This window comes from Oncorhynchus keta, chromosome 2, assembly GCF_023373465.1.
Source record: "Oncorhynchus keta strain PuntledgeMale-10-30-2019 chromosome 2, Oket_V2, whole genome shotgun sequence".
Taxonomy (NCBI): Eukaryota; Metazoa; Chordata; class Actinopteri; order Salmoniformes; family Salmonidae; genus Oncorhynchus; species Oncorhynchus keta.
In genome coordinates, this window is record NC_068422.1 from 13,922,370 (window position 1) to 14,187,046 (window position 264,677).

Below are 264,677 nucleotides of genomic sequence, written 5' to 3' on the forward strand. Positions count from 1 at the left end.
CTAGAGAAAGAGCAGTCCGTTAAGCTCTGGGTTGAAACGTGCTGTGCAGACTGGCAGAAGTTGACCAGGCTACGGTTAGTTGATGACTGCTAGCCGTGGCTAGCCATGACTATTAGCTAGTTAACTGGCTAGCTTCTGTTGGGGGTTCCAGTTCTAAAGTATAGAAAATAGCATATCCATACCACATTGGATGAGGCGGGTTCCAGAAGAGTATTTTAAAATTGAGGTTAAAATGTAAAAAAATATACGAAATATATACAAAAGGAAAAATATATATATATACACGGACAGGACAAGACGAAGACAAAGACGTCTGAACTGCTACTCCATCTTGGATGTAACAGAAAGCTAATATTAATAATATGCATGTCAATCTCTTCTGGCTCAAAGTGGAGGAGAGATTGACTTCATCACAACTTGTATTTATGAGAGGTATTGTCATGTTGAATGCACCGAGCTGTCTGTTTGAACTACTGGAGCACAGCTCGGACACCCATGCATACCCCACAAGACATGCCACAGGAGGGCTCTTCACAGTCCCCAAGTCCAGAACAGACTATGGGCGGCGCACAGTAATACATAGAGCGATGACTACATGAAACTCTATTCCGCAAGATGTAAAATTAGATTTAAAAAACAAATAAAAATACACCATATGGAACAGCGGGGGCTGTGAAGCAACACAAACATAGACACAAACACGATAACATACTCACTACACACACGTACACATGGATTTTGTACTGTAGATATGTGGTAGTGGTGGAGTAGGGGTCTGCTGGCATACAATGTGTTGTGAAATCTGTGAATGTTTTGTAATGTTAAAATTGTACAGTAAATCAATCAAATCAAATGTATTTATATAGCCCTTCATACATCAGCTGATATCTCAAAGTGCTGTACAGAAACTCAGCATAAAACCCCAAACAGCATGCACACCTACTCATTCAAGGTTCTTTCTTTAATTTGACCATTTTCTACATTGTAGAATAATAGTGAAGACATCAAAACAATGAAATAACACATATGGAATCATGTAGTAACCAAAAACATGTTAAACGAATCAAAATATATTTAATATATGAGATTCTTCAAAGTAGCCACACTATGCCTTGATGACAGCTTTGCACACTCTTGGCCTGCTTTTCCAACAGTCTTGAAGGAGTTCCCACATATACTGAGCACTTGTTGGTTGCTTTTCCTTCGCTACAGTCCAACTCATCCCAAACTATCTCAATTGGATTGAGGTCAGGTGATTGTGGAGGCCAGGTCATCTGATGCAGCGCCATCACTCTCCAGGTTGGTCGAATAGCCCTTACACAGCCCGGAGGTGGGTTTGGGTCATTGTCCTGTTGAAAAACAAATGATACTCTCACCAAACGCAAACCAGATGGGATGGCGTATTGCTGCAGAATGGTGTGGTAGCCATGCTGGTTGTGTGCCTTGAATTCTAAGTAAACCACTGACAGTGTCACCAGCAATGCACACCATCCTCCATAATTCACTGTGGGAACCACACATGCGGAGATCATTTGTTCACCTACTCTGCGTTCTCACAAAGACACGGCGGTTGGAACCAAAACCAAAAGTCTCAAATTTGGTCTTATCAGACCAAAGGACAGATTTCCACCGGTCTAATGTCCATTGCTCGTGTTTCTTGGCCCAAGCAAATCTCTTCTTATTGGTGTCCTTTAGTAGTGGTTTCATTACAGCAAATCGACCATGAAGGCCTGATTCACACAGTCTCTGAACAGTTGATGTTGAGATGTGTCTGTTACTTGAACTCTCTGAAGCATTTATTGGGCTGCAATCTGAGGTGCAGTTAACTCTAATGAACGTATCCTCTGCAGCAGAGGTAACTATGGGCCTTCCTTTCCTGTGGCTGCCCTCATGAGAGACAGTTTTAGCATATCGCTTGATGGTTTTTTGATGGTCTTAAAGTAATGATGGCCTGTCATTTATCTTTGCTTATTTGAGCTGTTTTTGCCATAATATGGACTTGGTCTTTTACCAAATAGGGCTATCTTCTGTATTCCACCCCTACCTTGTCACCACACAACTAATTGGCTCAAACACATTAAGAAGCAAAGAAATTCCACACATTAACTTTTAACAAAGCACACCTGTTATTTGAAATGCATTCCAGGTGAGTACCTCATGAAGCTGGTTGAGAGAATACCAAGAGTGTACAAAGCAGTCATAAAGGCAAGGGGTGGCTACTTTGAAGAATCTCAAATATATTTTGATTTGTTTAAAACTTTTTGTGGGTTACTACATGATTCCATATGTATTATTTCATCGTTTTGATGTCTTCATTATTATTCTACAGTGTAGAAAATAGTACAAATACAATTTCAAAAACTTGGAGGAGTAGGTGTGTTCTAACTTTTGACTGGTTCTGTATAAGCTGCCTTAATTTTGCTGGACCCCAGGAAGAGTAGCTGCTGCCTTAGCAGGAACAAATGGAGATCCATAATATATACATACATTCTGTAACAGAAGTGTTCCTGAAAATCTGGTCTCACTGTATCACTTCAGTCACAGAATGCTACTAAAACTAAAGATGTATTAGACATTATGCCTATTTGACAGTTAAATGAACTTTGAAATGTATTCCAGTGTAAAAACATCAGTCCATGGAAGGATAGCCGGGTCACAGGAGCACTGGTAAATTAATCAACCTCCGTCATCATCCTTTATCTCTCCTATATGTCGGTCCTCTGAAAGACCCAACGTCTCAACACATAACAAATGGAGCAGACCTTCAAGCTTAAAGGGCAATTCCACTACTTTTGAACCTCATTTTCATTATCTCCAGCACAATACCGGTGCATTTCTACAAAACGTTTTTTTGACTTTTTCCACATTTTGTTACGTCACAGCCTTATTCTAAAATTGATTAAATTGTTTTTTCCCTTCATCAATCTGCACACAATACCTAATAATGACAAAAGCAAAAAGAGTTTTGAAATTCTCGCAACTGAAATATCACATTTACATAAGCATTCAGACCATTTACTCAGTACTTTGTTGAAGCACCTTTGGGTATGACGCTATAATCTTGGCACACCTGTATTTGGGGAGTTTCTCCAATTCTCTGCAGATCCTCTCAAGCTCTGTCAGGTTGGATTGGGAGAGTCGCTGCACAGCTATTTTCAGGTCTCTCCAGAGATGTTCGATCGGGTTCAAGTCTGGCCTCCGGCTGGGCCACTCAAGGACATTCAGAGACTTGTCCTGAAGTCACTCCTGCGTTGTCTCGACTGTGTGCTAGGGCCTCTGTCCTGTTGGAATGTGAACCTTCGCCCCTGTCTGAGATCCTAAGCGCTCTGGAGCATGTTTTCATCAAGGATCTCTCTGTACTTTGTTCCGTTCATCTTCCCCTTGATCCCGACTAGTCTTCCAGTCCCTGCCACTGGAAAACATCCCCACAGCATGATGTTGCCACCACCATGGTTTACCGTAGGGATGGTACCAGGTTTCTTCCAGACGTGACACTTGGCGTTCAGGCCAAAGAGTTCAATCTTGGTTTCATCAGATCAGAGAATCTTGTTTCTCATGGTCTGAAAGTCCTTCAGGAAAACTCCGAGCGGGCTGTCATATGCCTTTTACTGAGGAGTGGCTTCCGTCTGGCCACTCTATAATAAAGGCTTGGTTGGTGGAGTGCTGCAGAGATGGTGGTCCTTCTGGAAGGTTATCCCATCTCCACAGATGAACTCTGGAGCTCTGTCAGAGTGACCATTGAGTTTTTGGTCACCTCCCTGACCCTTCTCCCCAGATTGCTCAGTTTGGCCGGGCAGCCAGCTCTTAGAAGAGTCTTGGTAGTTCCAAACTTCTTCCATTTAAGAATGGAGGCCACTGTATTCTTGGGGACCTTCAATGCTCAAGCATTTATTGGTACCCTTCCACAGATCTGTGCCTCGACACAATTCTGTCTCTGAGCCCTACGGACAATTCGTTCAACCTCATGGCATGGTTTTCGCTCTGACATGCAACTGTTGAACTTTATATAAACATGTGTATGCCTTGGTGTATGCCTTGGTCCTTCTGTGGCTCAGTTGGTAGAGCATGGCGCTTGTAACGCCAGGGTAGTGGGTTCGATTCCCGGGACCACCCATACGTAGAATGTATGCACACATGACTGTAAGTCGCTTTGGATAAAAGCGTCAGCTAAATGGCATATATTATTATTATTATATTATTATTATTGTATGCCTTTCCAAATCATATACAATCATTTTAACTAACCACAATTGGACTCCAAGTTGTAGAAACATTTCAAGGATGATGAATGGAAACAGGATGCACCTGAGCTCAATTTCGAGTCTCATAGCAAAGGGTCTGAATACTTATTTAAATAATGGATTTTATTTTTTAATACATTTGCAAAAATGTCTTAACCTGTTTTCGCTTTGTAATTATGGGGTATTGTGTGTACACTTAATACATTTTAGAATCAATTGTAATGTAACAAATGTGGAAAAAGTCAATGGGTCTGAATATTTTCTGAATGCACTGTATGTGGTTGTCTTACCTAGCTATCTGAATGCACTAACTGTGATATGTGGTTGTCTCAGCTAGTGCATTCATCGGGATATACTGTCTGAGTCCCGTACAGCCAGTTGGGTTCTCAGTTTATTGCGCAGACAGGAACAAATATCTCTCTGGGAAAAAGCGGGGGGGTGTATGTTTCATGATTAACTACTCATGGTGTGATTGTGATAACATATAGGAACTCAAGTCCTTTTGTTCACCAACTTAGAATACCGCACAATCGAATGCCGACCGTATTACCTCCCAAGAGAGTTCACTTTCGGTTATAGTCACAGCTGTGTTTATTCCCCCTGTCATGTCGTTGGCCTTTTTGGGTATAGCAAGCCCATCCCCCTCTCCCTGCCTCCACCTTGCCTCCTTCAACTAGGCTGCTGTGGTCAGAGGGCGTAAATTCCTGAGAAGACCTCATGGACACACAGTTATAGAGAATAGGTTTTCATGGAGCCAAAGGAAATCCTTCGACCTCAGAACTTGAGGTACGAACAAATTTCATGTTTCGGAGAAAGTGTAAAAGATCGGTGAAGAATCCAGCTACGAACTGGTCCGTTCATCACAACTTGGGAAGCTCATGGGAGACGGTTTGGCCACATTACCATAACGCTGTTTATATAATAGCCCCAGATATAAGGTTTACATCTAATTGTTGTATAAGATGAATGAGTGAGTATGATACAATTTACGCAATTTCACTATGTGATTTTGGACTGTTTAATGAAGGAAAACTCAAAAAGGGAATTGGAGTTAACTAAATCAGAGGACCGCCCCTGAGCCCAGTTAGGGTCAGACATCATGGGACAGCCCTTTCCTGCCATTCCGAATAAAACCCAACTTTGAGAAATTTTCACCAGTCCATGTTTTTCTCCATTAGGAGGGAGACAAAGGTTGTAGACCGAGCTTACCCCAATTACGAGATGGCTAAAGGTTGCAGAATCTTTTAACCACACCACGTGGTTAGACTCTTAGACTATCGATACCGACAGAATGAGAACAAGTATTTGATATTAATTACTAGTCTGCAGCTAGGAATTCGGTATCATTGAACGCGAAGAACGACAACCGCCGAAACATCCATCCTATAACGAATGTCACTTTGAACTGTCCCCTCTAACCAAGACCGAGAGAAAGAGGGAGAGAGACGGACAATTCTACAAAAGAAAGACTTTTCACCAGCGATCAAGACGACACACTGAGCGTAAATATATATCTTGATTGCAATTGTTCCCGAATGAGTGAGCGTTCATGTGTAAAGGATTAGCATTTCAATTGTTATAGTTATTAACTCTGTAGTGACTTCTTAGTCGACCCCCACTTCTCTCTTGTCTAACAAGCCGCCATGCCGGGTTCAGCCCACTAGGGCACATTTTCCTATCATTTCATGTACCATGACAGCCCTCAAAGAACTTCACTGGACTGTAGGCAAACTGTAAACCACATATCCTAAGGCCGTATTTATTGTAGCTGGGGAATTTAACAAAGCAAATTTGAGGAAAATGTTACCGAAGTTCTATCAACACATTGACTGTAGTACTCACGCTGGTAAAACACTCTACCACTGCTACTTCAACTTCTGGGATGCCTACAAGGCCCTCCCCTGCTCTGCCTTCGGGAAATCTGGTCATGACTCTATTTTGCTCCTCCCTTCCTATAGGCAGAAACTCAAACAGGAAGTAACAGTGCTAAGGACTATTCAATGCTGGTCTGACCAATCGGAATCCAAGCTTCAAGACTGTTTTGATCATTCGGAATGGGATATGTTACATGTTGCCTCCTAGACCAACATAAACTCAGTCACCGTATCAGTGTATTTGTCTATCAGGAAGTGTATAGAAGATGTGTTAGCCACTGTGACTATTAAAACCTACCCTAACCAGAAACGTGGATAGATGGCAGCAATTGTGCAAAACTGAAAGTGCAAACCATCGCATTTAACCATGACAAGGTGACTGGGAATATGGCAGAATACAAAGAGTGTAGTTATTCCCTCCGTAAGGCAATCAAACAGGCAAAACGTCAGTGTGGAGTTGCAATTCAACGGCTCAAATGTGAGACGTATGTGGCAGGGTCTACAGAAAATGACGGACTACGAAGGGAAAACCAGCCACGTCGCGAACACTCAAGTCTTGCTTCCGGACAATATAAACACCTTCTTTGCCCATTTTGAGGATAACACACTGCCACCGATTCGGCCCGCTACCATGGACTGTGTGCTCTCCTTCTCCGTGGCTTACCGCCCCAATAGATCCACAGACGATGCAATCGCCATCGCACTGCACAATCCCATCTGGACAAGAGGAATACCTATGTAAGAATGCTGTTCATTGACTATAGCTCAGCATTCAACATAATAGTACCCTCTAAGCTCATCATTAAGCTCGAGGCCCTGAGTCTGAACCCTGCCCTGTGCAACTGGGTTCTAGACTTCCTGATGGGCCGACCTCAGGTGGTGAAGGTAGGAAACAACACCTCCACTTTGTTGATCCTCAACACTGGGGCCCCACAAGAATGGGTGCTCAGCCCCCTCCTGTTCTACCTGTTCACCCATGACTGTGTGGTCACGCACGCCTCCAACTCAATCGTGAAGTTTGCAGACGACACAACAGTAGTAGGCCTGATTACCAACAATGATGAGACAGCCTACAGGGAGGAGGTGAGGGCCCTGGGAACGTGGTGCCAGGAAAATAACCTCTCAACCAACATCAACAAAACAAAGGAGCTGATCCTGGACTTCAGGAAGCAGCAGAGGGAGCACCCCCCTATCCACATCGACAGGACCGCTGTGGAGAAGGTGGAAAGCTTCAAGTTCCTCAGCGTACACATCCCTGACAAACTGAAATGATCCACCTACACAGACAGTGTGGAGAAGAAGTGCCTCTTCAACCTCAGGAGGCTGAAGAAATGTGGCTTTGCTCCTAAAACCCTCAAACATTTACAGATGCACAATTGAGAGCATCCTTTCGGGCTGTATCACCGCCTGGTACGGCAACTGCACCGCCCAAAACCACAGGGCTCGCTAGAGGGTGCCCAACACATTACCGGGGCAAACTACCTGCCCTCCAGGACACCTACAGCACCCGATGTCACAGGAATGCCAAAAAGATCATCAAGAACAACAACCACCCGAGCCACTGCCTGTTCACTCCGCTATCATCCAGAAGGCGAGGTCAGTACAGGTGCATCAAAACTGGGACCGAGAGACTGAAATACAGCTTCTATCTCAAGGCCATCAGACTGTTAAATAGTCATCACTAGCACATTAGAGGCTGCTGCCCTATATACATAGATTTGAAATCACTGGCCACTTTAATAATAGAACACTAGTCAGTTTACATATTTTGCATTACTCATCTCATATGTATATACTGTATTCTATCCTATTCTACTCTATCTTACTTATCCTACTGCTCTCTCCTCGTCCGCCCACGTGTTCTCGCACACCCCGAGAGCTTCTGGTCAGCGGGGTGGTGGCACCGGGATCCTCATCTCTCCCAAGTGGTCATTCTCTCTTTCTCCCCTTACCCATCTGTCTATCGCCTCCTTTGAATTCCATGCTGTCACAGTTACCAGCCCTTTCAAGCTTAACATCCTTATCATTTATCGCCCTCCAGGTTCCCTCGGAGAGTTCATCAATGAGCTTGATGCCTTGATAAGTTCCTTTCCTGAGGACGGCTCACCTCTCACAGTTCTGGGCGACTTTAACCTCCCCACGTCTACCTTTGACTCATTCCTCTCTGCCTCCTTCTTTCCACTCCTCTCCTCTTTTGACCTCACCCTCTCATCTTCCCCCCCTACTCACAAGGCAGGCAATACGCTCGACCTCATATTTACTAGATGCTGTTCTTCCACTAACCCCATTGCAACTCCCCTCCAAGTCTCCGACCACTACCTTGTATCCTTTTCCCTCTCGCTCTCATCCAACACTTCCCACACTGCCCCTACTCGGATGGTATCGCGCCGTCCCAACCTTCGCTCTCTCTTCCCCGCTACTCTCTCCTCTTCCATCCTATCATCTCTTCCCTCTGCTCAAACCTTCTCCAACCTATCTCCTGATTCTGCCTCCTCAACCCTCCTCTCCTCCCTTTCTGCATCCTTTGAATCTCTATGTCCCCTATCCTCCAGGCCGGCTCGGTCCTCCCCTCCCGCTCCGTAGCTCGACGACTCATGGCGAGCTCACAGAACAGGGCTCCGGGCAGCCGAGCAGAAATGGAGGAAAACTCGCCTCCCTGCGGACCTGGCATCCTTTCACTCCCTCCTCTCTACATTTTCATCCTCTGTCTCTGCTGCTAAAGCCACTTTCTACCACTCTAAATTCCAAGCATCTGCCTCTAACCCTAGGAAGCTCTTTGCCACCTTCTCCTCCCTCCTGAATCCTCCTCCCCCTTCCCCCCCTCTCTGCAGATGACTTCGTCAACTATTTTGAAAAGAAGGTCGACGACATCCGATCCTCGTTTGCTAAGTCAAACGACACCGCTGGTTCTGCTCACACTGCCCTACCCTGTGCTCTGACCTCTTTCTCCCCTCTCTCTCCAGATGAAATCTCGCGTCTTGTGACGGCCGGCCGCCCAACAACCTGCCCGCTTGACCCTATCCCCTCCTCTCTTCTCCAGACCATTTCCGGAGACCTTCTCCCTTACCTCACCTCGCTCATCAACTCATCCCTGACCGCTGGCTACGTACCTTCCGTCCTCAAGAGAGCGAGAGTTGCACCCCTTCTGAAAAAACCTACACTCGATCCCTCCGATGTCAACAACTACAGACCAGTATCCCTTCTTTCTTTTCTCTCCAAAACTCTTGAACGTGCCGTCCTTGGCCAGCTCTACCGCTATCTCTCTCAGAATGACCTTCTTGATCCAAATCAGTCAGGTTTCAAGACTAGTCATTCAACTGAGACTGCTCTTCTCTGCATCACGGAGGCGCTCCGCACTGCTAAAGCTAACTCTCTCTCCTCTGCTCTCATCCTTCTAGACCTATCGGCTACCTTCGATACTGTGAACCATCAGATCCTCCTCTCCACCCTCTCCGAGTTGGGCATCTCCGGCGCGGCCCACGCTTGGATTGCGTCCTACCTGACAGGTCGCTCCTACCAGGTGGCGTGGCGAGAATCTGTCTCCTCACCACGCGCTCTCACCACTGGTGTCCCCCAGGGCTCTGTTCTAGGCCCTCTCCTATTCTCGCTATACACCAAGTCACTTGGCTCTGTCATAACCTCACATGGTCTCTCCTATCATTGCTATGCAGACGACACACAATTAATCTTCTCCTTTCCCCCTTCTGATGACCAGGTGGCGAATCGCATCTCTGCATGTCTGGCAGACATATCAGTGTGGATGACGGATCACCACCTCAAGCTGAACCTCGGCAAGACGGAGCTGCTCTTCCTCCCGGGGAAGGACTGCCCGTTCCATGATCTCGCCATCACGGTTGACAACTCCATTGTGTCCTCCTCCCAGAGCGCTAAGAACCTTGGCGTGATCCTGGACAACACCCTGTCGTTCTCAACTAACATCAAGGCGGTGGCCCGTTCCTGTAGGTTCATGCTCTACAACATCCGCAGAGTACGACCCTGCCTCACACAGGAAGCGGCGCAGGTCCTAATCCAGGCACTTGTCATCTCCCGTCTGGATTACTGCAACTCGCTGTTGACTGGGCTCCCTGCCTGTGCCATTAAACCCCTACAACTCATCCAGAACGCCGCAGCCCGTCTGGTGTTCAACCTTCCCAAGTTCTCTCACGTCACCCCGCTCCTCCGCTCTCTCCACTGGCTTCCAGTTGAAGCTCGCTTCCGCTACAAGACCATGGTGCTTGCCTACGGAGCTGTGAGGGGAACGGCACCTCAGTACCTCCAGGCTCTGATCAGGCCCTACACCCAAACAAGGGCACTGCGTTCATCCACCTCTGGCCTGCTCGCCTCCCTACCACTGAGGAAGTACAGTTCCCGCTCAGCCCAGTCAAAACTGTCCGCTGCTCTGGCCCCCCAATGGTGGAACAAACTCCCTCACGACGCCAGGACAGCGGAGTCAATCACCACCTTCCGGAGACACCTGAAACCCCACCTCTTTAAGGAATACCTAGGATAGGATAAGTAATCCTTCTCACCCCCCTTAAAAGATTTAGATGCACTATTGTAAAGTGGCTGTTCCACTGGATGTCATAAGGTGAATGCACCAATTTGTAAGTCGCTCTGGATAAGAGCGTCTGCTAAATCACTTAAATGTAAATGTAAATGTAATCTTAGTCTATGCCGCTCTGACATTGCGTGTCCAATTATTGATATTCTTTATTCCATTCCTTACTTTAGATTGTGTATATTGTTCGATATTACTTGTTAGATATTACTGCATTGTTGGAGCTAGACAACACAAGCATTTCGCTACACCCGCAATAACATCTGCTAAACATGTATGTGACAAATATAACTGGATTTGATTTAAGATAGCTAGGTGAGACAACCACATATCACAGTTAGCTATCTGACGATGAATGCACTAATAACTGTGATATGTGTTTGTCTCACCTAACTGTGATATGTGGTTGTCTCACCTAGCTATCTGAAGATGAATGCATTAACTTCCTATTTCGCAACAAAGCATCCTTCACTCATGCTGCCACACATACCCTCGTAAAACTGGCCATCCTACCGATCCTCGACTTCGGAGATGTCATTTACAAAATAGCCTCCAATACCCTACTCAATAAATTGGATGCAGTCTATCACAGTGCCATCCGTTTTGTCACCAAAGCCCCATATACTACCCACCACTGCGACCTGTACACTCTCGTTGGCTGGCCCTGGCTTCAAACTTGTTGCCAAACCCACTGGCTCCAGGTCATCTACAAGACCTTGCTAGGTAAAGTCCCCCCCTTATCTCAGCTCGCTGGTCACCATAGCAGCACCCATCTGTAGCATGCACTCCAGCAGGTATATCTCTCTGGTCACCCCCAAAACTCTGCTGCCAATGACTGGAACGAACTACAAAAATCTCTGAAACTGGAAACACTTACAGTGGGGCAAAAAAGTATTTCATCAGCCACCAATTGTGCAAGTTCTCCCACTTAAAAAGATGAGAGAGGCCTGTAATTTTTATCATAGGTACACTTCAACTATGACAGACAAAATGAGGGGAAAAAATCCAGAAAATCACATTGGAGGATTTTTTATGAATTTATTTGCAAATTATGGTGGAAAATAAGTATTTGGTCACCTACAAACAAGCAAGCTTTCTGGCTCTCACAGACCTGTAACTTCTCCTTTAAGAGGCTCCTCTGTCCTCCACTCATTACCTGTATTAATGGCACCTGTTTGAACTTGTTATCAGTATAAAAGACACCTGTCCACAACCTCAAACAGTCACACTGCAAACTCCACTATGGCCAAGACCAAAGAGCTGTCAAAGGACACCAGAAACAAAATTGTAGACCTGCACCAGGCTGGGAAGACTGAATCTGCAATAGGTAAGCAGCTTGGTTTGAATAAATATTTCTGTGGGAGCAATTATTAGGAAATGGAAGACATACAAGACCACTGATAATCTCCCTCGATCTGGGGCTCCACGCAAGATCTCATCCCGTGGGGTCAACATGATCACAAGAACGGTGAGCAAAAATCCCAGAAGCACACGGGGGGACCTAGTGAATGACCTGCAGAGAGCTGGGACCAAAGTAACAAAGCCTACCATCAGCAAGGGCATTAAAGATGAAACGTGGCAGGGTCTTTCAGCATGGCTTCGTAAGAAGCATTTCAAGGTCCTGGAGTGGCCTAGCCAGTCTCCAGATCTCAATCCCATAGAAAATCTTTGGAGGGAGGTGAAAGTCCGTGCTGCCCAGCAACAGCCCCAAAACATCACTGCTCTAGAGGAGATCTGCATGGAGGAATGGGCCAAAATACCAGCAACAGTGTGTGAAAACCTTGTGAAGACTTACAGAAAACGTTTGACCTCTGTCATTGCCAACAAAGGGTATATAACAAAGTATTGATAAACTTTTGTTATTGACCAAATACTTATTGTCCACAGACCTCTCATCTTTTTAAGTGGGAGATCTTGCACAATTGGTGGCTGACTAAATACTTTTTTGCCCCACTGTACAGGTTCACTGTCTTGCTCAAGGGTACAACGGCAGGCAATGGCATCTAGGATTTGAAAGACAACCCTCCAGTTACCAGCTCACTTCCCACCATATTTGTTCCCAACAGACCAAGGATTTGAACTGGCAATCCTCCAACTGCTGAAGGAACAGAACAGATGTGACTGCGTTAAAGTGTGTTAATTGCGTTTCAATATCTGGGCCAATGTCTTGTTGCGGTCCGACTCCTTCCCCATTTCTCTCCCCTCCCTCAGGGCATCAGTCCTCAAATCCCACCCAACTTGATGAGATTAACTCGCCAATTAGGTTCTGAGACCGGCTTCCTCCTCGACACAATAGAGGAGATTTCAATCACTTTGGACTGAGACCAGAGCACATCTCTGTGGTTAAGATTAACTGGAGAGGCCCACACAGCTTGATACAGTTCTATGGAGCCCTACAGTTCTACACGCAGCTCAGCTAACAATACAAGTTCACTTAGCTTCCGCTCTCGTAGACGGTAGCAGCTCCATGGATTTTCAAAGTCATTAGATCACAGGTTAAAGCTTTGAGCGCTTTGTGATGTGTGTGAGATGTACTAGGCCAGCTGAGAACTATGGATGGATGAGCTACTGGCAATTATCTATAGCCAGGGAGTCTGAGGCTATATTCTCTATATAGTGCACTACTCTTGGCCTCTGGTTGAAAGTAGTGTACTCTATAGTGTGCCATTTGGGATGTAGCCCTTTTCATATTTAAAAAAAACTTTACCTTTATTTAACGAGGCAAGTCAGTTAAGAACAAATTCTTATTTTCAATGCCGGCCTAGGAACAGTGGGTTAACTGCCTTGTTCAGTGGCAGAAGGACAGATTTTTACCTTGCCGTCTCGGGGAATCGATCTTGCAACCTTTTGGTTACTAGTCCAACGCACTAGGCAGCCCCGCCGCCCGCCTTTGAGTCAAGTAAGAAGAACAGTAAAGTATGATCTGGCTAGGGGGCCTTGGTTTTCCAGCAAAATGAATAGGTGGCCACTGGCCAAGATGGCCACTCCATCACACCAACAGCTACACAGGCTACCTACACAGACCTGCCAAGCTGTAATCAGATGGGGAAGAAGCAATGGTAAATAATGGCATAATATACTGCTAGAATCCCCACTAAGGTTCATGCAAAATCCCTAGCTTTAAATTCCAAGCCTCACAGATTTCCCATTCATTAAGTTCACAAACTATACAGTCTTACCTTTTCTTGCCTTTCATGTCAATGTAAAAAAGAAAACTACACTTTTTGGTATTCAAATGGTGTGAAGATATGTTCATGCTGAGACCTCGTCTTAACGGAGGTCACTGTTGCCTTCATGCCCTTCCCACTGAGCCATCATGTCAATGAGAGAACTGTCATCAATATGCATAATCATTGTATGCCCGTGTCCGCTTAGGTGTAACATCGCCGTGAGCACTCCACATCCTAACTAGGCATGTACACAATTTTATGGTCAATAGACATAGGCACACACTCGTTCTCCACGGTACCAAACAAACACACCCCTGGAAAGGCAGTGTGTCTTAGTAAACAAAAGATTGGAAGAAAAAGACCGCAAAAACACAAAACAGCAACACTGGACAATTGAGGAGTGGAAAAACATCGCCTGGAACATGACAGCGAGTTCAATTTACTTGAGTGGCCTGGTTATTCCCCAGACCTCAACCCAATGGAGCGTCTTTGAAATTAGATGAAACGGGCTGTTCGCAGCGTGAATGTACCACCGTCCAATCTGCAGCAATTGCATAATATCATCGCGTCTGCATGTCAGATCAGATGGGTGTACCTAATAAACTGGCCCGTGAGTGTGTGTCTATGTACAGGACCAGTCAAACGTTTGGACACACCTACTCATTCAAGGGTTTTTCTTTATTTTTGACTATTTTCTACATTTCAGAATAATAGTGAAGACATCCAAAACTATGAAATAACACATGGAATCAGTCAGTAACCAAAAATGTGTTAAACAAATCAAAATATATTTTAGATTTGAGATTCTTCAAAGTAGTCAGGCGATGTCAAGAGTGTGCAAAGCTGTCATCAAGGCAATGGGTGGCTACCTTAAAGAATCTCAAATATAAAATATTTTCTGGTTACTACATGATTCCATGTGTTATTTCATAAATGTGATGTCTTCACTATTATTCTATAATGTAGAAAATAGTACAAATAAAGAAAAACCCTTGAATGAGTAGGTGTGTCCAAACTTGTGACTGGTACTGTATATATATATTTTAATTTTCATCCATACACACATCTATCCACCATACACATACCGGGCACAGTATGTACATTAATTTATAACCTGGGTGGTTCGAGCCCTGAATGCTGATTGGCTGACAGACGTATACCACGGATATGACAAAGCATTTCTATTTAATGCTCTAATTAGGTTGGTAACCAGTTTATAATAGCAATAAGGCACCGAGGTGCCTTATTGCGTCGTGCCAAGAACAGCCCTCAAGAACAGCCCTTACACCCTGACCATAGTTTGCTTTGTATGTTTCTATGTTTTGTTTGGTCAGGGTGTGATCTGAGTGGGCATTCTATGTTGTCTGTTTAGTTTGTCTGTTTCTGTGTTTGGCCTGATATGGTTCTCAATCAGAGACAGGTGTTAGTCATTGTCTCTGATTGGGAACCATATTTAGGTCGCCTGTTTGGTGTTGGGGTTTGTGGGTGATTGTTCCTGTCTTTGTGTTTGTTACACCAGATAGGGCTGTTTTTGGTTTTTCACATTTCTTTTTTTTGTATATTGTTCTATTTTCATCCTTGTTAAAGATGTATCACAATAACCACGCTGCGTTTTGGTCCGCATCTCCTTCAACAGAAGAATCCCGTTACACCTTAGCCGTGGTATATTGGCCATATAACACAGTCCTTCGTGCCTTATTGCTGAGGTATACATAATGTACAGCCATCTGATTTTATTTACATTTCTAATGTTCATGCCCTTAATTAATCATCAAGAACCAACATTGTCCCATGACCATTTGTCATAGTTAATGACTTTTTTTTCTTGTTTATCATTAATACTTGATTATTGTGCTTCAAAAGAAGAGTGGTAATAATTTTATAATTTGCTCATATTATTGATGTGTACAAACTGATTTACATTCTAGGTTATCATCTGCTACTTCCTGTTTACGTCTTATTTTAACAGTTCTGATTGGACAGCTGCCTGGGGGCAGTCATAAGAACAACTTCCATCAATATTTGCCAAGTAATCTCTTATTTTCTTTCCAAGTCCAGTACTCTCTATTCTTGAGTAATATGTACTGTATGTATTTAAGTTAAAGCAGTGCACACGTTTCATGCACTTGATCAAGCTTCTCTTCAAGCGTTCATCTACGATCTATTCACTTTTAAGTCTCCTAAGTTACATTCAGTTCACAATCATTGGAACGGCTGGATAGTCAATCCAGCAGATTTATTTGCATTGATAAAATCCTTAAATTGTGTGATGGAATATGATATTGTGCAGATTATCGTATTGTAACAGTTTGGTAACATAAATATAAAAGATGAACGCCCATCGCTTTGGCTAATGTCAGGTAAAGGGATGATGTCAAAATCAAAAAATGGCACCAAAATGCTGACATTCGCCAAGAAAAAAACATTGTATAAAGAACACATTTCTATATGTCCCCTCACTGCAAAGAAGCTAGAAAACACTGACCATGATACAGTTTCACTACAAAACTGAGTAAAATTAGGAAACAGTCCCCCCCATCTTGGTTCAATGTCTGTTGTTGACCCAGCTATTCCACGTGTGGTCTTTGAGTAAAATCTTTAGGCAGGGTCAGAGAGAAGGAAGAGTCTGCCTCTGTAGATCCCAGAGAGGGAGGATATAATGTCCTGCTGTTGGAAACCTGTAGAAAGCCTAAAGGAGGAGCAGTGTCATGCCTCTCGCCTGCATAGCCATTAGCCGTTCTGTCCCTCTCTATGGCTCATAATCCATCCAGGAGGAGCACCAACAAACTCTTCTGTTTAATCCAATCAAAGAAGAAGTCACAGGTCAGAGGCTAAAGGTTAGAGGTCGCCACTCTGGGGCTCTAGGTTGCGGCCCTCCTGGTTGTGGCTGCGCCCAAGTATGGGGAAGCTTGACGAGGATTTGGACCGAGCCGTCTTACTGCTCCCCTCGCTGGCCACTGGAATGTCCCTGGGGGGAGACAAAAGGTCAAGAGGTCAGTAAAGGAAACCAGAGGTTAGTAACGTAGCCATGATCCCTTATTGATGTCACTTGAAGGAGTGATGTTAAGGAAGGATTTTTAAACCTCGAGACAACTGAGGCATGGATTGTGTATATGTGTCATTGAGGGTGAATGTGCATGACAAAATATTGAAGTGGCTTTGTACAGGGTATAGTAGTAGGAACCAGGCTCACTGGTTTGTGTTAAGAACTGCAACGCTGCTGGGTTATTCACACTTAACCGTTTCCTGTGTGTATCAAGAATGATCCACCGCCCAAAGGACATCCAGCCAACTTGACACAACTATGGGAAGCATTGGAGTCAACATGGGCCAGCATTCCTGTGGAACACACTGGACACCTTGTAGAGTCCATGCCCTGACGAATTGAGGCTGTTCTGAGGAAAAAGGGGGGTGAGCACCTCAATATTAGGGAAGTATTCCTAATGTTTTGTACACTCAGTGTATATACCTACAGGCTTTAAAGGGATGATTTTGACAATTTGGTTAATTAGGGGTGTTTTGAAATGCAAATGGCCATGGTCACGCACAAGTACTGAGGCTGAGAACAGTTGGTATTTGTCAATGGTTATCTCCTACTGGTGTACATTTGACACTCGTAGGATTGTTTGATAAATCACACTATTTGTACAACATTCTAAATTCCGTTCGTAAGTAGTATTTTAGAATAGTTTCTACACAATATTTATAAATGAGGCTAGAACTCTGTTTTCTGTGTGCCATTTTGGGCAGAACGTGATGACTGCTGAAACTAAGGGAACACTGCTGAAACTAAGGGAACACTATTGGGGTGAGGTGAGACTGAGTCCATTCCCAAGAGAGGAGTGAGGAAGTACAGCTTTTGACGAATCGGGTTTTCATCTCTCTCTTTCTTCCTCTCTCCATCCCAGCCCCCTCCTAACCAGGGGCCTGTTAACAACATGGCGGACACCATTTTGGATGGGTCATCCAGCCTATCGTGAATGTAGATATCAGAGGATAGATCAACTCTGCTCTTTATTTGATCTCAGTTTTAGAACCTCGGTGTTATGACCTATCAGCTGCCAGAACAGGAAACTAGATTCTTGTCGGGATCTGTGATTGGTCGTGCCCACTGAGAGGTCACAGCCTCAACTGGTGTGGGAATTGGTGTGAACAACGCAGTAAATGACTGGATGCTATAACTGGTCTGGCTCAACAAGCCACCTTGAAGGTGTTTACTGAACAACTAGCATTATCTAGAGGACTCAGATGTGTCAGGCAATATATTATTAAGAAGCACTTTGTAAATTGTGTGTTTACCATGTGACAATTCAAACTCAGATGCACACTTTGAAGCACGTACACACACAAACAGACAGTGGGGTCACTCACAGGCAGAAGGGCAGCAGCTGCAGCAGGGTCTCCTTGGTGGGTTTAGCAGAGAACTCTGGCAGGGTCTGGATCAGCTTGTTCAACACCATCCTCAGATACGACTGCAGCTGTTTCCTACGCTCCTCTACAAACCTGGCATCCTGAGGACAGGAGAGGACAGAGGAGAGGTAGACATTAATACTGTACATAGGGAGGGGGGAGAGATCATTTTTTAAATTGGTTGTTGATCATTGCTAGACAACCATTTCAGTCAGAAAGTCAGAACTGTAACTTGGCCACCAATGTATATAAACCATTAAAGGAGACAGATGGAACCATATCTAATCTGACAGCCGGCATTCTTCCCCACCCTCCTACCCTACACACTTGTCAACTCTTCCCTTTCCTACCCTACACACTTATCAGCTCTTCCCTTTCCTACCCTACACACTTATCAGCTCTTCCCTTTCCTACTTTACACACATATCCACTTGTAGGATTCTTCATAGCCATGGCATGTCTCTCCTCATCAAAATGCTAGGTGTATAGTGAGCAGTGAAATTCTATCACAGATTCAACTACAAAGACCAGGGAGATTCAGTCTGCTTTCCAACAGACACTGGGAGATGAATTCACCTTTCAGCAGGACAGTAACCTAAAACACAAGGCCAAATCTACACTGGAGTTGCTTACCAAGACGACATTGAATGTTCCTTAGTGGCCAAGTTACAGTTTTGACTTAAATCTACTTGAAAATCTATGGCAAGTCCTGAAAGTTGTTGTCTAGCAATGATCAACAACCAATTTGACAGAGCTTGAAGAATTCTGAATATAATAATGGGCAAATATTGTACCATCCAGATGTAAGATGGAGAGAGAGAGCGAGGGATAAAAATATAGAGAGGGAAAACGTCCAAAGCAATAACAATTCTCTGTGAATCAGAGGAGAGACACCCTGACAGTTAAACTCTGGGCAGAGGGAGCAGAGCAGACAGACAGTCCCAGCCTTTGATGTCATCATTCTTCCTCCCGCAGTTGTGGTGATGGCGTGGCCATCAGGACAGATTTGACGGGCGCACTCGGGAACATTTAGCGTGTTTGCCCACCGAGCCCTTGACAAATCAGCTGTTTAGGAGCTGTCAGTGGCAGGGGGGTGTGTGTGTGTGTGTGTGTGTGTGTGTGTGTGTGTGTTGCTATGTCAATGCAGTTAGGAGATTTTCAGATACAGCAGGATGCCGAGTGATGCTCAGATACTGTTGCCGTGGTAATACATTGAGCTGGGATTCTTACGTACACTTGCAGTTATGGTGCTTGACATAACACAAAACTGAGATTTATTACAGTTTCATCACACAACACTACTTGTATTCCATTCCATGTGTCATACACCTGATCCTGCAAGCTAATGCAGATACAGTGGGGAGAACAAGTATTTGATACACTGCCGATTTTGCAGGTCTTCCTACTTACCAAGCATGTAGAGGTCTGTAATTTTTATCATAGGTACACTTCAACTGTGAGAGACGGAATCTAAAACAAAAATCCAGAAAATCACATTGTATGATTTTTAAGTAATTATTTTGCATTTTATTGCATGACATAAGTATTTCATCACCTACCAACCAGTAAGAATTCCGTCTCTCACAGTCCTGTTAGTTTTTATTTAAGAAGCCCTCCTGTTCTCCACTCATTACCTGTATTAACTGCACCTGTTTGAACTCATTACCTGTATAAAAGACACCTGTCCACACACTCAATCAAACAGACTCCAACCTCTCCACAATGGACAAGACCAGAGAGCTGTGTAAGGACATCAGGGATCAAATTGTAGACCTGCACAAGGCTGGGATGGGCTACAGGACAATAGGCAAGCAGCTTGGTGAGAAGGCAACAACTGTTGGCTCAATTATTAGAAAATGGAAGAAGTTCAAGATGACGGTCAATCACCCTTGGTCTGGGGCTCCATGCAAGATCTCACCTCGTGGGGCATCAATGATCATGAGGAAGGTGAGGGATCAGCCCAGAACTACACAGCAGGACCTGGTCAATGACCTGAAGAGAGCTGGGACCACAGTCTCAAAGAAAACCATTAGTAACACACTACGCCGTCATGGATTAAAATCCTGCAGCGCACGCAAGGTCCCCCTGCTCAAGCCAGCGCATATCCAGGCCCGTCTGAAGTTTTCCAATGACCATCTGGATGATACAGAGGAGGAATGGGAGAAGGTCATGTGGTCTGATGAGACAAAAATAGAGCTTTTTCGTCAACTCCACTCGCCGTGTTTTGAGGAAGAAGAAAGATAAGTACAACCCCAAGAACACCATCCCACCATGAAGCATGGAGGTGGAAACATCATTCTTTGGGGATACTTTTCTGCAAAGGGGACAGGACGACTGCACCGTATTGAGGGGAGGATGGATGGGGCCATGTATCGCGAGATCTTGGCCAACAACCTCCTTCCCTCAGTAAGAGCATTGAAGATGGGTCGTGGGGGGATGGTAGGGGACGCCATGTGCGACTGACGTGTTTTCCGTTTGCTCCCGCGGTATTCTTAAAGTTTATGTGAATTCTGCAGCAGAACTGTATTTATTTTCAAATATTAATTTGGTGATCCCTTTCCGTAAAAAACAAGACTACTTTGCTTCCGAATGTCAGCATGTCGACCAAACATAAGGCCAAAAGCATGACTTTGAGAAAACCCGGCCTACAAGACCCGCTCTCATCACCGCCCTTTCCTGAGTCTGAGGGCCCGGGGACGCACACTTTAACCGGGGGCGCGGCTTGGCCTGGCGGCGCTGAAATTAACATTCTCGAGGCCATCAAACTACTACGCTCTGAGATAGTTGAAATGAAAACACAGGTGGTTGCTACGATTGAGGCCAGAATACAGGAGGTTTCTGATACTTTAAAAGCAGATTTAACCATCCTGCGGAACGAGACTGTGCCAGCAATCACAATACTCAAAACAACAACTGCGTCACACACTACAATGATTGCGGCACTGGAGGCCTCCGCTACTAATGTCTCCGATTTAACTACATTCCTGGAGGCTGAAGTTAAACGCCTAGCTGCGGATTTGAAAAAGGTGAAGGAGAGCTGCGTGAGTCTAGAGGGATTCTCTCGCCGCAATAATCTGAGACTTGTATCGGTCCCAGAGTCCGCTGAAATGCATTGCGCCACGGATTTCGTTTCGGGGCTGCTGAAGGATGTTCTTGCCTTAGATGAAAAGCCCCTGATTTATCGAGCCCACCGGTCGCTGCGCCCAAAGCCCCGGGATGGGGAGAGGCCCCGTGACATAATTCTTCGAGTGCACTTTTTTCATGAGAAGATGGAAATCCTCCGACGAGCCCGCAATACCACTCTGAGCTTTCAAGGACAGAGCTTTTCCATCTACCAGGACTACTCCCCCACTTTCCAGGCAGCGCGCAGCTTTCGGACAGGCCAAACGAGTACTTTGGGACCATCCAAGTGTGAAGTATGGACTGCGATTCCCGGCCCGTTTATGGATATCTCAGGAGGGTAAAGACTACACATTTGAATCTCCGGATGAGGCTATGGCTCACATTCAACGTCACATCAAGAAGTCTTGAATATGCTCACAGTTCAGCAACTGTTGCTTGCGTACTGTGGATAGTAAGTAACCCACTTGTGGTACAATTATGCTTAGACATAACAGGCTAGTCTTGTATAGTTGGTGAAACTATTCAGGCTTATTTGAGGTGATCTAATATTTTGATCGTCTAGTGTGCGTGCCTTATCTCGCTCACCTATTTAGTTTGTTTACACATTGTCTCGGTGACTCAAAATATTTTTGGTTATTTGTTTACTGCATCCGCTTGCATTGACCAGTTAACAGTAAATGTCTCCCGAGGCTACACGGTTTTTGGGGCCTCACTTTAATTTGAAAAGTTTTGAGCGTCATTTATACCCACCAACGTTCAACGTTGCGCACACGTAGTTTTTTGGTATTGGTTGTAAGCTGTCTCAGCTTCAACTAGACTACTATTATAATTACTATTATTTTTGATTTTCTTACTACGATTTCCTTACTTCAAACTAGATTTTTGGCTGAGAGCCTTTATACATTTTATTTATTTTCCCTCTCAATGCCTGTTATAAGACTGGGAATACAATTATATACATCTACAAGTGGTGCTTTTGTCATTCCGTTTGCATAAGGGATTCGAAAAAATACATACAAATCTTTCTTTTCGCTGCTTGATCCACTAACAAAACGCGACTTTAAACAGCGGGACTGTGGGTTTAGGTTTAAGACCGCACTCTCACAGACATACTGTGCGAAGAGAACATGTTCTATTTAGGCTTGTACCTTGTTTGGGGAGGTATTGTCTGGGATGGAGGGAGGGGGTGGGGGGGGCAGGTTGAATTGTTCAGTTCTAATGTTGTCATTCTGTCTTTTAATTTTTTTTTATCTGTTTTTTTTCTGTGCTTTTTCCAAACATTTACCACCGTACATTATTACTCTGAGACAAGTTATTCTGGGGGTTTTGGGCGCTCATTGCTTTTCCATTCTATGCTCTAATGACAGGGTTGAATAACGGGAATGCCCAGAGGGGCCGAAATAATACGATCAAGTACATTTCTTGGTATACCAAAGGGGTTAACAACCCGGTGAAGCGTAAGAGGGTGTTGACACACTTAAAGGGTTTGAATGTAAATATTGCATTTCTACAAGAGACTCACTTGAGGACTGGTGAGCATTTTAGGATGCGTAAGGACTGGGTTGGTCAAGTGTTCAACTCGAACTTTCATAGTAAATCAAGAGGTGCTGCTATTCTGGTTGATAAAGCTACTCCCTTTGTAGCTTCTGAGGTTATTGCTTATCCTAAGGGACGATACGTCATAGTAACCGGTGAACTGTTTTCTACCCCTCTTGTTTTGGCTAGTGTTTATGCTCCCAATTGGGATGACACAAGTTTCATTTCTTCCTTTCTGTCTACTATTCCCAATTTAGATTCTCATTTGTTGATTTTAGGGGGGGATTTCAACTGTAAAATGTCCCCAGTTCTTGACAAGTTCTCACAAACAAATACAGGCCCATCTAAATGTGCCCTACTTATTCAATCCTTTCTTCAGAAATATGCTATGTTTGAGGCCTGGTGTTTCCTACATCCTCCAGATAGACAATATTCCTTTTATTCTCATGTTCATCAAACATACTCCCGGGTTGATTACTTCTTTTTGGACAAAAAACTTCTGCCTAACCTTCGGCAGTGTACTTACGAGAGTATTGTTATCTCTGACCATTCACCATTAGTGCTTGAACTAGAGTTTCCCCAGCGACCTCCTATGTGTTATTTTTTTATTTTTTTTTATTTCACCTTTATTTAACCAGGTAGGCTAGTTGAGAACAAGTTCTCATTTGCAACTGCGACCTGGCCAAGATAAAGCATAGCAGTGTGAACAGACAACACAGAGTTACACATGGAGTAAACAATTAGCAAGTCAATAACACAGTAGAAAAAAATGGGCAGTCTATATACAATGTGTGCAAAAGGCATGAGGAGGTAGGCGAATAATACAATTTTGCAGATTAACACTGGAGTGATAAATGATCAGATGGGCATGTACAGGTAGAGATATTGGTGTGCAAAAGAGCAGAAAAGTAAATAAATAAAAACAGTATAAAAACAGTATGGGAATGAGGTAGGTGAAAAAGGGTGAGCTATTTACCTATAGACTATGTACAGCTGCAGCGATCGGTTAGCTGCTCGGATAGCTGATGTTTGAAGTTGGTGAGGGAGATAAAAGTCTCCAACTTCAGCGATTTTTGCAATTCGTTCCAGTCACAGGCAGCAGAGTACTGGAACGAAAGGCGGCCAAATGAGGTGTTGGCTTTAGGGATGATCAGTGAGATACACCTGCTGGAGCGCGTGCCACGGATGGGTGTTGCCATCGTGACCAGTGAACTGAGATAAGGCGGAGCTTTACCTAGCATGGACTTGTAGATGACCTGGAGCCAGTGGGTCTGGCGACGAATATGTAGTGAGGGCCAGCCGACTAGAGCATACAAGTCGCAGTGGTGGGTGGTATAAGGTGCTTTAGTGACAAAACGGATGGCACTGTGATAGACTGCATCCAGTTTGCTGAGTAGAGTGTTGGAAGCCATTTTGTAGATGACATCGCCGAAGTCGAGGATCGGTAGGATAGTCAGTTTTACTAGGGTAAGCTTGGCAGCGTGAGTGAAGGAGGCTTTGTTGCGGAATAGAAAGCCGACTCTGGATTTGATTTTTGATTGGAGATGTTTGATGTGAGTCTGGAAGGAGAGTTTGCAGTCTAGCCAGACACCTAGGTACTTATAGATGTCCACATATTCAAGGTTGGAACCATCCAGGGTGGTGATGCTAGTCGGGCATGCGGGTGCAGGCAGCGATCGGTTGAAAAGCATGCATTTGGTTTTACTCGCGTTTAAGAGCAGTTGGAGGCCACGGAAGGAGTGCTGTATGGCATTGAAGCTCGTTTGGAGGTTTGATAGCACAGTGTCCAATGACGGGCCGAAAGTATATAGAATGGTGTCGTCTGCGTAGAGGTGGATCAGGGAATCGCCCGCAGCAAGAGCAACATCATTGATATATACAGAGAAAAGAGTCGGCCCGAGAATTGAACCCTGTGGCACCCCATAGAGACTGCCAGAGGACCGGACAGCATGCCCTCTGATTTGACACACTGAACTCTGTCTGCAAAGTAATTGGTGAACCAGGCAAGGCAGTCATCCGAAAAACCGAGGCTGTTGAGTCTGCCGATAAGAATTTGGTGATTGACAGAGTCGAAAGCCTTGGCGAGGTCGATGAAGACGGCTGCACAGTACTGTCTTTTATCGATGGCGGTTATGATATCATTTAGTACCTTGAGTGTGGCTGAGGTGCACCCGTGACCGGCTCGGAAACCAGATTGCACAGCGGAGAAGGTACGGTGGGCGTCTCAACCCCATTTTACTCTCAGATAAGGAGTTTGTCAATTTCATCTCTTCTGAAATCACCTTATTCCTAGAAACTAATTCAACACCAGGTATGTCCTGCTCTACCATATGGGAGTTTCTCAAAGCATACCTACGTGGCCAAATTATTTCTTATACAGCCAACCAAAACAGAGTTCGCTCCCAGCGACTTCGGGACCTGAGCGAGTCCATAGCCACACTGGATGAGAAGTATGCTCCGGATCCTTCCTCTGATCTGCATAAAGAGCGCCAACTACTCCAATCTGAATTTGATGAGCTTTCTACCAGGCAAGCTGAACAGTTACTCTTGCGAGCTCGATACAAAGTCTATGAACAAGGCGACAAGGCCAGTAAACTCCTTGCGCATCAGATCCTGTCGTGGAAGATTCAGAATTCGTTGGTAACATATGTAAGATGTTTAATATTCATCAAATGTGTGTAAGTTAATTCTCATCAGAATGGTATTTTTGTATAATACTGTGGCGAGGTTGCAGTTATCTGTTCTATGTCAAAACTAAGTTGCATGGGCCACAGAGAGGGGAGAGGTCAAAGTGTCATCATGTGTAAACATATATTTTACTCCCTACCTTTCCCAGTGGGGAAAGGAGGGTTGCAGTGTCTGGAATCATTCTATGCTCCCTCTAATGTTGCTTTTATCTTAACCTATAGCCTCACTCTCCTCTCCATGAGTTTGTCCAGGAGGTTGTATTTTGAGTTGGTTGTATCTAAATGACAATTTGATATATGCCTGTTGATATGGAGGATTTGGTTTATGGGTCTGGGGTTTGGGAAAGGAGACTAAGCTGAACGATGAATTATGTCTCTGCTGTCTGACTATGTGTGTCTTTGCTATTAAAGGAACTCAGTTGCATTGTAAGGGGGCTCTCAGAGAATTCACTGGGAGACACTGAATTTATCTGAGAGTCACAGGATTGTGATAGAGCTCATATAATTAAAGATGGACTTTTATAACTAACTCTGACGTGTGTGTGTGGTTTGCTCCCATGATTTGGTAAATAGAGGAAATTTCCACGACAATCCGTAAATCTGAGGCCTCACGTTTAATCCCACAAATAAGGACCCCGTCTGGTGCCACCACAGTTATACATAAAGAGATCAATGATCAATTTAAACAATTTTACTCTGCGCTATACACCTCTGAATCCCCTCAAGACCCCTTGCTGATTGACTCCTTATTTAATGGCTTGATTATGCCTTCAATTGATACAGACTCCCATGACTATCGAGAAGAAGAATTTACGCTTGAGGAGATTGCAACAGCAGTGTCCGCAATGAAAAGTGGTAAATCACCGGGTCCGGACGGTTTTCCAACTGAATTTTACAGGATGTTTTCTGGTCTGCTTTGCCCATTCTTGTCTCGACTATTTGCAGAGTGCCTCAATACTTCAAAGCTACCGCCTAGTCTTTATCAGGCTTCAATTTCATTACTACTAAAGAAAAACAAAGACCCCCTGGAATGTGGATCCTATCGCCCAATCTCGCTTTTAAACTGTGATTACAAAATCCTAGCTAAGCTTTTAGCCATCCGTATGGAAGGCTTGCTGCACCAAGTAATACACTCTGACCAGACTGGCTTTGTGAGAAATAGGCATTTATTTTTCAATATTAGGTGCCTTATGAATATACTGTACTCCCCAGCGTCGGAGGACCCGGGGGTGGTGGTCTCACTTGATGCCGAAAAAGCGTTTGACCTCGTTGAGTGGTCTAACACACCTGGATTTCCCAATAGGCCTGCGAATACAGCTGCGAATATAGCTATAGAGAGCATCTTGGAGTTGAACGAGCTTCCTAGGGGCGCAATTTCAGATGTATATGCAATCATTCATGACTTACAGAACCCTTCTTTGGTGCCTTTAAAGACTCGATGGGAAAAGGATTTGGGGGAGGAACTTGGGGAAGACGCCTGGGAATCTGTGCTGCACAGGGTGCACTCGTCCTCTTTTAGCACTAGACACAGCCTCATTCAATTCAAGGTGGTTCACCGTATCCACTGGTCGGTGGCCAAACTTGGAAGAATATTCTCTGATTTTGATCCTACCTGTGTCAGATGTAAAGTGGAACCAGCCACACTGTTGCATATGTTTTGGGGCTGTCATAAACTGTCAGGTTTCTGGGAATTAATATTTAAATGTTTCTCTGATATATATGACACTGTTATAGATCCGTCTCCCCTTACAGCCCTTTTTGGAGTACTGCCCTTCGGTACCCCCCTATCAAGAATCCAGTCGGACACTGTTGCTTATACAACTCTTTTAGCTAGACGGCTACTACTACAGAACTGGAAGATGGCAGCTCCCACATCTTATAAATATTGGGTGAGGGATGTGTTGTGCTCTCTGAAACTAGAAAAAATCAAATTCAATTCACGTGGGAACCCCAAACTGTTTAATGAGGCTTGGGCTCCATTCTGGTCTTACTTTAAACAGTCCATCCTCTGATGGCATTCCTATTAATACTAAAATAAGTCTGTGACTTAAGGGTTGGAGGAGCCTCTCTCTGTGTTTTTGCTGGGGGGGGGGCATTAAGGTCCATGTGCTTATTGATTGTGATCCGCAGATGCCTTGTTCATCTTGCTCGGGCAGAGACTGAAGTGTGAGCTTGTTTTCCCCAGTTATTTTTTACACTGATTTTTTAGGCTGATGTCACAAGCAGCCTGGACTCAACCACGCTGTGTGTGTGTGTGTGTGTGTGTGTGTGTGTGTGTGTGTGTGTGTGTGTGTGTGTGTGTGTGTGTGTGTGTGTGTGTGTGTGTGTGTGTAAAACTTAATAAACAGAGTTAAAAAAAGAAAAGAAAGAAGATGGGTCGTGGCTGCGTCTTCCAGCATGACAACGACCCGAAACACACAGCCAGGGAAACTAAGGAGTAGCTCCGTAAGAAGCATCTCAAGGTCCTGGAGTGGCCTAGCCAGTCTCCAGACCTGAACCCAATGGAAAATCTTTGGAGGGAGCTGAAAGTCCATATTGTCCAGCGACAGCCCCGAAACTTGAAGGATCTGGAGAAGGTCTGTATGGAGGAGTGGGCCAAAATCCCTGCTGCAGTGTGTGCAAACCTGGTCAAGAACTACAGGAAATGTATGATCTCTGTAATTGCAAACAAAGGTTTCTGTACCAAATATTAAGTTCTGCTTTTCTGATGTATCAAATACTTATGTCATGCAATAAAATGCAAATTAATTACTTAAAAATCATACAATATGATTTTCAGGATTTTTGTTTTAGATTCCGTCTCTCACAGTTGAAGTGTACCTATGATAAAAATTACAGACCTCTACATGCTTTGTAAGTAGGAAAACCTGCAAAATCGGCAGTGTATCAAATACTTGTTCTCCCCACTGTACATCCTGTAGGTACTGTGGTACTACGATTAGCTTTCTATACAGTCCCATACAGTAGCTTTAGCCAACTGACAAGATGAGCTCAGCGTCTCTCTCTCTGGACCAGGTGCTCTGTGTGTGTGTGTGTGTGTGTGTGTGTGTGTGTGTGTGTGTGTGTGTGTGTGTTTAGCAGGCATGATGAGCCAGGGTCCTCGGTGTGTAAGGTTGTTAGCTCTGGCTTGCAAATGAGGATAACCATGATGGATCTGAGGCACAGTATGTGTGTGTTTGCGTATGTACGTGTGTGTGTCTATGTTCCTTCCTGTTTCCCCATCACCTGTGAAAGCTCTCCCCTGTCATCCATGCCGTAGCAGACGTGTATGCTACACTAAAAAGAGTTTGGAGAGGCTCATGATCACTGTTCCCAGTAGCATTACCATTCCTCCATCATTAACTAACATATTCAACACGTAAGCCCCAGCATCACCTCAGTCTACTTTAGAATAGAACTTTCCCTAGCTGCAAGGATGCTGTCTTCTGTGAAAAGAGAGAACTGAACGTACATCCCCTGTCAGTGATATAAAGGGAAAAGTTGATCTGTATGACTACAGTGCAGGACAGGTAACTGCATAACTCTCTCCATCAGAGGAGATCAGATGGGGGGGGGGGGGGGATTTATGCCAGTGCACCCCGCTACACCTGTTGGGACAAGAACTAAGCCTTGTCTCTCTACAAAGTGTTCCTTCTGAGAGGATAGAGGGAGGGAATCAGAAGAAACAATGAGGAGATTAAAAATACATGACAGATACTTCAGCTCTGCAGACATAATGATTACACACACACACACACACACACACACACACACACACACACACACACACACACACACACACACACACACACACACACACACACACACACACACACACACACACACACACACGCACACAACCCTCTCAAATGTATACACGCATTCACCTACCCAAACACACACTCAATTACCAACACTATCCTGTCTCTATAGCCCCCCTGCATCTTTACTGTAAGCTCCCAAACACCCTCTTACCCTCTCTAGTTTTAAACGCTACCCCCAGGCCTAGCACACTACTTTGTGTTTCCATGTCAAAGTTACTCTACAACTTCTGTAACAGAAGCACCCACAGCACCCTCTACTCTACTGAGAGACTTAAACAGACTCCCTCCCTCTGGAACTGAGAGTGAGAGGGAGGGAGAAAATGAGCAAGAGAGGAAGGAGAGAGAGCTTGAGAGATGAACGCAGGATCTAGAGAGAGATAGAGAGATGAAGGCAGGAGATAAAGAGAGCTAGAAAGATGAAGACAGGAGATAAAGAGAGCTAGAGAGATGAAGACAGGAGATAGAGAGAGCTAGAGAGATGAAGACAGGAGATAGAGAGAGCTAGAGAGATGAAGAAGGGAGATAAAGAGAGCGAGAGAGATGAAGACAGGAGATAAAGAGAGCTAGAGAGATGAAGACCTGAGATAAAGAGAGCTAGAGAGATGAAGACAGGAGATAAAGAGAGCTAGAGAGATGAAGACAGGAGATAAAGAGAGGTAATGTTGGCTAGGGGCTACTGTAGCTAACATCTAAGCCTGTCGATCCAAGTGATGGACAAGTGACCACAATATGACTTAAAAATACATTCAGATTCAACACATTTGACTACAGGTCATTCAAAACAACATTGACAGAGGGTGACCATGCGATTTTCCTGACCGTGCATACCTTGTTCCCTATGGCTTTCTTGGGTGGGAAGCTGAAGTTGTCGACCTGTGGGAATTGTGAGCGTAAGTAGTTGTGGAGTGCCCGGAATTCTGTGTAGCGTCTGTAGACATTCCACTCATTGTCCAGGATACGGATGTACACCTACGGAACAGGTACGACACCAACAACAACACCAACAAAAGCACAATCAGAATATGCCATTTCTTGGGGTACAAATCCTACTCTTACAAAATTCCTGCAAAACCACTCAGTCTACAGAAAGGAGGAAATTAGCCAACCATAACGTCTCAAGGTTCTTCTGTATTCTCAATAATATTGTAATATACAGTATGACATACTCTTCCACTCTCTGCCTGTGACTTGTTGCTATTTTCATGCATTATTAAAGTAGCGCATTGGATTCCTTTGTTCAGCTGCTGATGGTCTGCGGAAGGCAGACACTGGGGATTGTGACGGGGAGGATAAGAGAGGCAATTACAACTGGAGGAGGGAGAGAGAGGGAAGAGAGAGGGAGCACGAGAGAAAGACATGGCTGTAGCTAGATATGTTTGAGTCGCGTCGGGGACAATTTGAGCATTTTAGCTAACCCTAACCCGTTTCCTAACCTTAACCCAATTCTCCTAACCTGCTGCGTAAGTTCTCCTAACATGCTACGAAAAGTCACTTCTGCTAGTCAAAACCAGCAGACCTGCCCTGAGAACAGTCTTGGTTTCCACTAATGGAATACTGCTAATTTATCACCTCTCTACTTCCTAATACAGTACATCCTCCTACTTTATTATCTCTCTACTTGCTAATACAGTACATCCTCCTACTTTATCATCTCTCTACTTGCTAATACAGTACATTCTCCTACTTTATCATCTCTCTACTTCCTAATACAGTATTCCCTGCTACTTTATCACCTCTACTTACTAATACAGTACTTCCTAATACTATATCAACTATCTACTTCCTAATACAGTACATATACTTGCTGAATTGTAGACCCCAGCAACACACAGCACAGGAAACACGAAAGCTTTGGCCTAGGACACCTCTTTCTCAGGGGACACTTTTCAACTTTCCAGGTGTTTAAAATGTATTATCTGGCAAGTGTGCAATTACAGAGGACGTTAGGGACATGCTGTGGAGTAAAGAGAAAACAACATGGGCAGCATTTTAAACTGTCTGAAGATTAACCTGTTGTCTGTTCATTACTGTAGTTTTCAAGGGGGAATGTGTGTGTGTATGTACTTGTGTGTGCATGTTATGTGTGTACGATCAAAGTGTTCGGTACAGAGAATATAATAATTAATAATAAACAACATAACAAATTCAAAGTTTTACCCTGTAACACAAACAAGATATTTAACTGCAAGTTGGCCCTGTTTTACTTGTTATGTGTTCTCACCACCTCTTTCAATTCAGCCTGAACAGGCGGTTAATGTGTTATTGTAGACTAACAAGGCTATTGAAAGGAGCAGAGAGTGACTCATCAATAGTCTTAATGTCAGATAGAAGGAGCAGCGAGTGATTCATCAACAGCCAGATAGACTGGGAGAGGAAATTCTGTCATTTACAACACCAGTGGCATTACAACTGCTCATTACTGTACTGCCTTACCTCTGTAAGGCAGTACAGTAATGAGCAGTTGTAATGCCACTGGCAGATGTAATGAGACTGACCAGTTCATTTAAAAGAAGGAGGGGGGGAAAGATACAGAGACAGACAGAGGAATGTTTTAGAGAGGGGAACTGAGATGTTTAGCTCACTTAAGCAGACCCATGCTGAGATGATTCTGGGTAATCTGAAAGTTAGCACCTTTCCTACAATGGTGCAAATGATTTGCAAAGAATTGAGAGACATACCCAAAATACATCTCAGAACAATATGTGGATTTTGATCAGAGGAAAGCTACAGCACAGTATGACTCAGGGTAGGCCGACGCCACAGCATGACTCAGGGTAGGCCTGCGCCACAGCATGACTCAGGGTAGGCCTGCGCCACAGCATGACTCAGGGTAGGCCTGCGCCACAGCATGACTCAGGGTAGGCCTGCGCCACAGCATGACTCAGGGTAAGCCTGTGCCACAGCATGACTCAGGGTAGGGCTGAGCCACAGCATGACTCAGGGTAGGCCTGCGCCACAGCATGACTCAGGGTAGGCCTGCGCCACAGCATGACTCAGGGTAAGCCTGTGTCACATCATGACTCAGGGTAGGGCTGAGCCACAGCATGACTCAGGGTAGGGATGAGCCACATCATGACTCAGGGTAGGCCTGCGCCACAGCATGACTCAGGGTAGGGCTGAGCCACAGCATGACTCAGGGTAGGGATGAGCCACATCATGACTCAGGGTAGGCCTGCGCCACAGCATGACTCAGGGTAGGGCTGAGCCACAGCATGACTCAGGGTAGGGCTGCGCCACAGTATGAGTCAGGGTAGGGCTGCACCACAAAAGTCACAGTTTTGATGTCTTCACTATTATTGAACAATGTAGAACATAGTACAAATAAAGAAAAAATCTTGAATGAGTAGGTGTGTCCAGACTTTTGACTGGTACTGTATATTAAGAAGCAAAGTGGAAAGCAGCATCATTCTTGTTTGGAACAATCTGTTGACTGCAAAAGACCTAACAAAAGAGCATGCTAACTTAAGTGGATATAACAACGAGGAGGAGGAACTGTGCTGCTTGACTGGCAGGGGGCGGGGCTTGGTGTGTGTGGGAAGCAGCCACCAGAGGAGCTAGGTAGAGAGACGACGGACTAAACTGTAAAAATGGACGTGACACGTGGCTGACATTTCAAAATATTGCATGCAATATGGATCTCTTGCGATATGGATATTGCACATGTCAATATTGCAATTTCAGTGTGATTTAGATTAATTGTGCAGCCCTAACTCAGCGTTTTATACTTCAATCAGGCACAGTGCTAGAAGGACACCCATTATTGTATTTAAATATGCAATGCTATTACTTTGAGGCTCTGGCTTTCTTCATTGTAGATCGTCAGGTAAGGGTGCTCTCGAACGGCTAGATGTTCTTTACCAATCAGATTTGCGACTAATACTCCTTATAGGACACATCACTGCACTCTATACTCTGTAAACTGGTAATCTCTGTATACCCGTCGCAAGACCCACTGGTTGATGATTATTTATAAAACCCTCTTAGGCCTCACTCCCCCCTATCTGAGATATCTACTGCAGACCACATCCTCCACATATAACACCTGTTCTGCCAGTCATATTCTGTGAAAGATCCCCAAAACACACACATCCCTGGGTCGCTCCTCTTTTAAGTGTGTTGCAGCTAGCGACTGGAACAAGCTGCAACACACACTCAAACTGGACAGTTTTATCTCCATCTCTTCATTCAAAGACTCAATCACAGACACTCTTACTGACAGTTGTGGCTGCTTTGCATGATGTATTGTTGTCTCTCCCTTCTTGACCTTTGTGGTGTTGTCTGTGCCCAAAAATTTGTGTACCATGTTTTGTGCTGCTACCATGCTGTGTTGTTAAATGTGTTGCTGCCTTGCTATGTTGTTGTCTTAGGTCTCTCTTTTTGTAGTGTTGTCTCTTGTCATGATGTGTGTTTTGTCCTATATATTCTTTTAAACCATTTTTTATCACCTGTCCTCGCAGGAGGCCTTTTGGTAGGCTGTCACAAATAAGAATTTGTTCTTAACTGACTTGCCTAATTAAATAAATGTTTTAAATACATACAACTGTACTGTAATCTATCTAGTAAATAATGCAATTTACTATGTACTCCCTCTCTTTCTCTGAAGTACGTAAGTATGAGCTACAGTCTGGTCGGCTAGTATAGCCAGCTTTCTCCTGACAGGCAGGGTAATTGTAGGTTACCAGCTGTGGTAAAAGCAATAGGCTCACCTCTTCCTTTCAGGAATCCCTTATGGAGACTGAGGCCTCCTGCTCACCTCGCAGTGGGACAAGACTGCAACTACAGTACAGGCAGCACCAAATAGCTGACAACAGACCAGGGGGCCCAGGTAGTGGGGATGTGACTTTTACCATAATGAGTGGAAGAAGTAGAAGCACTATAGGTGGGCAGACGTTTTAATAAGATGTTGTGTGTGTGTGTGTATGGGATCTAACAATAGCATTGGAACATTCTGTTCTCCAGCTAAGACACTTTCAAAGCAGGCTGTATGCTAAGCTACATCACTGATATTATCTTGTTCTTGATTTAAAAAAAACGTCCAGCTATATTCACCACCTGCCTGAAACTTCTAGGGCCCAAAGTTTTTCGTGGTCAGATAACCTACAGTAGTTGGAAAAAACTCCTTGCCTGTTATCCTTGACTTTCAGCCATGAAATTAAACACAGAATGTGCTTCGTTCTATAGCTAGATGACTCCTGATATCTCCAGGAGTGATAAGTAGAATTGTCTTTATCTGTTGTCTAGTACTGTCTTTTTGCTAGATAAGGCCGTCTACTTTAAGTGCTGAATGTCTTCCCAGTAGCCTACTTGGTGTGTGAACTGCTGACTGCTCATAACTTGCAGATTATTGTTGACACATCAACCAGGATCAAGGGGCAGGGCAATTAGGGACTTGTTAAGGTAGTCATTAGCTGCATTGGAGGGGGAGTGGTTTCTCCTCTCCTAGGAAATTAGTGTTAGGAATTCAGCCTCCCCTGGTTTCTCAGTGGCAGTCGTGTCAGTGTTGGTCTCGACAACAAAACTAAGACCGTCACCAAACCAAAGACAGTTCTGATGAGTTCTTCGAGGAAGGCACCACACCACTCAATTCAATTCAAGGGCTTTATTGGCATGGGAAACATGTGTTAACATTGCCAAAGCAAGAGAGGTAGATAGTATATAAAGTGAAAAAAACAACCACTCTCTAACTTGAGTATCTTACCTAGTTATTTGCTAATTTTGCTCTGTTGTGGCAACTATGCGTATGTTTTCTATACCTGTTCGCTCCTCCCCCTGTACTCTTTACAGACACTCCCCACCCCTTGGTTGCAAGGGTTGCAACCCTTCTAATTTAGTGCACCCTGCACGCACAACTCATGTGGAATTCTGGATCTCTCGCAGCGTTTGGAAATGCTGATCTGCGGTCAAGAACGCAGGGTTCATCTTAGCCTATGCTCCCTTTCAGTCCCTTGACTTTTGGCCCTGACGGAGATATGGATCACCCCAGAGAACACTGCTATTCCAGCTGCTCTTTCTTCATCTGACTATGTTTTCTCTCATAGTCCAAGAGCATCCGGTCGTCACAGTGGTAGCACATGGCTACTAATTTCTCCTAACTGAAGATACTATTTTCTCCCTCTCTCACCTTCCAATCTCCTCATTTGAATTCCATTCTGTCGCTGTCAGTTGTCCATTCAAGATTAACATTGTCATCAATCGCCCACCAGGTGCCTTTGGAAAGTTCCTCAATGAGCTTCACACCTTGATAAGCTAATTTCCTGACGATGGGACACTGCTCTTCGTACTTGGCAACTTCAACTTTGTAACGTCTGCCTTCAATTAATTTCTTTCCAACTCTCTGATTGAAAGCAAGAGGCGGTAGATATGTTTTATGTGCGCAATTTCTATGCTTCCCGTTCTTAAGTTTAGTTTTGTGTCTTTTTACTTCGGCAGTTGAAAATACAATATTTTTGGTTATGGAAAATATATTTTACAGCGGTTTAGATGGTACAATGATCCTCTACACCAGTGGTTCCCAAACTTTTTATAGTACCGTACCCCTTCAAAGATTCAACTGCCAGCTGCGTACCCCCTCTAGCACCAGGGTCAGACAAGATAGGCCAGTCGTGTGAGAAACTCGTCATCATTCAAGCGGTCAGACAAGTGAAAATTATGGTCAGTAAAGAAAACATTAAGCTCTTCTCTCAATTAAAAAAAAATGTGTCAATACTTTGCCCCTTGTTAACCATTGCACTTCTGTATGTTGTAAAAGCACTACATGGTCGCTGCCCATATCATTGCATAGTGCAGAAAATACACAAGAGTTCAGGGGCCTTACAAAGTTAACCATTTTCGCTGTAGTGTCCAAAACGTCTTTCAAGCTATCAGGCATTCCCTTGGCAGCAAGAGCCTCTTCGTGGATGCTGCAGTGTACCCAAGTGGCATCGGGAGAAAATGCTTGCACGCACGTTACCACTCCACTATGTCTCCCTGTCATAGCTTTTGCGCCATCGGTACAGATACCAACACATCTTGACCACCAAAGTCCATTTAATGTCACAAAGCTGTCCAGTACTTTCAAAAGCATCCTCTCCTGTTGTCCTGGTTTCCAGTGGTTTGCAGAAGAGGATGTCTTACTTAATTGACCCCCCATAAACATAATGGACATATACCAGGAGTTGTGCCAAGCCCACCATGTCTGTTGACTCATCCAGCTGTTAAGCATATAATTCACTGGCTTGTATGCAAAGCAGTAATTGTTTCAAAACATCTCAACACAACAGTGTTGTTTGATGAAGACATTGTCTGTATAGTTTATTTGGCCTTTACCCCCAGCATTGTCCCAGCAGAAAGAATTAAGACCCTCACAATAGTATGGGGCTTGCTTGTCCTAGCCACTCGGTAGCTCATCATACAAGACGCTTCTAGCCCATTCTTATTAATGATATCTGTTGCTTTTACACATGACTTACTACTTGAAAATCATCTTAATTCTCGCACAAAAAAATCCAGTGGATTATTATTAAAATTGGCATGTTTTGTTTTGAAATGTCTGTGCAAGAATGAAGGTTTCATTGAGTTGTGAGATAGTACATTTGCACATACAACACACTGTGGCTGAGGAAAGTCACTACTCCCAATATAAGTGAACCCCAAATCAATGTAGTTCAAAGTTTATTTGTCACGTGCGCCGAATACAACAGGTACACCTTACAGTGAAATGCTTACTTACAGGCTCTAACCAATAGTGCAAAAAAAGGTATTAGGTGAACAATTGGTAAGTATAGAAATAAAATCAACAGTAAAAAGACAGTGAAAAACAGTAGCGAGGCTACATACAGACACCGGTTAGTCAGGCTGATTGAGGTAGTATGTACATGTAGATATGGTCGAAGTGACTATGCATATATGACGAACAGAGAGTAGCAGTAGCGTAAAGAGGGGATGGCGGGTGGCGGGACACAATGCAGATAGCCCGGTTAGCCAATGTGCGGGAGCACTGGTTGGTCGGGCCAATTGAGGTAGTGTGTACATATGTACATGAATGTATAGTTAAAGTGACTATGCATATATGATAAACAGAGAGTGCTGGGGTCTTTGACAATTTTTAGGGCCTTCCTCTGACACCGACTGGTGTAGAGGTCCTGGATGGCAGGCAAATTAGCCCTAGTGATGTACTGGGCAGACTGCACTACCCTCTGTCGTGCCTTGAGGTCGGAGGCCGAGCAATTACCATACCAGGCAGTGATGCAACCAGTCAGGATGCTCTCGATGTTGCAGCTGTAGAACCTTGAGGATCTCAGGACCCATGCCAAATCTTTTCAGTCTCCTGAGGGGGAATAGGCTTTGTCGTGCCCTCTTCACGACTGTCTTGGTGTGTTTGGACCATTCTAGTTTGTTGGTGATGTAGACACCAAGGAACTTGAAGCTCTCAATGTGCTCCACTGCAGCCCCATCGCTGAGAATAGGGGCGTGCTCGGTCCTCCTTGTCCGGTAGTCCACAATAATCTCCTTAGTCTTGGTTACATTGAGAGAGCGGTTGTTTTTCTGGCACCACCCGGCCAGGCCCCCGACCTCCTCCCTATAGGCTGTCTCATCGTTGTCGGTGATCAGGCCTACCACTGTTGTGTCGTCTGCAAACTTAATGATGGTGTCGGAGTCGTGCCTGGCCATGCTGTCGTGGGTGAACAGGGAGTACAGGAGGGACCTGAGCACGCACCCCTGGGGGGCTCCAGTGTTGAGGATCAGCGTGGCAGATGTGTTGCTACCTACCCTCACCACCTGGGGGCAGCCCATCAGGAAGTCCAGGATCCAGTTGCAGAGGGAGGTGTTTAGTCCCAGGATCCTTAGCTTCGTGATGAGCTTTGAGGGTACTATGGTGTTGTCATGACATTGGCCTGGGGGGTAGGATTATGACAATCATAAATACCTCTTCCCCCCTTTTTCCTCTCTCTACCCTACTGATGTTACATTTGCAAAACCCTTGGTTAACATAGAGATTCTGGGAACATCAGAAGGTGGGGGAAATGAAATACAATGCTCAAAAAAATAAAGGGAACACTTAAACAACACAATGTAACTCCAAGTCAATCACACTTCTGTGAAATCAAACTGTCCACTTAGGAAGCAACACTGATTGACAATACATTTCACATGCTGTTGTGCAAATGGAATAGACAACAGGTGGAAATTATAGGCAATTAGCAAGACACCCCCAACAAAGGAGTGGTTCTGCAGGTGGTGACCACAGACCACTTCTCAGTTCCTATGCTTCCTGGCTGATGTTTTGGTCACTTTTGAATGCTGGCAGTGCTTTCACTCTAGTGGTAGCATGAGACGGAGTCTACAACCCACACAAGTGGCTCAGGTAGTGCAGCTCATCCAGGATGGCACATCAATGCGAGCTGTGGCAAGAAGGTTTGCTGTGTCTGTCAGCGTAGTGTCCAGAGCATGGAGGCGCTACCAGGAGACAGGCCAGTACATCAGGAGACGTGGAGGAGACCATAGGAGGGCAACAACCCAGCAGCAGGACCGCTACCTCCGCCTTTGTGCAAGGAGGAGCACTGCCAGAGCCCTACAAAATGACCTCCAGCAGGCCACAAATGTGCATGTGTCTGCTCAAACGGTCAGAAACAGACTCCATGAGGGTGGTATGAGGGCCTGACGTCCACAGGTGGGGGTTGTGCTTACAGCCCAACACCGTGCAGGACGTTTGGCGTTTGCCAGAGAACACCAAGATTGGCAAATTCGCCACTGGCGCCCTGTGCTCTTCACAGATGAAAACAGGTTCACACTGAGCACATGTGACAGACGTGACAGAGTCTGGAGACGCCGTGGAGAACGTTCTACTGCCTGCAACATCCTCCAGCATGACCGGTTTAGCGGTGGGTCAGTCATGGTGTGGGGTGGCATTTCTTTGGGGGGCCGCACAGCCCTCCATGTGCTCGCCAGAGTTAGCCTGACTGACATTAGGTACAGAGATCAGATCCTCAGACCCCTTGTTAGACCATATGCTGGTGTGGTTGCCCCTGGGTTCCTCCTAATGCAAGACAATGCTAGACCTCATGTGGCTGGAGTGTGTCAGCAGTTCCTGCAAGAGGAAGGCATTGATGCTATGGACTGGCCCGCCCGTTCCCCAGACCTGAATCCAATTGAGCACATCTGGGACATCATGACTCACTCCATCCACCAATGCCACGTTGCACCACAGACTGTCCAGGAGTTGGCGGATGCTTTAGTCCAGGTCTGGGAGGAGAACCCTCAGGAGACCATCCGCCACCTCATCAGGAGCATGCACAGGCGTTGTAGGGAGGTCATACAGGTACGTGGAGGCCACACACACTACTGAGCCTCATTTTGACTTGTTTTAAGGACATTACATCAAAGTAGGATCAGCCTGTAGTATGGTATGGACTGGAGTATAGTATGGACTCCAAATCTAGACATCCATGGGTTGATACATTTGATTTCCATTGATCATTTTTGTGTGATTTTGTTGTCAGCACATTCAACTATGTAAAGAAAAAAGTATTTAATAAGAATATTTCATTCATTCAGATCTACGATGTGTTATTTTAGTGTTACCTTTATTTTTTTGAGCAGTGTATATTTTGGTAATCCGACCAACTGAACATATGCGGTGGTACTTAATTAATGAATATGATGTCAGTTCGGTTGTCATCTGAGACATTGTCATCAATGATAAGATGACAAACTCTACAGTGGAAAGTCTACACATCAGAATTATTGGATTCACATGGAATTGTTGTTCAATTTAAATGTTTGAATATGAAATTATTTGTGATGGGATGAAATGTGATTTTAGCTTCTAAAATGTGAGATTTGGGTTTTCGTAAGATAGGGCTCTGCTCAATCAGTGGCCCGCCCCTGTGAAGTGACATGGGCTATAAAACTTTTCAAACACTCCCTCCTCTCCCTTCCTATAAAAGCCCTTGACGACAATATAACCTCCTGTTCTGAGGACGTGAGGATGACGGTCCGATGTCAGAATGGTTCAGATAATAACTACAGAACGAAGCCAACAGCAGCGTAAGCTTTGGTTGCGAATGGTATGAACTTTAAACTCTTATTCATTACAGAAGTGATACCTCCTAGCAATTGAGATAGCAACATGCGCTGCAAATGAGGGTTAGGAAGGAACAGACAGAGTATCCCGTCTGCCACACAACGACGTTACTACAAAGTATTCAATTTACCAGCAGAGAAATTCTTCATAGGACGAAGGACAAGGTTGGGCAACAACGGCCTTCCATCTACCACCAACCTACCGAAGCACAGCTCAGAGTAAATATTTATTGCATTTTCCTTTTACAAATGGGCGGTAATTTAGAATGCATGAGATACTGTATTTACGATAGCACAGCTTCGCCCTTTGTCCCTCAGTCTTCCCGCTCTTTCACTTTCACCCAGCCTCCTTTTTTTCTTCTTTTGTGTAACAAGCAGTCATATCTGTTCTGCCAGCTAGGGACGTTTTCCTTTATGACGTCATTTGTAATCAAGTTATGATTTAATTATGGGTATGTGTAATTCTGTGTGATTAGTTAGGTATTTAGTAAATAAATAATTAAACCCAATTTTCTATTGTTGATTCAACTTGTTAGCCAGGATTCCTGCAGATAACTAAGAATTTACAACTTTCAGATGAGACTGAATTAAGATGACGATTAATATTGACTGCTGTTGATGTAAAATATTACTAGGTCTTTAAGAGTTTATTCGGAAGATAACAGCTCTATAAATATTATTTTGTGGTGCCCGACTCTCTAGTTAATTACATTTACATGATTAGCTCAATCAGGTAATATTAATTACGGATAAATTATTTTATAGAATAGCATGTCACTTAATCCGGCATAGCCAAAGACACGACAGCATTGAACGCTGAGCTGTAGTCAATGAATAGCATTCTCACATAAGTGTTCCTTTTGTCCAGGTGGGAAAGGGCAGTTTGGAGTGCAAAAGAGATTGCATCATCTGTGGATCTGTTTGGGTGGTATGCAAATTGGAGTGGGTCTAGGGTTTCTGGGATAATGGTGTTGATGTGAGCCATTACCAGCCTTTCAAAGCACTTCATGGCTACGGACGTGAGTGCTACAGGTCTGTAGTCATTTAGGCAGGTTGCCTTTGTGTTCTTGAGTAGTTCTCATCATACGTGCGCCTCTTCGATGGTTCAACGTCCCTGTCTGTTGTTCAGTGCTTTCCCAGGTATGGGGGCAGCAGCTCTTCGGCTGCATCAGATTCACAACTGTCAGTGTCCATGCTAGCTGGGCTAACAACAAATGTAGAATTACTGATGCCAGCATTGAATGTGCTCATGGAATCAGAACAACTTGTGTCGTCGACAGGAGCAGGTGTCGTACTACTGGTAGTAGCAGTACTACCAGTAGAGCTGGTATGTGTCTCTATGGACGCGGGCCTTACTATATGGACTGTTTGAAAATGTGAAGAATTTTTTTATATTTAAAAAAATGAATCACATTTTTATTTGGCGTACCCCAGACGGCATTGCGCGTACCCTACCCCAGTTGTGATTACCTGCTCTACACTATACTTGCTTGTTTTTTCACAATCTGAAATTAGCAAACTATTCGAATTTTAGCGACCAGGAAATGGCGGAGAGATTCCTGCATTGTGCATATTTAATGTGTGAGGGATAAAGTAAAGCAAAGGACATGCAGGGAGTTGGAGTGCTTATGTCATCCCTCCATCTTTCTTTCTGTCTCCGTCCTCTCTGGGACACATTTGCCAAATTAGGCAGAAAATAGAATCCATTTGGAGAATTGCAGAAAGGAAGGAGGATGAGGAGTGATAAGAGCGTATAAGGAGATAATCATCAGCAGAAGATTTGTCAGCAGTACTCTCGGTATGTGTGCATGTTGGAGGGAGGAAGTGATACCCTTCCCAGTGTCATTAAACCTATTTTACTGCTTTGTTTTGAAGGGATAGTTCAGGGTTTTGGACTTAGAGGCAGTTTCGTGAGCCTACTCTGTGGAAGTAGATAAAGGGCTTCATTGCCAAAATCCCAAACTATCCCTTTAAGTAAAATAGTCGCTTTCCATAGACTAGTATCCTTACATTTAGTGTCAATCATCATAATAACAGAGGCTGCTAAGGCTGGCTGGCTGGCAATGGGAAAATGTAAATATGATAGTGTCCTCTTACATCATTCTAAAACCATAATCTGTCAAGTCATCCTGCTGAATGAGTCTGCAAAATGACCCACTGGTTTATGATTCATTATCCGTGATTCGTATTACTGTTCAAAAATAAATCACCATGAGTGATAGAGCAGTTAGCTAACCAAGGCCCGGTTTCCCTAAAGCCTTTTCATTAGATGCGTTTCTTTCCCAACAGCGTCACTTTATACACAGATCTCTGCAAAACATGATGAAGTTGACAACAAATACAAAGTCGTCAATGTCTTTGCAATTGTTAGGCTACAAACAAGCGGAGGATAAAAAGATGCTTCAAATGAGAACCGAGATGACTGCATTAAAAGATAAATAGCCTATAGCATAGGCTACAGGTCTACAGTCGAAGTTTACATACAGTATACCTTAGCCAAATACATTTCAACTCTAGTTTTTCACAATTCCTGACATTTAATCCCAGGAAAAAGTCCCTGTCTTAGGTCAGTTAGGATCACCACTTTATTTTAAGAATGTGAAATGTCAGAATAATAGTAAAGAGAATGATTTATTTTAGAATTTCTTTCTTTCATCACATTCCCAGTGGGTCAGAAGTTTACATGCACTCAATTAGTATTTGGTAGCATTGCCTTTAAATTGGTTAATTAACTTGGGTCAAACTTCTTTTTTAACTTCCTGACTGATGTCTTGAGATGTCCACATCATTTTCCTCCATCATTTTCCGCCTCATGATGCCATCTATTTTATAATAATAATAATAATATATGCCATTTAGCAGACGCTTTTATCCAAAGCGACTTACAGTCATGTGTGCATACATTCTACATATGGGTGGTCCCGGGAATCGAACCCACTACCCTGGCATTACAAGCGCCATGCTCTACCAACTGAGCTACAGAAGGACATTTTGTGAAGTGCATCAGTCCCTCCTGCAGCAAAGCACCCCCACAACATGATGCTGCCACCCCCGAGCTTCACGGTTGGAATGGTGTTCTTCGGCTTCCAAACCTCCCACTTTTTCCTCAAAATAGGTAGAAAAATATATATATTTTCAACAACTTGATTGGAGTCCACCGGTGGTAAATTCAATTGATTGGACATGATTTGGAAAGGCACAAACCTGTAAGGTCCCACAGTATCAGAGCAAAAACCAAACCATGGGGTTGAAGAAATTGTCCGTAGGGCTCAGAGACAGGATTGTGTCAAGGCACAGATCTGGGGAAGGGATATGCAGCATTGGAGGTCCCCAAGAACACAGTGGCCTCAATCATTCTTAAATGGAAGAAGTTTAGAACTACCAAGACTCCTAGAGCTGGCAGGCCGGCCAAACTGAGCAATCGGGGGAGAAGGGCCATGGTCAGGGAGGTGACCAAGAATCCGATGGTCACTCTGACAGAGATTCAGAGCTCCTCTGTGGAAAACTTTCCAGAAGGACAACTATCTCTGCAGCACTCCACCAATCAGCCTTTTATGGTGGAGTGGTCAGACGGATGCCATTCCTCAGTAAAATGCACATGACAGCCCGTTTGGAGTTTGCCAAAAGACATCTGGTCTGATGAAACCAAGATTGAACTTGTTGGTCTGAATGCCAAGCATCATGTCTGGACTGAAACCTGGCACCATCCTACGGTGAAGCATGGTGGTGTCAAAATCATGCTGTGGGGATGTTTTTCAGCAGCAGGGACTGGAAGACAAGTTAGGATTGAGGGAAAGATGAATGGAGCAAAGTAAATAGAGATCCTTGATGAAAACCTGCTGCAGAAATCTCTGGACCTCAAACTGGGGCAAAGGTTCACCTTCCAACAGGACAACGACCCTAAGCACACAGCCAAGACAACGCAGAAGTAGCTTCGGGACAAGTCTCTGTATGTCATTGAGTGGCCCAGCCAGAGTCCGGATTTTAATCCGATTTAACATCTCTGGAGAGACCTGAAAATAGCTGTGTAGCAACTCTCCACATTCAACCTGACAGAGCTTGACAGGATCTGCAGAGAAGAATGGGAGAAACTCCCCAAATACAAATGTGCCAAGCTTATAGCGTCATACCCAATGAACCTGTTTTTCCTTTGTGATTATGGAGTATTGTGTGTAGATTGATGAGGGGAAAAAAACAACTTAATACATTTTAGGATAAGTCTGTAACCTAACAAAATGTGGAAAAAGTCAAGGGGTCTGAAAGCCCAGTCGATGTGGAAGGGGGCGTGCTCTCTTGGCTGTCCCCTGAAGTCCACGATCAGCTCCTTCGTTTTGTTGATGTTGAAGGAGAGGTTATTTTCCTCGTACCACTCCGCCATGGCCCTCACCTCCTCCCTGTAGGCTTTCTCATCTTTTTGGTAATCGGGCCTACCACAGTTGTGTCTTCTACAAACTTGATTGAGTTGGAGACGTGCGTGGCCACGCAGTCATGGGTGAACAGGGAGTACAAGAAAGGGCTGAGCACCTACCCCTGTGGGGCACCAGTGTTGAGGATCAGCGTGGCGGAGGTGTTGTTGCCTACCATCACCACCTGGGGTCGACCCGTCAGGAAGTCCAGGACCCAGTTGCACAGGGCAGGGTTCAGACCCAGTGCTGTGAGCTTAGTGATGGTCTTAGAGGGCCCTTTGCACTTTGGGAGGGGGACACCGTGGAGTTGTCAACAGTGATGGAGAGATCTTGGAGCGGGCAGCCCTTCACCGGGAGGAAGAGCAGCTCCGTCTGGTTGAGGTTGAGCTTGAGGTGGTGGGCCAACATCTAGCTGAGACATCTGCAAGGCACGCAGAGATGCATGCCGCCGCCTGGGTGTCAGAAGGGGGCCTAGAACCGAGTCCTGGGGACACCAGTATTAAGAGCATGTGTTGCAGACACAGATCCTCTCCATGTCACCTGGTAGGAGCGCCATGCCAGGTAGGATACAATCCAAGAGTGTGCAAAGCCTGAGTCGCCCAACCCTGAAAGGGTGGAGAAGAGGATCTGATGGTTCAGGGTGTCGAAAGCAGGGGATAGATCTAAGAGGATGAGAACAGAGGAGAGAGAGTCAGCTTTGGAAGAGCAGAGAGCCTCCGTGACACAGAGAAGAGCAGCTTCAGTTGAGGGACCCGTCTTGAAGCCTGACTGGTTAGGGTCAAGAAGATTGTTCTGAGAGATATAGCGAGAGAGTTGGTCAGAGACAGCATGCTCAAGTATTTTGGAAAGAAAATAAAGGGATACAGGTCTATAGTTTTTGACATAAGAGGGGTCGAAGTATTGGTTTCTTGAATAGGGGAGCGACTGGGCATTTTGATGTCAGAGGGCACGCAGTCAGTGGTCAAGGATGAGTTAATGAGGGAAGTGAGGAATGGTAGAAGGTCTCCAGAGATGGTCTGGAGGAGGGGATGGGGTTGAGTGTGCAGGTTGTTGGGTGGCCAGAGATTCACTTGTCGCAGGATTTCATCTAGAGAAAGATGTCAAGGCTTAGGGTAGTTTTGTGCAAGTGGCACCAGTGGACTCACTAAGCTGAGTGAATGAGGACAGGATGTCGTCAACCTTATTTTCAAAGTGGTCGACAAAGTCGTCCAGGGGGTTGAGGATTGAAAAGGTGGAAAATAATTTCAATAGGCAGAAGCTTGAAATTTAGAGTGATAGAAAGTGGCTTTAGAAGCAGTGAAAGGCTGATACATCTTCCAGAAGTTTAGTTGTACAGTGGGGCAAAAAAGTATTTAGTCAGCCACCAATTGTGCAAGTTCTCCCACTTAAAAAGATTAGAGAGGCCTGTAATTTCCATCATAGGTACACTTCAACTATGACAGACAAAATGAGAAAAGAAATTCCAGAAAATCACATTGTAGGATTTTTTAATGAATTTATTTGCAAATTATGGTGGAAAATAAGCATTTGGTCACCTACAAACAAGCACGATTTCTGGCTCTCACAGACCTGTAACTTCTTCTTTAAGAGGCTCCTCTGTCCTCCACTCGTAACCTGTATTAATGGCACCTGTTTGAACTTGTTATCAGTATAAAAGACACCTGTCCACAACCTCAAACAGTCACACTCCAAACTCCACTATGGCCAAGACCAAAGAGCTGTCAAAGGACACCAGAAACAAAATTGTAGACCTGCACCAGGCTGGGAAGACTGAATCTGCAATAGGTAAGCAGCTTGGTTTGAAGAAATCAACTGTAGGAGGAATTATTAGGAAATGGAAGACATACAAGACCACTGATAATCTCCCTCGATCTGGGGCTCCACGCAAGATCTCACCCCGTGGTGAGAATACCAGCAACAGTGTGTGAAAACCTTGTGAAGACTTACAAAAAATGTTTGACCTCTGTCATTGCCAACAAAGGGTATAAAACAAAGTATTGAGATAAACTTTTGTTATTGACCAAATACTTATTTTCCACCATAATTTGCAAATATATTAATTAAAAATCCTACTGTGATTTTCTGGATTTTTTTCCTTCTCATTTTGTCTGTCATAGTTTAAGTGTACCTATGATGAAAATTACAGGCCCCTCTCATATTTTTAAGTGGGAGAACTTGCACAATTGGTGGCTGACTAAATACTTTTTTGCCCCACTGTATATAGTTGTTTTTTAGATCGTACAAAATGTTCTTAGTTCTCCAACTAGCCTAGTACGTTCTTCTGATGCTGGAAATTTAACACACTATTATAGTGGAGATTGAATTCATGATTAATCGATGCAACAACCAAAAATTATCATTGTAACCAACATCCATCACAGAAAACTACCACCATAATTATCATCTCAATAATAACAGGCCTTGCGTCTGGCCCCAAGCCATAAGAAAGCTGAACAATTAATCAAATGGCCACGCAGACTATTTACATTGACCCCACCCCCTTTGTTTTTACATTGCTGCTACTCGCTGCTTATTATCTATGCAGTCACTTTACCCCTACCCTACATGTACAAATTAGCTTGACTAACCTTTACCCCCCGCAATTGACTCCAAACCGGTACCCCTGTATATAGTCTTGTTATTGTTACGTAATTTTTTACTTCAGTTTATTTCGTAAATATTTTCTTATGCACTGCATCAGATGACCTGGCCTCCACAATCATCCGACCTCAACCCTATTGACGTGGTTAGGGATGAGTTAGACCGCAGAGTGAAGGAAAAGCAGCCAACAAGTGCTCAGCATATGTGGGAACTCCTTCAAGACTGTTGGAAAAGCATTCCAGGTGAAGCTGGTTGAGAGAATGGCAAGAGTGTGCAAAGCTATCATCAAGTCAAAGGGTGGTTACTTTGAAGAATCTCAAATATAAAATATATTTTTATTTGTTTAACCCTTTTTTGGTTACTACATGATTCTATATGTGTTATTTCATAGTTCTGATGTCTTCACTATTATTCTACAATGTAGAAGATGGTAAAAAAGGCACTGTGTGTGCATATATATGATATCCCTCATCTGCATAGCCAAAGAAGCCCATGAGATAGGCTTCTCAGGCTTTGGTAAAATAAACACACACACACTAGAGCTGGGACGCCTACTGTGTAAGCGACGGTTCAGGATGAGACAGTCATGAAAATAAAATAACTGTCAAAACATTTTTATTTCAAGTTTTTTTTTTAAATATTTTTTTTGCTATTAGAATGGTGACCCTTGTGATCATTTGGCCGACCAATAACCGTCATAGGCCTGACACACACACACACACACACACACACACACACACACACACACACACACACACACACACAAAGAGTCTGCAGACTGAACTATCCTTTTTCCGAAGATGCAGATTGGGTTAAATGTGGAAGACACATTACAGTTGAAGGCATTCAGTTGTAAAACTGACTAGGGATCCTCCTTTCCCTTTCAGTTCGCTGCAGCTAGTAACTTTACCGAGTTGCAACAAACACTCAAACTGGACAGTTTTATCTCCATCTCTTCATTCAAAGACACAATCACAGACACTCTTACTGACAGTTATGGCAGCTTTGCGTGATGTATTGTTGTCTCTACCTTATTGCCTTTTGTGCTGTTGTCTGTGCCCAAAAACGTTTGTACCATGTTCTGTGCTGCTACCACATTGTGCTGCTGCCATGTTGTATTTCTGCCATGCTATGTTGTTGTCTTAGGTAGGGCTGGGCGGTATACCATATTTTACTATATACCGGTATTTATGCATGGACCGGTTTGGGTTTTTACTTTACTTTCTATAACAGTATTTTAATGTTTGGTTTGTTAAATGTGATACTCTGTGTGTAACGTCCATTTTTATAGTTCACTCCGCTACTTGAGTCAGCCCTCTCCACGCTGCTTTACACACAGACCTAGTCCCACCCAGTCACTCAAGGAGCGCATTTGGTTGCTTGACCAGAGACACTCTCGTTCAGTCGGCATGGTATTTTTTTATTTATTTAATTTTTTACCCATTTTTCTCCCCAATTTCGTGGTATCCAATTGTTAGTAGCTACTATCTTGTCTCATCGCTACAACTCCCGTACGGGCTCAGGAGAGACGAAGGTTGAAAGTCATGCGTCCTCCGATACACAACCCAACCAAGCCGCACTGCTTCTTAACACAGCGCGCTTCCAACCCGGAAGCCAGCCGCACCAATGTGTCAGAGGAAACACTGTGCACCTGGCTACCTTGATTATGCAAATCGCGAATTAGCTGGCTAGCTAACTAGCTAATACAAGTACTGAGTCAGAGCAAACGTAGCTAGCTAATACAGCCTGATACCAGTGCTGGTGGAGGCCTAAATCAGCATGTTGTTTGCGCAACAGTATCTTCTAAATCAAAGAGGAATAAGCAAAGCATGAATATGTTGGCTATATGAATAAAGATTTAATGTAGGCAAAGATTATAGGGTCCCCTAGGAAACACTGAACATCACTTGGTTCCTACCCTGTCACAATAACTCAATGGCATTTTCATTCATTGTCATGTCAAACAATACTGTATTCAAAGTGCCCACTATTATTTATAGAACTATAGAATTATAATAAACATTCTATTTCCGTGATTCCCAAAATCGCAACATTTGGTTAAGAATAAGGGTCTGGTTTTCCCCCCCTATATCGTGGCAGTGTGGAAATTATCTCAAATGAATGCAGAAAATGCAGTAATTTCTGGAAATGCAGGAAATTATTTTAGGTTGAAGTTGAATTGAACAGTATAAAACAATCGGAATGGAGAAAGACTCATTGAAAAAATGTAGAATACATGTGTTGCCACCCTGAGGTCACACACTACTCATAAAGCAAATGTAGAACTTTTATTAATCAAAAACATAAAATACCATCAAATTAGAAAAATACTATGATATTTTTGCCATATCGCCCAGCCCTAGTCTTAGGTCTCTCTTTATGTAGTGTTGTGGGGTCTCTCGTCGTGATGTGTGTTCTGTCCTATATTATTATTGTATTTTTTATTTTTAATCCCCCGTCCCTGCAGGAGGCCTTTTGGTAGGCTGTCATTGTAAATAAGAATTTGTTCTTAACTGACTTGCCTAGTTAAATAAAAAGGTAAAAATATTTATATATATTTGTTAAATTATGTAAACCCTCCAGCACACCAATCCCTCAGCGCGTTGGAAGTCAATTGCAATATATAGATTATCATCATTAACACTTTTCCCACAGTGCACCTCTCTGGGGAAGGGGACCTATGGGATCTATGTGTTGGGAGCGAGCGCACATTGGATGCTTTGTAATGGCCACTTTATTCTCCCAGTATGTGCATGTCCAAGGGTTTGGCTCCAACAGGAAGCCAAATGTAATGAGTCGCACCCCCTTTTGCCCTCCGAACAGCCTCAATTCATCGGGCATGTGGTGCTGACCCAGAGATGCTGACCCATGTTGACTCCAATGCTTCACACAGTTTTGTCAAGTTGGCAGGATGTCTTTTGTTGGTGGACCATTCTTGATACACATGGGAAACTGTTGAGTGTGAAAAACCCAGCACTTTTGCAGTTCTTGACACACTCAAACCGGTGCGCCTGGCACCTACTACCATACCTCATTCAAAGGCACTTACATCTTTTGTTTTGCCCATTCATCCTTTGAATGGCACACATATACAATCCATGTCTCAAGGCTTACAAATCCTTCTTTAACCTGTCTCCTCCCCTTCATCTACACTGATTGAAGTGGATTTAACTAGTGACATCAATAAAGGATCATAGCTTTCACCTGGATTCACCTGGATAAGTGTGTCTGACTAGATTTCAATCACAGACACACTCTCTCAGCTTGCCTCTGAGGAACTACAGTCGTATCAGGTATCACGGAACATTTGGAATTGAAATAAAAGGGAGACAGGAAGGAAGAGAGGGGAAAAAACAGTTATCAAATCTCATTAGTGTTGTAAAAACATGGGAAAGTTTGCAGCGCGCCTGACTTTGTGTGGAAGCGATTGGCTCAGCAGCTTTTTGCTGATCAAAGGGAATCACTCATTTAGAAATAAAAACCCAGTGAATTCTGGGTGCCGGGGCTCATCTAGAGTACAGGGCTTTACCATGTCATCTCCTCTCTGCTTTGCATCAGCCAACCAAAGGTAAAATAAATGTGTGTATGTGTACAGTGTGTGTTCAACTAAGCAGAGTTTGCCCATGAACCATAACATTGCTTTTACTTTCCTTTGAGCAATGTGTCTAGGAGTTGTTTTTTGTTGTTGTTGGTACGCTGGGAATGTGGATTTGATATGTTGGTTCTGTCAGATTCATCTAGATACAGTAGGATACGTTTGGAGTACCTCTCTGATAGTAGACTTCCTCGGGGAAAGTTAAACAACTGGTTTAGAGATGGAGGGTGGAGGAAGCGAGGGCGTTATCACTACCAAAGTGCATCCATCATCTCCGCCTGGCAAATAAAAGGCTTCAGCTTTTGTTATTACACTGAACAAAAATAGAAACGCAACATGTAAAGTGTTGGTCCCATGTTTATGAGCTGAAATAAAAGAATCCGGAAATGTTCAATATTCACAAAAAGCTTATTTCTCTAAAATGTTGTGCACAAATTTTATTACATCCCAGTTAGTGAGCATTTCTCCTTTGCCAAGATAATCCATCCACCTGATAGGTGTGGCATATCAAGAAGCTGGTTAAACGGCATGATTATTATACAGGCCACTCTAAAATGTGCAGTTTTGTCACACAACACAATGCTACAGATGTCTCAAGTTTTGAGGGAGCGTGCAATTGGAATGCTGACTGTAGGAATGTCCACCAGAGCTGTTGCCAGAGAATTAAATGTTAATTTCTCTACCATAAGCCGCCTCCAACTTTGTTTTAGAGAATTTGGCAGTACGGCCAACCGGCCTCACAACCGCACAACCACTGGGGTAATGGTATGGGCAGGCATAACCTACGGACGATGAAAACAATTGCTTTCTATCAATGGAAATTTGAATGCATAGAGATACCGTGACGAGACCCTGAGGTCCATTGTTGTGCCATTCATCCGCCGCCATCACCTCATGTTTCATTATGATAATCAAATCAAACATTATTTGTCACATGCGCCGAATACAACAGGCGTAGTAGACCTTACTTATTATCGCTTAACCAACAATGCAGTTCAAGAAAGAGTTCAGAAAATATTTCCAAATAACCAAGTTAAAAGTAACACAATTAAATAACAATAAGGCTATATACAGGGGGTACCGGTACCGAGTCAATGTGCGGGGGTACAAGTTAGTCGAGGTAATTTGTACATTTAAGAAAGGGGTAAAGTGACTATGCATAGATAATAAACCATGATTAGCAGCAATGTAAAAATAAATGTCAATATAAATAGTCCGGGTGGCCATTTGATTAATTGCAAAAGCAGTCTTTTGGTTTGGGGCTAGAAGCTGTTAAGGAGCCTTTTGGTCCTAGACTTGGCGCTCCGGTACCACTTACTGTGACACCGCCTAGTATATAGGTCCTGGATGGCAGGAAGCTTGGCCCCAGTGATGTACTGGGCCGTACACACTTCCCTCTATAACGCCTTACGGTCAGATGCCGAGCAGATGCCATACCAGGTGATGATGCCACCAGTCAGGGTGCTCTCGGTGGGGCAGCTGTAGAACCTTTTGAGGATCTGGGGACCCATGCCAAATCTTTTCAGTCTCCTGAATGGGAAAAGGTGTTGTCGTGCCCTCTTCACGACTGTCTCGGTGTGTTTGGACCATGATAGTTTGTTGGTGATGTGGACACCAAGGAACTTGAAACTCTCGACCAGCTCCACTACAGCCCCGTTAATGTTAATGAGGGCCTGTTTGGCCCGCCTTTTCCTGTAGTCCACGATCAGCTCCGTTGTCTTGCTCACATTGAGGGAGATGTTGTTGTTCTGGCACCACTCTGCCAGGTTTCTGACCTCCTCCCTATAGGCCGTCTCATCGTTGTTGGTGATCAGGCCTACCACTGTTGTGTCGTCAGCAAATGTAATGATTGTGTTGGAGTCGTGATTGGCCACGCAGTCCTGGATGAACAGGGAGTACAGGAGGGGACGAAGCACACACCCCTGAGGGGCCCCAGTGTTGAGGATCAGCGTGCAAACGTGTTGTTGCCTACCCTTACCGCCTGGGGGTGGCCATCCAGGAAGTTCAGGATCCAGTTGCAGAGGGAGGTGTTAAGACCCAGGATCCTTAGCTTAGTGATGAGCTTTGTGGGCACTATGGTGTTGAACGCTGAATAAACAGCATTCTCACATACAGTAGGTGTTCCTTTTGTCCAGGTGAGAAAGGACATTGTGGAGTGCGATTGAGATTGCGTCGTCTGTGGATCTGTTGGGGCGGTATGCAAATTGAAGTGGGTCTAGTGTATCTGGGATGATGCTGTTGATGTGAGCCATGACCAGCCTTTCAAAGCACTTCATGGCCACCAACGTGAGTACTATGTGGCTGTAATCGTTTAGGCAGGTTACCTTCACTTCCTTGGGCATAGGGACTATTGTGGTCTGCTTGAAACATGTAGGTATTACAGACTTTTTATCATTTCTAAAAACCTGTTTTCACTTTGCCATTATCGGTTATTGTGTGAGATTGCTGAGGATTTAAAAAAATGTAATCCATTTTAGAATAAGGCTGTGACAAAATGTAACAAAATGTGGAAAAGGTCAAGGGGTCTGAAATCTTTCCGAAGGCACTGTACACACTGTATCTGTATTCCCAGCCATGTGAAATCCATAGATTAGGGCCTAATGAATTGATTAATTTCCTTATATGAACTGTAACTCTTTGAAATTGTTGCATGTTGCGTTTATATTTTTGTTCAGTATATTTTGTTTTCTTTCCTACTTTTCTCTGAGGTAGAAGAGAATAACCTCAGAAGGGCTCCCCAGCTTGGAGGCTACTACTCTAACTCACACAGATTAAAAAGTAAAATCTCTAACTACTCTGTGTGTTCTCTGGCAGTTTGGAAATTACATTTTTCTTATTATTTTTTCCACGACACACATTTCTATAATAACTTCTTGTTGGTATTGTATGAGAACGCAACAATAATTTGCAGCTGCCATTAGTCTCTCATTTTGAAAGGAGTGAGACAGGGAGAGAGGGGAGGGATGGGGAGCTCATCTGTGGGGGAGAACAAAACAGGAGTAATAATAGAGAGACTCAATCACAGCCTCTCTCTCTGACTCTATGGGCATCCCAGACCTTGTTCTGTCTGCATAGAGTCATTTCCAACGGAGAAGAAAAGTGGCTTTTGAGAAAGACAAAGACAGGGAATGGAGAACAAGCAATTTGCCTCCTCCATAAATGTCCTATAATCTAGTGCCGGAGAAGAATGCTGCGCTGCTCTGTCTCTCATCTCTCTCTCTCTATCCCTCTCTCTATATATTTTTCTTCTCCCTCCTCTCCATCATTTTCAGCACAGAGTGAAACAGAGCTGCGTGATTCTGGTGTTGTTGTTTCCTGCCAGGTAGTGATGCTACTGCTGCCATCGGAACAGTACAGTATCAGGAAGTCTGGAATGACTGGCCAGAGTTGCTGTGACCTGGTTGGCTGGTTGTAAATTGGAACATTTTGTTTATTAAAAACATTCTAGAACTCCATTTATGTAATATCAGTAGTCTCTCTTTGAAATGCTATTCGAGAACAGGTGCATGGACCTTTTGTATCAGAAATACTTATTTTTTTTACATATCTTGCACACAGTGATACATCAAATCGGTGTTTTTAAGACATGGAGAGGAAGACACAAAGCCCCTTTCACACACAGCCAACAATGGCAAACAGTACTCATCAATCTAGTCCATTAAGAATAATAGTCATGTTTCCATAGTGATCTATTAGACAAATAGAACCCTGAGAACACACCACATAGACAACAAAGAATATATAGGATACAGCCATGGTCTGAGGCTATGCTAAGCACTAGTAACAACAGGTGTCATTAAATCACCTCAAATGTATTTACGTAACCATTTAGCTAGAATATAGAAGTTCAATGCTAAATCCATCAACTGAACTTCCCAGCAAAATATTGAATGACCTCTGATTCCTTTCTCTACCAATCGGATCATTGATGTCATATCAGCCATTACTTTACTCTCCAATACCAACATCCTGTCACTACTTATCAGGGGGTACACATCTGGAGGTAGCTGCCCAGGCCTGTACTACTCTGACCAGGGTGCATGTTATGTCTTCACACCACACTGCAGTGGCAGAGATACAAGAGCAGACTTGTATCTAAGTTAAGTTCGGGAGCCAGCCAAACAGGCTCGACTATCTCTCTGCTGAGGTCGTGTCACCTGTCGTGTCCCATCATTTCTGGTTTCACCTTGATACACTGTGGCTCCACTTCCTGACAGAGTGGAGTGGAACCGAGCAGGGCAGTGACATGTTTCCCCTCAGGGGAGAACAGGAAGGAAGGTTTCTCACCTAGTCAATGTGCTAGGTACAACAAAAAACAGTTATCTAGGCCAGGGCATATGTTGGGTGTTAGTTTACTAGTTACTCCATTCAACAACTTAACACAGAAATGGGATACAAGAAACACTAGGATGTCTTGATCTGCAAATTGAATTTGTGTTTGTTTAGTACACTAGGATCCGGTGTTAGTGTGTCCCTTACCTGGTATACATGGTAAGCGTTGGCAGCGCGGCCTTGCAGAAACACAGAGGGAATCCAGACATTGATTAGAGCACGGTGAGCCCTGGGTTTGAGAAGTACACAGTAGAGGGTAAAGAGTATTCATGGCAGGAAACATATCATTCATTCCAAATACTACTAAAGTAAGGGTCTTCAAGACATGTCAAGAATTCACTACTATTACTATGCTTATACGAAGATTATTCAGTCAGGAATTATAACCATGAAGTGCAACAATATTTGCCTGGCTACCCATCCACATCTCTCCGATCAAACGCCATCCCCACTAACATTTCTTCTACATGATGAATGTATGGAGAGATTGATAGAGCAGCAGAATTCAATTCAGGATGAGTTGTCTGGCAAGTAGAGTATAAAACCATGGTAACTTTTACCTTGGTGTCCCAGAGGCAGCAGGTCATTTCAAAAAGGGCTACTACCTACATTAAAACTCCTTGCGGAGACCTTTCATTAAGGAAATGGAAAGAACCCTAAGGAAGATCAATTGTTACCCAGAGGACACACTGTTTCAGACACCTAGGGTGTGTTCAAAATCGGAAACTATCCCTTATATAGTACACTACTTTTGACTAGAGCTCTATGGGCCCTGGTCAAAAGTAGTCCACTATATAGGGAATAGGCTGCCATTTCAGGCACCCAGTAATAGCCAGGTGTTACAGCCCTCTTAACCTCTACTCCTGTTAGATATGTTTAATGAGGGGCAGAACTGATTTAAACAGCACAGTGACATAGCAACAGCCTCCCTCCCTCTCTCATCACAAAGGTTGAACTGTGTTCTTTATTCACCGGAACAAATTAGGATAGTCATCATGAGGGTGCCCACCTCAACTCTGTTTTACCACTCCTCTCTTAATGAGACAAGGGTCATCCCTGGATCAGGAGAGCTACTGTAGTGTCAACAGGCTTTCTTTACAACTAGACATTGACACATGTGAAAATTGTAGTCATTTAGCAGACGCTCTTATCCAGAGAGACTTACAGCTAGTGCGTTCATCTTAAAGCGCAATTACGCCACTTTTCAACCTCATATTCATTATCTCCAGCATCATAGCAGTGTCTACATATGTGAAAACTACGTGTTTCTATGATCCGTGGTTAAAAACATATAGTCCTAAAAAATGTTTCTCTCTGACATCACAGAACGAGTTTCTAGCCAGAGGTAGGGTATATCTAGCCAGAGGCAGGGTATATCTAGCCAGAGAAAGGGTATTTCTAGCCAGAGGCAGGGTATATCTAGCCAGAGGCAGGGCATTTCTAGCCAGAGGCAGGGCATTTCTAGCCAGAGGCAGGGTATATCTAGCCAGAGGCAGGGCATTTCTAGCCAGAGGCAGGGCATTTCTAGCCAGAGGCAGGGCATTTCTAGCCAGAGGCAGGGTATATCTAGCCAGAGGCAGGGCATTTCTAGCCAGAGGCAGGGCATTTCTAGCCAGAGGCAGGGCATTTCTAGCCAGAGGCAGGGTATTTCTAGCCAGAGGTAGGGTATATCTAGCCAGAGGCAGGGTATTTCTAGCTAGAGGCAGGGCATTTCTAGCCAGAGGCAGGGCATTTCTAGCCAGAGGCAGGGTATTTCCTTGCTCCCCTCATCACTGCGAATCTCATAGAGTTTGAAAATCACTGTTTCTAAAATGTTTTAACTTTTGATGATGTAATCTACAAAATGGTAGAAATGTGCCATTTTCACACATGTAGACACTGGTGCTGTACTGGAGATATTGAAAATAAGGTTGAAAAGTGGTGGAATTGCCCTTTAAGATCGCTGGGTGAGACAGACAAATACCACAGTCATAGTAAGTACAATTTTACCTCAAAGTAGTTATCATAAAGTACTAGCCAGGTTCTATTAGCAGTTAGTACAACACCTGCATATACACAGTAATGTACACTACATGGCCAAAAGTAGTCCAACATCTCATTCCAAAATCCTGGGCATGAATATGGAGTTGGTCCCCCCCTTTGCTGCTATAACAGCCTCCACTCTTCTGGGAAGGCTTTCCACTAGATGTGGGAACATTGCTGCGGGGACTTGCTTCCATTCAGCCACAGGAGCATTAGTGAGGTCGGGCACTGATGTTAGGCAATTAGAAACAGGAAAGGGCCTTCCCCAAACTGTCGCCACAAAAAGCACGGAATCATTTAGAATAGCATTGTATGCTTTAGCGTTAAGATTTCCCTTCACTGGAACTAAGGGGTCTAGCCTGAACCATGAAAAACAGCCCCAGACCATTATTCCTCCTCTACCAAATGTTACAGTTAGCAATATGCATTCAGGCAGGTAGCGTTCTCCTGGCATCCGCCAAACCCAGATTCATACGTCGGACTGCCAGATGGTGAAGCGCTATTCATCACTCCAGAGAATGCATTTCCACTGCTCCAGGGTTCAATGATGGCGAGCTTTACACCACTCCAGCCGACGCTTGGCGTTGCACATGGTGATCTTATGCCTGTATGTGGCTGCTCGGCCATGGAAACCAATTTCATGAAGCTCCCGACTAACAGTCAATGTGCTGACGTTGCTTCCAGAGACAGTTTGGAACTCTGTATTAACTGTTGCAATCGAGAACAGACGATTTATACATGCTCCGCGCTTCAGCACTCGGCGGTCCCATTCTGTGAGCTTGTGCGGCCTACCACTTCGTGGCTGAGCCGTTGTTGCTCTTAGACGTTTCCACATCACAATAACTAGCATTTAGAGGGCAGCTCTAGCAGGGCAGAAATGTAACAAACTGACTTGTTGGAAAGGTGGTATCCTATGACGCTGTCAAGTTGAAAGTCACTGAGCTCTTCAGTACGGGGCATTCTACTCACAATGTTTGTCTATGATTGCATGGCTGTGTGCTCAATTGTATACACATGTCAGCAACGGCTGAAATAGCCAAATCCACTCAAATGAGGTGGATTTGGTACTTTTTGTCATGTGTATGTTTACAGTATACCGAGTTGATAGCGTACTAGGAATAATCAAGTGGTTTAGTATCTTCTGACTGGGGAGCTACAGGGCTGGGGTTGGCCACTGTCAGAGGTTTTCAAAGAGAAAGGTAGAAGGAGAAACCAGGAGTAAGAGAGGAAGAAAGACATTTTCAGAGATGTCTGTAAACTGTCCCCTACCTTCCCTCACCTGAGGGGATAGAGATACAGATGACAATGATCAAGCTGAGACATGGGGCCAGACATACACATATATAAAGTAGGGACAACACTCATGTGATAAGAGAAGCTGCTTACGTCTCAAAATCTGATAGGCTGGGGTCGTCAGAAGTCTGGCTCAGGTCACCAGGAACCTTTATTCAAAAGCAAGGCGAGAGATGGAGAGCGAGAGAAGGAGAAAGAGCGAGAGAAAAATCTAAATGTCACTGTTTATACAAAATGTCACGTCAGCAACCCTCTACACACCCCTGTGTGTCTGTGCTACAGGGTTGGGTAGACCCTGAGGGAGGTGTCTGTCTGTGTGACTAGTGAAGCAGAGCACCATGACGTTACTGTACTCTGCCCCCCACCCCCATCCCATCACCACCACTATCACATCAATGTACTGTATACACTAGCAAAGCTCAGTGTGTGACCCCATAGGGCCTCTTGTTGTTGTTAATCCCTGGATTGGAGGGAGTTCCAGCAGCAGAGGAGGATACTGTTACCCAGCATGGCTGTAAGGGATTCCTATAATCTGTCTGCTTCTTCTCCTTAAATCCCCCATGGCCCTGGGACACATGCAGGGGTAATCCTTTGTGTGTGTGTGTGTGTGTGTGTGTGTGTGTGTGTGTGTGTGTGTGTGTGTGTGTGTGTGTGTGTGTGTGTGTGTGTGTGTGTGTGTGTGTGTGTGTGTGTGTGTGTGTGTGTGTGTGTGTGTGTGTGTGTGTGTGTGTGTGTGTGTGTGTGTGTGTGTGTGTGTGTGTGTGTGTGTGTGTGTGTGTGTGTGTGTGTGTGTGTGTGTGTGTGTAAACACCCTTCTGTCTCTCATTTTCAATGTGTCTATACGAGAAGAGAATGGTCTGGTGTAGAGAGGATGAAGTTGGGTGTTGCACCCCAGAGACAGGGCCACAGGGCTGAGGATAGAGTGGGCCACATCAACCTCTACTCTCTTCCAGCCGCAGCCCCCTGTGTCAGGTCTGGAATGTTAAGTCACAAGCTCTGCTGGTTGGCTACTGCGTAGCAACCTAGCGGTGCCAAAATCTCTGGTCTGCCCTAGAAAGCCTATGTACAGTTGAAGTCAGAAGTTTACATACACCTTAGCCAAATACATTTAAACTCCGTTTTTCACAATTCCTCACATTTAATCCTAGTAAAAGTTCCCTGTCTTAGGTCAGTTAGGATCACCACTTTATTTTAAGAATGTGAAATATCAAAATAATAGTAGAGAGAATGATTTATTTCAGCTTTTATTTCTTTCATCACATTCCCAGTGGGTCAGATGATTGCATACACTCAATTAGTATTTGGTAGCAGGGATTTGTGATGGCCACTCCGAAACCTTGACTTTGTTGTCCTTAAGCCATTTTCCCACAACTTTGGAAGTATGCTTGCGGTCATTGTACATTTGGAAAACCCATTTGTGACCAAGTTTTAACTTCCTGACTGATGTCTTGAGATGTTGCTTCAATATAGTCACATAATTTTCCTTCCTCAAGATTAAATCTATTTTATGAAGTGCACCAGTCCCTCCTGCAGCAAAGCACCCCCACAACATGATGCTGTCACCCCCGTGCTTCACGGATGGGATGGTGTTCTTCGGCTTGCAAGCCTCCCCCTTTTTCCTCCAAACATAAATGGTCATTAAGGCCAAACAGTTCTATTTTTGTTTAATCAGACCAGAGGACAATCGTTATCCCCATGTGTAGTTGCAAACCGTAGTCTAGCTTTTTTATAGCGGTTTTGGAGCAGTGGCTTCTTCCTTGCTGAGCGGCCTTTCAGGTTATGTCGATATAGGACTTTTACTGTGGATATAGATACCTTTGTACCTGTTTTCCCCAGCATTTTCACAAGGTCCTGTGCTGTTGTTCTGGGATTGATTTGCACTTTTCGCACCAAAGTACGTTAATCTCTAGGAGACTCAACGCATCTCCTTCCTGAGCGGTATGACGGCTGCGTGGTCCCATGGTGTTTGTACAGATGAACGTGGTACCTTCAGGCATTTGGAAATTGCTCCCAAGGATGAACCAGACTTGTGGAGGTCAACCATTTTTTTTTGAGGTCTTGGCTGATTTCTTTAGATTTTCCCATGATGTCAAGCAAATAGGCACTGAGTTTGAAGGTAGACCTTGAAATACATCCACAGGTTGTCATGGCAGAATCAGAATTATTTAGGTAACATTTATAAATAAAATGTTTTATTTATTTTATTTCATGCTTATGTGAGATATGTCATTAGAATGTCTATTTTTGGATAAAACTGTTGGCCGGTTGCAGTGATCTGTTCTCTGTCAGGGTTCAGTTACTTGGGCCGCAGAGAGGGGAGAGGTCAAGCTTGTCTTCATATGTAAACAAACCTTTTAAACCATGTTAAGGGATGATTGAGGGGGAACCAATTATCTCTTGGCTCCACAATGTCTGTGTGCCAGTCACTGTGTCTCCGTGAGCTTGTCCAGAATGGGAGTGTCTAAAATAACAATTGGTATATATCCTAATGTCTTGTGTTGTACCAAGAACGAGAAGTAGAACCTCGTTTTAGGAGAGCAAACTGAACGATAATTTATAGCTAATGCTGTCTGGCTATGGGATACTCCTCTCTCAAGTAAAGTCTTCCTTTGTTCCTAAGATCTGTTATTCGTAATCTGAGTTGAGATGGGTGTGTCTTGGCTATAAATGATACTAGGAAGTGTTTTGTAAGCACTCTCAGATAATTAATTTATAGACACTGAATTGATCTGAGAGTCACAGGGTTGTGATGGAGCTCATATAATTAAAGATGGACTTTATGATAACTCTGACTTGTGTGTGGTTTGCACTCATGATTTGGTAAATACAGGAAATTTCCACTACAAGGTACACTTCCAATTGACTCAAATGATGTCAATTAGCCTATCAGAAGCTTCTAAAGCAATCACACAATTTTCTGGAATTTTCCAAACTGTTTAAAGGCACAGTCAACTTAGTGTATGTAAACTTCTGACCCACTGGAATTGTGATACAGGGAATTATAAGTGTAAACAATTGTTGAAAATATTACATGTGTCGTGCACAAAGTAGATGTCCTAACCGACTTGCCAAAACTATAGTTTGTTTACAAGACATTTATGGAGTGGTTGAAAAACGAGTTTTAATGACTCCAACCTAAGTGTATGTAAACTTCCGACTCCAACTGTATATTACGATCGCAAAGACGTCCAAACATTATTTTTAGATGCATGTTTTGGGATCTAAAATGTGTTTATTATGATCAATTACGATCCCCACACTGAATTATTTCAAAGTTCGCTACAAATTGAGATATTTAATGAAATAGTGATCCATTCTGACTACTAAATTGTCGTCACACAACATGTGTTGGCACAGATCAATCATGGGCCGGTAGGCTACGAGGAGGCTCTTTGCCGGTTGACTCTCTCAGATGAAAACGATTACGTAAACTATGATCCTTTGCTAGTTATGTACACTTTCACCATGATCCTTAGTGATTTTTTGTATGCCATTGAAATCCTTCCGGCTTCATGCGCCATCAGGAGTTTTTCAGAGCGATTCTTGGATGACGTCAGCGCTACCATCTACTTTGTCAAAGAAAGTCCTCTACTACTTGACAATCAAGACGAAGATTATATACAATGGAAGTGATTTGAGGATCGAACTTCTATTGGTTTTAATGACCAGGGGATCAGAGGGCCAGGGGACCAGAGGAACACTCACACAACTTGCCTGGTCAGCCAGCCAGTGTGCAGCCAGAGCTGGGCCAGCAGATGAGGACTTGAGCTCTAGAATAAGAGGTGGTATCTGTGGCCTAGGGCAGTTTATTTATAACCGAGTGGCCAAAAAGCTCCCCCTGGGCATGTGTGTGAGTGCATGTAGAGGGTAACTCACTGGTCCTCTGAGGTCGATGAGTTCCTGTTTCATCTGGATGATGAGGTGGTCCTTGGCCATCATAGAACGGTACAGACGCTCATTGAACTCTATCAACTCGCCATGCATCTCAGCCACCTAGGAAAAACAACACACACACACACACACACACACACACACACACACACACACACACGCGGTTAGTTACGGTCTGGAACACACACACACCTGATCCGTGCAGCTGTATATGAACTAAAACAACAGACTCCAAATAACAGTCAAAAATGATTCACGGCGGGACAGTAAAATGGACAGTTTGGCAAGGAAGTACAATTAGCTAAAAGGATGCTCATGCACACACACACACACACACACACACACACACACACACACACACACACACACACACACACACACACACACACACACACACACACACACACACACACACACACACACACAGCGTGGTTGAGTCCAGGCTGCTTGTGACATCAGCCTTCAGTGTCCCTAACAGACCTGGACAGGATGATAGGTTGCTGCCACCAGCGTGTCACGAACAGAGACAGCTAGACAGCTGTGACATGCATTCATTTGTCAGAGGACATCAGGTGTCAGGGTAGATTGAGGAAAGGGACGACTGTGTATGACAGGTGAATGATGTCATTTCTGATGTCTGTACCCATTACTGACCCCAATACATGGAGGATACCACCTCAAACACACTGGGTTATGATCCTAAACATTGTAGAGACTCAATGTTCTAGCCTGGTTGTCTGTTTTGGAATGTTTGGCATGAAAACGACCAAGGAATTAACTTCAGTATCAGGGAGTAAGAGTACAGACAATCCTTATCTTATAGTGCAAAGCTGAAAAGGAAAAGTGAGGAAACAAACGTTCCGTTTGTTAGTTTTCCAGCTTGGCTAGAATTATCTCATAGTTAGCTAACATTTCAACATTCACCTTGCTTTATAGTTCACTATTCATACATAGACTCATTTAACTTTCCAGACTTTAGAATGAATTCAAACACAGTGACCTCAGGACCCGGTAGAGAGAGTTGGACATTAAAATGCAGAACTTGACATCTTTGAAGGCAGCACCATCAAGTCCTGCTTCCACTGTTTGTACTTTGAAATGCACTCAACATTCAACTTTCCCATCTCAGGAGTGAACCTGCAGCTTCCTTGAAGTCGTCTAACTCCACAGAGACCGGGAGATACAAAGGGCATAGTGAATGGTGTGAATACACACAAGCACGCATGTGCTGTGGTGGAAAAAGTAACCAATTTTCATACCTGAGTAAAAGTAAAGATACATTAAAATAAAAATGACTTAAGTAAAAGTCACCCAGTAAAATACTACTTGAGTAAAAGTATTTGGTTTTAAATCTTCTTAACCCTTGTGTTGTCTTAAGGGTAAAAAATGACGGGCCACTATGTTTAACAGCAGAGAAAACCCCCTAAATTATATTTTGTCAACTTGAAATTTGATGACTTTCCTAGAGTGACCCCAACATTTGAAAAAGCGAAACATCGCCTTTGTTCATATTTCCGTGGAAAGCTGTACACTACCAGGGTACAAAGATAGTCTTAGGGTCATTTTTACCCGGCAGTTATAAAATAATTTACACACCACAAAAACCACAAAGACACACACATACACACAATGAGAAATTGAGATTGTATGCCACTGATTGAACTTTCTTGTGCATGTGCAGCATCTCCCCTCCATGACCCCCCCCCCACACACACACACACACACACACAAGTTCACAGACAAAATAAAAACTATTTCAGACAAAATAAAGATTTCTTGAAAGCATTGTTTACTAATGGGGAATGCAGTCAGAGGCTATAAAGGTGCTGCATATGACAGTCCCCCAGTGCCCAACAGGTTGTAGATCTGAATTTTACAGATGTCCAGGGGGAACAAGAGAACAATGATTTAGAAGAGGAGGAGGTATCTGAAGAAAAAGATGAAGAAGAATACAACCCAGAGCACGGTACATCATCTTCAGATGAAGAAGATTACAACCCAGAGCACGGTACATCATCTTCAGATGAAGAAGATTACAATCATCTTCAGATGAAGAAGAATACAACAGAGTACATCATCTTCAGATGAAGAAGATTACAACCCAGAGCACGGTACATCATCTTCAGATGAAGAAGATTACAACCCAGAGCACGGTACATCATCTTCAGATGAAGAAGATTACAACCCAGAGCACGGTACATCATCTTCAGATGAAGAAGATTACAACCCAGAGCACGGTACATCATCTTTAGATGAAGAAGATTACAACCCAGAGCACGGTACATCATCTTCAGATGAAGAAGATTACAACCCAGAGCACGGTACATCATCTTCAGATGAAGAAGATTACAACCCAGAGCACGGTACATCATCTTCAGATGAAGAAGAAATCCCCCAAGCTGAAAGAGAGACAATTTGATCAAAGAACAGCTAAATAACATGGTCCTTGTCACCATATGACAACCAGGGCAGGATGGCAGCACAAAATGTCATAAGGATGACCACAGGGCCCACAAGACATGCAGTTAACATGTCATAAGGATGACCCCAGGGCCCACAAGACATGCAGTTAACATGTCATAAGGATGACCCCAGGACCCTCGAGACATGCAGTTAACATGTCATAAGGATGACCCCAGGACCCACAAGACATGCTGTTAACATGTCATAAGGATGACCCCAGGGCCCTCGAGACATGCAGTTGCCCATGGCCAGGCCATCACCTCAACGTTCTACATGTTCATCACACCAGCCATCGAAAAAAAATCATCCCAGAGATGACACGTTTGGAGGGTTTCCGTAAATATAGAGACAACTGGAAAAGGATGGATGAGATTGACCTGCGTGCCTACATAGGGCTGCTATTCTTAGCGGGTGTGTATAGGTCCCGAGGCGAGGCTACATGTAGTCTCTGGCATGCAGAGTGGAAGGGCGATTTTCCGTGCCATGATACCACTGAAAGTCCTTCACACTTTCTCAAGACCTGCAAGATGTGTGAGAGACAAACTGGCGGCCATAAGAGAGGTCTGGGAGAAGTGGGTGGAGTGTCTGCCATACCTCTACAACCTTGGGCCTGAAGTAACAGTGGATGAGCAACTGGTTCCATTCAGAGGTACATTTTTATTTTCATATCTGTAATGTAAGTGATTTTCACTGTTCATTTTTTATTATGTATTGTTGTACTTCATTGATTTATGTGATTGTTTTCTGTGACACTGATGCTAATTACTGATAGTAAATCTCTTTTGTCAAAAGGTCGTTGTCCTTTCCGGCAGTATATGCACAGCAAGCCAGCAAAGTATGACATCCAGATATGGGTGGCCTGTGACGCACAATCCAGCTACGCTTGGAAGATGCAAGTCTACACAGGGAAGCCGACCAGTGGAGGCCCGGAGAAGAACCAGGGGATGCGGGTTGTGCTTGATGTGACAGATGGACTGAGGGGGCATAATGTCAGTGTGTTCATTTCTTCACCTCTTATGAACTCAGCCAGCAGCTCCTGAAGAGGAAGATCACTATGGTTGGCACAGTTAGAAAGAACAAGCCTGAGCTCCCCCTGCAACAAGGGGGAGAGAGTCCCCTTCTCATCAAAGTTTGCCTTCACTCCCACCACATCTAGTTTCTTACCTCCCATAGAGGAACAAGAATGTGGTCCTCCTGAGCACAATGCACAAAACGGCTGAGATCAGTGATCGAGAGGATAGGAATCCAGCCATCATCCTGGACTACAATCACAACAAAGGAGGCGTGGACAACCTGGACAATGGGATTGGAACTTACAGCTGCAGGATGACTGCCCGCTGGCCCCAGGTCATCTTCCATAACATCAATGACGTGTCCTCATACAATGCCTTCGTGACATGGAACAAGATCAACTCTACCTAGATGCCTGATAAGCGGAACAAGAGGAGGGTGTTCCTGGAGCAGCTGGGAAAGGCACTTGTAACCCCACACATTCAAAGAAGGGAGCACCTCCCCCACACAGTAGCATCTGCTGTGTTTGTGAAAGCTGTTCAGAGGGCTGAATCTTGTCCTGATTCACCTGCAGCTGGGGCAGGCAAGAGGAGAGGACAATTTTGCCCCCCTCAAGAAGGACTGTAAAACAAATACTATGTGCTGCACATGTGAGACATACATCTGCAAAGTCTATGCACACACACCTGCATACTGTCCTACATGTGCTGATAAGAGTTGATTGATTAATGTTCACGTTTTTGTTTTGTATCTACAGTGCCTTGCGAAAGTATTCGGCCCCCTTGAACTTTGCGACCCTTTGCCACATTGCAGGCTTCAAACGTAAAGATATAAAACCATATTTTTGTGTGAAGAATCAACAAGTGGGACACAATCATGAAGTGGAACGACATTTATTGGCTATTTCAAACTTTTTTAACAAATCAAAAACTGAAAAATTGGGCGTGCAAAATTATTTAGCCCCCTTAAGTTAATACTTTGTAGTGCCACCTTTTGCTGCGATTACAGCTGTAAGTCGCTTGGGGTATGTCTCTATCAGTTTTGCACATCGAGAGAATTTTTTTCCCATTCCTCCTTGCAAAACAGCTCGAGCTCAGTGAGGTTGGATGGAGAGCATTTGTGAACAGCAGTTTTCAGTTCTTTCCACAGATTCTCGATTGGATTCAGGTCTGGACTTTGACTTGGCCATTCTAACACCTGGATATGTTTATTTTTGAACCATTCCATTGTAGATTTTGCTTTATGTTTTGGATCATTGTCTTGTTGGAAGATAAAATCTCCGTCCCAGTCTCAGTTCTTTTGCAGACTCCATCAGGTTTCTTAGCAAGTTGGGCCAAAATCGTGTTAGCCACAAATGCTAATCGCTAGTTAGCTGGCTAGCTATGGGTCCACGGTCAAACGACCACCCCTCATCACTGTCAAAAGCTCACTAAAACACTTCTACGAGCAGGCCTTTCTAATCGACCTGGCCCGGGTATCCTGGAAGGATATTGACCTCATCCTGTCAGTCGAGGATGCCTGGTCATTCTTTAAAAGTAATTTCCTCACCAGCTTAGATAAGCATGCTCCATTCAAAAAATGCAGAACTAAGAACAGATATAGCCCTTGGTTCACTCCAGACTTGACTGCCCTTGACCAGCACAAAAACATCCTGTGGCGGACTGCCATAGCATCGAATAGTCCCCACGATATGCAACTGTTCAGGGAAGTCAGAAACCAATACACAGGAAAGCAAAGGCTAGCTTTTTCAAGCAGAATTCCGCATGCTGTAGTTCTAACTACAAAAAGTTTTGGGACACTGTAAAGTCCATGGAGAACAAGAGCACCTGATCCCAGCTGCCCACTGCACTGAGGCAAGGTAACACGGTCATCACCGATAAATCCATGATCATCGAAAATTTCAATAAGCATTTCTCAACGGCTGGCCATGCCTTCCTCCTGGCTACTCCAACCCCGGCCAACAGCTCCCCCCCGCAGCTACTCGCCCAAGCCTCCCCAGCTTCTCCTTCACCCATATCCAGACAGCAGATGTTCTGAAAGAGCTGCAAAACCTGGACCCATACAAATCAGCTGGGCTAGACAATCTGGACCCTCTCTTTCTAAAACTATCCGCCGCCACTGTTGCAACCCTTATTTACCAGCCTGTTCAACCTCTCGTATCGTCCGAGATCCCTAAAGAATGGAAAGCTGCCGCGGTCATCCCCCTCTTTAAAGGGGGTGACACCCTAGACCCAAACTGTTACAGACCTATATCCATCCTGCCCTGCCAATCTAAAGTCTTCGAAAGCCAAGTTAATAAACAGATCACTGACCATTTCGAATCCCACAGTACCTTCTCGCTGTGCAACCCGGCTTCCGAGCCGGTCAAGGGTGCACCTCAGCCACGCTCAAGGTACTAAACAATATCATAACCACCATTGATAAAAGACAGTACTGTGCAGCAGTCTTCATCGACCTAGCTAAGGCTTTCGACTCTGTCAATCACAGTATTCTTATCGGCAGACTCAATAGCCTTAGTTTTTCTGATGACTGCCTCGCCTGGTTCATCAACTACTTTGCAGACAGAGTTCAGTGTGTCAAATCGGAGCGCATGTTGTTCGGACCTCTGGCAGTCTCTATGGGGGTACCACAGGGTTCAATTCTCGGGCCGACTCTTTTGTCTGTATAAATCAATGATGTCGCTCTTGCTGCGGGTGATTCCCTGATCCACCTCTACGCAGACGACACCATTCTGTATACTTCTGGCCCTTCCTTGGACACTGTGCTAACTAACCTCCAAACGAGCTTAAATGCCATACAACACTCCTTCCGTGGCCTCCAACTGCTCTCAAACGCTGGTAAAACCAAATGCATGCTTTTCAACTGTTCGCTACCCGCACCTGCCCGCTCGCCTAGCATCACCACCCTGGACGTTCCGACCTAGAATATGTGGACAACTATAAATACCTAGGTGTCTGGCTAGACTGTAAACTCTCCTTCCAGACTCATATTAAACATCTCCAATCCAAAATCAAATCTAGAATCGGCGTTCTATTTCACAACAAAGCCTCCTTCACTCACGCCACCAAACTGACTATCCTACCGATCCTCGACTTCTGCGATGTCATCTACAAAATAGCTTCCAACACTCTACTCTGCAAATTGGATGCAGTCTATCACAGTGCTATCCATTTTGTTACCAAATCACCTTATACCACCCACCACTGCGACCTGTATGCTCTAGTCGGCTGGCCCTCGCTACATATTCGTCACCAGACCCACTGGCTCCAGGTCATCTATAGGTCTATGCTAGGTAAAGCTCCACCTTATCTCAGTTCACTGGTCACGATAACAACACCCAACAGTAGCACACGTTCCAGCAGGTATATCTCACTGATCATCCCCAAAGCCAACACCTCATTTGGCCGCCTTTCCTGCTGCCAGTGACCAGAACGAATTGCAAAAATCGCTGAAGTTGGAGACTTTTATTTCCCTCACCAACTTTAAACATCAACTACCTGAGCATCAACTATAATGTTAAACAAACAACACTGTATTCAAAGTGCCCACTATTATATTCTAACTATATAATTAGAAAAATCTATTTCCATGATTCCAACAGTCATGGAATTGCAACATTTGGTAAGAAATTAGGCCTAAATTGTTTGCCCATATCGTGCAGCCCTACATGGCAGTGTGGAACTTATCTAAAATGAGTGCAGGAAAAACAGAAATTGAGGAAAATGCTGAAAAGTATTTTGGGTTGAAGTTGAATTGAACAGTATAAAACAATCAGAATGGAGAAGGACCCATTGAAATCATTTAGAATACACGTGTTGCCACCCTGAGGTCACGCACTACTCAAAGGAAATGTAGAACTTTTATTAATCAAAAACATAATACTGTCAAATACCGTAATAATAATAAAAAAATACTGTGATATTATATTTTCTCAAGCCATAGGTGAATGTGCAAATCAAAAGATTTAAGTGCCTTTGAACAGGGTATAGTAGTAGGTGCCAGGCGCACTGGTTTGAGTATGTCAAGAACTGCAATGCTGCTGGGTTTTTCAGGATCAACAGTTTCCCATGTGTATCAATAATGATCCACCACTCAAACGACATCCAGCCAACCTGACACAACTGTGGGAAGCACTGGAGTCAAAATGGGTCAGTACCCCTATGGAATGCTTCAACATTCCACAGGGGTGCTACAGTCCATGCCCTAACAAATGTAGGCCTTTTCTTTTTTGGGGGGGGTGCAACTCAATATTAGGAAGGTGTTCCTAATGTTTTGTACACTCAGTGTAATTGGCTTTTCTAAGCACTAAGGTTACAATTGTATATATGAACATTGTTTCCACAGAAAAGTAACATTCTTTGGTATCTGGAAGTGTAACCTGTCAGATTCAATGAAACTCTCATGTTCTACGACTGAGTGGAATTTCTTTGAATTGTACAGAATGAAATTCTGTCAATCAAAGTGAAATGTTGTATTCTGTGGGGTGCGGTCAATTCCCAAATTCTGAAATAAGCATAACAGTGACATGCACACACATACACGACTCAGCTGGCATTTCGAAAAGGCCAGGCTGGGTACCATCAATACTGACAGAGAGGTCCAACACAGCCGTGTCACCTTTGACAGCCTCCCTGTGGGGAACACTGAATAACACATCAGAAAGGTTCCTAGCTACCACCTCTGAACAACAAAACTCACTGATAGACTCAGTCGGTATTAGACAGAACATTGTGGCCCTGCCCGCCTGTGTTACCTAGGTTACCCCATTGGAATACAGCAAAAAAAATGATTTTCTGTTTTTGTCAATTACAAAATTGTACTGAACAAAAATATTAACACAACATGCAACAACTTCAAAGATTTGACTGAGTGACAGTTCAAAGAAGGAAATTCATAAATTGAAATAAAATTCATTAGGCCATAATTGAAGGATTTGACATGAATGAGCAGGAAAGCAGGCATGGGTGGGCCTGGGAGGGCACAGGCCCACGCACTCACAGCCTCCATTTCCCTACATGGGAGCATTGCAGACCGTAGGTCGGGATTTGTGACCTAGCTACATTGAACAACACAGCAGCTTTTCGGCATGTTTTGTTATATCGGAATAACTACAAATCAGAGTGTAGAATATCAGACCATTCCAGAACATCAGATAATTCCGGAACACTCCATCCATTCATCACCTCTTTATTTGTGCTGTAACTTTCAAATAGGACATTAAAAAGAGATAATTAATTTGAAGCGTGAAGAAAACCAATTAATTCTTGTTGAGAAGGGAGATAAGTTTTTACTCAGAGGCCGTGCCGGCTGATTTGCACATAGGCTAGCACTCCCAATTTGGTTAAAAGGCAAGGAGTTCACATATGGCTGACAACACTTCCAACCTCAAAACCCACAATGCATTACTGGTCAGGAAGACAGGACCAAGTCAATGCATTCATTCATTCAATGTTTTGTTCAACTGGGTTTTAATTTAGAAACATTGTCAATTGCGCTTGTGTATTTCAGCTCTTTCCTTCAAAACTCTCAGAAATAGCAATGAATCCTATTGAAAGCAGAGTTAGTTTAGGTTTATGGTAAGTTCTATTAGACCTACAAACTAACTTAACAGTAAACATCTGTTTCCTGACAAGCACTCTCTGCTTGTGACAGTTCTATATGGCATCGTTGTGATGCAGGTGATCCTGACAGTTCTCTCCTCCTTTCTCATACACCCTCATTCCCTTTCTGCCACCCTCCCTCTATTCCTCCCCTCACCCACCCCCTCCTCCCCCTCTCTCACTCTTCCCCCCCTCGCTCTCTTCCTCCCATCCCTCCCTCTCCCTCCCATACCTCTCTCGTGCAATCTCGCTTTCTTCCAACCCTCCCTCTCTTCCTCCCCTCCCTCTCTCTCTCTCACTCCCCCTCTTCTCTCACTCTTCCTTCCTCCCTCCCCCTCCTCTCTCTCTTCCTCCCTCCCCCTCCTCTCTTTCTTCCTCCCTTCCACCTCTCTCCCTCATCCTCCCTTCCACCTCTCTCCCATCCTCCCTTCCACCTCTCTCCCTCCCCTCTCACCCCCCGCTCTCCCTCTTCCTCCTCTCTTTCTCTCCTCCCCCCGGTCTCCCTCCCTCCCTCTCGCGCTCCGTTCCTCCCCTCTCTCTTCCTCCCTCCCCATCTCTTCCTCCCCTCGCTCTCCCCTCTCTCTTCCTACCCTCCCTCCCTCTTCATCCCCTCCCTCCTCCTCTCCTCCCTTTCTCTCTTCCTCCCCTCCCTCCTCCGCTCCCTTTCTCTCTTCCTCCCCTCTCTATATTCATCCCCTCCCTCTCCTCCCTCTCTCCTTCTCTTCCTCCCCTCCCTCTCTTCATACCCTCCTTTAACCTCTTCCTCCCTTCTCCCTCCCCTCCCTTCATCCCCTCCCTTTCCCTCTTCCTCCCTCCCCCATCTCTCTTCCCCTCCTTCCCTCCCTCCCCCACCCCTCCCCTCTCTCTCCCCCTGTCCTTCATCCCCTCCCCCTCTTCCTCCCCCCCTCTCTCTTCCTCCCCTCCCTCGCGCAATTTCTCATCCCCTCTTCCCCCCTCATCCCACATGCAATTTCTTCCTTCCTCCCCTCCCTCCCTCTCTCCCTTCCTCCCCCTCTCTCCCTCCCTCCCCATCCTTCCCCTCCCTCCCTCCCTCCCCATGCTTCCCCTCCCCTCCCTCCCACTCTCTTCCTTCCTCCCTCCAGCTCTCTTCCTCCCCTCCCTATATCTTCCTCCCATCTCTTCCCCTCCCTCTTCCCCTCCCCACCTCTCTCCCCTCTTCCCCACCTCCCTCTCCCGCTTCTCCACCTCCCTCTCCCTCTCTAGGATGTTCTGATGCTGAGCTGGGAGTACCATCCCAAGCAGAAACAGCCACCATAGCTGACCTGCTATCTAAGACAAGTAATTGGATGTGAAACGAGTCTAAAGAGACAGCGGAGAGAAGCGGAAAGAGGAGACGACAGGCTTAGCTTTCCCTCAGAGGAGGGAGGAAGATAGGGAAGAGATTGGTGTCAGTGCCTGGGTGCACACAGTCCCTCTCTCACTGACTCACTTTACCCAGAAATCACTACAAACAGGAAGTGACCCGGGCGGGGGGGTGGGGGTACACCACATGCTGAGCTGTCCACTGCAATCAGATGGGCACACAAACACACACTGGCAATTTGTTGGGCCTTATTTAAGCCATCCTTATTCATAAGAAATATTTAAGATCAATATATGAGTGGCATCAGTGAAGCATGTTTCCAGGCATAGGCTGCTATTATTGTGAGTCTTTTCCAAACTGAACAGAAAGAAAGACTGCTAATTGTTGTGGTGTTTCTGCTGTTGGATAATTAATATGAGCGAGAGAGAGCGAGAGAGAGTAGGAGAGAGAGAGTAGGAGAGCGAGAGAGTAGGAGAGAGAGAGCGAGAGAGAGAGTAGGAGAGAGAGAGAGAGTAGGAGAGAGAGAGAGAGAGAGTAGGAGAGAGAGAGAGAGAGAGAGAGAGAGAGAGAGAGAGAGAGAGAGAGAGAGAGAGAGAGAGAGAGAGGAGAGAGAGAGAGGGAGAGAGAGAGAGAGAGAGAGAGAGAGAGAGAGAGAGAGAGAGAGAGAGAGAGAGAGAGAGAGAGAGAGAGAGAGAGAGAGAGAGAGAGAGAGAGAGAGAGAGAGAGAGAGAGAGAGAACACATCAAAAGATCCACCGATCCCAGAGGAGTCTCCGACCCATATCACACTGTTATCTCACACACATCTCTCCTACACAAAATCACGAATACATCCCATAATAGTACCTTACAATAAGTCTGGTTAGAAAGACTTTAGATTAGGTGATTTTTCCATATCCAATACCCTTTCACTATGGCCCCAGTGGAACTTAAAACCCATTGTCAATAGCAACAGACAACAGCATTAGCTAACCATCTGCATGTTTCTACAACTTCAGAGAGAGCATAAACAGGCAAACCAGTTGGTAACATCAATAAATGTACCGTCTACTTGCTCAGTCCACATCCCAGTATGCTTAGGGAAGCCCTATTGAGACCGACAAGCAAGTAAATGATCGCATCAATAAGACAGTTCAGAAATAAGTGAAAAAATAGCAGAATTATTTATTATAAAATAAATCTAAAACACTTAGGAATAATTGATGGAAAACCTCATTAGAATAGGAGGGCTGTGTTTTTTTTATGTCATTGTCACTCAGCTCAGAGTGTCACACTGTCGGTTGGTCATTAGTTACTGTACCAAGCATGCCAAGAACTCCCAGAACCACCCACTCCCTGTCTCTGTCTCTGAGTGACTGAGGCTGCATCACCATGTGTAACAACAGAGTTGGAACTGTGCATCAGCTACCTACAAAACTCCATGGCTCTGTTGAAATACTTTAGAAATCCTCTCGAAGTAATTACTGAGTAATCTGACCAGGCTGGATTGGTGAAATCAATCTTCTTGCTTCACTGATCAGTGATGACTGTGTAGATAGTTTAAAGTTTTATCAGTCGTATGTACAGGATACAAATGGTATAACACCATCCAACGACATGCTTACAGTACTTCCAGTTTCCTTCTCGAAAATGCAACAACAATAATAAATAATAAAAGACCAAATTATGAACATAAAGTAAATGCAGTCATCTCAGCTGCCTAAGTAGCGGTAGAGGTAAGACTGAGTCAGACAGTAACAGTAGTACCCACCTCTATGAGTTTGCGTTCGTAGCTGGCAGCCAGCTCCTCCACATCCCCCATAGTCCTGCTCTGAGGGGCCAGAGTAGAACCATCACAGTTCCTCACCATGGGGAGAACTGGAAGAGGAGAGAAGAAAACAGTTACGTGGGGAACAATAATAATAATTTTGTGGGTGCTTATATTTGTCCTGTTCCACACATGTACAATTGTGTTTTATATGCCTTAGGGTTAAGTGCCTTGCTTAAGGGCACATAAAGATCTTTCACCTTGTCGCCAGTTTGAATCCCAGAGCCGACCTTTCAGTAACTGGCCCAACACTCTAACCAATAGCCTAACTGCCAGCCAACATAATGATCAATATTAATGTGTTTGATATGCCTGGGGCAACAAACACACACACACCATTATCATTTGAATATTATGCAGAGGAGTATTGTCTTGTCAGTAGTTAAAGTAAGAGCCAGTTTTTCACACAGTTTTAATTGTCTGTTTGAGACTGAATAGTAGAGGGGTTACTTCCTGGAAGGTTTTAAAACAGCAACTTCTCTAAGGTATCAACCCCGCTGTATCTGCCAGGAGACGTAAACGAATAAACATTGGCATTATGACAACCATCTTCTCTAATTACTGTCTTTTGCACCAATATTCATGTAAAAAATATTTGTATTTTGTTTCTCAAAACGACACCATTCCATCAAACTGCCACACACTGCTTGGCTCTCCCACACACTTCTAAAACGGTGGTTCATCATTACTAGTTCTGGCTGGCTAAGTCATCAATAGTGAGCTTACAGCGATTCCACATCAGCTATTAACATGGCGTAATCTAGTTATAGAAGGTAGAACAACAGAAGTTAGACTTGGAGGAGCAGTGGCTCAGTAAATCACCTACTGGGTGTCAACAAACAATAACGATTCAACATGTAGAATCACCTGGAAATGAAAATTACAGCCAATGTTCTGTGGTCAGAAGTAATTGCACAATCACCTGCTGCCTTTTACTGTTCAACAGCATGGTCTGTTTTGCCCTTTATTTCTTGTTTATTCTGGTCTCTTGGGTGTTCATCTCTTTTTTACATTTATTGGAGCTCTCATAATGAACTGCTTTCCTTCTTGCTAACACACTGGGCACATTGGCCGGACATGTTGGGATTGTTGTTTGAGCCTCACAACCTCAAGAACATCTGGACATCCACAATGGACACACACATCTGGGAATGACACTGTGATTGCTGAGTAATTCCACAGGTTAGACCCTTGAAAGCAACTATCTGCTCGTGATATGGATTGTCTTCTTGGAAAAGCTCTGAAACACATGTAAAAGCTCTGAAACACAACCCTCTCCCTCAGGAAACGCAAGGGTGTCCTGGCACGGGATTAAATCCATGGCTAGCGCCCCCCCATATAGGCAGAGGGGAAACCCAGTGATGACCTTGGGGGACATGAGGGCCAGAACATGGCTAACGAACTGAATGTTTTCTTCTCAGGATTTGAATCAGACAACTTGGTGTCGGAGGTAAAACAAATGGAAGCATCATTACAAATGTTTGAGAGAGTTGTTGTTCAACAGTCTGATGTTCTGAAGTTGTTCAGGGGATGTAACACACAAACGCCCAGACAAAGTAAGTGGACATGTGTTAAAGCACTGTGCTGAACAACTGGCGGGTGTTTTTACAGACATTTTCCAATCCTCACTCAACCAGCAACACGTTCCAGTATTGTGGAAAAAAATCAATAATTATTCCAATTCCTAAAGCATCTAATCCCTCTGTGCTGAATGACTATCGCCCCGTTGCCTTGACATCCTTAGTAATGAAATGCCTTGAGAACCTTGTGAAAATGCATTCTCAGTGTCACCCAGAAGCTCCTTGACCCGTTTCAGTTTGCCTATCAGCCTAGCAGAGGAGTTGATGATGCCATTCTTACCCTCCTTAACATGGTCTATAGACATCTAGAGCCAAATCCCATGTCAGGGTTCTGTTTGTTGACATTTCTTCTGCCTTTCACACAATCCAGCCTTGCATTCTGGCACAGAGACTCATTCGGGACTTCTTCTTAGATGGGGGGCTGGTTTTGTGGCTGTTGGACTTCCTGAACCAACGCTCATAGTGAGTCAAAACATGTCCCCACATGTCAGACATACGCAATACCAACACAGGCTCTCCTCAGGGATGTGTTTTGTCCCCACTTCTGTACATCTTGTACACTAATAGTTGTACTAGTTCCCATCCTGACAGACACCTCGTTAAGTTTGTTGATGACACTCCCTTGATCAGCCTGTTACATGATGAAGAGGAACATCATGGCCCGGTCCTAGATGACTTTGTAGAGTGGTGTGAGGAACATCATGGCCCGGTCCTAGATGACTTTGTAGAGTGGTGTGAGGAACATCATGGTCCGGTCCTAGATGACTTTGTAGAGTGGTGTGAGGAACATCATGGCCCGGTCCTAGATGACTTTGTAGAGTGGTGTGAGGAACATCATGGCCCGGTCCTAGATGACTTTGTAGAGTGGTGTGAGGAACATCATGGCCCGGGTTGGCCCAGCTGTCACCTGGTGCAGTTCTACAGGCGATAAGCATGTCAAGATCCAGTTGAACAAACAGGAGTGTGTGGCATGCTTGAACAGAGGCATATGTGGTTCTGTGGTCTGGCCCACCACCATGAATGATCAAGATTTACTTGTTGAGAAGGACATCTTCACTGTAGTTCTCTCCTCTGAGAATGCTGAGATGTTCAACTGTGTGTCGAAGGGACATAGATGGCTGGACAATCTTGTCCTTGACAGTGACATGAACTTTCCCATCATAGAATGAACTAGATGGAGATGCTGGGATATCTGGGATCAACATGACAGATGGTACTGATGTGGTAATCATGGTCAGCAGCTGCTAGAACTGGACCACTTACAGGAGCAATGCTTGGATGTCTGCCTCTGTTACAGGTCCCTATAGGCTGGCCAGGTTCTCCGACAGGGGTGATTGCCTTATCATCCACACATAACATTGCACATGCAAGAAAACTTTTGAATGTAGTTCCACTGTACTGCAACAAACTTTGAATCTTGATGTCCCTTTCTTATCACCCGAGACTGGACCATGAACTTGAGGTTAAACCTTCCTGTGTACTGGAGAGCAGACATGGACCATGGATTCTTGGGTGTAAACTGCAGTCTTAAATACTGTATTGATGGGATTTTAGTTTCTGGTGGAAGACACTTTTCCACTATGTCACGCAAGTCCTCGACTGAAGTAGCAAAAGGTAAATACAATTACTCCCCATGTCTGCAATCGTTGACCTGAACTGTGTATTCGTTAAAATACTTGTGGTTTTCCATTCAGTTTCCTTATATCCATATACCAGCAAAGTACATTGCCAGTGGCACGCACACACTTTGTGAAGATCAGCAGCTCCACAATATTGTGATCGACTGTCTCCAAGGTGGGGGCTTTTCGTGGCAGCCAGACTAGAAAATCAAAGGGTGTGGGGCATCCGTTAGACAGTAATTCAACTTTGTCCGGCCTAAGTTGTTTTAGTTTTTGGTTGAATTTGATGAGAAATCGGCCTAATCTATCCTAATAGTGATAAAGGGCAGTGTGTGTCTGGTCGGAGGGGCAGACATTCTCCCCCCCACACACAATGCCTCCGTCAGTAAAACTGCTGCTACAAACCAATTTACCTCAGCTGAGAGTTTCTCCTTCACTTGGATTTCTGTTCCCTGTCATGGCAATAGGGACGTAATAAAACAGCAGAGGCATAGTGAATAGCTAAGTGTGTGTGTGTGTGTGTGTGTGTGTGTGTGTGTGTGTGTGTGTGTGTGTGTGTGTGTGTGTGTGTGTGTGTGTGTGTGTGTGTGTGTGTGTGTGTGTGTGTGTGTGTGTGTGTGTGTGTGTGTGTGTGTGTGTGTGTGTGCACGGACACAGATGTTAAAACTCAAAGAAATTCGGATGGCAGCTGGACTGTAATAACTGAATTAACGAGGGCGTGTGTGATATTTATATTATTTTAAATTTAACTAGGCAAGTCAGTTAAGAACAAATTCTTATTTGCAATGACGGCCTGCCCCGGCCAAACCCAGACGACGCTGGGCCAATTGTGCGCCGTCCCATGGGACTCCCAATCACGGCCGGATGAGATGCAGCCTGGATTTGAACCAGGGACTGCAGTGATGCCTCTTGCACTGAGACGCAGTGCATTATACCGTCCCTTGGGAGCCCCAATAACATAACTGATATAAGAGTTATGTTCTGAGACAGGCGGGTTCTTAAATAATGAGAGAAGACAGAAGGAGCAGTACATCCATCAAACATTATAGAAAACTAACAGATCCCCTGGGATCCCTATAGGGAGGTTCTAAACTAGTTAGGAAGTCCCAGCTGTGTGTGGTGTTTGTGTGTAAGGTTTCCATGGAAAGGCTCTCCAGCGGTGATTCCTCCAGCTGTAAGCGTTAACCAGTGGAAGCTGGAATACTTAGGATAGGATAAGTAATCCTTCTCACCCCCCTAAAAGATTTAGATGCACTATTGTAAAGTGGCTGTTCCACTGGATGTCATAAGGTGAATGCACCAATTTGTAAGTCGCTCTGGATAAGAGCGTCTGCTAAATGACTTAAATGTAAATGTAAATGTCAAGCCGGAGAGTGTAAATAATATATATCCAGTATATATATTTTTTTTTCACGAAAAGTTTGTCCTTGTCTTTCGGCGCTAAACATTCAGGAACATGTTTGTGTTCTTTATGCGTAATGAAGTGGAGTCTATTATGAAGGTAATGGCCATCAGAAATCCCTTTTCTTTTGACAATGTTTTCACTTTCACTCTGTTCTGCAGAGTGGTCAATGGAAAAATGTATTACTACCATCGTCAGTGGCAATTTCTGCATGTTCTCTAAGAATCACTCAATAAGAGCATTGGGGGCCAACACACAAACCTACACACACAGACACACACACATCCATCCACAGGGGAGGCAGGAGAGGCTAGGTTAATTAACATGGTAATCAAAGCAATCTCCTTTCATAGTCCCATCACACACTCTGCTTCCTGCATCGGTCCTCCAGATAACTCTGTGTGTGTGTGTGTGTTTAGTTTTTTGAATCGATCCATCAGAGAAAGACTGTGTCTGCACTGATGGCCTCAAATTACAAGAGCAGGCATGCATGATCTGATCCGCATGAATGAAATTACACACACACCAACTTTGTCCTATTCCGTTAAAACAACAACCCATGAGTGAAAGTGTTGAAATCACCACTTAACATGCTCTGATGACATCAATCAAACTGTTTGGCTGACCAGTGACAAGCTACGTCATGTGAGACTGGACTTCTAACGGAGTTGAAACTGAGTCCAAATCATAGATATGCTAACACAAAAACCACTGTCAAAGCTACAAAGGGTTTTTATTGGTACAGCTTTTTCAAGGGGTTGTACACTACATGACCAAAAGTATGTGGACACCTGTTCGTTGAACATCTCATTCCAAAATCATAGGCATTAATATGTAAACTCAGCAACAAAAAAAAGTCTCCTTTTCAGGACCCTGTCTTTCAAAGATCATTTGTAAAAATCAAAATAACTTCACAGATCTTCATTGTAAAGGGTTTAAACAACATTTCCCATGCTTGTTCAATGAACCATAAACAATTCATGAACATGCACCTGTGGAACGGTCGTTAAGACACTTACAGACAGTAGGGCAATTAAGGTCACAGTTATGAAAACCTAGGACACTGAAGAGGCCTTTCTACTAACTCAGAAAAACAACAAAAGAAAGATGCCCAGGGTCCCTGCTTTCTGCGTAAACGTGCCTTGGGCATGCTGCAAGGAGGCATGAGGACTGCAGATGTGGCCAGGGAAATAAATTGCAATGTTCATACTGTGAGACGCCTAGACAGCGCTACAGGGTGACAGGACAGACAGCTGATCATCCTCGCAGTCGGCAGACCACGTGTAACACCTGCACAGTATCGATACATCCGAACATCACACCTGCAGGACAGGAACAGGAAGGCAACAACAACTGCCCGAGTTACACCAGGAACGCACAATCCCTCCATCAGTGCTCAGACTGCCTGCAATAGGCTGAGAGAGGCTGGACTTAGGGCTTGTAGGCCGGGTTGTCTGGTGAAGACCTGCCTTACATCACCGGCAACAATGTTGTCTATGGGCACAAACCCACCGTCGCTGGACCAGACAGGACTGGCAAAAAGTGCTCTTCACTGACGAGTCGCAGTTTTGTCTCACCGGGGGTGATGGTCGGATTCGTGTTTATCGTTGAAGGAATGAGCGTTACACCGAGGCTTGTACTTTGGAGCGGGATGGATTTGGAGGTGGAGGGTCCGTCATGGTCTGGGGCGATGTGTCACAGCATCATCGGACTGAGCTTGTCATTGCAGACAATCTGTTACAGGGAAGACATCCTCCTCCCTCATGTGGTACCCTTCCTACAGGCTCATCCTGACATGACCCTCCAGCATGACAATGCCACCAGTCATACTGCTCGTTCTGTGCGTGATTTCCTGCAAAATAGGAATGTCAGTGTTCTGACATGGCCAGCCTAGAGCCTGGATCTCAATCCCATTGAGCACGTCTGGGACCTGTTGGATCGGAGGGTAAGGGCTAGGGTCATTCACCCCAGAAATGTCTGGGAACTTGCAGGTGCCTTGGTGGAAGAGTGGGGTAACATCTCACAGCAAGAACTGGCACATCTGGTGCATTCCATGAGGAGGAGATGTACTGCAGTACTTAAAGCTGGTGGCCACAACAGATACTGACTGTTACTTTTGATTTTGACCCCCCTTTGTTCAGGGACACATTGTTCCATTTATGTTAGTCACATGTCTGTGGAACTTGTCCAGTTTATGTCTCAGTTGTGAAGTTTGCTGAAAATAAACGCAGTTGACAGTGAGAGGACGTTTCTTTTTTTGCTGAGTTTAGTTGGTCCCCCTTTGTTGCTAAAACAGCCTCCACTCTTCTGAGAGTTCCACTAGATGTTGAAACATTACTGCGGGGACTTGTTTCCATTCAGCCACAAGAGCATTAGTGAGGTCGGGCACGGATGTTGGGCAATTAGGCCTGGCTCTCATTCGGGATTCCAGTTCATCCCAAAGGTGTTTGATGGGGTTGAGGTCATGGCTCTGTGCAGGCCAGTCAAGTTCTTCCACACCGATCTCGACAAAACATTTTTGTATGGACCTCGCTTTGTGCACGGCGTGTCCACATACTTTTGTATATATGATATCTTATATCTTGATTGTTTCTGTCTCTGTGTCATTACCAGACAGAACTGTTTCGTTTTCATTTGTTCTACTTGTTATTTTGTTTTTGGTGTTCAATGTTAATAAATTATCAACATGGACACGTACCACGCTGCATATTGGTCCGATCCTTCATACTCCTCGTCAGAGGAAGACGAATTTCGTTACACATACAGCATCATCAGTGTGTTTCACCATTACGACTCCAGAGAGGCTTCAACCCAGTGAGGCTTCTTAGCTTAAGAAATGATAAGGGATAAATCAGGAAATCTGGTTTGACATGTCCATTTAAATCCTTTTTTAAATCCACTTCACAATGGCCTATGAACATTCAACTTTTTAGGGTCATCAAACATGACCATGATGAACTAACCTTTTGTATTGATATCTTCAAAAATGAGGAAACTTAATGATTAAGTAACGCTAAATGCTTAAAATAATCATAAATCTCATGAACTACAGGTCATATTCACTCAGAATGTAGTCTTTGGACTCATCACAAGAGTCCCTAAAGAGTTTGAGAAAACAAGGTTGATGGATTCAAAGATGGCCACTCTATACCAGTAGATATGCCAGAGAGGCTTCAACTCCAGAGAAGTTTCAACTCCAGAGGGGCAGGATGAATCAGAGGGAAGAACAAGTGAAAGGATAAAATAAAACATGTTCAGTTATCCCCCCCCCACACACACACACACGTTCAGTCAGTCAACCCAGGAACGTCAAATACCCTTGTCAAAATACACATTTTCCCAGGACATCTCACAGGAAATCAATCCCCATGTACAGAGCAGTGCATCAGGGTGTGTGTGTGTGTTGTAGTGATTTTGGGGGGAAATGCAAAGTGCGTTTCAATAAATGAGTGCTGAGTGTTAATCAGGGGGGAGAGAGACGCCAAGTGACTGGTTGTCGGGGTGAGAAATTAAGTGACAGCAATCATGTCCAGCTAGGGCCATTTATCATGACGGGCTGTCATCGGGTCTGAAGCTCCATCATGTAGCATTACTATCTATACAGAATCTTGTGCTCTACACACAGTCTGGCCCTATCCTTTATCTACTCAGCTGGCCTTAGGGAAACCGATCGGGGGGGAAATGTACTTTTTTTGAAATAGTCCCATCCACGACACTACCCAGTGCATCACAGAAGCAATTTACTTGTGTGAATACATCACCTTTCACACTGACGGACTGGCCAATGGTCCTACAGAGAGAGGACGTGAAAAGTAGCTGAGCCACTTGTCCTACAGAGAGAGGACGAGAGAAGTAGCTGAGCCACTTGTCCTACAGAGAGAGGACGAGAGAAGTAGCTGAGCCACTTGTCCTACAGAGAGAGGATGAGAGAAGTAGCTGAGCCACTTGTCCTACAGAGAGAGGACGAGAGAAGTAGCTGAGCCACTTGTCCTACAGAGAGAGGACGTGAAAAGTAACTGAGCCACTTTTCCTACAGAGAGAGGACGAGAGAAGTAGCTGAGCCACTTGTCCTACAGAGAGAGGACGAGAGAAGTAGCTGAGCCATTTGTCCTACAGAGATAGGACGAGAGAAGTAGCTGAGCCACTTGTCCTACGGAGAGAGGACGAGAGAAGTAGCTGAGCCACTTGTCCTACAGAGAGAGGACGAGAGAAGTAGCTGAGCCACTTGTCCTACAGAGAGAGGACGTGAAAAGTAACTGAGCCACTTTTCCTACAGAGAGAGGACGAGAGAAGTAGCTGAGCCATTTGTCCTACAGAGATAGGACGAGAGAAGTAGCTGAGCCACTTGTCCTACAGAGAGAGGACGAGAGAAGTAGCTGAGCCATTTGTCCTACAGAGATAGGACGAGAGAAGTAGCTGAGCCACTTGTCCTACGGAGAGAGGACGAGAGAAGTAGCTGAGCCACTTGTCCTACAGAGAGAGGACGAGAGAAGTAGCTGAGCCACTTGTCCTACAGAGAGGACGTGAGAAGTAGCTGAGCCACTTGGTTTAAATCAGATAGAGAAATGATGAGCACAGTCAATGCATCATCTACAAGTGGTGCTTCACTACTGCAGGTACCCACGTGGGGAAATTAGGTACCGTTGCTATGTTACACTCCTGCCAATGGTGAGTTGGATATTATTGGGTATCTGAAGTACCAATGCCTCTGTAGTAAAATGGTTCCCAATTATAGAGAAAATAGTATTTGTCTCTTCTTCAGAGCCGCTGAGCTACTGAAACTACTCCGAGTTTTCTGCATTATCAACTGCTCATTTTCACAAGTACAGATGAGATCCCAGAAACCAATCAGTATCAAGGAATTATTAATGCCCTGAGAAAACTTAATCTAAACCTGTGATTGCGGCTCCTATGAAAATGCAACGAAAAGCAATTGAATTTGGTTTTATAAGTCAAAGTTACTGTATGTATACTGTAGTCTATTTGGAGGCATATCTGAAATAGAGTTTGGATTCTCTGAACTGTTGAGTTGTACATTTGAGGAGAAAGCATATATTTCGTTACATTGCGATGTGGAGACAGCTGTCATGACTGTCCTGTGATGATCACAATGGGTCAGATCAGCTTGGAAATAACCAGACCTTCTCTCACCCACAGAAGAGGGGAGGAGGGAACTGGGCCAGTTTGACGTAAATACATTAATGATTTCTAATTCCAAACAGGTGGCAGTTTGTGTGCAAAGTATATGACTAATGTGAGAAAAGTTCTAAAATATATCCACGATAAGTGTCCCTTTTTCTCCCCCCTCCCCCATATCTGTTGTAACAAGCTGTACTATTGTGTCAGTCCGCTAGGGACCTGTTTCCATCGTATTAAGTTTCTAGTCAATAATCTATGTGTGTGTTTATCCTGTGTTATTATTTAGTTAGCTAGTAAATAAATAATGAAACCAATTTGTCTAGTACAGAATCATGAGAAAGGGTTTTTGCAGATGCATGAGGTTACGACTGTTCAGAATGATAAGAGGTAATGAGGTAATTAATTGAATCGGATAACAATTAAACCTAGTTAGTGGATTAAATAAATAAACAGTCATCAGATGAATGAAAGTAAAGTCACGACACTGCTATTTACAATCCTTATTATTGTGCCTTTGTGGATGATTAAATATGCATTTTAAATAAATACCTCACCCAATAATGATCTCCTATTCTTCACTTGTTTACCATACTGGGACTGAGAGAGATGTTTGTACCTACGTGTGTATTCTGTCAATGTGTGTTGATGGCATGTCAGTGTGTGTGTGTGTGTGTGGTGTTAGTTACTGTGTGTGTATACTGTTTTAGAGAATAAATAATACTTAATTATTATCATGATCAAAGCTATTATTAAAACATTTTGACCCAAAAACTTCTCTGTTGAAAAACATCAGAGCTCATCCTGCTGCAACCTGTTAAAACTGAGTTAAGCATTCACATCTTCTCTCAACCCTCCCTCCCTCCCTCCCTCCCTCCCTCACTCACACACCCCCACACACACCCCCCCACACACACACACACACACACACACACACACACACACACACACACACACACACACACACACACACACACACACACACACACACACACACAGTGATTCCCCTATATTAATTTAGCAGCCGAGCACCAACGCTGCTAAATCGTTGCCGCCACTCCAAAAAATATGATTTAAATTATTATTAGGGGTTCACAGCGAAGCTTTGAAACCTATTATAATTCTTAGATGTTTTTTCTTTTCTTAACATGGTCAAATCACTTTTTTTCTTTCAAAATGTGCCTTAAGGTCGTCATTAAATAGATTTTCTTAAATATTGGACATATTTTTAAACCTTTGGAAAACGTATTCTCATGAACCATAAGTCCAGCTAACACCCATTGTGAGGCCCATCTTTTAAAGGTATCTGTGACCAACAGATACATATCTGTATTCCCAGTCATGTGAAATCCATAGATTAGGAACTAAGGAATTTATTTCACTTGGCTGATTTCCTCATATGAACTGTAACTCAGTAGAATCTTTGAAATTGCTGCATGTTGCATTTATATCATCGTTCAGTAAAAGGGCTTGATTACCAACATCTCATACTATCCCTGACAATTTGCAATGTATATTTGTGGATAAGTGAACAGTAACAGTAGGTGCGAATGAGAGTCACAAGCGCAAAAACACTGCTTGCTCCTCATCATTACATTACATTTAAGTCATTTAACAGACGCTCTTATCCATCTACCTACAGTGCAGTGGCGGTGTCAACGCAATTTAATTTTCATTCACTTTGTTGTAAAATGTAATTTCAAAAGTCACCAGAAGTAAACTTCTCACAGTCGTTCTATAAAAAAATCCCCCCGGGGGGCTTGCCCCTGGACTCCCCAAGAAAGCAGCTACCTTTACCGCTGCTGCTGAAAACAATTCTAGGGGAAACACTGACATTCACATACATACAGGCACACACCCACAATACCCACCACCACACAAACCCCACAGGCAGACAAACACACTTGAACAAGCTCAGACAACTCTACTGTTCCTGTACATAACAGAGCAGAGGTACAGTAGCTACAAATACTGTAGCTTGAGCCAGGGAAGGACGGAAAATTCTGCTCTAAGCCTACCTAACATCACTGGGAGCAGAAGACCAGGGGACCACACTGCCTGTGCTGGGCCCAACAACACCCTAGGCTAATACTATATTAAGGGTACTTAATAAACCATTTATAAAGGCATGTATTAGCATTTATAAAGACATTTACAAACCGTTTGGTCACCTTGTATTAATCATTACTCCCATATTTGTAAATGTTAGTAGGCTAGTTAATCACACATGTCAATATAAACATTTCCTTAAACATCCTGTGTTGTGTACAGTCATGGCCAAAAGTTTTGAGAATGACACAAATATTAATTTCCACAACGTTTGCTGCTTCAGTTTTATTGACAATTACATGAAGTTCATGCAAAGAGTCAATATTTGCAGTGTTGACCCTTCTTTTTCAAGACCTCTGCAATCCGCCCTGGCATGCTGTCAATTGACTTCTGGGCCACATCCTGACTGATGGCAGCCTATTCTTGCATAATCAATGCTTGGAGTTTGTCAGAATTTGTGGGGTTTTGTTTGTCTACCCGCCTCTTGAGGATTGACCACAGACCTTTGATTGACTCAAAGGTCTGGGGACCCAAAATATTGATGTTGCGTTCCCAAAACCACTTAGTTAGCACTTTTGCCTTATGGAAAGGTGCTCCATCGTGCTGGAAAAGGCATTGTTCATCACCAAAATGTTCCTGGATGGTTGGGAGAAGTTGCTCTCGGAGGATGTGTTGGTACCATTCTTTATTCATTGCTGTGTTCTTAGGCAAAACTGTGAGTGAGCCCACTCCCTTGGCTGAGAAGCAACCCCACACATGAATGGTCTCAGGATGCTTTACTGTTGCCATGACACAGGACTGATGGTAGCGCTCAGCTTGTCTTCTCCGGACAAGCTTTTTTCCAGATTTTTCCCTAACTATCAGAAAGGGGATTCATCAGAGAAAATGACTTTACCCCAGTCCTCAGCAGTCCAATCCCTGTACCTTTTGCAGAATATCAGTCTGTCCCTGATGTTAGCCTGGAGAGAAGTGGCTTCTTTGCTGCCCTTCTTGACACCAAGCCATCCTTCAAAAGTCTTTGCGTGCAGATACACTCACACCTGCCTGCTGCCATTCCTGAGCAAGCTCTGTACTGGTGGTGCCCCGATCCCACAGCTGAATTAACTTTAGGAGACGGTCCTGGCACTTGCTGGACATTCTTGGGCGCCCTGAAGCCTTCTTCACAACAATTGAACTGCTCTCCTTGAACTTCTTGATGATCCGCTAAATGGTTGATGTAGGTGCAATCTTACTGGCAGCAATATCCTTGCCTGTGAAGCCCTTCTTGTGCAAAGCAATGATGACGGCACGTGTTTCCTTGCAGGTAACCATGGCTGACAGAGGAAGAACAATGATTCCAAGCACCACCCTCCTTTTGATGCTTCCAGTCTGTTACTCAAACTCAATCAGCATGACAGAGTGATCTCCAGGCATGTCCTCGTTGTAACGGCGTTCTTCGTTTGTAGAAAGAGAGTCGGACCGAAATGCAGCATGGTGGTTACTCATGACTTTAATGAAACAATCGCGATACATGAAATAACTTTTACAAATGCAAAACAACAAACGGAACGTGAAAACTAATTACAGCCTATCTGGTGAACACTACACAGAGACAGGAACAATCACCCACCAAATACAAAGTGAAACCCAGGCTACCTAAATACGGTTCCCCATCAGAGACAACAAGAATCACCTGACTCTGATTGAGAACCGCCTCAGGCAGCCAAGCCTATACTAGACACACCCCTAATCAACCACAATCCCAATGCCTACAAAAACCCCAATACGACAATACAATAACCCCATGTCACACCCTGGCCTGAACAAATAATTAAAGAAAACACAAAATACTAAGACCAAGGCGTGACACTCGTCAACACTCACACCTGTGTTAATGAGAGAATCACTGGCATGATGTCAGATGGTCCTTTTGTGGCAGGGCTGAAATGCAGTGGAAATGTTTTTGGTAGATTCAGTTCATTTGCATGGCAAAGAGGGACTTTGCAATTAATTGCAATTCATCTGATCACTCTTCATACATTCTGGAGTATATGCAAATTGCCATCATACAAACTGAGGCAGTAGACTTTGTGAAAATTAATATTTGTCATTCTCAAAACTTTTGGCCACGACTTGTACTTGCTCTATTACCAGGTACTGCAGGAAAGTCTACCAATGGCATGCCCATCTTTTTGTGAGAAATTTCACTGGTCACCCAAAACCAAGTGTTGCAGCCGGTTCAGGGAACCCGAACCAAAAATGAAAGTGATCTATACTGTTCCGGAACAGAACCGTTATTTTAAAAGCATGGGAACCAATTAATAAACTTTATTTTACGTTGCGACAATTCTTTTCCAGTCCCACAAAAATCGCAACACAACGCCTATGCAACGCCCTCACTCTGTCAAACTTATTCCAGCGTCTACCTGCCAGCTGGAAATCTTTGCCAGTGGGTGTGCGTGTGTAGGCTACCTGCCACTCCCCTCTGAAGCATAGGTTACTCTAGCCTACTGACGATCTTACAAGTGTAATTCAGAAATTAGGGAGAGATGTTTATTAGAGAAGAATATATTGACTTTTTCGATGCTGTTAAGGATACGATAGTTATCACGTTTCACATTGGATTTATTAACTACAAAAAGGTAAGACGTGTTTTTTAAAATGTTATTCTAGTGCTGCTCTGCACACACAAGCTAGCTATCTAACGTTTGCTCTGGTCCAACTTTAAACCAGCTCTGCAGTTCAAAGACATTCAAAGTTCCTACATAGAAGCCGCTATTCCGTAGGTATAATTCTGTGGACCTAATTCAGAAAAAGCATGTCCCAACAAGATGCCCAGCGCTTCTTTCTCTCAACATCTCAACCCAAACTTGATCAAGCATCTGAGGCAATTACGTAAGATTCTAATTCTGGGAATGCAGCTGCGATAACTCTAATGTAATAATTACATGTCTAACAGATCAGATGACATGACACAACTTTTGCTCCAGTTCAAACAAAAGGTTAATTTCTTGACCAATGAGGTCGTCACTGGTGACAATGCCATCAATAACGGTTCGGGCAGCGATGACCCAGCATGCTTTGCTCTCACCACTTAAACAATGAGTGAAAGCCCGGCCTCTCTCATTAGTGACCAGCTGCTTCTTTGCAGGAAAGTAAGAGCTGTAGACTCCCCTCCCCACTTCACAATGCTCGCTGCTGCGTTAATTGACTGCCACTTTGAAAAGTCAATCAAATTGCGTTTTGGTTATTGTGTTGATCGTCTCCACACCCACTCAAAGGGTTTTTTCAAAGATCACAACAACAACATCAATAACGGTTTGGACAGTGATGACCCAGCATGCTTTGCTCTGGCCACTTAGACGATGAGTAAACGGCCAGCATCACAGAAACAAACTGCCCTTTTCATTAGCGGCAAGCTGCATCTTCATCAGAGAACAAGCGCTGTAGTTTTCCCTCCCTGCTCTGCGATGCTCACAGTCACCACATCGTTAATTGATTTCCCTCCCTGCTCTGCGATACTCGCAGTCACTGCATCGTTAATTTACTGCCATTTTCAAAAGTCAATCCAATTGCATTTGTTATTTTGTTAATAGTCGACTCTGTGGAAAGGATCTCACAGGCAATTAATTTGCCTCTCCGCCATAATTTAACGCAAGGCAGCAGATGACTAATGACACATTTTGAAGTGGGTCAAATCAATTATTCCTCCGTCTAGTACTGAAGACAAACGCTGTCGTGGTGCTTCAACCTCAAACATAGCATAGACTCATCTCATACTGTACAAACAGAGGAGGAAGGGTAGGGAAGCATGGGATTGGGGTGGCTGGTGATTGATCACCCTGAATAAACACCCTTAATAAGGATTTGAACAATGTGTTGGTTGTTAATGACAGACATTTTCCATTCAAGTAAAATTTTCTTCGAAGAGTGTCTGTATGTCATATCTAGTGTGTAAGGTCATTACTGTGCTCCAACATCAGATCCCCACAGTACACACAGTGATGGCTGCTGACTATGAGGTTGGTGATTGATCATATGAATATGGCTGTGTACATGCTATGATAGTCATGTTGTATGTTTTCTACTACACACGCAACGTGTTTCCTAACAAATGAACATGTCTGGAATCCCAGTCATGGCTCCCAGTCAATACAACCTAGGCTACAGTGAACCATCATTCAACCTCATTGTGCGTCTACAATGTATTCTGATGGAAGAAGAACCAGAACCAGAACCAGACCCAGACAACATTCTGCAGACAACAAAACATTTTCGGAACATAGCTAAGTATATTGCATCATAGGAAACAAAAGCAAGGCCAGAGTTGCCACTGTGTATTATATTAAGTTTAAACAGTAAAATTCTAAGTGACTGGGATTGAGGTTAGTGGTGCTGTTTGGGTCTTTCTATAAATAAATGGGACCAATGTCTGACACTGGGATCAAAACATCAAAATGGATTAAACCAAAAATAAAAATGATTTTCAAGCAGTTCCATGTGTACATAGAGGAATAAAAGTGAATATGTGCAAATTGGCCCATAACTCCAGCTATACAACAACATAGGTTCATAGACACATTGGTAAGTCAAATTCAAGGACTTTTTAAAGCACTTCATTGTAATTTTCAACAGCCTCAATGTTATACAATTGTATAATTTATATACAGTAATTGCACATATAGGGCCTAATATAGAAGAAAAATAAGAATAATGCATTTTTTAGGCCACTCCTATTTGTCAGCTCTTCAACCTAAGCCTACAGGAAAGTGTGTGCCCTCAGGCCTGGAGGGAAGCAAAAGTCATTCCGCTACCCAAGAACAGCAAAGCACCCTTTACTGGCTCAAACAGACTACTTTTTTGAAGAAAAAAAAACTGTGTTTAACCAGATACAGTGCAATTTCACAGTAAACAAAAAGAGCCTTTCAGCATGCTTATAGGGAAGGGCATTCAACATGTGTGGCACTTACACAAATGACTAATGATTGGATAAGATAAATTGATAAAAAAAGATTGTGGGAGCTGTTTTGTTAGAATTCAGTGGATAAATTTGTGTTATGGTTCCCACGTGGTGCAGCGGTCTAAGGCACTGCATCTCAGTGCAAGAGGCGTCACTGCAGTTCCTGGTTCAAATCCAGGCTGCATCACATCCGGATGTGATTGGGAGTCCCATAGGGCCTCATCACATAAATCTGTCATTCTGAAAATAAACCACATACTGAAGAGGGAAAACATTAGTTTGTTAACTAATTAACATTTCACACAGGGTCCAGTAAGCAACTAAAGTTATAACTTGAGGAACGGCAAGGAGTCATATACCAGTAATATGGCAAATGGATAGGTTTACTAATGTTGCCTCATCTGATGTTGTAACGTTAGCTAGCTAGCTGTCTGACTTTGTTAGCCAGCTAATTTTCACACCATAAACTAAATTATTTGATCAGCTAAGTTGGCTAATGTTGCTCAACAGTCCTCTGGTTGGCTAACAGAGAATTCGATCCAGCTAGCAAAATATTTAACAATTCTAACAATTCTTGTTCCACCACACTTGCACCTTCACCTCAAACTTTCCAAATTCCAAATTGTTTTTCGGTTTCAGCTCATGAAGTAGGATTCATCACCTTCTCACCCCCGTCTCTGTGGTCAGGCTTCTCACCTACATCTTTGTTATCGTTCAGGGAATGTGCTGCTGTAACTGGAAAACTGCCTTTCCACTCTCCGCTGTCTTTCCAGAGAGCACACTGATGCTGTAACCAGAAAATGTGTTGTCTCTTCTCTCTTCAGTCGCTTGCTGCATTCTGTTATGTGAACGATTGGCTTAGCCTTGAATACGGGCTGTATTGCTCCAAACACGCATCACTCGTTTGCTTACAGACAGTAGTGATCCAAAGCCCCTCCCCGCCTAAACTTTTGTCATCGGATTTACACAAATCATATAGGTTACCGATTTTGGATTCAAAACGGCGAATTTCACCGAAAGGTGAAGGTTATTGTCACCGAAAGGTGAAGGTTATTGTCGATCGAGAGTTACCTATAACAGAACACAGAGAGTGTTCTTTAATTGAAGACTCTCCAACATAATCCCAGTCAAGTCAGGCATTTCACAGGGCAGCTGTCTAGGCCCCTTACTTTGTTAAATCTTTACTAATTACATGCCACTGGCTCTGAGTAAAGCCTGTGTGTCTATGTTTGCGGATGACTCAACACAATACACGTCAGCTACAACAGCGAGTGAAATCAATGCAACACTTAAAGAGCTGTAGTCAGTTTCAGAATGAGTGGCAAGAAATAAGTTAGTCCTAAATATTTCAAAAACCTAAAAGCATTGTATTTTGGACCAATCATTCATTAAACCCTGAATCTCAACTAAATATTGTAATGACTAGCTTGGAAATTTACCAGGTTTTGGAACAATCATGGTCAAAACATATTGATGCAACATCGATTTAGGTTAAGTATCAAGGTAAGGTGACTGTCAATTGCATTTATTATTTTGGACTTGTGTGCCCACGAAAACTGTTTTCACCCCGTAACATAAGGAAACACGAAATGTTATGTAGTTACACTGCATATCTGAGATCTCTATACAAGAAAAATGTCCGACAGCTAGATCCAGGATTCAAGTTCAACATCTAATTTAATAGATTAATGCTTATTATAAACTGAGTGTTTCGAGCCCTGAATGCTGATTTGCTGACAGCCGTGGTATATCAGACAATATACCACGGGTATGACGAAACATTTATTTTTACTGCTCTAATTAGGTTGGTAACCAGTTTATAATAGCAATAAGGCACCTCAGGGATTTGTGGTATATGGCAAATATACAGTGCCTTGCGAAAGTATTCGGCCCCCTTGAACTTTGCGACCCTTTGCCACATTTCAGGCTTCAAACATAAAGATATAAAACTGTATTTTTTTGTGAAGAATCAACAACAAGTGGAACACAATCATGAAGTGGAACGACATTTATTGGATATTGTACCACGGCTAAGGGCTGCATCCAGCATAAGAACAGTCCTTAGCCTTGGTATATTGGGAATATCATCAATGACTTATCAACAGTTGTAACAAGTTGTCCATTGTAATAAATCCTCACTGATACCCTAGTTTATAGAAAGACCCATTTACTTTAGCTACCCAGAGTGGACATTAACTATTGATGCTCCCATCTGTTTAAAAAGGATGGAGTGACATCCACTAGAGAAGATGAGAGAAGAGGATGAGAGGAGCTGGCTGTATATATACCATACAACTGAAGCTCACACACTCCTCCAGTTCACGCAACACTCGCCTTTTCAACAGTGGCTAAGAAAAAGCTTTAATTTGGTATCAAATGAAACATGCTCTGATGCTCCCTGACACACTATGTTCTCTGTCCCTGACGCAGAACGTGCTCTGTCCCTGACGCAGAACGTGCTCTGTCCCTGACGCAGAATGTTCTCTGTCCCTGACGCAGAACGTGCTCTGTCCCTGACGCAGAACGTGCTCTGTCACTGACGCAGAACGTGCTCTGTCCCTGACGCAGAACGTGCTCTGACGCAGAACGTGCTCTGTCCCTGACGCAGAACATGCTCTGTCCCTGACGCAGAACGTTCTTTGTCCCTGACGCAGAACGTGCTCTGTCCCTGACGCAGAACGTGCTCTGTCCCTGACGCAGAACGTGCTCTGTTCTTGACGCAGAATTAGACTCAAGCCGCCACAGCATCCTATTAGGAAGTATAATTTAGACATTTCCTATTTTTAGAGAGAAGGGGAGGAAGAGGGTGGCACATGGAGAGAGACAGGGAGAAAGATTTATGCTAATTTGGTATAGAGCAGACCTAACTCACTCTATTAAATTAATCAAAACAGGAACATTTTACATTTGGCTTGAAATTCAAAAGGAAATTCTCAACAGAGAAAAATGTTCTCCTGTGTGCTACCTATATTCCCCTCACTAGAATCCCCATACTTGAATGAAGACAGCTTCTCCATCCTGGAGGGGGAAATCAATAACTTCCAGGCCCAAGGACATGTACTAGTCTGTGGCGACCTAAATGCCAGAACTGGACAAGAACCTGACACCCTCAGCACAAAGGGGGACAAACACCTACCTGGAGGTGACAGCATTCCCTCCCCCATATGTCCAACTACAACTGCAGCTCTGTCGCACGCTGGGTATGTACATAGTCAATGGTAAGCTTCGAGGGGACTCCTATGGTATGTAAACTTATTGCTCATCTCTTGGAAGTGGTACTGTAGACTACATTATCACTGACCTCTACCCAGAGTCTCTCAGAGCATTCACAGGTCAGCCCAGTGACACCCCTATCAGATCACAGCAAAATCACAGTCTACTTGAACAGAGCAATACTCAATCATGAGGCGAAGGAACTGAATAAATTTAAGAAATGCTATAGATGGAAGGAAAGTAGTACCAAAAAATAATTAGGCAACAACAAATTCAATCCCTTTTAGACAACTTGGCAGTAGAAAATCTTAACCTCTCTGGGATATTCAGGACAGTAGCGTCCCACCCCGCCAACAGCCAGTGAAAATGCAGGGCGCCAAATTCAAAACAACAAAAATCTCATAAATAAAATTCCTCAAGCATTCAAGTATTTTACACCATTTTAAAGATACAATTCTGATTTAAAAAAGGCTTTACAGCGAAAACACCACAAACGATTATGGTGGTCCTTCTGTAGCACAGTTGGTAGAGCATGGCGCTTGTAACGCCAGGGTAGTGGGTTCGATTCCCGGGACCACCCATAGGTAGAATGTATGCACACATGACTGTAAGTCGCGTTGGATAAAAGCGTCTGCTAAATGGCATATATATATATATGTTAGGTCACCACCAAGTCACAGAAAAACAGCCATTTTTCCAGCCTAAGAGAGGAGTCACAAAAAGCAGAAATATAAATACAATTAATCACTAACCTTTGATGATCTTCATCAGATGACACTCATAGGACTTCATGTTACACAATACATGTATGTTCTGTTCGATAATGTGCATATTTATATCCAAAAATCTCATTTTACATTGGCGTGTTATGTTCAGGAGTTCCAAAACATGCAGTGATTTTGCAGAGAGCCACATCAATTTACAGAAATACTCATAATAAACATTGATACAAGATATAACTATTATACATGGAACTTTAGATAAACTTCTCTTTAATGCAACCGAAAATCTTTTGATTTTCCCATGATGTCAAGCAAAGAGGCACTGGGTTTGAAGGTAGGCCTTGAAATACATCCACAGGTTCACCTCCAATTGACTTAAATGATGTCAATTAGCCTATCAGAAGCTTCTAAAGCCATACATCATTTTCTGGAATTTTCCAAGCTGTTTATAGGCACAGTCAACTTAGAGTATGTAAACTTCTGACCCACTGGAATTATGATACAGTGGATTATAAGTGAAATAATCTGTCTGTAAACAATTGTTGGAAAAATGACTTGTGTCATGCAAAAACTATAGTATGTTTACAAGAAATGTGTGTAGTGGTTGAAAAACAAGTTTTAATGAGACCAACCTAAGTGTATGTAAACATCCGACTTCAACTGTATATCAACAAATTGGCGAGGGCACGAGAACAGTCTGCACCATCCGGCCTCACCCCACTAGAATCTTTATTGAAATGCCTACTGTTTTCTGATGATCTGTTGCTTCTGTCCACAATCAAGGAGGGCCTAGATGTTAGATCTTCTGCACAGATTCTGTCAGACCTGGGCCCTGACAGTAAATCTCAGTAAGAGATTTACTGTTCCAAAAAAAGGTTTAGTTGCCAGGACAACATATACACATTCCATCTAGACACCGTTGCCCTAGAGCACACAAAAACAATACAAACCTTGGCCTAAACATCAGCGCCACAGGTAACTGCCACAGGTAACTTCCACAAAGCTGTGAATGATCTGAGAGACAAGGCAAGAAGGACCTTCTATGCCATCAAAAATAACTTAAATTTAAACACACCATTTAGGATCTGGCTAAAAAATACTTGAATTAGTTGTAGAACCCATTGCCCTTCATGGTTGTGAGGTCTGTGGTCCGCTCACCAACCAAGAATTCACAAAATGGGACAAACACCAAATTGAGACTCTGCATGCAGAATTCTGCAAAAATATCCTGCATGTACAACGCAAAACACCAAATAATTCATGCAGAGCAGAATTAGGCCGATACCCGCTGATTATCAAAATCCAGAAAAGAGCCGATTAAATTCTATAACCACCTAAAAGGAAGCGATTCCCAACCCGTCCATAACAAAGCCATCAAATACAGAGAGATGAACTTGGAGAAGATTCCCTTAAGCAAGCTGGGGCTCTGTTCACAAACAAACCCAACAGAGCCCCAGGACAGCAACACAATTAGACCCAAACAAATCACGAGAGAAAAGAACATACATTGGGGGGGAAAAAACAGAGAAAACTAGAATGCTATTTGGCCCTAAACAGAGAGTACACAGTGGCAAAATACCTGACCACTGTGACTGCCCCAAACTTAAGGAAAGCTCTGACTGTGTACAGACTCAGTGAGCATAGCCTTGCTATTGAGAAAGATCGACATAGGCAGATCTGGCTCAAGAGAAGACAGGCTATGTGCACAACGCCCACAAAATGAAGTGGAAACTGAGCTGCACTTCCTAACCTCCTGCCAAATGTATGACCATATTAAAGACGCATATTTCCCTCAGATTACACAGATACACAATGAATTGGAAAAAAATTCCCATATCTATTGGGTGAAATACTAGTGTGCTATCACAGCATCAAGATTTGTGACCGGTTGCCACAAGGGCAACTAGTGAAGAACAAACACCATTGTAAATACAACCCATATTTATGTTTATTTATTTTCCCTTTTGTACTTTAACTATTTGCACATAATGTGACATTTGTAATGTCTTTGTTCTTTTGGAAGTTTTGTGAGTGTAATGTTTACTGTTCATTTTTATTGTTTATTTCACTTTTGTTTATTATCTTGTTCACTTGCTTTGGAAATGTTAACATATATGTTTGCCATGCCAATAAGCCCTTAAATTGAAATTGAGAGAGAGAGATCAAGAGATGAGTGCTATAAGGGCTGGCAGAGGGCTGTGTGATATTCTGATGCTTTTGCTAGGCTATTTTGAGAGCAAGGAGTGTCTTTCTCAAACACACACATCTGCACACACGCACCATTCGACAGAAGACCTTTCCTGTCACCCTGGAGAGGGCATTACACACACACACACACTTCAAATAGTAATAATAATCATTTGGTGGGTGCTTATATTTGTCTTTTTCACACATGTACAAGTGTGTATGAATACGCATGTGTGAATTGGAAATGTTTTCTTTTGCATATCTTCCTAAAACACCCTCGGAGAGTAGTGTGTGTGTGTGTGTGTGTGTGTGTGTGTGTGTGTGTGTGTGTGTGTGTGTGTGTGTGTTGCCTGACCGTAGGTATGATTCTCAGATTACTAATGCATGTCCTCATCTAATAAAATGTGTTATTTACTGGACCTAAACATCCTGTCTGATGGTCTGATGCTGCTGACCTGAGCTGATGCTGCTGACCTGAACTGATGCTGCTGACCTGAGCTGATGCTGCTGACCTGAACTGATGCTGCTGACCTGAGCTGATGCTGCTGACCTGAACTGATGCTGCTGACCTGAGCTGATGCTGCTGACCTGAACTGATGCTGCTGACCTGAGCTGATGCTGCTGACCTGAACTGATGCTGCTGACCTGAGCTGATGCTGCTGACCTGAACTGATGCTGCTGACCTGAACTGATGCTGCTGACCTGAGCTGATGCTGCTGACCTGAACTGATGCTGCTCTGATCTGAACTGATGCTGCTGACCTGATCTGATGCTGCTCTGATCTGAACTGATGCTGCTGACCTGATCTGATGCTGCTCTGATCTGAACTGAGGCTGCTGACCTGAACTGAGCTGATGCTGCTGACCTGAACTGATGCTGCTCTGATCTGAACTGATGCTGCTGACCTGATCTGATGCTGCTCTGAACTGAGGCTGCTGACCTGAACTGAGCTGATGCTGCTGACCTGATCTGATGCTGCTCTGATCTGAACTGAGGCTGCTGACCTGATCTGATGCTGCTCTGATCTGAACTGAGGCTGCTGACCTGATCTGCTGGTAGAACTTTCCTAAAACTTCTGTTTGCTGTCATCAGCCCGTTACATCAAAGAGACATGGAACTTCTGACAGCGCAGTTGCACGGACCACTTAATGTTAACTGCCCTCTATAGAGAATGACATTTCCTTTCAAAAAGAAAACCTTTAGGTCTCCCCTCTTTGTGCGGATAAATAATGCATGAAGAGAAATTTCACAGATCACTGAATCTCTATGGCTGTTGAAACAAAGGAAGGTTAAATTGAGAGACCACAGAGGGAAGAAGCACAGAGGGTCGAGTTGAGCTGTTAAAGGAAATATGACTCCAAAGTCGTTTCTGTCCAGTCAGACAGCTTCTTATCAACTTCTGATCAGAGGGGTCGGAGAGTGAAAAAATAAATAATAATTCTGGTCCCAATCATTACTCAAAAGCAGTCTGAAATGTGGTTGGTCAAATCAAACTTTATTTCCATTTTGCCAAAAACAACAAGTGTAGACTTTACCGTGACATGCTTACTAACAAGCCCTTAACCAACAGTGCAGTTCAAGAAGAAGAAAGTATTTACCAAGTAGGCTAAAATAAAAAGTAATAACAAAAAGTAACACAATTAGAATAACGAGGCTATATACAGGGGGCACCGGTACTGAGTCAGTGTGCAGGTGTACAGGCGGCTAGTTGAGGTAATCTGAACAGGTAAGTGGGGCAAAGTGACTATGCCTAAGTAACAAACAAACAGCGAGTAGCAGCAGCGTACAAGAGGGGGGGGGGTCAATGTAAATTGTCCGGTGGCGATTGTTAGGAATTGTTCAGCAGTCTAATGGCTTGGGGGTAGAAGCTGTTAAGGAGCCTTTTGGTCCTAGACTTGGCGCTCCAGTACCGCTTGCCATGCGGCAGCAGAGAAAACAGTCTATAACTTGGGTGACTGGAGTCCCTGACAATTTTATGGGCATTCCTCTGACGCCACCTATTATAGACAGTGGGGCAAAAAAGTATTTAATCAAATCAAATCAAATTTGATTTGTCACATACACATGGTTAGCAGATGTTAATGCGAGTGTAGCGAAATTTACATTTACATTTAAGTCATTTAGCAGACGCTCTTATCCAGAGCGACTTGTGCTTCTAGTTCCGACAATGCAGTAATAACCAACAAGTAATCTAACTAACAATTCCAAAACTACTGTCTTATACACAGTGTAAGGGGATAAAGAATATGCACGTAAGGATATATGAATGAGTGATGGTACAGAGCAGCATAGGCAAGATACAGTAGATGGTATCGAGTACAGTATATACATATGAGATGAGTATGTAAACAAAGTGGCTAGTGATACATTTATTACATAAGGATGCAGTCGATGATATAGAGTACAGTATATACGTATGCATACGAGATGAATAATGTAGGGTAAGTAACATTATATAAGGTAGCATTGTTTAAAGTGGCTAGTGATATATTTACATCATTTCCCATCAATTCCCATTATTAAAGTGGCTGGAGTTGAGTCAGTGTCAGTGTGTTGGCAGCAGCCACTCAATGTTAGTGGTGGCTGTTTAACAGTCTGATGGCCTTGAGATATAAGCTGTTTTTCAGTCTCTCGGTCCCAGCTTTGATGCACCTGTACTGACCTCGTCTTCTGGATGATAGCGGGGTGAACAGGCAGTGGCTCGGGTGGTTGATGTCCTTGATGATCTTTATGGCCTTCCTGTAACATCGGGTGGTGTAGGTGTCCTGGAGGGCAGGAAGTTTGCCCCCGGTGATGCGTTGTGCAGACCTCACTACCCTCTGGAGAGCCTTACGGTTGTGGGCGGAGCAGTTGCCATACCAGGTGGTGATACAGCCCGCCAGGATGCTCTCGATTGTGCATCTGTAGAAGTTTGTGAGTGCTTTTGGTGACAAGCCGAATTTCTTCAGCCTCCTGAGGTTGAAGAGGCGCTGACACCACACTCCGAGGGCCCTCACCTCCTCCCTGTAGGCCGTCTCATCGTTGTTGGTAATCAAGCCTACCACTGTTGTGTCTTCCGCAAACTTGATGATTGAGTTGGAGGCATGCGTGGCCACGCAGTCGTGGGTGAAAAGGGAGTACAGGAGAGGGCTCAGAACGCACCCGTGTGGGGCCCCAGTGTTGAGGATCAGCGGGGTGGAGATGTTGTTGCCTACCCTCACCACCTGGGGGCGGCCCGTCAGGAAGTCCAGTACCCAGTTGCACAGGGCGGGGTCGAGACCCAGGGTCTCGAGCTTGATGACGAGCTTGGAGGGTACTATGGTGTTGAATGCCGAGTTGTAGTCGATGAACAGCATTCTCACATAGGTATTCCTCTTGTCCAGATGGGTTAGGGCAGTGTGCAGTGTGGTTGAGATTGCATCGTCTGTGGACCTATTTGGGCGGTAAGCAAATTGGAGTGGGTCTAGGGTGTCAGGTAGGGTGGAGGTGATATGGTCCTTGACTAGTCTCTCAAAGCACTTCATGATGACGGAAGTGAGTGCTACGGGGTGGTAGTCGTTTAGCTCAGTTACCTTAGCTTTCTTGGGAACAGGAACAATGGTGGCCCTCTTGAAGCATGTGGGAACAGCAGACTGGTATAGGGATTGATTGAATATGTCCATAAACACACCGGCCAGCTGGTCTGCGCATGCTCTGAGGGCGCGGCTGGGGATGCCGTCTGGGCCTGCAGCCTTGCGAGGGTTAACACGTTTAAATGTCTTTACTCACCTCGGCTGCAGTGAAGGAGAGTCCGCATGTTTTCGTTGAAGGCCGTGTCAGTGGCACTGTTTTGTCCTCAAAGCGGGCAAAAAAGTTATTTAGTCTGCCTGGGAGCAAGACATCCTGGTCCGTGACTGGGCTGGATTTCTTCTTGTAGTCCGTGATTGACTGTAGACCCTGCCACATGCCTCTCGTGTCTGAGCCATTGAATTGAGATTCTACTTTGTCTCTGTACTGACGATTAGCTTGTTTGATAACCTTGCGGAGGGAATAGCTGCACTGTTTGTATTCGGTCATGTTACCAGTCACCTTGCCCTGATTAAAAGCAGTAGTTCGCGCTTTCAGTTTCACGCGAATGCTGCCATCAATCCACGGTTTCTGGTTAGGGAATGTTTTAATCGTTGCTATGGGAACGACATCTTCAACGCACGTTCTAATGAACTCGCACACTGAATCAGCGTATTCGTCAATATTGTTATCTGACGCAATACGAAACATATCCCAGTCCACGTGATGGAAGCAGTCTTGGAGTGTGGAGTCAGCTTGGTCGGACCAGCGTTGGACAGACCTCAGCGTGGGAGCCTCTTGTTTTAGTTTCTGTCTGTAGGCAGGGATCAACAAAATGGAGTCGTGGTCAGCTTTTCCGAAAGGAGGGCGGTGCAGGGCCTTATATGCGTCGCGGAAGTTAGAGTAACAATGATCCAAGGTTTTTCCACCCCTGGTTGCGCAATCGATATGCTGATCAAATTTAGGGAGTCTTGTTTTCAGATTAGCCTTGTTAAAATCCCCAGCTACAATGAATGCAGCCTCCGGATAAATGGATTCCAGTTTGCAAAGAGTCAAATAAAGTTTGTTCAGAGCCATCGATGTGTCTGCATGGGGGGGATATATACGGCTGTGATTATAATCGAAGAGAATTCTCTTGGTAGATAATGCGGTCTACATTTGATTGTGAGGAATTCTAAATCAGGTGAACAGAAGGATTTGAGTTCCTGTATGTTTCTTTCATCACACCATGTCTCGTTAGCCATAAGGCATACGCCCCCGCCCCTCTTCTTACCAGAAAGATGTTTGTTTCTGTCGGCGCGATGCGTGGAGAAACCCGCTGGCTGCACCGCCTCCGATAGCGTCTCTCCAGTGAGCCATGTTTCCGTGAAGCAAAGAACATTACAGTCTCTGATGTCCCTCTGGAATGCTACCCTTGCTCGGATTTCATCAACCTTGTTGTCAAGAGACTGGACATTGGCGAGAACAATGCTAAGGGGTGGTGCACGATGTGCCCGTCTCCGGAGTCTGACCAGAAGACCGCCTTGTTTCCCTCTTTTTCGGAGTCGTTTTTTTGGGTCGCTGCATGGGATCCATTCCGTTGTCCTGTTTGAAAGGCAGAACACAGGATCCGCGTCGCGAAAAACATATTCTTGGTGGTACTGATGGTGAGTTGAAGCTGATCTTATATCCAGTAGTTCTTCTCGACTGTATGTAATGAAACCTAAGATGACCTGGGGTACTAATGTAAGAAATAACACGTAAAAAAAAAAAAAACTAGGAACGCAAAGCGAGGCGGCCATCTCTGTCGGCCATCAATTGTGCAAGTTCTCCCACTTAAAAATATGAGAGAGGCCTGTAATTTTCATCCCAGGTACACTTCAACTATGACAGACAAAATGAGAAAAAAAATCCAGATTATCACATTGTAGTATTTTTTATGAATTTATTTGCAAATTATGGTGGAAAATAAATATTTGGTCAATAACAAACAAGCAAGATTTTTGGCTCTCACAGACCTGTAACTTCTTGTTTAAGAGGCTCCTCTGTCCTCCACTCGTTACCTGTATTAATGGCACCTGTTTGAACTTGTTATCAGTATAAAAGACACCTGTCCACAACCTCAAACAGTCACACTCCAAACTCCACTATGGCCAAGACCAAAGAGCTGTCAAAGGACACCAGAAACAAAATTGTAGACCTGCACCAGGCTGGGAAGACTGAATCTGCAATAGGTAAGCAGCTTGGTTTGAAGAAATCAACTGTGTGAGCAATTATTAGGAAATGGAAGACATACAAGACCACTGATAATCTCCCTCGATCTGGGGCTCCACGCAAGATCTCACCCCATGGGGTCAAAATGATCACAAGAACGGTGAGCAAAAATCCCAGAACCACACGGGGGGACTTAGTGAATGACCTGCAGAGAGCTGGGACCAAAGTAACAAAGCCTACCATCAGTAACACACTACGCCGCCAGGGACTCAAATCCTGTCCCCCTGCTTAACCTGTTACTCCTACCCCCTACTTTTTCGAACATTCTGTTAAAAATTGCTCAACATTTCAGCGCCCTGCTGCTCATGCCAGGAATATAGTATATGCATATGATTAGTATGTGTGGATAGAAAACACTCAGACGTTTAAAAAACTGGTTAAATCACGGCTGTGACTATAACAGAACGTGCGTTTCATCGAAAAGCGCAGGAAAATCTGATCACTGAAAATGGAAATATATATCCATCCGCCACTTCAACCCATTGATAAAGGCGAACCACAATAAATGGGGCTGAGGTTGCAATACCTCCAGCTTCCACACGATGTCAACAGTCTTGTCATTTGCTTAGGCTTTGTTTCTTGGTCAAACGAAGAAGAGACAAGCCATTTGTTCAAGTCTCCGACCGGATATTTTGGTTGAGGTTTACCCGGACATTATTTCCAGACGGACAGATAAAGAATATACTTCGCCTCGTGATCAATTTGATCGCTTATTAACGTTTACTAATACCTAAAGTTGCATTACAAAAGTATTTCGAAGTGTTTTGTGAAAGTTTATCGTCAACTTTTTTAATTTTAAAATAAGACTTTACGTTATAAGACGCTATTTTTTTCCGTTTATCACACAGTCTTCATAGATCGATATCTAGGCTATATATGGACCGATTTAATCGAAAAAAAGACCCAATAGTGATTATGGGACATCTAGGAGTGCCAACAAAGAAGATGGTCAAAGGTAATGAATGTTTTATATTTTATTTGTGCGGTTTGTGTAGCGACGACTATGCTAATTATTTTGTTTACGTCCCCTGCGGGTCTTTTGGGGTGTTACATGCTATCAGATAATAGCTTCTCATGCTTTCGCCGAAAAGCATTTTAAAAATCTGACATGTTGCCTGGATTCACAACGAGTGTAGCTTTAATTCAATACCCTGCATGTGTATTTTAATGAACGTTTGAGTTTTAACTAGTACTATTAGCATTTAGCGTAGCGCATTTGCATTTCCAGATGTCTAGATGGGACGCCTGCGTGTCAGGTAGGAGCAAGAGGTTAAGCCAGTACATGTCCAGGCCCGTCTGAAGTTTGCTAGAGAGCATTTGGATGATCCGGAAGAAGATTGGGAGAATGTCATATGGTCAGATGAAACCAAAATATAACTTTTTGGTAAAAACTCAACTTGTTGTGTTTGGAGGACAAAGAATGCTGAGTTGCATCCAACTGCATCCATACCTACTGTGAAGCATGGGGGTGGAAACATCATGCTTTGGGGCTGTTTTTCTGCAAAGGGACCAGGACGACTGATCCGTGTAAAGGAAAGAATGAATGGGGCCATGTATCGTGAGATTTTGAGTGAAAACCTCCTTCCATCAGCAAGGGCATTGAAGATGAAACGTGGCTGGGTCTTTCAGCATGACAATGATCCCAAACACACCGCCCGGGCAACGAAGGAGTGGCTTCGTAAGAAGCATTTCAAGGTCCTGGAGTGGCCTAGCCAGTCTCCAGATCTCAACCCCATAGAAAATCTTTGGAGGGAGTTGAAAGTCCGTGTTGCCCAGCAACAGCCCCAAAACATCACTGCCCTAGAGGAGATCTGCATGGAGGAATGGGCCAAAATACCAGCAACAGTGTGTGAAAACCTTGTGAAGACTTACAGAAAACGTTTGACCTCTGTCATTGCCAACAAAGGGTATATAACAAAGTATTGAGATAAACTTTTGTTATTGACCAAATACTTATTTTCCACCATAATTTGCAAATAAATTAATTAAAAATCCTATAATGTTATTTTTTCTCATTTTGTCTGCCATAGTTGAAGTGTACCTATGATGAAAATTACAGGCCTCTCATCTTTTTAAGTGGGAGAACTTGCACAATTGCTGGCTGACTAAATACTTTTTTGCCCCACTGTAGGTCCTGGATGGCAGGGAGCTTGGCCCCAGTAATGTACTGGACCGTTCACACTACCCTTCTCGATGGTGCAGCTGTAGAACCTTTTGAGGATCTGGGGGCCCATGCACAATCTTTTCAGTCTCCTGAGGGAGAAAAGGTTTTGTCGTGCCCTCTTGACGACTGTCTTGGATTGTTTGGACCATGATAGTTCGTTGGTGATGTGGACACCAAAGAACTTGAAACTCTCGACCTGCTCCAGTAGAGCAACGTCGATGTTAATGGGGGCGTGTTCGGCCCGCCTTTGCCTGTAGTCCACAATCAGCTCCTTTGTCTTGCTCACATTGAGAGAGAGGTTATTGTCCTGGTACTACACTGCCAGTTCTCTGACCTCCCTATAGGCCGTCTCATCGTTGTAGGTGATCAGGCCTACCACTACTGTGTCGTAAGCAAACTTAATGATGGTGTTGGAGTTGTGTTTGGCCACGCAGTCGTGGGTGAACAGGCAATACAGGAGGGGACTAAGTACACACCCCTGAGTGCTCACCCAGAATTGGCGCTCCTAGCGGCATGGGACTTTAATGCAAGCAAACTAAAATCAGTTTCCCAAATTTTTACCAGCATGTCACATTGTTAAGGATCAGCGTGGCAGACGTATTGTTGCCTACTCTTATCACCTGGGGGCGGCCCGTAGGAAGTCCAGGATCTAGTTGCAGAGTGAGGTATTTAATCCCAGAGTCCTTAGCTTAGTGATGAGGTTCGTGGGCACTATGGTGTTGAACGCTGAGCTGTATTCGATGAACAACATTCTCACATAGGTGTTCCTCTTGTCCAGGTGAGAAAGGGTGGTGTGGAGTGCGATTGAGATTGCGTCAACTGTGGATCTGTTGGGGAGGTATGCAAATTGGAGAGGTTCTAGGATGTCCGGGGGGATGCTGTTGATGTGAGCCATGACCATGACTAGATCGTGTGGTCGACAACTTATCATAAGTTACTATATCTCAAACAAGCAATACCTCGCAACCTCCATAATATTAGACGTCGCGCACCAGCTGTTATTGACAAAAAGACACACCCCCACCAATTGTCTTACCAGAGGTAGTGTCTCTGTTCTGCCGGTGTAGGGAAAATCCCACCAGCTCTATATTGTCTGTTTCTTCGTTCAGCCACGTCTCATAAGATGTTACAGTTTTTAATGTTCTGTTGGTAGGATCATCTTCGCAAGTAATCAGTTTTATTTTCTAACGATTGCAAGTTAGCAAGTAGAATGGAAGGCATTGGGAGTTCACTCGCATACCTCTGGCTTCTCAGAAGGATCCCCGATCTGCATCCCCTTTTCCGGTGTCTTTTCTTCACGGAAAAGGCATGGATCTGGGCCTGTTCCAGTGAAAGCAGGATCTCCTTCTCGTCAGACTCATTAAAGGAAAGAGTTTATTCCAGTCCGTGGTGGCTCTACAGCAATGTCACTGCATGACAGCAGAGCAAGAGGTCTTTCCAAACTATTTAACACTGGTCATCTAATTTCCTACGAGGACATTATGGTAGATCTACATTAGGGAGAGCAGTCAGGGCCTCTCTGCTCTGCTCCCCAGCTTCACACCTCACCATACAGGACAGGGCTCATAAGGAGTCATGGAAACAGTGCCACCTATGGGTTAAAGGTATAGCAGGGCTGTCAGGATGGTAGGCAGGAGCGATCCATTCATTATCAAGGTGGGAGAAGAAATGTTTATATTATTGAAATGATTGACACCCTTGATAAAGATGAGCAATAATGACTGTATAAAATAAATCATTCAAATACTGAGCTATATTGTATGCCTCAAAAAATGTGAAATTATTTTATAATAATACAATTGCTTAGAGCAAGATTGTCGTTTAACAACTTGTACTTTATGCAGGCCAGTCAAGTTCTTCCACACCGATCTCGACAAACCATTTCTGTAAGGGCCTCGCTTTGTGCATGGGGGCATTGTCATGCTGAAACAGGAAAGGGCCTTCACCAAACTGTTGACACAAAGTTGGAAGTACAGAATCATCTAGAATGTCATTGTATGCTGCAGCATAAAAATGACCTTCACTGGAACTAAGGGGCATAGCCCAAACCATGAAAAACAGCCCCAGACCATTATTCCTCATCCACCAAACTTTACAGTGGGCACTATGCATTCAGGCAGGCAGCGTTCTCCTGGTATCTGCCAAACCCAGATTCGTTCATCAGACTGCCAGATGGTGAAGCCTGATTCATCACTCCAGAGAACACGTTCCCACTGCTCCAATGGCAGCGAGCTTTACACCCTTCCAGATGACGCTTGGCATTGCGCATGGTGATCTTAGACTTGTGTACGGCTGCTTAGCCATGAAAATCCATTTCATGAAGCTCCCGACTAACAGTTATTGTGCTGAAGTTGCTTCCAGAGGCAGTTTGGCACTCGATAGTGAGTGTTGCAACTGAGAACTGACGACTTTTACACAGTACGCGCTTCAGCACTCGGCGGTCCCGTTCTGTGAGCTTGTGTGGCCTACCACTTCGCGGCTGAGCCGCTGTTGCTCCTAGACGTTTCTACTTCAAAATAAGAGCACTTACAGTTAACTGAGGCAGCACTGTTATGTTTTTAAACACTTACAATAGTAGGGGAGGTTAGGATGTCTTGGGGGTATGATCAGGTCCTCTAACTTTCTCACTCATCATTATTCACGATTCATTCAGGATTATCTGTAATCATGGTAGCATCCACATTAATGTAGAAGTGTTTAGAAATATATTATATCCTTATTTATAATAAAAGTAACTCCAAGATTAATAATACATTATTTACCATTAATTTCTATTGGGCACAAAATAACCTGAAACAACCAAAACAAACAGCAAATGTATCCAACAGGTAGTCACAAGCATCATGTAGCCCATTGCGTGCTAGGAATATTGGATCAAACACTAAACTTTTGACTACTTTATTTATAAATATATTCCGGGGTGTCATTCAATTTGACCCCTACCTTTCTTGAGAGAAAAATACACTACATAGCCAAAAGTATGTGGACACCCCTTCAAATGAGTCTTTAGGGAGCCAATAACTTTGATGCCTACCTTTGAGAAAGAAAGTAATTTTTCGTTAAACAAAATCGATTCTTCTGAGGAATTGTATTAGTATAAAAATACTTTAAAATCTTTGTAAACATACAATATACCTCGGTATTTGAATTATTTATTTTATACAGTCATTATTGCTCAGTTTTATATCAAGGGTTTCAATCATTTGACCCCACAGACAATTATGATTGAAATTAAACTGCCATGAGTTATTAAAGAGAGACGGCGTATGTTAGTATGATGATGATTGCTGCTGCCTTCTCCACTACCTCTTCTACCATTAGACCTCTACTACCATTATACCTCTTCTACCATTAGACCTCTTCTACCATTAGACCTCTTCTTTCATTGCAGAACATTCATTAGAAATGATGTACCATTCTCGATAGGATGACTGGAAAGAAGTAATTTAACAACCATCACTGTATGGAAAGTACAGCAGCCTTTTTACTTAGCCATAAGGAAGTCAAATCTACCCAGCTATTCTGTTGATAAACTACTGAGTACTTAGGCCTAATTTGTCATATCCCGGATAGTTAGTTCTTTAACTACCTGTCTCGGTACTTACTTTGACATGTCTTCTATTATCTATGCTAGTTTGTGGATTACATAATATACATACTGAACAAAAATAGAAATGCAACATTCAATAATTTTACTGAGTTACAGTTCACATAAGGAAATCATTCACTTTAAATTAATTAATTTGGCTCTACTACAGTAGTTCTCACTTTTTAAAAAAATATATTTTTTTTTACTTCAGGCGCCGACAGAGATGGCCGTAGGAAACTATGCAGTTTTTTTTTTTTTTTACGTGTTATTTCTTACATTAGTACCCCAGGTCATCTTAGGTTTCATTACATACAGTCGAGAAGAACTACTGAATATAAGATCAGCGTCAACTCACCATCAGTACGACCAAGAATATGTTTTTCGCGACGCGGATCATGTGTTCTGCCTTTCAAACAGGACAACGGAATGGATCCCATGCAGCGACCCAAAAAAACGACTCCGAAAAAGAGGGAAACGAGGCGGTCTTCTGGTCAGACTCCGGAGACGGGCACATTGTGCACCACTCCCTAGCATTCTTCTCGCCAATGTCCAGTCTCTTGACAACAAGGTTGATGAAATCCGAGCAAGGGTAGCATTCCAGAGGGACATCAGAGACTGTAACGTTCTTTGCTTCACGGACACATGGCTCACTGGAGAGACGCTATCGGAGGCGGTACAACCAGCGGGTTTCTCCACGCATCGCGCCGACAGAAACAAACATCTTTCTGGTAAGAAGAGGGGCGGGGGCGTATGCCTTATGGCTAACGAGACATGGTGTGATGAAAGAAACATACAGGAACTCAAATCCTTCAGTTCACCTGATTTAGAATTCCTCACAATCAAATGTCGACCGCATTATCTACCAAGAGAATTCTCTTCGATTATAATCACAGCCGTATATATCCCCCCCCCCCAAGCAGACACATTGATGGCTCTGAACAAACTTTATTTGACTCTTTGCAAACTGGAATCCATTTATCCGGAGGCTGCATTCATTGTAGCTGGGGATTTTAACAAGGCTAATCTGAAAACAAGACTCCCTAAATTTGATCAGCATATCGATTGCGCAACCAGGGGTGGAAAAACCTTGGATCATTGTTACTCTAACTTCCGCGACGCATATAAGGCCCTGCACCGCCCTCCTTTCGGAAAAGCTGACCACGACTCCATTTTGTTGATCCCTGCCTACAGACAGAAACTAAAACAAGAGGCTCCCACGCTGAGGTCTGTCCAACGCTGGTCCGACCAAGCTGACTCCACACTCCAAGACTGCTTCCATCACGTGGACTGGGATATGTTTCGTATTGCGTCAGATAACAATATTGACGAATACGCTGATTCGGTGTGAGAGTTCATTAGAACGTGCGTTGAAGATGTCGTTCCCATAGCAACAATTAAAACATTCCCTAACCAGAAACCGTGGATTGATGGCAGCACTCGCATGAAACTGAAAGCGCAAACCACTGCTTTTAATCAGGGCAAGGAGACTGGTAACATGACCGAATACAAACAGTGCAGCTATTCCCTCCGCAAGGCTATCAAACAAGCTAAGCGTCAGTACAGAGACAAAGTAGAATCTCAATTCAACGGCTCAGACACAAGAGGCATGTGGCAGGGTCTACAGTCAATCACGGACTACAATAAGAAATCCAGCCCTGTCACGGACCAGGATGTCTTGCTCCCAGGCAGACTAAATAACTTTTTTGCCCGCTTTGAGGACAAAACAGTGCCACTGACACGGCCTTCAACGAAAACATGCGGACTCTCCTTCACTGCAGCCGAGGTGAGTAAGACATTTAAACGTGTTAACCCTCGCAAGGCTGCAGGCCCAGACGGCATCCCCAGCCGCGCCCTCAGAGCATGCGCAGACCAGCTGGCCGGTGTGTTTACGGACATATTCAATCGATCCCTATACCAGTCTGCTGTTCCCACATGCTTCAAGAGGGCCACCATTGTTCCTGTTCCCAAGAAAGCTAAGGTAACTGAGCTAAACGACTACCGCCCCGTAGCACTCACTTCCGTCATCATGAAGTGTTTTGAGAGACTAGTCAAGGACCATATCACCTCCACCCTACCTGACACCCTAGACCCACTCCAATTTGCTTACCGCCCAAATAGGTCCACAGACGATGCAATCTCAACCACACTGCCCTAACCCATCTGGACAAGAGGAATACCTATGTGAGAATGCTGTTCATCGACTACAGCTCGGCATTCAACACCATAGTACCCTCCAAGCTCGTCCCTGGGTCTCGACCCCGCCCTGTGCAACTGGGTACTGGACTTCCTGACGGGCCGCCCCCAGGTGGTGAGGGTAGGCAACAACATCTCCACCCCGCTGATCCTCAACACTGGGGCCCCACAAGGGTGCGTTCTGAGCCCTCTCCTGTACTCCCTGTTCACCCACGACTGCGTGGCCACGCACGCCTCCAACTCAATCATCAAGTTTGCGGACGACACAACAGGGAGGAGGTGAGCGCCCTCGGAGTGTGGTGTCAGGAAAATAACCTCACACTCAACGTCAACAAAACTAAGGAGATGATTGTGGACTTCAGGAAACAGCAGAGGGAACACCCCCCTATCCACATCGATGGAACTGTAGTGGAGTGGGTAGCAAGTTTTAAGTTCCTCGGCATACACATCACAGACAAACTGAATTGGTCCACTCACACAGACAGCATCGTGAAGAAGGCGCAGCAGCGCCTCTTCAACCTCAGGAGGCTGAAGAAATTCGGCCTTGTCACCAAACGCACTCACAAACTTCTACAGATGCACAATCGAGAGCATCCTGGTGGGCTGTATCACCGCCTGGTACGGCAACTGCTCCGCCCACAACCGTAAGGCTCTCGAGAGGGTAGTGAGGTCTGCCCAACGCATCTCCGGGGGCAAACTACCTGCCCTCCAGGACACCTACACCACCCAATGTTACAGGAAGGCCATAAAGATCATCAAGGACATCAACCACCCGAGCCACTGCCTGTTCACCCCGCTATCATCCAGAAGGCGAGGTCAGTACCGGTGCATCAAAGCTGGGACCGAGAGACTGAAAAACAGCTTCTATCTCAAGGCCATCAGACTGTTAAACAGCCACCACTAACATTGAGTGGCTGCTGCCAACACATTGACACTGACTCAACTCCAGCCACTTTAATAATGGGAATTGATGGGAAATTATGTAAATATATCACTAGCCACTTTAAACAATGCTACCTTATATAATGTTACATACCCTACATTATTCATCTCATATGCATACGTATATACTGGACTCTATATCATCGACTGCATCCTTATGTAATACATGTATCACTAGCCACTTTAACTATGCCACTTTGTTTACATACTCATCTCATATGTATATACTGTACTCGATACCATCTACTGTATCTTGCCTATGCTGCTCTGTACCATCACTCATTCATATATCTTTATGTACATATTCTTTATCCCCTTACACTGTGTATAAGACAGTAGTTTTGGAATTGTTAGTTAGATTACTTGTTGGTTATTACTGCATTGTCGGAACTAGAAGCACAAGCATTTCGCTACACTCGCATTAACATCTGCTAACCATGTGTATGTGACAAATAAAATTTGATTGGATTTAATTTGATTTGAGAGCCCTTAATTTGCATATATCTATTATATCTATTGAATATATCTATTGTTCCCTGGACGGCAGACAGATGGTAGAATAGCGCAGCTGTTGAACAGAAAGGCTGAAATAGAACGGTTGCCGAAATAGAATGCAACTGCTCAGCTACAGCGACCAACACATATCACTGGTCGACATGGATCGATTTATTGTAAAAAATAAACGTAAATATAATGACAATGAAAATGAGGGGGAAGAGCTGGAGAACAACGTGGCAGCTAAACTCAGCAAAAAAAAGAATGCCAAAAATATATGCAGTGCCTTAGGCTAACTTAACATGTGCAAATATTTATAAGAACATAAGATTCAACAGACATAAACTGAACAAGTTCCACAAACATGTGACTAACATAAATGGAATAATGTGTCCCTGAACAAAGGGTCAAAATCAAAAGTAACCGTCAGTATCTGTTGTGGCCACCAGCTGCATGAAGAACTGCAGTACATCTCCTCCGCATGGACTGCACAAGATTTGCCAGTTCTTGCTGTGAGATGTTACCCCACTCTTCCATCAAGGCACCTGCAAGTTCCAGGACATTTCTGGGGGAATGGCCCTAGCCCTCACCCTCCGATCCAACAGGTCCCAGACGTGCTCAATGGGATTGAGATCCAGGCTCTAGGCTAGCCATGGCAGAACACTGACATTCCTATCTTGCAGGAAATCACACACAGAATGAGCAGTATGGCTGGTGGAATTGTCATGCTGGAGGGTTATGTCAGGATGAGCCTGCAGGAAGGGTACAACAGGAGGGAGGAGGATGTTTTCCCTGTAACACAGCGTTGAGAGTGCCTGCAATGACAAGCTCAGTCCGATGATGCTGTGACACAGCACCCCAGACCATGACGGACCCTCCACCTCCAAATCGATCCCGCTCCAGAGTACAGGCCTTCGGTGTAACGCTCAATCCTTCAAAAGACGAACACGAATCCGACCATCACCCCCGGTGAGACAAAACCACGACTCGTCAGTGAAGAGCTCTTTTTGCCAGTCCTGTCTGGTTCAGCGACAGTGAGTTTCAGCCCATAGAGTTTCAGCCCACGACATTGTTGCCGGTGATGTAAGGCAGGTCCTCACCAGATAACAGGCCTACAAACCCTCAGTCCAGCCTCTCTCAGCCTATTGCAGGCAGTCTGAGTACTGATGGAGGGATTGTGCGTTCCTGTTGTAACTCGGGCAGTTGTTGCCATCCTGTTCCAGTCCCGCAGGTGTGATGTTCGGATCTACCGATCCTGTGCAGGTGTTGTTACATGTGGTCTGCCACTACGAGGATGATCAGCTGTCCGTCCTGTCTCCCTGTAGCGCTGCCTTAGGCATCTCACAGTACGGACATATCAATGTATTGCCCTGGCCACATCTGCAGTCCTCATGCCTCCTTGCAGCATGCCTAAGGCACGTTCATGCAGATGAGCAGGGACCCTGGGCATCTTTCTTTTGGTGTTTTTCAGAGTCAGTAAAAAGGCCTGTTTAGTGTCCTAGGTTTTCATAACTGTGACCTTAATTGCCTACCGTCTGTAAGCTATTAGTGTCTTAACGACCGTTCCACAGGTGCATGTTCATGAATTGTTTCTGGTTCATTGAACAAGCATGGGAAACAGTGTTTAAACCCTTTACAATAAAGATCTGTGAAATTATTTGGATTTTTACTAATTATCTTTGAAAGACAGGGTCCTGAAAAAGGGACGTTTCTTTTTTTGCTGAGTTTATCCGTGTGTGAGCAATAATTTGATCTGAATTTATGCAGAAGGTTAGGATTATTTAAATAGCAGGTTAGGATATTTATTTTAGGTTAGGAAAATAGTTTAAAATATTTATTCTTTTGACATTCATTTGACAAGCTTTATGCCTTCTAGCCATGACCCTCCTACAGAGACAGGGATTCTCATCAGGCACTGTGTGGGACACCTGTATGGATTGGAAGTCTGTCAATCTAATTGACAGACCTCCTGCGTGGGGGTAATACTTTTTATTCTAGTTTGTTGGTTTGAATTTAAGGGGGAAATGCAGCTAGCTTACATAACTAACACAGCTGCGGTGGCTAAGAGAAGGATACGGTCGATTCAAGAAGAACAAAGATTCAGAGAAATGGACAGACAAGTATTTTTTTGTTCTGCATGATGAGGACTAGCTCAGTGTCTTATTTGCCAGAAGGCAGTCAATTGTTTTAAACGAGCAAATTTAGAGCACCATTTCCAGTCACACCATGCCCACTTTGAAAATTCATATCTGCCACAAAGCAACCCCAGAAACAACAAAATAGCACAAATCAAAGGACAGCTCAAAGAACAACAAATGATGGACAGTTCTAGCACTGTTGAAGAGAAAACAACAGAGGCAAAATATGAGATTGCTTGGATACTCTGGAGAAACAATAAGGCCTACACGAGAAACAAGAAGGCCTACACGAGAAACAAGGAGGCCTACACGAGAAACAAGGAGGCCTACACGAGAAACAAGGAGGCCTACACGAGAAACAAGAAGGCCTACACGAGAAACAAGGAGGCCTACACGAGAAACAAGGAGGCCTACACGAGAAACAAGGAGGCCTACATGAGAAACAAGAAGGCCTACACGAGAAACAAGAAGGCCTACACGAGAAACAATAGGGCCTACACGAGAAACAATAAGGCCTACACGAGAAACAAGGAGGCCTACACGAGAAACAAGGAGGCCTACACGAGAAACAAGAAGGCCTACACAGATGCGGAGATTGTCAAATAATGTTTTTTGGCCTCAGCTAAAATATTGTATGCTGATTACACAAAGAAGGAAGCTATTTTAAAGCAAATAAGGGACTGCAACTCTCAGACCTGACCATAACGAGACACGACGAGGACATCGGTAAGCAACTGATGGTACGTTTTTTAAACTGTTTTAGTATTGCGCTTGATGAAAGCACTGATGTAATTTCCCAATTATGTGTTTGGGTCCTCCTCCCTCAAAACAAGTAGTTCAGAGAGGAACTTATGTTTACTGCCACTTCAGGGACCAACACGAGGAGAGGATATTCTGAAAGCCCTTATTACATTTTTTTTGCTGATAATAATATTGACTGGTCAAATCTGCCATCTGTATGCACTGACGGCACTTCAAACATGCGAGGGAAGGAGAAGGGACTTATAGGCCTGATGAGAAAGAGAGGATATTCCCGAATTTGTTATGTTTCATTGTATCATTCATCAGGAAGCACTTGTGGCTAAACTCAAAGACTGAGACTTACGGAATGTGATGCAGCAAGTTGTGCGCGTGGTGAACATTATTATTGCGAGGGCACTGAATCACCTGTGTAATGATAATACTGTTTAATCAGCTTCTTGATATGCCACATCTGTCCGCTGGATGGATTATCTTGGCAAAGGAGAAATGCTCACTAACATGGATGTAAACTAATTTGTGCACAACATTTGAGATTAATACTTTTGTGTATGGAACATTTCTGGGATTTGTTTATCTCAGCTCATGAAACATGGTAGCAACACTTTACATGTTGGGTTTATAATTTTGTTCAGTGTATATTAAGATCCTGTTTTCCAACAGCAGCCTTTCTAATTCAGAGGGGTTGGGTTAAATGCAGAAGACACTTCAATTGAATGCATTCAGTTGTACAACTGACTAGGGATCCCCCTTTCCCTTTCATATTTCCAGCCACACATTCACTATCCACTCAAGTTTGAGGAAGTGTTGTGCTGGTATCAACAGCTGGCCCAACAGGGTTTCATATTCAAACTAACACAAATACTAAAAGGAGCTTTCACAGGCACAGACTTCTCTTACTGCGAGGATGAAAGGAACGTTGCCACAGCTACAAATCCAGGTATACTGTACCTAACTCATTCTGCTCCCTCTACTTTGTTCTCGCTCCTTCTTTATTCTTCTTTGTTCTCTCAATTCAAGGGGCTTTATTGGCGTGGGAAACATATTGTAGCGACCCGCACAGACAGCTGTGTGTTATGTGTTAGGCTAGGAGGTGGTTGTGTTGTACTGACCAGTACCCGGTGTTCGCGGGGTCCGACCTGTCAATCAACCTGCTATCTGCCAATCACGGGAATGCCTGGAATGTTCTGATGCCGGGCATCCTGGTGGTTGGCGGAGTGGCGTGGAGGGGGGTTGGGCAGGGGGGTGGAGCATTGGAAGTTAAGACCAGGTTCAGCCTTTGTTCTCTCTCTCTTACGTCTGGGTTTCACAAGAGAAGGTCACGATTGGCTTGTGGGTTATCTGTCATCTATTTGGCGTGTGCTACGGCCCAAACAGTAGCCTGTGTAAAGTTGGTGTAATAAACCGTCACCAGTAAACTCAAGCCTCTGTCTGGACAATTGTTCATTTATGATCTAGTCAGGTCATTACATTGGTGTCAGAAGTAAAAACGTTGATACAAGTTAGCCAGCTAGCTAGCTGACTTATGTGGCTAGCTACCGTAGGTGAGAACGGGATTGAAAATGCTTCGAGGGAATCCGGAAAGTGAAGGTGGAGGTAGGGGACGATTATGGCCAAGGAGGTGCGTGTGAATGGACGTCGGGGGCTCTGTCTGAGGAGATCGCCAGGGCGTCGGAGCGCAGAGGCCGCTTGAGGGAGGACGTTAGAGCGATGGCGGCTGAAGCGGGCATGAGTGCTTCGCCGAATGTATTTCGCGCGGATTCTGGTGGGCGGACCGGTGGTGACGCGACGCGGCGTGACGAGGAATCTGGGGCTCAGGATGTAAACAAACATGGCGGCGCCCAGTTCCCGGCTGCGTCCGTATCTGTTAAGACCTCAAGTATTCCGGTAAGGCGGATTGGGAAGCTTTTCATGCTCAGTTTGAACTGTTAGCTCATTTTAGGGGTGGTCGGATGAAGAAAGGGCACTGCAGTTGGCTTTATGCCTCACGGATGAAGCTCTGGCCTGTTTGATATTGATTAGCCCCGAGGACAGGCATGATTATGGGGCTTTAGTGGGAGCACTGAGGAGGCGCTATGGACAGTGTGTACAGCCCGGGCTACTGCGCTCCGAACTGAGTAATAGACGCAGGCAGCCTGGAGAGCCTCTACGGGTGCTAGCTAATGACATTGAGAGCCTCTCTCGGCGGGCATATGCTCACATGCCCCCTCCGTGCAGAGCGAGCTAGCACGGGACCAGTTCATACAGGCGCTCTCCTACGGAGCTGCGCATACAGACCCAGCTGGCTCATCCTGAGTCATTGCAGACAGCCTTGGAGATGGCTTTGGAGAGGGAGCTGGTGTGGGCTGGGGCTTCAGCTGGGGCTTTGGTGGGGGTGCAGGGAGACACACCCTCTGTGCGAGCTGGGGGGCAGAGCAGCCCGGAGCCGGAAAAGCCTGCTTGGGTGGCCAAATGGCAAAACTCATTCGTGCTGTGTCGCTACAGGCGGAACGAAACACACGCCCTGGTCCCAGGGTCTGCTGGGGTTGTGGCCAGCCAGGCCATCTGCGCCGAGATTGCCCCATGTCCCCCAGAGCTCAGGGAAACGGCTCGGGGTCCGCATAGACCGGGTAGTGCGGACCCCTGGCTTTCTATCCCAACCACCATCATCTTCAGGAGGAGCCCACCGGCACAGACGGGGAAGCAAGGCCCACTTCCCCAGAAGCAGACGAGGGCAAGCGGATGGAGCCTGTTGTTGTGGTGGGCCGGACCTGTGTTGGGGACTTTGTCATGTCCCTGTCACTGTGGAGGGGGTGCCCTGCTCCGCCCTGGTGGACACTGGGTCCACAGTAACCCTGGTGAGGCCAGATATTGTGCCAGGTTGACTCAGTGTGAGCCTACAACTGTGCAGCTCCGCACAGTCACAGGTGAGCTGGCACCCATGAAAGGGAAGGGAATAATGACTCTGACAGTAGGGGGCAGGACTGTGCGTCATCCTGTGTGGGTGGCGGCTGTGCAGGACCCTTGTATCCTGGGGTTGGACTTTCTTAGGAGCACAGGCTGCCAGTTAGACCTAAATAGGGGCACACTGAGCTTCCAGGGAGGGACGGAAGTCACCATGGCCCCTAATGTCACATTCACTCAACCCAACAAACCCTTTACTCCAACAGTTAAAGCAGCAGAGACTCATGGCTGTGCCCCCTCCCCCACAGCTGTGTGTGACTTTTCCCCAGTCCCCCTGTCACCTACGGCGGTGTGTTACATTCCCCAGCTACCTCCATGACACAGCCCTCTGTGAGCCCGGGCCGCACCCCCAGCCCAGCTACCCCAGATGGGAGAGGAGAGGACACTGTCTGCAGTGAGGGAGATATGGGGGAGGAACTGTGTTGGTCTTGACCCTGAGCAGCAGGAACGGTTGTGGCAGTTGCTGTTTGAATTCAGAGACAGCTTTGCGTTGAGTGAGGAAGAGGTGGGTCAGACTCATCTGGTGCAGCATGAGATCGACACAGGTGATGCTCGACCCATCAAGATGCGTCCCCGCCGTATCCCGCTGGGACGCCAGGAGGCGGCAGACAAGGCTGTGTTGGAGATGCAGCGGGCAGACTTCATTGAGCCCTCAGACAGACCCTGGGCGGCGCCAGTCGTCATGGTTCCGAAGAAGGGGGGCAAGCTGAGGTTCTGTGCGGACTACAGGCGGCTGAATGAGGTAACCAGGAAGGACTCATACCCCATACCACGTATCGATGAGTCGCTGGACCTGGTTAGGGGGTCCTCCTGGTTCTCCTCACTAGACCTCCGCAGTGGCTACTGGCAGGTGCCCCTCTCCCCAGAGGCCAGAGCCAAAACTGCGTTCTCCACTAACAGAGGACACTGGCAGTTCAAGGTCCTGTGCTTTGGCCTGTGCAACGCTCCAGCTACTTTTGAGCGTTTGATGGACAGGGTGCTGGATGGCATCCCCCGACAGCAGTGTCTGGTATACCTCGATGACATCCTGGCCCATGGCAGCTCCTTCCAGTCAGCCCTGGGGGCGCTACGGCGTGTGCTGGAGAGGGTGGCTGCCGCAGGTCTGAAGCTCCACCCCGAGAAGTGCCACTTCATGAGGAGAGAGGTGTCCTTCTTGGGCCACCGAGTGGGGAAGGAGGGGATCAGCACCATGGAGGACAAGGTAGGGGCTGTCAGAGACTGGCCCACCCCCACCGACCAGCGTCAGCTGAAGAGCTTCCTGGGCCTGGCCTCGTACTACAGGAGGTTTGTACGGGGCTTCTCAAGCGTTGCTGCTCCACTGAACCGCCTGCTGCCGAAGGACAAGGCTTTCACTTGGACAGTGGAGTGTGAGGAGGCGTTCAACACCCTCAAACGTGCACTGATCGAGGCCCGTGCTCGCCCCCTGACCTCACCTTGCCCTTTATCCTGGACACAGACGCGAGCAATGTGGGCATGGGTGGGGTGCTGGCCCAGGTGGGGCCAGAGGGGGAGAGAGTGGTGGCGTACTTCAGCAAAACATTTGACAAACATGAGCGCCGCTACTGTGTCACCCGGCGGGAGCTCTTGGCTGTTGTGGCTTCCGTCAAACACTTCAAGTACTACCTGGGTGGTCTGCCATTTACTGTAAGGACTGACCACTCTGCTCTCCAGTGGCTCATGTCTTTCAGAGAGCCAGAGGGGCAGGTGGCACCCTGGTTGGAGGAGCTTCAGCCGTATGACTTCACGGTGGTGCACAGGGCAGGGGCACGCCACTCCAACGCCGACGCCATGTCCCGTCGGCCCTGTACTGCAGACGGCTGCCGCCACTGTGAACGGAGAGAGGGGCGGGAGAGAGAGCTGCGGGCAGAGGAGGGTGTCTGTGCCACAGTGTGTCGGGCGAGCGGGCCTGTCTGCTGTGAGCTGCAGACTGTCGACGTGGCTGAATGGCGGCAGCAGCAGGGACGGGACACAGACCTACAGCCAGTGCTACAGTGGGTAGAGGCGCAGGTGAGGCCACCATGGGAAGAGGTGACAGCGCTCTCACTCGCGACCAAAGGGTTGTGGTCGAAGTTTGAGAGACTGCGGCTGGCTGATGGCGTGCTACAGCGGGCATGGAAGGAGTCAGCTACGGGAGAGGAGAGGTGGCAGGTGGTGGTCCCAAAAGCATTGCGGGAGGCTGTGCTCCAGAGTACTCATGGGGGTGGGGACTGGACACTTTGGGGTCACAAAAACACTGCGCCGTCTCCGTCAGGGCTTCTACTGGGGGCAGCACAAGAGGGATGTGGAGGACTTTGTCGCCGCTGTGACAACTGCACAGCGAGAAAGGGCCCCCAGGCCGCTCTCATGCTCAGCTCCAACAGTTCCCAGTGGGGGCTCCCATGGAGAGGGTGGGAGTGGATGTAGTTGGGCCGTTCCCACCACAGACAGTGGAAACCGCTGGGTGCTCACGGCCATGGACTATTTCACAAAATGGCCCGAGGCCTATGCTCTGCCTGACCAGGAGGCAGAGACCATCGCCGACGCCCTGACAGCGGGGATGTTCAGCAGGTTTGGAGCTGCAGAGTCCATCCACAGCGACCAAGGCAGAAACTTTGAGTCCCGTGTGTTCGCCACCATGTGTGAGAGGCTGGGTATGCACAAGACCCGCACTACTCCTCTCCATCCTCAAAGTGATGGCCTTGTGGAGCGCTTCAACAAAACGCTTGGACAGCAGCTGGCCATCGTCTCTTCCAAACACCAGCGTGACTGGGACAAGCACCTGCCTATGGTCCTCATGGCATGCCGCTCCGCTGTCCAAGACTCCACTTCCTGCACGCCTGCCCTCCTCATGCTGGGGAGAGATCCGCACCCTGCGGAGATGGCGTTTGGTCGGCCCCTGGATAGCCCTCATGTTCCTCCGGGGCCGGAGTATGCCCGGAGACTCCAGGACCGCCTGGAGACAGCCCACACCTTCGCCAGAGAGCAGCTGGTGAATGCAGGTGTGAGGCAGAAAAGGAACTATGACGTGCACACCCGGGGAAAGCACTTTGTGGCTGGGGAGCTGGTCTGGGTCTACAGCCCCCTAAGGAAAAAAGGCAGAAGCCCCAACTTGGACAGTCACTTGGTGGGACCCTGCAGTGTCCTGGAGAGGGTAGGGGAGGTTGTGTACCGGGTGCAGCTTCCTCCCAGGGGGAGAAAGGTGGCACTGCACCGGGACAGGTTAGCCCCATACAGAGGGGCCTCTTCTCCCCAAACCCCAGGAACCCCCACAATTCCCCTCTCTGGCAATGACATTCTCCAGGCACCCACCCTCAGGTGCCGCTGACAAGGCTCCAGACAGCGCACTCCCCCTGTCTCCCCCCCTGTGTCACCGCGTGGTTCCCCAGAGCCACGGACTGTATTACCCGTTCCCGCTTCCTTGTCACCCATATCCCTGCCTTCATCCCCTGGGTCCCAGAGGGGCACTCTGCGACCATCACGGCCACGCAGGCAAAGGAGACCTCCGGGTCGCTTCAGAGACTTTGTTTGTTCCCTCGGGGACGAGGGACTTTGTGGTGGGGGGGCTGTGTAGCGACCCGCACAGACAGCTGTGTGTTATGTGTTAGGCTAGGAGGTGGTTGTGTTGTACTGACCAGTACCCGGTGTTCGCGGGGTCCGACCTGTCAATCAACCTGCTATCTGCCAATCACGGGAATGCCTGGAATGTTCTGATGCCGGGCATCCTGGTGGTTGGCGGAGTGGCGTGGAGGGGGGTTGGGCAGGGGGGTGGAGCATTGGAAGTTAAGACCAGGTTCAGCCTTTGTTCTCTCTCTCTTACGTCTGGGTTTCACAAGAGAAGGTCACGATTGGCTTGTGGGTTATCTGTCATCTATTTGGCGTGTGCTACGGCCCAAACAGTAGCCTGTGTAAAGTTGGTGTAATAAACCGTCAATTCGTAAACTCAAGCCTCTGTCTGGACAATTGTTCATTTATGATCTAGTCAGGTCATTACAATATGTTAACATATGTTAACATTGCCAAAGCAAGTTAACTAGATAATAAACAAAAGTGAAATAAACAAATATTAACAGTAAACATTACTCACAAAAGTTCCAAAAGAATAAAGACATTTCAAATGTCATATGTGCAAATTGTTAAAGTACAAAAGCGAAAATAAACAAACATAAATATGGGTTGTATTTACGATGGGGTTTGTTCTTCACCAGTTGCCCTTTTCTTGTAGCAACAGGTCACAGATCTTGCTGCTGTGATGGCACACTGTGGTACTTCACCCAGTAGATATGGGAGTTTATCACAATTGGGTTTGTTTTTTAATTCTTTGAGTTTGTAATCTGAGGGAAATATGTCTCTATTATTGTCATACATTTGGCAGGAGGTTAGGAAGTGCAGCTCAGTTTCCACTATCATTTTGTGGGCAGTGTGCACATAGCCCGTCTTCTCTTGAGAGCCAGGTCTGCCTACGGCCACCATTCTCAATAGCAAGGCTATGCTCACTATGTCTGTACATAGTCAAAGCTTTCCTTCATTTTGGGTCAGCCACTCTGGCACTGTGTACTCTCTGTTTAGGGCCAAATAGCATTCTTGTTTGCTCTAGTTTTTTGTTAATTATTTCCAATGTGTCAAGTAATCATGATTTGGTGTTCTCTCTCCAGAGGCTGGTCACTCAAATCCAGCCTGACTATTAGGTCAAGAGGTCGGCCTAAAGACAAACAAATATATATAAAAATATTGACTCTCCCTACAACCACCATTACGTGAATTATTAATGCAGCCCATTTCAAAAGGAGGACAGGGATTTCATGGGTCATTTTCTAGTGTCGAATATTTCAAGTCAGAGATTTGATTTCCTATATCAAGTAATGTTTTGAACTTGAAGCCAAACTCACTTTTTCTCTGTGCCTGGCACGGTGGAAACATACAGTGGGGCAAAAAAGTATTTAGTCAGGCACCAATTGTGCAAGTTCTCTCACTTAAAAAGATGAGGCCTGTAATTTATCATAGGTACACATCAACTATGACAGACGAAATGAGAAAAAAATCCAGAAAATCACATTGTAGGATTTTTAATGAATTTATTTGCAAATTATGGTGGAAAATAAGTATTTGGTCAATAACAAAAGTTTATCAATACTTTGTTATATACCCTTTGTTGGCAATGACAGAGGTCAAACGTTTTCTCACACTGTTGCTGGTATTTTGGCCCATTCCTCCATGCAGATCTCCTCTAGAGCAGTGATGTTTTGGGGCTGTTGCTGGGAAACAGACTTTCAACTCCCTCCAAAGATTTTCTATGGGGTTGAGATCTGGAGACTGGCTGGGCCACTCCAGGACCTTGAAATGCTTCTTATGAAGTCACTCCTTCGTTGCCCGGGCGGTGTGTTTGGGATCATTGTCATGCTGAAAGACCCAGCCACGTTTAATCTTCAATGCCCTTGCAGGAGGGGAGAGAAGGAGGTTTTCACTCAAAATCTCACGATACATGGCCCTATTCATTATTTCCTTTACACGTCGTCCTGGTCCCTTTTCAGAAAAACAGCCCCAAAGCATGATGTTTCCACCCCCATGCTTCACAGTAGGTATGGTGTTCTTTGGATGCAACTCAGCATTCTTAGTCCTCCAAACACGACGAGTTGAGTTTTTACCAAAAAGTTCTCTTTTGGTTTCATCTGACCATATGACATTCTCCCAATCTTCTTCTGGATCATCCAAATGCTCTCTAGCAAACTTCAGACAGGCCTGGACATGTACTGGCTTAAGCAGGGGGACACGTCTGGCACTGCAGGATTTGAGTCCCTGGCGGCGTAGTGTGTTACTGATGGTAGGCTTTGTTACTTTGGTCCCAGCTCTCTGCAGGTCATTCACTCACCCCGTGTGGTTCTGGGATTTTTGCTCACCGTTCTTGTGATCATTTTGACCCCACGGGGTGAGATCTTGCGTGGAGCCCCAGATCGAGGGATATTATCAGTGGTCTTGTATGTCTTCCATTTCCTAATAATTGCTCCCACAGTTGATTTCTTCAAACCAAGCTGCTTACCTATTTCAGATTCAGTCTTCCCAGCCTGGTGCAGGTCTACAATTTTGCTTCTGGTGTCCTTTGACAGCTCTTTGGTCTTGGCCATAGTGGAGTTTGGAGTGTGACTGTTTGAGGTTGTGGACAGGTGTCTTATATACTGATAACAAGTTCAAACAGGTGCCATTAATACAGGTAACGAGTGGAGGACAGAGGAGCCTCTTAAACAAGAAGTTACAGGTCTGTGAGAGCCAGAAATCTTGCTTGTTTGTTATTGACCAAATACTTATTTTCCACCATAATTTGCAAATAAATTCATTAAAAATCCTACAATGTGATTTTCTGGATTTTTTCTCTCATTTTGTCTGTCATAGTTGAAGTGTACCTATGACGAAAATTACAGGCCTTTCTCAACTTTTTAAGTGGGAGAACTTGCACAATTGGTGGCTGACTAAATACCTTTTTGCTCCACTGTACAATGAGTCCACCGCTTAATTGAACATTTCACACCTCGGAACTCTTTCCAACTGAGATACAGTATCTTTATTATTTGGTTTCAGTTTTTAGTTGTTCTCTCATAATCCCAGTTAAAAATACACCCTTTTCCAGATATTATGCAAGGTCCTGAACATGGTGTGAAATACATGAACAGAATGATGAGAAATTTGTTCTAATCCAACCCTTCATGACTTATAAACCAAAGAGCTTGGCTCAATGCCCGACTATCAAACACACTCAATTAAAACTGATAACACCATAACAAAATGTCAGGTTTAAAAATTAATAAATATAACAAGAGCTATTTTACCAACTAATCACTGATTAATACATAGAAATATAGAACAGGCAGGCCATTTCTAGAGCCAGCAGATGTATCCTATATTAGGAGTGTAACATGTACAGCATGTTCCATATTATCAGATTATGAATCACATGATGAAGCACATGTTTAATCACAGCTGCACATTTCATTACACTCTCACAGATACACTAAATATACAAAAGTATGTGGACAGCCCTTCAAATTTGTGGATTTGGCTATTTCAGCCAAACCAGTTGCTGACAGGCATACAAAATTGAGTACACAGCCATGCAATCTCCACAGACAAACATTGTCAGTAAAATGGCCCATACTGAAGAGCTCAGTGACTTTCAAAATGGCACTGTCATAGGATGCCACCTTTCCAACAAGGCAGTTCGACAAATCTCTGCCCTGCTAGAGCTCGCCTGGTCAACTGTAAGTGCTGTTATTTTGAAGTGGAAAGGTCTAGGAGCAACAACGGCTCAGCCGTGAAGTGGTAGGCCACACAAGCTCACAATACGGGACCGCAGAATGCAGAAGTGCGTACCGCGTAAAAATCATCTGTCCTCAGTTGCAACACTCACTACCGAGTTCCAAACTGCCTCTGTTCGTCGGAAGCTTCATGAAATGGGTTTCCTTGAACGAGCAAGCCTAAGATCACCAATGTGCAATGCCAAGCGTCGGCTGGAGTGGTGTAAAGCTCTCCCCCATTGGACTCTGGAGCAGTGGAAATATGTTCTCTGAAGTGATGAATCACACTTCACCATCTGCCAGTCCAACGGACGAATCTGGGTTTGGCGGATGCTGGGAGAGCGCTACCTGACAGAATGCATAGTGCCAACTGTAAAGGTTGGTGGAGGAGGAATAATGGTTTGGGCTAGGCCCCTTAGTTCCATCTTAAATCTACAGCATACAATGACATTCTAGACAATTCTGTGTGTCTAACTTTGTGGCAACAGTTTGTGGAAGGCTCTTTCCTGTTTCAGCATGACAATGCCCCCGTACGCAAAACGATGTCCATACAGAAATGTTTTGTCGAGATCGGTGTGGAAAAACTTAACTGCCCTGCACAGAGCCCTGCGCTCAATCCCATCGAACACCTTTGGGGTGAATTAGAACGCCGACTGCGAGCCATGTATAATCGGCCAACATCAGTGCAACGACGTCACTAATGCTCGTGGCTGAATGGAAGCAAGTCCCCGCAGTAATGTTTCAACATCTAGTGAAAAGCCTTCCCATAAGAGTTGAGGCTGTTGTAGCAGCAAAGGGGGACCAACTACATATTAATGCCCATGATTTTGGATGAGATGTTTGATGAGCATTTTTTTACAGTATAGTTCGACAACCTGTGTTGCATCATAGTCCAGTCAGTTACCAAAGGATCATCAGGGAACTCAACAGTGTTCGGCCAGAACAACAGAGGGGATGGACTACCTGACCCACACCTCCCAAGCCTGTCATTAACTTCTGACTCACACCAGAGAGGGGGAGAAAGGGAGAGCAAGGGAGAGGGGGAGAAAGGGAGAGAAAGGGTGTGTGTGTGTGTGTGTGTGTGTGTGTGTGTGTGTGTGTGTGTGTGTGTGTGTGTGTGTGTGTGTGTGTGTGTGTGTGTGTGTGTGTGTGTGTGTGTGTGTGTGAGAAAGAGTGAGGGCTCTCCGCTCAGATTCAGTACATATTCCTTTCTGAGCACATGAAAAGAAAGACTCAGTTATTTATGCTTAGGTGTCTTACAGTTATCACACAGCAAATTATTCTCCTAAGAGTAAGACTCTTTTTAGGAAGTATTTTTTTTAAAGCAAAAAAAAAAAAAAAGTACATAGAGATCTGCTGGGGGAGAAATTTATATTTTATGTGACACTTTTCACAGCACTTCAAATAAGCCTTGAAGCAACTCTAAGCAATAGCCATCATCATAAGTGTCCACACTCCTTCCCTTTAAATCACTTTAGAAGTAGACTAAAGTGAATCCACAAGGAGGAGCAAGCAGCACGGTCTCTTCTTGATTTCATCATCACATATCTTTGAGTCCCTGTGTGACAAGTATTGGACCAGTAGGGCGCCACGGAGAGCACCAATCGGCTTTGATTACTGTCTCCGCCCAGCAGAGGATAGCCTCTGACGTCTCTGTGACATCACTAAGCCCTACGACCTGGCGAGCTGCCCCAGAGTGCTTTGCAGTGGTACCGTGCAAGGGCCTCTGAAGTTGAATTTAAATCTGAGTATCGGCAGATGACTGCAAGTGGCTGAAACGTTCAGCTGTCGCTGTGATTTAATACACTGTCTTGGAAGACACACGCAGACAGACACACACAGATGACCCCAAAAAAACATCTGGGTCAGATGGTTTAGACCCTTTCTTCTTTAAGGTTGCTGCCCCCATAATCACCAAGCCCATGTCGGACCTTATTAACCTGTCCCCTCTGGGGAGGTTCCCATTGCTTGGAAGGCACCTACGGTGCGTCCATTATTTAAAGGGGGAGATCAAGCTGATCTTAACTGTTATAGGCCAATTTCTATTTTGCCATGTTTAGCAAAAGTTTTGGTAAAACTTGTCAATCATCAACTGGCTGGCTTTCTTGATGTCTATAGCATTCTCTCTGGTATGCAATCTGGTTTCCGCTCAAGTTATGGATGTGTCACATCAACCTTAAAGGTCCTCAATGATGTCACCATTGCCCTTGTTTCTATACAATATTGTGCTGCTATTTTAACTTGGCCAAAGCTTTTGATATGGTAGACCATTCCATTCTTGTGGGCTGGCTAAGGAGTATTGGTGTCTCTGAGGGTTCTTTGGCCTGGTTTGCTAACTACCTCTCTCAGAGCGCAGTGTGTAACGTCAGAGCATCTGCTGTCTCAGCCACTGCCGGTCACCAAGGGAGTACCCCAAGGCTCGATCCTAGGCCCCAAGCTCTTATCAATTTACTCAACATAGTGCAGGCAGTAGGAAGCTCTCTCATTCCTTTATATGCAATGATACAGTCTTATACTCAGCTGGCCCCTCGCCAGATTTTTTGTTAAACGCTCTCCAACAAGCTTTCTCTACTCTAACCATTGTTCTGAACAACTCCAAAACAAAGGTCATGTGGTTTGGTAAGAAGAATGTCCCTCTCCCCACAGGTGTGATTACTAACGCTGAGGGTTTAGAGCAGGGGTGTCAAAGTCAAATGGACGGAGGGCCAAATAAAAAATTTAGCTACAAGCCGAGGGCCGGACTGTTCGAATGTTCATTGAAAAATGTTTAAATGACGCATATAGTCTAGTGAACCTAATTGAACCTACTGAAAACCTAACAAATATATTCCAATATGATCAGATAAATAAAGCAATATTTTCTTATGGCTCTGTCAGTAATCTTTAATTTTCAACAGACACAAAAGACAAATTTCCTTTATATAAAAATCCCCATAACATGAACATTAAATGAAAGAAACCGGTATTCAAGGCACCATCAGTAGCCTATATTTTCTATTTTAGCAAAAGTGGGCTAAATTTACTTCAAAGAAAAAAACAATAATAGCAATTTTCTATCATCCACTCAACTGAAATATTTTAAAAATATAATTGGATTGAAATACAATAAAATAAAGTGCAAAAATCTATTAATAAAAACAACACTTTGTTTAAGGAGAAGTAACATGCAGTGAAAACAAATATTAAACTTTAACTTTTAAACTTGAACTGAGTAAAAACTCTAAATATGTGATTGCACAGTAATGTTCACTTGTTTGAGGTTGAGGGTGATACTTGGTGGTGTCCCATCTTTTCCACAAGTTCATCAATGTTCGGGGTAAGGCTCTGAGCTGAGGAAATCCTCAGAATTGAGTGGAGGTGTTCAGCAGTAAGTCGACTTCTGTGTGATGTTTTGTTCAAGTTCATCAAAGAAAACAGTTGTTCACACAGGTATGTGCTGCCAAACATAGACAACGTTTGAGCAGCCTGGATGCGCAGCTGGGGCATTGTGTCGGGGAGGAAACGGGCGAACTCCGCAGCACCCACTGCCGCATATTTTGCCCTCAGTGCATCATTGCATTGGAGGTCAATCAACTCCATTTGGAGGTTTGGTGGTGAGCTTTCCACGTCAACAGCAAATGGGTTACCGAGCAGTTCCAACCTGCTTTTTTGTGCTTCAAAGTCAGCAAATCGGCGTCGAAAGTCAGCGGCAAGCATACCTATTTTATCAGCCAACTGTGCGCTCGGGAACGCACTGGTAGAGAGCTTCTCTTTCATGGTCTGGCAGCTGGGAAAGTGGCTCAAATTTTCTTTCCGCATCTGCGTCTCCCACAGAGTCAGTTTGGTTTTAAATGCCTTCACTGTACTGTACATATCAGAGATGACACGATCCCGACCCTGCAGCTGCAAGTTCATTGCATTCAGATGACTCGTAATGTCACACAGAAAAGCCATTTCACACAGAAACATTTCGTCTCGGAGTTGTGTTGTGTCTTTCCCTTTGCTGTCCAAGAACAGACAAATCTCCTCACGAAGCTCGAAACATCTTTGAAGCACCTTTCCCTGGCTTAGCCATCGCACCTCTGTGTGATAAGGCAAATCACCATGCTCCGTTTCTAACTCCGTCAGAAATGCCTTGAACTGGCGGTGATTCAAACCTTTGGCTCTGATAAAGTTAACTGTGCGCGTGATGATGCTCATTACATGCTCCATTTTCAAGGCTTTACCGCACAACGCTTCCTGGTGTATGATACAATGATAAGCTGTCAGCTCACCTGTCGCGTTTTCCTCTTGCATCTTTTCCCGTATCTTCGCCACCAGTCCGCTCCTGTGTCCACACATCGCAGGTGCTCCGTCGGTTGTCAAACCCACGAGTTTTTCCCAAGGCAGCTCCATCTCATTTACACATCTTGACACCTCTTCATACAAATCATGCCCCGTAGTTGTGCCATGCATAGGACGTAAAGCCAAAAACTCCTCTGTCACGCTTAGGCTGGAGTCCACTCCGCGGATGAAAATTGACAACTGGGCAATGTCAGAAATGTCGGTGCTCTCATCCACAGCCAAGGAATATGCAATGAAATATTTTCCCTTTTTCACAAGCTGCTCTTTTAGATTGATGGACAACTGGTCTACTCTCTCGGCAATGGTGTTTCTGCTCAGACTCACATTTAAAAAGAGTTGCCTTTTTTCTGGGCAAACTTCGTCACAAACTTTAATCATGCAGTTTTTGATGAAATCCCCCTCCGTAAATGGCCGGGCTGATTTAGCGATCTCTTCTGCCAAAATAAAACTGGCCTTGACAGCAGCCTGGCCTTGTGATTTGGCTTTTTTGAACAGAGCCTGTCGAGATTTGAGGCCTCGTTTTAATTCCTCTGCCTTTTGTAGCCTTTGTTCCATGTCCATATTCTTGTTTTTGTCCGCGTGTTTCGTTTCATAATGTCGTCTCAGATTATACTCTTTCAGTACCGCCACACTTTCTCCACACAGAAGACACACAGGTTTTCCAGCTACCTCCGTGAACAAATACTCCGACTCCCACCTTGTTTGAAACCCCGGTTCTCAGTGTCCACCTTCCGTTTTGCCATTTTTGATGGGTATCTGAAAGTTAATTTTACTGTGATGCTGACAACTGCTGTGCCAATAAATATTGAAATGAAGCAGCCTACTGCTCGGTGCGTCACCGTTGCATTGTGGGAAATGTAGTATTGGTGCGTGTAAAAGATCTGCGGGCTGCCGGCTTGCTGCGGTCTGCGGGCCGGTTCTAATAATAAATCAAGATCATCCCAGGGGCCGTAAAAAACCTTCTCGCGGGCCGGATGTGGCCCGCGGGCCTTGACTCTGACATATGTGGTTTAGAGCTTGAGGTAGTCACCTCATACAAGTACATGGGAGTATGGCTAGATGGTTCACTGTCCTTCTCTCAGAAAATATCAATGCTGCAGGCTACAGTTACATTTAGACTTCATTTCCTCTACCGTAAATTGCTCCTCTTTCACCCCAGTTGCCAAAATAACTCTGCTTCAGATGACCATCCTTCCCATGCTAGATTACGGAGACATAATTTATAGATCGGCAGGTAAGGGTGCTCGACTGTCTTGATATTCTTTAACCATTCGGCCATCAGATTTGCAACCAATGCTCCTTATAGGACACATCATTGCACCCTATACTCCTCTGTAAACTGGTAATCTCTGAATACCCGTCGCAAAACCCACTGGTTGATGCTTATTTATTAAAACCTTCTTCGGCCTCACTCCCCCCATCTGAGATATCTACTGCAGCCCTCATCCTCCACATGCAACACCCGTTCAGCCAGTCAAATTCTGTTAAAGGTCCCCAAAGCACACACATCCTGGATCACTCCTCTTTTCAGTTCGCTGCAGCTAGCGACTGGAACGAGCTGCAAAAAACACTCACACTGGACAGTTTTATCTCAATCTCTTTATTCAAAGACTCAATCATGGACACTCTTACTGACAGATGTGGCTGCTTCACGTGATGTATTGTTGTCTCTCCCTTCTTGACTTTTGTGCTGTTGTCTGCACCCAATAATGTTTGTACCATGTTTTGTGCTGTTGTCTGCACCCAATAATGTTTGTACCATGTTTTGTGCTGTTGTCTGCACCCAATAATGTTTGTACCATGTTTTGTGCTGTTGCCATGATGTGCTGCTACCATGCCAATTTTTATTTTTTTATTTAACCAGGTAGGCTAGTTGAGAACAAGTTCTCATTTACAACTGCGACCTGGCCAAGATAAAGCATAGCAGTGTGAACAGACAACACAGAGTTACACATGGAGAAAACAATAAACAAGTCAATAACACAGTAGAAAAAGAGTCTATATACAGTGTGTGCAAAAGGCATGAGGTGGTAGGCAATAAATAGGCCATAGGAGCGAATTATTACAATTTAGCAGATTAACACTGGAGTGATAAATGATCAGATGATCATGTGCAAGTAGAGATACTGGTATGCAAAAGAGCAGAAAAGTAAATAAATAAAAACAGTATGGGGATGAGGTAGGTAAATTGGGTGGGCTATTTACAGATGGACCATGTACAGCTGCAGCGATCGGTTAGCTGCTCAAATAGCAGATGTTTAAAGTTGGTGAGGGAAATAAGTCTCCAACTTCAGCAATGTTTGCAATTCGTTCCAGTCACAGGCAGCAGAGAACTGGAAGGAAAGGCGGCCAAATGAGGTGTTGGCTTTAGGGATGATCCGTGAGATACACCTGCTGGAACGCGTGCTACGGATGGGTGTTGCCATCGTAACCAGTGAACTGAGATAAGACGGAGCTTTACCTAGCATGGACGTGTAGATGACCTGGAGCCAGTGGGTCTGGCGATGAATATGTAGCGAGGGCCAGCCGACTAGAGCATACAAGTCGCAGTGGTGGGTGGTATAAGGTGCCTTAGTAACAAAACGGATAGCACTGTGATAAACTGTATCCAGTTTGCTGAGTAGAGTATTGGAAGTTATTTGTAGATGACATCGCCGAAGTCGAGGATCGGTAGGGTAGTCAGTTTTACTAGGGTAAGTTTGGCGGCGTGAGTGGAGGAGGCTTTGTTGCGAAATAGAAAGCCAACCCTAGATTTGATTTTGGAGATGTTTGATAGGAGTCTGGAAGGAGAGTTTACAGTCTAGCCAGACACCTAGGTACTTATAGATGTCCACATATTCTAGGTTGGAACGTCCAGGGTGGTGATGCTAGTCGGGCGTGCGGGTGCAGGCAGCGAACGGTTGAAAAGCATGCATTTGGTTTTACTAGGGTTTAAGAGCAGTTGCAGGCCACGGAAGGAGTGTTGTATGGCATTGAAGCTCGTTTGGAGGTTAGATAGCACAGTGTCCAAGGAAGGGCCAGAAGTATACAGAATGGTGTCGTCTGCGTAGAGGTGGATCAGGGAATCGCCCGCAGCAAGAGCAACATCATTGATATATACAGAGAAAAGAGTCGGCCCGAGAATTGAACACGGTGGTACCCCAATAGAGACTGCCAGAGGACCGGACAACATGCCCTCCGATTTGACACACTGAACTCTGTCTGCAAAGTAGTTGGTGAACCAGGCAAGGCAGTCATTAGAAAAACCAAGGCTACTGAGTCTGCCAATAAGAATATGGTGATTGACAGAATCGAAAGCCTTGGCCAGGTCGATGAAGACGGCTGCACAGTACTGTCCTCTATCGATGGCGGTTATGATATCGTTTAGTACCTTGAGCGTGGCTGAGGTGCACCCGTGAAACTGGATTGCACAGCGGAGAAGGTACTGTGGGATTCGAGATGGTCAGTGATCTGTTTGTTAACTTGGCTTTCGAAGACCTTAGATAGGCAGGGCAGGATGGATATAGGTCTGTAACAGTTTGGGTCCAGGGTGTCTCCCCCTTTGAAGAAGGAGATGAACGTGGCAGCTTTCCAATCCTTGGGGATCTCAGACGATACGAAAGAGAGGTTGAACAGGCTGGTAATAGGGATTGCGACAATGGTGGCGGAGGTTTTGCAGCTCTTTCAGAACAGGTTTTGCAGCTCTTTCAGAACATCTGCTATCTGAATTATCTGGATTATAGCGGAGCTATTGGCCGAGGTTGGAGTAGCCAGGAGGAAGGCATGGCCAGCCATTGAGAAATGCTTGTTGAAGTTGTGGATTATAATGGATTTATCGGTGGTGACCGTGTTACCTAGCCTCAGTGCAGTGGGCAGCTGGGAGGAGGTGCTCTTGTTCTCCGTGGACTTTAGTGTCCCAGAACTTTTTGGAGTTAGAGCTAAAGGATACAAATTTCTGCTTGAAAAAGCTGGCCTTTGGCTTTCCTGACTGACTGCCTGTATTGGTTCCTGACATCCCTGAACAGTTGAATATCGCGGGGACAATTCGATGCTTTTGCAGTTCACCACAGGACGTTTTTGTGCTGGTCAAGTGCAGTCAGGTCTGGAGTGAACCAAGGGCTATATCTGTTCTTAGTTCTGCATTTTTCGAACAGAGCATGCCTATCTAAGATGGTGAGGAAGTTACTTTTAAAGAATGACCAGGCATCCTCAACTGACGGGATGAGGTCAATATCCTTCCAGGATACCCGGGCCAGGTCGATTAGAAAGGCCTGCTTGCAGAAGTGTTTTAGGGAGCGTTTGACAGTGATGAGGGGTGGTCGTTTGACCGCGGACCCGTAGCGGATACAGGCAATGAGGCAGTGATCGCTGAGATCCTGATTGAAGACAGCGGAGGTGTATTTGGAGGGCAAGTTGGTCAGGATAATGTCTGAGGGTGCCCATGTTTACGGATTTAGGGTTGTACCTGGTGGGTTCCTTGATCATTTGTGTGAGATTGAGGGCATCTAGCTTAGATTGTAGGTGATGTTAAGCATATCCCAGTTCATGTCACCTAACAGTGCAAACTCTGAAGATAAATGGGGGCAATCAATTCACATATGGTGTCCAGGGCACAGCTGGGGGCTGAGGGGGATTTATAACAAGCGGCAACAGACACTTGTTTCTGGAAAGGTGGATTTTTAAAAGTAGAGGCTCAAACTGTTTGGGCACAGACCTGGATAGCATGACAGAACTCTGCAGGCTGTCTCTGCAGTAGATTGCAACTCCACCCCCTTTGACAGTTCTATTTTGGTGGAAAATGTTGTAGTTGGGGATGGAAATATCTGAATTTTTTGTAGCCTTCCTAAGCCAGGATTCAGACACAGCAAGGACATCAGGGTTGGCGGAGCGTGCTTAAGCAGTGAATAAAACAAACTTAGGGAGGAGGCTTCTGATGTTGACATGCATGAAACCAAGGCTTTTACGGTTACAGAAGTCAACAAATGATAGCGCCTGGGGAATAGGAGTGGAACGGGGGGCTACAGGGCCTGGGTTAACCTCTACATCACCAGAGGAACAGAGGAGGAGTAGGATAAGGGTACGGCTGAAGGCTATAAGAACTGGTCGTCTAGTGCGTTGTGGACAGAGATTAAAAGGAGCAGATTTCTGGGCGTGGTAGAAAAGATTCAGGGCGTAATGTACAGACAATGGTATGGTAGGATGTGAATACAGTGGAGCTGTGTAGCCGAGTGATCATAGGGTCAATAGAGCAGCAATAGGTGAATAGTGTTTCGCCCTCCTCTCCTCTGCAGTATCAATAGGAGCCGTGTGTTTTATCCATCTGGGCAGTCATGCAGTAAATGACTGACTACCCTTTTAATACACTAGACTGGAGCCAGATGTAATCCCTTCATGTGGGTTTCCCTGCAGAAGCCTGAAGCCCCCCTCCCACCCTCCATCGTCTCCCCCCTCAGCCATCCCTTGACCCTCCATCATCTCCCCTCAGCCATCCCCTGACCTTCCATCATCTCCCCCCTCAGCCATCCCCTGACCTTCCATCATCTCCCCCCTCAGCCATCCCCTGACCTTCCATCATCTCCCCCCTCAGCCATCCCCTGACCTTCCATCATCTCCCCCCTCAGCCATCCCCTGACCCTCTATCATCTCCCCTCAGCCATCCCCTGACCCTCCATCATCTCCCCTCAGCCATCCCCTGACCTTCCATCATCTCCCCTCAGCCATCCCCTGACCCTCCATCATCTCCCCTCAGCCATCCCCTGACCCTCTATCATCTCCCCTCAGCCATCCCCTGACCCTCCATCATCTCCCCTCAGCCATCCCCTGACCTTCCATCATCTCCCCTCAGCCATCCCCTGACCCTCCATCATCTCCCCTCAGCCATCCCCTGACCTTCCATCATGTCCCCCCTCAGCCATCCCTTCTGCCCCCTCACCTTTACTGAAGCCCTTTATGAGATTGGTCAGGTGGGGTGGTGCAGTACATTGAGGCAGATGTGATCGTTGATTAGGTGATGAGACCTGCTGCTCCGCCTAGTCACCATAAACACCATTACACATACGTGGGTGCACACAAACACCACGACGGCTGCTGCTGACCCTACGGCTCTGAGGAAGGACTGATAAATACGTCAGTGTGTGTGTAATGAATTAGTAACATGGTGTTATTAAAATTTCTCTGGCAGCCTGAGTCGCATAGGTGGAAAATGCTGCTGGACGCTTCACTCATTAGGTTGCATGTCTGTGTCTGTCAAATGAGCAGGAGAAGTGACGACTCCACTATGTGTTGATTCGTTTTTTTAATCACCGCCGTATTAAAGTGTATGAAGTGAGACGCTTTATTAGACTAATTTAGCAGGGGTCAAAGAGAGCCTGAATCAAATTTAGGAGAAAAGGAGGAAATATGAATTTGAGATGAATGTGTTAAATGTAAACAGGAAGGAAGGAAAGAATCAAAAAGATTAAATGAAGGAGCTTGAATCCTAATCTACAGCCAGAGAAAGTTGACCCCCATTTACCATGCCTTTGTGACCACTGTTTCACGGTTTATTAGTACTGGATTTTATTTACTTGATTGCATTTGGTACTTGAAAGTTTGGGGAATCTCTGCAAAAATGTTGCATCTCTCAAGCCTAAAGGGAGGGAAGCTAAACATTCTGTATAAAAATACAGTGTGTGTATTCATATTTATTGCAAACTCAGAAATTGAAGTATATCACAAGAGAATATACACCGTACTAATAATACCATACGCTGACTCATCCCATAACATACATAATGATATACATGGGAACAGTTTGCTGTGCTTTCCCATCACACCACATTCAGTCAGTCACACAGCAATAACATAGACACCGTGACACACACACACACCCAATCTGTGACAACAGCTGGGGACAATCCAAACAAACGTGGATAGACGAGACGTCAGGAGGAGGGAAGAGAAAACAGAGTTGGAATTTATCCAGAGTGGAAAGCTGTTTCAGAGGGGTTGTTAGTAGCCTGTCTCTGCCTGAGCTGCGTTCAGAAGATCACATCTGTATTGAGCAGTATCATTAGAGGAGTTTCAAAAGGCTGTGCGATGATCAGGCAAACAGCGTTGACAGGACATGATGAAACAAAGCATGCATTGTAGCGCTTGTGTATCAATTCAGTGTTTCCTCTGTCGTCTCTTTCAGCTGCAACTCAACACCAAAACCTGATGGAGTATGGCACATCATTAGCAATAGGGACTGAAGGGATGCAGGTGGAAATCATTTCGACTCAGATGTAAAAGGGATTTAGTATGCCTGTCTTCTACACTTTAGACAGACAGAGACAGATACACAAAGAGAGGGAGAAGTACAGGCGAAAGAGAACAAGGGACAACCAAATTGGGATATTTACATCAAGAGCGTCACCATGTACACTGTGTGGCCTGACTCCACTGGGGACCATGAAAGGCTGAGGAGGATTGTGGGTAATTCACAAGGCGGCGGCTGTGCCAAGGCCCTTAATTAGTGTGGAAACTCTGTCAGGATTCTACAGCCTTCCGGAAATCCATTCATTATTCCACGTTGTCAGTGTCCCAGAGCATTGCTCTGTGTGTCACCGTAGACAAAAACATCCATGTTGGAGATTTGACGACTGACTGCCAGAGTCATTGCTGAGACCTGAGAGATGAGATGCAACGTGTCTGGGATGTTTTTCTAACCCTTGTGTGCATGTTTCCTCTTAAGTAATGCCAGAAGCCAAGTCAAAGAAAAAAACATTACATTCAAACCAACCATTACGTTCAAACCAACAAACTAGAATAAAAAGTATTACCCCCACGCAGGAGGTCTGTCAATTAGATTGACAGACTTCCAATCCTGGCCATGTATATTTGACACTTACACAAAAGCAATGCTCCTGATATCCTCGGCATCTCTGTGCCTTAAAGGTGTCCCAAACAGTGCCTGATGAGAATCCCTGTCTCTGTAGGAGGGTCATGGCTAGAAGGCATAAAGCTTGTCAAATGAATGTCAAAAGAATACATATTTTAAACTATTTTCCTAACCTAAACTAAATATCCTAACCTGCTATTTAAATAATCCTAACCTTCTGCATAAGTTCAGATAAAATTATTGCTCACACACGGACAAACTCAGCAAAAAAAGAAACGTCCCTTTTTCAGGACCGTCTTTCAAAGATAATTAGTAAAAATCCAAATAATTTCACAGATCTTTATTGTAAAGGGTTTAAACACTGTTTCCCATGCTTGTTCAATGAACCATAAACAATTCATGAACATGCACCTGTGGAACGGTCATTAAGACACTAACAGCATACAGACGGTAGGCAATTAAGACACTAAGAGGCCTTTCTACTGACTCTGAAAAACACCGAAAGAAAGATGCCCAGGGTCCCTTGCTCATCTGCGTGAACGTGCCTTAGGCATGCTGCAAGGAAGCATGAGGACTGTAGATGTGGCAAAGGCAATAAATTGCAATGTCCGTACTGTGAGATGCCTAAGACAGCACTACAGGGAGGCAGGACGGACAGCCGATCGTCCTCGCAGTGGCAGACCACGTGTAACACCTGCACAGGATCGGTAGATCCGAACATCACACATGCGGGACAGGTACAGGATTGAAACAACTGCCCGAGATACACCAGGAACGCACAATCCTGCCATCAGTGCTCAGACTGTCAGCAATATGCTGAGAGAGGCTGGACTGAGGGCTTGTAGGCCTGTTGTAAGGCAGGCCTGAAATGACTTACGTCGGCCACGGAGAACACGAGCCCACAGTCCTTGGGAGCGGGCTGCGTCGGTGGCACTGAACAGGGCTCCGGGCAGCCGAGCGGAAATGGAGGAAAACTCGCCTCCCTGCGGACCTGGCATCCTTTCACTCCCTCCTCCCTCCTCTCTACATTTTCCTCCTCTGTCTCTGCTGCTAAAGCCACTTTCTACCACTCTAAATTCCAAGCATCTGCCTCTAACCCTAGGAAGCTCTTTGCCACCTTCTCCTCCCTCCTGAATCCACCTCCCCCTCCCCCCTCCTCCCTCTCTGCAGATGACTTCGTCAACCATTTTGAAAAGAAGGTAGACGACATCCGATCCTCGTTTGCTAAGTTAAAACGACACCGCTGGTTCTGCTCACACTGCCCTACCCTGTGCCCTGACCTCTTTCTCCCCTCTCTCTCCAGATGAAATCTCGCGTCTTGTGACGGCCGGCCGCCCAACAACCTGCCCACTTGACCCTATCCCCTCCTCTCTTCTCCAGACCATTTCCGGAGACCTTCTCCCTTACCTCACCCCGCTCATCAACTCATCCCTGACCGCTGGCTACGTCCCTTCCGTCTTCAAGAGAGCGAGAGTTGCACCCCTTCTGAAAAAACCTACACTCGATCCCTCCGATGTCAACAACTACAGACCAGTATCCCTTCTTTCTTTTCTCTCCAAAACTCTTGAACGTGCCGTCCTTGGCCAGCTCTCCCGCTATCTCTCTCAGAATGACCTTCTTGATCCAAATCAGTCAGGTTTCAAGACTAGTCATTCAACTGAGACTGCTCTTCTCTGTATCACAGAGGCGCTCCGCACTGCTAAAGCTAACTCTCTCTCCTCTGCTCTCATCCTTCTAGACCTATCGGCTGCCTTCGATACTGTGAACCATCAGATCCTCCTCTCCACCCTCTCCGAGTTGGGCATCTCCGGCGCGGCCCACGCTTGGATTGCGTCCTACCTGACAGGTCGCTCCTACCAGGTGGTGTGGCGAGAATCTGTCTCCTCACCACGCGCTCTCACCACTGGTGTCCCCCAGGGCTCTGTTCTAGGCCCTCTCCTATTCTCGCTATACACCAAGTCACTTGGCTCTGTCATAACCTCACATGGTCTCTCCTATCATTGCTATGCAGACGACACACAATTAATCTTCTCCTTTCCCCTTCTGATGACCAGGTGGCGAATCGCATCTCTGCATGTCTGGCAGACATATCAGTGTGGATGACGGATCACCACCTCAAGCTGAACCTCGGCAAGACGGAGCTGCTCATCCTCCCGGGAAGGACTGCCCGTTCCATGATCTCGCCATCACGGTTGACAACTCCATTGTGTCCTCCTCCCAGAGCGCTAAGAACCTTGGCGTGATCCTGGACAACACCCTGTCGTTCTCAACTAACATCAAGGCGGTGGCCCGTTCCTGTAGGTTCATGCTCTACAACATCCGCAGAGTACGACCCTACCTCACACAGGAAGCGGCGCAGGTCCTAATCCAGGCACTTGTCATCTCCCGTCTGGATTACTGCAACTCGCTGTTGGCTGGGCTCCCTGCCTGTGCCATTAAACCCCTACAACTCATCCAGAACGCCGCAGCCCGTCTGGTGTTCAACCTTCCCAAGTTCTCTCACGTCACCCCGCTCCTCCGCTCTCTCCACTGGCTTCCAGTTGAAGCTCGCATCCGCTACAAGACCATGGTGCTTGCCTACGGAGCTGTGAGGGGAACGGCACCTCAGTACCTCCAGGCTCTGATCAGGCCCTACACCCAAACAAGGGCACTGCGTTCATCCACCTCTGGCCTGCTCGCCTCCCTACCACTGAGGAAGTACAGTTCCCGCTCAGCCCAGTCAAAACTGTTCGCTGCTCTGGCCCCCAATGGTGGAACAAACTCCCTCACGACGCCAGGACAGCGGAGTCAATCACCACCTTCCGGAGACACCTGAAACCCCACCTCTTTAAGGAATACCTAGGATAGGATAAGTAATCCTTCTCACCCCCCCCCCCCCCTAAAAGATTTAGATGCAGTATTGTAAAGTGGCTGTTCCACTGGATGTAATAAGGTGAATGCACCAATTTGTAAGTCACTCTGGATAAGAGCGTCTTGCTGAATGACTTAAATGTAAATGTAATGTAAATGCTTGTATTCAACCATATTCCCAGTCACTTTGCTATGGTTAAATGCGTTGGTTAGCACTTTCAGTTTTGCGAAAGCTGCCATCTAGCCAAGGGAGGAGTAAAATGGAGTCGTGATCTGATTTGGGAGGGCGGGGCGGGGCGGTCCTTGTAGGCGTCTTGAAAAGGCGAGTAGCAGTTATCTAATGGTTTTCCTAATTGAGTACTACAGTCAATGTGTTGATAAAACTTTGGTCGTTTTTTCCTCAAATTTGCTTTGTTAAAATACCCAGCTACAATAAATGTTGCCTCAGGATATGTGGATCCCAGTTTGCATGAAGTCCAACGTAGTTCCTTGAGGGCCGTCATGGTATCGGCATGAGGGGGAATTTTCACGGCTGTGACGAACAGAGGAGAATTCTCTTGGAAGGTAACATGGTCGGCATTTGATTGAAGTGTTCTTGGTCGGGTAAATAAAATAATTTCTGTATGTTATCACAATCACACCATGAGCAGTTAATCATGAAACATACATCCCCACCTTTCTTCCCGGTGAGTTCTTTATTTCTGTCTGCGCGATGAACTGAGAACCCAGCTGGCTGTATGGATTGGGACAGTATATCCTGAGAGCCATGATTCCATGAAACAGAGTATGTTACAGTCCCTGATGTCTCTGGAAGGAGATCCTCACCCTGAGCTCGTCTACTTTATTGTCCAGAGACTGAACATTAGGGAGTAATATACTCGGAAACGGTGGATGGTGTGCCTGCCTCCTGAGTCGGACTAGAAGTCCACTCAGAATACCTCTATTCTGCCGGTGGTGTCTTGGAACAGCCTCTGGGATAAGTTCAGTAGCCCTGGTGTGTATGAACAAAGGTTCTAATTCGGGAAAGTCGTATTCCTGTTCGTAATGCTGGTGAGTTACCGCCGCTCTGATATCCAAAAGTTATTTCCGGCTGTATATTATAATGTAAGAAATATAAAACACAAAAATAAAAATTCAACATTGCTTAGGCGCTAGAAGCAGAGCTGCCATGTCTGACGGCGTCATCTTGCTGTGAAAAGTCAAATCTGACAAAAGCTGTATCCCACCTAGTCAAAACCCTGTAGGAGGGAGATAGTGTCCACAGAAACCGAGATCAGTACTGATAACCACAGTCTCTACCCCCAAAATGACATTTGGCATTCTGTCTCCCTAAATTGCCATGTCCATTCTGTTTGCCTTTGATATAACAGTCTTATATCTGTACCCTTTGCACAGCGTGGATATATCCCCAAGCAACAGGAGAGAAAGCCACTTTAATCAAAATTCCCAAAAATGACTAAGTAACGAAGGGGGGACTAATTATGTTTCATAAAGGCATGTCTCAAACCAGGCTTATTATTCACTTACTACATCCTTAAGTGGTGGCTCAACACTGACCTTGTCATCCATAAGAGAATACATTTTTCCTGCCCTGTTTAAATACGGAGCATTGTGCGAGAGTGCGTGCGTGGTATCTTACCAGTGTCATTGCCCTGGCTCCCCTCTCTCTTCAGCATCTGAACAGCCCCCACGTATTTCTTCAGCTGGACCTTGAGGACCTCGTTCTCTCTGCAGACACAGATACAACAGAATCAAGGCCCAGAGAGAGAAAAAGCGCATCAGACTGGACCAGTAAGTATGTAAACCTCAAGGCTTTACAGCCTTCTAAACCTCAACTCTGAAGCAGGATTATACATGCAGCCCTACAGGTTTCATGTGATTGTTTACTGTCACTACAGACTCTATGCATGAGGGAGGCGCAAGCGTGTGTATGCTCAGAAGAAATGTGTGTAGTGGTGCGTGTGTTTACAAGGCCTGTGCGGACACTTACTGTTGGTTTTGGGGGGAAATCAGAATCTAAGAGAATTACAGTGCTGTTAACAACCCCTGCCCTTCGTTCCCCGCTCTCGTTGTACCCTGCTTATCGCCTCCCATTGCACCCCACAAAGGACACCCGGGACAGGAGATCTCAAAAAGCCGGCTGATGAGCTCTCGGAGGGAAGATAGGGCCGTTGTTATCAGTTGGCAAACCGAGACACAATTCCGGTGCGATTTAATTAAAGGTAATAAATGTCTGGCGTTCCAGAGGCAAGGGAGGTGATTCCACAGCTCAGGTGTGTCTTATTGATCACTCCAAATGTGCCCTCCTGCTATGGAAAAGGCAGGTTAACATTCCAGCATGGGCGCGCGCGGTTAGTGTTTTCCCTAAGATTTTAACCACAGAATTTCCTGTAATTCTACACTTACGGCTTACACCGTGTCTTTATGCTTCGTGACTATAACAGATTCTCTCTGACCGTCTAGTTTTTATTGGTGACTGTTAGTTATCAAAGATGATCTTATTTAAAAATATGTAGCTCCTTTATCTTTACTACATATTTTTTGTTTTACACACTAACCAGACAACCCACGTTGTGTGCGTGACCGTTGCAAAAACAGTACATGTTATTCAATCATTTCATCCAAACTGCTGGTGTGTTTCAACAGGCGCCTGCATAGCCAGGCACTGAAATAGAACTTCGTTAGAACTTAGAACCTAGAACCTGGTTCCATTTTAGAGGCTTGACGCGCTGCAAGTCCCGCCTCTCTACTCATTGGTTTTTACAAGCATATACCCATGTGGGTGATTGAGAGATTAATGAGGTCCACACTGCAGTCCAGTTGGTGGCGATAATGCACCTTACATTTGGTTGCTAACTGCCATATTAAAAAAAATCCACAGAAGAATTAACAAAGAGTTTTTCTTTTCGCTCTGTAATTTAGGTTAGTATTGTGGACTAAGTATAATGTTGTTTATCCATCCTCAGTTTTCTTCTTTCAGCCATTAAACTCTAACTGTTTTAAAAAGTCACCATTGGCCTCATGGTGAAATCCTTGAGCAGTTTCCTTCCTCTCCGGCAATTGAATTGGGCAGCAGGCCTGTATCTTTGTAGTGACTGGGTGTATTATACACCATTCAAAATATAATTAATAACTTCATCATGCTCAAAGGAATATTCAATGTCTGTTTAACACTGCTCAAAAAAATTAAGGGAACACTAAAATAACACATCCTAGATCTGAATGAATGAAATATTCTTATTAAATACTTTTTTTCTTTACATGTGCTGACAACAAAATCACACAAAAATGATCAATGGAAATTAAATGTATCAACCCATGGAGGTCTGGATTTGGAGTCACTCAAAATGAAAGTGGAAAACCACACTACAGGCTGATCCAACTTTGATGTAATGTCCTTAAAACAAGTCAAAATGAGGCTCAGTAGTGTGTGTGCGGCCTCCACGTGCCTGTATGACCTCACGACAACGCCTGGGCATGCTCCCAATGAGGTGGCGGATGGTCTCCTGAGGGATCTCCTCCCAGACCTGGACTAAAGCATCCGCCAACTCCTGGACAGTCTGTGGTGCAAGACAGACATGATGTCCCAGATGTGCTCAATTGGATTCAGGTCTGGGGAACGGGCGGGCCAGTCCATAGCATCAATGCCTTCCTCTTGCAGGAACTGCTGACACACTCCAGCCACATGAGGTCTAGCATTGTCTTGCATTAGGAGGAACCCAGGGCCAACCGCACCAGCATATGGTCTCACAAGGGGTCTGAGGATCTCATCTCGGTACCTAATGGCAGTCAGGCTACCTCTGGCGAGCACATGGAGGGATGGGCGGCCCCCCAAAGAAATGCCACCCCACACCGTGACTGACCCACCGCCAAACCGGTCATGCTGGAGGATGTTGCAGGCAGCAGAACGTTCTCCACGGCGACTCCAGACTCTGTCACGTCGGTCACATGTGCTCAGTGTGAACCTGCTTTCATCTGTGAAGAGCACAGGGCGCCAGTGGCGAATTTGCCAATCTTGGTGTTCTCTGGCAAATGCCAAACGTCCTGCACGGTGTTGGGCTGTAAGCACAATCCCCACCTGTGGACGTCGGGCCCTCATACCACCCTCATGGAGTCTGTTTCTGACCGTTTGAGCAGACACATGCACATTTGTGGCCTGCTGGAGGTCATTTTGCAGGGCTCTGGCAGTGCTCCTCCTGCTCCTCCTTGCACAAAGGCAGAGGTAGCGGTCCTGCTGCTGGGTTGTTGCCCTCCTACAGCCTCCTCCACGTCTCCTGATGTACTGGCCTGTCTCCTGGTAGCGCCTCCATGCTCTGGACACTACGCTGACAGACACAGCAAACCTTCTTGCCGCAGATCGCATTGATGTGCCATCCTGGATGAGCTGCACTACTTGAGCCACTTGTGTGGGTTGTAGACTCCGTCTCATGCTACCACTAGAGTGAAAGCACCACCAGCATTCAAAAGTGACCAAAACATCAGCCAGGAAGCATAGGAACTGAGAAGTGGTCTGTGGTCACCAGAACCACTCCTTTATTGGGGGTGTCTTGCTAATTGCCTATAATTTCCACCTGTTGTCTATTCCATTTGCACAACAGTATGTGAAATTTATTGTCAATCAGTGTTGCTTCCTAAGTGGACAGTTTGATTTCACAGAAGTGTGATTGACTTGGAGTTACATTGTGTTGTTTAAGTGTTCCCTTTATTTTTTGAGCAGTGTATTTATTTTTACACATCTACCTATAGGTGCTCTTCTTTGCAAGGCATCGGAAAACCTCCCTGGTCTTTGTAGTTGAATCTGTGCTTGAAATTCACTGTTTGACTGAGGAACCTTGCAGATAATTATGTGTGCGGTACGGAGATTAGGTAGTCATTAAAAAAATAATGTTAAACAATATTATTGCACACAGTGAGTCCGTGCAACTTCTTGTGTGAATTGTTAAGCACATTTGTACTCCTGAATATATTTAGGCTTGCCACTTTGACATTATGGAGTATTGTGTAGACCAGTGTAGGCCATGGCTCCAGAGTGGCACTGCATTCTCAGTGCTAGAGGCGTCACTACCAACCTAGGTTCGATTCCAGGCTGTATCAAAACTGGCCATGATTAGGAGTCCCCATAAGGCGGCGCACAATTGGCCCAGCGTAATCCAGGTTTGGCTGGAGTAGGCAGTCATTGTAAATAAGAATTTGTTCTTAACAGACTTGCCTAGATATATACAAAAATAACATTTGGGCCTCCTGAGTGGCACTGCATCGCAGTGCTAGAGGCGTCACTACAGATCCGGGTTCGATCCTGGGCTGTGTTGCAGCCAGCCATGACTGGGAGACTCAAGAGGCGGCACACAATTGGCCCAGCGTCGTCTGGGTTAGGGGAAGATTTGGACGTCCTTGTCCCATCGCGCTCTAGCGACTCCTGTGGCGGGACGGGAGCATGCACGCTGACACGGTCAACAGCTGTAGGGTATTTCCTCCGACACATTAAGGGTTAAGCAAGCAGTATGTCTTGGCATGGTCATGTTGTGGAGGACGCATGGCTCTCAACCTTCACCTCTCCGGAGTCTGTACAGGAGTTGCAACAATGGGACAAGACTAACTACCAAATGGATATCACGAAATTGGGGAGAAAAATATAAAATCAAAAAAAAAAAAATCCATTTGATCCGTATAAAGTTCAGCCTGTAACAAAATGTGGAAAAAGTCAAGGGGTTTCAATACTTTCTGAAAGCACTGTATATTAGGGCTGTACCCAACAGTGCATTCTGAAAGCACTGTATATTAGGGCTGTACCCGACAGTGCATTCTGAAAGCACTGTATATTAGGGCTGTACCCGACAGTGCATTCTGAAAGCACTGTATATTAGGGCTGTACCCGACAGTGCATTCTGAAAGCACTGTATATTAGGGCTGTACCCGACAGTGCATTCTGAAAGCACTGTATATTAGGGCTGTACCCGACAGTGCATTCTGAAAGCACTGTATATTAGGGCTGTACCCAACAGTGCATTCTGAAACCACTGTATATTAGGGCTGTACCCAACAGTGCATTCTGAAAGCACTGTATATTAGGGCTGTACCCAACAGTGCATTCTGAAAGCACTGTATATTAGGGCTGTAGCCGAGAGTGCATTCTGAAAGCACTGTATATTAGGGCTGTACCCGACAGTGCATTCTGAAAGCACTGTATATTAGGGCTGTACCCGACAGTGCATTCTGAAAGCACTGTATATTAGGGCTGTACCCGACAGTGCATTCTGAAAGCACTGTATATTAGGGCTGTACCCAACAGTGCATTCTGAAACCACTGTATATTAGGGCTGTACCCAACAGTGCATTCTGAAAGCACTGTATATTAGGGCTGTAGCCGAGAGTGCATTCTGAAAGCACTGTATATTAGGGCTGTACCCAACAGTGAGTATTCAGAACCCTTGACTTTTTACACATTTAGTTAAGTTACAGCCTTATTCTAACATTGATGAAATATATTGTTTTCCCTCAAATCTACACACAATACCTCATACATAATGCCAAAGCAAAAACATTTATTTTTTAAATAGAATAAAAAAGATACGTATTTATATAAGTATTCAGACCCTTGCTATGAGACTCAAAATTGACTGCTCGACTAAAGACATTTTGGTTGACCAACAGCCTATTGACCAAACAATCGACCAGTCGACTAAATGGGGTCAGCACAACTGTAGAAACAGAGAGAGATGGCATATAGACAGACATGCATATCTATTTAATAAGAGCAAACTATTGGCAGTGTGTCTATGCAGTAGAGCTACACTGAGTGTACAAAACATAAAGAACACCTGCTCTTTCCATTATGTTTGTTTTATTTGACCTTTATTTATACAGGTTTCTCATTGAGATGTCTCTCTTGGAAAAGAGATGTTCTGGTCCAATAGCAGCAGAGGGAACAAAGTTTCAGACAAAACAACTTACATTCACTAACACGACATTAAACAAATCTATAAAACACAACAAAAAAAAGCTGTACTAAAGGACAATTACACTATTCTATGATATTTACATCGATCAAGTGTTTAAACTCCACCAACGAAACTAGATCATCAAATTTTTAAATGTTCAGGAGAGAATTTCAGGACCTGAGTAACTAAAACTATTTCTACCATGACCTGTTCTAATTCTTGGTACTGTTAGAAGCAAATGAGAATGGGGCCGTAATTGATATTTATTTACCGACCTGATTAAAAAACAGAGATAAAATGGCATTTTACCCAATACGGCCTTATAAATCAGTGTATACCAGTATTTAAGCCTACGCAATGTCGACCAGCCAACAGCACCAGCCAACAGCGCTGTAGAGATCACAATGATGTGTTAGACGTTTTTAATCCGTAATGAATCTAAGGGCTGCATGATACACTGAATCAAGTGCACTCAGGGTAGTGTTTGAGGACTGCACACACACACACACACACACACACACACACACACACACACACACACACACACACACACACACACACACACACACACACACACACACACACACACACACCTCTAAAACTGCCAGTAATGTACATCGTACCAGCTCCTTCCTGGCCTCCAAAGAAAATCGAGCCTTACGCCGGTAATAAAAACCTATTCTCAGCTTGAGCTTCCTTATCAAGTTCTCTACATGCACAGTGAAGCTCAGCTTATCATCAACCCACACACCCAAATATTTGTACAGTTTGACTTGCTCTATAGTATGTCCAGCCAACGTAGCAATGACATAATTAATAACATGCCTGGCATTTGAAAATACCATGCATTTTGTTTTACCCTAATTTAGAATCATCTTTAAAAATCATACAGATTCTGTTGTATGATGTTAAATGCTCTTTGGTCATCTTCAAAAGCAAAATATAAACTACTACCACTTGAATAAAGAACAGTATCTACATAAAAATGAATATCCGCTGTTTCAATAATATCCCCAATGTTGTTGATATACAAAATGAACAACAGTGGGCCCCAAAAAAAACTTGAGGAACACCTGAGCACACCACCCTGAGCACACCACCCTGAGCACACCACCCTGAGCACACCACCCTGAGCACACCACCCTGAGCACACCACCCTGAGCACACCGCATTCCATTTAAGATGTTGTTTTCATGGAAGTAGGCCTTTTGCTGCCTACTAACTAAGGACTCCAGTACCTTTGACAATACAGACAATTTTGATATGGGTCGATAGTTGTCAAGTAGCGAAGGATCTCCACCTTTCAGGAGAGGCAGTACAAAAGCAGATTTTCATAACTTGGGGATTTCCTTAACATCAAGCGTGAGGTTAAAAATACATGTTAAGGGGGAGCAATGATGTCTGCAGCTAGGTGTAGGAAGCAGGGGTATAGTTCATCAGGGCCAGGGGATTTTTTTCCATCAATTTATTTCAGGGTTTTGCATACTTCTGAAACAGAGAAGGATGAAAAGGGGAACCTGGTGAAGGACTACACAGGGGTGTCAGGTAAATTCATAGGGAGGTCAATTATACCTATGACCTTTTCAAATAAACTGCCTGCATCTAAAAAATGATTCAAGGCTTTCAGGATGAACGTTCTCTCAGTTACAATCTGTATGTCGACCAACAATTGTTTGGGAAGCTGTGTATCTTTTTTGCACTCCAAACCTTTCACTACTTGCCAAAGTTTTGATGGATTATTTAGATTATCTGAAGTAGATTTCAGGTAGTGATGACTTCCAGATGACTTCGTCAACCATTTTGAAAAGAAGGTCGATGACATCCGATCCTCGTTTGCTAAGTCAAACGACACCGCTGGTTCTGCTCACACTGCCCTACCCTATGCTCTGACCTCTTTCTCCCCTCTCTCTCCAGATGAAATCTCGCGTCTTGTGACGGCCGGCCGCCCAACAACCTGCCCGCTTGACCCTATCCCCTCCTCTCTTCTCCAGACCATTTCCGGAGACCTTCTCCCTTACCTCACCTCGCTCATCAACTCATCCCTGACCGCTGGCTATGTCCCTCCCGTCTTCAAGAGAGCGAGAGTTGCACCCCCTTCTGAAAAAACCTACACTCGATCCCTCCGATGTCAACAACTACAGACCAGTATCCCTTCTCTCTTTTCTCTCCAAAACTCTTGAGCGTGCCGTCCTTGGCCAGCTCTACCGCTATCTCTCTCAGAATGACCTTCTTGATCCAAATCAGTCAGGTTTCAAGACTAGTCATTCAACTGAGACTGCTCTTCTCTGTATCACGGAGGCGCTCCGCACTGCTAAAGCTAACTCTCTCTCCTCTGCTCTCATCCTTCTAGACCTATCGGCTGCCTTCGATACTGTGAACCATCAGATCCTCCTCTCCACCCTCTCCGAGTTGGGCATCTCCCGGCGCGGCCCACGCTTGATTGCGCGTCCTACCTGACAGGTCGCTCCTACCAGGTGGCGTGGCGAGAATCTGTCTCCTCACCACGCGCTCTCACCACTGGTGTCCCCAGGGCTCTGTTCTAGGCCCTCTCTTATTCTCGCTATACACCAAGTCACTTGGCTCTGTCATAACCTCACATGGTCTCTCCTATCATTGCTATGCAGACGACACACAATTAATCTTCTCCTTTCCCCTTCTGATGACCAGGTGGCGAATCGCATCTCTGCATGTCTGGCAGACATATCAGTGTGGATGACGGATCACCACCTCAAGCTGAACCTCAGCAAGACGGAGCTCCCTCTTCCTCCCGGGAAGGACTGCCCGTTCCATGATCTCGCCATCACGGTTGACAACTCCATTGTGTCCTCCTCCCAGAGCGCTAAGAACCTTGGCGTGATCCTGGACAACACCCTGACGTTCTCAACTAACATCAAGGCGGTGTCCCGTTCCTGTAGGTTCATGCTCTACAACATCCGCATAGTACGACCCTGCCTCACACAGGAAGCGGCGCAGGTCCTAATCCAGGCACTTGTCATCTCCCGTCTTGATTACTGCAACTCGCTGTTGGCTGGGCTCCCTGCCTGTGCCATTAAACCCCTACAACTCATCCAGAACGCCGCAGCCCGTCTGGTGTTCAACCTTCCCAAGTTCTCTCACGTCACCCCGCTCCTCCGCTCTCTCCACTGGCTTCCAGTTGAAGCTCGCATCCGCTACAAGACCATGGTGCTCGCCACGGAGCTGTGAGGGGAACGGCACCTCAGTACCTCCAGGCTCTGATCAGGCCCTACACCCAAACAAGGGCACTGCGTTCATCCACCTCTGGCCTGCTCGCCTCCCTACCACTGAGGAAGTACAGTTCCCGCTCAGCCCAGTCAAAACTGTTCGCTGCTCTGGCCCCCCAATGGTGGAACAAACTCCCTCACGACGCCAGGACAGCGGAGTCAATCACCACCTTCCGGAGACACCTGAAACCCCACCTCTTCAAGGAATACCTAGGATAGGGTAAGTAAGGGTAAGTAATCCCCCCCCCAACAAGATTTAGATGCAAGTGGCTGTTCCACTGGTTGTCATAGGTGTTTGCACCAATTTGTAAGTCGCTCTGGATAAGAGCGTCTGCTAAATGACTTAAATGTAAATGTAGTGGTCTGCTTTCAATTTACAGATCATAGCCACACCCATCAGTTAGATAGCAAATGTTCAGTTTTTCCTGAAAGATTATTTGTGCAGGAGAAATCGCTCCGTTTTCTGCGTCATGTTTGGCTACCAAAAAAAAACAAATTCAGTCATCATAACGCCAAACTTTTTTCCAAATTAACTCCATAATATCGACTGAAACATGGTAAACATTGTTTAGAATCAATCCTCAAGGTGTTTTTCACATATCTCTTCATGATATATCGTTCGTGGAAGCCTCCTCTCTCCTCTCAATCACTGGATGACTGCGTGCAGCTTGTAGATTACGCAGCAATTTCAACAAAGGACACCGGGCGGACACCTGGTAAATGTAGTCTCTTATGGCCAATCTTCCAATGATATGCCTACAAATACGTCACAATGCTGCAGACACCTTAGAGAACCGATAGAAAGGGCAGGCTCATTCCTGGCGCATTCACAGCCATATAAGGAGACATTGGCAAACAGAGCCTCAAAAATCCTGCTCATTTCCTGTTTGAAGTTTCATCTTGGTTTCGCCTGTAGCATCAGTTCTGGGGCACTCACAGATAATATCTTTGCAGTTTTGGAAACGTCAGAGTTTTTCTTTCCAAATCTGTCAATTATATGCATAGTCAAGCATCTTTTTGTGACAAAATATTGCGCTTAAAACAGGAAAGTTTTTTTATCCAATAATGAAATAGCGCCCCCATAGCTTCAAGAGGTTAAAAGCTATCCAATAATCTCCTGAACCAGACCCTCTTCTTGCTTTAGCCTACATAGCATTTTGTTTCCTTATGATTTTAGTAAGTTCCTTAGTAAATCAAGGGTTCTCTCTGCCCTTAATTCTGATTTCTTTTTTTAAAGTGCTTTTACACCTGCATTGTTTGCTGTTTGGGGTTTTAGGCTGGGTTTCTGTACAGCACTTTGAGATATCAGCTGATGTACGAAGGGCTATATAAATAAATTTGATTTGATTTGATTTGATTTAAAGGGGCCTATTACATACATCCTGGAATGCGTTGTGGAAGTAAGAAAAGGCTAGTTCAACATCAGATGTTAATTCCATCCAATGCTAGATACATCATGCAAATAAAACTTGAATATCAAACCGTTTCTAGGTTTCTTTTCGTAATGACACTTGGAGATTTCTTAGGAATTTTACCATCTCACACACAGGCAATAGCACAGTGATCACTTATGTCAATTGCAAAAATACCAGAAGCATTAAAACGATGAGTAATGGTTAAGATCAAAGAGGACATTTTATATTCAACCTAGTTACACTGTTGACAATCTGAGTGAGATTGCATATTGCATAGAATTTTTAATTGATCAGTGCGAGATGTTAGCCAGTCCTGATTCAGATCACCCATCAGGACAAACTGAGAATTGACATTCTGTGAAAACAATTTGAAAATACAATCCAGAGAGCCAACAGTGCAGATGGAGGTCTATAACAATATTTAAAAATGAGCCAAGGTTTAGGTTCAAAGACAGATTTTCAAGTTGCTTAGGTTTAGTAACAGAAGTCAGAACGCGCACCGAGAACTTGTCTTATACATATACAGCAACACCCTTAGATTTACGATTTGTACGAAAAACATTCTAACCAATTATGCCAATATTTTAGTCAGTAATATATTTTTTTGAGACATTTTTCAGAAAGCATAAATACGTCAGGGTCGGCAGCTGTTGTCCATATATTCACAAAATCAAGCTTCGGCAGAAGACTTCTTACACTCATATGCAAAAACGTCAGGCAACTCTGACTACTTAATTGGGCAGGGGTAAGAATGTCAGGACCTGGGTTAGATCGCACATTTCCAGACAATAGAAGCAGCAAGATGATGGCAAGTCTAGATCGAGGGCTACAACATTTGGATTTACAGACAACACTTGAACAACAATCCATATTCACCAGTCTTTAGAGACACATATTTCAGGAGATGTATGAAGTCCAGATACATGATTAAGTACCAAGAGAACAGTCCTGAAATGTAAGCGCAAGAGTCTGATTTCTCACATATTGTTTGAGAGAAATGTGCATAGTTCTCACGTGCACTTCCGGAGCAAGAGTGGGGTTTCTCACAAAACTTGAGGGAGAAACAGTCATATATTTCCTTATTCACAGAGCAACGGGCTCGAAAAGTATGGCCAACATTGTAAAAGCCAAGGGTAGACAACAGCAACATGAACAACAGCAACATGGCCAACATTGTAAAAGCCAAGGGTAGACAACAGCAACATGAACAACAGCAACATGGCCAACATTGTAAAAGCCAAGGGTAGACAACAGCAACATGAACAACAGCAACATGGCCAACATTGTAAAAGCCAAGGGTAGACAACAGCAACATGAACAACAGCAACATGGCCAACATTGTAAAAGCCAAGGGTAGACAACAGCAACATGAACAACAGCAACATGGCCAACATTGTAAAAGCCAAGGGTAGACAACAGCAACATGAACAACAGCAACATGGCCAACATTGTAAAAGCCAAGGGTAGACAACAGCAACATGAACAACAGCAACATGGCCAACATTGTAAAAGCCAAGGGTAGACAACAGCAACATGAACAACAGCAACATGGCCAACATTGTGAAAGCCAAGGGTAGACAACAGCAACATGAACAACAGCAACATGGCCAACATTGTAAAAGCCAAGGGTAGACAACAGCAACATGAACAACAGCAACATGGCCAACACTGTAAAAGCCAAGGGTAGACAACAGCAACATGAACAACAGCAACATGGCCAACATTGTAAAAGCCAAGGGTAGACAACAGCAACATGAACAACAGCAACATGGCCAACACTGTAAAAGCCAAGGGTAGACAACAGCAACATGAACAACAGCAACATGGCCAACACTGTAAAAGCCAAGGGTAGACAACAGCAACATGAACAACAGCAACATGGCCAACATTGTAAAAGCCAAGGGTAGACAACAGCAACATGAACAACAGCAACATGGCCAACATTGTGAAAGCCAAGGGTAGACAACAGCAACATGAACAACAGCAACATGGCCAACATTGTAAAAGCCAAGGGTAGACAACAGCAACATGAACAACAGCAACATGGCCAACACTGTAAAAGCCAAGGGTAGACAACAGCAACATGAACAACAGCAACATGGCCAACATTGTAAAAGCCAATGGTAGACAACAGCAACATGAACAACAGCAACATGGCCAACATTGTAAAAGCCAAGGGTAGACAACAGCAACATGAACAACAGCAACATGGCCAACATTGTGAAAGCCAAGGGTAGACAACAGCAACATGAACAACAGCAACATGGCCAACATTGTAAAAGCCAAGGGTAGACAACAGCAACATGAACAACAGCAACATGGCCAACATTGTAAAAGCCAAGGGTAGACAACAGCAACATGAACAACAGCAACATGGCCAACATTGTAAAAGCCAAGGGTAGACAACAGCAACATGAACAACAGCAACATGGCCAACATTGTAAAAGCCAAGGGTAGACAACAGCAACATGAACAACAGCAACATGGCCAACATTGTAAAAGCCAAGGGTAGACAACAGCAACATGAACAACAGCAACATGGCCAACATTGTAAAAGCCAAGGGTATACAACAGCAACATGAACAACAGCAACATGTTTGTTTTTATTTATTGCCCTAAGAGTCACTAATCAAATAGTCCAACCACAGATCAATAAAAAGTCAGCGATGTATGCGTCTGATGTAGGCGAGCAAAGCTCCGGGGATAGAGAGGGTGGCAAGGGTAGCTGTACCAGAATGGGAGAGACAGAGCAGGGCAGGCAGGGAGCAGGTAGGCAGGCAGAGAGACCAGTTCTCTGGCCAACTGTGCACATGGATCGCACTGTATCGACGTGAAAATGTATCGACCTTGACACATGGATTGTGTGTGTGTGCCATTCAGAGGGTGAATGGGCAAAACTGAAGTGTCTTTGAACGGAGTATGGAAGTAGGTGCCAGGCACACCGGTTCGTGTCAAGAACTGCAATGCTGCTGGGTTTTTCATGCCAAATAGTTTCCTGTGTATCAAGAATGGTCCACCACCCAAACAACAACCAGCCAACTTGACACAACTATGGAAAGCATTGAAGTCAACATGGGTCAGCATCGCTGTGGAAAGCTGTCAACACCTTGTAGAGTCCATGCCCCGATAAATTGAGGCTGTTCTGAGGGCAAAAGGGGGTGGAACTCAATGTTAGAAAGGTGTTCCTAATGTTTTGTACCGTGAGAGTATGTGTAGCCATCTATTGTGCTATAGAGTAATATGAAGGTGTCACTGAAGGAAAGACAATGTAGAGAACGACCTAGGAGGATAATGTAGGGGCTGTGTTCTTACACAAGCCACACCCAAATCTACAGCATCTGTCCAGATTCAATTCCCTGATCAGAAACAGACTGACAACTGGAACTGGAGAATATGTCCCAGACAGTCCATTTTATATGGGCTCATCATTCTGCATTACAAGTATCCCTGAAAGTTTCAAAGGCATCCTACAGCACTGACTTTGCTGTGTATTGTACAACCGGCATGTGTCGTTGAGGGAGTTTGGGGGTATTCCACATGGGGGTATTCCACCCAAAAATCTCGGTCAAAATGGACGGTCTATAAGCCCATTAGTGAAATTGGATCAGCTGAGAGAGGAAAAGTCCATATATCAGAAAGAGTAAGAGGCAGGAGGAGTTTCCACAACTTCCTGTTTGACCTCTACTGAAGGCTTCTGGGATTGCAGTCCCAGAGGGTTTGATTTGGATTTGACAGTAAAAAACAGGAGTATAAACCTGCCCCAGTTTGAGAAAACATTACAGTAAAACACTCAGAGGATAAAATACAGGACGTCTACATCTAATACTCCCGAGTGCCATTTAGAGGCTCGACAAACAATACTTCAAACATTTACTGTGGTTTTCCTTTCATAAACCTTCCTCTGTGCCCACAGCACAGTAGGCAGACGGAGTAGAGTAGAAGACTGTTAAAAGTGGGAGCTTCAACTGTACAGTAGCCCCTTGAGACAGCAAGATAATTGACTTCACAAAGCAGCAAAACAACTAAAATCCTCTCAACAACTACATTAAAACCACCCAAACCTTAGGATGGGTCTTTACAGTACATCAATATCCCATTCTCAACCACCTTCAGGAAACGCTCAGTGCCAAGTAAGAAGAAAGAATAATCTCTCAGTGTGTGTTTCCTCCAAACCGAGCAGAGGACCAGTGTCTCTTTGACCAGGCCCACTCTCTCCTGGCCGCCTGCCCAGCCGCCTTCCTGGGTGAGATCTCATTTCTGCTCTGCTAACATCACTGGAAGAACAGCCCGAGCTCCATGCTGGTAGGGAAAAGGCTTTCTCTGCGTCCGTGTGTGCTTGAAAACATGTGCCTCAGTCAGTCAGCGTTACATACATGTGTGTCAGAAGCATTGCTTCAGTCAGTCAGCGTTACATACATGTGTGTCAGAAGCATTGCTTCAGTCAGTCAGCGTTATATACATGTGTGTCAGAAGCATTGCTTCAGTCAGTCAGCGTTATATACATGTGTGTCAGAAGCATTGCTTCAGTCAGTTAGCGTTATATACATGTGTGTCAGAAGCATTGCTTCAGTCAGTCAGCGTTACATACATGCTTGTCAGAAGCATTGCTTCAGTCAGTCAGCGTTACATACATGCTTGTCAGAAGCATTGCTTCAGTCAGTCAGCGTTACATACATGTGTGTCAGAAGCATTGCTTCAGTCAGTCAGCGTTACATACATGTGTGTCAGAAGCATTGCTTCAGTCAGTCAGCGTTATATACATGTGTGTCAGAAGCATTGCTTCAGTCAGTCAGCGTTACATACATGCGTGTCAGAAGCATTGCTTCAGTCAGTCAGCGTTATATACATGTGTGTCAGAAGCATTGCTTCAGTCAGTCAGCGTTATATACATGCGTGTCAGAAGCATTGCTTCAGTCAGTCAGCGTTATATACATGCGTGTCAGAAGCATTGCTTCAGTCAGTCAGCGTTATATACATGTGTGTCAGAAGCATTGCTTCAGTCAGTCAGCGTTATATACATGTGTGTCAGAAGCATTGCTTCAGTCAGTCAGCGTTACATACATGTGTGTCAGAAGCATTGCTTCAGTCAGTCAGCGTTATATACATGTGTGTCAGAAGCATTGCTTCAGTCAGTCAGCGTTATATACATGCGTGTCAGAAGCATTGCTTCAGTCAGTCAGCGTTATATACATGTGTGTCAGAAGCATTGCTTCAGTCAGTCAGCGTTATATACATGTGTGTCAGAAGCATTGCTTCAGTCAGTCAGAGTTATATACATGTGTGTCAGAAGCATTGCTTCAGTCAGTCAGCGTTACATACATGCTTGTCAGAAGCATTGCTTCAGTCAGTCAGCGTTATATACATGTGTGTCAGAAGCATTGCCTCAGTCAGTCAGCGTTATATACATGTGTGTCAGAAGCATTGCTTCAGTCAGTCAGAGTTATATACATGTGTGTCAGAAGCATTGCTTCAGTCAGTCAGCGTTATATACATGTGTGTCAGAAGCATTGCTTCAGTCAGTCAGCGTTACATACATGTGTGTCAGAAGCATTGCTTCAGTCAGTCAGCGTTACTTACAGTGGGGCAAAAAAGTATTTAGTCAGCAACCAATTGTGGAAGTTCTCCCACTTAAAAAGATGAGAGGCCTGTAATTCTCATCATAGGTACACTTCAACTATGACAGACAAAATGAGAAAAATAAATCCAGAAAATCACATTGTAGTATTTTTAATGAATTTATTTGCAAATTATGGTGGAAAATAAGTATTTGGTCACCTACAAACAAGCAAGAATTCTGGCTCTCACAGACCTGTAACTTCTTCTTTAAGAGGCTCCTCTGTCCTCCACTCGTTACCTGTATTAATGGCACCTGTTTGAACTTGTTATCAGTATAAAAGACACCTGTCCACAACCTCAAACAGTCACACTCCAAACTCCACTATGGCCAAGACCAAAGAGCTGTCAAAGGACACCAGAAACAAAATTGTAGACCTGCACCAGGCTGGGAAGACTGAATCTGCAATAGGTAAGCAGCTTGGTTTGAAGAAATCAACTGTGGGAGCAATTATTAGGAAATGGAAGACATACAAGACCACTGATAATCTCCCTCGATCTGGGGCTCCACGCAAGATCTCACCCCGTGGGGTCAAAATGATCACAAGAACGGTGAGCAAAAATCCCAGAACCACACGGGGGGACCTAGTGAATGACCTGCAGAGAGCTGTGACCAAAGTAACAAACGCCTACCATCAGTAACACACTACGCCGCCAGGGACTCAAATCCTGTCCCCCTGCTTAAGCCTATACATGTCTAGGCCCGTCTGAAGTTTGTTAGAGAGCATTTGGATGATCCGGAAGAAGCATGGGGGTGGAAATATCATGTTTTGGGGCTGTTTTTATGCAAAGGGACCAGGAAGACTGATCCGTGTAAAGGAAAGAATGAATGGGGCCATGTATCGTGAGATTTTGAGTGAAAACCTCCTTCCATCAGCAAGGGCATTGAAGATGAAACGTGGCTGGGTCTTTCAGCATGACAATGATCCCAAACACACCGCCCGGGCAACGAAGGAGTGGCTTCGTAAGAAGCATTTCAAGGTCCTGGAGTGGCCTAGCCAGTCTCCAGATCTCAACCCCATAGAAAATCTTTGGAGGGAGTTGAAAGTCCGTGTTGCCCAGCAACAGCCCCAAAACATCACTGCTCTAGAGGAGATCTGCATGGAGGAATGGGCCAAAATATCAGCAACAGTGTGTGAAAACCTTGTGAAGACTTACAGAAAACATTTGACCTCTGTCATTACCAACAAAGGGTATATATCAAAGTATTGAGAAACTTTTGTTATTGACCAAATACTTATTTTCCACCATAATTTGCAAATAAATTCATTAAAAATCCTACAATGTGATTTTCTGGATTTTTTTTTTCATTTTGTTTGTCATAGTTGAAGTGTACCTATGATGTAAATTACAGGCCGCATCTTTTTAAGTGGGAGAACTTGCACAATTGGTGGATGACTAAATACTTTTTTGCCCCACTGAACATTCGTGTCAGAAGCATTTCTTCAGTCAGTGTGCGGCTCACATCTTAACCAGCCCAGTACTCACTCCTCTCGCTGTGATGAATCAATGTGGGTAAATCTATGAGAGGATCTTAGTCCAGCTCACATCCACAGGGATTTGTTAGACACACACAGGAAGGGCTTACTTACCAATTCCAGTATTTTTAGAGACTATTGATCAGATCAGGACAGATTTGGGTGGAGGATAGCACTTGAGTGTGAGTGGCTGGCTGGAGTTTCCTGTTTGGCTTAAAAGTGTAGCGAGGTGGAAGAACTGGGCTGGCTAAGATAGAACACTAAAAAAGTGTGACTAAGTGCCTCAAATGTTAAAAGTGCACTTCGGAGCATACTCAACTCATACACTTAAGACGCCACCCAAAAAACACACTTGCTCATATTGAACTTCTAAAGACAGTTTCCATTGAGATCCATGTTTTTCCTTTTCTAACCACCAATGGTCCACTGTTCTGCCTATGGAGCCCTGACCTGTTCACTGGACATGCTACCTTGTCCCGGACCTGCTGTTTTCGACCCTCTCCCTCTCTCAACCTCTGAATGCTCAGCTATGAAAAGCCAACTGACGTTAACTCCTGAGGTGCTGACCTGTTGCACCCTCTACAACCACTGTGATTATTATATGACCCTGCTGGTCATCTATGAACAATCTGGACTTAATGGCCATGAACTCTTTAAAATCACAGCCAGAAGAGGACTGGCCACCCCTCAGAGCCTGGTTCCTCTCTAGGTTTCTTCCTATGTTCCTGCCTTTCTCGGGAGTTTTTCCTAGCCACTGTGCTTAAACATCTGCATTGCTTGCTATTTGGGGTTTTAGGCTGGGTTTCTGTAGAAGCACTTTGTGACATCTGCTGATTTATTGTAGCACAGGGATAGGAAACCAACTGAGCCATGGCAACCTGCTGTTGGGAACGAACACCACCAGTGGCACCCACCTGCCCAGAGCCTGCACCTTGGCTGTGTGTCTCTCCTCCAGCTCATCCAGGCGTCTCCTCAGGGCGTCTGTCTCCTGCCTCAGCCCAGCAGAGTGCTCCATCTCCCCATCCAGCAAGCTACGCAGGGACCTCGAGTCCCGGAAGACAACACAATACTGTTAACCATACAGTCACAAAAAACAGTCCCAGAATACATATATACACATAGCTCCAAATTCCACTAGATTTTTCACAACATGTCAAAGATCAACTCACACCATCAACATTAGGAGACTCACATGTTGTGTTCATCCAGCTCATCCTTCCTGTTCATCATGGCTACTATGGCCTGGTGGAGCTCCACTGTGGATGAGAGACCGTTAAACACAGACAAACACACAGATTCAAAAAAATACATCTGGAAAAGTGGTTGTCACATTTCTTTTACTCAGCTCATATTGAAGTCTCATCACTACCACTACTGTGCCACTGAGCTGAGTGATACATGAAATACTAAACTGGTTTCATACTGCATGTGCTGCTGCCTGTAGCCAACTCTTCTGTCGTTGTCATGACGACACAAGTTAGGTCCAGAACATAGAGCAATGCTACTCAACTGGTGGCCCACGGGCCAGATAAGGCTCTTTTATTCAATTTAGAATGGCGCTTTGATCAATTCTGAACATAAATTTTAGAACATTTACAAAAACTCTGCAAAACCCTGATGTTTAGTACGAAAAAGGAGCCCTCTTTCAATATTCTTCAATTGGAGAATCTGTTTTCCTGTAGTCCCACCGATTAATTGTTGTCAATCGTCACCAAACATACAAGTTACAGCCAAATCAGAGCTGCTAACAGGGGTACAGGGTCTGCCTGCCCGACTATCAGCTTTTTCACCGCAGATGAGATCACTACACTGCCTGATACACCAGTGTGCTTTGTGCTTAACTCAGAGGTGAGTTAAGTTATGGCTATCATAAACTTTATCCGATCAACATCTAGCCTGCAACATCGCTTGTTCGTAGTCTGCCGAGTATCCTGATCAACTTTTACATAATGATGTTGGGTGATTAAGCAATGGTTATAGTGCTGTCAAGAGCAGCTGTCAGTAGAAAGCCAACACATACTGTATCTAGAGAAACTGCTTAATGAGGAGTATCAGATGTTTGTTATTTAGTGACATCTTCAATCCATTGAATGGACTCAACCTAGCTCATTTCCCATACATACCAAATTGGTTGACTACAGGGGCAGCAAAACTGGACTTCAATGCTATGATACTCACCCACTTAACTTCTTCGAGATAGGGGGCGCTATTTTAATTTTTGGATAAAAAACGTTCCCGTTTTAAACAAGATATTTTGTCACGAAAAGATGCTCGACTATGCATGTAATTGACAGCTTTGGAAAGAAAAAAAAATCTGACGTTTCCAAAACTGCAAAGATACTATCTGTGAGTGCCCCAGCAGAACTAATGCTACAGGCGAAACCAAGATGAAATTTCATACAAGAAATGGTCCAGATTTTGAATGCCCTGTGTTCCAATGTCTCCTTATATGACTGTGAATGCGCCAGGAATGAGCCTGCACTTTGTCGTTTCCCCAAGGTGTCTGCAGCATTGTGACGTATTTGTAGGCATATCATTGGAAGATTGACCATAAGAGACTACATTTACCAGGTGTCCGCCCGGTGTCCTCCGTCGAAATTATTGCGTAATCTCCAGGTCCATGCGCGTTCCATTTTCTTCAGAGGAGAAACCAAACTGCCACGAATGATTTATCATCAATAGATATGTGAAAAACACCTTGAGGATTGATTCTAAACAACGTTTGCCATGTTTCTGTCGATATTATGGAGTTAATTTGGAAAAAAGTTTGCGTTTCTTAACCAAACGATGAACAAAACGGAGCGATTTGTCCTACACAAATAATCTTTTTGGAAAAACTGAACATTTGCTATCTAACTGAGAGTCTCCTCATTGAAAAGATCTGAAGTTCTTCAAAGGTAAATGATTTTATTTGAATGCTTTTCTTGGTTTTGTGAAAATGTTGCATGCTGAAGGCTAGGCTTAATGCTATGCTAGGCTATCAATACTCTTACACAAATGCTTGTTTAGCTATGGTTCAAAAGCATATTTTGAAAATCTGAGATGACAGTGTTGTTAACAAAAGGCTAAGCTTGAGAGCTAATATATTTATTTAATTTCATTTGCGATTTTCATGAATAGTTAACGTTGCGTTATGCTAATGAGCTTGAGGCTAGAAATAGGATCCCGGATACGGGATTGCTCGTCGCAACAGGTTAACATACTGCTTAACTGGTTGGGCCCAAGCTTGCTGTACAACATTAAAACCCATTCAGTGTGTGTACAACAGGCTCTCAAAGTGCTGGATAGAGTAGACATCACTGTTACATCCACAGACAGCATGAGCTACTGAGTGGGGAAAATCTGCTTCAATACACCGACGCATGTCTTGTATTCAAGATCCTAATGGCCCCCTCCCTCCACTTAGTACTTCAGTCAAACAGAAAAACCCACGGCAGCAGATCCACAAGTCTCAGTCTATCGGCGTGCTACGTGTTGCTTGTCATATGTTGCTCAGTCTATCGGCGTGCTACGTGTTGCTTGTCATATGTTGCTCAGTCTATCGGCGTGCTACGTGTTGCTTGTCCTATGTTGCTCAGTCTGTCGGTGTGCTACGTGTTGCTTGTCCTATGTTGCTCTGTCTGTCGGCGTGCCACGTGTTGCTTGTCCTATGTTGCTCAGTCTGTCGGAATGCTACGTGTTGCTTGTCCTATGTTGCTCTGCATGTGCTCACTGCTCCTTGTTTATCAATATTTTTATTGTTTTTAATAACCGGCCCAGAGACTGCGGTTGAAAATTAGCCGGCTGCCTAAAACAGTCACTTTTACTGAAAGGTTGATTAAAATGTGCACTGTCCTTGTAAAAATACAAATAAACTAAGGGAGGGATAAAACATTTATTGACATGACTGAAATTGAAGTATGTTATTTCCCCCTCTGATTTGAGCCCAAACAAAACGCTCGCTTTCCCTACACTGCACAATTTTATTCAGTCATCATCAGCACAGATCAATCCCGTAATGTTGGAGTTTCTAGATAAACTGAAAGCTAACTTTGCAACGAGATTTGATGAGTTTACGTCCCTACAGTGGTGGTGCAGTTTATTATAGGGACCCATTCTCTACTGATGCAGGTGGAGAGAGCCCTCCACAAAAACTAGTCAACTGAGATAAAAGGTTTCTGTGTGTAAAAAAAAGTGTTAAATGATAAAGAAATGGAAAATAGAACAGAATGTGATGCTGGTCAGCTGAGATATGCCATGTATAAAAGGTTTCCCATGTGTAAATAAAAACAAAAGATAAAACGGACAGGAAAGTAGAAATTAATGTGATGCAGGTCAACGGTGTACAAATGTGTTCCATTATTTAAAGAAATGCACGCATTGAATTAGGCCCATCTTAAAGCACTTAAAATGAACTTTTAGCATCATTTGATTTGAATAAAAGTGCTTTATAAACATCATAATTGTGTCTTTGCCTTTCTTTTTTTTAATACCGGTTTTAGTAATCCCATGAAGAAAATGTCTTGCCCCCCTGTAAAATACCTTTTTCAAATCTGGCCCCCATAAGAATATAGTTGAATAGTCTTGACATGAGCATGGGACCAGCCATGCTACTAAAATAGCACCGCGGCCCAGATACATACACACCATACAGTCACAGCACAGCTCTTTACTCACATGACGGATATAGGCTAATACATAGACCTACTTCTCTCAGTGCAGTGCGATGGAAAAAGTGGCAAGTGCCAAGGCCTTATGAATACCAAAGTATTTACTCAATTATAAGCAAATAAATTATACAGATCAGCTGTTGGCTATCAACAGCCACGAAGCTTAGAAGTGGAGCTTGTTTTGGCCCCGGACGCATTTCAAAAGGTAGGTCTACAACGCAAAGCCTCGGCTAAGTGGCTGGTTGAGGTGAAGAAGAGGAGGATGATGAAGATGGGCGCTAGAGGAGGAGAGGACAGAACCATTATATCTGAAGCTCCCAACTCCACATCACTGCTCCAGAAATGTAACATTTACAATAACCATGTGTTCACCACAGGAAAACAGCACCGGCGATCCAATAACGAGCTGTATAGTGTGTGTGTGGCAGACGCTAACATAATGGTGGACCTTGGCTTATGTTCTTTATACTGCACACAATGTTCTCTATCTATACACACACACACACACAGTACTCCTCTTTTGAGAGCTGCTAATCTTTTGAGTGTTTGACTATAGACGAGAGTTACAACTTTAGACGTGACTGTGGGTCTTCCACAGTGCTTAAAGGCAGACCGTCACACTTGGATCCCCAGCCCTGATATCCTGACTAACATTACAGGCTTGGTGAGATCCACACACAGGAAACACATAACATCAATATGAACATCAGCGGGGCTAACCTCTGCTAAGCTTTAGAGAATTACACAAATCACGTCCTAGAGGCGAAAACACAGACAGTGTGTAAACGGTGTAAACATTTTATATTCCCGGAAGTTTTGAACGACAATAGAGCAGAAGAAATGTGGATGACTGGTGTGTGTTGTATAGAGAAATGAGATCTATCGAAGAAGACATGATTTTCTGAGGGTACCATTCTGTTTCAGTCCTATAAACTGGAGACTACAGTTTGAGTACACACAGGGCACACCAATACTGAATTAACAGTGCCATCTCCTGGTTGAATAAAAAAAAAACTCATCATACTGAATTCCCTTCTTAAAACACATGTTACATGTTAGGTATACCAAACACACTCACCCACTGTCATGGACTCTGGTAGACCGGGGGTGGCACTGGGAAGGACACTGGAGAGAGGTGCATTCTGGCCAGGCGGGCTGGCCTCCAAGCTGCAACACCACAGAGGGAGAGAGAATGTTACGTGCATATCTCCATCCAATAACTCTCAAGACTATTGAAATCAAATTTTATTGGTCACATACACATGGTTAGCAGATGTTAATGCGAGTGTAGCGAAATGCTTGTGCTTCTATTTCCGATAGTGCAGTAATAGCTAACAAGTAATCTAACAATTCCACAACAACTACCTAATACACACAAATCTAAGTAAAGGGATGGAATAAGAATATGTACATATAAATATATGAATGAATGAATGAATGAAGACCGAGAAGCTTAGGCAAGATGCAATAGATGGTATAAAAAACAGTATATACACATGAGATGAGTAATGCAAGATAAATAAACATTATTAAAGTGCCATTATTAAAGTGACTAGTGATCCATTTATTAAAGTGGCAACAGCCTCTCTGTGTCATTGATGGCTGTTTAACAGTCTGAAGGCCTTGAGATAATGCAGTTTCTCTGGTCTCTCGGCCCCTGTTTTGATGCACCTGTACTGACCTCGCCTTCTGGATGATAGCGGGGTGAACAGGCAGTGGCTCAGGTGGTGGTTGTCCTTCATGATCTTTTTGGCCTTCCTGTGACATCGGGTTGTGTAGGTGTCCTGGAGGGCAGGTAGTTTACCCCCGGTGATGAATAGTGCAAACCGCACCACCCTCTGGAGAGCCTTGCGGTTGTGGGCGGTGCAGTTGCCATACCAGGCGGTGATAGAGCCCGACGGGATGCTCTCAATTGTGCATCTGTATAAGTTTGTGAGGGTTTTAGGTGATAAGCCACATTTCTTTAGCCTCTGGAGGTTCAAGAGGCGCTGTTGCGCCTTCTTCACCACACTGTCTGTGTGGGTGGACCATTTCAGATTGTCAGTGATGTGTACGGTGAGGAAAAGTTTCTTTATTTTAAACGTTCCACCTTCTCCACTGCTGCCCCGTCAATTTGTTGACTTTGATTGAGAGGTTATTTTCCTGACAGCCCCAGAGGGCCTTACCTCCTCCCTGTAGGCTGTCTCCTCATTGTAATCAAGCCCACTACTGTTGTCGTCTACAAACTTGATGATTGAGTTGGAGGCGTGCATGGCCACGCAGTCATGGGTGAACAGGGAGTACAAAGGGGGCTGAGCACGCACCTTTCTGGGGCCCCAGTGTTGAGGATCAGCGAAGAGGAGATGTTGTTTCCTAACTTCACCACCTGGGGTGGCCCGTCAGAAAGTCCAGGGCCCAATTGCACAGGGCGGGGTTGAGACCCTGGTCGTCAACCTTAATGATGAGCTTGGAGGGTACTATGGTGTTGAATACTGAGCTGTCGTTGATGAAAAGCATTCTTACATAGGTATTCCTCATGTCCAGATGGGATAGGGCAGTGTGCAGTGTGATGGCGATTGCATCGTCTGTGGACCTATTGGGGCGGTATGCAAATTGAAGTGGGTCTAGGGTGGCAGGTAAGGTGATATGATCCTTGACTAGTCTCTCAAAGCACTTCATGATGACAGAAGTGAGTGTACGGGGCGATAGTCATTTAGTTCAGTTACCTTTGCCTTCTTGGGTACAGGAACAATGGTGGCCATCTTGAAGCATGTAGGGACAGCAGAAGTGGATTGAAAGGATTGATTGAATATGTCCGTAAACTCACCAGCCATGCCGTCTGGGCTGGCAGGCTTGCGAGGGTTAACACACTTAAATGTCGGCCATGGAGGAGGAGAGGGAGAGCCCGCAGTCCTTGGTAGCGTGCCACGTCGGTGGCACGGTATTATCCTCAAAGCGGGCAAAGGTGTTTAGTTTGTCTGGAAGCGTGACGTCGGTGTCCATGACGTGGCTGGTTTTTCATTTTGTTGTCCGTAATTGCCTGTAGACCCTGCCACATACGTCTTGTGTCTAAGCCGTTGAATTGCGACTCCACTTTGTCCCTATACCGACATTTCGCTTGTTTGATTGCCTTGGGGGGATTAACAACACCGTTTATATTTGTCCATATTCCCAGTCATCTTTCCATTGTTGAATGCATTCGGTTGTGCTTTCAGTTTTGCGCGAATACCGCCATCTATCCATGGTTTCCGGTTAGGGTAGGTTTTAATAGTCTCCGATGCGCTTCCTTATAAACACACTCACGGAATCAGCATATAAATCGATGTTATTCTGAAGCGTGGATTCCGATTGGTCAGACCAGCGTTGAATAGTTCTAGTCACGGGTACATCCTGTTTGAGTTCCTGCCTGTAGGACGGTAGGAGCAAAATGGAGTCGTGGTCGGATTTGCCGAAGGAAGGGTGGGGGAGGGCCGTGCGTGCATTGTGGAAGTTTAGAGTAGCAGTGATCGAGTGTATTGCCCGCACAAGTGCTACAGTAAATATACTGATAGGATTTAGGTAGTCTTGTCCTCAAATTTGCTTTGTTAAAATCAAAACTATGAACTATTGAAGTGAGCTCGGTTTTCTTCCCTCCCTTGTTAAGATCATGTGCATGTAAAATTGACTGACAACATACTTGAACTGCAGCTGGGTTCTGGTTGTCTCGTGGTTGCCTGTGGAATCTGTCTGTACAGGAAATGCAACCGTATCCTCCACTGAACCGACTGAAACAAAATGAAAGTGCAAACAATGCTGAGGAATGTTTTGGATCAAATCTGTCTGCTTTAAAAATATGCTTCCCATATTCAACAGAAGCTTAGTAAATGTACAGAACCAGTCAAAAGTTCACACACCTACTCATTCAAGTTTTTTTTTTTTTTTACTATTTTCTACATTGTAGAATAATAGTGAAGACATCAAAACTGTAAAATAACACATATGGAATCATGGAGTGACCAAAAAAGTACCAAGAGTGTGCACAGCTGCCATCAAGGCAAAGGGTGGTTACTACATGATTCCATATGTTTATTTCATAGCTTTGATGTCTTCACTATTATACTGCAATGTAGAAAATAGTAAATAAAAAATCTTGAATGAGGAGGTGTCCAAACTTTTAACTGGTACTGTATAATTACCTCTAATTAACGTCACACACTATTGTCTTTTAACACCAGTCTGCCGTTTCTATAGAAGCAAACTCCAAAAATGAACAATATGAACCAACACACTATAACCAAGCTTCTGTGAATGTGTAAGAAATGACTGGTGAGCCCAGAGGACTGGGTTGAGGAACAGAGGGGAGGAGCCTGGCTCACCTGGCTGAGAGTAGGAGTGGCTGGAGGCCACAGGAATGAGGATGTTTGAACTGTCATGATCAGTCATGGCCTGCAGAGGGCTACACGTGGACACACTGGATAGGCTCCCCACCACCACTCTGTACACACACACACACCACAGCAAGTACACTTGTTTATATCAATCATTGTTTAAGAGTTTCCCACCATGCTTATTGTATGGTTAAGAAAGTGAAAGTCTCCATAGTTACTCACTGGTTAGTGCTGGCCCCGTCATGGAGGGGGCTCTGAAGCTGTGGTCTGCTCTTGTACACCTCCTCTTCCTCATCATTATAAATAATCTTGGAGTCTGGCAGAGCCCTGGAGAAAGGAGGAGACCCGGCCCAGCTGACTATCCCAGGCTCGGGCATCCCGTTCTGGGGAGGCGAGAGGGAGGAGGAGGGCTCCAGTGGGTCAGTGCCCTCCTCCAGACTGACCTGAGGAGCAGTGGTGCTCTTCCTGAGAGTGGCAGTACTCCCCTCCACCTCCTCATCCTCGTCCTCTGCTCCCCCATCCAGGTCGTCATCGAAAGAGATGATGTTGGTGATTTTCTTTTTCCTCCGTCGCTCCTTCCTCAGGCCAGAGTCTGGAGAGGAGAGAGAAAAAGTAGTCCGTTTCATATCCATGTTTTTGGGCTTATTATTATTATCATCATCATCATCTTAGTAAGAATATGAATAGAACTGAATATAAATAATTGGTTATATCCACTGTTCCCCTTCTGTGTCTAAGTTGATTGTAAATTCTCCTCCCTACCTGCGGAGGCGCTGCGGGGCAGGACAGGCAGTGGGTCTGTGGAGCTGTCAGGGCAGTGGGTGGGGATGAAGCCTGGCACCACAGTGGTGGTGGTGCTGATCTCCCTGAGCAGAGTGCTCACCCCCTGGGTCGACTCCTTCCATAAGCTCCCTATGCCCTGGGTGGACTCCTTCAGGAGGTGGCTCACGGAAGAGGAGGAGCCTGCTCGGATCACACCATTTAGGTCTTTATTGTCGATGTTGATGGCAAACAGGATGGAGTTCAGTCCTGTGTGAGAAAGAGGGTCTAGTTAGAAGTCATTCACACAGCACAGCCTAGTTAGAGCACTAGCGGTAGTGGATAAGGTGAATTGGTTCCTCCATACTTACACTGAACAAAAATATCAAATCACAAAAATGTCAAAGATTACTGATTACTGAGGTGAAGTTCATATTGGGAAATTGGGCAACTGAAATAAATGATGCCCTAATCTATGGATTTCACATGACCAGGAAAAGAGATAAGGTATCTGTGACCAACAGCTGCATAACACAGGTATTCCCAAACTGGGGTACACTTACACCTGCAATTTCGTTGAGGGTACGCCAAATAAAAATATGATTCACATGTTTATTTTTTTATTTTTTAAATACTAAAAAATATATATTTTATAAATTTTTTATTCACATATTGAAAACAGGGCTATACATTTGGGTAAGGTTTTTTTTCCTCGCCTGAGTAGCCTCGTTTCACTGCCAAAAATATAATGAAACCATTTAGTGTTCAGAAAAATAACAACAATGTCAAATACAGGTAGCCTTGTCAAATAATTAACATCTAATCACATGAACCGTTACTCTCTCGTGGGAATTCCACTAACGGTCTGTATGTAGCTGCTGCTCATGTTGGTATCTGTACTGATGGTGTAAAAGCCATGACAGGGAGACATAGTGGAGTGATAATGCGCGTGCAAGCAGTTGCTCCCGACGCCACTTGGGTACACTGCAGAGGTTCTTGCTGCCAAGGGAATGAATGACAGCTTGAAAGACGTTTTGGACACTACAGTGAAAATGGTTAAATTTGTTAAAGCAAGGACCCTCACCTCTCTTGCAGTGACTATATAACGCTTTTACAACATACAGAAGTACGCTGGTTATCAAGGGGCAAAGTATTGACACGTCTTTTTGAATTGAGACGAGCTTAATGTTCTCTTTACTGACCATCATTTTCACTTGTCTGACAGCTTGCATGATGACGAGTTTCTCACACGACTGGCCTATCTGGGTGATGTTTTTTCCCCTTGCCTGAATGATCTGAATCTAGGATTACAGAGACTCTCCACAACTATATACACAATATTGAGGCTATGATTAAGATGTTGGAGCTCCTCTGTCTCCATTAACAAGGACAACACACAGGCCTTTCCATCATTGTATGATTTTTTTTGTGTGCAAATTAACTCAAGCTTAGGGACAATGTCAAATGTGATATAGCAAAGCACCTAAGTGAGTTTGGTGCGCAATTACGCAGGTACTTTCCCGAAACAGATGACACAAACGACTGGATTCGTTAACCCTATCAAGACCTGCCTATAGTCAAACATCTGAACAAGAGAGCCTCATCTTAATTGCAACAAGCCGTTCTGTGAAAATGTAATTTAATCAGAAGCCACTGCCAGATTTATGGATTGGGCTGATCTCAGAGTATCCTGCCTTGGCAAATTGTGCTGTTAAGACACTGATGCCTTTCGCAACCATGTACCTATGCGAGAGTGGATTCTCGGCCCTCACAAGCATGACAACTAAATACAGGCACAGACTGTGTGGAAAATTATTTAAGACTGAGACTCTCCAATACAACATTGCAGAGTTATGTGCATCCTTTCAAACACACCCTTCTCATTAACCTGTGGTGAGTTACTCACAATTTTGAATAAACAAGTAAGGTTTTATATGTAAGATGGTTAAATTAAAAAGGGCAACATTATTGATTATTATTTGTGCCCTGGTCCTATAAGAGCTCTTACTCACTTCCCACAAGCAAGGGTTTTTAGAAACTCACTCTTTCTTACATTTAATATATGTATCGTATAGTGTGTGTGAGGCAGGCTTACAACGACGGCAAAAAACAACTGGAACACGCTGAACCAGAGCATCTCAAACCTGCTCAATGGGTGACATGTCTGGTGAGTATACAGGCCATCCTCCAGGAATTGTGAACAGATCCTTGCAACATGGGACCATGCATTATCATGAGGTGATGGCGGCGGATGAATGGCACGACAATGGGCCTCAAGATATCACGGTATCTCTGTGCATTCAAATTCCCATAGATAAAATGCAATTGTGTTCGTTCTCTGAAGCTTATGCCTGCCCATACATAACCCTACCATGGGGCACTCTTTTTCTTGTCATTTTTACCTACCTTATTCTGCCGATCTTTTCTCATCGCTGCAACTCCCCAACGGGCTCGGGAGAGATGAAGGTCGAGTCCTGTGTCCCCCGAAACAAGACCAGCCAAGCTGCGCTTCTTAACAAACGCCTGCTTAACCCGGAAGCCAGCTGCACCAATGTGTCGGAGGAAACACTGTTCAACTGACGACCGAAGTCAGCCTGCAGGCACTCGGCACCTCACAAGGAGTCGCTAGAGAGCGATGAGCCAAGTAAACCCCCCGCCGCCGTACTCTCCCCTAACCCGAACGAAGATGGGCCAATTGTGTGCCTCCCTATGAGGTCTCCCGGTCACAGCCGGTAATGACACAGCCTGGTATTGAACCCTAGGCTGTAGTGACGCTGCGACACTCGGGAGACCTCCATGGGGCACTCTGTTCAAAACATTGACATCAGCTGCCCTGGTGGCTGGTCTCAGAATATCCCGCAGGTGAAGAAGACGGATGTGGAGGTCCTGGGCTGACATTTTAAAGTGGCCTTTTATTGTCCCCAGCACAAGAAGCACCTGTGTAATGATCATGCTGTTTAATCAGCTTCTTGATATGCCACAACTGTCAGGTGAAAGGATTGTCTAAGCAAAGTCGAAATGCTAATTAAAAAGGGATGTAAACAAATTTGTGCACAAAATTTGAGAGAAATAAGCTTTTTGTGGATATGGCATATATCTGGGATCTTTTATTTCAGCTCATGAAAACAAAACTTAACACGTTGCATTTCTATTTTCGTTCACATCACACAGGGAATGAGTGACTGAACTGTAACTCATCGCTTATTGTAAAGCAGCTCTCTGAATGGCAGAGATATGAATAAGTTTCACCACAATTATCAGAGTCATGCACTCACCTGCAGCCATGGTGGGCAGCATGCTGGCTCGCTCCTCATCCAGAATAAACGCCCAGTCTTCATAGAAGGTGCTAGAAAACACACAGAAAAAAATATATACTTCAAGGAAAGGTCCAAACTCCACACACACACAAACTAACCTAAGACAAACACACACACACACACACACACACACACACACACACACACACACACACACACACACACACACACACACACACACACACACACACACACACACACACACACACACACACACACACACAGCACTTACCCAGGGCGCATGCGGTCTGCAAGCAGAGTGTGTAGGTAGCGCTCTAGTGAGTGTTCATTGAGGGCACAGCGGAGCCAGGCTCGGCCGCGGCCCAACTCAGAGGAGATGTGTCTCAGGGAGTAGAACCGCTGCAGCTCATGGCGGTTCAGATACTCCTTCACATAGAACCAGAACGTCAGCTCTGACCGAGAGATAAAAAATTAAAGAGTCTCTCAGAGCGTTCAGTCAGCCCACTGACACCCCTATCAGATCACAGCAAAATCACACTACTTGAACAGAGCAATACTCAAATCACGAGGCATCAAAGCCAAAGGAACTGAATAATATTAAGAAATGCTAAAGATGAAAGGAAAGTAGTGTGGAAATCTACCAAAAAAAAACAATTAGGCAACAACAAATTCAATCCCTTTTAGACAACTTCCTGGACAAAACGTGTTACTGCAATAGTGAAGGTGTAAACTTGGCAGTAGAAAACCTGTCAGCTTTCCTATCAAAAATAAATAAATCAAGCAGAAAAACTAAGACAATTAACAACGATGACAAGTGGTTTGATGAAGAATGCAAAAACCTAAGAAAGAAATTGAGAAACCTATCCAACCAAAAACAGAGACCCAGAAAACCAGAGGATACGCCTTCACTATGATGAATCACTAAAACAATACAGAAAATCAACGGGAAAAAAGGAACAGCACGTCAGAAATCAGCACAATGTAATTGATAATGCAGAGGATCCTCCCAAGGTTGCTGTTCACAAATATCCCACGGTAGTGATTGGGGTCAAGTTTGTCTCCTAGTATAGCCCATTGGAATTTGTGGTCTGTATATTTTAACATTAACAGCAGACTCATACATTACCTCAGTGAAAACAATATACTGAGCAATTGTCAAATGGGCTTTTTACCATACGTACGACCACGTATTCACCCTGCACACCCTAATGGACAAAGAAACAAACCAAAACAAAGGCAAAATCTCATGATTTGTTGATTTTAAAAAAGCTTGACTCAATTTCACATGAAGGTCTGCAATACAATTCATGGAAAGTGGTGTTGGGGGAAAAGCATACATTATAAAATCCATGTACACAAACAACAAGTGTGCGGTTAAAATTGGCAAAAACACACGTTTCGTTCCACAGGGGCCGGGGGGTGAGACAGGGATGCAGCTTAAGCCCCACACTCTTCAACATATACGTGTGTGTGTATATACAAACACATACATATATACACTGCTCAAAAAAATAAAGGGAACACTAAAATAACACATCCTAGATCTGAATGAATGAAATATTCTTATTAAATACTTTTTTTCTTTACATAGTTGAATGTGCTGACAACAAAATCACACAAAAATGATCAATGGAAATTAAATTAACCCATGGACATCTGGATTTGGAGTCACTCTCAAAATTAAAGTGGCTGATCCAACTTTGATGTAATGTCCTTAAAACAAGTCAAAATGAGGCTCAGTAGTGTGCGTGGCTTCCACATGCCTGTATGACCTCCCTACAACGCCTGGGCATGCTCCTGATGAGGTGGAGGGATCTCCTCCCAGACCTGGACTGAAGCATCCGCCAACTCCTGGACAGTCTGTGGTGCAACGGAGGATGGATGGAGCGAGACATGATGTCCCAGATGTGCTCAATTGGATTCAGGTCTGGGGAACGGGCGGGCCAGTCCATAGCATCAATGCCTTCCTCTTGCATGAACTGCTGACACACTCCAGCCACATGAGGTCTAGCATTGTCTTGCATTAGGAGGAACCCAGGGCCAACCGCACCAGCATATGGTCTCACAAGGGGTCTGAGGATCTAATCTCGGTACCTAATGGCAGTCAGGCTACCACTGGCGAGCACATGGAGGGCTGTGCGGTCCCCCAAAGAAATGCCACCCCACACCGTGACTGACCCACCGCCAAACCGGTCATGCTGGAGGATGTTGCAGGCAGCAGAACGTTCTCCACGGCGTCTCCAGACTCCGTCACGTCTGTTACATGTGCTCAGTGTGAACCTGCTTTCGTCTGTGAAGAGCACAGGGCGCCAGTGGCGAATTTGCCAATCTTGGTGTTCTCTGGCAAATGCCAAACGTCCTGCACGGTGTTGGGCTGTAAGCACAACCCCCACCCGTGGACGTCGGGCCCTCATACCACCCTCATGGAGTCTGTTTCTGACCGTTTGAGCAGACACATGCAGAGTTGTGTCCTGCTGGAGGTCATTTTGCATGGCTCTGGCAGTGCTCCTCCTGCTCCTCCTTGCATAAAGGCAGAGGTAGCGGTCCTGCTGCTGGGTTGTTGCCCTCCTACGGCCTCCTCCACGTCTCCTGATGTACTGATGTAGGAACTGAGAAGTGGTCTGTAGTTATCACCTGCAGAACCACTCATTTATTGGGGGTGTCTTGCTAATTGCCTATAATTTCCAACTGTTGTCTATTCCATTTGTACAACAGCATGTGAAATTTATTGTCAATCAGTGTTTTTATTTATTTCACCTTTATTTAACCAGGTAGGCTAGTTGAGAACAAGTTCTCATTTGCAACTGCGACCTGGCCAAGATAAAGCATAGCAGTGTGAACAGACAACACAGAGTTACACATGGAGTAAACAATTAACAAGTCAATAACACAGTAGAAAAAAAGGGGAGTCTATATACAATGTGTGCAAAAGGCATGAGGAGGTAGGCGAATAATTACAATATTGCATATTAACACTGGAGTGATAAATGATCATATGATCATGTACAGGTAGAGATATTGGTGTGCAAAACAGCAGAAAAGTAAATAAATAAAAACTGTGGGGATGAGGTAGGTGAAAATGGGTGGGCTATTTACCAATAGATTATGTACAGCTGCAGCGATCGGTTAGCTGCTCAGATAGCAGATGTTTGAAGTTGGTGAGGGAGATAAAAGTCTCCAACTTCAGCGATTTTTGCAATTCGTTCCAGTCACAGGCAGCAGAGTACTGGAACGAAAGGCGGCCGAATGAGGTGTTGGCTTTCGGGATGATCAGTGAGATACACCTGCTGGAGCGCGTGCTACGGATGGGTGTGGCCATCGTGACCAGTGAACTGAGATAAGGCTTCCTAAGTGGACAGTTTGATTTCACAGAAGTGTGATTGACTTTGAGTTACATTGTGTTGTTTAAGTGTTCCTTTTATTTTTTTGAGCAGTGTATATGTGGTGGCAGGTTTGTGGTTAGAGCATTGGACTAGTAACCGAAAAGTTGCAAGTTCAAATCCTCGAGCTGACAAGGTACAAATCTGTCGTTCTGCCCCTGAACAGGCAGTTAACCCACTGTCATTGAAAATAAGAATTTGTTGTTAACTGACTTGCCTAGTTAAATAAAGGTAAAAAATATATACACACACACACACACACACACACATATATAATAATATTTTTATTTAATCTATGAATTGGAGATATGAATTGGAACTAGAACAGTCTGCAGCACCCGGCCTCACCCTACTAAACCAAAAAAAGAAATCTCTTCTCACTGTCAACTGCGTTTATTTTCAGCAAACTTACCTTGTAAATATTTGTATGAACATAACAAGAATAACAAAAAAACTGAACAAGTTCCACAGACATGTGACTTTACAGAAATGGAATAATGTGTCCCTGAACAAAGGGTCAAAATCAAAAGTAACAGTCAGTATCTGGTGTGGCCAACAGCTGCATTGAGTACTGCAGTGCATCTCCTCCTCATGGACTGCACCAGATTTGCCAGTTCTTGCTGTGAGATGTTACCCCACTCTTCCAGGAGGCCATTTCTGTGTGGGGGGCTAGCCCTCAACCTCCAACCCAATAGTTCCCAGACGTGCTCAATGGGATAGAGATCCGGGCTCTTCGCTGGCCAAGGCAGAACCCTGGCATTCCGGTCTTGCAGGAAATCATGCACAGAACGAGCAGTATGGCTGGTGGCATTGTCATGCTAGAGAGTCATGTCAGGATGAGCCTGCAGGAAGGGTACCACATGAGGGAGTAGGATGTCTTCCCTGTAACGCACAGCGTTGAGATTTCCTGCAATGACAACAAGCTCGGTCCAATGATGCTGTGACACACCGCCCCAAACCATGACGGACCGTCCACCTCCAAAATCGATCCTACTCCAGAGTACAGGCCTCGGTGTAATGCTCATTCCTTCGACGATAAACTCAAATCCGACCATCACCCCTGGAGAGACAAAACCGCGCCTCGTCAGTGAAGAGCACTTTTTGCCAGTCCTGTCTGGTCCAGCGACGGTGGGTTTGTGCCCATAGGCGTTGTTGTTAACTGTGATGTCTGGTGAGGACCTGCCTTATGACAGGTCTACAAGCCCTCAGTCCAGCCTCTCTCAGCCTATTGCAGACAATCTGACCACTGATGGAGGGATTGTGCGTTCCTGATGTAACTCGGGCAGCTGTTGTTGCCATCCTGTACCTGTCCCGCAGGTGTGATCTACCGATCCTGCGCAAGTGTTGTTACATGTGGTCTGCAACTGCGAGTACGATCAGCTGTCCATCCTGTCTCCCTGTAGCGCAGTCTTAGGCGTCTCACAGTACAGACATTGCTATTTATTGCCTTGGCCACATCTACAGTCCTCATGCCTCCTTGTTCACGCAGATGAACAGGGATCCTGGGCATCCTTCTTTTGGTGGTTTTTAGAGTCAGTAGAAAGGCCACTTTAGTGTCCTAATTTTTCTTAACTCTGACCCTAATTGCCTACCGTCTGTAAGCTGTTAGTGTCTTAACGACCCTTCCACAGGTACATGTTCATTAATTGTTTATGAACATGTTCTGGATTTTTACGAATTATGGATTTTTACGAAAGACAGGGTCCTGAAAAAGGGACCCTTTTTTTGCTGAATTCAGAATCTTATGTCAAATGTCTACTGTTTTCAATTATATGCATATTCTAGCATCTTGTCCTGACAAAATATCCCGTTTAAAACGGGAACGTTTTTTTCCCAAAAATGAAAATACTGCCCCCTAGTACCAACAGGATAATGTCCATGGAGAATAAGAGCATCCCCTCCCAGAGGCTAGGAAACACTGTCACCACAGATAAATCTACAATAATATATCATTTCAATAAGCATTTTTCTACGGCTGGCCATGCTGTGGACCTGGCTACCCCAACCCCGGCCAACAGCTCTGCACCCCCCGCAGAAACTTGCCCAATTCCACCCCGCTTCTCCTTCACCCAGACAGCCGATGTTGTGAAAGGGCTGCAAAAGCTGGATACCTACAAATCAGCTAGGCTAGTGTTAGTGGAATTTCTAAATTCCTATATGTTTTATAGCCAAAATCAAATTCGCACTTGCTCTAGTTCATTAATGAGGTGTAAGTTCATTAATTATGCATGAAGTAGATCGAGACCAGTCTTAAAATCCAGGTAAACAGCGTTTAATTCCAGAGAGTACTGAACACATACACATATTTCCACAGGTTATAAACTGAAAATGACGTCAGCGTTTTCTAAACGTTCTATTTCACAAGTAGAGGGGCCCTCTTGCTCTCGAGCCTTCGCGTTATCAGCACGAAGTCAAGGTCAGTCAGTATAAATCAGCATTCTTAGACAGTCTGGAGATCGGCCGTTCTTGCCACCAGGAGATTGTACAAATGAATGAACTAAGGAACAGAACTTCATTGTTACTGAACTCCTGACTAAATTATATACAATTGGGAATGGGAGCAAGAGAGGAAATTCACATGTACAGTACATTATAGCATTTGGACTAGTCAGTTCTGATTGGAATGTATACATAATTAGTCATTTCAACCATAATTTCCTCTAACAGCTAGAGAATCTGGACCATCTCTTTCTAAAATTATCCGCCGAAATTGTTGCAGTCCCTATTACAAGCCTGTTGAACCACTCTTTAGTATCGTCAAAGACTGGAAAGCTGCCGTGGTCATACCACTTTTCAAAGTTGGAGACACTCTAGACTCAAACTATTATAGACCTATATCCATCCTGCCCTGCCTTTCTAAAATCTTTGAAAGCAAAGTTAACAAACAGATCACTGACCATTTAGAATCCCACCGTACCTTCTCCACTATGCAATCTGGTTTCTGAGCTGGTCATGGGTGCACCTCAGCCATGCTCAAGGTCCTAAACTATATCATAACCGCCATCGATAAAAGACAGTACTGTGCAGCCATCTTCATCGACCTGGCCAAGGCTTTCGACTCTGTCAATCACCACATTCATATCGGCAGACTTAATAGCCTGGGTTTCTCAAATGACTGCCTTGCCAGGTTCACCAACTACTTCTCAGATAGAGTTCAGTGTGTCAAATCGGAGGGCATGTTGTCCGGACCTCTGGCAGTCTCTATTGGGGTGCCGCAGAGTATAATTCTCAGGCCGACTCTTTTTCTCTGTGTATATGAATGACGACGCTCTTGCTGCTGTTTATACTCTGGTCCACCTCTACACAGACGACACCATTCTGTATAGATCTGGCCCTTCGTTGGACACTTAACAAATCTCCAGACAAGCTTCAATGCCATACAACACTCCTTCCGTGGCCTCCAACTGCTTTTAAGTGCTAGTAAAACTAAATGCATGCTCTTCAACCAATTGCTGCCCGCACCCGCCCGCCTTACTTAGCATCACTACTCAGGACGGTTCTGACTTAAAATATGTGGACAACTACCTAGGTGTCTGGTTAGACTGTAAACTCTCCTTCCAGACTCACATTAAGCATCTCCAATCCAAAACTAAATCTAGAATCAGCTTCCTATTTCGCAAAAAAAAGCCGCCTTCACTCATGCTGCCAAACATACACTCGTAAAACTGACAATGCTACCGATCTTTGCAGATGTCATTTACAAAATAGCCTCCAACACTCTACTCAGCAAATTGGATGTAGTTTATCACAGTGCCATCCGTTTTGTCACCAAAGCCCCACATACTGTGACTTGTATGCTCTTGTTGGCTGGCCCTCGCTACATATTTGTCGCCAAACCCACTGGCTCCAAGTCATCTATAAGTCTTTGCTGGGTAAAGCACTATAGCAACACCCACCTGTAGCACGCGCTCCAGCAGGTATATTTCAGTGGTCATCCCCAAAGCCAACACCTCATTTGGCCCGCTTTTCCTTCCAGTTCTCTGCTGCCAATGACTGGAACGAATTGCAAAAAAAAAATTTAAAAATCACTGAAGCTGGAGTCTTATCTCCCTCTCGAACTTTAAGCATTAGCTGTCAGTGCACATTACCGATCACTGTACCTGTAAATAGCCCACCCAACTACCTCATCCCCATATTGTTATTTTTTTGCACCCCAGTATCTCTACTTGCACATCATCATCTGCACATCTATCACTCCAGTGTTAATGCTAAATTGTAATTATTTCACCTGTATGGCCTATTTATTGCCTTAACTCCTTAATCTTACTACATTTGCACACACTGTAGATAGATTTTCCTATTGTGTTATTGACTGTACGTTTGTTTATACCATGTGTAACTCGGTGTTGTTGTCGCACTGCTTTGCTTTATCTTGGCCAGGTCGCAGTTGTAAATGAGAACTTGTTCTCAACTGGACTACCTGGTTAAATAAAGGTGAAATAAAAATATTGAACAATTCACAACAATACAGACTCAGCCAGCATAGCCTTGCTATTGCGAAAGGCTGCAGTTGACAGACCTGACTCAAGAGAAGACAGGCTATGTGCACACTGCCCACTAAATGAATTGGAAACTGAGCTGCACTTCCCAAACTCCTGCCAAAAAAGAAAAGGGCAACCAGTGAAGAACAAACACCATTGTAAATACAACCCATATTTATTTTCCCTTTTGTACTTTAAAAAAAATGACAGCTTAATTTGAGAAAATTCAGAACTTGCAAATATTCACAGCAATCCCTGCCATTAAATGTTTAATCGTTAATTATAACATCCGGCCCACTGACAACTCTTTAAAAAGGTGCACTAAGCAGTAATTGCTACTCCATATCCTGGTTGCGAAAATTCAAATAGTTCCCCTAATTTCAGTTTGTGTGACTAAACAAACAAATGTTATGTAGAGAATTGTACCATCTAAACAGCTGTGAATTTTTTTTTCTTTTCCATAACCAGAAATATTGTATTTTCAGCTGATGTACAAAACCGAAAGTAAAAGACGCAAAAACAAAACTTAATGGGAAGCATAGAAATAACACACCTAGAACAAATCTACCACTTCTTAAACTTGCATTCAATTAAAATGACAGAACTTTAACTCAAATTTACATGTGAATTTGGTCGGGTAGACTAAAATGTTATGAATTTCAGCTTAAAGAAAATGTTTTCAGTCATCCAAGTACAAGCAAGAGGTCAAATTAGAGCAGTATAACTTAACTAAATACATTGTCATTGTCTGTTGGAATTGCACCACTGGTTACTTTAAGAAGCCAACAGGCTTCCCTCAGAAAGAGAGAGAACAGATTTCTATTTCTTGACGTTTTTTACTAGATCTGTTGCATAACCCTCTGTTTTCATAGCCAGTATCTGCACCTTGTTTCTCTAGCAGTCGTCTTACAGCCTCTGTTTCCTGGGTGGAGAGTACACTCACCACAGCTACTCTCTCCTCGTGATGAGAGTACAGTCGTGGCCAAAAGTTGAAAATGACACAAATATTAATCTTCAAAGTTTGCTGCTTCAGTGTCTTTAGATATTTTTGTCAGATGTTACTATGGAATGCTGAAGTATAATTACAAGCATTTCATAAGTGTCAAAGGCTTTTATTGACAATTACATTAAGTTCATGCAAAGACTCTATATTTGCGGTGTTGACCCTTCTTTTTCAAGACCTCTGCAATCCGCCCTGGCATGCTGTCAATTAACTTCTGGGCCACATCCTGACTGATGGCAGCCCACTCTTGTATAATCAATGCTTGGAGTTTGTCAGAATTTGTGGGTTTTTGTTTGTCCACCCACCACTTGAGGATTGACCACAAGTTCTCAATGGGATTAAGGTCTGGGGAGTTTCTTGGCCATGGACTAAAAATATCAATGTTTTTAGTTATCCCTTTTGCCTTACGGCAAGGTGCTCCACCATGCTGGAAAATGAATTGTTCATCACCAAACTGTTCCTGGATGGTTGGGAGAAGTTAGTCTCAGAGGATGTGTTGGTACCATTCTTTATTCATGGCTGTGTTCTTCGACAAAATTGTGAGTAAGCACACTCCCTTGGCTGAGAAGCAACCCCACACATGAATGGTCTCAGAATGTTTTACTGTTGGCATGACACAGGACTGATGGTAGCGCTCACCTTGTCTTCTCCGGACAAGGTTTTTCAGGATGCCCCAAACTATCGGAAAGGGGATTCATCAGAGAAGATGACCTTACCCAGTCCTCAGCAGTCCAATCCCTGTACCTTTTGCAGAATATCAGTCTCTCCCTGATGTTTTTCCTGGAGAGAATTGGCTTCTTTGCTGCCCTTCTTGACACCAGGCCATCCTTCAAAAGTCTTCGCCTCACTGTGCGTGCAGATGCACTCACACCTCCCTGCTGCCATTCCTGAGAAAACCCTTTTTGTGCAAAGCAATGATGACGCCACGTGTTTCTTTGCAGGTAACCATGGTTGACAGAGGAAGAACAATGATTCCAAGCACCACCCTCTTTTTGAAGCTTCCAATCTGTTATTCGACCTCAATCAGCATGACAGAGTGATCTCCAGACTTGTCCTCGTCAACACTCACACCTGTGTTAACGAGAGAATCACTGACATGATATCAGCTGGTCCTTTTGTGGCAGGGCTGAAATGCAGTGGAAATGTGTTTTGGCGATTCAGTTCATTTGCATGGCAAAAAGGGACATTGCAATTAATTTCAATTCATCTGATCACTCTTCATAACATTCTGGAGAATATGCAAATTGCCATCTTACTACAAACTAAGGCAGCAGACTTTGTGAAAAGTGATATTTGTGTCATTCTAAACTTTTGGCCATGTCTTCTCAGGTCTCCAGTTTCCCAGGATGATGTTTGGCATGCTCCTTTTTTTGTTTTCATAGCACCTTGAACTTTCCCCTTGTATATTCTTTCGAGCATGGATTAAATTAAGTATATTCTTTTTGCATATCTGCCTCCTTTAGTTATTCCTTTTCATTGTTTGAGTGAGAGCAGCTTTTGAACTTTTAATACTAGTCTGTAACTCTGAGCTGTCACTACTATGGTGATGCAGTGGTTCTGACTCGGTCATATAGCTCTTTTCTGACCCAATATTTGTTTTAATATATCATATTTCATTTTCTACATTTACATAACTCTTTTTTTTTTTACACCAAATACAAACCTAATCTGACCTAATTTTAAGAATGTGCAGATAAAGATTACCACTACCTCTTTTTTTTTTCCTTTTTTAACATATCCCTGACTAATCTGTTTCCAGGTCATGTGACTGTACCTGCTTCAGTCTTGCTGGTGAAGCCTGCGGCTTGCTTTATGGCAGCAGCAGTGAGAGCCAGGCCTCTGGTCTTCCTCAGGCCATGCTGGAGGACAGCCTCAAACTGGGCACACAAACAGATCACCCTACAGGGGAGATACAATACATCACACACACAACATCAATAAATCATATCAGTTTTGTAAGAATAAAACATTGGTACCTGCTGTCGGAATCTGAGGCGATCTCCTTTCTTCCTCCAAAGCGGATTTGGCACTGAAGAGAAATGAAGAATGACATGGCTATCAAAATAACAATGACACAACACATTTACTTACTCAATGGGAGCATGCCAGCTAGAGACCACAACATCAAACCAGCTAGAAAAACAATAGGCACAGTATCATATCATGCCTTATAAACAGTAGAAACCATAGAATTACACTGTAATAGCATATCATTACAACAGTTTATGATTATATGACTCATTTGACCATAGCTGTAATACACTCCTCAGTGGGAATTATCCAGAGTAAAGGAATGCAACAGGGAAGCTAACATAACCTGGCCTGTCACGTACAGGAAGGCTCACATAACCTGGAAGGAATGGGATGCGTGGGATAATGAGCAGTAGTTCCGACGTTTGGGTTATTTGGACAAATCACGAATTTCGCAGGTGTTACCATCTTTAAAATGTTGGGAGCGGACATTCGGACCGTAACTTGCAAAGAGAGAGGGTGTAGCTCTTGGTTCCGCTCCTCCTTAAATCTCTTCACTTAACATATATGCACCCAGAACTTAATCGATCAGCAGACCAATTACGAGCGACAGTTCTGGGTTAACTGTGATTACCAATTTGTAAGTCGCTCTGGATAAGAGCGTCTGCTAAATGACTTAAATGTAAATGTAAATTACCCCTCACCTGTTTGACAGAGTCAAGCAGCCGCTCCAGCAGGTGTTGTCTCTTTGCGCCATTCTGCTGAGGGCCTGAGGAGGAAAAGGAGGGCGATCTTACAAACATGAGTCTGTCAGTTTGGGAAACTCATCTTAGATTTCTGGCCTAAGAGCCATCTCTGGCTAAATCAGAGCTGTATGTACCACAATTTCACCAAACTTATCAGAAATGTATACAAAGATGTGTTCACAGAAAAATATGATACTTACAAAGGATTCCTAAATCATTGCTAAGAATAATGAAAATGACTGCAGTTTCTACTAGTCATTGTTTTCAAGCTGGTTGTATTGGTGCTAGCTAGGTACCAAGCTAAAGCTAGCTACCCCAGAAGTTGCGGTCGAACAAATAATGCTTTATTACCAATGCGGTACTGCATTTCATAATTGTACAAAATTTGATGCAAAAAATGTGAAGCATTGACCTTGTGCGAATCTATGTAGTCAGTGCTAGATTCCACAAAGACTGGTCTCTGATCCACTCAGTTGGTGGAGTTCAACAGAAACTTCCTTCACCGGAATTTAGTTTGCTACACCTTGGAGAAAGTTATGGGCTACATGAGGATGGTCAGGACTCAGCCCTTGATCATCGCTCTCAGTTCCATTACACATAAGTGATTGGAGGAAGGCATCTTCTTTACTGGGGTTTTTTGTTAAGAGCCCCGACGCTTGGTCTAAACATTAACACACATTGGACCCTGTGTTTCAGATCAACATGAAATTATTTTCTAAAAACAAAAAAGGTTAAATTGATACACCTTTACAGGGTTAGGGATCCCACACAGCCATACAGTGACCTGTGAAAGTATTCCATTCCTTGGCATTTTTCCAATTGTGTTTCCTTACAACCTGGAAATAAAATAGATTTTTGGGGGGTTTGTATTAGTTGGCTTTACACACAACACGCTTACCACCTTGAAGATGCAAAATATTTTTTGTGAAACAAGCAAGAAATAAGACTAAAAAATGAAAAAAACTTGAGCATGCATAAAACTATTCACCCCCCCAGTCAATACTTTGTAGACACCTTTTGCAGCATTTACAGCTGCAAGTCTCATGGGGTATGTCTCTGTAACAGTATAGTCCGTCCCCTCGCCCCGACCCGTGCGCGAACCAGAGACGCTCTGCACACGTCAACAGTCACCCTCAAAGCCTCGTTACCCATCGCTCTACAAAAGCCACAGCCCTTGCAGAGCAAGGGGAACCACTACTTCAAGGTCTCAGAGCAAGTGATGTCACCGATTGAAACACCACTAGCGCGCACCACCGCTAACTAGCTAGCCATTTCACATTGACTACATCTCTATAAGCTTGGCACATCTAGCCACTGGGATTTTTGCCCATTCTTCAAGGCAAAACTTCTCCAAATCCTTCAAGTTGGATGGGTTCTGCTGGTGTACAGCAATCGAAGTCATACCACAGATTCTCAATTGGATTGAGGTCTGGTCTTTGACTAGGCTATTCCAAGACATTTAAATGTTTCCCCATAAACCACTTCAGTGTTTCTTTAGCAGTATGATTAGGATCATTGTCCTACTGGAAGGTAAAACTCCATCCCAGTCTCTTGGCAGGTTTGTTGTGGTACCATATTCTTTTCATTTTTTAATAATGTATTTAATGGTGCTCTGTGGGATGTTCAAAGTTTGTGATATTTTTTTATAACCCAACCCTGATCTGTACTTCTCCACAACTTTGTCCCTGATCTGTTTTGCGAGCTCCTTGGTCTTCATGGTGACACTTGCTTGGTGGTGCCCCTTGCTTAGTGGTGTTGCAGACTCTGGAGCCTTTCAAAACAGGTGTATATATATATATACTTAGATTGCACACAGGTGGAATTTATTTAACTAATTATGTGACTTCTGAAAGTAATTAGTTGCACCAGATCTTATTTTGGGGCTTCATAGCAAAGGGGGTGAATACATATGCACACACCACTTATCCGTGTATATATTTTTCTAAACAAGTTTTTTTTTTCATTTCACTTCACCAATTTGTGTATGTCCATTACATGAAATCCAAATAAAAATCTATTTAAATTACAGGTCGTAATGCAACAACATTGGAAAAACCCCAAGGGGGATGAATACGTTTGCCAGGCACTGTATCGCCATGGAAGTCAGAGAGACCACTGATCATCTATTTAGCATGCCGGAAACACCTATGTGTAATAGAAGATGCCACCAGAAACGTTGCCAGTGTACCTATGAACATAACAGGTTCCTTGGACCTTAAGAAGTTACGGTAACGTTATGCTCTGTAAGAGCACATCTTGGGCAAGTCAGGACTCAGGAGCAATACAATAAGTCTTACTATTATAATTGGAAGGGTTTCTTTGATGAACAATTTGTTTGATGACATCTATGGTCTCATGCAGTCAAGAAAAAAATCGATTTGCATGGGGAGATTCAAGATAAACGCGGGAAGAGTCATCTATCCTTCACGCCTGCCTGAACTCACATGATAAGTATGCTTTGTCATCCATTCTAAACCTCTTAATAGGCCTATGTGCGTAAACCAGATAAAATTCGCGCAATAAGCCAAAGCCAGGTGTCAATGAACTCACCGTTCATTCTGTCAGTCCGAGTATGTTAGTTGTTGATGACACACCACATGTAAACTAGTTCATGGTTCGACTTGGTGGATATCCAGAATTCTATTGCGATTCATCACATTCTGTACGAACCGAACCCTGGGTGGCAGAGAGAACAACTTCCATGATGCAGCCCTCCCTTCTTCCCATCAACACAACCTCGGTCCGTGGCCCACTGTTCCTCCTGTCGGCTGGAACTACAGAGGCCTGCGAGTTGTCGTTTATCACTATATAGTTAACCCGAGTCACATTTGTAGATAAAATGGTTGACGAACAAACCCATCCGCATTGGTCGATTCGGCGACTGGACTGTCGTGGCTCTGGTAATCGTCTAGCTGTAATAAAAGGAATTCATTTTGACACTTCGGTGCCCCTGCCTGCAAAGCGAAACAACGTCGGCGCTGCAGGTCACATGACCAGACACACTGTTGTCATATGACAGGTTAGGAGCGATTTGGATCCGTATCAGTGTTAAACGTTCGCTTGTTTTCAAAAACAGTATTCATTGACAGTTCTCTTTTTATGAAAAGCTGTGTGTGTGTGTGTGAGAGAGAGAGAGCACGTCTGATCTCTAGACTAGAGACATCAAGCTACAAAGCCAGACCTCCACAACCCCTCTGTATTTTCCTCAGTGTGGTTAAAGGTCTGTACTGTCTTAGTTGTGACCAGTATAGTGTATATGACACTAAATGTTTTTATTTTGGGGGAACTTGTGTGAGTGTAATATTTACTGTTCACTTTTATTGTTAATTTAACTTTTGTTTATCTATTTCACCTGCTTTGGCAATGTAAACATGTGTTTTACCATTTTACAGAGGTCATGAAGGAAGCTCATTAGTTTTTTTAGCAAGTGTCTATGACAAATCAGGACAGGTCGTTTCACTGAGCAGCCATTACAAACACAGGCTGTAAAACAGTGATCACTAAGGTCATTGCAGAAAACACCAGACTGCTACCTATCAGGGTTATTTGTGAACATCGAGGAGAGTAGCCTTTCTGGGTGATTTGGAGTCATACCTTGTGGGATTGGTAATAATCTGAGAAAGTTCTAGGGAGTCCCATTGCGTTAGGACTTGGTCAGGTGGTTTAAGCATGTCCCAGTTATGGCACCTAGCAGGACAAATTCAGATTTAGTGTAAGGTGCCAGGAGAGAGCTTAGGGCAGGTAGGGTACAGGCCGGTGCTGATGGAGGATGATAGCACCCAGCAACAGTCAACAAAGTGCTATTTGAAAGTTTAATGTTTAAAACCAGCAAATCAAATTGTTTGGGGACAGACTTGGAGACAACCGAGCACTGAAGGTGATCCTTGGTAAAGGTTGCCAATCCACCACCTTTGGAAGATCTGTCTTGCCGAAAAAGGTTATAATCAGAAAGGTTAACATCAGTATTCAAAACAGTCTTCCTTAACCACGTCTCAGTAATGACCAACCAACACATCTGGATTGGAGCTGTGAACCCACACTTTAAATTGATACATTTGAGGTATAAGCTTCAGTGTTAATGTGCAGAAAACACAGGCTTTTACGAGAGCAGAATTCAGTGAAGCAGATATTGGGGCGGCAGGGAGGCCTAGTGGTTAGAGCGTTGGACTAGTAACCGGAAGGTTGCAAGTTCAAATCCCCGAGCTGACAAGGTACAAATCTGTCATTCTGCCCCTGAACCCACTGTTCCTTGGCAGTCATTGAAAATAAGAATGTGTTTAATAAAGGTTCAATTGAAAAATATCAAAGCACAAGTCAGAATTGGGGCTAACAACAGTAGATGGGCCAGGGTGTACATGCACATTTCCAGATATCATCCACAGTAATACATTCAAGGCACAGCAGAGGACAGGGAGAGCTCTGCAGGGTTGATTTTTGACATTTGAATGTGCATTAGATGGAAACAAGATCATATTGTACAGCAATTTCATCAGTAAACATGAATACAAAGCCAGCACATACAATACAAATAAGGTTCTATAGAGAGGTGGTTAGAAAGTATGTATGTGTATCCAATAGAGAGTCAGAGTCCCGAGTGTGGAAACAAACAGTCTGTCCCACAGTTGAGTAAACTAGAAAGTTCATAGTCAACAGAGCATGCAGAAATCGCTAAATATATATTTAAATATATATTTAAACTCAGCAAAAAAAGAAACGTCCCTTTTTCAGGACCCTGTCTTTCAAAGATAATTCGTAAAAATCCAAATTGCTTCACAGATCATCATTGTAGAGGGTTTAAACACTGTTTTCCATGCTTGTTCAATGGACCATAAACAATTCATGAACATACACCTGTGTGGGGGGCTCTGGATTTGGATTTGAGCAGGGTCAGCTGTGAGAGACTCCTGCCATTTGTTGAGATCAAAGGCTTCGACACCTCTCACGTCACACCTCAGTGCTAATTGAAGTTGTATCTGGTCTGTCTCAGTTCCAGGTTGGATGGTGTCCTCAGGTCTCTGCTGATCGTTTGCCAGAGCACCATCTGTATAGCTTGGAAAAAGGAATCCTTGTCAGCAGTAACCCCTCCAGGTAATTTTGTCCAAAATTAGGTTGTAGGTTTGGAGTTTTGATCTGCAGCGAAGGTTATGCTGTGGAGGGTAGCATCCTGAATATGTCCCTGCCCAAAAAAGTTTATCTTTTTGTAAAAAACATGTTGGAAAATGTGAGAGCTCACATGCAGCTGTCTCTCTCTCTCTCATTATACTTTTTAGAGATTACTACAACAACAACAAAAACTATTTATATTGTCTTTAAACCTTTAAAGGGTTCTTCGAGGGAACTTATAGGGGTTCCCCCACAGTTTCAGCTTGAAGAACCCCTAAAGGATACTCCAGGAACCTTCTTCTTTTTTGAGGGTAATGTGTAATGTAGGGGTTAGTCCTTGTGCCACGCATAGACTGGTGAGATTTCAGAATAAAAGAGGAACTATACTCACAGCAGGAGGGTGTTACTCATCATACAAAGTAGGTAAATATAGATTTACATTCAATTCAAAAATTTAAAGTAATTATCCAGTGAAAATCCAACTTTTAAAATAATAATTTCAAATAAGGTTCTATACTCGTATTTGTGGCCAAAGTATTAATTGGGGGGAAAAAAACACTTAAAACAAATCTCAAACAGAAGGTTTAAAAATTGCTTGCTATTTCCTCATAGAGTATGATGTCATACTCCTGAAGATGTGTTGGCAAATCAGAAGTTTAGAGGATGATGAGCTGGCTAATCAGCGGTCTACCTGCAATAATATTTTTTTTTTACCAATATATGGCCACACCATTCTGTTGTTGGGGTACAACCACAACATTCCAGTAAAGAAAAGCTACTTTTTAACACAACTACAATTTTTGGAAGGAAAACTATTTCACTCATATTGTAAGTACTTGCATTATTTTAAAGTATATTATGTGAGCTAATCACACAAATAAAACATGAAGAAATATATTAAAACATTTTCCTTAAGTGTCATTTTCAGGGCTCCCGAGTGGCGCATCACATTTTAAGGCACTGCATCACAATGTTGCAATATGGCTGACCAGTGGCTTCAAAGTCTCTCAATGGCCAATACTTAGCATCACCAATCCATGGTTTATTTACATAATTGGTTATAACTGAACACTATTACACAATGCTTCATTATTATATTGCTAATTGACTTGAAACAAAATTACCTGTCAAATCATATTCTCAGTGTCTCTCTGGTAAGTTCATTAGATGGAGTAGATGTGCTGTACTGATAAATAATGTACAGAGTGACGGCTTGCTGCCCGTTAGCGGTAACATTTCCATCCGTCGTTCAGGGCCCTTCTCTGTTTGCCCTCTTGTTCCATCGGAATCATTAGTAAGACTATTTTACACCTTCCTGACAACACTGCTGACCAAGTTAACGTCATCTTCCTGTTCCTCTGGTTGCACCTCGATGTTCCCCACCAACCAGAACACCCACCAAATGAGACTGAGGATGATTATGACAGCCCCTGCATAGATTAATACATTGTGTCAGGATATGTCTGCAACCACCCGGTCAGCAATATGAACACTCCAAATATTTTGCGGACAACCGCAAACCAAAAGTCACATTTACAGTGATCAACTCCGTGATATCTCCTCTCCGCAACCTTCACGTCCTTTACTTATATTTGCGCCATGAAAATGAACGTCAAATCAAATTATTAGTCACATGCGGCGAATGCAACAGTGAAATGCTTACTTATGAGCCCCAAACCAACAGTGCAGTTTAAAAAAAATATGAGTAAGAAATAGAAGTAATTAAAGAGCAACACTACCCTCTGTTGTGCCTTGCAGTCGGAGGCCGAGCAGTTGCCATACCAGGCAGTGATGCAACCAGTCAGGATGGTCTCGATGGTGCAGCTGTATAACCTTTTGAGGATCTGAGGACCCATGCCAAATCTTTTCAGTCTCCTGAGGGGGAATAGGTTTTGTTGTGCCCTCTTCACGACAGTCTTGGTGTGCTTGGACCATGTTAGTTTGTTGATGATGTGGATGCCAAGGAACTTGAAGCTTTCAACCTGCTCCACTACAACCCCGTCCATGAAAATGGGGGCGTGCTTGGTCCTCCTTTTCCTGTAGTCTACAATCATCTCCATTGTCTTGATCACGTTGAGGGAGAGGTTGTTGTCCTTGCACCACACGGTCAGGTCTCTGACCTCCTCCCTATAGGATGGTGTTGGAGTCGTGCCTGACCATGTAGTCATGAGTGAACAGAGAGTACTGGAGGGGACAGAGAACACATCCCTGAGGGGCCCCCGTGTTGAGGATAAGCGTGGGGGATGTGTTGTTACCTACCTTTACCACCTGGGGCCGGCCCATCAGAAAGTCCAGGATCCAGTTACGGAGGGAGGTGTTTAGTCCCAGGGTCCTTAGCTTAGTGATGAGCTTCGAGGGCACTGTGGTGTTGAACTCTGAGCTGTAGTCAATGAATATCTGTTATATCTGGAGTACTTCTCCTGTCCTATTCGGTGTCCTGTGTGAATCTAAGTGTGCGTTCTCTAATTCTCTCCTTTCTTTCTCTCTCTCGGAGGACCTGAGCCCTAGGACCATGCCCCAGGACTACCTGACATGATGACTCCTTGCTGTCCCCAGTCCACCTGGCCTTGCTGCTGCTCCAGTTTCAACTGACCTGAGCCCTAGGAGCATGCCCCAGGACTACCTGACATGATGACTCCTTGCTGTCCCCAGTCCACCTGGCCATGCTGCTGCTCCAGTTTCAACTGTTCTGCCTTATTATTATTCGACCATGCTGGTCATTTATGAACATTTGAACATCTTGGCCATGTTCTGTTATAATCTCCACCCGGCACAGCCAGAAGAGGACTGGCCACCCCACATATGCTCTCTCTAATTCTCTTTCTTTCTCTCTCTCTGAGGACCTGAGCCCAAGGACCGTGCCCCAGGACGACCTGACATGACTCCTTGCTGTCCCCAGTCCACCTGACTGTGCTGCTGCTCCAGTTTCAACTGTTCTGCCTTATTATTATTCGACCATGCTGGTCATTTATGAACATTTGAACATCTTGGCCATGTTCTGTTATAATCTCCACCAGGCACAGCCAGAAGAGGACTGGCCACCCCTCATAGCCTGGTTCCTCTCTAGGTTTCTTCCTAGGTTTTGGCCTTTCCAGGGAGTTTTTCCTAGCCACTGTGCTTCTACACCTGCATTGCTTGCTGTTTGGGGTTTTAGGCTGGGTTTCTGTACAGCACTTTGAGATATCAGCTGATGTACGAAGGGCTATATAAATACATTTGATTTGATTTGAATAGCATTCTCACATACAATTGAAGTTAAAGTTTACATACACTTAATTTTTCGACCACTCCACACATTTCTTGTTAACAAACCTATAGTTTTTGCAAGTCGGTTAGGACATCTACTTTGTGCACAGCGTGCTCAGTCCTGTTTTTCCTGTAGTCCACAAATCATTCATTTTCAAAAGTTCTTTAGGGTCCAGAAAGTCATGTCATTTCCAAAAGTGGTGGATTCAGGTCAGTACACAGGTGTTGTGCACTGAAGCCTTTGGTCTGTTGGAGAGCTCAGTGCACACTCAGACGCAACATGCTGAAAATTCACAGTAAAACATTTCTAAGTACTGTAACTTTTGGTTTTCAAGACAGCTTGAAGACATTTCTTGGATGATACTTTATCATGCAGATATTTAGAAATTATTTGAACGTCCATCTAAAATAGGCAAGGAATGGTCTTTTCTGAAGTTCCCTCGAGATCAATAAAGGCAGCTGAATACCTGACAGTAGATGCAGTCAGATGCAAACTTCCAAGCGTCTCTAAATAAGTTTTCAAAAAGTATATCATTATTTAAAAGACAATCAGGATCCAATCACACTATTCCAACAGAATATGTGATTAATTCATTCCTACCCAATACATGCTGATAGGCCTGCTCCTGACCCCCAGATCCAACTGTCTCTGCTTGAGCTTCATGACGGGTATCAGGATCAGCCCCACCACACACATCCTTATGGAAAGGTAGACGAGGGCAGTGGCATGTTGGGTGTACTCACGAGTGGAGGAACAGCACTGCACCCAGCATCAGGGCTCCCATCACCATGACTGGTTTGTAGATGTAGGCTTGTAGATGTAGGATTCTCCTCACATAATCTTGTTCTAACACCATCCTCAGAAGGATGCTGCAATGACTGTCTTGTCAGACTCTGCCCTAAAGTGACAAGCTGCCCTTACGGAACTGCCCTTTTCTTCAAAGTTAACGAGATGAATACAGTTTGCATCTCACCTCATGAATTAACATGTATACTTTTCCTTCTGCAATAATTGTTTTATCTTTAGATGCGCTTATACAGTGAGTAGTCATATGCACTGAATACTTACAGGAGCAATTAGTTGTGCTTTCCTCAAGGGCAGGCTTTTTCACCTAGTCAGCCCTGGGATTCAAACCAGCAAACTGTTACTGGCACAATGCTCTTAACCACAAGGCTACCCATTTACTGACAGCAGCACCCCTACTGATACTTATGGACAGCAGCCTCCCTACTTACGTGAGCCTGACAGCTCTTCAATTCCTAAAGCTTACTCCACCCGGTTAACCACACCAAATAGGGGGGGGGGTATTCAATACTAGATAGATGTGGACCCTAGTAGGCATGGATTGTCAACTCACTAACTCCAGCAGCTTTGAAATTCATGTGAAAGTGAACAATTAACTGTGCATCAAATGGCCATTAGAGAAATTATATTTCAAGAATTTGTTGAACGCGAGTAAGACCACTAGTCTGATAGAGCACTCTACAGTGAACTCAGTCTGAGATTAGAAAAGTAAATATGACCTGTAAGGATCAGGCAGCAGCCGCACGGACTTCTCAGCAACAATAGCCTTGTCATCCGACAGACTACTGTATTTGGACAGTTCACCATGGTAAACACCACCCAAGGCTAATGCATCAGGAACCACTAAAAGCCTGATTTAATTGGTTTGCATCACATACAAATCTTACTCACTAAATATTGACAGTGAGCTCATTTTGTATAAGAAAGACAACATACTTCAGTAGTTTTTTTTAAATGTATAAGTTGAGTTTACACATTACATTAAACAAAACCCTTTGAGGCAGGCAGACGGACAATAACAGCTCATTTGAGTTTGTCCTCAGATCAATTCAACAAACTGAAATGTTAACAGTTCTATATTTATAAACCAGTCCTTTATAATCAGTGAAGTCAGAGTTCCATGTAGAGAAAGGGGGAGTAATACAGACATTAATGGATAGGAACGCTTTGTTCATTGAGTTGTCAAGACAAAAGTCATTGAGATTGAGGCACTTTCCTTTAAGCAGCCTTCTTGGTCCTTTTGCTTTTTCTTTTCATAGCCTTCTTGCCCCCTGTCGGGTTAGGTGCCTTCTTGCCCCCTGTCGGGTTAGGTGCCTTCTTGCCCCCTGTCGGGTTAGGTGCCTTCTTGCCCCCTGTCGGGTTAGGTGCCTTCTTGCCCCCTGTCGGGTTAGGTGCCTTCTTGCCCCCTGTCGGGTTAGGTGCCTTCTCAAGTCCCTTCTTGGTCTGCTTCTACCGGCATCAGAGAGAGGAGCAATCAATTAGCACAGTACCGAGAAGAGTCTGTAGATACATTAGTCATTTAGCATATAATTTTATCCAGAGCAACTTAGTGCAATCATCTTTAAGACAGCTAGGTTAGACAACCACATGCATAGAAAGTACATTTCTTCAATAACAGCCATCGGTACAAACAGAGGCGGTGGGGTGGGGGGGGGTCAAGGTGAGGATTATTTAAGATACTGTTTGTAGAGGTAGGTTTTCTGATGTTTCAGAAGATGGGCAGGGACTGCTATCCTAGCTTCAGGGGGAAGCTGTTTCCACCACTGGTGTGCCAGGACAGAGGAGATTGGACTGATACAAAGTGTCAAATAACCTCCAGTCTGTCAGTGTTACCAGGGAGTGAACAGGGAGACACCACAAAAAGGGCACTGCTCCCCCGCCTCACTGGAATGCGGTTCATGCAACACTGGATTTAAACCAAAATTCATACAGAGAGTGAAACAAGGTTACAAACCTTTGCACAGACAAGTCAGCAAATATGTCATTTGACAAAAACATTTGGTATGACACATGGTACAGACCTCCAGTTTAGCTTTTTTGCTTGGCGGTACTATGGGAACAAGCTGTGGAATCTCTTCCTCTACTTCAGCACCTGTGTTTTTTTCTGTAGACTTCTGTTCCTTCTTAGCAGACTTCAGTTTGCTTGCAGTCTTCTGAAATTCACAAAAAAAAGGTTATAGGTATTCTTTATGAGCAGGAGGATGTGGGGTCTACCTGTCAAAATATATGAAATTGAACTCCGTAGCCCATATATGGCACTAGGGGCTATTTTTATTTTACCTTTAACTAGGCAAGTCAATTAAGAACTAATTCTTATTTTCAATGACGGCCTAGGAACAGTGGGTTAACTGCCTTGTTCAGGAGCAGAACGACAGATTTTTACCTTGTCGGCTCAGGGATTCGATCTTACAACCTTTCGGTTACAAGTCCAACACTAACCACTAAGCTCCCTGCCGCCCCACTATGTTGATGTTCCCAGAGAGTGAACAGGGAGACGGCACAAAGGACAGCTCCCCTCCCCTGCCTCACTGGAATGAGGTTAATATAGCACTGGATTTAAACCTAAAATCATACTGAGGGTAAACCAGGTTCCGAACCAGTGCAAAAACAAGTCCTTAGAAAGATTTAGTTTGACAAAAATAGATAAATGCTTGTAAGTAGTATTTTAAGATTATAATTGAAGTTGTGTGTAGCACTCCTACCTTGGCATCCATGGCTGCGCGGGCCTGTTTCTTTGTCTCCTCTAAGAGGGTCAGGTGGTTCATGTTAGAAGTGTAGATGGGCAGAGCTACTGATGACTGGCTCTTCAGGTGGATGATCTTTATCAATGGTCCTTTCTGCAAAGCAGCAAGACCGCAGCCATCTAGTCTCAAACATGTACTTTCACGCATAACTTTTTAGGTCAACTTAATTTATGTGAGAAACATTTAATGGTACAGACAAAAACATTGCCATCCTGTGTATAGCATCTGTGGCATCTTGTCAAAGGCCTTGATTTGTTGGGGTGAGGGGGCACATGGGTTTAATCCCGCTGCTATAAAGATCAGGCAATAAGCTTAATGTACCACAGTACCATAGGCCTAGTAAACTCACCAGACAGCAGCTGGGCCCAAACGTGGGTATTTAACATTGGGTATAACTGACATTAACGTATAATAAGTGTAAATATCTGTAGTGACCATCAGTCGTGAGCTCAGGAGGATCCCTGGCAGCAAACTCACCATGCGTAGTTTGGTCACAATGGTGCTAACAGCCGAGTCGATATTCTCTGCTATTTCATCTGCAGCCATCCCAGAGTGGGCCACACGAGCCATGCTAAAACAAACAATTACATTATACAAAAGGCAGTGTGAATGAATGAATTCTATGAACACTAACAATAGACACTTGCCAATTTGTGTCAAAGCTGTAGAGACAGGCTCCAATAGAGAGGGAGGTCCGTCTGGATATACTTTGAGTCACTATGGCACCATCATTGCCCATGTCCAACACAAACAGGAGGACAGGGTTTGCTGGGGTGCAGTTATTCATCAAGTCAAGCTTGGAGCAAGCCTCACCAGCAGCAGCCTTTCTTAGAAATGGAGATGGTTGTTCCCTGGATGGTTCGCTGGATATCTAAGGCCAGCTTCTTGCTCCGCAGGTTTACTGACAAAGGCTCCCTAAGCAGAGGAGAGAAAACACTAGATTATAACACCAGAAGGGCTGGCTTGAGGGCACATTTCAACTTAAGTGATTTGATGCATTTCAAGGCCAGGGAACAGCACTTGGGTCTATGTTGATGTTCCCAGAGAGTGAACAGGGAGACAGCACAAAAAGGACACCGCTCCCCTGCCTCACTGGAATGAGGTTCATATAGCACTGGATTTAAACAAATTCATACGGAGAGTGAAACAGGTTCCGAACCAATGCAAAAATAAGACTAAATAGATTTCATTTGACTAAAATAGACAAGTTGATCGACCAATAGAACACATTTACAAGCGTACTTTTTCCTCTCGTAAAAGTGCTTGCCAATGTGTGAGGACAGCAGGCGGCGAACACGGTCGTCTGACAGGAACATGTCAAAATTCCCTAGCAGCCTTCTTTTGGCCTCAAAGGGCTTGTACTCAGTCTTCAGCGTTTTGTAAGGGATCACCTATAGAAAGACAGGGATATGCCTGGGTGAGTTGAGTCATGCACCAACAAGTAAAGGACCATATCAAAAAACAAGAAGCTCTGATCATTAATACATGCGTATACAGTATGACAGTAGGTAACTGTGTAAAAGCTGTAGAGGCAGACTCCAATAGAGAGGGAGGTCCACCTGGATGTACTTTGAGTCACTATGGCACCATCATTGACCATGTTCAACACAGACAGGAGGACAGGGTTTGCCGAGGTCACTTATTCACATTGGATGACCAAACACTAGTTACAGACTAAAGTAAATCAGATGAGATGCATTTGAGGATGAGGTAAGCACTTCGGGTGTCTAGAAAAACAATCAATAATAATAACTAATATTATTGGTGTTAGTTATCAATACCTCTGTGACGTTCTTGACCCCTCTCTCAGCCAGCAGTTTCTTGTAGAACCTTTGTGTCTGGTCAGGGGTCATGTTGGGCTCATCTCTGGTGAAGAGACAAACCTCATCTGTGTCGGTCCGGATGCCATGAGGCAAGGGGCTGAGGGAGAAACAGAGGACTTGTGGTTATTACTGGACAGTTTCACCACTATACTGCAGGACAAGGGGTTAATTGCTCCACACATTCAATGCATTTTTCCATAGCTATGCCTGTATTATGTAACCATGTTGGTTTGTAACTCTGGACAGTGTTGGCAGAGGGGCTCACATGCGGATGGTCTGGGCCTGCTTGGGGATTTTCCATAGTGTAAAGAGGAGGGATAGGTGTTGACTCTCGTCCAAGAGCAGAGAGTCTGGGGTAGACTTAGTCTTTAGGAAAGCCAGCAGTGCTTGAACTGCTTTCTTCACCTGGGAACACAATGAGAGGTTATTAAGAAATGTAAAAACAGTGACAAATGAATCTGTAATTTTGTTCAAATAGACAACACATTGACCAAATGCAAATAACCAGCCCCATTTGGTTAACTAGCCAAGTTACACAAATCGTCCTGAACAAGTCAGCTCAGATGAGAAAGCGAACGATAACTAGCCAACGTTACAACTTTTTCACTTTTAACATACAAAAGTCGGACTAGTAAAGGGTCGATATTTTTCCAACGACAGTTTTACCAAGAACCAATGTAAGGAGTTGTAGACTACTCCGAAAGTGTGTTCACAGCGTTTCCATACAGAAAATAAGTGACTTGCCTCGTGTTGCGAACTATCCGACCGCACAAGCTAACGCTAGCTAGCTTGCTATCCAGCTGGTTGCTAGCTCCAGAGAAAGCTGGCTTACAAAACATATCCTACTGATATCACCCCGCTTTTCCTGGCATCCATATAACTACACTTTTGTTAAAGAAGACATTATCAACGTGATTTTAGACATTACCTGTACCCGGTCCAGCACCAACTCCTCACGTTTGTCTGCCATGCTTCTTCACGTGTTTTATCCAGGGTAACGCATGCGCATATCGATTGGCTCACGTCACTCTTGCAATTGAAACTTCTCAACTTTATTTGCGAACAGTTTGAGGACAATACAAAAAGGTCACGAGTTACCACCGCCACAAAGTCATAAACCCCACTTCTACAATTTGATCGGATTTCAACCTAACCTCAACCCCTCTGCTAACCTTAACCATAACCTTACATTTAGACCAATTTTGACTTTGTGGCTGTGGTAACCAGTGGAAACCATTCCGAAAGGCCAAATGAATATTATAAGAAATGGAGAAAAACAGAGCCTTTAATTTCTCTCAGTTTGATACTTTATTTTCATTGTTGTTGATTGGTAACATGACAACACACGTTCACAACAGGAACCATGTTTGTTTGATTGTGTGCGTGTGAACATACCAGATTAGGATTTTGGTATGGCAATACCTACAACCAAAATATTACAATTTTGGTATAATATTTTGGATTTGAATGCGTATAACAAGCTAATTATGGTCCAAACGTGATGCAACCGGATGCAACGCTAGTCCCTTCCTTTCCAAACGAAGTAACAACGCATACATTCCCATTTCCAAAACAAAAGGTGGACCAGCACAGAGTGAGATTGGCCTGGGAAAGGGTAGTGGCTACATTAGTGGCATAGCTGAGCTCTCAATATGAGAAAGCTGACACACTGGACTTGTCTTTCATTAACATTGTTCATCATAAAAACTGATTCAGTCACTTTTTAAAGTTTCTTCTTTATTTTCAAACATGATTTGTTCTCCTCCTCATCTTCAACAGATAGTGTGGTATGTAAGAGGGGGTGGCTGGCTAGGTAGGCGTCAGCAGCTTCCTCCTCTTTCATGACAACTGTCCCAGGATTCCATGCTGCTTCACATTAGTCCTTCTCTGGTACCAGCTTCAGCACTTTGCCAATAGCAATGGTTTTTCCTGAAAAGGGAGACAATTCCATACTTATAAAAACCTTTAATACTCCATTTGCCACTGGTTTTGTTGTTTAAAGCTTTCTCCTATTTCATCAATAGAAACAAAACATGGTATAAAACAATCCCACAGGAACACACACACACAACCTTCATCTCGTAGGGTGAACCTCCCCATCTGTGGGAAGTCTTTGAAGGTCTCGAGGCAGATGGTTCCAGCACAACGTAGCCGGGCGATGCACACCTGGTCCTGTTTGACAAAGCGAGGTCGCGTCTTGCTCTTCTCACCGGTCTTCTTGTCCACTAGACAGATTAAGGCCTGAGGAGAGAATTGACTTGAATACAGGTTTATTTACTAATGAACATTATTCACTGACAGAGAAGATACCTGTGGTGGGTAGGCTATTCTTGGATAGAGACCCGGTTGGGTTAGGAGACGTTAACAAGCTAATGTAACTGAGTAACTCACTGTGATAAGGTTAGGGGTTGTTAACAAGTTAATGTAACTTATTAACTCACTGTGATTTGTACTTCTTCAATACAGGTGTGGATGTGTAGGACTGCGTTGTAACCTGGGCAGATGATGGATTTATGCTCAATGATGACAATCTGAAAACAAAGTATTTAAAAAAGATAAGTACTGGAGTCTACATACAGTTGAAGTCAGAAGTTTACATATACCTTGGCCAAATAAATTTAAACTCAGTTTTTCACAATTCCTGACATTTAATTCTAGTAAAAATTCCCTGTCTTAGGTCAGTTTGGATCACCACTTTATTTTAAGAATGTGAAATGTCAGAATAATAGTAGAGAGAATGATTTCAGCTTTTATTTCTTTCATCACGTTCCCAGTGGGTCAGAAGTTTACATACACTCAATTAGTATTTGGTAGCATTGTCTTTAAATTGTTTCTCGGGTCAAACGTGTCATGTAGCCTTCCACAAGCTTCCCACAATAAATTGGGTGAATTTTGGCCCATTCCTCCTGGAAGAGCTGGTGTAACTGAGTCAGATTTGTAGGCCTCCTTGCTCGCACATGCTTTTTCAGTTCTGCCCACACATTTTCTATAGGATTGTCGTCAGGATATTGTGATGGCCACTCCAATACCTTGACTTAGTTGTCCTTAACTTGTTGAGTGTAGGGGGCAGTATTCTGATTTTTGGATGAAAAACATACCCATATGAAACTGCCTATTTCTCAGGCCCAGAAACTAGAATATGCATATAATTGTCAGATTAGGATAGAAAACACTCTAAAGTTTCCAAAACTGTCAAAATATTGTCTGCGAGTATAAAATAACTGATATTGCAGGCGAAACCCTGAGGAAAATCAAACCAGGAAGTGGCATCTATTTTGAAAGCTCCATGTTCCATAGCCTGCCTTCGCTCCATTTAAAGGGATGTCAACCAGATTCCTTTTCCAATCACTTCCTCAAGGTGTCAGTCTTTAGACATAGTTTAGACACATGCCCCGTTGTGACCGCTCGAGCCTGTGGATTTCTGAAAATAACGCACCAAACAAATGAGGTATTTTGGATATAAAAAATAATCTTTATGGAACAAAAGGAACATTTATTGTGTAACTGGGGGGCTCGTGAGTGAAAACGTCTGAAGATCATCAAAGGTAAACAATTTAATCTATTGCTTTTCTGACTTTCGTGACCAATCTACTTGGCTGCTAGGTGTTTGTAATATTTTGTCTACTGAGAGAGATGTTCTTACATAAACGCTTGTTATGCTTTCGCCGAAAAGCTGTATTGAAATCTGACACGCCAGGTGGATTAACAACAAGCTACGGTGTGTTTTGCTATATTGCACTTGTGATTTCATGAACATTAAATATGTTTAGTAATTTAATTTGAATTTGGTGCAGCGGGTGGTGATGAAAATTATCCCGCTAACGGGATGGGTTGCGTCAAGAAGTTAAGCTATTTTGCCACAACTTTGGAAGTATGCTTGGGGTCTTTGTCCATTTGGAAGACCCATTTGCGACCAAGATTTAACTTCCTGACTGATGTCTTGATGTTACTTCAATATATTCACATAATTTTCCTCATTATGATGCTATCTATTTTGTGAAGTGCGCCAGTCCCTCCTGCAGCAAAGCACCCCCACAACATGATGCTGCCACCCCCGTGCTTCACGGTCCGATGGTGTTTATACTTGCGTACTATAGTTTGTACAGATGAACGTGGTACCTTCAGGCATTTGGAAATTGCTCCCAAGGATGAACCAGACTCGTGGAGGTCTTCAATTGTTTTTCCTGAGGTCTTGGCTGATTTCCTTTGATTTTCCCATGATGTCAAGCAAAGAGGCACTGAGTATGAAGGTAGGCCTTGAAATACATCCACAGATACACCTCCAATTGACTCAATGATGTCAATTAGCCTATCAGAAGCATCTAAAGCCATGGCATCATTTTCTAGAATTTTCCAAGCTGTTTAAAGGCACAGTCAATTTAGTGTATGTAATCTTCTGACACACTGGATTATAAATGAAATAATCTGTCTGTAAACAATTGTTGTAAAAATGACTTGTGTCATGCACAAAGTAGATGTCCTAACCGACTTGGCAAAACTATAGTTTGTTAACAAGAAATTTGTGGAGTGGTTGAAAAACAAGTTTTAATGACTCCAACCTAAGTGTATGTACACTTCCAACTTCAACTGTATTTAGTCAACCCAACCTACCATCGCTATCATTTAGCATTTCCCTGATGCAGTGTATCTTTGTAAACTAATCCTAGACAATGATAACATATGCCATGTATTTAGCAGAAGCTTTTATCCAAAGCAATTTACAGTCATGTGTGCATACACTGTACATTTTACATACGGGTGGTCCGGGAATGGAACCCACTATCCTGGCATTGCAAGCGCCATGCTCTACCAACCGATCTAAAATGACCGTAGTCATGTCCTAAGGAACGTAGCCTACCTGAGCGTCAAAAGTGCGTCCGGAGTGGCAGAGGTTCTCAGCATTACAGAGGATGAAGCCAGGCAGGATCTCCTCCTCCTCGATGCCCTTCAGCCTTAGCTTCAAGTTCTCTCCAGGAACAGCTTCATCTGTCTCCACCTCGTCAGACAGCAGGCTCAGCACCTCCACTGTGTGCTGGGGGTGGGGATAACACATCACATGTATCATAGTGCTGTATATACACCGAGTATACAAAACAAAAACTATTATCCCTTATTGATGTCACTAAATCCACTTCAAATCAGTGTAGATGAAAGGGAGGAGACAGGTTAAAGAAGGATTTTTAAGCCTTGAGACAATTGAGACATGGATTGTGTATGTGTGCCATTCGGAGGGTGAATGGGCAAAACAGATTTAAGATCCTTTGAACAGGGTATGGTAGTAGGTGCCAGGTGCACCAGTTTGAGTGTGTCAAGAACTGCAACGCTGCTGGGTTTTCACACTCAACAGTTTGTGTGTATCAAGAATGGTCCACCACCCAAAGGACATCCAGCCAACTTGACAACTATGAGAAGCATTGGAATGGAAGGAACAAACCAAAAAAAGACAGGCTTTTGAAAAGTAACTATTTTTCATAAAATTGTACAGTTATCTTAGCTAGCTGAATTGCTAGCAGAATTGTTTACTTGTTGCTAAGCAGTTGCTAGGGACTCTCCTGGAAGAAGCTAGCTAGCTTACAAAGAATAACAACAAAAAATATCTAGTTAACAGAAGAACCTTTCCTGAGGACGGCTCACCTCTCACAGTTCTGGGTGACTTTAACCTCCCCACGTCTACCTTTGACTCATTCCTCTCTGCCTCCTTCTTTCCACTCCTCTCCTCTTTTGACCTCACCCTCTCACCTTCCCCCCCTACTCACAAGGCAGGCAATACGCTCGACCTCATCTTTACTAGATGCTGTTCTTCCACTAACCTCATTGCAACTCCCCTCCAAGTCTCCGACCACTACCTTGTATCCTTTTCCCTCTCGCTCTCATCCAACACTTCCCACACTGCCCCTACTCGGATGGTATCGCGCCGTCCCAACCTTCGCTCTCTCTCCCCCGCTACTCTCTCCTCTTCCATCCTATCATCTCTTCCCTCTGCTCAAACCTTCTCCAACCTATCTCCTGATTCTGCCTCCTCAACCCTCCTCTCCTCCCTTTCTGCATCCTTTGACTCTCTATGTCCCCTATCCTCTAGGCCGGCTCGGTCCTCCCCTCCCGCTCCGTGGCTCGACGACTCATTGCGAGCTCACAGAGCAGGGCTCCCGGGCAGCCGAGCGGAAATGGAGGAAAACTCGCCTCCCTGCGGACCTGGCATCCTTTCACTCCCTCCTCTCTACATTTTCCTCCTCTGTCTCTGCTGCTAAAGCCACTTTCTACCACTCTAAATTCCAAGCATCTGCCTCTAACCCTAGGAAGCTCTTTGCCACCTTCTCCTCCCTCCTGAATCCTCCTCCCCCTCCCCCCTCTCTGCAGATGACTTCGTCAACCATTTTGAAAAGAAGGTCGACGACATCCGATCCTCGTTTGCTAAGTCAAACGACACCGCTGGTTCTGCTCACACTGCCCTTCCCTGTGCTCTGACCTCTTTCTCCCCTCTATCTCCAGATGAAATCTCGCGTCTTGTGACGGCCGGCCGCCCAACAACCTGCCCGCTTGACCCTATCCCCTCCTCTCTTCTCCAGACCATTTCCGGAGACCTTCTCCCTTACCTCACCTCGCTCATCAACTCATCCCTGACCGCTGGCTACGTCCCTTCCGTCTTCAAGAGAGCGAGAGTTGCACCCCTTCTGAAAAAACCTACACTCGATCCCTCCGATGTCAACAACTACAGACCAGTATCCCTTCTTTCTTTTCTCTCCAAAACTCTTGAACGTGCCGTCCTTGGCCAGCTCTCCCGCTATCTCTCTCAGAATGACCTTCTTGATCCAAATCAGTCAGGTTTCAAGACTAGTCATTCAACTGAGACTGCTCTTCTCTGTATCACGGAGGCGCTCCGCACTGCTAAAGCTAACTCTCTCTCCTCTGCTCTCATCCTTCTAGACCTATCGGCTGCCTTCGATACTGTGAACCATCAGATCCTCCTCTCCACCCTCTCCGAGTTGGGCATCTCCGGCGCGGCCCACGCTTGGATTGCGTCCTACCTGACAGGTCGCTCCTACCAGGTGGCGTGGCGAGAATCTGTCTCCTCACCACGCGCTCTCACCACTGGTGTCCCCCAGGGCTCTGTTCTAGGCCCTCTCCTATTCTCGCTATACACCAAGTCACTTGGCTCTGTCATAACCTCACATGGTCTCTCCTATCATTGCTATGCAGACGACACACAATTCATCTTCTCCTTTCCCCCTTCTGATGACCAGGTGGCGAATCGCATCTCTGCATGTCTGGCAGACATATCAGTGTGGATGACGGATCACCACCTCAAGCTGAACCTCGGCAAGACGGAGCTGCTCTTCCTCCCGGGAAGGACTGCCCGTTCCATGATCTCGCCATCACGGTTGACAACTCCATTGTGTCCTCCTCCCAGAGCGCTAAGAACCTTGGCGTGATCCTGGACAACACCCTGTCGTTCTCAACTAACATCAAGGCGGTGGCCCGTTCCTGTAGGTTCATGCTCTACAACATCCGCAGAGTACGACCCTGCCTCACACAGGAAGCAGCGCAGGTCCTAATCCAGGCACTTGTCATCTCCCGTCTGGATTACTGCAACTCGCTGTTGGCTGGGCTCCCTGCCTGTGCCATTAAACCCCTACAACTCATCCAGAACGCCGCAGCCCGTCTGGTGTTCAACCTTCCCAAGTTCTCTCACGTCACCCCGCTCCTCCGCTCTCTCCACTGGCTTCCAGTTGAAGCTCGCATCCGCTACAAGACCATGGTGCTTGCCTACGGAGCTGTGAGGGGAACGGCACCTCAGTACCTCCAGGCTCTGATCAGGCCCTACACCCAAACAAGGGCACTGCGTTCATCCACCTCTGGCCTGCTCGCCTCCCTACCACTGAGGAAGTACAGTTCCCGCTCAGCCCAGTCAAAACTGTTCGCTGCTCTGGCCCCCCAATGGTGGAACAAACTCCCTCACGACGCCAGGACAGCGGAGTCAATCACCACCTTCCGGAGACACCTGAAACCCCACCTCTTTAAGGAATGCTTAGGATAGGATAAAGTAATCCTTCTCACCCCCCTTAAAAGATGTAGATGCACTATTGTAAAGTGGCTGTTCCACTGGATGTCATAAGGTGAATGCACCAATTTGTAAGTCTGCTAAATGACTTAAATGTAATGTAATGTAATGGAATCAACATGAGCCAGCATCCCTGTGGAACGCTTTCAACTCCTTGTAGAGTCCATGCCCCAATGAATTGAGGCTGTTCTGAGGGCAAAAGGGGGTGCTAATCAATATTAGGAAGTTGTTCTTAATGTTTTGTGCACTCAGTGTTTGTTATACAACAAGTAATATATTAGTAATCTTAAAATCGCAAGATAAACTGGGGCTGGGAAGGGAAATATAACATTAGAACCTGAAGTAAAGTATTTAAAACAGATGCGTACATGTTGGAGAATCCAAACCTGAAGTGCATGGTAATGTTGGAAGTCTGAAGTCACTTTCACAATTTAAAGATAAATTATTTAGCAGACGTTTTTCTGCAGAGCATCTGCCAAAGGAATTAAAAAGTACATGTAAATTGTAAAAGGGTCTCCTGTACACTTGTGTAATGTATACTCTCCAGGACAGATGAATGACCTATGGAGAGCCTTACCCTGTTAGGCATCATGACCAGCTGCTGGGCTTTGGCAATGAACCCAGATTCCAGCTTCCCCAGGATCACAGTGCCCATATCCTGAACACAGAGCACCACCAAGAGCAGGTTAAAGGTTATTCTACCAGTTATAGTCAGTGGCCTTGTGGTTAGAGTGTCCACCCTGAGATTGGGAGATCAATCCCCAGCTGAGTCATACCACAGACTGTAAAAATGGTACCCTATGAATCTCTGCTCGGCACTCAACATTTAGGAGATAGTTTGGGGGGGAAGGTCCTGCGGTAGACTAGTGTCCTGTCCAGGGGCTGTTGAACATGTACGTCAAGCTGCCTCACGCTACAGAAACAGAAGATAGGCTCCTGCCCCTATGAGCCGGTCCGGCTCAAAGCTACTTACTTACTACAAGTTAAAGAAGATTGTATTATTACACTACTTCCTTTGTTTCCTTTCTCATCCTCTACTCCGATCTAAGAGGTTTTTGTAAACCTCGGAGAGTGGGGTCACAGCCAGGGTCTGTCATTATCAACAGCAACCCTGGAGCAATTAGGGTTAAGTGCCTTGCTTAAGGGCACAGAAAGATCTTTCACCTTTTTGGCTCGGGAAGTAGGGGTTCTGATGGTGCTTAAATCCACAAAATTAGTGAACTAGGCCTTTATTACTCCTGTATTAGCAGAGATAAATGCTCATCAACACCCCCCTCAGTTAAAGGAAGTGGTACTAAGGGTTAGGAAGGACACTGCAGTTTACTACGGATTGTGCTCACACCAGGTTACCATAGAAAATTAGCACTTATATTGAATGAATTTTAAAAAACTAAAACGGATTCTGTCTAGTCAATTACAATGGTTGTTTCTTTTCTCTTCTATGCTCCCACCTAAGATGACTTCATTGAGTGTACTACCGTCTAGCGCTAAGCTGTTGATCCCCACTGCCAGCTAGTCTAACAACCTAACCAGCCGCCAATTAACTGGACCGTAATCCCATTATATCAACTGAATAGCAGATCTAGTTAGAGCTCCTGGGTTTCATAACACCCCTCTTACACAACCACAGCAGTGTGTGTGTATGTGCGGAAGACCTGCTGAGAAAGCTATACAATATAATTTCCTTCCTTCTAACCTGTTCCAAAACACCTGCTGGTGAAACCGGTGCCAGAAAGCTAAATTATCTTGTGGAGAAAATGGCTGTGCTCTGCTGTCCTTGGCTACAGTAGGGAGGACTTGGAAGGACACCCAGAATGGAACAAAGGGCCTCATCTGGATGTGATGTGAGAAGGCCAGTGTGTGTGTAGGTAGCAGCTGCACAGTGCTGCATTATCTTTGTCGTTTAGCAGTCATTTCATAAGCCATTGTCAAACTCAGATAATGTATTCATAATGGATTATTAATTACTACAGAATAAGATGGAGTGGTTAAAAATTATGCAAGTTATGCCGTTGAGTGCAATACAGAGCTAGAGATATGTAACTGGTATAACTCATGACAGCAGTTGAGCTCACCTTGTATTTGTCTACGATGGGTAATCTGACAGGGCCATCTGTGATTCTGTTGAAGCTTGGCAGGCTGTCCAGATGTGGGATGAATGGCAACCCCCTGGCAATGAAGAACGACTGGGACAATCAATTATTATCTTTTCTAATAATACATTTATGGATTATCAATTATTATGGGGACAGAGAGAACTTTGATAGCTTCATAGAAGTTAGCAGAGCTGTTTTATGGAGGAGGAAAAAAATATACATTGATTTGATGGACTGTTATGAAAATAAAGACTTGACAAGCAACCGCCACTCAGCACCCCAAGAGGGATTAACTTTCGTGTACAGTTGAAGTCGGAAGTTTACATACACCTTGGCCCTATACATTTAAACTCAGTTTTTCACAATTCCTGACATTTAATCCTAGTTCAAATTCAGTTTTAGGTCAGTTAAGAATGTGAAATGTCAGAATAATAGTTGAATGACTTATTTCAGCTTTTATTCATTTTATCACATTCCCAGTGGGTCAGAAGTTGACATACACTCAATTAGTATTTGGTAGCATTGCCTTTAAATTGTTTAACTTGGGTAAAACGTTTCAGGTAGCCTTCCACAAGCTTCCCACAATAAGTTGGGTCAATTTTGGCCCACGCTTATTTCAGTTTTGCCCACACATTTTCTATAGGATTGAGGTCAGGGCTTCGTGATGGCCACTCCAATATCTTGACTTTGTTGTCCTTAAGCAATTTTGCCACAACTTTGGAAGTATGCTTGGGGTCATTGTCTATTTGGAAGACCCATTTGCAACCAAGCTTTAAACTCCTGACTGATGTCTTGAGATGTTGCTTCAATATATTCACATAATTTTCCCCCTCATAATGCAATCTATTTTGTGAAGTGCACCAGTCCCTCTTGCATCAAAGCACCCCCCCACAACATGATGCTGCCACCCCCGTGCTTCACGGTTGGGATGGTGTTCTTCGGCTTGCAAGCCTCCCCCTTTTCCCTCCAAACATAATGATGGTCATTATGGCCAAACAGTTCTATTTTTGTTTCATCAGACCGGAGGACATTTCTCCAAAAAGTACAATCTTTGTCCCCATATGCAGTTGCAAACCATAGTCTGGCTTTTTCATGGCGTTTTTGGACCAGTGGTTTCTTCCTTGCTGAGCGGCCTTTCAGGTTATGTTGATATAGGACTCGTTTTACTGTGGATATAGATACTTTTGTACCCGTTTCCTTCAGCATCTTCACAAAGTCCTTTGCTGTTGTTCTGGGATTGATTTGTACTTTTCACACTAAAGTACGTCCATCTCTAGGAGACAGAACATGTCTCCTTCCTGAGCAGTATGATAGCTGCATGGTCCGATGGTGTTTATACTTGCATACTATTGTTTGTGCAGATGAACGTGGTACCTTCAGGCATTTGGAAATTGCTCCCAAGGATGAATCAGACTTGTGGAGGTCGACAATTTCTCTGAGTTCTTGGCTGATTTCTCTTGATTTTCCTATGATGTCAAGCAAAGAGGCACTGAGTTTCAAGGTAGGCCTTGAAATACATCCACAGGTACACCTCCAATTGACTCAAATTATGTCAATTAGCCTATCAGAAGCTTCTAAAGCCATGACATAATTTCCTGGAATGTTCCAAGCTGTTTAAAGGCACAGTCAACTTAGAGTATGTAAACGTCTAACCCACTGGAATTGTGATACAGGGAATTATAAGTGAAATAATCTTTCTATAAACAATTGTTGGAAAAATTACTTGTGTCATGCACAAAGTAGATGTCCTAACCGACTTGCCAAAACTATAGTTTGTTAACAATACATTTTTGGAGTGGTCGAAAAACGAGTTAATGATTCCAACCTAAGTGTATGTAAACTTCTGACTTCAACTGTACTTTCTGCAGAGAACTGAGTGGAGGTTGATTTACGTGTACTTTCTGCAGGGAACTGAGGCGAGGTTGACTTACATGTACATTCTGCAGAGAACTGAGGGGAGGTTGACTTACGTGTACCATGTGCACTCCTCTATGGGCTCCTTTAGGTTGGCTCCCGTCAGCCCAGAGCAAGGCATGAAGTAGATGTCCTTCTTTGGGTTGAAGCCCACCTTCTTCAGAAATGGCACCAACTTCTCTTTACATTCCTCATACCTGTGGTGGAGAGGGAGGAGGATGGGGTATTTTACTGTGTTAAATATCAATATTAATGTTACAATGTTGACTAATTGAGGAACACAATCTCCATTTTTATATCTTTACTATTCTATGACTGTCTGTCATAACCAGCCATGCAGCATGAGGGTCAAACAACACATTAGATGGGAAACTGTAGAGACTGCATTTGGCTCTCACTAATAAGATGCCTGTACATACAGTGCATTCGGGAAACCATTGAATTCTTCCACATTTTTTACATTAGAACCTTATTCTAAAATGGATCAGATCTTTTTTTTAAATCAATCTACACACAATACCCCATAATGACAAAGCGAAAACAGGTTTGTAGAAATGTTTGCAAATGTATTACAAATAAAAACTGAAATAACACATTTACATAAGTATTCAGACCCCTTACTCAGTACTTTGTTGAAGCACCTTTAGCAGTGATTACAGCCTCAAGTATTTTGGGGTATGACGCTACAAGCTTGGCACACCTGTATTTGGTGAGTTTATTCCATTCTTCTCTGCAGATCCTCTCAAGCATTGTCAGGTGGATGGGGAGCGTTGCTGCACAGCTACTTTAAGGTCTCTCCAAAGACGTTCGATCGGGTTGAAGTCCGGGCTCTGGCTGGGCCACTCAAGAACATTCAGAGACTTGGCCACTCCTGCGTTGTCTTGGCTGTGTGCTTAGGGTCGTTGTCCTGTTGAAAGGTGAACCTTCACACCAGTCTTAGGTCCTGAGTCCTCTGGAGCAGGTTTTCATCAAGGATCTCTCTGTACTTTGCTCCGTTCATCTTTCCCTCAGTCCTGACTAGTCTTCCAGTTCCTGCAGCTGGCATAACATCCCCACAGCATGATGCTGCCTCCACCATAGGTATGGTGGCAGGTTTCCTCCAGACGTGACACTTGGCATTCAGGTCAAAGAGTTAAATCTTGGTTTCATCAGATCAGAGAATCTTTTGCCTTTTGGAAAACTCCAAGCGGGCTGTCATGTCATGAGAGGTGGCTTCCATCTGGCCACTGTATCACAATTCCAGTGGGTCAGAAGATTACATACACTAAGTTGACTGTGCCTTTAAACAGCTTGGAGAAATCCAGAAAATGATGTCATGGCTTTAGAAGATTCTGATAAGTGATGTCAATGAACCTGAGTCAATTAGAGGTGTATCTGTGGATGTATTTCAAGGCCTACCATCAAACTCAGTGCCTCTTTGCTTGACATTATGGGAAAATCAAAAGAAATTAGCCAAGACTTCAGAAAAAGAATTGTAGACCTCCACAAGTCTGGTTCATCCTTGGGAGCAATTTCCAAACGCCTGAAGGTGCCACGTTCATCTGTACAAACAATAATACGCAAGGATAAACACCATGGGACCGTGCAGCCGTCATACCACTCAGGAAGGAGACGCGTTCTGTCTCCTAGAGATGAACAGACTTTGGTGAGAAAAGTGCAAATCAATCCCAGAAGAACAGCAAAGGACCTTGTGAAGATGCTGGAGGAAACAGGTACAAAAGTATCTATATCCACAGTAAAAGTCCAAATATCGACATAACCTGAAAGGCCGCTCAGCAAGGAAAAAGCCACTGCTCTAAAACCACCATAAAAAAGCCAGACTACGGTTTGCAACTGCACATGGGGACAAAGATCATACTTTTTGGATAAATGTCGTACTTGAAATGTCCTCTGGTCTGATGATACATAAATAGAACTGTTTGGCCATAATAACCATTGTTACGTTTGGAGGCAAAAGGGGGAGGCTTGCAATCCAAAGAAAACCATCCCAACCGTGAAGCACGGGTTGGCAGCATCATGTTGTGGGGGTGCCTTGCTGCAGGAGGGATTGGTGCACTTCACAAAATAGATGGCATCATGAGAGGAAAATTATGTGGATATATTGAAGCAACATCTCAAGACATCAGTCAGGAAGTCAAAGCTTGGTCGCAAATGGGTCTTCCAAATGGATAATGACCCCAAGCATACTTCCAAAGTTGTGGTAAAATGGCTTAAGGACAACAAAGTCAAGATATTGGAGTGGCCATCACAAAAGCCCTGACCTCAATCCCATAGAAAATGTGTGGGCACAACTGAAAAAGCGAGCAAGGAAGCCTACCAACCTGACTCAGTTACACCAGCTCTGTCAGGAGGAATGGGCCAAAATTCACACTACTAATTGTGGGAAGATTGTGGAAGGCTACCCTAAACATTTGACCCAAGTTAAACAATTTAAAGGCAATGCTACCAAATACTAATTGAGTGTATGTAAACTTCTGACCCACTGGGAATGTGATGAAAGAAATAAAAGCTCAAATAAATTGCTCACTACTATTATTCTGACATTTCACATTCTTAAAATAAAGTGGTGTTCCTAATTGACCTAAGACAGGAAATGTTTACTAGGAATAAATGTCAGGAATTGTGAAAAACTGAGTTTAAATGTATTTGGCCAAGGTGTATGTAAACTTCCGACTTCAACTGTACATATGAGATGAGTAACGTTGGATATGTAAACATTATTAAAGTGCTGTTATTTAAAGTGACTAGTGATATCTTTATTATTTTATTTAAGTGGCCAGAGATTTCAGTCTGTATGTTGGCAGCAGCTTCTCTATGTTAGCTATGGCTGTTTAACAGTCTGATGGCCTAGAGACTGAAAAACAGTTTCTGTCTGTCGGTCCCATCTTTGTCAGAAAGTCCAGGACCCAGTTGCACAGGGCGGGGTCGAGACCCAGGGTCTCGAGCTTAATGACGAGTTTAGATGGTACTATGGTGTTAAATGCTGAGCTGTAGTCAATGAACAGCATTCTTACATAGGTATTCCTCTTGTCCAGATGGGATAGGGCAGTGTGCAGTGTGATTGCATTGTCAGTGGACCTATTGTGGGTCTAGGGTGGGTCTAGGGTGGGTCTAGGGTATCAGGTAGGGTGGAGGTGATATGGTCCTTGACTAGTCTCTCAAAGCACTTCATGATGACAGAAGTGAGTACAATGAGGAAATAGTCATTTAGTTCAGTTACCTTGGCTTTCTTGGGAACAGGAACAATGGTGGCCATCTTGAAGCATGTGGCGACAACAGACTGGGATAGGGAGAGATTGAATATGTCCGTAAATACACCGGCCAGCTGGTCTGCGCATGCTCTGAGGACGCGTGTAGGGAAGCCGTCTGGGCCGGCAGGCTTGCGAGGGTTAACAAGTTTAAATCTTTTACTCACGTTGGCCACGGAGAAGGAGAGCCCACAGTCTTTGGTAGCGGGTCGTGTCAGTGACACTGTATTGTGAGCAAAGAAGTTGTTTAATTTGTCTGGAAGCAAGACGTCTGTGTCCGGAAAAGGAGCTGGTTTTCTTTTTGTAATCCGTGATTGACTGTAATCCGTGATTGACTGTAGACTTTGCCACATACGTCTCGTGTTTGAGTCGTTGAATTACGACTCTACTTTGTCTCTATACTGACGCTTTGCTTGTTTGATTGCCTTGAGGAGGGAAAAGCTGTACTGTTTGTATTCGGTCGTGTTTCCAGTTGCCTTGCCATGATTAAAAGCGGTGGTTCGCACTTTCAGTTTTGCGCGAATGCTGCCATCAATCCACGGTTTCTGGTTAGGGAAGGTTAATGGTCACAGAGGGAATGACATCTCCGATTCACTTGCTAATAAACTCACTCACCGAGCCAGCGTATACGTCAATGTTATTGTCTGAGGCTACCCGGAACAAAAAAAACTTGAGTTCCTGTATGTTTTTGTGATTTCACCATGAGTCGTTAATTATAAGGCATACACCCATGCACGTCTTCTTACCAGAGAAATATTTGTTTCGGTCGACTTGATGCATATAGAAACAGGTGGCTGTACCGACTCTGACAACATATCCCGAGTGAGCCATGTTTCCATGAAACGGAGAATGTTAGAATCTCTGAAAGGCAACTCGTGCCCTAATTTCGTCCGCATTGTTATCTAGAGATTGGCGAGTAATATGCTCTGAAGCGGTGGATGGTGTCCTCGCCTTCTAAGTCTGACCAGTAGGCCATTCAGTCTGCCTCTCCTGCTGCGACCACGTTTTGGGTCGGCTTCAGATGAGATCGCATGTCCAGGGTGAAGGTCTGAACAAAGGAGCCGCTTCGGGAAAGACGTATTCCCGGTCGTAATTATAGTAAATTGACATCGCAGAAAACGTTTGACCTCTGTCATTGCCAACAAAGGGTATATAACAAAGTATTGAGATAAACTTTTGTTATTGACCAAATACTTATTTTCCACCATAATTTGCAAATAAATTCATTAAAAATCCTACAATGTGATTTTCTGGATTTCTTCTCTCTCATTTTGTCTGTCATAGTTGAAGTGTACCTATGATGAAAATTACAGGCCTCTCATCTTTTTAAGTGGGAGAACTTGTACAATTGGTGGCTGACTAAATACTTTTTTGCCCCACTGTAGCTAGGTGTGTGCTTTCCAAATCATGTCCAATCAATTGAATTTACCACAGATGTACTCCAATCAAGTTGTAGAAACATCTCAAGGATGATCAAAGGAAACAGGACTCACCTGAGCTCAATTTTGAGGTTCATAGCAAAGGGTTTGAATACTTATGTAAATAAGGTATCTCTTTTTAAAACCTGTTTCGCTTTGTAATTATGGGGTATTGTGTAGATTGATTAAAAAAATATATTTAATCCATTTTAGAATAAGGCTGAAATGTAACAAAATGTGAACAATGTCAAGGGGTCTTAATACTTTCGAATGCACTGTACATTGTACTGACTGACCTTTCCAAGCTCCAGTTGACAGTGGGGTCGTCCATCTTGTTGACGAGGACGATGAGGTGTTTGACTCCAGCCGTCTTGGCCAGCATGGCGTGCTCCCGCGTCTGACCTCCCTTCTCAAAGCCTGTCTCAAACTCTCCTTTTCTGGCTGAGATCACCTGACCACAACATAGGGTTACGTTAGACTAGCTTAGGGTGCAGAAGATAATGATAAACACTAGGGTACTGGGGTATACCTTACAGGTACTGTACATGATCTACTGTGTAGACTTTTCAGAACTAGAATGCATGTTAAAAAATATTCTCATGATATAGTTATGTCAGTCCTCTTCTTATCACACAAAATCCATTGCTAAACAAATGCAGTCTCAGTCAACTTGTCTACTGGCAACGATACAACTAACAGGGACACAGGGGCCTGTTTTGCCTCAACGCAGCAGATATGAAAAGTGGCCAGTGAAATGCCTTCCACTAAGCATTGTTTGGGGAAACTCACCAGCACTGCCAGGTCAGCCTGTGACGCCCCACCGATCATGTTGGGGACAAAGCTTTTGTGGCCGGGGGCATCCAGGATAGTAAAGTGCTTTTTCTCTGTCTCAAAGTAGGCTCTCCCCACCTCCACCGTCTTCCCCTTGTCTCTCTCCTCCTGGTTGGTGTCCAGAGCCCAGGACAGGTACCTGGCAAGCAAGATATGGATACAAGATGAAAAAGTCATATGAAAACATTTTTCAGTCATTTTTATTATTTCCAAGCATATACATAACTGAATCTAGTCACATCAGAAGGTAAACTCACCATGTTTCTCTGTTCTTTTCTTTGGCTTCTCTTTCATATTTCTCCAGGGTTCTTTTCTCCACCATTCCTGTCAAATACCTCCAATAAGAAAGATAAACAGAGATTGCCTGATCTGATGAATATAGGAGAGAACATTTTATTTCTAGATAGCCATGGCATTAGTAGCAATATCAAACCGTAGAAGAAAATGTTAAGCCATCTTCAGTAACCTGAAACTAGGAATAGTTATTGATAACCATGTTATTACTCACATGATCTGACCTCCAATAGTTGATTTACCAGCATCTGAAAAAAAGAAAACTGGTCTTCAATCCAAATGAATACAGACAATTTAACAGCACTTGCTGTTAGAAATTGCACTTGCACACCATGAATTTAAAAAATGATGTAGGAAAGAAGACCATGAGGTAAGAGTATACAGTAGGAACGCACCCACATGCCCGATGAACACCACATTCACATGCTCCTTCTTCGGGGCGTCTGGTGGGAGGGGTATTACTTTGAGCATGGGCAGCTCCTCCTCCTCTTCCTCTTCCATCATCTCCTCCTCCTTTCCCTGCACCACCTCACTGGAACCCCCCTCTCCTCCCAGGGCTCCCCCTCCTCCTGGTTCTCCTTCCCCGGGCTCCTCTTTCTGCTCCCACGTCTCCACCTCCACCATCATGTCTGCTTCTGTCCCTCCTCCGTTCTCCACTGGAGCTAAAGGACAAAAGCAGCACTTGTTTACCACTGATGTAGACCATGAAACAATGATCTTTTGTTGAAGGTAGTCCGCACATCCAGCAGATTTCACAGGTGCATGATGGGTACATGAGATAACTTGTGAACAGAGAGGAGAGTACCGGCACACTGTTGATCTAAACTGTGTGCGGAACTGCACGGTGACTGCAGGTTCTCTTCAAACAATGCTCTTTGATCTCTGACCTCATACACTATAACACAGAAATTGGCTTATTACACATTTATTACAGAGTTGTGGTCACCTACAGTGCCTTCAGAAAGGATTCATACCCCTTGACTTATTCCACACTGTGTTGTGTTACAGCCTGAATTCAAAATTAATGTAATAAAACCTTCTCACCCATCTACACAAAATACCCCACAATGACAAAGTGAAAACGTTTTTAGAAATTCTAGCAATCTCATTTACATAAGTATTCACACCCTTGAGTAAATACATGTTAGAATCAACTTTTGCAGCGATGACAGCTGTCCATTGCTAGAGAGCCATTTTCCAGTCTTGACATAGATTTTCAAACCGATTTAAGTCAAAACTGTAACCAGACCAATCAAGAACATTCAATGTGGTCTTCGTAAGCAACTCCAATGTACACGGCTCAAAAAAATATAGGGAACACTAAAATAACACATCCTAGATCTGAATGAATGAAATATTCTTATTAAATATTTTTTTCTTTATATAGTTGAATATGCTGACAACAAAAATCACGCAAAAATTATCCATGGAAATCAAATTTATCAACCCATGGAGGTCTGGATTTGGAGTCACACTCAAAATTAAAGTGGAAAACCACACTACAGGCTGATCCAACTTTGATGTAATGTCCATAAAACAAGTCAAAATGAGGCTCAGTAGTGTGTGTGGCCTCCATGTGCCTGTATGACCTCCCTACAACGCCTGTGCATGCTCCTGATGAGGTGGCGGATGGTCTCCTGAGGGATCTCCTCCCAGACCTGGACTAAAGCATCCGCCAACTCCTGGACAGTCTGTGGTGCAACGCGGCATTGGTGGATGGAGCGAGACATGATGTCCCAGATGTACTCAATTGGATTCAGGACTGGGGAACGGGCGGGCCAGTCCATAGCATCAATGCCTTCCTCTTGCAGGAACTGCTGACACACTCCAGCCACATGAGGTCTAGCATTGTCTTGCATTAGGAGGAACCCAGGGCCAACCGCACCAGCATATGGTCTCACAAGGGGTCTGAGGATCTCATCTCGGTACTGAATGGCAGTCAGGCTACCTCTGGCGAGCACATGGAGGGATGGGCGGCCCCCCCAAAGAAATGCCACCCCACACCATGACTGACCCACCGCCAAACCGGTCATGCTGGAGGATGTTGCAGGCAGCAGAACGTTCTCCACGGCGTCTCCAGACTCTGTCACGTCTGTCACATGTGCTCAGTGTGAACCTGCTTTCATCTGTGAAGACCACAGGGCGCCAGTGGAGAATTTGCCAATCTTGGTGTTCTCTGGCAAATGCCAAACGTCCTGCACGGTGTTGGGCTGTAAGCACAACCCCCACCTGTGGACATCGGGCCCTCATACCACCCTCACGTAGTCTGTTTCTGACCGTTTGAGCAGACATATGCACATTTGTGGCCCGCTGGAGGTCATTTTGCAGGGCTCTGGCAGTGCTCGTCCTGCTCCTCCTTTCACAAAGGCGGAGGTAGCGGTCCTGCTGCTGGGTTGTTGCCCTCCTACAGCCTCCTCCACGTCTCCTGATGTACTGGCCTGTCTCCTGGTAGCACCTCCATGCTCTGGACACTACGCTGACAGACACAGCAAGCCTTCTTGCCACAGCTCGCATTGATGTGCCATCCTGGATGAGCTGCACTACCTGAGCCACTTGTGTGGGTTGTAGACTCCGTCTCATGTTACCACTAGAGTGAAAGCACCGCCAGCATTCAAAAGTGACCAAAACATCAGCCAGGAAGCATAGGAACTGAGAAGTGGTCTGTGGTTATCACCTGCAGAACCACTCCTTTATTGGGGGTGTCTTGCTAATTGCCTATAATTTCCACCTGTTGTCTATTCCATTTGCACAACAGCATGTGCAATTTGTCAATCAGTGTTGCTTCTTAAATGGACAGTATGATTTCACAGAAGTGTGATTGACTTGGAGTTACATTGTGTTGTTTAAGTGTTCCCTTTATTTTTTTGAGCGGTGTATATTTGGCCTATTGTTCTGCTGAAATGTGAATATGTCTCCCAGTGTCTGTTGGAAAGCAGACTAAACCATCCTCTTGGATTTTACCTGCACTTAGCTCTATTCCATTTATTTTTATCCTAAAAAACTTGCCAATGACAAGCATACCCATAACATGATGGAGTCACCACCATACTTGAAAATATGAAGAGTGATGTGTTGTGTTGGATTTGTCTCAAACATATCACTTTATATTCAGGACATAAAGTTCATTTCTTTGCCACATTTTTTGCAGTTTTACTTTAGTGCCTTATTGCAAACAGGATGCATGTTTTGGGATATTTTTATTCTGTACAGGCTTCCTTCCTTTCACTCTCATATTTAGGTTAGTATTGTGGAGTAATTACAAGATTGTTGAACCATCCTCAGTTTTCTCCTATCACAACCATTAAACTCTAACTCTGTCACCATCGGCCTCATGGTAAAATCCCTGAGAGGTTTCATTCCTCTCTGGCAACTGAGTTCGGAAGGATGCCTGTTACTTTGAAGTGACTGGATGTATTCATACACCATCCAAAGTGTAATTAATAACTTCAACACGCTCAAAGGGATATTCAATGTCGGCTTCTTTTCAACATGTACCAACAGGTCCCCTTTTTTGCAATGTATTGGAAAACCTCCCTGGTCTTTGTGGTTGAATCGGTGTTAGAAATTCACTGCTCAACTGAGGGACCTTACAAATAATGGTATGCATGTATGTAGTACAGAGATGAGGTAGTTATTCAAAAATTATGTTTAACACTATTATTGCGTCTTCCGGGTGGCGCAGTGGTTAAGGGCGCTGTACTGCAGCGCCAGCTGTGCCACCAGAGACTCTGGGTTCGCGCCCAGGCTCTGTCGTAACCGGCCGCGATCGGGAGGTCCGTGGGGCGACGCACAATTGGCCTAGCGTCGTCCGGGTTAGGGAGGGGTTGGCCGGTAGGGATGTCCCTGTCTCATCACGCACCCGAGACTCCTGTGGCGGGCCGGGCGCAGTGCACTCTAACCAAGGTTGCCAGGTGCACAATGTTTCCTCCGACACATTGGTGCGGCTGGCTTCCGGGTTGGATAGGCACTGTGTTAAGAAGCAGTGCGGGAGTTGTAGCGATGAGACAAGATAGTAGCTACTAAAACAATTGGATACCATGAAATTCGAGAGAAAACGGGGTAAACTTTTATAAATAAAACATTTTTAAAAACACTAAATCAAATCAAATTTTAATTTGTCACATACACATGGTTAGCAGATGTTAATGCGAGTGTAGCGAAATGCTTGTGCTTCTAGTTCCGACAATGCAGTAATAACCAACAAGTAATCTAACTAACAATTCCAAAACTACTACCACTATTATTGCACACAGAGTGAATCCATGCAACTTATTATGTGACTTGTTAAGCACATTTTTACTCCAGAACTTATTTTAGTCTTGCAATAACAAAAGGGTTGAATACTTATTGTCACGCCCTGACCTTAGAGATCCTTGTTATTCTCCATGGTTTTTTTTAGGTCAGGGTGTGATTTGGGTGGGCATTCTTTGTTCTCTATTTCTTTGTTTTTGGCAGAGTGTGGTTTCCAATCAGAGGCAGCTGTCTATTGTTGTCTCTGATTGGGGATCAAACTTAGGTAGCCCTTTCCCCCCAATTTCAGTTGTGGGATCTTATTTTCTGTTTAGTGTCTGTGCCTGACAGAACTGTTTGCTTTCATTTTTTGTTGTCATTTTGTTTTTTGGTGTCATCAATAAAAATACGATGTACGCCTACCACGCTGCGCCTTGGTCTCCTTCTCCCAACGAGTCGTAACACTTATTGACTCAAGAAATTTCAGCTTTTCATTTTTAATGACTTTGTAAACATTTCAAAAAATAATAATTCAATTTAGACATTATAGGGTATCAACAGTCACTCAGAACTCACTTCCCCTCGTGTCCTCTCTCTCTCTGGCAGGCTACAGTTTCAGCCAGGTGTCACACTAACAGATAAATCAGGCGTATGTAACCTGAGTAGATGTGCACAGCGGCAGTGTTCTCTGGCCAAATGTAAAACATATATAGGGCTGGTGAACACAGTACCTCTACAGCAACATTCCCTGAAAATACAACAACTGGACTGCTCGATTTGGTTATACCAGTCTAACAAACGTCATATCCTCTGTTTCCACATGTTCCAGTGTACTAGTTTTTAGGCATAGGCCTGTGATGTTGCATCATGCTATAGATGTGCATGTTGGGAGTGCGAGCCTGCCAACCCTCCCAGTTGGACCTTGTTATGTCTCCCAGAACTGGCCTTCAGGCCTAGGCTACCTCCCAGTGAGCAGTAGGCCTTAAGAGATGTTTCAATGTCTGAATGGTAGACAATATTGACTGACGGACATTTGTAATCTCTTCTGGAATGAGTTGGGTGGGAGTTGGCAAGGCAACCTTCTGCAGGTAAAAAATAAAGATTGAAACCTAAAGGTTTTTAAAAAAGACTGTGATACACATCTTCAACAAACAATCTGATACCGTCTGACTGTCCAAAAAAATAACATTGTGTAAAGTACAACACACCTGAGTGGCAAAGGGAAGTAAAAGATGGAAGAATAGTTAGCTCCATAATAATATAGTAATAAACACAAAACACATACCAACTGTTTCTGACAGCTCCATGCTGGCAACTGTCTCAGCACCTGTGAAGAGACAAGTTGTTGCGTTTATCATTGGCATTAAATGGACATTGGAGGTTTTGGAATATGAATCCAGTAACGTTATGGGTGATGGCTTAACAATAATAATAGCATCATGAGCTGTAGGCCTAGCTATAAATGTTGCACCATCATGTTAAAACAGTCACATTAGAGTTGAGCAGTATCATACTGGTCTAGTGAGCTTGCTTAGCTAACGTTACAACCCCAAGATAGCTAACGTTATCTAGCTAGGAGCAGCTGTCAAAATCCCGTTATTACAACACTCCACAACATCACACAGTAACCTACCGTGACCGTCGAGTATTGGGATTTCCGTGAGGCTGCTTTGAAAGAAGGTCGGTACAAACACCGCCGCGTTGACATTCGGGACAAACGGCTTGGCATTGACGTTGAGAGCGGCGAGAGCGGACTGGAGTCCCGCGGCGTCTCGGGCCTCGGCATCCTCCTCCTGCTCCCACGAATCCGGGGCTGTGTCTCGCGGGTCCATGGCAGAGTTAGCTAAGCTAGCTAGCTGGCTTGACTGTGAATAACGCACCTGGCTTGATGTCCGTTCTGTTATCTTCCTACTTATGTTAAAATAATTCTCGATGCTTCACTGTGTCTTGTTTTGGGAGGCATATGGTGAGCCGGTGTCTCACCGAGACGAGACCGACGAGAGAGACGTAAAACCCACAGTTCCACAACGAACCACTAGGAGGGCTCCTCGAGGGGGTAACCCTGGAACTACAGAACAATGCATTCTGGAAGGTGAGGTTGAACGTTAAGCGGTCTATCGCCACTCTGTAAACCGGTAAATATGAACATTAAAAACAGTATACACATCCTTAATTTTACTAAACTCAACAACAACAAAAAATCTAACATTAAATAGTACAGATAAACAGTATAAGTATTCAAATTAGTTATGATTTGAAAAAAGCTGCCCAATGGTGAATCCATGAGGGTCTTTCACTCTTTGGCATCAGCAATTCCCCCCGGAGTGAAAGTGGCCTCGTTCTCAGGCATATCAGGACTGCAGGAGACCATGGAAAATAATGAATCTACGAGAGGAGGAAGATCTTTCTCTATAGGTGAGAAAATCATATTTGACAACTTCTTTACAATGATTTATTACAAAGGAATAATGAGAACAACATATATTGAGTAAGTGAACTTTAAGACAAATTACATGTCAAATATCTTGCCGATTCTCAACTCTCCACATCCTTTCCTCAAGCTGATTTGTGTGGTGGACGCATGCACCAGGATGTGCCCTCCAATCGGCTTTTTGGGATCAGCTTGGAACCTGACAGAGACAAGAGAAACACTCAGATTAGAATTACAGGCCAAAATCTGTTAGAAATTTAGCCAAGTGAGTGAGTTTCCGTCCAATTCCAAACCGAACCCTAGTCCCTACATCAGGCTAGTCACTTACGACATCCCAGCTCCAGGGTCTGCAGTCATCTGATTGGTGACAAACACTGCAACGTTGTACTCTAGGGAGAGGAGAAAGGAAGACATTAATATCAATATGTACAAATTAATATTTAAAAAATATATATATCCCATCTCCATCAATCCAAGGTTTATGCAAAATTCAAGAGTTATTCTGCAGAGTTATTCTGCTGCGATGTACATCTATTATTTCCATAGTTCCCATATAAATCTGCAAGAGCTGTGGCCAGACCTTCAGAGACCTTCTGCAGACGAGAGCATCTGGGCCAGCTTCTGTTGTCTCTCTGCCAGCTCCCCTCGGCCAGAGAAATCTACCCGGAACAGAGCCATGATGGAGTCTATGATCTGAGGGCAGGAATGGAAAAAAAAACAGAGACACAAGATATTATAAATGCTTATTACACATAATAATGCATTATATCTGTCGACATTAACTAAAGTTTTACCGAAATATAAGTACAGTGATAGTATTTTTTTCTTAGTGTCAACTTCTAACATAAAACAATATGAAAGGTGATGTTGTTTATATTTTAATTTTCATTTAATACCAGAATTTTGAAGATGCCTCCCTCCTCGTGGAATTTGGCCGCCACAAAATCCAACAGCTCCATCTGGTGTTCACCTGAAGTTGAAACCTAATTAGGGACATAGTAGTGCAGTAGAGTAAGTCCAAGATGCATGGTCCAAACCATACAAAAGCCTTATCCTCTGATGTCATAAGTACCCATTAGAAAACACAGAAATTATCCTAAAATGTATACAGTAAAAAATGTACAAACAGACTCAAAATGTATACTTAACATTTCTATCTAACTTTGTGAAACAGCTTTTCTCAGACAATATGTTCAGGTTTAGGCAGTAATTGTAACGGTTGTCGTCTGGAGATAGAGAGGACCAAAGCGCAGCGTGGTTAGTGTTCATCTTTTTAATGGAAAACTGAACACTTAAAAAAAAAAAATACAACAAAGTGACAACCAAAACAGTTCTATCTGGTGCAGACACACAAAAATGTAAAATAACCACCCACAAACCCCAAAAGAAAACAGGCTACCTAAATATGGTTCCCAATCAGAGACAATGACTAACACCTGCCTCTGAGAACCATATCAGGCCAAACAAGAAACCCCACATAGAAACAGAAAACATAGACTGCCCACACAACTCACGCCCTGACCACACTAAAACAAAGAAAATACAAAAGAACAGAACGTGACAGTAATGATAGAGAGGTACTGTTTAATGAGTAAGTTAGATGTCTTACTGGTGTAGGCTCGGGCGTATAACACATTATCCAACACAGCATCATGGTCCACGTTGAACCTGTTTGCTATGGCCTTCAGCCTGTCTGGACGACTAGAGGGTCACATCAGGTTAAGGAAAGCACAGGATTTCATAAGAGACTATTGGCTGATGACCCCTTATGACCCTGTATCCTCAGAAATACTTGCAAAGGTAAGGGTGATTTTAAACTGATGCAAATTTGACTTTATAGATTAGAGCTCAGGTAAATTAGGATACAAAGTGTTCTCTGTGTCGATGAAGATTACTTTTCCTCCTGTGTAGCCATCCTCTCCAGGAAGCTGGGCTGTGACTGGAGAACAACAGAGACACGGACTAAATGACAAGAACCAATGTAATAATATCTGAATATTTCTGAAACCTGACTTCCAATACAGTACAACCTAACTGGGACTACCGAAAATACCCCTCAGCCATTCACATACCACAGTGTGTGAGAGCTGGGTCTTGCCTGTCCGAAACTGAGGGACTAAACATTTACTATGAAAGTATGAAAAAAAGAGAACATGTTTTATATCTGACTCAGTTCAGGTTAATGTTAGCAATTGGGCCTTAACTTCTTGTCTTATACATCATGAGCATGAGATTTATCATATCTTTGACTGGGGGACCCACAGAGCTCACCTCCAAATGCCTCAGTGATTACCATGCTCTCCATACCTCCCCCAAGTAGTTTACTGAAGACAGACGGATCAGAAGAGAAAAATTGGAGTACTTAAAATGTATTACTATAAAAAGTTATGATCATATGAGCATGTGGCGAATCTCCACTCAAACTCTATGCTTCCAGTGTTGACGCGGAACAATTGTTTCCTCTTCACACTGTATTCAAATGCTGTCAGGAAACCTTTGGTCTAAACTAAAAATGTATTCAACATACTTGGCGACCAGCTGCAACAGGATTTTGAGTTTGTCTTACATTGAATAAATGTTTTTTTTTTTACATTGTTGACAACAAAACTAATCATGAAAAATCAAAGTCCCCTATTCTGAAGTAGACTCAGGTGAGTCTCTCACCAGCATTTTCCCAGCAGCTTCTTTGATCTTGTCCACCTTGGCCTCTGAAAGGCCCTTGATGTTACACAGGGCTTTGCGTGTGGTCATCTGGATCCCCTTCACTATGCAAATACCCAGACTTCAGCTTCTTTAAATCTGCCATATTCTGTATGGATGGAGGGAGGGTGGGAGGGATGGAGAGGAGAGAGAGTGAGGGGTGGTAGTGGGAGAGAATGGAGAGAGAGGGAGGGGGGTTTACTTATTAGTTTTGAGGTGTAATCTTGAGTTGGTCTATCTACCAACCCATGACTAAGTATCTATAACATATTATACACTCTGTCAAGTGTCAGCGCTGTCTAACGACTGTCCTTGACATTGTTTTCAGATATACTCACAATTCCATGCTTCTGTAGGGTGTCTATGTTTTGGAAAAAGGACTCCTGGGGGTAAAGAACATGACCAAACAACCTCATGTCCATGTTGAGAAGTAACAAATGATCTGACTGTCTGACACACCACTTAGGCCAGATGGAAGTTACCATCACCAAAACATATATTAGCTATGTTGTTTGTTATCAATGATTATCAAAGAGTTGTAGCTAACTTCCTAGCTACAACAATCCATTCTACCAAGAACAACCTAACATGATGCTAGTAGTAGCAACGAGATGGCTAGTGGCTAACAAAACTGACAACCGTAGCCAGGCTGGCAAGCAAGCTAAAATCAAAGACTGTACAGTATGAAGATAGGCAAACACTGCTTCTCCAATAAAGATAAATAGTAATGGTGTCTTATTGTAAGCACTACCTCCGCCATGGTTGTTTGAACAAAGCCTACGGGGAAAATGAATGGTGTATTTTGTAGTCTTAGGAGGAAAAATATTTTCCCGCACTCAATTCGCGAATATCGTTCCGCTAATACAGGACTAGTAAAGGCACAGTGCACTTAATTTGTGATTTAAAAAAAAAAAGTATTTGAATGTTTACCAGCATTTGCAACTTGAGTCTAATAATTATCTGTACAAAACAGGTAATCTAAAACAAAATCTATTAGTCACCTGTGCCGAATACAACAGGTGTAGAATTTGCAGTGAATTGCTTACTCCCAAGCCCTTAACCAACAGTGCAGTTTTAACAAAATACCTAAAAAAAAGTAAGAGATAAGAATAACAAATAATTAGGTAAGTGAGGTAATATGTACATGTCTGTAGAGTTATTAAAGTGACTATGCATAGACAATAAACAGAGAGTAGCAGCAGCGTAGAAGAGAGGGGAGGGGGGGGCAATGCAAATAGTCTGGGTAGCCATTTTATTACAAGTTCAGGAGTCTTAAGGCTTGGGGGTAGAAGCTGTTAAGAAGCCTTTTGGACCTAGACTTGCCGCTCCGGTTCTGTTTGCCGTGTGGTAGCAGAGAGAATGACTAAGGTGGCTGGAGTCTTTGACAATTCTTAGAGCCTTCCTTGGACACTGCCTGGTATAGAGGTCCTGGATGGCAGGAAGCTTGGCCCCGGTGATGTACTGGGCCGTACGCACTCCCCTCTGTAGTGCCTTGCGGTCGGAGGTCGAGCATTTGCCATACCAAGCAGTGATGGAAGCAGTCAGGATGCTCTCGATGGTGCAGCTGTAAAACCATTTGAGGATCTGAGGACCCATGCCAAATCTTTTCAGTCTCCTGAGAAAGTCCAGGATCCAGATACAGAGGGAGGTGTTTAGTCCCAGGGTCCTTATCTTAGTGATGAGCTTTGAGGGCACTGTGGTGTTGAACGATGAGCTGTAGTCAATGAATAGCATTCTCACATACAGTTGAAGTCGGAAGTTTACAAACACTTAGGTTGGATTCATTAAAACTTGTTTTTCACCCACTCCACAAATTTCTTGTTAACAAACTATAGTTTTTGCTAGTTGGTTTAGGACATATACTTTGTGCATGACAAAGTCATTTTTCCAAAACATTTTTAAAGACAGATTATTTCAATTATAATTCACTGTATCACAATTCCAGTGGGTCAGAAGTTTACATACACTAAATTGACTGTGCCTTTAAACAGCTTGGAACATTCCAGAAAATGATGTCAAGGCTTTAGAAGATTAATTTGAGTCAATTGGAGGTGTACCCGTGGATGAATTTCAAGGCCTACCTTCAAACTCAGTGCCTCTTTGCTTGACATCATGGGAAAATCAAAAGATATCAGCCAATACCTCAGAAAAAAACCTGTAGACATCCACGAGTCTGGTTCATCCTTGGGAGCAATTTCCAAATGCCTGAAGGTGCCACGTTCATCTGTACAAACAATAATATGCAAGTATAAACACCATGGGACCACGCAGCCATCATACCACTCAGGAAGGAGGTGCGTTCTGTCTCCTAGAGATGAACATACTTTGGTGCAAAAAGCGCAAATCAATCCCAGAACAACAGCAAAGGACCTTGTGAAGATGCTGGAGGAAACAGGTACAAAAGGATCTATTATCCACAGTAAAACGAGTCCTATATCGACATAACCTGAAAGGCAGCTCAGCAAGGAAGAAGCCACTGCTCCAAAATCGCCATAAAAAAGCCAGACTAGGGTTTGCAACTGCACATGGGGACAAAGATCATACTTTTTGGATAAATGTCCTCTGGTCTGAAGAAACAAAAATAGAACTGTTTGGCCATAATGACCATTGTTATGTTTGGAGGAAAAAGGGGGAGGCTTGCAATCTGAAGAAATCCATCCCAACCGTGAAGCACGGGTTGGCAGCATCATGTTGTGGGGGTGCTTTGCTGCAGGAGGGACTGGTGCACTTCAAAAAATAGATGGCTTTATGAGGCAGGGAAATTATGTGGATATATTGAAGCAACATCTCAAGACATCAGTCAGGAAGTTAAAACTTGGTCGCAAATGGGTCTTCCAAATGGACAATGACCCCAAGCATACTTCCAAAGTTGTGGCAAAATGGCTTAAGGACAACAAAGTCAAGGTATTGGAGTGGCCATCACGAAGCCCTGACCTCAATCCTATGGAAAATGTGTGGGCAAAACTGAAAAAGCATGTGCGAGCAAGGAGGCCTACAAACCTGACTCAGTTACACCAACTCTGTCAGGAGGAATGGGCCAAAATTCATCCAACTTATTGTGGGAAGCTTGTGGAAGGCTACCCTAAACGTTTGACCCAATTTAAATCAAATCCATTCATTTATATGGCCCTTCGTACATCACCTGATATATCAAAGTGCTGTACAGAAACCCAGCCTAAAACCCCAAACAGCAAGCAATGCAGGTGTAGAAGCACGGTGGCTAGGAAAAACTCCCTAGAAAGGCCAGAACCTAGGAAGAAACCTAGAGAGGAACCAGGCTATGAGGGGTGGCCAGTCCTCTTCTGGCTGTGCCGGGTGGAGATTATAACATAACATGGCCAAGATGTTCAAAAATGACTAGCATGGTCAAATAATAATAATCACAGTAGTTGTCGAGGGTGCAGCAAGTCAGCACCTCAGGAGTAAATGTCAGTTGGCTTTTCATAGCCAATCATTAAGAGTATCTCTACCACTCCTGCTGTCTCTAGAGAGTTGAAAACAGCAGGTCTGGGACAGGTAGCACGTCCGGTGAACAGGTCAGGATTCCATAGCCGCAGAACAGTTGAAACTGGAGCAGCAGCAATGCCAGGTAGTCCTGAGGCATGGTCCAAGGGCTCAGGTCCTCCGAGAGAAAGAGAGAATTAGAGAGAGCATACTTAAATTCACACAGGACACCGGATAAGACAGGAGAAGTACTCCAGATATAACAAACTGACCCTAGCCCCCCGACACATAAACTGCTGCAGCATAAATACTGGAGGATGAGACAGGAGGGGTCAGGAGACACTGTGGCCCCATCCGATGATACCCCCAGACAGGGCCAAACAGGAAGGATATAACCCCACCCACTTTGCCAAAGCACAGCCCCCACACCACTAGAGGGATATCTTCAACCACCAACTAACAGTTAACAATTTAAAGGCAATGCTACCAAATACCAATTGAGTGTATATAAACTTCTGACCCAATGGGAATGTGATGAAAGAAATAAAAGCTGAAATAAATAATTCTCTCCACTATTATTCTGACATTTCACATTCTTAAAATAAAGTGGTGATACTAACTGATTTAAGACAGGGAATTTTCACTAGGATTAAATGTCAGGAATTGTGAAAAACAGAGTTTAAATGCATTTGGCTAAGTTGTATGTAAACTTCCGACTTCAACTGTAGGTGTTCCTTTTCTCCATGGGTGAAAGGGCAGTGTGGAGTGCAATAGAGATTGCATCATCTGTGGATCTGTTGGGGCGATATGCGAATTGGAGTGGGTCTATAGTTTCTGGGATAATGGTGTTGATGTGAGCCATGACCAACCTTTCAATGGTGGTCTGCTTGAAACATGTTGGTATTACAGACTCAGCCAGGGAGAGGTTGAAAATGTCAGTGAAGACACTTGCCAGTTGGTCAGCGCATGCTCGGAGTACACATCCTGGTAATGCGTCTGGCCCTGCGGCCTTGTGAATGTTGACCTGTTTAATTGACCAGTTTAAAGGTCTTACTCACATCGGCTGCTGAGAGCGTGATCACACAGTCGTCCGGAACAGCTGATGCTCTCATGCATGTTTCAGTGTTACTTGCCACGAAACAAGCATAGAAGTTATTTAGCTCGTCTGGTAGGCTCGTGTCACTAGGAAGCTCTCAGCTGTGCTTCCCCTTGTAGTCTGTAATAGTTTGCAAGCCCTGCCACATCCGACGAGCATCTGAGCCAGCGTAGTACGATTAGAGCCTGTGTAGTATCTGATAATACTTGTGGAATATGAAAATACTTGTTTGATATACAGTATGTTTTCTAGTTTCTTTAAATACTTTGCAAATGAAACTTATTTCTATGTGTTAACTGGAATGGTCTATTCATTCCTTTTCAGTAGAAGCTCTTATCCAAAGCAACTTACAGTAGTGAGTGCACATTTTCATACTGGTCCCCCATGGGAATGGAACCCACAACCCTAACATTGCAAATGCCATCCTCTACCAATTTAGCCACATCATCACAAACCACTTGATGTCTCAATATACTCATTTACTGTATTGTGCATTGTTATTCTTCATAGTGATGGAAAGTCTACAGGTACAAACCTGGATGACCACCAGCCTATGTATAATACAGTAATGTACATTCACATTAAGTAGTTTGTAAGGATGGTAAATTAATACTGCCCCCCAAAAAATTGTTTTCCATGTTATTTGATCAAGAACAATATGTAATTTGATGTAGATATTTTGTGTCTTTGCCCATAACTTTGCACCTTTTGATGTAAATGTTTGAGGACAGACAGGGTTTTGTTCTTTCTGGATCCTATTTGGATGACAATCACAGCGACAGGGTCAGGGCAACAACTCTTACAATTCCAACTATTGAATCCTGCAAGATATTGTTCTTCATTATACAACTACCTTTTTTGTCAAAGCTGATAAGTTGAAAAAAATGTTTTGCCTGCACTACAGACCTCTATATCAGTCCACTAATACCAGTAAAGGCCCAGTGCACTACTTTTGAGAAACAATATATTTAAAAAATATATATATATATTTTGTATTAATTTTTTTTTTTTTCAGATTTTTCAGGGGGTGCGGCAGCACCTTCGGCACCCCTATTTCTCATGGCTATGCATAAAGCACATAAAGGCTTCATAATTCATAAAGGTCATGTTAACTGACTGCTTTAATCTCATAGAACAAAATGTATGAGATATCTTATGCCTGTGTTAACCTGAGATTTTATTTTCGGTGTTTATTACAAAACTCTATTATTTTCCCATTTATTCTTCGGTTAGGGATGGCTGAACAAACCAGAGGTCACTCATTTCCGGGTTTTAGAACAACAACCTGGCCAGCTCTAAGAAATCATAGAAATAGAATGGGCTTGGATACTCTAACCCTGGCGATTTGGCTGGCAAACTCATGGGTACACTGGCAATGGCTGCCTATTATTGTGACAATAATTTCCATTGTGATGCAATCGTTTCCATGGTAATGTAGAATGTTCATTCAAATGATGTTAGCTGTCATGCAATGGAATGTACTTTTTGTAATGTCAGTTGAGTTGATTCAAAATATCACAGCACAGATTGATGGGTACATTTCCTGCTTTTAATTCCTGATTTGCTCCTATGGGTATACTCGCCAGTCCACCCATTATGACATAATTGCCTTAAATGCGGACGTCCATTCTATTAATTCAATTTCTAAAATAGAAATCCCCACTTGTAGGTGATGTCACCGCGACGTTGGCTAGCTAATGCCGCGTTCAGGTGCTTGTCGGAATTAGGAAACTCAGAAATGTCTGACTTGCTAATAGGTTGTAAGTTATTTATTATTGATGTATTTATTTTCATCTTTATTTAACCAGGTAGGGTAGTTGAGAACAAGTTCTCATTTGCAACTGCGACCTGGCCAAGATAAAGCAAAGCAGTGTGACACAGACAACAACACAGAGTTACACATGGAGTAAACAATAAACAAGCCAATAACTCAATAAACAAGTCAATGACACAGTAGAAAAAAGAGTCTATATACAGTGTGTGCAAAAGGCATGAGGAGGTAGGCAATTAATAGACCATAGGAGTGAATAATTACAATTTAGCAGATTAACACTGGAGTGATAAATTAGCAGATGATGATGTGCAAGTAGAGATACTGGTGTGAAAAAGAGCAGAAAAGTACATAAAATAAAAACAGTATGGGGATGAGGTAGGTAGATTGGGTGGGATATTTACAGATGGACAATGTACAGCTGCAGCGGTTGGTTAGCTGCTCAGATAGTTGGTGAGGGAAATAAAAGTCTCCAACTTCAGCGATTTTTGCAATTTGTTCCAGTCACTGGCAGCAGAGAACTGGAAGGAAAGGCGACCAAATGAGGTGTTGGCTTTGGGGATGATCAGTGAGATATACCTGCTGGAACGTGTGCTTCGGGTGGGTGTTGTTATCTTGACCAGTGAACTGAGATAAGGCGGAGCTTTACCTAGCATAGACCTATAGATGACCTGGAGCCAGTGGGTCTGGCGACGAATATGGAGCGAGGGCCAGCCGCCTAGCGCATACAGGTCGCAGTGGTGGGTGGTATAAGGTGATTTGGTAACAAAATACACGTGTCACGTTCAACCAGTTAGCAAGTCGGAAATGTCGAAGTTTTTTAGTTTCGACAAGAAAGTGAACGTAGCATAAACGAATGTGTAGAAACACGTCATCGGGTCTAACGGTCGTCTCGAGTCAAACTGGGTATGTGCAGGCTGTCAAAATCAAAGGCACTCCTTCAATACGTTGTTTTTGACGAAAATGAAAACGTGTCAGTTTGTCACTACTTAACATTGGCACGAATTTACGTTGTGCCTTTAGATGTCGAGAAAATTAACTAAGAAAGAATTGTTCCCTTCTCAAACTTCAAACTCGGCCTGTTTCGCACGTCTCGCTATGTTGCGCCTCTGGGTTGAATGTGTTAAAAGAGTTTAGCTAGCTAGCCAGGTTAATGTTACCTCATCATCTTGGTATCCGGCCTCATCCTCCACAACTTGATCCTCAGCGGCTTTCATATTGATAGGCACAATGTCTTGGAAGTATATATCATTTTTGTTTCTAGCTGGCTATAGGCTACTAGTTAATAAATGGGGAAAAACTTAGAAATATCTCATGTCAGAAAATATTAGCAAGCGATAAATTGGTTAGCTAGCCAACGTAAACTATTGCTCCTGAAAGATTTGACAGAACGACAGAAATAGGTCGCTTCCTTCACTGACTTGACAGCCCTGTAAAAATAGAAAGTGTATATAAAATGTTGCAAAGCTAATGATGATGATTTTCAACTCATCAATATGAAAAATGACTTGCCACCCGAGATGTATTATTCAGGTGGCGGGAAAGTTTAACAGAAGTCCCTTATCACGCTAGTGTTTGAAAGTTGAGAACTGTCAATCGAAATAAATATAATAATAATAATAAAAGTGTTACACTCGCGAGATGCTTTCATCGGCAACAATCAAGTAAACTGTCAATCAAATTATATGCGTGAGATGCTCTCATGCTCTGCTCTCATCAGAAACAATCTTCAGGTGTGATTGATCTTGATGCACAGAAGTTACAAAGTCAATTTATAGTATTTATCTCTTAAGATACCTGTATTTTACTACAGTATACAAATGTAATGTCAGGTACATGTAAATCATTTAAAACAAGTTAACTGTAATGGAGGCAAAGCAGCATATGTTAATGTCCATTTCGTTGGTGTTTTTATTCCTGCAATCATGTCGAAAACACAGACGTAGAATTAGCTCTGGAAGCTGAGGTAAGAGACCATAAATTCCATAGGGAGTGACAGAGAAAAGTAACTGACATTCTCTCAGGCTTGACAGGACTGTGTACATTGACATAATATATTTACAGATTTATACTGTATGTAGGGAAAATGCTGTTTGAATCTTAACTAAATATACTTTTTGTGATGCATATTTTGTGATGGATTGGCTTTAATGCCCAAATGAAACCAAGTCTCAAGCAACACGTGACAGACATTCTCTGATCACGAACACTTTTTCAATTGGGTATCCCTGTGCAGTTGTTCAATGGGAATTTTAACACTCACAAAAAAGAACACTAACACCCTATCTATGGCTTAGTCTTTGCAGAGTCTTGTGGCCTGCTGGCTTTTGTTGCATCTGAGTAGATGCATATTCCAAGAAGTCACCAACTCAATGGGCATGGTCACCTTACCTGGCTTCTCTAGTGTAAGCCTGTTCTTGATGTAGAGGTACAACGAAAATCAGCAGACACTATAGATCTCAATGACCAGCTGTGACTATGACAGATCTATGATGACAGTCATGTCTAAGTCTACCATGATTTTCCCACTTACAAGTGGAATGAACACGGTCCCAAACCAAACACAGGTAACAATAGTTGAGGCCAAATGTAGCTACACACCCACATTAAAACATTGTTCTTCAGACCACACACACACTCTTGGTAACCTCTTATAACCGCACTAATATCCCAATTTCTTCAATTATCTACCTGGTCCAAACTCTGTGGAACACATACATATTTATATCGCTATACATATAAAAAAAGAAATGAATTAAAAGGACAGTGCTCAGAAGTCAGTCTCTGCAGGATGTTGAGTAAGAGAGACAGCGGGACGTTCATTATTGCAACACCCAGGACATGACATCATCCTCCTCCTCAACCTCCTAAAATGACCAATCCTGGATGTTGGAATGAGCACATGTGCTGACCAGATGCAGCTTTGTATTCTCTTCCTCCCTCTTCTTTGTCTCTCTCTCTCCTTCCGAAAGCCTCCCCTTTCCCCCGTTGGTTAAAGCTCTAAGGCTGTCTGAGTGACATCTTCATCACATTTTCACTGGAGCTGGAGGCATCATCCCTGGCATCCCACCTGACATCCCTGCGTTGGGTCCCAACAGGATCTACACAAGGAAGGGGCATTACAAAAACATGAGTTCATTTATTAATTGACAACACCACAGATTCTAATGAATCATAACAAAATAACAATTTACCCAATTCCAAATCAAAGCCCCAAAGGCTTTTCACGTAGATTGAAAAGTATAGGACAGGTTATATGATTATATATCCACCTTGCTGTCTGAAATGCTAATACTTTTAGCCATATTGCTTTAATTTCAGAAGAACAAGAGCCTAGCTAGGACATAGTTGTAGGGGCTAGTAGTGTATTTGGAATTGAAGATGGTCTGTCAGTGAGATAGTACAGTACCTGTCTCTGCTGCTGTAGCTGCTGCTGCTCCAGCTGTAGTCTCTCAGTCTCAAACACCACCGGAAGGACCAGGATCATGAACGAGGTAGTACCCACCCACAGGGCAGCGCGGGAGAAACTGGAAGAGACATGGCGACAGGAGGTGAGATGAGAGGGAAAGGTGGGGGTTAAATAACAAACAGACATGAGATAACTACAGTAGTTTTTTTTTAAGATGGCGTAACTGACTCTATTTGGAATGACCAGGGCAGGCAGGCAGACAAGATACTCCTTGGAATACAGAGGAGCTGTTCAGAACTGTGAATGCAATATAGTGCTCCTTCCACACACAGCTCCTGTCATTATTGTGCATGGTGAAGCTCTAAAACGAGAGGTTTCAGACATTTTCAGGAGAACACTCACCTGTACAGCTTCTTGGCCATAGTGACTGAGCTTGATATGGTCACCTCAGCCGCAGAACGCAGTGTATCAGGGAACATCTCGGTCAAACCCCACAGCCTCTCAATAAAAGTCTCATCCAGCTGAGGGGAGGGAGACACAAGTTACTACAACACTGATAACATGTTTATTGCAGACCCAATGAAGAATGGAGGTATATAGTAACTACATTACTTAAGGATTTTCAAGTCCAAAAAGTAGCCAGCTATGTTGAGGTACTAACTAGTAAACCTTCAGATTACTGAATGACACATGACAGTTTTAGACAATTCCTACAATGTATGTGCCCCCGCCATGGGATATCTGGCTTAGTTATCTTGTTAAGTTTAGTTCATGGAGTTAAATTTAAGGTACAGCCAATTACAGTACAGGTGACGTTACATGTAAAACAGCTATCCTAGTTGTGCACGTGATAGTTCGCTAGCTAGCTACCATGCTAACACCGGTGAGCAATTACTAGCATGACTGACCCTCAGTAGATGTAGCTAGCTAAATAGGCATACCCATTCAAATGAAATTGTATTTATGATCGTGCATGACAGTTACGGGTTGACAGGTGTCAAGTTGCCATTCATCAATACCTCCTCATCTTCATCTTCGTCGATCTCGCCTTCTGGGGGCCGGGTATCGACTGGGCCCACAGCCGGTGATAGCTCTTCGATTCCAGCCATGGGAAACTGTTCTCGCGCCTCTTACCAGCCGGTGTGATTAGCAACTCAAAATGTACCTCAGTCGGTGGAAGGGTGAATCAGTAATTTAATGTTTTATCGTTTAATTATTGCTTTTGCCCCGGCTTGCATAAATGTTGGACAGAAGAGGCGTGCATTGGTCCTGCGACAATCTGAGGTCACTCGGGTAAGCTACATGTGCGTTGGATGATGGGAAAATTTGTCAGTTGCCTGACTCTCTAAAATAAATAGCGCCCTCTGTCGTACGAGATGTCTTATAGCGTGTTTAATGATTCAACAAAACAACTGTAATTTTTTAAAAATGTGTTTAATATTAAGATACCGTTTTTAGTATTTATGTATGATGCATGCTGCTCTTTGGCTAGTAATCCACTATAAGGAGAGCCTCAACATTTGTGATTTCAAAATGCAATGTATTCGAGCAAGGAGTCAGACTCTCCCTTTCTACAGTATAATTGTAATTTCAGGGTTGTTTTTTTCACATTTATATAAAAATGAAAGTCATTTTCACCTACATTCACTAGGTATGCAGCTGGCTATTCATTTGGAATGTCATTTTCCCTCATATATTTACCTTTTCCATACATCGCCTTTCTAAATCAAGAAGAATATGAAAGGTCATCATCATGGAAAAATTTGGGACTCATGGATTCCTTATTGTTTACATCCCGATGCTTTGCTTCCAGCTCGTACGCTGTGGGCGCGGGCGGGATCCACCCTCATTCCTTCGAGTTTACGTCATTGTTACTGTGTTTTTTGTGAATGAAAGAATCTAACCCCACCGAACAGAGTAATTCCGGGAAAAGGCGGACTGACATTTTGTCGATTATCTCACTTCGACTGAATACAGTATTTGACATTTCTCCGTGTTTTTAAACATTTATTTATACAATTGTGTCGACAACTCAAAGACTGGCAGTTGGTACTCTCCAACGACATAGCTAAGGACAAGTAAGTAGGCAGCTGTTTGCATTTCGAGTTAGGCAGCCACCTAACTAGCATTGGCTAATCCGTGTTGTTGGCTAATGCTACTAGCATGTTGTTTAGCTAGCCTTGCAAAATTGCTACAATTTGGCAACAATAATACGACCACATATTCACTATTTACATATCTTAGATGCATGTCGGGTATTGTTCTCGATATGTGGTGTTTTGTATATCACTGGATAGGTTCTCATTTTTAAAGGTTTAAAGGAGCTATTTAAACGTTGCTAAAGAAAATAGATGGCGACCTGCGCAGTTGCGATGGCGTGTGTTTACTATCGCATTGAGCTACCTCGACAGCTCCCTTCCAGTTGAAGGAAATGGGTGAATTTTTGAGAATTAAATGTTTACATAGGCACAAATTTTAAATGTGAATCTGTTAATAATGAAAGTTATCTTATGAAACATTCATATAATGAAAGATAAATATAGCTTTGTGTTTCTGCTTCTCGGCTAATTGGATTATACATTACAAATAATGTCAGAACTGTATTGTGTTATAACACGATTAGGAACAAAATACTGCTTTAAATGCAGAATTTACGGGTATCGTTCAATATTTAGTGAGGTTTTATTGACACAATACATGTACGAGAGAGTGTAGTCGCCCGTTAGAAACTAGCGGTGGGCAGCTTATTGCTGAATCACTATGACTTTATGAAATGGTCACATCGGTTTACAACGACGCCTCGTGGTAGGACAGACGTTTTTGAGTGTAAGGTCACTTCCCACGCATTTCGGGAAACAGTAAGGTCAAGGATCCACCATAAACTCACCAGAGCCTTTATTTAGAACAATAATTATAATCCAGTCTAGACGTCTGTTAGAGCTGAGTCATTCTATTTGACATCAGTTCTTGTTGTAATCTCGTTCCTTATCCTAATTAGAGGAAGGGGGTTTTATTGTTAATGATTGTAACAACACATGATAACCTACATCAGACGCAAGAATAACTTCTAAAATAACACTCAAAACATAGCTGCCACTTGTCCTGAATAGATCAAATATTAAAATGTAAAAGAGATCCTCCAAATACCAAGTTTCACATGCAAGAGTCCAACCCAGCCAGTGGAGGCTCCTCAGAGGAGGAAGGGCAGGACCATCATCCTCAGTGAATTTCGTGAAAATAAATGGAAACATTAAAGTTAACCCTTTTAGATAAAACTATACTAAATATATTCATGTCACCAAATAATTAATTAAAACACACTGTTTTGCATTGAAGGTCTACAGTTGCCTCAGCAGCACTAGGGTAGCACCATGGTGTAGCCGGAAGACAGTTATATTCCTTCGTCCTCTGGGTACATTGACTTCAACACAACCTAGAAGGCTCATGGTTCTCACCCCCTTCCATAGACCTACACAGTAATTATGACAACTTCCAAACCGATCAGAGCTCCTGCAGCATGAACTAACTAGCATGTTGTCCACCCAATCAAAAGATCTGAGAATGAATCTAGTACTGAAAGCTAGAGCTAGCTAGCACCGCAGTGCACAAAATGCGGTTAGTAGTTGATTGAAAGAGAGACCAATAGTTGAACAAATGTTTAAATTGTAACTTTTACTGAGCAAGAGAATGCAGCTCGCTAATTTTAGCCTACTCAAACACCCAGCTCAAAAAGAGAGGGATGCTATGTTAGCTAGCTGGCTATCAAATACTGGAACTCTTCCAAGTCCAGGTAAGCGTTTGGTTTTATTTTATTGCCACCGGGGCCTGCTGGTGTAACTGCTGAACTGCTTTCTGACTGCACTGTACTGCATGATTAAAGAAGGTTTACTTACGTGTCAGTTCTAGTAGCTATGTTGACAATGGCGTGACAACGATGTAGGCTGTGTGTAGTGGTTAGCGGTCATGGTATGAAGGTTTGGCTTGGAAAGGTTTTTCTGCCTGGTGATGTACAATGAAGTCCACAGGCGAAGGGAAAAGGTGAGAAGAGGCGAGCACGTAGATAGTTGCAAGACTACAAAGGGAAACCAGCCACATCGCGGACACTGACATCTTGCTTCCGGACAAGCTAAACACCTTCTTCGCCCAGTTTGAGGAGAACACTGTGGCACCGACACGGCTCGCTACCAAGGCCTGGGGCTCTCCTATTTCCGTGGCCACGCGAGTAAGACATTTTTGCGTGTTATGCCTCGCAAGACTGTCGGCCCAGACGGCATCCCTAGCCTTGTCCTCAGAACATGCGCAGACCAGCTTGCTGGAGTGTTTATGGACATATTCAACCTCTCCCTATCCCAGGCTGCTGTCCCCACATCAAGATGTCCACCTTTGTTCCTGTACCTAAGAAAGCAAAGGTAACTGAACTATTGCAACGTAGCACTCACTTCTGTCATCATGAAGTGCTTTGAGAGGCTAGTTAAAGATCATATCACCCTAGACCCACTTCAATTTGCTTACTGCCCCCAATAGAACCACAGATGATGCAATCGCCATTGCACTGCACATTGCCCTATCCCACCTGGACAAGAAGAATACCTATGTAAGAATGCTGTTCATTGACTATAGCTCAGCATTCAATACCATAGTACCCTCAAAGCTCATCATTAAGCTTGGGGCCCTGGGTCTGAACCCCGCCCTGTGCAACTAGGTCCTGAACTTCCTGATGGGCACCCCAGGTGGTGAAGGTAGGAAACAACACCTCCACTTCGCTGATCCTCAACACAGGGGCCTCACAAGGGCACGTGCTCAGCCCCCTCCTGTACTCCCTGTTTACTCATGACTACGTGGCCACACACGCTTCCAACTCAATCATCAAGTTTGCAGATGACACAACAGTAGTAGGCCTGATTACCAACAATGACGAGACAGCCTACAGAGAGATGAGGGCCCTGGGAATGTGGTGCCAGGAAAGTGACCTCCAACTCAATGTTGACAAAACAAAGGAGCTGATCGTGGACTTCAGGAAACAGCAGAGGGAGCACGCCCCTGTCCACATCGACGGGACCTCTGTGGAGCTGGTGGAAAGCTTCAAGTTCCTTGGCGTACACATCACTGACGATCTGAAATGGTCCATCCACACAGACAGTGAGGTGGAGAAGGCGCAACAGCGACTCTACAACCTCAGGAGCCTGCATAAATTTGTCTTGGCACCTAGAACCCTCACAAACTTTTACAGATGCACAATTGAGAGCATCCTGTCGGGCTGTATCACTGCCTGGTACAGAAACTGCACCACCCGCAACCGCAGGGCTTTCCAGAGGGTAGTGCGGTCTGCACAACGCGTCACTGGGGGCAAACTACCTGCCCTCCAGGACCCCTACAGCAGCCGACGTCACAGGAAGGTCAAAAAGATCACCAAGGATAACAACCACCTGAGCGACTTCCTGTTCTTCCTGCTACAGGTGCATCAAAGCTGAGACTGAAAAACAGCTTCTCTCTGTCCATCTCAAGGCCATCAGACTGTTAAATATAGCCATCACTCGGTGGCTTCCACTCTGTTACGTAACCTTGCACCTTAGAGGCTGCTTCCCCATATACATAGACTTGAAATCACTGGCCACTGAATAATAGAACACTAGTCACGTTAATGTTTACATATTATTGCTTTACTCATCTCATGTATAAACTGTATTCTATTATACTGTATTGTAGTCTATGTCACTCCAACATTGATCATCCTAATATTGAATTATTCCTTAATTCCATTCTTTTACTTTTTAGCTTGTGTGTATTGTTGTTAATTGTTAGATATTACTGCACTGTTGGAGCTAGAAACACAAGCATTTTGCTAGACCCGCAATAACATCTGCTAAACGTGTATGTGACATAATTTGATATATATACAACGAGCAAAGGGATCATTCTGTTTTCATGTGGCTGCTATGAAAGGGAACTCTGTGTGTTATCGTGTCTTCATTCTGCAGATTCTGGTAAAAAATATATATTTTTAAATTTCGATTGAAGTGAACAGAACAGGTATAAAAATAGATTAATTTGTCAAATAGAAACTCACGTTTGCAACTGTTGGACTAACGATGACACCCTAGATCACCTTGATTACTCAAAATTCTAACGACCTGTGCACCTATGCTGTAAACTTTCATTCATAGACTAGGTTGTAGCAACCTCCTGATGGGTATAGGGAAAATTTGAGTATCATGTAGTAGCCTAAACCTATCACTGTTATATTGAGCTGGGTGAATGGAATGACATTATGCTGTAATAGAAATAAGGCTATGCTCGTAAAAAAAAGCACCCCCCCATCTTAAACGGCACCGACCGCCACTGAACCCAGCCCCGATACTTTGAGCATTTGGAAATGCACAATATGTCCAATCGGTTATAACTGTATTCATATTAGTTCAGTTCTGCTGTGAGTGTTAGGAAGTGGTTACTAGTGTTTGAGGGGAACACCTGATTTGAGCAATGTGGGATGGGCACATGATAGACTTAACTTCCCTTCACCATTCCAGTCAGGGGAGAAATCTTAAACTATTAACTTCACTTTACTTCCACTTAGACAGTTGAATGATAGACTGCAGAAGTGTGGTGGATGTTTTTTCTTTTCAAGGGAAGGTCTTCAGTCCAAGATGGAATGTCTTTATATTCTACTACACTGGTGTGTGTGTAAGGGAACACATGAACTTCATTAGATTAAGGTTTCTCAAATGTAATCATGTCCTTTCTCTCACCCTCTCTTGTAGACCGTCTATAAATCTGTGTTTATTGGTGTCGGAGACACAGGATAAGGCCAGATCATGACGTCAGAAAGAAGCAGCAAAGCCCTGAAGGTAGAATTAGAGTTCATTCGATTCTAAAGTGCATTTTACACGCACGTCACAGCACTTTCTCTAAAAGAAAATGATAAAACTCTCCATCCCTCTCCAGGTAAAGCGGGAGTGTGGTGAGAACGTTCCGGTGTTGTCGGACAGCGAGCTCATGTCCCTGTCTGTACGGGAGCTCAACTTGCACCTGCGGGGTCTGTCCCGCGAGGAGGTCCAGAAGCTCAAGCAGCGCCGGCGCACTCTGAAGAACCGAGGCTATGCTGCCAGCTGCCGGGTGAAGCGAGTGTCCCAGCGCGAGGCCCTGGAGCAGCAGAAGAAGGAGCTCCAGAGGGAGGTGGAGAGGCTGGGTGTGGAGAACGCAGGGATGAGGAGAGAGCTGGAGGGCCTAGGGGCCAGGCTGGCAGCCCTGCAGAGGTTTGCCCGTGGGTTAGAGTCTGGAGGGGGCAACCTCCTGGCTACAGCCCCACGCCTCAACACAGCCTCTGTCATTACCATAGTGAAGACCCCGCCACAGGCCCACGTCCAGAGAGAGCAGGGGGGGTCCTAGGAGGAACCAACCGGGCTGGGGACGGACAAACGCTTGTACATGTACTCTCGTATACACAGGCACGTACATACACTCTCATATATATATCACACACACACAGCTAGACACATGCACGCTTGGAGAGAGCAGGAGGATTGGAGGAATAGGACAAATAGGCACTTATGAAGCTCATGCGCTTCGGGTGACACACACACAGACGTACGGTGTTCACAGGCAGTGACAAATAGTCTCTAAACCCAGCCAACACACACTCAGACATGCGTGAACTTAAGGAAACACGACGGTTGACGAATCCAACTAAAGCACGACAGACGTGCAAAACAGGGACACAGACACCATCTGTGGACAAAGCCAGTCTTGCTGCTGGTGCTCTCTGTAACTGCTACTCAACAGGCCGAGCCAGCTATTGCTCTGCCTTCTGGCATGGCATCCAGCCCTGCTACACAATGTCTGGGTTAATCAGACTCTTCCACCGCTTCTTCTAATGCTTTGACTTTTAAATGGCATCACTATTGACATCTGTACACGTCTTGGAGTGTTGTTCCTCTGTACTTCTAGTGTGCCGATACTATTGTGCTTCACTGTGCTGCCGTGTGTAGTGGTTACATGGGTGTTTTCAACTGTACCACAGTGCACATTTTGGTTTGCTATAAAAATTAAAAAACATCCTTTGCTTGTCTCTAGATTCCCCAACTTGCAGAAGTTGGTCATTGCTGGAAACAGTTGAATAATCAACATCTTGTAGAATGCTATGTCAATGCAAAAATCAATTGATGCATTCCTTTATCTGTTATTTTATAATGTTTATACAAGAGACAAATGTTTGAGCAAACGTTTATTCAGAGGTATTCTATTTTATGTGTATTTAAAGGATAGATATTACAAAGCTAATGAGTGCTGTGATGTAATGTATGTTTCAAATACCTGGATATGACTAGTTTGGGGAAATTCTCAAGTCTAATTGTTGTATGGAGTGTGACAATTATTTTTGTAATGTTTAACTTGTAATGAGCTGTTTTAGATATGCTAAAAGCCAACGGTCATGTTGCTGTAAGATGATTTTAGTATGTGTGTACACCATATTTGTACTAATTTCATAGTGAGTCGTGTGGCTTGTTGTAGGGATACTATTTTTCTATAAAGTACCAAGGTGATTGCGATGATACGTATTGTTATTTATGATAATTATTATTTTATGTTTTGTTTTCTGAAATGGCTCGAAAGGGAGACAAACACTGTAAGGAGAAAAAAGAAGGAAAATAATGGTAGGAGGAAATGAGAGGAAAAAGAGATGGATATGAAGAAAAGATGTGGTGGTAGAGAGGATTTGGGAGGTGAATGAGGAGGTCAAAGAGAGAGGACAGAGATGAGGTGGTGCTTAATTCACCTGAAAGCCTTGTAACATCCAGATTTATCAATAAACCCCTGCTGACTCCACTAGACAGTTTGATTCGACATTCGGAAATGAATGGCAATATACATTTAATCTGTCAATAATATGACTCATTATATTGTGTTGATTAATACTCCCTTAAGATATACTTAGCTATCTTCTCAATATCAATGTTGCATAGCATTTATCCTCTGTCTCATATAAGATTATTAATGTCAAATTGTGCTGGATATTTTGTACAGCAAAACTAAAATGGTCTGTATTTATTACATGTATTTTTTCTATGGTGAAAATTAAGTACATTGTCTATTTTATATATTAACTGAAATAAATGTTGTATATATTGTGAATACAATGGAGTGATTGTGATCATTTATATAAATCAAATACAACAGGTGTAGGTAGACCTTACAGTGAAATGCAGACTTACAAGCCCTTAACCAACAATGCAGTTTTAAGAAAATACATATTTTTACAAGTTTAATGTCCAGGGGGTACTGGTACTGAGTCCGTGTGCGGGGGCACCGGTTGAGGTAATATGTACTTGTAGGTAGAGTTATTAAAGTGACGATGCATAGATAAGAGTAGCAGCAGTGTAAAAGTGTGGGGGGGTGGCATGTGAATAGTCTGGGTAGCCATTTGATTAGATGTTCAAGAGTCTTATGGCTTGAGGGTAGAAGCTGTTTAGAAGCCTCTTGGACCTAGACTTGGCGCTCCGGTACCGCTTGCCGTGCGGCAGCAGAGAGAACAGTGTATGAATAGGGTGGCTGGAATCTTTGACAATTCTTAGAGCCTTCCTTTGACACCGCCTGGTATAGAGGTCCTGGATGGCAGGAAGCTTGGCCCCGGTGATGTACTGGGCCGTACGTACTACCCTCCGTAGGGTCTTGCGGTCTGAGGCCGAGCAATTGCATATCAGGCAGTGATGCAACCAGTTAGGATGCTCTCAATGGTGCAGCTGTAGAACCATTTGAGGACCTGAGGACCCATGCCAAATATTTTCAGTCTCCTGAGGAGGAATAGGTTTTGTCGTGCCCTCTTCATAACTGTCTTGGTGTGCTTGGACCATGTTAGTTTGTTGGTGATGTGGACACCAAGGAACTTGAAGCTCTCAACCTGCTCCATTGGTAGAGGGTAAGGTGAGTCCCCTTTCACCCCTTACAATGCAAAGCACATTGACGACTTCAAAAAAGTAATATAAATCCAATTCCTTAAGTCAGTCATGACTCAGTAGCGGTGTTGGTAAACTATCAATTATGACCACTGTTAAATTGTAATAGCTGACCGTGTCGTGGAAAATTGTTTCCGAAATATAAAACTCTCAGAAGAACTTTGTGAATTCAATGTAGACTTTAATACAAGTTATTAAGAGCCGTGCTGGTCCGCGGAACAGCCGCCCCTTCTTAGCACTGGCTCTGCTTTTATACATACATAGTATTTGTGTACATCACATATGTAAATAAAGTTACTCCCCCTTAGTATCTGCTTTTGGTTACAACAATGGCAGAACTCTTTCCATGTTCTAAAAATAATGTATGTACTGCATGCCCATGTTTTACGTGTTAGTCATCAGTTATCTTGCCTACATCTTTCTTCCTGTATCCTGCTGACCACAGCACGTTCAGCTGTCATGAATGCACGTATGGTCTTGGTTAATGTATTCTTTCAAAAATAGAGTATAGCCTGGGTGTCATGAGGCCTGGGTGTCATCTTCTCTTAACGTGCATGTCCTTGCTATTTCAGCCTTGCAACCAGACCTATGTAATGCTCAGCTCTCTCCTCAATGGTTCGCTCCAACAACAGCTGATCATGTAGTTGTTGATCACGCTGTTTTTGCCAGTTCTTCCCCACTGGCAGGTTTCATAATGTATGAGAGGGAAGCAGAAAGGAGAAGAATGAAACCATAGTGTTTGTACAACAGCAGGGAGCGGTTTCTTTAGGGAACTACAACTACTGTTGACTAGGGAGGTTAAAATAACTTTCAGAAGAGAAAAGCAGATATAATGTTCATGTCAAATTTACTTTCAGAAGAGAAAAGCAGATATGTCTCCCCATAAGATTTCCCACTCTTTCACTTGTGATTTGGAGCTATATTTATCATAAAATCATAAGACATCTAAGAAACAAGTTCTAAAAATACTATTTAATATGAAATAGCATAATAATGACAAGACTCCTTTAAAACAAATCTAAATATCTTTATTTTCTCTTGGCCTAATATTTTTTTCTCTGAATATTATTTAGATGAAAAACAGAAGCATAATATCAGCAGCTTTATGACATAATACAGAAAACTAGTCAAAAGAGCGACATCTTGAGTCTTCTACATCTGGTTAATAAAATGCAGGCCTAGATAAAGAGAGAGCGCAGAGAGAGAAGATATCAGAAAAATAGAAAATGGAGAATTAAATGATCTTGTGGTGTAATTCTCTCTGTACCAGAAACTCTAAATGTTTGGGGATGAGTCCAAACCATCATAATATATTCAACGTGTTAGAGGACTCAACTGAATGCTACAGGAGACATCATAATATATTCAACGTGTTAGAGGACTCAACTGAATGCTACAGGAGACATCATAATATATTCAACGTGTTAGAGGACTCAACTGAATGCTACAGGAGACATCGTAATATATTCAACGTGTTAGAGGACTCAACTGAATGCTACAGGAGACATCGTAATATATTCAACGTGTTAGAGGACTCAACTGAATGCTACAGGAGACATCGTAATATATTCAACGTGTTAGAGGACTCAACTGAATGCTACAGGAGACATCTTAATATATTCAACGTGTTAGAGGACTCAACTGAATGCTACAGGAGACATCATAATATATTCAACGTGTTAGAGGACTCAACTGAATGCTACAGGAGACATCATAATATATTCAACGTGTTAGAGGACTCAACTGAATGCTACAGGAGACATCATAATATATTCAACGTGTTAGAGGACTCAACTGAATGCTACAGGAGACATCATAATATATTCAACGTGTTAGAGGACTCAACTGAATGCTACAGGAGACATCATAATATATTCAACGTGTTAGAGGACTCAACTGAATGCTACAGGAGACATCATAATATATTCAACGTGTTAGAGGACTCAACTGAATGCTACAGGAGACATCGTAATATATTCAACGTGTTAGAGGACTCAACTGAATGCTACAGGAGACATCGTAATATATTCAACGTGTTAGAGGACTCAACTGAATGCTACAGGAGACATCGTAATATATTCAACGTGTTAGAGGACTCAACTGAATGCTACAGGAGACATCGTAATATATTCAACGTGTTAGAGGACTCAACTGAATGCTACAGGAGACATAATATATTCAACGTGTTAGAGGACTCAACTGAATGCTACAGGAGACATCATAATATATTCAACGTGTTAGAGGACTCAACTGAATGCTACAGGAGACATCTTAATATATTCAACGTGTTAGAGGACTCAACTGAATGCTACAGGAGACATCATAATATATTCAACGTGTTAGAGGACTCAACTGAATGCTACAGGAGACATCATAATATATTCAACGTGTTAGAGGACTCAACTGAATGCTACAGGAGACATCATAATATATTCAACGTGTTAGAGGACTCAACTGAATGCTACAGGAGACATCATAATATATTCAACGTGTTAGAGGACTCAACTGAATGCTACAGGAGACATCATAATATATTCAACGTGTTAGAGGACTCAACTGAATGCTACAGGAGACATCATAATAAGCTCTCTGGCCTTTCCTCTCAAGGCCTACTTTAGTTCCATAACATGCTACACACTGGCCTCCACATTATAATTAAAGAAGACATTCTGACCATACCTTAATGGCAGTGGTGTAAAGTACTTAAAGTAAAAATACTTTAAAGTACTACTTAAGTCGTTTTTTGGGGTATCTGCACTTTACTTTACTATTTATATTTTTGACAACTTTTACTTTGACTTCACTACATTCCTAAAGAAAATTATGTACTTTTTACTCCTTACATTTTCCCTGACACCCAAAAGTACTCATTACATTAGAATGCTTAGCAGGACAGGAAAAAGTGTCTAATTCACACACTTATCAAGAGAACATCCCTGGTCATCCCTACTGCCTCTGATCTGGCAGTACAAATGCTTGGTTTATAAATTAGTCTGACTGGTTGGAGTGTGCCCCTGGCTATCCGTAAATAAATTTTAAAAAACAAGAAAACCGTGCCATCTGTGTTGCTTAATATAAGCAATTTTAAATTATTTATACTTTAACTTTTGATACTTAAATATATTTTAGCGATTACATTTACTTTTGATACTTAAGTATACTTAAAACCAAATACTTTAAAACTTTTACTCAAATATGATTTTACTGGGTGACTTTCACTTTTACTTGAGTCATTTTCTTTTAAGGTATATTTACTTTTACTCAAGTATGACAATTGGGTACTTTTTCCACCCCTGCTTAATGGGAAATATTGACCCATCCAACAGAAAGTAGCCTCTCTGGACCCTGGCTTTCCTACGCATATTGGGTCGAGCTATCACACATTCACACACAGCAAAAATTGAGAGGTCAGGATAGACGGAGGCTGGTACTCCACGACACGGCATTCCTTTCACTCGCAGACAGAATGTGTAGGCTGCAAGCATAACGTGTTATCATGATCAGTCTGTGTTTGATAGATTTGTGTGTGTGTTTGTCTGTGTCAAGTGACCAAATATAATAGTCTCCCTGCTGCGCTCTGGTTGCATGGACTCAACGTGTCTTTACTGTATAATGGCAGCCAGTCCCGTATTACTCACTACCAGGGGCACAACTTTTACCGGGGACAGGGAGACATCCCCCCCCATATTCTGAAATTGTATTTGTCCCCCCGTTTTATCATTGGTATGTGATTTTTTTTTTTATTATCTAAAAGTCATTGTGCTTTAGGACCATGCGGACGGCTCTGAGCGGTCGGGTAGGCAGTTTGGAGTGTTTATCTGACTGAAAAAAAATATATGTCCCCCCCCTCCCACGTCTCAAATCAAAGTTGTGCCCCTACTGTCTACAATAAACTCAAATCTAAACTATGGATAACGCAATATATTTTGTCTGTAAGCCCTGAACATTCACTTCTGTGTAATGAAAACATGTATACGACACTAAAAGTGAGTCTAAAACTGACCCACACTTCATTACAAAGCTGAATATTTTATTGTATCGAGTTACACTTTATTTTTATGAAATTGTGCAGTGTTTGTCTAATTGGAATTGTAAGTATATAAAAATGTCCTACATTATAACCATGTAGCATGACATCTAACTTTACTTCTTAACTTCTTGCGTTGTCTGATCACACTGATCGGTTTGACTAAGGTGTTTACCCTACATGACTTTAACCTACGTTAGAGGCCAGCAGAGGTCTGGTGACAGAGTGAGCCTCGCTGGATGAAGGTCTAATCCTCACCATACAAATAATGGCCCAATTACAACCGTATAATCCAGACTAGCACACTGCTCGTCTGCCCTCACCCTGCTGGTCTGCATGCTACTAAACACTGGAGCAGTCCTCTTCATCTGGAATCCGATCAAGTGCTGTCTAACCAACCATTATCCCCCCCTTCCCTTACATCCCCTTTCCATCCCTCTCTCTCTCATCTGTCCCTGTCCCATACTCGTCCACACAGCTGGTTCTCCCCTAAACCACTCCCCCACACCATCCCTTTAAAATCAACTTTAAAAATTGTCACCATGGGGAATGGTCTTAAAACGGAATATTTTAAACCAAAACGACAAATAAAATGCCATCCATAGCCAAAGTACTTTAATATAAATATAGTATGGGCCATCATCGTCATTGGATGTTAGCTAGCTAGCAGACACATTTTGTAACGATAAAATCACTTTTATTCAAACCATAAATGTCTCTCTAATAAGTGAAGTATAATTCTCTCAGAAAATCCCTATAAGTCCTATATAACCAACCATTGAAGTTTTTCAACCATAACATCATGTTCCCAATAAGTGTATATTCTATCAAGAGAAGAGTTCCTGTAAAGTCCTGAATTGTGTGTAGTAGAGGATATTGAATGGACCAGGCTAAGTGATATGGTCCTGTATCCCTGTATTGAGGTTGATGCCAACCCCAAACAACACACTTTAAATCCCCTACCAATACTCCATAAGACCAGGAGGTAGTACCTCACCCCAACAGTCAGTAAAGAGGTGATTGGCTGGGGCTGGTGTGTGTTAACTTAGAACTCGTCATCCGAGCTGAGCAGCAGGGTCTTCTCGTTGTCGCGGGTGCTGATGGTGCTGATGGTGCGGGACACAGGCGGGGCAGAGTGACCCTGTTCCAGGGTGGACTGCTGGGTGTACTGCTGGTAGGCTGGGGAGAAGTTATGGATAGCATCCTGGACCATGTCTCCAGGGTTCATCGTCTCCTTCAGGCTGCTAGAGATGCTCTTCATTGGGGCACAGCGACCTGAGAATAGGGGGGTGGAGGAAAGGACAACAGGTAAGAGATAAAATATCAAAAACGTCAAGTAGGAGTTGTATAGTAATTGTGAATAATGTAAAACCTAAACACAGTGAGAAGTCACTGCTGGAAGCTTGCTGCAGTGAATGTAAAAACAGCAACAAGGACAACCACTGATTTGACAGAAAGCAACTTTTCATAGAAAGTAAAACAAAGGGAACACAACATTGAACATAGGATTGTAAAGAAGTAGAAAGAAGCATAAAGCTGGGTAAGGGACTCAGTGGCAGACCTACCAGACTCTCCATGCATAGGAACTGGGCCTTGATAACGCAGCATGGGGAAAGAGAAAGAAATTATATGGGAGGAAGAATAAGAAAGACAAAATGACCCAGAGTATAGGAAGAGGAGGGATGACCAATGAACCAAGATAGGAGTTTATAAAAAATAACGAAGGAGGTATTCCAAAAACAAAGATGAATGAAAGATGATAAAGGAAAATAAAGGAGTATGTAGAGGACGAGGACACATTTGGAAACGTATGTTGACAAGGGAACAGAGAGAAAAAAGAGTGTGAGTCAGTGACAAGAGAAGACCTGACATCATTTTATAGAGAGAAGATCTGCAAAATGTGAAAATATTACAGTACCACAGCCCAATGACCTAGACCAATGTCAAGTAGGTCGACGCCACAGTAAATAATACAACTGAAACTCAGTCTCCTTACCCTGAGAGTCCAGCCTCTTGTCCATATAGATCCTGTATGTGAATGCATGACGCAGGGCCAGGGAGGCAAAGAACATCTCGATGCAGACGATGAAGTTCTGGTAACCGGCGGCAACCGTTCCCTCTCCCACTGACACTTCAGGTGAGTTGATTTTGGGGATGGCCCCACACTTCTCTAGGATGGCCAGCAACATGCCTGATGGAAAATAAACATAGATTAATTAACAAATATTGATAATATTGACTTGGTTATGGATATGATATGAATGACCTCATTCATAATCAATTGCCAACAGCGCTTCAATTACCTAAAAAATGTCAATCTGTATTTAGATGCTTGGTGTTTATGTGTGTGTGTGTGTCTCACCCTGCCAGAAGGAGAGGAAGATGACAGATTTGACCATGAAGAACTTGAGCAGGGGGCTGTAGGGGCTGAGCAGGTCCCGGGTGGAGAAATAGAAGAGGAAGAGGGCGTAGAGAGACAGGCTGACTGAGATGTTGTAGACGATGGACACATACAGGTACCCACTGTTCACACTGGGGGGACAGACAGGGACATGACAGTTGATTAGATTAGAGTGTAAACCAGCATTAGGACGAACATGTATCACCGGATTGACATCTATCCACACAGAAGCACAGTGTATTTTGGGTAATTGAAAGTCTTATTATAAAGAATTGGTATGAGATATTCTACGATTGCTTAAGAAGAAGCACAGTATCATACTTGAAGTCTCCGTCGCGGTACTTTCCAAAGGCTTGTAGGATGACTGTGACCATGGCCATGAGGGGTTTGACCACACAGAACTGTAGCGTGGCCTGCTTACAGAACCGCAGGAACCCAATGGAGTAACTCCTCCCCCAGAGACAGCATGTACCGTAAATACAACTGGACCTGGGGACGCAGGAAAACACATTGTTAAATACAGCATCAGGTAATGAGATGTTCAACATACACACACAAATAGACTACACAAAACTACACACACAGACTATACACACATACACACACAGACAGATTACACACACACACAAGTGGAAGAAAAGACTCACTGAATAGGTTTTCCTCTGATCTCAGCCATGATGACGCTCTCTCCTCCCAGGTACTCATAACACAGGCTGAGGAAGTTATAGATGACAAACGCTTCACAGGAGAGACACACACATCGTCAAAAAAGGACAATTTAAGAAGTCAACAACACAAACATTTAAACTACTCGGACATGTTTAACATCATAATTGCCCTCCTAATATGGGCATGGAAAAAAATCTCAAACCCAGTACTCTTCCATTCCCCCAAGAGACAAAATAAGACAATGACTGTCATATCAAAGGAAATGGACACACACACACAATCTATTCTCACCTTTGACTGAACAAATTAAAGACCACCTACAGGATGTATCCAGTGGCCTGTCTATGACCTTCTCTGTCTGTAGTGCATCAATGTGACCAATATGACAGATAGAGGAAAGGCCAGCCCTGATCCCTCACTGCATATGACCAACACACTATACACCATTGTACTATCTATTAACCCCTGAAGGGGGATTCAAGTGTGTGTAACAGACAGTATGGGAGGGTGTGTGTCCGAGTGTGTGTTGGGTGTGTAACAGACAGTATGGGAGGGTGAGTGTCAGAGTGTGTGTATACCTTGTGACTAGGAGTATTGCATAAGCCAGACCAGATAAACAGCTGACTCTCTGATAAGGGTGCAGGTTGTCTTCTTTCTCTCTCTCTGTGTGTGTGTGTGTGTGTGTGTGTGTGTGTGTGTGTGTGTGTGTGTGTGTGTGTGTGTGTGTGTGTGTGTGTGTGTGTGTGTGTGTGTGTGTGTGTTGTGTGTGTTCGTGTTGTGTGTGTGTGTGTGTGTGTGTGTGTGTGTGTGTGTGTGTGTGTGTGTGTGTGTGTGTGTGTGTGTGTGTGTGTGTGTGTGTGTGTGTGTGTGTGTGTGTGTGTGTGTGTGTGTGTGTGTGTGTGTGTGTGTGTGTGTGTGTGTGTGTGTGTGTGTGTGTGTGTGTGTGTGTGTGTGTGTGTGTGTGTGTGTGTGTGTGTGTGTGTGTGTCCCAGTGTGTCCCAGCAAGTTTGGTTGAGACCTCATCATTAGGGCTGCCCTGTAGGGTGAACAGGGTTGCTATGCAACAGGTTTTCCTACACAGAAATCTGGGCAGGCCTCAGAACAACAAGAGATAGCGCTAAGGCAGAGCAGCATTTAGCCATCTGTCCATAGGGCTGCACCATGACCTCCAAACACTGGAAGGAAGTATCACAATACACCTGATCTCCATGGTGAAGCCATTCAGTTCTGTTCTACACTAGTCTCTTACCCTCATAGCAGTCCCTGACGGTGTCAAAGTAGACATAGTACTCCTCATTAGTGAAGAAGAGGAGGCTGAGCCAGGAGTCAAAGGCATAGATGGGCACAATGAAGAGGATCCGCACAATGTGTCTCTGCTCATTAGGAGAACTGTAGTACTGCAGGTGCATGTAAATCTGAGAGAGAGAGAGAGATATGGAGGGAGGGAAGGAGAGAGTGAGATGAAGGGAGGGAGGGAAGGAGGGAGGGAGGGAGGGAGGGAGGGAGGGAGGGAGGGAGGGAGGGAGGGGGAGGGAGGGAGGGAGGGAGGGAGGGAGGGAGGGAGGGAGGGAGGGAGGGAGGGAGGGAGGGAGGGAGGGAGGGAGGGAGGGAGGGGAGGGATGGAGGGGGAGGGAGAGATGGAGGGGGGGAGGGAGACAGATAGAGACAGAGACAGAGAGACAGAGAGACAGAGAGAGAGAGAGAGAGAGAGAGAGAGTGAGTGAGTGAGTGAGTGAGTGAGTGAGTGAGTGAGTGAGTGAGTGAGTGAGTGAGTGAGGGAGACCGATAGAGAGATGGAGGGAGAGAGAGAGAGAGATACAGAGACAGATGGAGGAAGGGAATGAGAGAGAGACAGAGATGGAGGGATGGAGAGAGACAGAGAGAGATGGAGGGAGGGAGGGAAGGAAAGAGAGAGATGGAGGGAGAGAGAGACAGACAGACAGATGGAGGGAGAGACAGGGGGAGGGAGAGAGAGACAGAGAGATGGAGGGAGGGAAGGAGAGAGAGAGATGGAGGGAGAGACAGAGATGGAGGGAGAGACAGAGAGATGGAGGGAGGGAGGGAGGGAGGGAGGGAGGGAGAAATGGAAAGAGGGAGGAAGAGAAAGACACGGTTTGAGTGTGTCAAGAAAAGCAGCGTTGCAGTTCTTCAGTGCGCCTGGCACCTACTAAGGCACTTAAATCTGTTTTGCCCATTCACCCTCTGAACAGCACACATACACAATCCATGTCTCAATTGTCTCAAGGCTTACAAATCCTTCTTTAACCTGTCTCCTCCCCATCTACTCTTATTGAAGTGGATTTAACTAGTGACATCAATAAAGGATCATAGTTTTCACCTGGTCAGTCTGTCATGGTGTTCCTAATGTTGATACTCATTATTGTAAGTCGCTCTGGACAGAAGCGTCTGCTAAATGACTAAACTGTACATTCAGTGTATATAGAGAGAGGAGGGTGGGGATAGAAATAGAGGGAGAGAGTAAGAAACAAAACTTGTAAGAAGCCAGCAGACTCTCATTCCCGACAGAAGGACAGGTAGCCTTTGACGCGGTGGGTGTGTGCAGTATGTGTTGACTTGTTCAGTTAAACAAACAGAGATTGTGTGTTGTTGCTAGGCAACCTGTGCTCTCTGAGCACTGCGCAGATGCATCTATTCCTCCAGCATCACCCCAGGTGGAACCTATAGTTACATAACCCTCCCTTCCACTACTGTATGACCTACAGGGACAGACAACACCTAGACACCTGAGTCGGCCACAGCCAAATGTCGACAGAAACACCAAATGGTGTTTATTTTTAGTGGCTTGAGTGTTTTGTTTAGAGATGTGGGGAAGTCAAATCAAATACAATTTTATTGGTCACATGCAGATGTTATTACAGGTGTAGCGAAATGCTTGTGTTTCTAGCGCCAACAGTGCAGTAATATCTAACAATACACACAAATCTAAGGTAAAGGAATGAAAAATATATAAATATTTGGACGAGCAATGTCGAAGCGGCATAGACTAAAATACAGTAGAATATAATACAGTATATATGTAAACATTATTAAAGTGGTCAGTGTTCCAATTATTAAAGTGGCCAGTGATTTCTAGTCTATGTCTATAGGCAGCAGCCTCTAAGGTTCTAGTGATGGTTATTTAACAGTCTGATGGCCTTGAGATAGAAGCTGTTTTTCAGTCTCTCGGGCCCAGCTTTGGCACTGGCTCTCGTGGTTGTTGTCCTTGATGATCTTTATTGCCTTCCTGTGACATTGGGGGCTGTAGGTGTTCTGGAGGGCAGGTAGTTTGGAGGGCAGGTAGACCTCACCACCCTCTGGAGAGCCCTGCGGTTGCGGGCGGTGCAGTTGCCGTACCAGGCGGTGATACAGTGTGTGTCTATCTGTGTGCGTGTATTACCTGGTGGCAGGTGAAGAGTAGGGCGGTCCAGACGAAGAAGCCTGACACGGCCTGGGCAGCGGGGGTCATCAGGAAGGTGGGCTGTTCTGAGGTCAGCTGGGGGGCCTCTGGGAACCAGGAGATGTTTGGGCCCGGGGGGGGCATGGTGGGACGGGGACCAGGGGGTAGTCCTAGCCGATCAGACAGGGGCACGTCACGCCTCCATAGACGACTCATCTGGAGACCAGCGAACAGAGAGAACACGTCCTTTGTCTACATTAAGAACACATAAACAGTGTAGACATACGTTCTGATACGTTCAAGTTATACTGTACATTTGGAAAGCAGAGCCTTATTGGAGAGACTGTAACCATCAATCATCAACCAGTTATCGGTATTGTAATTTACGTTGATGAGAGCATCTGATGAAGGAAGAAAGACACAATGAGTCAGGTGTGTCGTACTGTTTACCGAAGAGTCAGAGAAAGAGAGAGAGATGGAGAGAGACCACTGTCAAACCAGTGTTTCACCCTACTACTAAACTGTATAGACAGGGCTTTTCCCTCCTGTCTAAAATAATTTGGTTTCTATTGACAGTTTTGGGTTAAACAGGCTGATCTGAAAGCATGTACTGTATCATTTAACTTTTCTGTTAACTACAGTATTTTCCTATGGAAGACCAAACACAAGGAAAATACAAAAATTGCATTTTGTCATCATGAATCCCTATTTCAAACATAGTTTAGCATCAGATGTTTGTATTGCCAGGATCTGCAAGGCGATAACAAACTCAACGTCAGATGGTGCTGTCATTGGCATAATCATAGAAAAATAAGAAATACAATCCACTTCAAAAGGCCACACAATAACACGTGAGACTAAAAATAGCCTGCTATGACTCATAATGCCTTTCCCAAGCACAACAAAGACCTTGAGACCACAACAGTGGACAGCACATAGAGGACGTGTCTAAACTGACCTATCAGGGCTTGGCTGCCAAACCTCATAGCAACCATAAGTCACATTAACAGGAGCATAGCATGAGTCATGACAAACTGTGCCAGTATATTGTTTCCACAGACACAGGCATGCAAACACACACACAGCTGTGTGTGTGTGAGTGTGAGTGTGAGTGTGTGTGTGTGTGTGTGTGTGTGTGTGTGTGTGTGTGTGTGTGTGTGTGTGTGTGTGATAGAGAGATAGATATATAGGGGTAATTTGTATTGGTTTGCAGAGAATCAGCAGATCAGCATGCAGAAAAGGGCTGGAGTGAATGCACCAGTGGCAGACAGAGGGACACACAACTGGGAAGTGAAACTCTGCTGAGGCAAAGGGACATTGTGTCTCATTTGAAAGGAAAAAGGGCAGTCAGTGGAATGATGTGGCTGCCTGACAGACTGAGGAACACATAAAGCAACAGATGGAAGTGTGTGAGTGAGGTAATAATATTAGGTAATGATATGGGTCACAGCCAGCTAGTGGCTGAGAAAAGAGGAAGAAAATGGAATTCTGCAGGTAGGGAATAGATGATGCTTGGCAGCAACAAGAAGAAAAAAAGTTTCAATAGCATAAAGTCAATTGTTTTGTGTGTGGGGGGGCGGCGGTGCTGATTAGAATTTGTTTGCACGCACTACAGATGGCTAATACAGGACGAGTAAAGGTCCAGTGTACTACCTTTGTACTGTTCAAAATTTGGGGGTCAATAAGAAATGTCCTTGTTTTTTGAAAGAAAAGCACATTTTTTTGTCCATTAAAATAACATCAAATTGATCAGAAATACAGTGTAGACATTGTTAATGTGGTACATGACTATTGTAGCTGGAAACAGCTGATTTTTAAAATGGATTATCTACATAGAAGTACGGAGGCCCATTATCAGCAACCATCACTCCTGTTTTCCAAAGGCACGTTGTGTTAGCTAATCCAAGTTTCTCCTTTTAAAAGGCTAATTGATCATTAGAAAACACTTTTGCAATTATGTTAGCACAGCTGAAAACTGTTGTCCTGATTAAAGAAGCAATACAACTGTCCCTCGAAGGCCAGCATCCTGGAGTCAACTCTTCACTGTTGATGTTGAGACTGGTGTTTTGCAGGGACTATTTAATTAAGCTGCCAGTTGAGGACTTGTGAGGCGTCTGTTTCTCAAACTAGACACTAATGTACTTGTCCTCTTGCTCAGTTGTGAACCGGGGTCTCCCACTCCTCTTTCTATTCTGGTTAGGGCTAGTTTGCGCTGTTCTGTGAAGGGAGTAGTACACAGTGTTGTACGAGATCTTCAGTGTCTTGGCAATTTCTCACATGGAATAGCCTTAATTTCTCAGAACAAGAATAGACTGATGAGTTTCAGAAGAAAGGTCTTTGTTTCTGGCCATTTTGAGCCTGTAATTGAACCCACAAATTCTGATGCTCCAGATACGCAACTAGTCTAAAGAGGGACAGTTGTATTGCTTCTTTAATCAGGACAACAGTTTTCAACTGTGCGAACAATTGCAAAATGGTTTTCTAATGATCAATTAGCCTTTTAAAATTATAAACTTGGATTAGCTAACACAACATGCCATTGGAACACAGGAGTGATGGTTGCTGATAATGGGCCTCGGTACGCCTTAGATATTCCATTTTTAAAAATCTGCTGTTTCCAGCTACAATAGTCATTTACAACATTAACAATGCCTACACTATATTTCTGATCAATTTGATGTTATTTTAATGGACAAAAGAAAAGTGCTTTTCTTTCAAAAACAAGGACATTTCTAAGTGTCCCCAAATTTTTGAACGGTAGTGTACAGTGAACCAAACTATAAAACGCAACATGTGAAGTGTTGGTTCGATGTTTCATGAGCTGAAACAAAAGATCCCCAAAAAATGTCCATATGCACAAAAAATATTATTTCTCTCAAGATTTGGGCACAAATTTGGTTACATCCCTGTTCGTCTGCGTTTCTCCTTTACCAAGATAATCCATCCACCTGACAGGTGTGGCATATCAAGAAGATGATTAAACAGCATGATCAATACACAGGTGTGCCGTGTGCTGAGGACAACGAACAGCCACTCTGAAATGTGCAGTTTTGTCACACAACACAATGCCAGAGATGTCTCAAGTTGAGGGAGCATGCAATTGGCATGCTGACTGCAGGAATGTCTACCTGAGCTGTTGCCAGAATATTTAATCTTCATTTATCTACCGTAAGCCGCCTCCAAGAATTTGTCAGTACATCCAACAGTCCTCACAACCAAAGACCACATGTATGGCGTTGCGTGGGCAAGCGGTTTACTGATGGTGGCGATGGGGTTATGGTATGGGTAGGCATAAGCTATTGGCAATGAACACAATTACATTTTATCAATGGCAATTTGAATGCACAGCGATACCGTGACGAGATCCTGAGGCCCATTCTCATGCCATTCATCCACCGCAATCACCTCATGTTTCAGCATGATAACGCACAGCCCCATGTCACAAGGATCTGTACACGCAATTGTATAAACTGCCTTAATTTTGCTGGACCCCAGTTAGAGTAGCTGCTGCCATCCATAATAAATACAAATAAAATTCCCGGAAGCTGAAAATGTCCCAATTCTTCCATGGCCTGCATACTCACCGGACATGTCACCCATTGAGCATGTTTGGGATGCTCTGGATCGACGTGTATGACAGCGTGTTCCAGTTCCAGACAATATCTAGAAACTTCACACAGCTGTTGAAGAGGAGTGGGACAACATTCCACAGGCTACAATCAACAGCCTGATCAACTCTATGTGAAGGAGATGTGTCAAGCTGCACGAGGCAAACTGTGGTATCACCAGATACTGACTGGTTTTCTGATCCACGACCCTACCTCTTGTGTTACCAACAGTTGTATATCTGTATTCCCAGTCATGTGAAATCAATAGACTAGGGCCTAATTTATTTATTTCATTTGAATTATTTCCTTATACATATGAACTGTAACTCAGCATAATCTTTGAAATTGTTGCATGTTGCGTTTATATTTTTGTTCAGTATAATAAATTAAATATTCAGATTTTTCAGGTGGTGCCTTAAGACCGCTGCGCCACTCGGGAGGTCTATTCATGCCAAGAGGCTAAACAACTGGCAGAGAAACATTGTTTTCAGTAGAGAAACATAGTAGTAGCCACTAATGCATTAAAACAATACATTACTTAAATCTATTGTATTTCCCTTCAAATGGGCAAGTAAAATCACTTTACCTATAATCGATAGTTGAATATAGAACAAACTTCGGCCGGCGCAGTTTTAGTGCCAGAAAGAAGATAGAAATTGATTTAACTACACAAAGATGCCATCGTTACTCCGACATCCATGTTCATTTTCCAGTCCTGTTCGACTAGAAATCTTTCCGTTCTGATCCAAGAGTTAAATCCGTTTTAAAAAATCTGTTTTTATGGCTTGCATTTAATTTGAGTGTGTCTTGGTATTTTCTTCATTCTGTTATGAACAATACAGGTAACATATCAGTTTTGTCCTGCTCTGTAAACGCCGTCATTCCTTTCTCCTACCTAGGCGTTTGCCACACAGACGGAATCCACTAGGATTAGCCACAGTAGATCAACTCCGTTCTGTCCTGTCCATTACGTAGCGTAGGTACTATAGAATGAGATGTAGCCTCCTGCTTACACCAATCACATCCAATGAACAGCTAGGGCCAGGAAGTGGATGGGTCGTGATTTGTGACAATGTGCATGCGATAGGCTTCATCTATTTGGAGTCGAATCACATTTACGGCCAGATCTGGTCCTAGGTCTGTTAAGTTTTACATTAGTTCTTAAATAATAATGAAGAAACATCTAAATGACTTCAAACTAATTACCTAAAAACACAAACAGACAGTATTATAAGTTGTGCGTATCTTTATTGACTCAAAATATAACACCCCCCCACCCCCATGAATATATAAACGGTATGAACTATAGATTAGGCCAGTCCCATGAATATATAAACGGTATGAACTATAGTTTAGGCCTATCCCATGAATATATAAACGGTATGAACTATAGATTAGGCCTATCCCATGAATATATAAACGGTATGAACTATAGTTTAGGCCTATCCCATGAATATATAAACGGTATGAACTATAGATTAGGCCTATCCCATGAATATATAAACGGTATGAACTATAGATTAGGCCTATCCCATGAATATATAAACGGTATGAACTATAGATTAGGCCAGTCCCATGAATATATAAACGGTATGAACTATAGTTTAGGCCTATCCCATGAATATATAAACGGTATGAACTATAGATTAGGCCTATCCCATGAATATATAAACGGTATGAACTATAGATTAGGCCTATCCCATGAATATATAAACGGTATGAACTATAGATTAGGCCTATCCCATGAATATATAAACGGTATGAACTATAGATTAGGCCTATCCCATGAATATATAAACGGTATGAACTATAGTTTAGGCCTATCCCATGAATATATAAACGGTATGAACTATAGTTTAGGCCTATCCCATGAATATATAAACGGTATGAACTATAGATTAGGCCAGTCCCATGAATATATAAACGGTATGAACTATAGTTTAGGCCTATCCCATGAATATATAAACGGTATGAACTATAGATTAGGCCAGTCCCATGATATATAAACGGTATGAACTATAGTTTAGGCCTATCCCATGAATATATAAACGGTATGAACTATAGATTAGGCCAGTCCCATGAATATATAAACGGTATGAACTATAGTTTAGGCCTATCCCATGAATATATAAACGGTATGAACTATAGATTAGGCCTATCCCATGAATATATAAACGGTATGAACTATAGATTAGGCCTATCCCATGAATATATAAACGGTATGAACTATAGATTAGGCCTATCCCATGAATATATAAACGGTATGAACTATAGATTAGGCCTATCCCATGAATATATAAACGGTATGAACTATAGTTTAGGCCTATCCCATGAATATATAAACGGTATGAACTATAGATTAGGCCAGTCCCATGAATATATAAACGGTATGAACTATAGTTTAGGCCTATCCCATGAATATATAAACGGTATGAACTATAGATTAGGCCTATCCCATGAATATATAAACGGTATGAACTATAGTTTAGGCCTATCCCATGAATATATAAACGGTATGAACTATAGATTAGGCCTATCCCATGAATATATAAACGGTATGAACTATAGATTAGGCCTATCCCATGAATATATAAACGGTATGAACTATAGATTAGGCCTATCCCATGAATATATAAACGGTATGAACTATAGATTAGGCCTATCCCATGAATATATAAACGGTATGAACTATAGATTAGGCCTATCCCATGAATATATAAACGGTATGAACTATAGATTAGGCCTATCCCATGAATATATAAACGGTATGAACTATAGATTAGGCCTATCCCATGAATATATAAACGGTATGAACTATAGATTAGGCCTATCCCATGAATATATAAACGGTATGAACTATAGTTTAGGCCTATCCCATGAATATATAAACGGTATGAACTATAGATTAGGCCTATCCCATGAATATATAAACGGTATGAACTATAGTTTAGGCCTATCCCATGAATATATAAACGGTATGAACTATAGTTTAGGCCTATCCCATGAATATATAAACGGTATGAACTATAGATTAGGCCTATCCCATGAATATATAAACGGTATGAACTATAGATTAGGCCTATCCCATGAATATATAAACGGTATGAACTATAGTTTAGGCCTATCCCATGAATATATAAACGGTATGAACTATAGATTAGGCCTATCCCATGAATATATAAACGGTATGAACTATAGTTTAGGCCTATCCCATGAATATATAAACGGTATGAACTATAGATTAGGCCTATCCCATGAATATATAAACGGTATGAACTATAGTTTAGGCCTATCCCATGAATATATAAACGGTATGAACTATAGTTTAGGCCTATCCCATGAATATATAAACGGTATGAACTATAGATTAGGCCTATCCCATGAATATATAAACGGTATGAACTATAGATTAGGCCTATCCCATGAATATATAAACGGTATGAACTATAGTTTAGGCCTATCCCATGAATATATAAACGGTATGAACTATAGATTAGGCCTATCCCATGAATATATAAACGGTATGAACTATAGATTAGGCCTATCCCATGAATATATAAACGGTATGAACTATAGATTAGGCCTATCCCATGAATATATAAACGGTATGAACTATAGATTAGGCCTATCCCATGAATATATAAACGGTGTGAACTATAGTTTAGGCCTATCCCATGAATATATAAACGGTATGAACTATAGATTAGGCCTATCCCATGAATATATAAACGGTATGAACTATAGATTAGGCCTATCCCATGAATATATAAACGGTATGAACTATAGATTAGGCCTATCCCATGAATATATAAACGGTATGAACTATAGTTTAGGCTTATCCCATGAATATATAAACAGTATGAACTATAGTTTAGGCCAGTCCCATGAATATATAAACGGTATGAACTATAGATTAGGCCTATCCCATGAATATATAAACGGTATGAACTATAGATTAGGCCTATCCCATGAATATATAAACGGTATGAACTATAGTTTAGGCCTATCCCATGAATATATAAACGGTATGAACTATAGATTAGGCCTATCCCATGAATATATAAACGGTATGAACTATAGATTAGGCCTATCCCATGAATATATAAACGGTATGAACTATAGATTAGGCCTATCCCATGAATATATAAACGGTATGAACTATAGATTAGGCCTATCCCATGAATATATAAACGGTATGAACTATAGATTAGGCCTATCCCATGAATATATAAACGGTATGAACTATAGTTTAGGCCTATCCCATGAATATATAAACGGTATGAACTATAGATTAGGCCTATCCCATGAATATATAAACGGTATGAACTATAGTTTAGGCCTATCCCATGAATATATAAACGGTATGAACTATAGATTAGGCCTATCCCATGAATATATAAACGGTATGAACTATAGTTTAGGCCTATCCCATGAATATATAAACGGTATGAACTATAGTTTAGGCCTATCCCATGAATATATAAACGGTATGAACTATAGATTAGGCCTATCCCATGAATATATAAACGGTATGAACTATAGATTAGGCCTATCCCATGAATATATAAACGGTATGAACTATAGTTTAGGCCTATCCCATGAATATATAAACGGTATGAACTATAGATTAGGCCTATCCCATGAATATATAAACGGTATGAACTATAGTTTAGGCCTATCCCATGAATATATAAACGGTATGAACTATAGATTAGGCCTATCCCATGAATATATAAACGGTATGAACTATAGATTAGGCCTATCCCATGAATATATAAACGGTATGAACTATAGTTTAGGCCTATCCCATGAATATATAAACGGTATGAACTATAGATTAGGCCTATCCCATGAATATATAAACGGTATGAACTATAGATTAGGCCTATCCCATGAATATATAAACGGTATGAACTATAGTTTAGGCCTATCCCATGAATATATAAACGGTATGAACTATAGATTAGGCCTATCCCATGAATATATAAACGGTATGAACTATAGATTAGGCCTATCCCATGAATATATAAACGGTATGAACTATAGATTAGGCCTATCCCATGAATATATAAACGGTATGAACTATAGATTAGGCCTATCCCATGAATATATAAAAGGTATGAACTATAGTTTAGGCCTATCCCATGAATATATAAACGGTATGAACTATAGTTTAGGCCTATCCCATGAATATATAAACGGTATGAACTATAGATTAGGCCTATCCCATGAATATATAAACGGTATGAACTATAGTTTAGGCCTATCCCATGAATATATAAACGGTATGAACTATAGATTAGGCCTATCCCATGAATATATAAACGGTATGAACTATAGATTAGGCCTATCCCATGAATATATAAACGGTATGAACTATAGTTTAGGCCTATCCCATGAATATATAAACGGTATGAACTATAGATTAGGCCTATCCCATGAATATATAAACGGTATGAACTATAGATTAGGCCTATCCCATGAATATATAAACGGTATGAACTATAGTTTAGGCCTATCCCATGAATATATAAACGGTATGAACTATAGATTAGGCCTATCCCATGAATATATAAACGGTATGAACTATAGTTTAGGCCTATCCCATGAATATATAAACGGTATGAACTATAGATTAGGCCTATCCCATGAATATATAAACGGTATGAACTATAGATTAGGCCTATCCCATGAATATATAAACGGTATGAACTATAGATTAGGCCTATCCCAT

General features: G+C 43.9%; 6 protein-coding genes, 1 long non-coding RNA gene, 1 other non-coding gene and 1 pseudogene across 15 annotated transcripts; 2 read left to right on the top strand and 7 right to left on the bottom strand.

The window, feature by feature from the left end:
* Positions 1 to 14,173: 14,173 nt before the first annotated feature.
* Positions 14,174 to 187,223, bottom strand: LOC118372416 (sorting nexin-29-like). 3 transcript variants are annotated; one of them, XM_035758281.2, is made up of 21 exons: positions 186,780 to 187,223; positions 184,188 to 184,252; positions 183,489 to 183,541; positions 183,287 to 183,411; positions 172,920 to 173,100; positions 172,646 to 172,716; positions 169,374 to 169,640; positions 168,834 to 169,203; positions 168,600 to 168,718; positions 167,921 to 168,008; positions 165,344 to 165,432; positions 160,809 to 160,872; positions 160,531 to 160,659; positions 142,570 to 142,658; positions 74,751 to 74,857; positions 62,589 to 62,705; positions 58,806 to 58,861; positions 55,545 to 55,626; positions 30,231 to 30,371; positions 18,215 to 18,354; positions 14,174 to 16,811 (listed from the first exon to the last, which is right to left on the bottom strand). In XM_035758281.2, the coding sequence occupies exons 1-21, from the start codon at positions 186,784 to 186,786 to the stop codon at positions 16,682 to 16,684; spliced, it is 2,490 nt and encodes an 829-aa protein (XP_035614174.2). In that variant the 5' UTR covers positions 186,787 to 187,223; the 3' UTR covers positions 14,174 to 16,681. The 3 variants fall into 3 exon arrangements, with proteins under 3 accessions (XP_035614174.2, XP_052328436.1, XP_035614175.1); XM_052472476.1 differs by lacking the exons at positions 183,489 to 183,541; positions 184,188 to 184,252; positions 186,780 to 187,223 and adding an exon at positions 179,925 to 180,021 and having other exon boundaries at positions 183,287 to 183,407; XM_035758282.2 differs by lacking the exons at positions 183,489 to 183,541; positions 184,188 to 184,252; positions 186,780 to 187,223 and having other exon boundaries at positions 172,920 to 173,074.
* Positions 186,392 to 191,962, top strand: LOC127909941 (uncharacterized). The gene is made up of 3 exons (XR_008073078.1): positions 186,392 to 186,680; positions 189,217 to 189,317; positions 191,827 to 191,962. It is a non-coding gene; the product is annotated as an uncharacterized LOC127909941 (long non-coding RNA).
* A 2,357-nt stretch (positions 191,963 to 194,319) lies between these two features.
* rsl1d1 (ribosomal L1 domain containing 1) lies at positions 194,320 to 199,026 on the bottom strand. Of its 2 annotated transcripts, none has more exons than XM_035758277.2 (9): positions 198,879 to 199,026; positions 198,216 to 198,355; positions 197,909 to 198,047; positions 197,370 to 197,518; positions 196,941 to 197,042; positions 196,605 to 196,698; positions 196,086 to 196,220; positions 195,405 to 195,533; positions 194,320 to 194,832 (listed from the first exon to the last, which is right to left on the bottom strand). In XM_035758277.2, the coding sequence occupies exons 1-9, from the start codon at positions 198,918 to 198,920 to the stop codon at positions 194,602 to 194,604; spliced, it is 1,161 nt and encodes a 386-aa protein (XP_035614170.2). In that variant the 5' UTR covers positions 198,921 to 199,026; the 3' UTR covers positions 194,320 to 194,601. The 2 variants fall into 2 exon arrangements, with proteins under 2 accessions (XP_035614170.2, XP_035614169.2); XM_035758276.2 differs by having other exon boundaries at positions 195,405 to 195,536.
* Positions 196,777 to 196,904, bottom strand: LOC118372417 (small nucleolar RNA SNORA55). The gene has a single exon (XR_004823215.1). It is a non-coding gene; the product is annotated as a small nucleolar RNA SNORA55 (small nucleolar RNA).
* A 208-nt stretch (positions 199,027 to 199,234) lies between the features above and the next one.
* On the bottom strand, positions 199,235 to 222,043 carry LOC118372413 (eukaryotic peptide chain release factor GTP-binding subunit ERF3A-like). Its single transcript, XM_035758275.2, has 14 exons — positions 221,674 to 222,043; positions 221,326 to 221,367; positions 216,206 to 216,472; positions 216,025 to 216,058; positions 215,774 to 215,851; positions 215,475 to 215,655; positions 214,982 to 215,136; positions 210,076 to 210,216; positions 208,085 to 208,178; positions 206,587 to 206,667; positions 202,809 to 202,982; positions 200,392 to 200,481; positions 200,023 to 200,191; positions 199,235 to 199,879 (listed from the first exon to the last, which is right to left on the bottom strand). The coding sequence occupies exons 1-14, from the start codon at positions 221,870 to 221,872 to the stop codon at positions 199,827 to 199,829; spliced, it is 1,758 nt and encodes a 585-aa protein (XP_035614168.1). The 5' UTR covers positions 221,873 to 222,043; the 3' UTR covers positions 199,235 to 199,826.
* Positions 222,044 to 222,292: 249 nt separating this feature from the next.
* Positions 222,293 to 226,012, bottom strand: LOC118372414 (meiotic recombination protein DMC1/LIM15 homolog; annotated as a pseudogene).
* A 7,357-nt stretch (positions 226,013 to 233,369) lies between these two features.
* Positions 233,370 to 236,194, bottom strand: LOC118372412 (mitochondrial import receptor subunit TOM22 homolog). The gene is made up of 4 exons (XM_035758274.2): positions 235,911 to 236,194; positions 235,294 to 235,412; positions 234,892 to 235,009; positions 233,370 to 234,583 (listed from the first exon to the last, which is right to left on the bottom strand). The coding sequence occupies exons 1-4, from the start codon at positions 235,998 to 236,000 to the stop codon at positions 234,509 to 234,511; spliced, it is 402 nt and encodes a 133-aa protein (XP_035614167.1). The 5' UTR covers positions 236,001 to 236,194; the 3' UTR covers positions 233,370 to 234,508.
* LOC118372411 (transcription factor MafF-like) lies at positions 236,166 to 244,025 on the top strand. Of its 3 annotated transcripts, none has more exons than XM_035758273.2 (3): positions 236,166 to 236,184; positions 241,650 to 241,736; positions 241,834 to 244,025. In XM_035758273.2, exons 2-3 carry the CDS (start codon positions 241,704 to 241,706, stop codon positions 242,275 to 242,277), a joined length of 477 nt encoding a protein of 158 aa, XP_035614166.1. In that variant the 5' UTR covers positions 236,166 to 236,184; positions 241,650 to 241,703; the 3' UTR covers positions 242,278 to 244,025. The 3 variants fall into 3 exon arrangements, with proteins under 3 accessions (XP_035614166.1, XP_035614164.1, XP_052328516.1); XM_035758271.2 differs by lacking the exon at positions 236,166 to 236,184 and adding an exon at positions 236,740 to 236,969; XM_052472556.1 differs by lacking the exon at positions 236,166 to 236,184 and adding an exon at positions 237,036 to 238,681.
* A 1,828-nt stretch (positions 244,026 to 245,853) lies between these two features.
* tmem184ba (transmembrane protein 184ba) lies at positions 245,854 to 259,968 on the bottom strand. 3 transcript variants are annotated; one of them, XM_052472522.1, is made up of 9 exons: positions 259,839 to 259,968; positions 255,336 to 255,551; positions 253,188 to 253,353; positions 251,917 to 252,007; positions 251,591 to 251,758; positions 251,231 to 251,400; positions 250,865 to 251,059; positions 250,434 to 250,460; positions 245,854 to 250,143 (listed from the first exon to the last, which is right to left on the bottom strand). In XM_052472522.1, exons 2-9 carry the CDS (start codon positions 255,549 to 255,551, stop codon positions 249,914 to 249,916), a joined length of 1,263 nt encoding a protein of 420 aa, XP_052328482.1. In that variant the 5' UTR covers positions 259,839 to 259,968; the 3' UTR covers positions 245,854 to 249,913. The 3 variants fall into 3 exon arrangements, with proteins under 3 accessions (XP_052328482.1, XP_052328481.1, XP_052328484.1); XM_052472521.1 differs by having other exon boundaries at positions 259,530 to 259,961; XM_052472524.1 differs by lacking the exon at positions 250,434 to 250,460 and having other exon boundaries at positions 259,530 to 259,957.
* Between the last annotated feature and the right edge of the window lie 4,709 nt (positions 259,969 to 264,677).

Excerpts from the sequence above, each read along its gene's own strand:
- LOC118372416 (XM_035758281.2), bottom strand. Across the intron at positions 160,873-165,343 it reads ACCAGAGTCCATGACAGTGG|TGGAGCTCCACCAGGCCATA; the intron begins GTGAGTGTGTTT and ends TCTCATCCACAG. Across the intron at positions 62,706-74,750 it reads ACGAACGCAAACTCATAGAG|GTGGCTGAGATGCATGGCGA; the intron begins GTGGGTACTACT and ends TGTTTTTCCTAG.
- rsl1d1 (XM_035758276.2), bottom strand. The coding sequence starts at position 198,920 with ATGGCAGACAAACGTGAGGAGTTGGTGCTGGACCGGGTACAG. Across the intron at positions 196,699-196,940 it reads TCTAAGAAAGGCTGCTGCTG|CATGGCTCGTGTGGCCCACT; the intron begins GTGAGGCTTGCT and ends TGTTTGTTTTAG. Across the intron at positions 194,833-195,404 it reads GCAAAAAAGCTAAACTGGAG|AAGCAGACCAAGAAGGGACT; the intron begins GTCTGTACCATG and ends TGATGCCGGTAG.
- LOC118372413 (XM_035758275.2), bottom strand. The coding sequence starts at position 221,872 with ATGGACCCGCGAGACACAGCCCCGGATTCGTGGGAGCAGGAGGAGGAT. Across the intron at positions 216,473-221,325 it reads GGAGCTGTCAGAAACAGTTG|CTCCAGTGGAGAACGGAGGA; the intron begins GTATGTGTTTTG and ends TTTGTCCTTTAG. Across the intron at positions 206,668-208,084 it reads CCATCGTAGACAAATACAAG|GATATGGGCACTGTGATCCT; the intron begins GTGAGCTCAACT and ends CTCTGTGTTCAG.
- LOC118372412 (XM_035758274.2), bottom strand. The coding sequence starts at position 236,000 with ATGGCTGGAATCGAAGAGCTATCACCGGCTGTGGGCCCAGTCGATACC. Across the intron at positions 235,413-235,910 it reads ACGAAGATGAAGATGAGGAG|CTGGATGAGACTTTTATTGA; the intron begins GTATTGATGAAT and ends CCCTCCCCTCAG. Across the intron at positions 234,584-234,891 it reads AGCTACAGCAGCAGAGACAG|ATCCTGTTGGGACCCAACGC; the intron begins GTACTGTACTAT and ends TTCCTTGTGTAG.
- LOC118372411 (XM_035758273.2), top strand. The coding sequence starts at position 241,704 with ATGACGTCAGAAAGAAGCAGCAAAGCCCTGAAG. Across the intron at positions 241,737-241,833 it reads GAAGCAGCAAAGCCCTGAAG|GTAAAGCGGGAGTGTGGTGA; the intron begins GTAGAATTAGAG and ends ATCCCTCTCCAG.
- tmem184ba (XM_052472522.1), bottom strand. The coding sequence starts at position 255,551 with ATGAGTCGTCTATGGAGGCGTGACGTGCCCCTGTCTGATCGGCTAGGA. Across the intron at positions 251,401-251,590 it reads TACCGCGACGGAGACTTCAA|TGTGAACAGTGGGTACCTGT; the intron begins GTATGATACTGT and ends CTGTCCCCCCAG. Across the intron at positions 250,461-250,864 it reads CAAGAGGCTGGACTCTCAGG|GCCCAGTTCCTATGCATGGA; the intron begins GTAAGGAGACTG and ends TGCGTTATCAAG.